This window comes from Pelophylax lessonae (assembly GCF_965119305.1).
Source record: "Pelophylax lessonae genome assembly, chromosome: 1".
NCBI lineage: Eukaryota > Metazoa > Chordata > Amphibia > Anura > Ranidae > Pelophylax > Pelophylax lessonae.
In genome coordinates, this window is record NC_138768.1 from 166,432,966 (window position 1) to 166,721,323 (window position 288,358).

At 45.5% G+C, this 288,358-nt stretch overlaps 1 protein-coding gene across 2 annotated transcripts; it reads right to left on the reverse strand.

The window, feature by feature from the left end:
* Nucleotides 1–3,584: 3,584 nt before the first annotated feature.
* Nucleotides 3,585–222,773, reverse strand: CHD1 (chromodomain helicase DNA binding protein 1). 2 transcript variants are annotated; one of them, XM_082243067.1, is made up of 36 exons: nucleotides 222,628–222,773; nucleotides 220,704–220,899; nucleotides 219,033–219,146; nucleotides 210,205–210,272; nucleotides 208,446–208,610; nucleotides 195,369–195,625; nucleotides 187,284–187,509; nucleotides 186,041–186,141; nucleotides 181,457–181,635; nucleotides 175,371–175,498; nucleotides 172,880–173,096; nucleotides 172,352–172,441; nucleotides 167,276–167,466; nucleotides 167,001–167,189; nucleotides 141,796–141,958; nucleotides 137,012–137,164; nucleotides 136,850–136,921; nucleotides 117,830–117,979; nucleotides 108,695–108,843; nucleotides 108,080–108,176; nucleotides 106,314–106,409; nucleotides 103,899–104,072; nucleotides 103,613–103,776; nucleotides 103,346–103,387; nucleotides 93,461–93,588; nucleotides 92,952–93,090; nucleotides 81,535–81,685; nucleotides 78,469–78,591; nucleotides 56,906–57,052; nucleotides 48,914–49,147; nucleotides 42,645–42,782; nucleotides 35,749–35,927; nucleotides 23,196–23,292; nucleotides 23,045–23,096; nucleotides 22,511–22,724; nucleotides 3,585–4,461 (listed from the first exon to the last, which is right to left on the reverse strand). In XM_082243067.1, exons 1-36 carry the CDS (start codon nucleotides 222,672–222,674, stop codon nucleotides 4,104–4,106), a joined length of 5,388 nt encoding a protein of 1,795 aa, XP_082099193.1. In that variant the 5' UTR covers nucleotides 222,675–222,773; the 3' UTR covers nucleotides 3,585–4,103. The 2 variants fall into 2 exon arrangements, with proteins under 2 accessions (XP_082099193.1, XP_082099194.1); XM_082243068.1 differs by lacking the exon at nucleotides 208,446–208,610.
* Between the last annotated feature and the right edge of the window lie 65,585 nt (nucleotides 222,774–288,358).

The window sequence follows — 288,358 nt, forward strand, 5'->3', positions numbered from 1 at the left end:
CCCTGTCAGCTTTTGGAGACTTCTGAGAGCCAAAAGCCACCCGCGTCCCTGCTGGGGTGGGCTCAGCCAATTTTAAAGTATCCCGCACTGAAACAATCAGGGCTTCCACTAAGGCGCGTTCCTGCACTGCAGCTGAAGACAGGTCTTCACCATCTGACTGCGAGGACAGTGACCCCCCTCAGGTTGGGGGGCGTCCAGGGCGACCCCATCAGCCTCTGAATCAGAGGACACCTCCATAGGAGAAGGCAGCGGTCGTTTTTGGCTATCAACCTTTTTCATGACTAATCAACTTTAGTCGCCAGGCTTTCTAGGGCTGCTGAAATCGCGCCCATCGACTGTGATCCAGATTGTCCTGGAGTCGCAAAGAGTGGGTCTGAGGGTGATTGCACAGTTTGGGGCTCTATATTGCAATTTCCAAACAACGATGTACTGTCGCTTTAAGAGCGCCGATCACGGTATCCACCACCGATCGCCGCGGTCTGAAGGGAACCCCTTTAAACCAAACTGACAGCAGAAAATGCAAGGATATGCCCGCAGGGACACCAAGTACTGTACCACCTCAGACAAATCATCCTCAATCCTTCAGCCGGATGGAGAGAAAGGCTGGAAGTAACCTCAGCTCAGCAGCAGGAAATAACTACACAGGAAGTGATGTCGCCTGAATAAGGTTACACTGCTGAGTATAGCAACAGGGCTATACAAAGATGGATGCCCATACAAAATAGGAAGCTACAGGGAAAATGGCTGCCACATACAAGTCTATGGGGGGGGGGGGGGGGGGGAAATCACATTGCCCACGTTTAAGATGGCGGCGCCCACAACAAACCATGCGGCTAGGGACCGACACATGAAGGAATCAGGAACCACAACAGGTACCAGCAAGCCCAAGGTACCATGTCACCCCCCTGAGACAGAGTCCCAGCAGGAAACCTAGGTCCTACTTCTTCTCTAGGCAGAAACAAACTGATGTGCTGGGCTGTGGCAGTGGGGGTTATGCCTGGAGGAACAGCCCCTAGGGCGTGTATATTCAAATTTTTCTGCCTAGACTATTCCTGATAGGAGGAGCATAACCCACTCAGCTCATGGAGATAAGGGTGTGCCTGTTGGACGACAGAGTATTTTTAGAAACTTCAATGTCCCCCAATTCCCTGCTCAATAAGCACATTGGAGATGTCCCCATCTCTAGTTCAGCAGTGCCCTTACAAGTACTGCTTTTCCCACATCTCTAGGTATACAAATGGGCTTTTTCAATACCACAAACTGTCTAAAAACTGCAGCGAGATATGAGAAATAACACACAATCCCGAAGAAAAGCATGTACCGTATTTTTCGGACCATAAGGCGCAATATCAATGATCGACTGCTAACTGGTTTATTTTCATACATAAGGCGCACCGGGTTATAAGGCGCATTAAATGAAACAAAACTCTGATAAGTCAAAGTCAAAACTCAGTGTCTGATTTTAACATTTGGGCGATTTCGGCATCAAGCACGCCCAGATCCCTCTCATCATTATCCGAGTCAGTCTCGTTGCTGTTACTTAGCTGTTCAGTGATAATTCCGGCCTTCCTGAAAGCTCGGATGACACTGGAGACTGATACCTTTGCCCAGGCATCCACGATTCACTGGCAGATAGTGGCGTAACTCGTTTGGCGTTGCCTTCCTATCTTGGTGAATGTGTGTTCGCCTTCTGTCATCCAATGCTCCCACGCAGCTCGCAATTTAAATTTAAACGACCTATTGACACCAATATCTAGCGGCTGGAGTTCTTTGGTTAATCCACCCGGAATGATGGCAAGCACCGAATTAGTTTTCTTCACTTGGGTTTTGACAGTATCGGTCGGATGGGGGCGCACATGGAGTCACAGATCAATAGGGATGGAGATTTGTGGAAAAAGCCATCCGGTCTCTTGACGTAAACCTCTCTCAGCCACTCACTCAGCGTCTCCTTGTCCATTTTTTTTTGGGCAAAGTCTTCCTCTTGAAAATTACCATGGGTGGTAGTTTCTGGCCATTAGCCTGGCAACCGAGAACTAGAGTGAAGGATGACTTCTCGTTTCCTGTAGTGCGTATAGATACCGTACTGGTCCCTGTTTTCTCGACAGTACGGTTTACGGGGATATCGAAGGTGAGGGGAACTTCGTCCATGTTGGTGATGTGTTCTGGCCGGATCTTCTTTTCATTGACCTTGTTCTTGCAGTAGGTGCGGAAAATGGCCAGCTTTTCTTAGTAATCCTTTGGCAGTTGCTGCGAGATAGTAGTTCTTGTGCAGATGGAGAGATTATGCCTTTTCATAAAACAGAAGCACCAAGAGGGCCCTCCTCGAAAGTAGTTGATCTCCATGTCGTGTGCTATCGCTGTTGCTTTGAGTCGAATAGAGACAGTAGAGACGCTTCTACCTGTGGTTCTCTTAACAGGAGCCATTTTTGGGGCAGCGGGTATAGAAAATGAACGAATGAATGCACACACCTCCTGACTACGATGGCCGTAATGCTCAATCCAAGCAGCGCAGCTTCGTAGCTTACCAAGGCTGTGCTAAAACATTTTGACAGATTTTTGAGCGCCGTGTACCACATAAATCAGTTCTAGGTCACTGGGATGAGAAGGGGAAAACACAGCCATACATTAGGCGCACCGCCAATTTGTGAGAAAATTTAAGGATTTTAAGTGCGCCTTATAGTCCGAAAAATACGGTAATGATGGGCAGATATGACCACCAGCATTACCATTTACAAAACAATTATAGCTATATTACATCTGATTTTCTAAAAATGAACACACCAACATTCATATTAAGAGGATCACCTGCCTATGTTAGCAGAAAAATGAAGTTCCACTTTTTAACTGACTTAACCTCGCAGAATGTTCATGGATGTGGTGGGGATATTACATTGTAACAATTTAGGAAGAGACTGATGTAAGTAGTGACTGTATCAACATTATAAAAATGTATAAAATTAATATATTTGTACATACAAAAGAAAGAGGGCAAAGAAAGCAGAAAATATAGTCCACATGTTTCTCTCTTTAATTTTCCATATATAGAAGAAATCTATATACAATCAGTGTGCATTTAAACAATTTATAAATTCAATCATGAAACTGAAAATTATACTGGCTGCATAGCACATTTGACATTATTGCCCGTTTTCTTAAAAAAAAAAAAATTAGGGAAAACAAATGGATCGACAATAAAATTTGGCTGGTTTGGAAAGTGGAGCTGCTCATCTACCACGCTACCTGGTTTAAAAAAACAAGTACATGATAACGGCTTTTAGATGCATAAAAGTCATGTTATCCACAGAGTTTAACACAACACTGATATCTGTTTAAAATTAAAAAACACCAAAGACATAAGAATGGAATTCGTGTTCACTTTCCCCGACATTTTGTACATTCTGAACATAAATTCCATCAAACTATATATATAAAGAAAACAAAAGTTATGAATATTCATATTTATATATTCCATACTGAATGAAAAGGCCTGAGTTGGTGGGGAAAGGAACAGTCAAAGAAAGCCTGAGAAAGGAAATGTTCATTTAATTAATTTACAATAATTTACAGCAGTTTTACTTTGTATAAAAAAAAATATTACAGTTGATCACAAAAAAGGCTATTTTACAGGTTTAGGTACAGGATTTAAATATTCAAGCATATGATGAAAAGCGGCAAGGTGGATGCAGTGTACAATGTAAACAAATAGCTTTGGAAAGTGAACGTAGTCCTTGAGAGCATTTTCCAGACAATATAAAACCCTTTCTTCTGACTCATGGAACAGGACCATAGGCCAACAAAGTATCCATAGTACAGGCATCTGATGTTTTCTGTTAAAATTCAGTCAAAATGGGCAGTGCTGAGGTCTCCGAAATAGTAAACATCTATTTCTTTATTTTTTAAAAAATGCCACGATTGCAGCACAGTGCAGCATATACCTTAAATAGAAAAATATTCTCTGTTCTTTTGTGATAATAGACCTTGCATTCAGGAAAGTAGTAATGTCTGCCCTGGGCAGATGCAGTCCATTTCTTTCAAGTCATGTAAGGCAATCACTGTGATAAATTTACTGAATATGGCTAACGTCCAGGACTGCACTCCATGTGTTATGTTTTGCGCCCGCTCCATAAATGTTCTGGGGTGCTTTTGTGATCTGATGAGCACTCAAAGGGTGACCGGTGTCCCAAAGGAGACCTAGAGTCATAAGACCTCTGATCTAAAGGTGATCTGGGCCCACTACCAGAAGCCCTATGGTCCATCTGCCAGTCTGAATGGTACCGGTAATCCCTGGAAGATTTGTGATGGCTGTAGTCAGAACTTGATCTGTGGTCTGAATGAGAACGGTGATCAGAATGGGATCGGTGATCAGAAAGGGATCTATCTTTTAAACTTCCTTCTACGTTTGACCAATGATCTCTGCTTCTGTGGTCATCCAGCTTTCTGTGTTTGCTTTCACTGTGATATCTGCAACAGAAAAACAGACATTGGTCACTGCCGGGCTTCAAAATTTTTTTTTTTTTTTTTTTAATGACCAATATGTTGCCACATCAGTGTATAGTTGTATTGACTCACTACCCAATTCCAAGGTTATCTCTGGACTATACATGTCAAAAGCGACAGGATTTGATCTCTTATGTCACCATCAGAGCTGCCTATAAGACAATGCATTGTTCCTTTTGTCCCATTTGCAACCGCAAGTTGCAGGTTCCCCAAATGGTTGAAGTTATCAGTTGTGTATGGTCACTGCTAAACAGAAATCGGGTGGCAAACAGGTATAGGTCAAGGGAAGGAATGTCTGTTTTGCTAGCCATCCTTCTAAAAAGCAGAGCACATTCACCCTTAGGACTGCTGAATGGCAAGAGAAATCACACTCATGTGTCAAACCCATATTTAAATCTTTAAAGGCAAAATAATTGTCCACTTTACTAGAAATTCAGCTTTTATGACTATAGAAAATGGTACTTCTACTGCCACTTCCAACAACATTCCAGAAGTCTCTAACACAATTTAAAATCAATCATACAGGCATGTTGACAAATTACTTCATAATGCTCAACATCAGTGCTGAAACAAAATGGAACACATTCACCAAGAAAGCAGAGAAAGTATCATTGCATGGACAATTACCTGAGGGGTGAATTAATGTGGTTTATCTTTTGCAATGCCTTTGTAGCTTGCAGTATGTGGGAAGGACCACAAGATCCTTTAGTAGATGTGTCAATGAACATATTAAAAACAAAGGGTTCAAAGGGCATAGTGTGCCTAAACACTATGCTCTATAATAGGGATAAAAGGGTACCCTATTTTCTTTAGAAATCGACACATATACGTCCCCGTGGAGGGGTAGTTAAATTAGGAGGGGTATTTCACAATTAGAAACTTGGTGGATTTATGAATTGAGATCTTTCTTGAGTGGGATGTTAACACACTTAATAGTAGTAGTAGTGCCCCCCCCCCCCCCCCCGACATTCTTTTTTGAGATAGTTCTGGTTTAGCAGTATAGTTTTGGATCAATTTATCCTTGTTTATTATTTTTCATGCAATTGGTTTCTATTTTATTGTGTTTTTTGAGATTACAATATGCTTGCTATGTTTAAAGGGTAGCTCACTTTTGTGGAGGGAAAAAGCAAATTAAAAAAATATATTGTATACAACTGATACACCAGTCAAACTAACTGAATGTTATTAAAAACTACATTTTCTGTTCCATCACGTTGCTGACTTTTGTACAAGACCAGGTCTTTGAACACAGTTTTTAAATATTGACCCTGTTCTGGACATCATGCGTGTTCACACACGCTCCTAAAGAAGAAAGCGTGTTTTCAAAACTTGTCTTATGTGGACAAGTTCTGTAAAAACTGGATTTTTGTCTCATCGGAAAATCCTTTTCTCTGAAGTTCATCGCAGCTTCATATCTTCTTTAGCCATTGGGTTTTGCTCCTCCCATCAGGAATAGGACACTAGGCAGGAAAAAGCTTTCATCATGCCCATGGGGCTGTCCCTGCAGGCATAACCCCACACACTCTGCTACAACCCTTAGTTTCGTTGCAAGCAGTGTTTAGAAGACAACAACCCCATTCCACTCATAATTAGAGGGGTGGGTGCTACGTCTGTCCAACTCCAGAGAAAAGGATTTTACGCCAAGACAAAAATCCAGTTTTCTCCATCGTCCACTGAAAGACGCAGCTTCATATCTTCTTTAGCCATTGGGATGTCCCAAAGCAGTATTTTCATGAGGGATGGGAAAAACAGCACAAAGAAGAACGTAATTTCCCAAAAAGCTAAACGTAGCCAACCAGGTAACAAGGAGCTCAACCAGGAACAACTGGAGCTCACCTAGAAAAAACATACACCCTCAAAGAGAAAAAAGAGCTCTTTTAAACAGCAGCCTGCAAAACCTTGCGGCCAAAAGAGGCATCCAAAGATGCCAACACATCTACCTTGTAGAATTTTGTAAATGTGTGCACTGACGACCAAGTTGCCGCCTTGGCACTGATGACCAAACTTGCATCACTGACGCCTGATGGCGAAAAGCCCAGAGGCATTCAATGCTCTAGTATAATGCGCCTTTACCGGGAAAGGAGGAACCTGACCCTTCAGTGAGCAAGCCTGAACCACCGCCTGCCTGATCCATCTGGATATGGTCGCAGCAGATGCAGCCAATCCTTTGAGGTCCTTCGGTAAGGACAAAAAGAGTCTGATTTCAGGAAAGATTCAGTAGCCGCCAGGTAAAAACTTTAAATTGCCCGAACCACATCCAAAGAATGGAAAGAAATTTCCTTTGGATGCTTGAGCTTAGGACAGAGTGAAGGCAGCATGTCTTCATTCAAATGGAAATGATCAGAAACCACCTTAGGAAGAAACTACTGATTAGGTCGAAATACCACTTTATCTCTGTGGACCACCAGATAAGGTGAACAGCAAGACAACGCCGCCAGTTCAGACACCCTGCGGGCAGAAGTGATCGCCACCAAAAAGGCAACCTTCTGAGATAATGTGAGCAGGGGAATCTCCCTAATGTTCTCAAAATGAGGATTTGGAGAACAGATAAATTCAGATCCCACGGAGACCGTCTCGGAGGCGCCATATGACGCGCCCCCTGAATAAAAGTGTAAATCAGGGCATGCGTAGCTAAAGGACGTTGGAAAAACAAAGCCAAAGCAGACACTTGGCCTTTGATCGTGCCTAGAGCCAAACGCTGTTCAACCCCTTTTTTGAAGAAAAGTCAAAACCCTAGCTACCCGAAAACAAGCGAGGGTGCACTTTCAACGATTTACACTATGAAATGTACGATGATAGATCTTCCTGGAAGTAGACTTCCTGGCCTTCAACAGTGTAAGAATCAGAGTCAGAAGACCTCTATCCTTCAATACCTGGCTTTCAACAGCCACTCCATTAAAGCCAGCGACCGTAAAGCAGGATGGAAGATCAGCCCTGAAGACAGCAGATCTTCCCTGAGAGGAAACCTCCAAGGAGTATCGGCGACCAACCTTACCAGGTCTGCGTACCAAGACTGACGAGGCCAGTCTGGGGGCACTAGAATGACCAGCAGCTTTTCCTCCTCTATTTTGCGCAGCAGCTTCGGCAGGAGTTTCAGCGGAGGGAACGCATAGATCAGCAGATACTGACACCAAGGAGCAACCAATACGTCTGTGGCGCTGGCCAGAGGTTCCCTTGACCTGGCTACAAACCTCTGAACCTTCTTGTTGAGTTGAGAAGCAAACAGGTCGACATCGGGTGTCCCCCACCGGACACACAGGAGGTGAAACACTTCTGGATGTAGGGACCACCCCCCCGATCCGACACCTGGCGACTCCGGCAATCCGCCTGCCAGTTCTCCACTCCTGGGATATGCACGGTGGAAAGGGCTGGAACAAAATTTTCAGCCCATACCAGGATCTCGGCCACCTCCCGGGCCGCCAAGACACTGTTGGTGCCCCTTGATGATTGATGTATGCCACGGCCAATGGAATTGAAAAAAAGTGTATATTAAAGCGCGCTATCCTAAAGGTGCATATTATATATCATCAAGTTGCTTTAATGAGACAATGTATGACAAGATATTAGAAATTCATCCAATAAAAATGAGATATATTAATAAAAATGGACTTCAACCTATACCACTGACAGTGCTGTGATACTGTTAATCATAAATAAACTGTATCTGAGAACCAATGGTAAATTCATAAAGTTTTAAAACAGTCCCATGTAAATTTCACTCAGTGAATGTATGCTGATAAATAATTTGGGTGCTCAAAATGTAAATTAAGGAAGTGGCCGCTTACCAGCAAGCTGCGGGTAAGCAGCTTAGAATAGCCAGACTTTCCAATGCAGGAACACGATCCCTCTGGCTTAGGCTCTCAAGCCATTATCTACACAGGAGCAGCTGAATTTGAGGTAAATGACCAGGCTCTTCAGAGAACGATCCTGATCCCCTTCCACTTTCTGCTCAGATTGGCATCTTCAATACAGCAGCTGACAAGCTCCATAGATGAAAACCTTGCATGAAGAGAAAGGGGACTCAGTGCATTATCCTCTAAAATAATATTTATTGAATAAATGTGCACTTACATAGGATCGTTGGAAAAAGGGCCCCCTCTGGCAGGCATCAACTGGGAACTGGGTTCCCAGTTGACGCCTGCCAGAGGAGGAAACGCATTGGACAGAGTAGCCAGCGCCTGTCACTTTACATGGTCCGCACTGCAGGCGGCCATGTTTGTTCGTTATCGATCTTGGTTGCCCTTTTTCCAACGGTCCTATGTAAGTGCACCTTTATTCAATAAATAGTATTTTAGAGGATAATGTGGGCTTGAGCCTAAGTAAGAGGGATTGTCTTCCTGCATTGGAAAGTCTGGCTATTCTAAGCTGCTTACCCACAGCTTGCTGGTAAGCGGCCACTATCCTAATTTACATTTTGAGCACCCAGATTAATTATCAGCATACATTCACTGTGTATCACCGAGTGGAATTTACATGGGACGGTTTTAAAACTTTTTATGAACTTCTCATTGGTTTTCAGATACAGTTTTATTTATGATTAACACTTTCACAGTATCACAGCACTGTCAGTGGTATAGGTTGAAGTCAATTTTTATTTTTTATAATTATACCTAATTTTTATTGGATGAATTTCTAATATCTTGTCATACATTATGTCTCATTGAAGCAATTTGAGGATATATATGCACCCTTTAGAATAGCGCACTTTAATATACACTTTTTTTCACTACCATTTTCCATTATGTAGGAACTCTAAGTGCAGTAATCCCTGCCTTTATTCAACGCATCTTTATCAATTTTTTTCACGGCTGTGGAATTGTTCGATTGAATCCGGACCGGGCAACCTTGCAGACGAGCCATCCAATGACTAAGGCAAAGCTTTATCGCTCTGAGCTCCAAGAGATCGGCAGCTTGGACTCTTCCACTGTCCAGAATCCCTGAGCACAGTTTTCCCAGCCCTCCACCCCAGCCTGACAGGCTGGCGTCCGTGGTTACTACCGTCCAATATGGCAGGAAGTACTTGCCTTGGCAAAGAGCTGACGAGTGAAGCCACCACAGAAGAGAAGACTTGGTGTTGCGATTTTGGATCCTTGTTTCATTTTACGAGAATCTCCTTTTGTAAAGGTCTCGTGTGGAACTGAGCAAACCGAACCGCCTCAAGGGCCGATACCATCAGACCCAAGGCCCGCATGCAAGTCTGCAGAGAGGACAGATTGTTTGCCAACAACCACCAGATCGCCGCCTGCAATTTTTGTAACTTGTCCAGATTATTTTTAAATTGATGTTCCAACCGAACTCTTGCAGAGTTTGGACAGTGACAGTCAAGTCGTCCAACAGGGCTGAGTGCACCCTCAATAGGAGATCGTCCAGGTACTCGAGTACTGAAATCGCCCATTGGCACAGTAATGCCAACACCTGAGCCAGCACCTGGGGGGCAGAGGCGAGACCAAAGGTTAATGCCGCAAACTGATAATGCCGCTCTCCTATAGCAAAGCAGAGAAAACGCTAGTGTCCAGCGTAGATAGGGATGTGTAGATATGCGTCCTTGATATCTATGGAGGCAAAAAAGTCTCCCTGGTGTAGGGACGCCACTACCGTGCGAATGGACTCCCATTTGAAACTTCTGTACCCGCACAAAGAGGTTCAAAGCCTTGAGGTCCAGGATTGGCCGCACTTTGCCTTTCCTTCCTGGGCACAGTAAACAGGTTTGAATAAAACCCTTGAAACAGTTCCTGAGAGGGAACCGGCACAATCCCCCTTAGCGACAGCCACATCAGCCTCTGAATCTGAAGATACAACAGAGGGAGGCGAAGGCAAAGGGCGCTTATGACAAGTGTTACTTTTTAATACTAAATCCACTTTTGACACTAGGCTTTCCAAAACTGCTGTAAAAGCTGACAGGGGCTGCAACCCTGAGGGTTCTGCAGACGCACTCTGGGGGGGGGGGGGTCTGTAGTTGAAATTTTGTCCTAGGACTCAATGTTCACCAAATTCAAAAAGATGTAATGTCACTTTAAAAAAGTCGCAATCGCACTGCTGTTACAGCACTGCTGCAAGTCCCCAGCCTAACAGTCTGTTAGCAGTGTGTGAGAGGAAACCCACAGGAGACCCCAAAAAAATGTTACCAAACCGATCAGAAGGCTTGCAGGAACAATCTGTACAGCAGAGAGAAAAGATCTAACACAGGAAGTGAAAACACCTGGGTCATGCCTAGATTATCTAAAGCCTTGCCTATGCTGTCCAGCACCACTGACCACAAGAAAATGGCCGCCTCATGCATTCCTATGGGGAAGATTTAGAAAATGGCTGCCAATACATTACAATGAGGAATTCTGACATTAATGTAGGGAAAGTCTACAGCAAAATGGTGACCCCCCCACGGCATGCCATGCGGTCTCCAGAACCCGCGGGGGTCACTGAAAAGCCTTGGATGGTCCCCAGGAGGGGACCCCACCAGAAAACCGCCCTCTCCCCCGCAGAAACGATGCAGCGGCTGCAATAGGTAGGAACCTGTAAGGGGGGGGGGGGGGGGGGATGGTATGTCCGAGAGGCCAGGGGAACCAAGGGATACCACGAGGGTCTGACTATTCTGAGGGCGCCCACGTCCACCCCGAGACCGCCAGAGAAATGGGGGGACTCTTACTCACCATTCTACGGATCAGGTGGGTGCCACTCCGAGCAGACTCCCTTCCACCAGGGATGGCTGCCAGCCAAGGGGTATGTTGTGACTGAGGGCGTTCCAGGTCATTCGCGTCCCAGCGAGACGGTCCACTCGTGGGTTCATCCCCATACAACGGGGCTCTGTCGTGGCGAGACCTAGTGCTGGACTATAACATGGCTCGCTGGCCAGGCTGGGAGACCTTAAGGATTTTTAAAAACCAGTCTGAAACCCAGCCGGCTGTTGCTTATAGTTCTCCAGGAACTCTACTTAAAGAATAAAGTACAAAAAAAGGTTCCCCAAAAATAATCGAGAAGACCGAAGTCCCAGCGGGAAACTAGGCCCTACTCCTAAACTATGCAGAAACAAACTGGGCTGTAGTAGAGTGTGTGGGGGTTATGCCTGCAGGGACAGCCCTATAGACATGGTGAAAGCTTTTTCCTGCCTAGTGCCCTATTTCTGATGGACGTAGCATAACCCAATGGCTAAAGATCATATGAAGCTGCGTCTGTCAGTGAACGATAGAGAAAACCAGAATATGCTCTGTATTATATATGTGAACTCTACCTGGATAAAACACGTGCATATGATTACTACTACTGTCTTTTTTAACTTTTGCACAATAAATTTGGAATTTTATGTGATATTTCTGTTATGTTGGTTTAAGTCACTACACGTACTCTCTTTAACAGTCCCTTTGCTACAGCACACATTCTGTTATATGCAGGGGGAAAATAAGTATTGAACAAGTCACCATATTTCTAGGTAAATATATTTCTAAAGGTGCTATTGACAAGAAATTTTCACCACGTCGGTAGCAACCCATGCAAAGAAACCAAAACAAATAAGGTTTGAAAACTGGATTTTTGACTTACCGTAAATCCTTTTCTCTTAGGTTAATTGACAGATGCATTCCTCTGATGCATATCAGTGGGGTAATACCGCCCCCTAAAGGAGTAGGACACTAGGCAGAAAGAATTTCTGGCTACGCCTATGGGCAGTCCCTGGGAGTATACCCTCTCTCTTCCTACATAGCATGTCAGTTTTGTATCAAAGCAGAGCAGAGTCAGAGAAAAAACACACCAACCCACTCAAAAAAATTACAGGGGCGGGTACTGCGTCCGTCAATGAACCTAAGAGAAAAGGATTTTACGGTATGTCAAAAATCCAGTTTTCTCCATCGGTCATTGACTGACGCAGTCCTCTGATGCATATCAGTAGGCACGTCCCAAAGAGATCATTCAAGCAACACAGGGAAAGCCACTCAGGTGAGGCACAGATATCCAGGTGCTGGTCGGATCCGCCGTCCAGTAATCAAGCTTCCAAAGAGAAAAAGTGACCGCACTCAGATGAATGAACTTGAAGTGTTTATTCCCATTCATAAAAGACAACGGTGCATCGAACAGACATGGACACGGTTGACGCGTTTCACGACTCTGTAGGTCGCTTACTCATAACCTATGAGCTCCAGAGGGAGCCTTGAAGAGCTTAGCTTTATCGGCTGCCCCCGAGGGACAGGAATACTTTGTGAGCCGAAAAGGACGGACCCCTGGAAGCCTGCGGGAGAAATGTACTCTTACCCCCCGTAACACCTTTAATAATGTCGCCCAGGGTAGCCCCAAAAAGACGGTCCCCCTGAAAGGGGAGTTCCGTCAAGGCCTTCTTAGAAGCCTGATCCGCAGACCAACACTTCAGCCAGAGCATACGCCTCATGACCACCGGCGAAAATGAACCAAATGGGAAGCAATGTCCAGGGCAGCATCGCAATACTGCAGCGCCTGCACCATCTGGTCCAAGTGTTTCCCAAAATTCAGGAGGGACAGGCTGGCTCTCCACGTCAGGGTGTAGCATCTTCGCCCATTCAGTCTCCGTTTGGGTGACAAGGGCCAAAGCAAAGGCAGGCCGTAGCACAGTCCCCAGCATAGCTTACATGTTGCGGGCCACAGCCTCCCTTTTCCTATCCTCTGGGTCCTTAAAGGACAGGGAATCTTCCACCGGAATCAGGGTAGCCTTGTTAAGTCTGGAGACTGGGGGATCCACCTTAGGTGGCACTGACCACTTCTTAACCAGAGACTCCTCAAAAGGGTAGTGCCTGGTAAACCGCCTAGACACCCCGGGAGAACGTGTCCGCCGCTCCCATTCTTTGGTGAGTAGTAGGCCAGCAAAATAAGTGGGGAAGGGAAAAGACTTTTCCACCCTCTGAGGCTTATGAGTGCCGAAGGCAACCCGCACCCCAGGAACGACGACAGACGCATCCTCCAGTTTTAGGGTTTTGCGCACCGAAACAACCAGTGCGCCCACCAGCGCCTTATCCTGCGCAGCAGAAGAGGCAGAAAGCTCATCCTCACTATTAGAGGAGGCACCTCGCGGGGTACCCAACCCGACCGGGGTAGCCACGTCTGATTACTACAGATTTCAGCTAGTATCTTGGCCTTCCATGCCCTTTTGCACCTCCCTTTCTATATGTGTCCAATACCTTTTCCCTGGGTCATTGCCCTGCCCTGCAGATAATGAGGAAAAACGTATGTAGTTAGATTTTTTTATTCTCTCCGTTACGACCTGAGCCCAATCACTTCACTGGGTATATGAGGGTTTACCACCACTTTAAGGTTAGAGTTGTGATTTAAAGTAGGAGAATGTCACTTTAAGAGATTTCGTAATCCCAAACAGGAACACCCCTTGAGAGTTACAATATTTTTTTTAAATATCCAGAGTCATGGATCGTAGAACGATATATCTTCCATTATTTTGATTTGTATTTTTAAGTTATACAGGCCATCCCCGGGTTACAAACAATCGACCTACAAACAACTCCTACTTAAAAAACGAAGGTAGACAACAGGAAGTGAGAGGAAATCTACCCATAGGAAGAGAAATTCACTCCCGTAAAAGTTGTCATTGGAAACAAAGTGTCTCCACTGAAGCTTTATCACCAATCCTTGTTTCCACGACAACCCAAAACTTTCAAAATCCAATTGTCACAGGGACAAAATGTGGTGAAATCTTCTGAACAGGGAACACAGACAGCAAAACTAACGCTACAAGGGTATTAACCTTGCCCTCTTCTATAAAAAAAAAAAAAAAAAAAAAAAAAAAAACGTTAAAAATATTTTTTGGCTGAAGCGACAGTTAAAAAAATTTACCTGTTCCAACTTACAAATTCAGCTTATCAGCAAACCTACAGACCTTATTGTGTTTGTAACCCGGGGACTGCCTGTAAATGGAAGTCGAGGCAGATATGGTATAAAGAAGAGCAATGGGAGATCTGTGGCTGAACCATCCCCTGACGTCTGTTTGACGAAATACTCAAGACAGGGCTAAATATGTGCAACGTCATCCCGCACAGAGCATCCACCTTGTTGCTAGTAGGAAGCACTAATGGAGCTGGCAACTTTTACATAATGAAGCTATCATTTCTTGGTGCTGGATGGCACGTCATTATGCGAGTTTATGGGTGGATGTTTTTAATCAATTTTATTAAACTTTGTTCTGCTACGAGTGTTTTTGTTTCATTTTAATTCTTGACATACCAAGTACACTGTGCAAAAGTTTTAGGTAGGTGTGAAGAAATGCTGTAAAGTAATAATAACTTTCAAAAATATATACTTTATTTTTATCAATTTGTAAAATGCAAAGTGAGCGAACAGAAGATAAATCTAAATTAAATCAGTATTTGTTGTGACCACCCTTTGTTTTCAAAGCAGCTTTCTGAGGGAACTCGACAGGTAGGTTGTTCAAAACACTATCGGGCAATATTGAGGACTGTAGACACAGTGGTCAGCCAAGGAAACCTAATGAAACCGATAAAGACACATCATGCTTACTTCCCTTCAACATTGGAAGATGTCCAGCAGTGCTATCAGAACAGAACTTGCAGAAAACAGTGGGATCCTGGTACACCCATCTTCTGTCCAGAGAAGTCTGTCCAGAAGCAGTGGGTGGAGGTTTGGTCAGGATCAATGGTGTGCTCAATGCTGAGAAATACAGGCAGATACATATCCATCATGCCATACCATCAGGGAGGCGTGTAATTGGTCCCAAATATATTCTGCAGCAGGACAGCGACCCCAAACATACATCCAATGTCATTAAAGCGGAGTTCCAACTGTTTTTGTGTTTATTAAAAATCAGGAGTTACAAAAAATGTAGCTGCTGACCTAACACACACACCTGTCCCACGGTCCCGTGTTGCGGCCGGCGGGAGCCCCAGTTCTCTCCCTCTTCTCCCCACGGCATCGGCTTCTCTAGTGTGGGCACCCAACTGACAGCTCGCGGCTTCACAGCCAGGTGCGCACTGCGCACGATGCGCTTTCTGAGTGGACGGGCAATCTTCTGGGACCTGTGACATGTCTCAGAAGATTGCAGGGAGGGAGGAGGCGAGGAGAACTTCCGCTCGAGCTACCTAGGCGGAAGTGGGAAAAAAAAAAAACATGCCAAATGTGGCATGCCAAGGGGTCAGGAGGCCTTAAAGTGGAAGTTCCACTTTTGGGTGGAACTCCGCTTTAAGAACCATCTTCAGCGTAAAGAAGAACAAGGAATCCTGGAATAGATGGTTTGGCTCCCACAGAGCCCTGATCTCAACATCAAGTCTGTCTGAGATTACATGAAGAGACAGAAGATCTGTGGTTAGTTCTCCAAGATATTTGGAACAACCTACCAGCAGAGTTCCTTCACAAACTGTGTTCAAGTGTACGAAGAAGAACTGATGCTGTTTATAGGGCAAAGGGTGGTAACACCAAATATTGATAAGGATTTCCTTTCAGTTCACTTACTTTTAATTTTGTTTTTTGAAAATGATCACCTGCCAAAAAGCCTAGAGCATGTGATTGTCCTTAGGACATTTGCTGACAGCTGAATGGGAGAGAAGTCCTTTAAGTGATCATGTAGATAGCTTGTAACCTGGATGTCCTGAGTTCTGAAGGGGAAAGAGGAGCAGAGGATAGGCCAAAGAGCAGTGATCGTCTGCCACTGGGAACTGCAGAAAAAATGGATTTTTGTAAGAACTTACCGTAAAATCCTTTTCTCTTAAGCTCATTGACAGACGTAGTCTTCTTGATTCTCAAGAGCTGGGTTATGTTGTCTCCGCAGGAGTAGGACTAGGCAGAATGACAAAACGTTCTGGCTCCACCCTAGGGGCAGTCCCTGAGGGTATATCCTCCCTCTCTCTGCTACAGGGAATCAGTTCTGTTTAAAGCAGTACAGAGAATTTAACCCAACCCAACTCAATGATAGAGGGGCGGGTACTACGTCTGTCAATGAGCTTAAGAGAAAAGGATAAGAATAAGTTCTTACAAAAATCCATTTTTCTCTATCGCTCATTGACAGACGTAGTCTTCTTGATTCTCAAGAGCTGGGACATCCAGAAGCAGTGCCACAAATGAGGGGTGGGATTGACAAAATCAAATCCAATCTAGAAGGCCCAACCGGTGCCAAACTAGAAGTTTTAAAGGCTCATTATAAACAAAGAATGAGGCTAAAGAAAAATTTTTCCAACGGAAAAAAACCCTCGAGGTAGACCACTGGTCTCCTCAAATTGCGGCCTGCAAAACCTTGCGGCCAAAATGAGGCATCAGACGATGCCATTACATCAACTTTATAATGTTTAGAGAAGGTATGCACCGACGACCAGGTAGCCGCCTTGCACACCTGGACCACTGACGCCTGATGGCGAAAGGCCCATGACGCACTAAGTGCCCGAGTGGAGTGCGCCTTAACAGGGAACGGGGGCTCCCGACCCTTAATAGAATAAGCCTGCACTACCGTCTGTCTGATCCATCTGGAAATGGTCGCGGCAGATGCAGGCAACCCCTTTTTGGGTCCATCTGGGATCACAAAAAGTGAATCCGTCTTGCGAAACGAGTCTGTCGTTTTCAAGTATACCCTGATCGCCCGGACCACATCCAAGGAGTGCAAAGCAAATTCCCGAGGATGACTGGGCTTAGGACACAGGGAAGGTAATACAATTTCTTCATTCAGATGAAATTCTGAAACCACTTTTGGTAGGAAGGATGGATTCGGACGAAGAACCACCTTATCTCTATGAACCACCAGATATGGTGAACGACAAGATAATGCGGCCAGTTCTGACACCCTGCGTGCAGAAGTAATAGCCACCAAGAAGGCCACCTTCTGGGACAACGTGGGTAGAGGAATCTCCCTAATATCTTCAAAGGGAGGTTTCTGAAGAACCGACAACACTAGATTAAGATTCCAGGGGGGTAACGGCGCGTGCACTGGCGGAGCCAGATGTCGCACCCCCTGGATGAAATTCCGCACCAAGGAATGAGTAGCCAAAGGCTTCTGAAAGAAGATGGCTAATGCTGAGACCTGACCCTTGATAGTACTCAAGGCCAGTTTCTGCTCAACCCCTTGTTGCAGAAAAGCCAATATTCGACTAATCGAATAAGACCGAGGACGGAACCCCAAAGGTTCACACCATGCAATGTAGGACTTCCATGTGCGATGATAAATCTTTCTGGAAGTCGCTTTCCTTGCTTCAACTAGAGTAGGAATAACTGAAGCTGACAAACCTTTGTCCTTCAGCACCTGGGTCTCAATAGCCAGGCCGTTAAAGCCAGCGATAGTAAAGCAGGATGGAAGATCGGTCCCTGAGACAGTAGATCCTCCCTGAGAGGAAGTCTCCATGGGACGTCCGCCACCAGTCTGACCATGTCGGCGTACCAAGCTCGACGAGGCCAGTCCGGAGCTACCAGGATTACTGGGATTCCTTCCTCCTCTACCCTGCGAAGAAGTCTTGGCAGTAACGCGAGAGGAGGGAAGGCATATATTAGCTGGTATTGCCCCCACGGGGCGATCAGTGCGTCTGCGGTTTCTGCTAGAGGATCGCGGGAGCGAGCCACGAATCTCTGAACTTTCCTGTTGAATCGTGATGCCAACAGATCCACATCCGGGGTGCCCCACCGTAGGCACAACTGGTGGAAAACGTCTGGATGGAGGGACCATTCCCCCTGATCCAGGGTCTGACGGCTGAGATAATCTGCCTGCCAATTCTCCACCCCCGGAATGAACACCGCAGAGATTGTTGGAACAAATCGTTCCGCCCAGCGAAGAATGCAAGCCACTTCTTTGGCCGCTCGGACACTCTTGGTGCCCCCCTGATGATTGACATAAGCCACGGCCGTGGCATTGTCCGACTGGATCCGAACCAGGCTGCCCTGGAGCTGCTCGGTCCAGTGAATCAGACAAAGTCTGATCGCTCTCAGTTCCAATACATTTATCGGTAACCTGGATTCTTCCGGGGACCAAAGTCCCTGGACAGATAACTGACCAAGAATTCCTCCCCATCCGGATAGACTGGCAACCGTGGTCACTATCGTCCAATATATTGGCAGAAATGACTTTCCCTGGCTGAGCATTGGAGACCGAAGCCACCAAACCAGAGACTCTCTGGTCTGTTTGCTCAATCGTATCTGATTGTCCAGGGATTCCGGATTCCGATTCCATCTGAGAAGAATCTCTTGCTGAAGAATTCGGGTATGGGACTGGGCAAATGGGACTGCTTCGAATGAAGCCACCATCAACCCCAGAACCCTCATGCACGTCCGAAGGGAAGACCAGCTGTTGGACAGTAACAACTGGACTGCTGATTGAATCTTTCGAAGTTTCCCTACCGGAAGGAAAACTCTCGTCCTGACTGTGTCTACAATTAGACCCAGATATTCGAGCCTCTGGGTGGGAACCAGAAATGACTTTTGCTGGTTCACCAGCCACCCGAATTCCTGTAAAGAAATCATAGTAATTTCTATGTTTTGTAGCAAGGTCTGAGGAGACTCTGCATGAAGCAGAAGATCGTCTAGGTAACCTAGAATCGATATACCTCTTTGGCGCAGAAGTGCCAACATTGGGGCCAACACCTCTGTGAAGACCCGCGGAGCCGTGGCGAGACCGAAAGGTAACGCCACAAACTGATAGTGGTTCTCCTCTACGGAAAAGCGTAGAAAACGCTGATGTCCTGCGAAAATGGGAATGTGAAGATAGGCGTCCTTGATGTCTATGGACGCTAGGACATCCCCTGGATGCAGGAAGGCTGCTACCGTGCGAATGGACTCCATTCTGAATCTTCTTATGTTGACGAAAGAATTGAGTGCTCTTAAGTCCAGAATTGGACGCACTTTGCCCTCTTTCCTGGGTATTGTAAACAGGTTTGAATAAAACCCTTGAAACCGTTCTGTCCAAGGAACGTGGACTACCACTCCTTGTTGTAGTAAATCTGTGACTGCTCTCCTCAGATCTTCTAAACGATCTGCGGATAGACGGATATTGGAAGGGAAGAATCGCGCCGGTGGGAGAGATCGAAACTCGATCTTGTACCCTGACCTTATGACTTCGCAAACCCAATTGTCCGGGATTCTGGAAAGCCATGGATCCGGGAACCGGCGAAGACGTCCCCCCACCCCAGTTATGGGTGGGGGCGCACCTTCAGGCTTTGGATGGTTTATCTTCAGGTCTGGAGGGGGCGGGCTTTTGCTTGCCCGACCAACGACCCCTGACGCCTCCTGTAGGAGCTTTGGAGGACTTAGTTTTTTCACCCGCTGGACGAAAAAACCTCTTGTGAGCAGAAAAAGAAGGCCCTCGTCTTTGACGAGTTCCTCTACCTTTAAAATTTTGCGGTAAAAAGGTGCTTTTCCCACCGGTGAGATCCTTAATGATCTCATCTAAGTTGGCTCCAAATAGACGCTCTCCTGAAAAGGGGATATTAGCCAATGCTTTTTTGGAACCTTGGTCGGCTAACCAACCTTTTAGCCACAGTGTAACCACTGCTGAGACTGATGCTCGCGCCATTAATGGAGTGGCGTCTAACGCCGCATCACATACAAACTGTAACCCCTGTATCATTTGTTCCAACAAATCTGATACCGCCTGAGGGACTTCTTCTAAGTCCCGGCGTAACCACTTGGTCCATTCAGTTACAGCCTGCGAAACCAGACCAATAGCAATTATTGGTCTGAAAGCTGATCCAATCAAGGAAAACATGGTGCGAGACATAGCTTCTATCTTGCGATCCACTGGATCTTTAAAAGACGGAGCGTCTTCTAAAAGAATAACCATGGCTTTATTCAATCTAGCAATAGGTGAATCCACCACAGGTGGTTCTGTCCATTTCTTAATAAGGGTTTCCTCAAACGGATAACGCTTGTCAATGCGTTTAGAAATATTAAAAGTGCGTTTTGGCAGACGCCATTCTTCTTCGATTGGATTGCCAAAACATTTGGGCAATGGAAAAACCTTCGCCACTTTGATGCGCTTTTTAGTCCCAAAAGGGATCTCAGTTTCAGCTATTTCCGATGGAGTACCATGTAACCTTAAAGTCTCTTGAACAGATACAATGAGTGCGTTTACCAACGCTTCCTCTCGGGCTATGGCGGATGCCGAAACATCCTCCTCACTGTCTGAAGAGACAGGACCCGAGACACCAATACCAGATGAAGTACCTGCAACTGCAGAAATAGGCTCAGAGTCTGAATCCGAAGTTTCAGATAATAAGGGGTTAGGCGGGGGTCGCTTTCTTGCGCCCTGTCCCTGACAAGCCACTTCCACCCGGGACACAAAAGTTTCCATAATAGCTGACAAAGATTCAATTGTCAATGGGGTGCTGGAGGATCCCGCAGACCCCTCGAGGGGATCCGGAGGAGATACATGAGTGGCAGGGTCCATGTTAATACAGGACACCTTTGCCAGCAAAAACAAAAAAACTTTTTCTTTTTTTTGTGTGTCTCCCCCTAGCGCAATAGCGCCCCTCAGAGTACCTGCTTCTCGATCCCAGAGAGAGAGAGAGAGAGGGACCCCCAAGGCTCACCAACCGATGCAGTGCAGTTTCCAACAAACTGCAGTCAGCGTCTGTCTTACACAGACTGGAAGGAGCTGTTTGCTTTTTTCCCGGGCAGAAGGCATGGCTCCGCCCCCTGTGTACGCCTTCCGGCGTTCCCAGCCCTCCACGAGGTAGCTGGGCTCACAAAACATGGCCGCCCCCATAGAAGAGACATAAGACTCCAAAAACATGGCGGCCGGCGTGACCTGAGGACATACATGCATTCGGTCTACGGCAAAATGGCGGCGGACCGCCGATATCGTCTTCCCAGCACATCCACCTGCACTCTGCTAAGAGGTGACATATGGATCTACAGAGATACACTGCACATAAGGTAGGATTATACCTCCTATGTCTGCTGTAATTTACAGTCTGCTGGGTAGAGTGTTAGCTCTTGAACCAAGTCCACTTCCCACAAACACATGCTGTATTACAAGGGGGACTTGTAAGTATCAGATATATACTGACCATATATGGAGGGGCCCATAATATATACTGCCTCATAATGAGGAAAAAAGGGAACGTTTACTCACCATACCGAACCGACAGGCACCCTCTCTTCACAATACCCTCTCCACCGGGGTGGGGGTTTGTGGACGCCTCGACTCTCTGGTACCTGGTGTCCAAGCGAGCTTTTAACTCGCAAAGTCAGTCCCTTTGCTGGGACTCCGTCGCGGCCGACTCAGCGCACTGGTCTGCACGCGCTCTTAGGCAGAAACCGGGGTGACCACTGGATCTCAACATCCAGCCCGTCGCCCGGCCCCGCATACTTACTTGAATATGTCGCGGCCGACCAAGCGCAATGCCATGGTCTGCGCGCGCTCGTAGGCCGGCTGGGGTGACCACAAGTGTCGCCCAGTCCGGCATTTTTGCTTGAAGATCTCACAGGAAAAAAACACTGGAGAAAACTACCTAAAAAATGTCTTTTTCTTAAAGAAAAAAAGTCTTGCCAGGACCAAAAGATCCCAGCAAGGAACTTAGGTCCTTACTCCTGACTAGACAGAAAAAAACTGATTCCCTGTAGCAGAGAGAGGGAGGATATACCCTCAGGGACTGCCCCTAGGGTGGAGCCAGAACGTTTTGTCATTCTGCCTAGTCCTACTCCTGCGGAGACAACATAACCCAGCTCTTGAGAATCAAGAAGACTACGTCTGTCAATGAGCGATAGAGAAACACTGATAAAGGTGGATAAATGGGAACGTGTAGATAGGCATCTTGGAGGTCTAGGGATGCCATGTATTCCCTGTGTTTCAGAGAGGCAATTATTAACCTTGCAGATTCTAAGTGAAAGTTTGGACTTAAAATCAATCAACAAATACCTTCAAATTCCAGACTAGGATGTATAATCGGACATTGGGCTTTGGTACAATTACCAGGTTTGCAAGGAACCCCTAAACTTGTCTTGTGAATGTACTGGCACAACTACTACCTGGATCAAGAGATGGTTCAGTATAAACTGAAGGTAAAGGAATTCCAGTGTCCCTCAATGGACAAAAAAGAAAACAGATTTTGCAGTGAGGACTCACCTATCCTGCTTATAGTGGTGATCCCAGTCTCTGTGGTCTTTTCCATTACTGAAGCTAGAATAGGGCCTTTTTCTTGAGTCACTTTTCTTGTAGGTATCACTTTGGTGTCGGTCCTTATGGTGGTGATCATGGTACTGTGATAAGTGCCTGTCAGAGGAATAACTGTCTCTGCTGCTGTCATCATGATTTGTGTTTTCTTTTAATCTTTCTACATCTGAAAAAAAAACAAGCAAAATATCAAATCAATAGACAGTTCAGAGAACAGTAACATTGGTTAAGCAGCAGTGGCTTGTTGGATGAATCTGAAGATAGACTTCTTTACAGACTTGATACAATCACTGATGGAGTAGATTCATATCAAGCTTTGTTGGGATTCACAAGTACTTAATGGAGTAAACGGTTCAAAGCTAGAAAAACTAGTTAAATTGTTTAGCATTTCCAAACTACAATCTACCTCTTTTTGGGACTTTGAAGGCAACCAATACAACATTGCTATGGTTAAAAATAGATATAATAGAATTGTTTAGCATTTACCTGGATGCCGTACGATTGAGTTCACGCTGCTGCCAACGTTCTGGTCATTGTGCTTTAAGGAAAAAAACAAAAGCACAAACCATTTGAATTATGCACATACAATTATTATGGAAAAAACAAATAAAAATCAGTCACATAAGCAACAATTTACCTGAGATTCCTGGCGCTTCTTGATGGCATGTTTGTAGAGCTTGTGCAGTTTCCGGGCATCAAATTCAGTAAACTTGGATACAAATATCCATAGGTTTCTAAGTAACAAGGAAATTAATAATTAAAAAGAACATCCAATACAACAATTTTTGGTTTTTATTTCACACACTGGCTACAAATGTATCAATGTCCAATTAGAAGATCATATCAGTGGTTAAACTAAAGAGAACAAAACACTTCCCCACTCAATCTGGCTGCCTCCCATGCAATCAATTTAAGTGGAAAAGTCTGGAAATAAAAGTGTTAAACTCCCCCCTGTGCAAAAATATATTTTTTTTTTTACTGACTGTAAAATCTTTTTTCTTAGCGTCTATTGAGGGCACAGGAATTCTGATACTGTTGGGTTATATCGTCATCTACAGGAGGAAATGACCAAAAAAAACTCAAAACTGTGGGCCAGCAAGATAACTCCTACTCCCAGCATGCCTCAGTTTTGTGGCAAGGCAGCAGGAAGAGCATGCACAAATTCACAGGGGTGGGGCCTGTGCTTCTCAAAGTAAATTTGTAACTACAAAAATACTATGTGCTTTCTCCTCTACTAAAGAGAACGGAATTCAGATACTGTTGGGAAGTCTGAAATCAGGCCAATTAGAGGAGGGCAACAACCTCCTACAAACCCAACAAAACTGGGGGAATGCCAGTAGCCCAAGGGCTGCCTGAAAGACCAATTACTGAATCTGAGACCTTATGAGGCCAAATCCCTGCCCTGAAGGGGACCAAACGATGGCCAAAGGAAAGATCCAGAGAATCAACCTGTTTCTTAGACGAAGTTTACACCGGCATTAAAAGTAGGCATTTGAGAGGTGTTAAACGACCTATGCACAAGATTTAACCACTTTACCACCGGAGAATTTTCCTGCTTAACGTCCAGGCCACTTTTTGCGATTCGGCACTGTACGACTAACTGACAATTGCGCGGTTATGCAACACCGTACCCAAACGACATTTACGTCCTTTTTTTCCCACAAACAGAGCTTTCTTTTGGTGGTATTTGATCACCTCTGCGCTTTTCATTTTGTGCAATATTAATAAAAAAAGCGTCAATTTCGAAAAAATAGCAATATTTTTCTACTTTGACAGTTAAAAAATATCCAATATATTCAATTTTGTCATATTTAGGCCAAAATGTATTTAGCTACATGTCTGACAAAAAAATTCTCAATGAGCGTATTTTTAACCACTTTAGGACCGGAAGATTTTACCCCATTCCTGACCAGGCCATATTTTGCGATTCGGCACTGCGTTACTTTAACGGACAATTGCGCGGTCGTGCGAGGCTGTACCCAAATTAAATGTATGTCCTTGTTTTCCCCACAAATAGAGCTTTCTATTGGTGGTATTTGATCACCTGTGCGATTTTTACTTTTTGCGCTATAAACAAAAAAAGAGCGACAATTTTGAAAAAATAACTATTTTTCACATTTTTTTTATATGAAATTCCCCCCCCCCAAAAAAATTTAAAAATCAAAATTTTTTAACATTTTAGGCCAATTTGTTTTCTGCTGCATATGCAAAAATAAGCGTATTTTGATTGGTTTGCGCAAAAGTTATCGCAGCTACTAACTACGGGAAATGTCATTTTTATTGTTTTTTTTTTTAAACTAGTAATGGCGGCGATCTGCGATTTTTTTTGTGGGACTGCGACATTCCAGCGGACAGATCGGACCCCTGACATTTTTGACACTTTTTGGGGTACCAGTGACATTACTACAGTAATCAGTGCTATAAATATGCACTGTTACTGTAATAATGACACTGGCAGGGAAGGGGTTAACTTTTATTGGTGATCAAGGGGTTAATGTATGCCTGGTGCTTACTGACGTGTGTGGGGGGAGGGGACTGTGTGACACAGGCACAGATCGCAGGTTCAGCTATGCTGAATCCTGTAATCTGTGACTGCCTGTCACTTAGGAGATCCGCCCGCTTTGTTTACACAAGCGGGCGGATCTCCACACTCAATCCCCGACGATTGGGGAAGAGCGGCGGTGATCACCGCCTTTCCTCCCCTAGCCCGACTCACGCTGTGTCGTAATACAGCGGGAGTAATACAGCGGGAGTGAGCCCACAAGGGGAGGAGTCCAGCGACGTAGGTCTACGTCGCTGGACGATAATGAGCCACTTTGCCGCAGTACCCTCAGTGTGAGTGGTCGGCAAGTGGTTAAATAGACAGCACATAGTGCTGTTCACACTATCAAAACAAAGTGTTCGCGTTGTGTCGCTTCAAAATTAAAGCCTCATTTCGAGTCAGGAAGAATTTGAAGCATTTCAACGCCTCCCATTCAAGACTATGGTAAAGTTTCGCAAATGCTCTGGCAGTTGCGGGGTCTTAAGATGAGCCTATAAACTAATGGAATAGGCGTTTGTGGAAAAGTTTTAATGCGCCTTAACGCTCATCAAATGCTTCAGAACTGCCCATAGGGCATTTGGGGAGCAATTTTAACACCTCAAAGCGTGTAAAACGCCTAACACCCATACTAAAGCTCATTAAAGCTAGTCCAATGCCCATACTAATGCTATAGGAGGGTTTGTTAGGCATTGGAAATTTAGTCAGTGTGAACAAGCCCTTATAGTTGTTGTAAACCTGAAATGTAAACAAAGCATATCTTTCTATAGTGTGTACTTGTCTTAATTAAAAGCACTAAGGCCCCTTTCACACAAGCGATCCGATCAGATCCGCCGTCAGTTTTTTAGGCGGTTCTGATCGGATCCCCCATGCATCCCTATGGGGCAGCGGATGTCAGCGGAGACATGACCACCGACACCCGCTGCTATCCGCATACGATCCTGTCTGTGAAATCCGGACGGATGGAAACCCTATTTTTCATCCGTCCAGGGGATCGGATGAGAGCGGACTACTCCTGACTAGGCAGAGTGCCTATAGCCGAGAGTGAGTGTATACCCCCTGGGACTGCCCATAGGCGTAGTCAAGCTTTTTCCTGCCTAGTGTCCTACTCCTGTGGGGGGGCAGTATAACCCAATGGATAGGAGGAATCAGGAGCTGTAAATAACGAAAGAGAAAGCCTTATTTCTTAATGGGGGCAATTAATGACTACTTGGGATGTCCAAAGCACTGAAAAACTGGATTTTTGATTTACCGTAAAAAACTTTTCCCTGAAGTTCATTGACAGGTGCAGCTCCATATTCTTCTTGACCATTGGGATAGGCTGCCCCCCACAGGAGTAGGACACTAGGCAGGAAAAATCTTTACCTTTTTTTTTTTTCAGAATTGTCGCTTTTTTTGTTTATAGTGCAACAAACTAAAATCGCCCAGGTGATCAAATACCACCAAAAGAAAGCTCTATTTGTGGGAATTTTTTTTATTTAAGTACAGTGTCGCACAACCGCGCAATTGTCAGTTTGCCATCTTCGCCCTGGGCACAAAATGACCTTGTCCCAGCCCTGAATATATACATACCTTCTTTGACAGTGTAAGCAGAGGAATCTCCCTAATGTTCTTGAAGGGAGTTTTTTGAGGAACAGAGAGTACCAAGTTACATCCCACGGAGATAATGGGGATCGTATCGGAGGAGACATATGTCGAACTCCTTGAATAAACATGCGCATTAAAGAATGCATAGCTAAAGGGCGTTGGAAACACTGCCAAAGCTGACACTTGGCCTTTAATAGTACCCAAGGCCAACCGCTGTTCAACCTCTTTGGGGAAAGGTCAAAATCCTAGCCACAAAAAAAGGTGAGGATGCACCTTTAGTGATTCACACCATGAGATGTACGATTTCCACGTACGATAATAGATCTTCCAAAGGGTAGATTTTTTAGCCTTTAACAGTGTAGGAATCACTGTCAGAAAGACCCCTGTCCTTCAATACCTAGCTTTGAACAGCCACGCCGTTAAGGCCAGTGCCTGGAAAGCAGGATGGAAGATCAACCCTTGAGACAGCAGACCTTCCCTGAGAGGAAGTCTCCAAGGAGCATCGGGGGCCAACCTTACCAGATCTGTGTACCAAGACCGGCGAGGCCAGTCTGGGGGCCACCAGAATGACCAGAATCTCTTCCACCTCTATTCTGCGCAGAAGCCTCTGCACGAGTTTCAGCAGAGGGACTGCAAAGATGAGCCGATACTGACCCCAAGGAGCCACCAGTGCATCTGTGGTGTCGGCCAGAAGATCCCGAGACCTGGCTACAAACCTCTGTACCTTCTTGTACAGTCGAGAGGCTAACAGGTCGACGTCGGGTGTTCACCGGACACACAGCAGGTGAAACACCTCCGGTGCAGGGACTATTACCCCTGATCCAACACCTGACAACTCAGGTAATCCGCCTGCCAGTTCTCCACTCCTGGGATATGCATGGCGTTAAGGGCTGGAACAAAATTTTCTTCCCATTTCAAGATCTCGGTCACCTCTCGGGCTGCCAAGACACTCTTGGTGCCCCTTGAGGATTGACCTAAGCAACGGCAGTGGCATTGTCCGGTTGAATCTGAACTGGACAACCCTGCAGATGATTTGTCCAGTGACTCAGGCAAAGCTTTATTGCTCCGAGTTCCAGAATATTGAATGGTAGTCTGGATTCCTCCGCGGTCCAGGACCCCTGGACACACAGCTTCCCAAGCACTCCTCCCCAGCCGGACAGGCTAGCATCCGTGGTTACCACAGTCCAATACAATAGGAGGAAGGACTTGCCCTGGCGTAGGGCCAACCAGCAAAGCCACCACAGAAGAGCATCCATGTGCTGTGACTGAACCAAATCAGTGTCCAAGGATTTTGGATCTCTGTTCCACTCGACAAGAATTTCCCTTTGTAAGGGTTTTGTGTGAAACTGAGCAATTGGAACTGCCTCGAAGGTCGACACCCATTAGATCTAAGGCTCGCATGCAAGTCTTCAGAGAGGACAGATTGCTGAATAACAGCAAACGAGTCACCCTCTGCAACTTTTGCAGCTTTTCCAGAGTAAGAAACACCCTCGCCGAAGCAGAGTCAGGCCCAGATAATCCAGTTTTGAAGATGGTACAAGAGCAGATTTTTTTAAATTGATATTCCAACCGAACTCTTGCAGAGTCCCGTACAGTGATTGCCAAGTCGGCCAACAGGGCAAAATGAAAGTCTGCTCTTAAGAGACCGTCCAGGTACCCCAGTACCACAATTCCCCGTTGTCACAGTAATGCCAATACCGGAGACAACACTTTGGTGAAGACCCTGGGTGCGGAGGCGAGACCAAAGGGTAACACCACAAATTGATAATGCTCCTCTCCTACAGCGAAGCGAAGAAAACGCTGGTGTCCAGCATAAATAGGGATGTGTAGATATGCATCCTTGGAGGCCAAAAAGTCTCCTTGGTGTAGGGATGCTACTACCATGCAAATGGACTCCATTCGAAACTTCTGTACCTGCACAAAGCGGTTCCGAGCCTTGAGGTCCAGGATTGAACACACTTTGCCTTCTTTCCTGGGAACAGTGAACAAGTTTGTATAGAACCCCTGAAAGCATCCTGAGTGGGAACCAGCACAATCACTCCTTGCGACAGCAGATCTTGTACCGCTTCTCGTAGACCGCTTAACTGATCTGGAGATAGGCGTAGCTTGGACAGACCCACACCATCAGCACTACAAGTCCCAGTCACTAGCACTGCAGATAGCAGGGTGAGAGAGAGACCTACAGGGACCCCAATAGACAAACCACCATTCGATATCGGGGAGAAAAGAATCGGTCTGCTGTGCAGAGAAAACGATCCTCACAGGAAGAGGAAGTACCTGGGCCATCACTAGAGTAAAGGCCTAGCTGCTCCCTGCTATCCAGCGTTTGCTGCCCAATGCATTCCTATGGGGAAACCACAAATAGTGGCATCAGCGCGTCCAACCCCGAGGACCCCCGTTGCTGACTGAGGTAGGGACCTCTGATGGTGGGGAGACCTTGGGGGAGCCTGGTACATACCGAGAGGCCAGGGGGAATGAGGCGCACCTGAGGGTCCGATCTTCCGGAGACCGCCAGAGCTATGGGGAGACACTACACCATACCAACGACATCCGGTGGGCGCCAGTCCGGACAGACTACCTCTCCACACTCAGGGTGGGGGTGCTGAAGGCCAAGGGGTAAACTGCGACTCAGACCGAACCAGGTCGTATACATCACGGCGAGGCGTTTCACTCGCGAGCCATTGGGGCTCTGTCATGGCAAGGCCTAGCGCTGGACTCTAGCCTGCACACGCTCGCTGGCCGGGCTAGGAGACCACAAGGATCTAGGATATCCAGTCCGAAACCTAGTCTGGCTGTTGACTACAGTTCTCTCAGGAACATAATTCGCTAAAAAAAATTTTAATTTTTTAACCAAGGTTCCCTTTAAAATAAAAAAAAAAAGACAAGCTAAGACCGAAGTCCCAGCCGGAAACTAGGTCCTACTCCTAAACTAGGCAGAAACAAACTGAAGCCTTTAGCAGAGTGAGTGGGTGTATGCCTGCAGGGATTGCCCCAGAGGCGTGGTAAAGATTTTTCCTGCCTAGTGTCCTAGTCCTGTAGGAGGGCAGCATAACCCAATGGTCAAGAAGAATATGGAGCTGCGTTGGTCAATGAATGATAGAGAAATAAAGGGTGGGCACCGCTATAACAAGGTCAAATGCCTTCAAAATCCCAAAAACAATAGAGATTAACCTCACTATAAAGCAACCTGAAAGACCTTCTGTGTGAACTTCTGCCCAGTAGACCTTACCAGGTAGCAGCTGCTGAATCACCCAGGATTGACATCCCTGGGGAATGGGGCTCGACTGGGATAGGAGGAACCTTTATGTCAAGACAAAGCTATAGAATATAAAATTTAAACAGCCTGAAAACCATCCAGAGAATGAAGATGCTGCAATGGAGGTAAGGCATAGAAAAGGGGAAAAAAATGATCTCAAGATTTGCCCAGGGCATCTACCGCAAAACACCTGATGATCTTTAGTTTGAAAATAAACATGTTCAGTTTGTTGAAAATGTTCCCTAGACTTAGAGGTTCTCCGGAACACCTGCCCAGCCCAACAGGCTCGCGTCTGTCATTAACCTCCCTGGCGGTATGATTATGTCAGGAATTACATACCAAAAGCGGTACAATTCTTTTCATGGAAATTTGGCGTTATGTATTATAGGCCTACAATTCTTAGTAATTACTGACTTAAACCTGACCAAAACAAGAGTCTAGTAGACATCCCGGATGTGATAAATTTGAAACACAAACACGTGAATTATAATCGAATCAATAATATTATTTTATTATTTAATATATAATATATAATAAAATTATATTATTGATTAGATTATAATTCATGCATTATATATAGATATATGTGTGTGCATATATATATATATATATATATACACACACACACACACATATATATATATACATATATATGCATATATATATATATATGCATATATATATATATATATATATATATATATATATATATATGCATATATACATATATATATATATATATGCATATATATATATATATATATATATATATATATATATGCATATATATATATATATATATATATATATATATATATATATATATATATATATGCATATATACATATATATATACATATATATATACATATATATATACATATATATATATATATATATACATATATATATATATATATATATATATACACATATACATATACACATATACATATATATATATATATATATAAAAATGTGTTTTGTGCAACGTTTTTTTTTTTTTTTTTGAATTTCCCTCCCTAGTTCCGCTCCCATGCAGCATTGCTGCTGCAGGGAACGGAACTAGGAAGTGATCAGAGCGACGGAGACCGACGGAGGAGCGGCGGGACTCTCGGCTGGCGGTCACAGCAATGAGAGATCATCGCTGGATCGCCAGGAGAAGGTAAGAGAACACCGCTGCGCTCTCTGCAATCCACCCCGAGCGTGACTCGGGGTTACCGTTCCTGATATGAAAAACCAACCCCGAGTCACGCTCGGGATCACCGCTAAGGAGGTTAAGATTTTCCAAATCATCAGAAGGAAGGCTTTCCGTATATCCAGCATCTGCGTGGATAGCCACCACTCCAGAGCAGACCTGGTGTTGGGAGTGACAGGCATTTCTTTTGTGCAAGTACCTTAACCTATGCTGTGTCAATGACGAAGCCAAAGTACCCCAGATGTTCTAAAACCAAGGATGACTTTTGAAGGTTCAGCACCAATCAAGCCTTTCTAGGATCTATTCTGTCCTACTAGAAATCCGACGTCTAACAACTTCACAACCAGCAATCTGGGAGCTGTAGAAAGACAGAAAGGTAACGCCAAACACCGGTAATTGCAATTCTCCACTGCGAACTGCAGCAACCACTGGTGAGGCCTGAAAATGGCAATGTGTAGATAGGCATCTATGAAATTCACGGGCAGGAAATCCCTATGATGAAAAGATCACCTTTCATCAATGGATGGATTCCATTCAGAAGTAATGCCCTGGGACAGCAGTCTTTCTAGTGTTTTAAAGAAAGTCCCTGAAAAGCAACAAAGCTCTGGCTTGTAACCTCTGGAAACCACACTGTCCAGAAGGCAGCAAAGGCTGATAGAAGTACCCTCACCCATGCAAGTAGCCTTCACTGTGAAGAACTTGGGGGTCCATTGCTTTTGGAACTGGGACCTAGGCCATTTCTTAGAGCTTAAGGCCTACTGCTTATAAAAGGAACAGCTCTGTGTCTGAATAGACACAGGGAGCTGTGGCTCAGCTGGGGTGCCCCCATAGCAAGCTGCTTGCTATGTGGGCACTCAACAGGAGGGAGGGGACAGGAGCGCCGGATAGATATCCAAGAAAATGAGGATCTGGGCTGCTCTTTGCAAAATCACTTCACAGAGCAGGTAAGTATAACGTTTGTTATTTTTAACCAAAAAAAAGCAAGATTTTACAATCACTTTAGGCTCCATTCACACCTGAGCGTATCATTTTCAGGCATTTTACAGGTGTTTTTTGCAGGTGTTTTGAGGCAAACAGTGACATTAACAAAAACTCTTGTAATCTGTCAAAAAAGAAGCTCATGTCTTTTTTCGAGCTTCAGGCGTTTTATTTCAGGCTACAAAACGCTCATATGTGAACAGGGGCCATTGAAATTAATGGGATTTTGGCTGTGTGGCATTTTGAGACTTCAGAGATGAGTGTTTTACCAGCTGAAAAACAGGTCACAGGAATCGTAGGACTGAGGGCAGCGCCTACCAAAGAAAAAACTGACTTAAACCGGAACTTCATCTTAAAAGAGAAGTTCCAGTGATTCTAACACTTTTTAAAAAAATTTGGGGGGAGCAAGTATCCATTTATAGCAGGTACCCACTTCCCATTTTGAAAAAAAAAAAAAAAAAGAAAGACTGAGGAACCTTCCAAAGAAGGAAATCAATTGCCGAGCAGCAGGAAGCCTAAAAATAAGCGCGCCCTTTGCCCAAGGAGTTTTCGTGTTGATGCGAGTGACTGATATCCAGTAAAAAACAACATTTGAGTATAGAAAACAATTCAAAAGAAAAAAAGGTAGATCCAAGTGGTATGTTGCAAAGCAGTAGCAGGATAATACTTTCTCAATGCTTAGCAGGACAGGGAGCATGGCAGATGTGTTCAGTCACTCAGGTTTAACATTTACCATTGGACAACTGGTCATTGCATGAATGTGAAAGGCACTCAGCAGTGCTATAGCAAAGTTATCTCACAAATCTAAAAGCGCTCTGCAACGAACAGTACACTCAGGTCTGGAAAACACTACAGTGTAGAAACCAGTGCCCAAAGGTCCCATTCCAGGCCAGCCCTGCAATCACCCAGTGCAACGGGATTGGGTACGGCCTGAAGATACACCAATCCAGATAGCTGGTATATAAAGGCCAGCTCAAGCAGGGGTAGTTGGGAAATCTTGATTGAAGACAGAGGAAAAAAACTCTGCAGAGAGGAGAAAAGAAAAAGCTATCAAAAAAACAAAATTTTTCGCACCAGAGCGAAGAACAGGGTGTGCAACTAAACTGAGGCATGCTGATCATAGGCGGGGCTATCCCGGGCTGGCCCACATTTTTTTTTGTGCCAGTGTTAGTGCCTCAGGTAGATGGCAGTATCTGAATTACTGCACCTCTCAATGGGTGTGAAACATGGCTTGAACACCTTTATCCAGTTTTGCTATTGGCCTGAAAAAAGCTTGCACAACGGTTTCCGCATCAGTGACTCTCTCGGTAGGAAGGAATAAGTATGACCGCACCATAGCTAGCAAACACAAAAGAAATGAGCACTGACAACTCCCTTGTGTATGCCTTGGCAGGTTTTTTGTGTTACACCTCCAGCATGTACATGCTAACACAGTAGATATACAGTTAGGTGCATATATTTTATATATATATATATATATATATATATATATATATATATATATAGTAATTGGACAATTGAATCAAATTCGGTTTCATGGTCAGGCGTGGGCTACGCCATTATTTTTCCTCATCAATTAAGCAGGTAAAAAGGTCTGGAGTTGATTCTAAGTGTGGTACTTGCATTTGGACTTTATTGCTGTGAACCTACATCACTGCGTTCAAAGGAGCTGTCCATCCATGCAAGTGAAACATGCCATTGTTAAACTTAAATAATTAAACAAATCCATCAGAGAGATTGCAGCAACATTAGGATTGGCCAAATCAACAGTTTGGTACATTCTGAGGAAAGAATGTTGCAGTGGTGAGCTCAACAACATAAAAAGTCCTGGACGTCCACAGAAGACAACAGTGGTGGATGATTGCAGGATGCTCTCTGTGGTAAAGAAAAACCCATTCACAACATCCAGACAAGTGAAGGACACTCTCCAGGTGGTGGGCGTATCATTGTCAAAGTCTACAATCAAGGGAAGACTTCATGAGAGCAATTACAGAGGGTTCACCACAAGGTGCAAATCATTCATAAGCCTGAAGAAAAGAAAAGCCAGATTCAATTTTGCAAAAAAAAACATCTAAAAAAGCCAGACCAGTTCTGGAAAAGCATTCTTTGGATGGATGAAACTAAGAAAAATCTGTACCAGAACGAAAGGAAGAAAAAAAAAAAAAAAAAAAAAAAAAGGAGTGGAGAAGGCTTAGAACAGCTCATGATCCAAAGCACACAACATCATCTGTAAAACATGGTGGAGGCAGTGCGTAGGCATACATGGCTTCTAGTTCCACTGGTTTATTGGTGTTTATTGATGATGTGATGATGTGACAGAAGACAGGAGCAGCCGGATGAATTCTGCAGTTTTTAGAGATATACCATCAGCCCAGATTCAGCCAAATGTGGCAAATTTGATTGGATGGTGCTTTAGGCTCCATGTACACGGAACGTTGTTAAAAGTCCCTTTGAATGTTGGAATTTTTAGGACGTTTGAAACGTCCGTTCGGTGGCGTTTGTACCCGCCACTGTTTAGAAGCGTTCCTAGAGGTCAAAAAAATTATTCCCCTTTAAAATGGAAAACGCGAACGCTAAACGCGGGTCATCGCGTTCGGACGCGTTTGTGCGTTTGAAACGCCGGGAAACACACGTTCGAACGCAAATAATTGCGTTCTAAAAACAGTCCCTGAACTCAACTGCCTGCAAATGACTGTAAACGACCTGGTGTACATGGACAGATAAGATAAAATGTAGATGGGTTCAGGGGCTTCTGAAAAAAACGCCCAACTGCTCCTAAACGGCCATTTCCAGCGTCCCGTGTACATGGAGCCTTACAGGTACAGATGGACAATTATCCAAACACACTGCAAAAGCAGCCCAGGAGCCCTGTCAGCAGTAACAGCGTGGCTCTCAAGGGCTTTAAGGGAAGTATTTCATAATGTATTAGTATGCGGTGCATACTAGCACATTATGCCATTGACCTGCAGGGGGACCTTTTTTTTTTTTCCAAGGCTTTACTACCGCTTTAATTGTGTGGTTATCAAATGCGTAGAGCTAATTTGTGTAGTTTAAAAGGTATGGTAACTTTATATCAATTCATATCGCGATAAACTCACATAAGAAAGCTAAAATTTAAGTCCAAGATTTTTTCCCCTAATGCTTCAGTCAAGAACACTTACCTGTAAGGATGTCACAAGTCATGCAGGCTGCTGCTTTCTGGTGATATCTTCTGCAGTGTGCCTAGTCCTTTTTCTGGCACTGAACTTCTGATACAGCAGGGGAGAATCGTTTTCAGGCTGGACTGCATTCAAGACTACGGTTTAGACCCTAGACTGAACCCATTTAAACAATCCCGCCAGGATGCGGTCACAATGTTTACCCAATCATAAGTGACAGTGGCATTCCTCACTTCCCACAACTGCACATATACAAGCCCTTTGTATACATACAGCTTTGGGAAATGCCTCAGCCGCTTAAAGATATCTGAATTATTTGAGCTATCTTTAGGCTTTACAAAATGTCCCTGTAGCTTAAGCCAAATTAGGACAATTGCTGGAAGCTTAAGTATATAGTTCCAATTACACCTACCATCTAAATATACATATTTGATAAATCGATAGATATAGAGAGTGATATATAGAAGTACTTACTTCCTCCACTGTTTAATTAGTTCGGGGTTTGCATATTCTTTTAAGCACTCTGTAATGTGATCTCCAATTCTGATGAGGCACTGCCTGGTGTGCTCCAGCTGTTCTCTCTCAGAGAGTCCTTTTTCAGGCCGATCCAGTTGTTTTAGTGCTGCCTTAACGGGCCTCATCCTCTCCTTACACTTTAAATTATAATACATAAAATGTTAGCAAGATCTATTTGTGAAACATAGCTCATTTACCTTTCTCCTTTTCCTCTCCAATAATGTGCAAGATAAAAAAAAAACCTCTCCTCTTACATTTTTACCTGACAGACACCATGATGTGGGTAGACAGGGTTTGCGACTGCCTGTGCTGACCTGAGAAGCCAATTAATAGTGCTTCCTGTTGCACTGGAACCAGAGTCTGAAGAAACCCAAAGCGTTTCTTCTCTACAAAGTAGGTGTAATTTGTTTGGGTAACATTTAAGGATAATTTTTGCAATATAAGGCGTTGGAGGGGGGGGGGGGGGGGGGGGTTGAAAAGTCTTCTTCAAGACAGGAGACAACACATACTTATGTACACAGGTAAACTATATACAAGGTATAACTCAATGTTAAAATGCTCTTAATCTACCCAAGAGCTACAAGCTTGTCCACTTTACCTTAAAATGAACATATCAGATAAAGAATATACAGAATGCCAGCGCTTTCTAAACTAAACGGGACTCATTATGGAGATGGTCCACATTTTTTTGTATTGAATATCAACTTCAATGATAGCCCTCAGCAGGGTTACACACAAACCCTTCAGGATAATGATTAACTGATAAGTATGAATATTAAATTACCCAGAAGTGTGTGTGCAACTTGAGTGAATTCTATCTTAGAACTGTTATTCAAAAACAAAACAAAAAAAATACTGGATTTTTGTCTTACCGTAAAATTGATTTCTCTGATGTTCATTGACGGACACAGCTCCTAATATTCATAACCATTGGGATATACTGCCCCCTACCGGAGTAGGACACTAGGCAGAAAATAATTCTGGCTACACCCATGTGCATTCCGAGGGTATACTCCTCTCTGCTATAGTCACTCAGTTTTGTTACAAGCAGTGTCAGGAGAATTTGAACTCCACACAGGGGCGGGAGCTGTGTCTGTCAATAACCATCAGAGAAATGGATTGTGCGGTAATTCAAAAAATCCCATTTTCTCTTTTGTTCATTGACGGACACAGATCCTGATATTCATAACCATTGGTATGTCCCAAAGCAGTGTTAAACATGAGGGGTGGGAACAAATAAAATTCCCAAGGCTACACATTAGCCAACCAGGCAACAGGAGCTCAACCAAACAACTGTATAGTCCTTAGATTCAAGATCATAGAGTATGCCGTCCCCTGGAGCTGTATAGGCTTACGCGTTTGAGGCATTAGCCTCTTCCTCAGAGCCTAAATGGCAGTATAAGCCTGTGCTTTATATACTAGACAATGACTTTATGAACCAGATACAATTAGACATGGGCCCTCCCTCACCAGGGCGTGTGCATGAGGTCCCCACCCACAGATGTCTATGCATTTTGGTAGGGTATCGCCCCTATGGGGGAAGTAATAATGATAGATAATATATAATGAATTGATAGAAGCATGATGAAATAGAAAAATAATGAATAAATGAATACATACATGAAAGACAGGATGGGAGACACTGTACCATAAGGCAGGACAAGCCAAAAAGGAATGCACACTCCTCCTGGCCAAAAGAGTAAACATACTGCACCTGAAAAATAACCTGTCGCCCCAACATGTGCACCACACTCAATACCACAACACTGGTCTGCAGAGGTCTTCCCTTTCATTGCTCCTTGCTGCAGAGACCAGTTACAGGTGTGGGCAGTAACCATTTGTTTTTGCTATGGATTATATTGGCAAGGCAACGCACTGACACCTTTGCTGCCATGGTGCTATAAACTGGGTGTTCAAGAAGGCATGGGCTCCCTTCAGGTATGTCTGCCCTACACCTGTCCATTTAAATGCATGTGCTTCCATTGTTGGAGACTTACAGAGTTTAGAGTTAGGACCACAGAAAATGGGGTGCCTTACGCATGTATTTGCAGATGTGTGCAATTAAACCCGTTTTTTAACGCATACTATTAAGACAGGTCAATTTGGTTGGTCGCAGACTGGGCAGTAAGGAAAGCTTGGAATCTTTTTTGTGTCTTGTTACACATAAGCGTACCAAGCCTGACGAGGCCAGTCTGGAGCCACTAAGATGACCGGAATCCCTTCTGCCTCAATTCTGCGTAGAAGTCTTGGCAGAAGATGGAGGAGGGAAGGCGTAAATCAGACGATACTGACCACACCGGGCCACCAGCACGTCTGTGGCGTCTGCCAGAAGATCTAGTGACGGAGTCACAAACCTCTGCACCTTTCTTTTGAGCCAAGACACCAAGAGATCCACCTTGCAAATCCCCCACTGGAGATGCAACTGATAAAACACCTCCAGATGAAGGGACCACTCCCCTTGGTCCAACAGCAACGCCGACTGAGGTAATCCGCCTGCCAGTTTTTAACCCCAGGAATGTATGGAGAGGGCTGGAACAAACCATTCTGCCTACCTTAGAATGCCGGCTACCTCCCCAAGCCATTTCCCTCCCAGGACATTTTTTGTGCCCCTTTGGTGATTGACATAAGCCACGACAGTGGCATCGTCTGATTGAATGTGCACTGGACATCCCTGAAGATGATCCGTCCAATGATCCAGGCACAGTCTGATCTCTCGGATTTCCAAAACATTGATCGGTAGTCTGGACTCTTCCAGTGTCCAGATCCCCAGAATTCTTGCCCAGGGCGCCTCCCCATCCATACAGGCTGGCATCCGTGGTGACCAATGTCCAATACAAGGGGAGGAGGGATTTGCACAGCCTAAGTGCCAGAGAACGTAGCCACCCTATCAGGGACTCGTTTGTGCCTCGGCTCAGCCGGATCTGATTGTCCAAAGACTGGCGGAGTCTTGTCCAACTTGGCCAGAATCTATTCCCTTTGCAGGGACCTCGTATGGAACTGTGCAAACGGAACCACTTTGAAGGTAGACACCATCAGGCGAAGCACCTGCATGCAAGTCCGGAGGGATGACCATCTGCTGGACAGCAGGAGACCAATAGCAGGCTGCAACTTCTGGAGCTTGTCCAAAGGAGCACTCTGGCTGAGTCCAAAGTCAGACCCAGATAGTCCAGCTTTATGGACGGAACTAGAGCAGACTTCTGAAAATTTAGAATCCAACCGATCAGAGTGCACATGGTGATTTCCAGGTTTTCCACCAGAGCAGTAGGGGACTCCGCTCGCAGAAAGAGATTGTCCAAGTAGCCCAGTACTGCAATCCCCCGTTGATGAAAAATGCTAGCACCGGGGCTAACACTTTTGTGAAGACCTGAGAAGAAGTGGCGAGACCAAAGGCTAACGCCACAAACTGATAATGCTCCTCTCCCACAGCCAAGAGGAGGAAGCGCTGGTGACCAGCACATATTGGAATGTGAAGGTAAACATCCTTGATGTCGATAGATGCAAGAAAATCCCCCTGATGCAGGGACACCACCACCGTGCACATGGACTCCATCATTAACTCCTGCACCCTCACAAAGCAGTTCAGAGCCTTGAGGTCCAGGACTGAACACACCTTGCCTTCCTTCCTGGGAACTGTAAACAGGTTTGAGTAAAAATACTGAAAATGTTCTGAAGTCAGAACAGGGACAATCACCCCTTAAAGCAACAGATCTTGTACAGTCCCAAACAGACTGTGTAAGCGGTCCGGGGGGAAAGGCGCAAGTTGGAAGGAAAGAACCTTCCTGGGGGACAAGAGCAAGACTCAATCCTGTAGCCGGACCGAATAACTTTGTGGACCCACTTGTCTTGTATCAGGGAAGTCCACGGGTCCGGAAACCAGCGAAGATGACTCCCCCCACCCTGATACGGGTGAGGGCGCACCTTCATGCTGAAGGAGCTCTGTCCGCGGGTCTGGAGAAGGCCGCTCTCCACTTTTCAGACCAGGTTCCTTTGCATTCTCCAGAAGAGACCCTGAAAGTCTTCGAACCTTTGTCAGTCGACCCTGAGGGATGAAAAAACATCTAATGAGCCGAGGAGGAGGGCCCACATCTAAGATTAGGTTCCTTGCCCTTCGTAGCCTGCAGAAGAAAAGTACTCTTTCCCCCTGTGAGACCTTTAATGAGGTCATCCAGGGTAGTACCAAAAATGCGATCCCCTTGAAAGGAGAGATTAGTCCAGGACCTTTTAGAAATCTGATCCGCAGACCAGCATTTAAGCCAAGAAACACCAAAAGGAACACTGCCGAGAAAGAGAGCAGAGCCACTAGGAGAGCCGCATCCAAAGAGGCATCACAGATAAATTGCAGCCCCTGAACCAGCTGGCTTGCCAGCTCAGCTAAGGCGGGGGGGGGGAAGAGATGTTCTCCTAGGTCACGGCGTAAAAGCTTAGCCCACTTAGTCAGAGTTTGCGACACCAGGGCAATGGTGAATACTGGTCTCATTACCAAACCAGCCAGAGTGTACATATTGCGGGTCACAGCCTCTGCCTCCCTGTCAGCCGGATCCTTAAAGGCCGGGGACTCTTCAACCAGAATCATGGTTGCCTGTTTTTAATCTGGAAACTGGAGGGTCAACCACCGCCTTGCTTTGGTCGTCCCCACTCTTAAGCAACAATTATGTCAAAATTGGCAGGGAAAGGGAACACGTGCCGTTCTGGATGGCTTGTGGGTGCCAAAAGGAACCTGCGTCTCCGTCGCAACTGCGTCCTCTATCTTCAAGGTCTCACGCACAGATACAATCAGTGCTTCCACCAGCGCCTTCTCCTGCGCGGTTGCAGATGTGGAGGAATCATCCTCCCTATTTAAGAAATCGGGGCGCGCGGTCACAGACCCAGCAGGGGGACCCACATCCAGAGCGGCCAAATACGATCCAGGATCTGATTAGACAGAGGGAGGCAGGGAAAGACTGGGGGGGGGGAATGTGCTCCAAAGATTTCAAGAGTCACCAGGGGAACCCACAAAAAGTGTAAAATCACTTCAAGAAGGGACAACCCCCACCACTCTGGCATAAACACCCGGTCGCCTGGCACAAGTGATCCTCAGCAGAGAGGGAGAGAACCCCACCAGACTCACCACCCAGTAGAAACAGACACCTGAAGCCACCAGGATAGTCTGCACTACATGTGCGGCGATCAGGAAGTGAAAGGATCCAGGAGTCAGCACTAGGGGATGAGGAGGGGATCCCTCTGCCAATATCTCCACCCACAGGGCTCCACTGTCATGTCCGCTGCCATTTTCAATGGCAAACCACCGCAAAATGGCCGGGCTACACAAACATGGTCGCTGTGCAAAGAAACACAGGCTACAGAAAAATGGCGGCACCACGAGGCTCCCAGGAGGGATCCCTAGGCTCTAGGACAGACGCAGGCAGGATGGTGGGCCCTGGCAGGAGCCCCGGCACAGTCGATCACCGGTCGCTGGTGGCGTACCCCCCCCCCCCCCCAGCGCCAGCACACAGCGCCCTGCCCCCACCCCGGGTGGTGGACCAGACCACCCACACAGCCCCAGCATAAGTGGAAAGGGGGGACAGGGACAGAACCCCTTGCCATTAAAATGGGGGGTGGGGACTGTCTGCCAGGAGAAATGCTGCAACTCCGGCCAAAACCAGTCGTATGCGACCTTGTAAGGCATCTAACTTGCAGGCCAGGCTATGACGTGGCAGACCTAGCATGGAGCTGAGGTCTGCGTGTGCTCGCTGGCAAGACTGGGGTGACCACTTGATCAAGATTATCCAGCTCGTTGCCAAGTTGATTGTAGATCTCACAGGAAAAAAACCAGGAGAAAAAATTTCCATCTAAAAAAATTTGTTAGGACCAAAGATCCCAGCAAGGAACTAGACTAAACTGACGAATTGCAGTAATCGCCCTCAGGTAGACCTTGACTGCATGAATGCCATCTAAGGACAGAAATAGGCAATGGGATATGCTGGTTCAGGTGGAAGAAAGCCACCCTAAGCAAAAAGGTAATCTGAGGCCACAAGACCAACTGGTCATGACGGATCACCAGGAACCGGTTCCTTAGAGGTAAGAGCAGCCAATTCTGAAACCCTGGAGCTGAAACAATGGCAACCATAAAATTAAAAAAAAACCTTCCATGTCAGGAAGACTAAGGGAATATCCTGGATGGGTTCAAAAGCCAGGCTGTGGTAATCAGAATCACCAGAACGCCTTCCAGCCAAATCCTGCAAAGCAGAAGAGGCAGAAGCTGTAACAGCAGAAAGGCATAAATCAGAGCGAACATATCCTCATGGCATCTCTAGACCACCCACCATGGACACACAAGGGTCCTTGTTCCTGGATATGAATCTGTCTAGCTTTACATTGAGGAACTCTATTGAAGGTGGGAAATTCTGGATATGGATAATCCTGGCATCCAAGTTCAAAACCCCTGGGTGAAGAGCCTACTGCCCCAATCGTTGACAGCTGAGAAAATTTGCCAATTTTCCCACCTAGGAATGTGGACAGGGCAGGGACTTGCAGAATCACCCAAGACAGATTGATATTTTCTGAGTGGCCTTACTTCTGGTGCCTCCATGCTGATTTATGTACGCCACTGCCGTAGCATTGTCAGACTGAACCCATACAGGGAAGTTGTTGCATCTGCACGAACCAATGCAGCAGGACTAGATGAATCACCCTCAATTCCAGAGTGTTGATAGACAACCTATCCCGTGGTGGCCAATTTAAACCCAAACTCCTCTCAAATTGGAAAGCTGAGATGTCTGCTAATGCCGCCTCCTCCCCAAGATCACAAGGAAAATGAAAACAAATGCACGAATAAGGGTGTATATTTAAAAAAAAAAAAAAAAAAAAAAACTTACGACGCTGAAAGTCTTCTGATCAAGCTCCTCTGCCTCTTCAGAAATTGGGACAGGCTCACTACTGGCAGTTATGTGAACAGGGGTTTCAGCAGAAATGTTTTTCTTCGGTTTCTCCTTCTCAGGCTTTACATCATTCACCTATTTAATAAATTAACTTTTAATGGTTGGAAAACAGAGGATTTGTTTAGATCCTGTAATTTCTACTCCCTGTAGTTATTTGAAAAATGTGCAACGCACATGAAAGATGTATGTTTTAGGAACAATGTTAGTAGGAACAATAAGTATAATATACAGTATCTCACAAAAGCGAGTACACCCCTCACATTTTTTGTTAAATATTTTATTATATCTTTTCATGTGACAACACTAAAGAAATGGCACTTTGCTACAATGTAAAGTGTACAGCTTGTATAACAGTGTAAATTTGCTGTCCCCTCAAAATAAAGCAACACAGCCATTAATATCTAAACCGCAGGCAACAAAAGTGAGTACACCCCTAAGTGAAAATGTCCAAATTGGGCCCAAAGGGTCAATCTTTTGTGTGGACACCATTATTTTCCAGCACTGCCTTAACCCTCTTGGGCATGGAGTTCACCAGAGCTTCACAGGTTGCCACTGGAGTCCTCTTCCACTCCTCCATGATGACATTACAGTGCTGGTGGATGTTGGAGACCTTGCGCTCCTCCACCTTCCGTTTGAGGATGCCCCACAGATGCTCAAAAAGGTTTAGGTCCTGAGACATGCTTGGCCAGTCCATCACCTTCACCCTCAGCTTCTTTAGCGAGGCAGTGGTCGTTTTGGAGGTGTGTTTGGGGGTCGTTATCTTGGAATACTACCCTACTGCCCAGTCTCTGAAGAGAGGGGATCATGCTCTGCTTCAGTATGTCACAGTACATTTTGGCATTCATGGTTACCTCAATAAACTGTAGCTCCCCAGTGTCGGCAGCACTCATGCAGCCCCAGCATGACACTCTCATCACGCTTGACTGTAGGCAAGACACATTTGTCTTTGTACTCCACACACGCTTGACACCACCTGAACCAAATAAGTTTATCCTGGTCTCATCAGACCGCAGGACATGGTTCCAGTAATCCCTGTCCTTAGTCTGCTTGTCTTCAGCAAACTGTTTGCGGGCTTTCTTGTGCATCCTCTTTAAAAGAGGCTTCCTTCTGGGAAGACAGCCATGTAGACCAATTTGATACAGTGTGCAGCGTATGGTCTGAGCACTGACAGGCTGACCCCCCCCCCCCCCTTCAATCTCTTGCAGCAATGCTGGCAGCACTCATACATCTATTTCCCAAAGACAACCGCTGAATAAGCCGCTGAGCACGTGCACTCAACTCCTTTGGTCGACAATGACAAGGCCTGTTCCGAGTGGAACCTGTCCTGTTAAACCGCTGTATGATCTTGGCCACCGTGCTGCAGCTCAGTTTTGGGGGTCTTGGCAATCTTCTTATAGCCTAAGCCAGTGATGGCAAACCTTGGCACCCCAGATGTTTTGGAACTACAATTCCCATGATGTTAATGCACTCTGCAGTGTACTTCAGCATCATGGAAAATGTACTTCCAAAACATCTGGGGTGCTAAGGTTCGCCATCACTGGCCTAGGCCATCATTATGTAGAGCAACAATTTTTTTTTTTTGATCCTCAGTTCTTTGCCATGAGGTACCATGTTGAACTTCCAGTGACCAGTATGAGAGAGTAAGAGCGATAACACCAAATGCAGCGCACCTGCTCACCATTCACAACTGAGAACTTGTAGCACTAATGAGTCACATGACATCAGGGAGGGAAAATGGCTAATTGGGCCCAATTTGGACACCTTCAGTTGGGGGTGTACTCACTTTGGTTGCTAGGGGTTTACACATTAATGGCTGTGTGTGGAGTTATTTTGAAGGGGACAGGAAATTTACAAAGTTGTACAAGCTGTACATTCACTACTTTACATTGTAGCCAAGTGTCATTTCTACAGTGTTGTCGCATGAAAAGATAAAATAAAATATATACAAAAATGTGAGGGATATATATATATATATATATATATATATATATATGTATATGTGTGTGTGTGTGTCTGTGTGTGTGTGTGTATGTATGTATGTATGTATGTGTGTGTATATCATATATATATATATATATATATATATATATATATATATATATATATATATATATATATAATATGTCTCTTGGCAGATCAAGCAGGGTACCCTTCAGTCAAGTCCTAGGTGGTCTTTTATGTTGCAAAGAACAGAGCTGAAGCGAGCGCTGCTCTCTCCATTACTGTATGCTAGCACAGAGTGCTAGGAGCTGACTCACAGCATGTTCTTTGAGACATCCAATTTAAAAAAAAAAGAAGATTGCAGGGGAGAGTGCCAGAAAGGAGGCGAGTCTCTTAGTCAAAGCTCTTTTGTTTAGAGACTACTTTTTTCTATTTGCCCGGAGCAAGGCTTTAAATGCATACCAACAGCAAATATGTAACGGTAGGTCATTAAGCAAAAATACTGACATTACCCAAGAAACTTCAGGTTTAAATAAGCAGGCGAGAAAATAGATTTATAGTAAGGGTCAAAACTTTTTGATTTTATCCAAACAAGAATGTCAGCATTAATGGGATATTAAACCCTCAGTTTAAGCACTTTCTTGCAGCTGATGTAATCAGATATTGCGGAGTATGCGGTTTTTATATTTTTTTTAATCCTTGTCTATGTTCTTGCTTAAAGTGGTTGTAAAGGCTGAAGGTTTGCTTACCTTCATACATTCTATGCATGAAGGTAAAAAACATTCAGTGTGCACTGCACAGCTCCCCCCTAACACTTATCTAAGCCCGATCTTGATCCAGTGATATGCACAAGACCAGAGTCTCTCTCTCCTGACTGGCCGAGATGCAGGAGCCTATGGCTCCTACTGCTGTCAATCAAAGCCGGTGAGGTGGGAGCGGGGCTGAGCCACGCTCTCTGTGTCTTATAAAAGCAGAGCCAGCTTGGAGGCAAGCATGCATGAGTGCCCCCACACCAAATGGCTTGTTATAGGGGCACTGGGCAAGGGGGAGGGGCCCAGAGCGCTGGCAGGGGGACCCGAGAAGAGGACGAACAGGACCAGCCCTATGCAAAAACACTGCACATAGCAGGTAAGTAGGACATGTTTGTTATTTAAAATTAAGCTTTATCCTTTACAAATTACTTTAAGCTGGAGCCATGACTACTGCCCAAGGTTTTCTGTTTTTAGGGTGGCTTCCTTCTAGGATAGAGTGCAGGAGGCAGCACCTTTGAAAGATGTAAACTACAAGTTGTGGGATAAGAATTTAAACAAATCATTTATTGGCAATTATATTGGATTGTGCTCAATGTTTTAAGCTAAAAAAACAATGAGGGTTTAACACTACTGTAACACCTAGAGTGAATAGGAACCCTGGAAAAAAAGAAAACGGTTTGTGTATTTTACATACTGTACTGTATTAATAGGGGCTCTAGGAGAGCCAAACACCTGATGCTAACAACCCCCCATTCTTACTCCTCTTTGCCTCTGTCATATGTGCCACTCCATCCCTTCAAACAGCAAAACCTTTTACAAAGAGATCTTAGTGATAAAGAGCTATATAAAATTGAAATGTAAACAGTTACTAGAGAAGAGCATTTACCTATAGCAGTCAAACAGGAGAGGGTTTTCATTTTTTTTCATAAAAAAAAAACAAACCTTTAAACTGGTTTTTAGTTAATTTTATTTTTCCATTTTGTTTTGTATGGTTTTTAAACTGAGGTTGTATAGCTGCTCTTTTAGGGTCCTTTAACACAGGCGGTGCGCCCGGCAGACTCAGTTTTTCTCAGCAGAGATCAATCCGATGATCCCCGCTGAGCAGGCGGATGACAGCTCCGTCTCCGCTTATTTTGCAGAGACGGAGCTGTCAGATCCCTGCTCTCCTCTATGGGAGATCGGATGAAGACAGACCGCCTGTCCGTTTTCATCTGATCCCATCCGATCCTATCTTCCAGACGGATGGAAAATAGGGTTTCCATCCGTCCGGATTTCACAGTCCGCCTGAAAAAGTGATAGGTGGACCGGATCGGAAAGCCCGTGTGAAAGGGGCCTTAACCAAATAAAAATGATTTGTATTCAAAATAAACATTTGATACATACACAATTACGTGCTTAAAGAGGTTGTAAACTCGCATTTTTTTATTTATTTTTTTTTTCACCCTGCAAGAGAAAGACATAATGAGCTAGTATGCATCGCATACTAGCTCATTATGCAATACTTACCTTAGAACGAGCCCCCGCCGTGCCGCTCACTCACCTCTATGATGGGCGACATGTCCAGTCGCCCGTCTTCCAGGATCGCTGCATCCGGCCATCTGATTGGCCGGAGCCGCGGTGACGTCACTCCCGCGCAGCGGCGCGCGAGAGCAGAAAGTAACGGCACGGGACTCTGAAGGAACGGCACGAGCGGCCGTTCCTTCAGAGCGCATGCGCCAGTGACGTCACTGGCTGCATGCAAGGTAAATATCTCCTAAACGGTACATGTTTAGGAGATATTTACAGTACCTATAGGTAAGCCTTATCATAAGCTTACCTATAGGTACAAGTTGTAGAGGAGGGTTTACTTCCTCTTTAAGGGCTCTTTCACACGGTCCGCCTCCGTAGGCGGATCCGTGCTGCTCAGCGAGGATCGATCCGCCGATCCCCGTTGAACCGGCGGATGACAGCTCCGTCTCCACTTGCAGTGCGGAGAGGGAGGTGTCACAGCTCCCGCTGCTCTATGGGGGATGGGATGAGAGCAGACCGCTTGTCCGCTCTCATCCGATCCCTGAACGGATGGAAAAATAGGATTTCCATCCGTCCAGATTTCACAGACAGGATCGGATACGGATGGCAGGGGGTGTCAGCGGAGGTGTCTCCGCTGACATCCGCTGCCCCATAGAGCTGCATGGAGGATCCGATCAGATCCGCCTAAAAAACTGACAGGCAGATCTGATCCGACCGCCCGTGTGAAAGAGCCCTAAGGATAAATTCACACACTGTTGATGGCTGCAGTAGAAGGGCAGTGTGGACAGCAATTCTCTTTTTTTTTTTTTATATAAATCAGGAGTGCTTTATTGAACAGTACAATACAACATAATCAGAGTTCATCATTGCCATGTCTAAGTAGCAGTCGGCCGCGATTCTTGAAGTGTACAAAGCACAGTTCACTCACGGCAATGCAATGCGCTGTGTTGATATACATTGCTGTGCGATTTGACACGGTGCAATGTGATAAAATGCAGCATGTCTTCATTTTATCATAGCATGTGGCAGGACAGCCATAGGCTGGGTTGCAATGTGAATGGAACACATAGGAAACAATTGTATCCTTTGTGTCCCTGCTGTGACAGAGGTTTTACCATGCAGTAAAAAGACCGTCACCGCATATAGCATGACTTTACCTCTAGGCTTTTGCTCAAGAGCTATACTCCAGCTGAAGCCATTTCCTTGCAGACCAACTTTGAATGAAGCTGTCTGAAGGGAGCAGAGACACTGTTCTGAACAATTCACCCGTATGCATATTTTAGCTTGAGCTATTGAGCTTTGTAAGCAGATTTTATTCCAAAGGGGCTAAAGAAAACCTGAAAATCATGAAAAGCCAAAAGTTCCACCTGCTGGCTGTACATGAAATACATTAAGAAACACTTCATATTTAAAGTAGTTCTAAAGCCTAAATATGTTTTACCCTAATGCATTCCTTGCATTAAGGTAAAACAAGTGTAGGCTTAAGTATCTCCCCTCACTTTCCCCTTTTACTTAACTGAACTTTGTCGATCCAGCACTGTGCATGTCTGCAGCTTTTCTCTCCCCCCACTTTCTGGTCTCACTGGCTTTGTTGAGGCAGCGAGAGCTATTGGCTCCTGTTGTGGTCAAAGCCAGTGACAAGGGAGGGTCAATACACGCAGACAGCGAGGTTAGGGAGTGAGCCGGCATGAGAGCCCCCATAGGAATTAGCCTTCTTTGGTGGCAATTGCCAGGGAGGAGCCAAGAGCAACCATTTAGGACCTGATAAAAGGAGGTTCGGGGGCACTTTGTGCAATTACATTGCACAGAAAAGGCAAGTATAAACCTGCTTGTTATTTTAAAAGCTAAAAATCATTTGCAATCACTAGTTTACATTAGTTTGAACCAAAAAAAAAAAAAAATTAAATGATAAACCAACAATTAAGCGGATGGTAATAAAATTGTTCTGTACATTATTCCAAAGTAAACTGCATGTGCTCATTATCTTGATGTCAATGCATTTACCTTTTCCTCTTTGATTTCCTTATCTTTCACAGAATCTTTAGTTTTAGCATCTTTTTTGTCCTTTATATCTTTTTCTTCTCTCTTATCTTTCTTTACATCCTTCTTGCTGCTGTCCTTTATTTCTTTCTTATCCTCTACCTCCTTTTTTACACTTGGTTCAGGTTCTGTTCGTTCATCATTTTCTTTTTCCGGTTTAGACCTTTTACTATTTGTTTTTACTGAAACCTCTTCTTCCTGAAAAACATCAACAAATTGTTATGATGTTGGTGGAAACGGAACATATGCAAACAAAGTCTATCCTCCTACACATTTATTAAAAGCCAAGCCCACCTCCATTTCATATATCTATATTTTAATAAAACATGGTCAGAGTCTGAGGGACACAAGGGAATCATTAACTATTGGGATATTCAAAAACTGAATCTGGGAAAATGGTAGCTTGATACCAAGGAGGCACTAACAGAACAATATTCATTGATGGATATAAACACAAAAATAGCGACAATTTTGAAAAAAAAAAAAAAAAAAAAAGCCAAATTTTTTACTTTTTGCTATAAAACATTCCCAATTAAAAAAATTGTAAAAATTACATTTTTTTTATCAGTTTAGGCCAAATTGTATTTTGAAACATATTTTTGGTAAAAAAAAAAAATCCCAAAAAGCGTATTTTAATTGGTTTGCGCAAAAGTTATAGCATTTACAAACTACGGGATAGATTTTTGGAACTTTTTATTCATTTAAATTTTTTCATTAGTAATGGCGGCAATCTGCAATTTTTAGCGGGAATGCGACATTGCAGCGGACAGATCGGACCCCTAACTGACATTTTTTGGGGACCAGTGACAGCAATACAGTAATCAGTGCTAAATATGCACTGTTACTGTATACATTACACTGGCAGGGAAGGGGTTAAATGCATGCCTGTATGCTGCTTGGTGTGTGTGAGTGTGGTGGGGTTCTGTGACCGGCACAGACAGATCGTAGTTTCAGCTTAGCTTTGTTTATATAAGCAGGCGGGTCTTCTCTCGGTTTTCCAGACGATCGCGGGAGAGCAGCAGCAATCGCCACCGCTCCTCACGTGGCCCGCCTCCCACTGTGTCTAAACACAGCGGGAGCACGGCTCTGGTGACGCGCGCGTGCCGCCAAAACCACATGCACTCCAGTCATGTAGTACTACTTGACTGGATGCAGCCGAGCCGCCCTGCCACAGTAATATTACGGCGGGCGGTCGGCAAGTGGCTAGAGACTGAGGATTCTTGTTCCGTTACACCAGAATCTTTTTGCAGAGATCTCGAGTGGAACTGTGGAAATGGAACTGCCTCGCAAGTAGACACCCTCAGGCCCAGTACCAACATGCAAGACCGAAGAGATGACCGTCTGCTGGACAGCAGGTTTTTCCAGAGGAAAAAAACACTCTGGCTGAGGCTAGAGTCAGACCCAGATCGTCCAGGCTTGTGGACGGAACCAGAGCAGACTTCTGAAGATTCAGAACCCAACCGAACTCCCTCAGAGTTCGCAGAGTAATCTCCAAGTTGTCCAACAGAGAAGTCAAAGACTCTGCTCGCAAAAGCAGATCATCCAGGTACCCCAGTACCGCTATCCTCCGCTGACGCAGCAATGCTAGCATCGATGCCAATACTTTTGTGAAGACACGAAGAGTGGAGGCGAGACCAAAGGGTAACGCCACAAACTGAAAATGCTCCTCACCCAAAGCAAAGCAGAGGAAGCGCTGGTGGCCAACACATATTGGGTTGTGTAGGTAGGCACCCTTGATGTCGATGGAGGCGAGGAAATCCCCCTGATGAGGGGACGTCACCACCGTGCGAATAGATTCCATTCGGAACTTCTTTACCCGCACAAGCAGTTTAGTGCCTTGAGGTCCAGAATTGGACGCACCTTGCCTTCCTTCCCGGGAAATGTAAACTGGTTTGAATAAAAACCTTGAAAAATGTTCCGATGTTGGAACTAGGACAATCACCCCTTCAAGTAACAAGTCTTGCACTGCCCCAAAGAGATCCCCTAAGCGATCTGGGGGACAAGTGCAGGTTGGAAGAGAAGAACCTGGTCGGAGGATATGATCGAAACTCGATCTTGTAGCCAGAGCGAATGACTTCATGGACCCACATGTCCTTTATCAGGGAGGTCCACGGACCCAGATACCCGCAAAGACGTCCCCTCAAAAGCAGATAAGGGTGAGGGCACCCCTTCATGCGGAGGAAGCCTTGCCCGCAGGTCTGGCAGAACCTGCTCGTGGCTTGCTGGACCAGGTTCTCTTGGAACCCCCAGGAGGAGGCTCTGAAGGGCTTAGATGCCTTGTCTTGGGACCCTGAGGGATGAATATGCCTCTTGTGAGCCGAAAACAAAGGCCCCCGTTTGACGGGACTCCTTACCCTTGGGAGCCTGAGGAAAAACAGTACTCTTTGCCCCTGTCTGCCTTTGATGTTGTCATCCAAGGAAGCTCCAAACAGGAAATTCCCCACAAATGTAAAATCGGATAAGGCCTTCTTCGAAGCCTGGTCCGCAGATCAGCATTTCTGCCAGATAATGCGCCGCAGGACCACCGCTGAGACAGACAGTCTAGTATTTAAGGGAGCCGCATCCAAAGAGGCGTCACAAACTGTAGCCCTTGCACCAACTGATTCACCAGCTCCGCAAAGGCAGCGGGGAGCGGTTTCCCCTCCAGTTCCCGGCGTAGAAGTTTTGCCCACTCTGTCATAGCTTATGACACAAGGGCCATAATAAATACCGGCCTAAGTGCCGAACCAGCCACAGTGAACATATGGCGGGTCAAGGCCTCCAACCTCCTATCAGCTGGATCTGAGAAGACCGGGGACTCTTCAACCGGGATTATGGTGGCTTTATTCAATATGGAAACCGGAGAGTCCACTACAGGAGGAACTGTCTACAGGAGGAACTGTCCATTTTTTAAGGAGGGAATCCTCATAGGGGTACCAAATTACAAAACGCTTAGGGATTGCAAAGATGCGTTTTGGGGCACCCCCACTTTTTTGTGACAAAATTGGCAAAGATGGTGGGAAAGGGGGAACACCTTCGCCACTTTGGAGGACCTGTAGGTGCCAAGGGTGACCCACGCCTCCGATGCGGAGTTAGTCGCATCCTCCATCTTTTAATGTTTCCTGCACTGATACAATCAGTGTATCCACTAGCGCACAGAGTACTACCGCTGCAACAGCACAGAGGAAGAGAGAGCCCCACAGACTCACTACCACCGGTCAGGTACTCACAGGAATCACGAAGAGGAATATCCAGGGATCAGCACCAGAGGCCGAGGAGGGGCTCCCACCGCCCATCCGGCTCCAAAAACATTTCAATGGGAAACAAGAAAATGGCCACCAAGTCTACACAAACATGGCCACCGATCTGTAGCATAAAAGGCTACGAGAAAAAAGGCAGCAACACGCGGCTCCCAGGGGGCCCCAGGTGGGACCCCAGAAGCTCGAAAACTATCCCAACAGAAAGAGGGGCCTCGGCAGGCACCCCCAAAAGGCCCATCGTTCAGTCACTGGTGGCTTGCTCCCCCCCCACCGCCATTTCAACACCCCAGGCCAACCTAAAGAGGCATTTCCACCCCAGGAAGGGGGGGGGGCAGATGGGGGGCAAGGGCCTGCAGAAGACCTTCGGGAAAGGGGAGGGGACTCTGACTGGGAGGGAGGGGAGCCCGGGGTGGGGTGGGGGGGTGGGAGGACAGCTACTTACCACACCAGAAACAGGGTGGGCACCGCTCCAGACAGACCACCACTCCATTGTAATGTGGGTGCTGTCGGCCAGGAGGAAAAGCGGCGACTCAGGCCTAAACCAGTTTGTTTGTACCCTCGCGAGACATTGAACTCGCAGGCCTGCCCCCATCCCAAGTGGGTATATGTCACGGCTGACCTGGCGTGGAGCTGCGGTCTGCACGTGCTCGCTGGCCAGACTGGGGGGACCCTCTGGATCTAGAATATTCAAGTCCAGCACTTGATTGTAGATCTCACAGGAACAAAATAAAAAAAAAAAAAAAAAGGAGGAAAAAGATTTAAAAGAATAAAATGGTCAGGACCAGAGATCCCAGCAAGGAACTAGGCCCTTACTCCTGACTAGGCAGAAAAAAGTGAGTTCCTATAGCAGAGAGTGGGAGTATACCCCCCTGGGACTGCCCCGTAGGCGTAGTCAAGTTTTTTCCTGACTGGATGTGATACTCCTGTAGGAGGCAGCATAACCTGCATAGTCAAGATGAGAAGCTGTATCCGTCAATGAACGAAAGAAATGATGCCCCGATTTTGAGGTGAAATGCCAAGACTACCATAGGAAGGAAGAAAGGCAACACCATGTTGTCTGTGTGCCACACCAGAAAAGGTTCCACACAGACTGCAATGCTACCAGCTCAGACACTCACCTCACAGAAATAATGGCTGCAAGAAACTCCAGCTTAAAAATAATAGTTAAGAAAAAAAGAGCTCTAATTGGTTCAAAAAGTATTTTTTGAAGTGCCAAGAGAACCAAATTCAAATCCAGAGTTACAGGGTAGTTGGGGAATCCATATGGGAGACAGTGTACAAAGGTCATAAAGGTAATAAATGGGAAACCAATGGTCTCCCATTTAAAAAAAAAAAAAAAAAAAAAAAAAAAAAAAAAAAAGTAGCCAGACCAGAGATCTGGCCCCCAGTGATGTGGGTGGTGAAATGCTGGTCAAAACTAAAAAAATCATCAAATCAAAGGTGGGGAAATTTCCTGGAATGAAAGCCTTAATGCAAGGCTAAGTATGCCTTCAATATATGGTGATAGACTTTCAAAAAGTAGAGTTTCTGGCTTTTAACATCATAACAAATTTAGAAATGCCCCTGTCCCTCAAACCTGGGCTTCAACAGCCATGCTATTTAATAGGGATGCACCGAATATTCGGCCGAATAAATCAAAAGGCCGAATAATTTTGAGCCGAACAATGTCTCACCTTCCTCATTGTGGCTCGCGGTCCTCTATTATGATCTATGTAAAAAATGTCCTCTGCAGTAAGTAACCCTCTGATAATTAAATAGGGTAACTACGCCAACCCTGGTGCAGCAGAAACCAAGGGCGTAGTATCATAGAGGGCCATGTGCCACGTCCTAAATGTTAATCAATACAAGAAAAAAAAGAGGGAAAAAAAATCATGGTCATTCCCCATCCGGGGGGTACGGATCTTCGGTCTTGAGGAACACTTGGAGGAGGCGCTGCACGCTGCCCTCTACTGGAGGAACTGCTTACTATTTACTCCTGTGCCCTTTGTCTGGCTATCTATGCAACAGGCATTATCTTATTGCGATTTTTCTACTTTGACCACTTGATACTCTCTTAATCGGCCATAAGCAGTGCGTGCTCCTCCAGTTGCCTCAGCAGGTCACCCCTCGTGATTACTAAATATTTTTTATGGTGTGCTATCCCTCTGGTGCCCTTGGTTTGGCCCCAGCAACATCTTCTTATGGAATCTGTATTCCAAACAGCTCCGGAAGAAGTCTGAACACCAGGCGAAACATGTAGAGCAATTGGATATATCAGTATATTTCCCTGTGGAAGGTGTATCTGTACTTTGCAGAGCGCTCTGCGTTGCCTGCACCTTTGGTGCTGGTTGTCTGCAGCGTATAGCGTTCTCAGTTTTTGGTTATTGATACCTCATGTTAATTTTGTACTTTATGTTGTATTGTATGTCCGTAGTGGCGAGGTTTCTATATACCGGACCACTTGCATTTCTTGATCAATTGTCTCCGCCCCTTTTTGGTCGGTCGACGCACATTTTTGTGGTTTTACACTCATCAACAATAAAGTATTGTTTTTTAGTACGGTGCCTTTAAAGTCCATTTTTTTCCCTCTTTTTTTTCTTGTATTGATGAACCCTCTGATAATGTATGCAATGATCCTCTGTAGCTTCCGCCCTGACCGCTCACCTTCCTCATTGCGGCTCGCGGCTCCCTTCTCGCACGCCGCCGGTGTCCTGTCCGGCAGCGAGTAGGGGGTGTGACGTCACGCGCGTGTCCCGCCCCCTGCTCCTGACTGGCGGCTCCTTCACACTAGGTCCACGCCCCGCCCCCCTGTTCGCAGCTTTTGGCTCTGGCTGCAGTTGAGGTATGTGATGTGGAGCTGAGCACATTTGGGGGAGAAGAATACGGTAGCTGGCAGCTGCACAAGCATTAGTGTGCAGACTGCCATATGTTGTTGCCACTTGCCATGCTAATTATATTAGAGTGCCCTATAAAGTGCCCCTTGACATAAAATGTGGCCATCAGCGTGCTCCTTATTTTATGCTAAGGGACATGCTGATGAGCATATTTTATGTTAAGGGGCACTCTACTCTGATGGGCATATTTCATTTTAAGGGGCACGCTAATGGGCATATTTTATGTTAAGAGCAATGCTGATTTAAATGTTTTGTTTTGCCCATCAGAGTGCCCCCTAACATAAAATGTGCCCATCAGCGTGCCCCCTAACAAAATGTGCCCATCCGCTTGCCCCCTGACATAAAATGTGCCCATCAGAGTGCCCCCTAACATAAAATGTGCCCATCAGCGTGCCCATTATTTTATGCTAAGGAACATGCTGATGAGCATATTTTATGTTAAGGGGCACTCTGATGAGCATATTTTATGTTAAGGGGCACGCTAATGGGCATATTTTATGTTAAAAAATTTGAAACGGTATTCGGCCTTCGGCCAAGCATTTCATTATTATTCGGCTTCGGCCAAGAATTTCATTTCGGTGCATCCCTACTATTTAAGCATGCAAATGATACAGGATGGTAAATCTTTGAGAGTAAGCCTAACCAGAGACCACCAAGTCTGGTCAGGTCAGAGTCCACATTTGTCTGAACCAATCCAGAGCTGAAGATTGCCAAAATACTCACCATCTTCTTACTGCAAAGCGGTCGGCCAAGATATGAGCAACCAGAGCACCCACTGCTTCTGCAACAGGATCCCTGCATCTGGAGACAAATTTGTCTCCTGGGCTAAGGAAATGCTGGTTGAGGAAGCTTGCTTGTCAATAATCCATGCCTAGAATGTAAACAGGGGACAAGACTAGAATGTGAAGTTGTCCTCATCAGAGACATACTGTGGGAACTTTGGGTCTGAGATGGTCACTGCGACCAGTGGCTTGTTTTATGGCCCCGGGGTAGATCAGAGATGGACTCTGCAGTGGATGTTGCAAAAGTGTGCTTGCATCCTCTGGAGTCAGTATCCAGAATGATTTCAATTTTGCCACAAAATCTTAGGTGACTAAAGTTGAGGCCCATAAGGGGACTCACCTGAAAGAGCTTAGGAAGACAGATGAGGTAGAACCAATAAAGACACTGGGTTCCATATTAGAGTCGTCAGCACCCTCATAGGTTACAGCGTAAACATCCCTGGAATTAAGAATGATCGGGGGTCACCCTTGGCAGTAGGACTGTCCTCTGTTTAGATACAGACATAAGGGTACCATGTTGTAATAACGCAACTAGGCTCAAGGTAGAAGACAACTCCTCAAAACCCAGGCATCTGGTGGCTGATGAGGGTCAGATGGCCAGAGGGGATCAGGTCACTGTAAGCATTCAGGCAGCAGGGACCAGAGATTGGAGCCAAAACAGCAGCAAGAAAATGCTTCCTCTATGCAGATGTCACAGAGCATATTGACACTGTCCAAGCCTCCCATAGGTGGTGGTATAACCAAACATCTGAATCCCTGTGTCCCTTACTGTATGAGAAAGAAATATACTTTACTGGCACATTTTGCCTGTGCAGTGAAGGCTTAAAACTGAGAATTGATATTACTTTAATACCAGGACTTCTGGGCAGTGAGTTGTGTTTGGAAACACTATTCCCTAGGATATGGCCTTTATATTATGCATATTAGTTTCAAACAATCGCCTGAAATTGTCATTTCGGGAACATAGAAATGACAATTTATATAGAAACCCATATTTATGAGCTACATTTTTTTTTGAGTTTAATTGGTCAATTGAAACTGTACACAGTTATTAGCTCTAACCTTTTCTTCTTCATACTCTTCCTCCTCCTCCTCTTCAGATTTTTCAGATGTAGGTGGAGAAGATTCGCTTTTTATTTCCTCTTCAACTTTTACTGGTTTCACAACTTTACTCTTCTTACCTCTAGCTTTCCTCCGCTTGGAGCTCCCCTGTGTATACAAAAGGAAAATGTCACGTATTTAAGTCATATATAATACATTTTCTCATTCATTCAAGATTCACATTTAGTAGATTATAATTCCTCTTTGACAGTCCACAATTCTACCATGTACAATTGATAGAAAGAATTTAACATTAAGTAAAACCTGGGGAAAAGTTGAATTCACACCAACCCTACTCATAGCGAATTTATAGCTTTATTTTTAATGAACTACTATTTGAACTGGAACTGAATTCTGGAAAGTGTGCTAAAAAAGGCAGTCAGAGAGGGCAAAACAACATTCATCAACATTGCCTGTGATCTTTTCCCATTACTGACTTACAATGCTTTGTTCTGCATTGTCCAATGTGTGGAGACTGCCATCTAATGGCGCTTTTCCACTGCATGGAACCGAACGGTACGGTACGGCTCTGAAAAAAACAGTACCTACTCGATTGTGGTTCCAACAGGTACCAAACTGGTACCATATCCCACAATTCTTTGCATGCAGTCACTACTAGCCACTGATTGGTCAGAGAATCCCACCCACCCCGTTGTTATCCCACCCACTTAACTTTAGTACTACTTTAGTGGAAAAGCAAACCTATACCGTACCTTACCGAACCGTTCCAACACCGTACCATGCGGTACCAGCAGTGGAAAAGAAAACTGGGCCAAGCAGGGCCGAGTAGAGCCGAGCCGGTACTTGCAGTGGAAAAGTGCCATTAGAAGAGATAGGGCTTTGCTTTCTCAGAACCCCCAGTACCGAAGACATCAATCAGAACAGGAGGAATTAAAAACAGGAGTCCACTGAGGGACATAGGAAGTCTATATTTTCAGGTTTAGCCAATGCTTACTGGAGGATATTGGTCACTAGCAAATGAAAAATCTGTAGGGTCAGAACAAAATCTCCTGTACCCAGTATGCCTCGGTTTAAAGCAAGCAGCACCAAAAACATGATCAGAAACACAGTAGGGTGGGATCTATTTCCCTCAAATGAATGCCATTTCTGTCTCATTCATTGAGGGACACAAGAAGTCCTATAAGGAGGACACAAACAACCTGATGCCCAAGATAAAGAAAAAATGGTTACCAGTCAGAAATGAATGTCAACACGAAAGGGGGCATTGAAGCATGGGCACGCGTGAAGCCGGACAACCTGAACCCACCAAAGGGTGTAATTGGGAGAGAATCCACAAACATGCTTAACAAAAGAAAAAAAGACTAGTGGAAACAGGTACCAGGCAAGGGACCTGGGACAGTCCTTGGGAGATGCCAGTCTAGAAGGAAGGTTCCAAATCCCTACTCACCTGGCCCCACAAAAGTCTCCAAAACACAGTCATTCTCAGAACAGAAAATGCTTCACCAAAACAGGATGCACAAGGGAAAGACGCCTATTTAACTAGAACCACAACATGCAAGGAGTTTGAAAAGGACTCAAGAGTCCAGCAAAAAATCCATAATTCAATTCCATGATGTTAACGAGTGAGAGGTTGATGCATGGAAAACCTGCTCAACAAGAGTAGGCAGAAAAATACTCTATTCTCATATTCACACTCAATGTAGATGCCGGGGAATCCCTCTAGCTGAGCTATTGTATTCTGACAGTGGGGAGACCTCTCTGCCACCAGATTACACTGATCAGTAATGCTGGCTATCGCCCTCTTAGGAAATGGTCCATCTTGGCGATGCAGCAAACCTTTATAAGGAATTTTTTAACCAATTCTCTATCAGTTAACAGATTATACACGACTGACAGCTGCTGTGCATGTTTCCCTATAGGTTTGTGGGAGCCGGGTTGTTCATTTCCTCCACTGAGGTCTCAGATTACAGTCTGCTCCGTGCTTTGTGCTCTGCATGTGACATCAGATCCCCATTCCCTGCCTGCTAGAGCTCATTGATGCTGTGTAAAATGTGTGCTTTAGGAGGCTGTAGAGAAGAGATGGCTGCAGATAAACCGGTACAGCCTCTTGTAAGTAATAGCAAGGGGGACTTAACTCAAAAACAGTCTCAAACTGTGAAATACTATGGGTCTGAGTAACTGGTGGCCCGGCCTATTCTAAGGCCTTAGGAAGATCAGAGATTGACTTAAGGGAATGTGCAGGTGTGTGAGACAGGTCAGTATCTGTGAGGAATTGGGTGAAATTGGGCACAAAGTCGATGGAGTAAAGGGAAGCGATGAGGTGGAATAACCATAGGGTCACTTGATTGTAGACTGCAGAGGTTGGTGTCCTCAAGGGGAACAGCGTAAACTTCCCTGATCAGCTAGAGGAGTTTCTAGATACAAATATGTTGCAACAGTGGCTGTGATGCAGCTGGGTTTTACATTAAATTTAAGGATTTAGGTATTCAAAAACCCAGGCAGCTGGTGACTGATAAGTGTCAAAAGCCCAGAAATGCTGTAGGCGGGCAGTAAGAATGAATCAAATAAATGAGTTCCACATGGCTCTTTTGCAAAACAGGAACAGCAGCGGGATGATGCATCCCTAAGCTGAATGGCAGGAAAAAGGGGACTTAGTGTTCCAAACTCAACTGTGGTAAAACCAGTGGTAGCATAAAAATCGAAAGGCCCAAACTAAGCAAATAATGAGGTACACTCCTGATGCTCAGCCCAAACAATAGGCTCAACAGTAGAGGTGTGCATCTGCACGATTCAATTACCCTGTCAACGATTTGATTCTGCGATGCATCACAATTACTGCCCATGGTTTTCATCCAAAACCCAGCGGTGTAGCCCATCAGTGCCGCCTCATCGTGCCCATCAATGCATCTTCATGGACTGATGGATTTGAATTGCCTGGCAGCCGCTGTCAAGAAAGTCCACCTCTTAGACCGGCTCCTATAAAACACGTCACACTGATTTAATTCCCCGACATTGGATCAGCAGACTATCATAGGAGCCGGGACCCTGCTACTGTGGCCGCCAGGCAATTCGGATCCAAAGGTCAGTGTCACAGTGGGAGATCCCCGCTGTGTGTGATCACATGTACAGATTTAGGCATGGAGAGGAGGAGGGAGGGAGAGGAGGACTCTGACTGGGGCCGATGAGGTCATTGATGCAATCGCAAAATAATTTAAAGCTGCATTGGGATGCATCGATTAGATGATTATTTTCAACACCCCTACTCAACAGAGTGAATATTTAGAGACAGTGCAAGTGCTGAGGTAATACCAAGGCATGGACCTGAAAAGCACTACACGGTTAACTTTTACCATTATTGGATGCTAGAAAGTGCAACAAGTGCAGCAAATACCCAAAAGTAATTTCCAACTTCCAGTACAGTGAACTCCAAAACCACCTGAAGACCTCTTCCCCCAAATTGGGTATCCAAAGATGCATGAATATCTACTGGGTAGAACATTTGTAACGTGTAAAGAGAAGAGGAGGAAGCAGCCTCACAAACTTAGCTAGTGAGAGGAAGGGGTGGCCTTTGAGCAGGGACTGGCTGAGGTTGTCTGTGGCCAAAAGAAGATCAAAATGTGATGCCATTGTTGTGTGACCATCAATCTGTTGTATTCACAGTACTAGGAGCAAGAACAGCCTTCCTGACCACCACTTCTGAGCAGTTTAAGAGGCGTTGGTTGCTGTGCTTAGATCATTTAACAGCAGTTTGACCCCGAATAGCACAGGAAGCACTGACATTTCTGGTGAAATGGGCATTGATCAGGAAAAGAAGACCCTTGTCCTTGAAACCATAGGACTAAAAAAAAAAGAGCTGACTAATCCACCTAGAAATAGAGGATCGAGAAGCAGAATGACCCTTATCAGCACCTTCAGGCAGAAAAAACAGGGAATCAGACTGCTGATATGAAGCTTTAGACTTCAAGATCAAACAGCTCAAGCCACATCAATAGAGTGAAGCACCTTTTCTTTGGATGCTTGGAATTGGGACAAAAGGATGGCAACACAATGGCAGAATGAAGAAACCACCTTAAGTAGGAGGGAGGACCAAGGTCTCAAAACCATTTTATCCTGGTAAAGAACCAGAAAAAGCTCCTTACAGAAAAGCACAACCAACTCAGAGGACACTGTGGGTAACAGCAACCCAAAAAAAAAAACCAAACATATTTGGGGCGTGTCCAAAATGGTCACTGGAGTAGCAGCACTGAGAGCTCTGTACCTGCCACCGGGTTTTTTACCCCTTTCCCTGCAGTTTACCAACTCCTTCCTCCTGCCATTACCAGGAATACTTCTTGTGACTGGTATGACCAGAGGTAGGCACTCCTCGCTGCCTCGAAAAACCGCCAACTCCTCTTCTGCTGTAAGCGGAGCGGGAGCACCTCCTGCTGAGGCCTCTAACATGGCGACAGACGGAAGACTGGGTGTCAGCACTGCTGGAACAGATGAACTTTGCAGCCCTTATTCAGCATATCACTACCTGCCAGACTACCCTTATGGGTAAGATAGTCTCCCTGCAGCTCGATATTGGCCTGATTAGAAAGGACATGGACAAATTTCGTACCCGTCTGTCTGAGGGCCGCGTGGGAGAGTCGGAGGATGTTCTGAGCTTGACATAATGAAAGGAGCGTCCTCCATGATCATACAGCCACCCTTCATACCCTTAAAACAAAGGTGAAGGCTCTGGAATCGCGGGCTGAGGATGCGGAGAACGGGAACAGGAGAAAAAACTGAATTTTTGTAAAATCTTACCGTATAATTCCTTTCTCCAGTCCTCCGACAGTCGCCGCCCACTCATACAGTCTTCACCAATGGGGTATTGACTTCCTCTCCTTAGGAGTAGCTAGGCAAAAGACTTGTTAAACAAAAGCATTTACATAGACACACCTGTGGGGGCTGTCCTACTGGTCCAATACCCCCCTGCAATAGTCATCCCAACTCAGTTTGGTAGCAAGCAGTTAAGTGTACAAGAACCCCAAAAGAGGGGTGGGGGCGGCGACTGTCGGGGGACTCAAAGGAATTTTACAAAAATTCAGTTTTCTCTTACGTCCTCCGACAGTCGCCGCCTACTCATACAGTCTTCACCAATGGGGATGTCCCAAAGCAGTGTAGACATGAGGGGTGGGAAACGCAACCGTCAGAAAAGGCAACGCAGTACCCACATCCGAGAAAGGAACCTTACGTAAACAGAGAGGGAACCTTCTGGGCAACAAAAAAAAACTCAACAGGAGCAACAACCCAGGAAAGCAAATTACCAAGGGAGTAAACAACCCCAACAGCCAGAGACCCACACAAAACCTGGGTCCCCTACGAAACAGAGAACTTTGCGGCCAAAGGAGGCATCAGCTGATGTCAGAACATCAATTTCGTAAAATTTGGAAAAGGTGTGCACTGACGACCAAGTCGCAGCCTTGCACACCTGGGCCACCGAAGCCTGATGCCGGAAGGCCCAGGACGCACTGACCGCCCTGGTAGAGTGCGCCTTGACAGGGAAGGGCGGTACCCCTTCCTTCAACGAATAGGCCTGTACAATTGTCTGTCTGATCCATTTTGAAATGGTTGCCGCAGACGCAGCCATACCCTTCCGAGGTCCCTCAGGAAGGATAAAGAGAGAATCCGATTTCCGAAAGGATTCAGTCGATGACAGGTAAACCCTGATCGCCTTGACAACATCCAAAGAATGCAAGACAATTTCCTTAGGATGCTTAGGATTCGCACAGAGCGAAGGTAAGACAATGTCCTCATTGAGGTGAAAATCCGAAACCACCTTTGGAAGAAAGGACGGGTTAGGTCGCAAGACCATCTTATCCCTATGAACCACCAGGTAAGGGGAGCGGCAAGACAATGCCGCCAACTCCGACACTCTGCGAGCAGAAGTGATTGCCACCAGAAAAGCAACCTTTTTAGACAGCAGAGGTAACGAAATTTCCCTGATGTTTTCAAACAGGGAACGTGTAAAACACACCGAACCAAGTTCAAGTCCCATGGAGGTAGAGGCTCCCTTCTGGGAGGGGGCCAAGTGACGCACACCTTGAATAAAGGTGCGAATCAAAGAATTAAATGCCACAGGGCGCTGGAAAAGAACAGCCAGTGCAGATACCTGGCCCTTAATCATGGCCAACAAAAGGCGCTGGTCCACACCAGACTGGAGGAAAGCCCACACTCTCGCCACCGAGTAAGAACGAGGAGAGAAGCCCCTGGACTCACACCAGGCAAAATAAGCTTTCCATGTACGGTAATAAATCTTACCAGACGAGGCTTTCCTAGCCTTGAGTAAAGTAGGAATAACCTCTGAGGAGAGACCCCTGTCTCTCAGGACCTGGCTTTCAACAGCCATGCTGTTAAAGCCAGCGACTGCAAAGCAGGATAGAAGATTGGTCCCTGAGTCAGCAGATCTTCCTGCATTGGCAGCCGCCATGGAGGCTCGACGGCCAGGTGAACGATGTCCGCATACCAGGACCGGCGTGGCCAGTCCGGCGCCACCAGAATCACCAGTGTTTGTTCCCGAGGTCAACCTGCGAAGGAACCTGGACAACAACTGAATCGGAGGAAAGGCATAGATCAGATGATACTGATGCCAGGGCACCACCAGCGCATCCGAGGAGTCTGCCAGAGGATCGCGCATTCTTGCCACGAACCTTTCCACCTTGTGGTTTAGCCGAGACGCGAACAGATCCACATCCGGGGATCCCCACTTCGCACACAGCATTTGAAATACCTCCAGGTGCAGGGACCATTCCCCCTGGTCCAGGGTCTAGCGGCATAGATAATCGGCCTGCCAATTCTCCACACCCGGAATGTGAACTGCCAATATCGCCGGGACATGAGTCTCGGCCCAAGACAGAATACTGGTCACTTCCTGGGCCGCCCGGGCACTCCTGGTGCCCCCTTGGTGGTTGATGTACGCCACCGCAGTGGCATTGTCCGTCTGCACCCGTACCGAACGGCCCTGAAGATGATCCGACCAATGGAGCAGGCACAGCCTGATCGCTCTCAATTCCAATATGTTTATCGGAAGGGAGGATTCCTCCTCCGACCAAGTGCCCTGGGCAGATAGGTTGCCCAGGACGCCACCCCAGCCCGACAGGCTGGCATCCGTGGTAATCACCGTCCATAGTAACGGCCGGAAGGATTTCCCTTCCAAAACAGCCGAGGACTGAAGCCACCACAAGAGATCCATTCTGGTTTGGCGACTCAGACACTCTCAGGTCCAAGGACTGAGGTAGTCTGTCCCACCTGGCCAGGATCTACGCTTGGAGAGACCGCGTGTGAAACTGTGCAAATGGCATCGCCTCGAAGGCCGATACCATCAAACCCAGGGACCGCATACAGGTCCTGAGTGACGAGGATTCGTTGTCCCTGAGGGACCTGACCTCGGACTGCAGGGTCCGGAGCTTGTCCTCCGGTAAGAACACCTTTGCTTGAGCAGAGTCCAGAACCATTCCCAAATACGGGAGACGAACCGAAGGCGACAAGGTCGTCTTCTGAACGTTGATGGTCCAACCGAACTCCTGGAGCGTCTGGACCATAGTGGACAGATCGCGCAGCAGGCTCTGACTGGCACTTGACCTTAACAGGAGATCATCCAGATATCCCAAGACCGCAATGCCCTGTGCCCGCAACAGTCCCAGAAAAGGTGCCAACACTTTGGTAAAGATCCTTGGTGCCGAAGCGAGACCAAAAGGTAACGCCACAAACTGAGAATGATCCTCCGCGATAGCGAAGCGGAGGTACCTCTGATGACCATCGAAAATGGGGATGTGTAGATACGCATCCTTCAGGTCGATAGAGGCCAGGAACTCTCCCAGACTCAGAGAGGCCACCACCGAGCGGAGCGATTCCATGCGGAACTTCCGAACGTGCACGAAGCGGTTCAGAGCTTTCAAGTCCAGAATCGGACGCACTTTGCCCTCCTTTCTGGACACAGTGAACAGATTTGAGTAAAACCCCCGAAATCTGTCCCGATGAGGCACCGGGACGATTACCCCCTGAGCGAGGAGATCCTGTACTGCTTGATACAGGTCCTGCAACCGCCCTGGGGTCAAATGAAGATTTGAGGGAAAGAATCTGTCTGCCGGCCGTGAAAAAAATTTGATCTTGTACCCTGATCGAATGATTTCCTGTACCCACCTGTCCGGAACTCGGAGCAGCCAAGGTTGGAGGAAACTGCGCAAACGTCCCCCCACCCCTGAAATGGGTGAGGGCGCCCCTTCAGGCAGAGGCTGACTGAGCCGCGGCACCAGCTTGTCCGGATATTTGTTTGCCGGCCCAGGGCTTTCTCTGGCCACCCTGGCCCTAGGAAGGGTTTTCCCTTGTACTGTGCCTTGAAGGCACGAAAGGACCCCTGATTAGGTTAAAAGGCGAGACCCCGCTTGCCATGGAAAAACTTGCCCTTAGGATTAGGATTCTGGGGCAGCAGAGTGCTCTTGCCCCCAGTGACTCCTTTAACCAATTCATCCAGGGATTCACCAAAAAGGCGAGACCCCGCATAGGGAATATCAGCTACCGCCTTTCTGGTTAGCCGACCAGCTCTTCAACCATATCAGTCGACGGTTAAGCACCGCGACACTGGACAGGCGCGCAGCCAATGGGGCCTCATTTAAGGCCGCATCGCACAAATACATGATACCTTGATAAATCTGGTCCACCATCTCCACAGTAGTGGGGGAGGGAGGCAGAATCAGCCACAAGAGTGCGTCTTAACACCTTGGTCCAAAGCGCCACAGCCTGAGCCGGTATGACGGAGGCGACAATAGGCTTTAGCATGGAACCCACCACCACGTAGGTGTGGCGGGCAAAAGATTCCAGCCTCCTATCCATAGGATCCCTAAATACCGGAGAATCTTCGGTGGGAACCAGAGTAGCCTTGTTCAATCTGGCTACAGTGTGATCCACTTGAGGAGCCACACACCAGCGTGCAACCGTAGAAGACACAAAAGGGTAGAGAAGTTGAAACCTTTTAGGCACCGTGAAGGTGTGTTTCAAATTGCGCCATTGCTCATTCACAGTGTGATGAAACTCAGCGGGGCAAGGAAAAACCTGCGCCGTCTTGCGGGTCCTGTGTGTACCAAAAGAGGACACAATGCCCGGAGGATTGGGCTCATCCTCTAAATGTAGTGTTTAATGGCAGAAATCAGCGCATCCATAGCTGTGCGTTCCTCGGGCGTTCCAGGGGGAGATTCATCCACCCCTGTAACCTCCGCCTCCCCCTCAGACTCTTGCGGGTCCTGAGAAGAGCGAGACCCTGAAAGGGGCACGCTACCTACAGCAACCATGTCACATTCAGAATCAGAAGAAAAAGAAATCCTAGGCCTTTTTCTAGCAGCATGTTCAGTCATCAGCACATCCATTTTGGACACCAAAGTCGCCACTACAGCAGCCAAATTAGTCAGGGTAGAGGATTCAGAGGAACTCGAATCCCCCCCCAGGCTGGAGGGAATTTGCTGTCCTGGGATTCCATTGCAAAAAAAGTTTTTTTTTTATTTTTATATATGGTACTGGCCCTTTAGGCGCGCCGCGGACCCCGCAGCACACCGCTACAAAGACTGTGGAACACAGACGCCCCGCAGGGACAAACTGAAAGCCAGGAAGATTGCACAATGGAGGAAAAGAAGGACAGCAGAGACAGAGCCCCACAAGTGTGTTACCACCGCAGTCGGTCGCTCCTGAGTGAAGGAAGGAAGGAAGTGATGTCACCGCCAGAGACTGAACTGAGGCTGCAGGCTAAGGAAACATGGATGCCTATGCAAAGTAATGGGAGGCTTCGGCAAAATGGCCGCCGACATGTGCTCGGAACGATCGTTGCCACACACAAGATGGCGCCAAAATACACTACATACAATGCTGTATAAGCGCCCACAGTGAAGTCAGACATGCTGCCCACACCTAAAATGGCTGACCGGCGGTTCTTAACCCTGCAGCGGTCGCCGCACGTGTCTGTACCTCCAAGCACCCTAAAGTGACACTGGAGAGGGATCCCCCAAAACCCCACACAGCGCTGGCTGTGAGAAAAAAAACCCCCGCAGGGACCGTGATCAGGGAGCCCAAAAACGCACAGACATAGGGGACACCACAGACACACAGGACTGCCAACCCCAGACAGAGGGCCCACACAGAGTGTACTTACCTGTACCAGGTGGCGTGGGGTGTCTCATATCAAACAGGAAACCGCCCGCCCCCAGATGGCAGGGGAGTGCCACCAGCCAAAAAAAAAAAAAAAAAACGCAGGACACCAGCAGTGCACGGATGAACCGTGCATGTGTCCAGTGAGGTAGCCACCTCACAGGCTGCATCCCTGAGGACAGGGATGGGTCGTTTGCGAGGCCAGGGCGAACACACAGCCTGCTAAACGCTCAATGGAGGACTGGGATTCCATCTGACCCTCTGTCCTGGAAACCCAGGACGACAAGTCCGATTCCCAGCTCCGCAAATGCCGTCTGCATCCGAAGATCCGACTAACGCTGACAAAATAAACAGCTAGTAATGCAAAGAAAAAAATGACATTTTCAGAAAATAAATCAAAAAAATAGAAGGCTGAGACTGTAGCCCCATCACAGGGAAGCCTGACTACTCCTGAACTAGGCAGAAGACAAACTGAGTTGGGATGGCTATTGCAGGGGGGTATAGGACCAGTAGGAACGCCCCCATGGGTGTGTCTATGTAAATGCTTTTGTTTTAACAAGTCTTTTCCCTAGCTACTCCCAAGGAGAGGAAGTCAATACCCCATTGGTGAAGAATGTATGAGTGGGCAGCAACTGTCGGAGGACGTAAGAGAAACTTTGTATTGTGGGTCTGCTGGAGGAAAGCCCTGACCCTGTGACCTTCATAGAACGCCTGCTCTGTTCCCTTCTCCCGCAGGCCAGGCTCCCGCCCTTTTTTGTGGTAGAACGAGCGCACAGGATGCCAGTCTCCTCAATTTTCGTGATCTGGTTCTGAGAGGGGCAAGAAAGCTAGACAGCCTACGCTACGAAGCTGTTAAGCTCATGATGATTCCTGACTACTCGGACACTCAAAGGCTTCGACGCTCCTTTGATTATGTCAAGCTCATTCTCAGAAACAGGAAGATCAAGTATAGCATGCTCTTTCCAGTCTGATTGAGAGTCCAAGACGGAGAATCTGCCCTCTTCCTCAATTCCCCTGGAGACGCAATGGCTGGAAACTTTGCCCAAAGCCTGATGAGCCAGCCTGGTTAAATAAAAGACATGTAGTCGGCTTTACCTAACCTAACCTATACTACACATTACCTAACAATGGGATTCTACAGGTGCCATCACTCGCTTCTAAAGGCTGTTATCTTTGATGCGGGACGGTGTACCCTTACATCCTGTAAACAAGTTGCTCTACATCATGTGAGCGAAACGTCTAGATGTACTGTTTTGCTGCTTGCAATGTTGTAAAATGTTCCAAGCACTGTGCCCCCAGAGTACACTGGGTGAACTTTAATTCTGCAAGGAACCATTGACCCTATCTTTTTTCATACAGGCGGACTTTTTCTAAACTTACTAAGGTAGCATAAGACTGAAAACATTCTTCTGTGTTCCACTTCCACTGCTCACGCCTCCGATTGGCAGTTGCTATCCATGTTCTTGGGCCAAAAGCACACCCATATTTGGGGGGTGGTAGGGGGAGGTCTATTTCTTTGTTTCTTTTTTAAGGCACTATTTTGTATCTTGCTGCTATTTGTATTTGCGGTTTGTAGTATGTTTGATTTTATGCCTGTTTGTCGGGTGGAAAACCAGAGCTTAAACATTTCTTGATTACAGATTATGACCCCCCTATCTACAATTTCCTGGAATGTGAGGGGCTTTCACCCCCACATCTGTATCCCGCAGGAAACACACCTTATGGGTAGCAGAATACTGACTCAAAACCCTGGATAGGTTCATGCTATAATTCTACCTACTCCTCTGACTCAAGAGTCAGTATCCTGATACACAGGTCTCTTCAGTTTACTCGCCTGGATCTCCACTTAGACCCAGATGGAAAATAGGTCATCCTTCATGCCATTTGTGATAAGCTCGAACTGGTGCTCGTTGGTATTTTTTTTTTTAACTGCCCCCTCAAGCTAGAATGTCATTACTCTTCAAGCTTGCACCATTGCTGGCCAGATACCCTACTGCAAATGTTCTCCTGGCTAGAGACTTTCATATCCCCCCCAGATCAGAGTCTGGACAAACTCAACCCCGACTCCACTACAGATTCTCCTCTATCCTGCTGGGCTGAAGTGTTTGGTTTGTGTGACGTATAGCGGTGGAGACACCCAAGGGAGAAGCAATTTACTTGTCACTCCACCACATACGCCACCTTTTCTCGCATAGGTTTGATATAGGTTAGTAACCCCTTGCTCTCTCGCAAAAGACATATCTATATTGCCGCGCGGCATTTCGGATCATGCCCCTATGCTTCTGACACTTATGACCGACTCAGCCTCTGGCCCTTTTGGAAACAGTCTCGGGTCTGGTTTGCAGATGAGAGTAGTTCAAGAGGTGGCAGCAGAGTTGTGTGATTTTTGGGTGCACAATCAGGGCACTGCCGACCCGGCTGTGACTTGGGATGACTAAGGCAAATGCCAGAGGCAAATACCAGTTATAGGCAGGGTCCAGAGGGAGTCTTCTTTCGATGGAGGAGGCGGAGGCCAGGGCTCAGGCTTTGGAATCCCAATATGATGCAAATTGGGGATAGAGAGGCCAATGGTGACCTACAAATTATTTATAAATAAATAAAGCTTTTATACACTTCCTCCTAAAGGAAACTCCTATCCCAGTCCCAGAGGATTTTTGAACAAGGGGAGAGAACAAGTAGACTCCTGGCCTGGCTGGCTAAGGAACACTCCACAACCTCCCACATAGCCAATGTTAGAGATGATAGGGGCTCCTGATGTTCTGACCGATGCAGATTAATGCCCAGTTTGCTTTATATTATGAACGCCTTTATTCCTCTAGAGTGAACTAAACTCCTAAAAACCTGGTGACTTTTAGACTCTATAGACTTTCCAGTGTTGACAACTGCGGATAGACGAGGTTTAGATGCTTCTATTACACTGCAATAGTTTCGCTCCAAACAGGAATGTTTCCAGGGCTGGATTTTTTTAAGACGAATGTCGAAGTAATCGCACCCCACCTTTCATGCGCTAGTCCACACTGTTACAGCAGGACTCTCTTCCACTATCGATGTCGGAGGCAATTGTAGTAGTGGTGCCCAAGCCAGGTAAGGACCCTGAACTATGCACTTCCTACAGGCCTATTTCTTTGCTTAGTGTAGATGCAATGATTTTTGCCAAGATTTTAGCCAATGGCCTCAAGATCAAACTTGTTTCATGCCGGGTAAGGGTACCGACATTAACCTCTGCCCACTATACACTAATTTACCCTATGTTCGCAGTGGCGATTCCCCTGGAGTAGTGGCCTCCCTTGATGCGGAGAAGGCCTTTGATTATGTGGAGTGGGAGTTTCTGTGAGCTCCGGAACTTTGGCTTTGGACCCAAAATACATGTCCTGGATCCAACTGCTTTATTGATCTCCCACTGCCAAAGTTAGGACCAATGACATTCTATCCCCATCCTTCAAACTGAAACGAGGTACCAGGCAGGGGTCCTCGGGTCTCTGTTCGCGCTTGCTATAGAACCATTTGCCATCCCTATCCGTTCCCTACCTACGATTGCAGGTCTCCCAGTCAGTCCCCTATTAGAAAAACATTTCTTTATACATGGATGATGCCCTATTGTATCTGCCTGATGCCTCAGATTGTCTTAAGGTGGCCCTTGAGCTTATAGACCGGTTTGGAAGATTTTCCTGGTATTAGAATTAATTGGCGAAAAATCACTACTTTTTTCCCTATCACAATCGCCCCCGCCTTCTCCAGCCTAGACCCCCTAACCTGGGTAGTATAGATATCTCGTAGTTTAGATATCTGGGGATTGATATCTAGGGTGAACTTGCCTCCTACTTGAAAGATATAATGTGTACCCAGTTTTGCAGAAACTGACTCTTCGATGCCAGGCATGGAAATCCCTGCCACTCCCCCTAGTAGGCAGAATTAACCCCATAAAAATGACCTTTCTTTACGTTTTTCGTAATACTCAAGTCCCTGTTCCTGCTTCCTTTTTTTTACCAAGCTTGATCACTTCAAAATTAATTTCATCGGGGCGGGTTCTACCCCTAGAATAGCTAAGTCTACTCTGCAGCTACCCTTATCACTGGGTGGACTGGCACTGCCCTGTTTTCGCCAGTATTACTAGGCGGCGGTATTGGTGACGGTGCGCTGGTGGTTCGAACAGACACGTACCAATCCATTGTTTAACTTCGAAGCTGCCATCCTAGGCTCCTACTTAGTGTTAGGTAACGGTGTTTAGAGGCCCAAGAGTACATCCAGGCATGACGACTCCGATGCGCACAGCTGTCATAGTATGGGGACAGAGGTCTACTGCTATCTCTGAAAGTGGGGATATCGCTCCTCATACTCCACTATAGGGCAATCCCCGCTTATCACATCTCTGTTCCATAACTGACCCAAATTTGTGGGTCAGGTTTGGTATTAAGAAGTTGCAGCAGATTATGCCGGAAGGAGGAATGCTACCGTTCAGTAGTCTTAAATGTACTTTTAGTCTCCCCTCGTGGATGTTCTTCTGCTATCTACAGCTACGCCATGCTGTGCAGACACAATTTTCCACTCCTTTTACAGTGACCTTGCACACGGTGGAGCGTTTTCTCATTTCTAGCAATGCGGACAGAATTCTATCGTCCCTATACCTTAGGAGAGTGTTTCTCAACTCCGGTCCTCAGGGCACACTAACAGGCCAGTTTTGAAAGAAAACAGAAATTACGTCACAGGTGATATCATTTGCTCCTCAGTGATTGCAGTATTCTAGTCTGCATCTCCCCAAGGTATTACTTTAAATCTGTCCTGTTAGTGTGCCCAGAGGACCAGAGTTGAGAAACACTGCCTTAGGATCTCAAGTCGTGATACCGGTAAAGGTACTCGTCTAATATCTGGCAGGGAGACATACCTTCTCTAACCTCTGATGACTGGGATGAGGGAATTCAGCAATATATTCCACTGGTTAAATCAGCTAGAGACAGATTCATTTAACTCAAATTTCTCCATAGGGCGTATTACACTCCGCTAAAGCTCTCAAGAATCTATCCTACTTGATCTGATCAGTGCCCCAAACTGTCAGAGTGGCACATTTATAAATGTAGTGTGGACATGCGCACTTATTCAACAATTCGAGAGAAGTGGTGGATGAGAATTTCTGGGGGACTGTTTGTAGCTTTGGACCCTAGAGTATCTGACACAGTAGCCCCTAACACACACACGACTGTTTGTCTTTTATACGGCATTTTATGCCAGAAAAACCATCCCATCTCAATGGAAGCTGGCTTATCCCCCTACAGTCTTCTCACAGTGGGGATCATTAATCAACTGTTTTACCTCTTTATAAACTCACCTACCTACACGAGTAGAAAGTGTCCCAAAAAATTGAGAAAATTTGGGAGACCTGGGCGAAGGCCAGACTCCTGGAGATGTAGTGATTTTTCCTTGCTCGGTGATCAATGCTGTGATGTATTATGACTGTCCCTCCCTCCCCCCCTCCACTCCCTTTGCCCCTCTCTCCCTTGCCCCACCCCCCCCTCCGGTATACAAACTAGCATACCATCCTAGAAGTAGAAGAGCCATATTGTTTATATCCTAGGTAATAAGGTTATTTTACCATTGTTTCCTACACGACACCTTGTTTGTCTGGTTTTAAAGTACTTGTATTGCTTTCAAGTACCACGTGTCTTAAGTTTTTTTGTATTTAGGTTATCATTACTCTAACATGTTAAATAAAGTTTTTCTTTTTTTTTTTTTTTTTTACAGAAAAGGACAAACTGGCTCATGAGAAACAAGGGTATATCTCAGAGCAGTGGTTCTCAACTCGGGTCCTCAGGATCCACTAACAGGCCAGATTTTAAATATCACCTTGGGGAGATGCAAACTAGAATACTGCAATCATATGAGTAGCAAAATATATCACCTGTGATGTATTTAAGTTATCTTGCAAACCTGGCCTATTAGTGGGTCCCTAGGCCCGGAGCGGAGAACCACTGTCTCAGAGGATCAGAAGGAGACATATGAAAAACAGACAAGACAAAAAAGGTATGGACTCACAGAGACAAGGGGAACAAATACACGTGACACCATGCACAAAAGCGTTACTTAAATATAAAAAAAAAAAAAGATGCTACAGATCTCTTTAATAGAATATCCAATGCAGAGATCTGTCCCTTGAGGGTATCTAAAGTCAGCTCCCCACCAGACTGGAGAAAAGCCAAAATGCACCCATGACACACTGTTAGGGATAAAACTGATGAGCCAAACACCAGGTAAAAAAGGCTTTCCATTTATGATGGAACACTTTCCTGGGGGGTCGACTTTCTAGCCTTAAGGAGGGTAGGAATGAGTCAAACACTCCTACCCCTCAGGACTTGGGCTTCAATAGCTTGGTGAGGGACTGTAAAGCACTATGACCCTGTGACAGTAAATTTGGTCAAGATGGAAGAGACCATGGCTTGAACACCAAGAGATCTATGATGTTTGCATACCAGCTTCTTCTTAGCCAAGCAGGTGTTATCAGAATTACCTAAAAAATGTTCTCAACATTTATCCTGCACATTTGATGCCAGCCAATTTTCCATACAGGAAATGTACACAGTAGAGAGCCAAACGTTACGTTCTGCCCAAAACAAAATCAAGTCTACTTTCTCAGCAACATAATTTATTTTCCCTATTTCATGCATTCCTATGGGGAGACTCTGAAGGCAGTGCAAGTAAGCCAGCGGAATCACCTAACGTTTCAGGATATTGATTGGAAACATCTGCTCCTCCGACAAGCACATTACCTAAGCCAAGAGGTCCTCCAAAACGCACGCCCAACCTGACAGGCTTGTGTCCATCGTACATTTCAATGGACGGAAGGATTTCCTGGTATCGAGCATCTGTGTGGCTATCTACTATTCCACAGCCGATTTGGGCACCACATTAGCAGAATCGAGGAATCCTGACCCTTTGTCCCCCATATTGAGCTGAAGTGCTCTGGAATGAAACTGGACATAGGGGACCAAATCCAAGGTGGCTTGGAACCAAAACTGACTTCTGAAGGTTTAGCACCCAAAAACTGAATTTTTGTAAAATCTTACCTGTAAAATTCCTTTCTCTGAGTCCTCCGACAGTCGCAGCCTCCTCTAAGTCATCACTATTGGGTATTGTCCACCTATCCGTAGGAATAGCTAGGCATATAGACTTAGTCAAAAGACAAAAGGCATTAGCATATACACACCCACGGGGGCTGTCCCATCTGGTCAATACCCCCCCTGCATCACCACTCCCAACGGCGACTGTCGGAGGACTCAGAGAAAGGAATTTTACAGGTAAGATTTTACAAAAATTCCGTTTTCTCTTACGTCCTCCGACAGTCGCCGCCTCCTCTAAGTCATCACTATTGGGATGTCCCAAAGCAGTATAGACATGAGGGGTGGGAGACGCAACCGTAGAAAAGGCAACGCAGTACCCACATCAGAGAAAGGAATCTTACATGCACCGTAAGAACCAACTGGGCAACAGAAAAAAACAATGCTCAACAGGAGCAACAGCCCAGGATAGCAAATGCCAACAGCCAGGGACCCAGAGAAAAAATGCAAGGGTCCATCATGGCACAGCCGCACTGAGAACTTTGCGGCCAAAAGAAGCATCAGCTGATGCCAGAACGTCTACTTTGTAGAACTTGGAAAAAGTGTGCACCGACGACCAAGTCGCCGCCTTGCACACCTGGGCCACCGAGGCCCGATGCCAATAGGCCCAAGATGCACTCAAAGACCTGGTAGAGTGCGCCTTAACAGGGAAGGGCGGAACCCGTTCCTTCAAGGCGTAAGCCTGCTCAATGGTCTGTCTGATCCATTTGGCAATAGTTGCTGCGGACGCAGCCATGCCCTTCCGAGGTCCCTCAGGAAGGACAAAGAGGGAATCCGTCTTCTGAAAGGATTTCGTAGACGACAGGTAAACCCTGATCGCCCTGACAACATCCAAGGAATGCAAAGCAATCTCCTTTGGATGCTTAGGCTTCGTACAAAGCGAAGGCAGAACTATGTCCTCATTAAGGTGAAATTCAGAGATCACCTTGGGAAGAAAGGATGGGGGTGGCCGCAAAACCACCTTATCCTCGTGAATGATCAAGTAAGGGGAGCGGCAAGACAACGCCGCCAGCTCCGACACCCTGCGAGCCGAAGTGATCGCCACTAAAAAAGCAACCTTCTTAGACAGCAGAGGCAACGATATCTCCCTGATGTTTTCAAAGGGAGCACGCTGTAATGCGGACAGAACCAAGTTCAAGTCCCATGGAGGTAAAGGCTCCTTCCTGGGAGGAGCCAGATGTCGCACACCTTGAATGAAGGTGCGCACCAAAGAACGAGACGCCAAAGGGCGTTGGAAAAGAACAGCCAGTGCAGACACTTGGCCCTTTATCGTGGCCAGCGCCAGGCGCTGATCCACTCCAGACTGGAGGAAAGCCAAAATTCTCGACACCGAGTAAGAACGAGGGGAGAACCCCCTGGACTCACACCAGGCGAAATAGGCTTTCCAGGTACGGTAATAAATCTTACCAGAGGAGGATTTCCTAGCCTTGATCAGGGTAGGAATAACCTCAGGAGATAGACCCTTGTCCTTCCAAGACCTGGGTCTCAACAGCCAGGCCGTTAAAGCCAGCGACTGTGAAGCAGAATGGAAGATTGGACCTTGAGACAGGAGATCTTCCCACAGAGGCAGACGCCACGGAGGCGCCACTGCCAGGTGAACGTCGGCGTACCAAGACCGGCGAGGCCAGTCCGGCGCCACCAGAATCACCATGTGCGGTTCCGAGACCAATCTGAGAAGGAACCCGGGATAGTAACTGAATCGGAGGAAAGGCGTACATCAGACGATACTGATGCCAAGGGGCCACCAACGCATCCGAGGCGTCCGCCAACGGATCGTGCGTTCTTGCCACGAACCTTCCCACCTTTCGATTTAGCCGGGATGCGAACAGATCCACGTCTGGGGATCCCCACTTCGCACACAGCATCTGAAAGACCTCCGGGTGTAGGGACCATTCCCCCTGGTCCAGGATCTGGCGGCTCAGATAGTCTGCCTGCCAATTCTCCACACCCAGAATGTGAACTGCCGAAATCGCCGGGACATGAGTCTCGACCCAAGACAGAATGTCGGTCACCTCCCGGGCCACTCGAGCACTCCTGGTGCCCCCCTGGTGGTTGATATAAGCCACTGCGGTAGCATTGTCCGTCTGTACGCGAACAGGCAGGCCCCGGAGACGGTCCGACCACTGGAAGAGACAGTTTTATCGCTTGTAGTTCCAGCACATTTATCGGGAGGGAGGATTCCTCCTCCGACCAAGTGCCCTGGGCAGACAGGTTGCCCAGGACTCCACCCCAGCCCGACAGGCTGGCGTCCATGGTAACCACTGTCCACACCAACGGGCAGAAGGACTTGCCTTCCGCCACCGACGGGGACTGGATCCACCACAGAAGAGCCAATCTGGTCCGGCGACTCAAGGAGACATCCAGATCCAAAGGACTGAGGAAGTCTGTCCCACCTGGCCAGGATCTCCGTCTGGAGAGCCCACGTGTGGAACTGGGCAAAGGGAATGGCCTCGAAGGCCAACACCATCAACCCCAGGCCCCGCATGCAGGTCCTGAGTGACGAGGACGGATTGTCCCTGAGGGACCGGATTTCGTCCCGCAAAGTCCGGAGCTTGTCCTCCGGCAAGAATACCCTTGCCTGAGCAGAGTCCAGAACCATTCCCAGATAGGGAAGGCGAAGCGACGGAGACAACGCTGATTTTTTCGCGTTGATGGTCCACCCGAACTCCTGGAGCGTCTGTACCGTGATGGACAGATCGCACACAAGGTCCTGACTGGCACGCGATCTCAGAAGCAGATCGTCCAGGTACCCCAGGACCGCAATGCCCTGGGCCCGCAGCAGGCCCAGAACCGGTGCCAACACCTTGGTAAAAACCCTGGGTGCCGAAGCGAGACCGAACGGTAACGCCACAAACTGGTAGTGGTCCTCTGCGATAGCGAACCAAAGGTACCGCTGATGACCCTCGAAAATGGGGATGTGCAGGTATGCATCCTTCAGATCTATCGAAGCCAGGAATTCTCCTGGACTCAAGGAGGCCACAACCGAACGGAGAGACTCCATTCGAAACTTCCGAACACGCACGAAGCGGTTCAGCGCTTTCAGGTCCAGAATAGGACGCACTTTGCCCTCCTTCCTGGGCACAGTGAACAGATTCGAATAAAACCCCCGATTTCCTGGACCCACCTGTCCGAGATCCGGAGCAGCCAAGGTTGGAGGAAACCGCGCAAACGTCCCCCCACCCCAGAAATGGGTGAGGGCGCCCCTTCAGGCAGAGGCGGATCGTCCCGCCGAGCCGGCATTGCCGGTCTTCTGCTTACCCGCCCAGGGGTTCTTCTGGTTGCCCTGGGCCTTGAAGGGCTTGCCCTTGGATTGGTTCCGAAAGGCACGAAAGGACCCCTGACTTTTCCTGATGCTAGGTAAACTAAAAACTGAGTTGGGAGTGGTGATGCAGGGGGGGTATTGACCAGATGGGACAGCCCCCGTGGGTGTGTATATGCTAATGCCTTTTGTCTTTTGACTAAGTCTATATGCCTAGCTATTCCTACGGATAGGTGGACAATACCCAATAGTGATGACTTAGAGGAGGCGGCGACTGTCGGAGGACGTAAGAGAAATAACAATTTCAGGATTTATACTGTTCTGCTGGACATTTCTGAGTGAATTGAGAAGTTGGTAACCAACAACCCCAGAAAATGAAGAAGTCAACACCTTGATAAACACCCTGGGGGGGGGGGGGGGTTTATGGATAGGCAGAAGGTTAATGCCACAAACTCAAAGTGATAATTCCTATCTGTAAATCGCAGAAATCACAGATGAAGCAAGAGAATCAGTAAGTGGAAGACTGCCACATGGTCCAGCATATCAGCATTACTCACTAGTCCTGCTGCAGGGCCAGAAGGCCTCATCTTCTATCCTTTACAACAGGTGTGCCCCACAGAGCCTTAAAGGGACTCTACTTCCCTCCAGGTGGATCATAGCCCTGAAACTGTTAAGCACCCTGCCAAAAAGGTCACCAGATCTATTGTAATCTGGAGATTTCTTCCCACGGGATGCAGCGCCAACTGACATTACAGGTCATCCCTGCTCTCTCCCTACTCTGGATACAGTACCTCTTGCCATCAGGCTGTAACGATGGATCTACCAAAAACAGGGTCTTTTGAGAGGCAGCTGTGGGCAGACCCATCACCTAAAATGATTGGCTAAAACTAATCCTCAGCTGAGCTTGAAAGGGTTAAGCCTGCAGGGTTCCCTGCCATTTTTTCCCAGTTCAATTCCCCTAACCCAAGTAGTCATAAATATTAAGTCTTCCGTGTCCTGTGATGCAGAATTAAAACAATTATTAGCCCTAAACTACTTACACCGCCTGAAAGTCTTTGTGCTTCTTTCCTTGAAAGGTCCCTGTTGAGTAGTTTAATGAGGTAGTCTGCTCTGGTCTGTAACTGCTTAGCTTGGGGCTTTTTGTCTGGATCATCTGGTAATATCTAACAGAGAATTAAAGATATTAACATAAAAAGTTGATGTAAAAAAAGTAGTAAAGCTTACTCAGAAAATACAGATATTTCCCTTAGTTTACGGTGTTCATGTATCTAACAAAATTTTAAAGCAACCCCCACGTCATACACAATTCCAAATATTTACATACATGTATCATTCTTGTATTAATCCAGTTATAAGAATCCAGTTATAAGTAGTTCACAGAGAATACTAATTTGCAAAGATTTTACAGACTTAAGAAAAAATGGGATTTTTGACTTCTAGCAAAATCCATTTCTATAATGTTCATTGACGGACAGCTCCTGGAATTCATAACCACTGGGCTATTCTGCCCCCTACAGGAGGACACTATGCAGAAAAGAATTCTGGCTACATCCATGGGCAGTCCCAGGGGGTATACTCCCTCTCTCTACCATAGCCACTCAGTTTTGTTACAAGCAGTGTCAGGAGAATAATAACCCCACAAAGGGGTGGGTGATGTGTCTATCATCGATCAGAGAAAGGGATTTTACGGCAAGTCAAAAATCCCATTTTCTCTTTCGTTCATTAATGGACACAGCTCCTGGTATTCATAACCATTAGGAAGTTCTAAAGCAGTGTTAAACATGAGGGGTGGGAACCAAAAAATTCCCAAGGCTAAAGATTAGCCAACCAGGAAACAGGAGCGCAAACAAACAGGAGCCCACCTAAAATGGCAGCCTGCAAAACCTTGCAGCCAAAGAAAGCATGTGCAGATGCACATCCACTTTATAAAACTTTGAAAAAGTGTGCACCGAAGACCAGGTGGCTGCCTTGCAAACCTGTGTCACTGACCTCTGATGACAGAAGGCCCAAGAGGCACTAAGCGCCCTAGTAGAGGTCCCCCAACCCTTTTTGTGGTCCGTCTGAGCACAAATAGAGAGTCTGACTTCTTGAAAGACTTCATAGCTGCTAAGTACACCCTAATTGCCCGGACCACATCCAAGGCATGCAAGGCAATTTTCTTCGGATGCCTAGGCCTGGGACACAGGGAAGGCAACACAATGTCTTCATTCAAATGAAAATCAGAAGACAACCTTTGGAAGGAAAGACGGACAGGGGCGAATAACCACCTCTTCCCTGTGAATATCCAGATAGAGTGAATGACAGGATAATGCCGCCAGGACAGACAGCCTGCGCGCAGAGGTGATGGCCTCAAAAAAGGACACCTCCTGGGACAGCGTAAGCAGGGGAATCACCTGTATATTTTCAAAGGGAGGCTTCTGTAGAGCTGAAAGCACCAAATTCTCAAGGCTGCATTGGAGCTCGCACTAGAGGGGCCAAATGTCGGACACCCTGAAGAAAGGTACACACCAGGGAGTGTGTGGCTAAAGGTCTTTGGAAGAAGACCGCCAAAGCCGACACCTGGACCTTGATGGTACTCAAGGCCAACTTCTGTTCAACCCCCCCCTTGAAGGAAGGTTAAGATCCGAGCCACCGAGAAGGAGCTAGGATGAACCTCATGCGAATCACCGATTCAGATAAACCCCTATCCTTCAGCACCTGGCATTCAACAGTCAAGTCGTCAAAGCCAGCGACTGTAAAGCAGGATGGAAGATCGGTCCTTGGGACAGCCGATCCTCTCTGAGAGGAAGCTTCTAAGGAAGGTCGGCAACCAGCCGTGCCAGATCGGTGTACCAAGCCTGCAGGAAGAGGGGAAACTGGGGGTCCGACCGTCCCAAGGAGGGGCCCACGTCCACTTAAAACCCTTCAGGGTGAGAGGAGGGAAAGCTACTCATCATACCAGGAACCAAGCGGGAACTGCTCCCAACAGAACCTCTCTCCATCAAAATGGGGGAGCTGTTGGTCCAGGAGGAACGATGTGACTCGGGCCGAGACCCAGTTGTATGCATCCTCGCGATGCGTTTAACGCTGGCCAGCCCCCGTCCAGTGGGGCGATGTCACAACCGACCTAGCGCGGAGCTGTGGTCTGTGTGCTCACTGTTCAGACTGGGGTGACCACTGGATCTAGATTATCCAGCCCATCACCCAGTCCGGCAGTTGATCGTAGATCTCACAGGAAAAATCCAGGAGGAAAAATGTATAACTAAAAAGAAAAATATTTGCCAGGACCAAAGATCCCAGCAAGTGCAGAGTTTTGCCCATTGGGACTTTAGATGAAGCGCCACACAACCAATAATAAAAACATAGTACAAGTTTGAGTATATACCAGCAATAAAACTGGAAAAAGGTGTCAAAATGCCAAACAGTTGGCTGAAGTATACATATCCATTACATTGGTACATACAGTAATCAAATTGTACATAGTAAATGTGTCATGGCATCTGTGGTGACCCAACACTTTTCGTGAGTTCAGTCTCACTCTTCAGGGGTTGATGCATAGACAAAATCTATAAAGTGAAATGATTACAAATATAACATAGTAATGAACTTGGAAATGTATCAGGTAGATTGGAATGTGGGAATCAGACTAAGGGATTCATGCTCACAAAAATGCAGGATGCTGCATGCCAAAAATCGCACCAGCAGCCACCGGAGGGGTCTGACCCGAGAGCTGTGGGTAAAGGTTCCAAAATGGGCTGGCAGCGCAAAACTGGAGAGATGAAAAATGGGAAAACAGAACCGTCCAACATGACCTGCCAGCATCCCAGCAAGGAACTAGGTCCTTAATACTGACTAGGCAGAAAAAACCGGAGTGGCTATAGCAGAGAGAGGGAGTATACTCCCTGGGAATGCCCATGGGTGTAGCCAGATTTTCTGCTTGGTGTCCTACTTCTGTAGGGGGCAGTATAACCCAACGGTTATGAATACCAGGAGCTGTGTGTCAATAAACGAAAGAAAAAACTGACAGTGATTCAAAATTTGTATGGGGTTCTAAGCAACTGATATCAGAAAGGGACTCGCTAAATACCTCATTTTGCTAGACAACTATAGCAAAGTAAATTACATACCTTTTGTGTTAAATTGAGGTCCGGGTCCATTTTAATCATCTCCCAGCTGCCATATCCATACTCATAAATGCCAATTAAAAGATTTGAGTCATCCGCCTTGTTCCATTCAATTTCAAAATGTGCTGCTTTTGTGTGGCATGGAATAACATATCTGGGGTTATGCAAAGAGAAGTATATCACCATGAAATCATCTCAAAAGGTCTTGGAAACATGAATAGATGGATTCAAAGGCATTCCAAGCACAAAAAGGGACTTCTGCACAACTGTGGATGTAATAATGGTGAACTGTGTTCATTCACAAAAAGTAGGTGAATACAAATCTTTTTTTTCCTGATCAAGAAGAAACCATAAAAAGTCTGATAAAAGCTATTTTTCTTAACTAGTTTTCAAAATAGTTCTTAACAAAAATGAGTCAATGAAACAAAAACTTTATTCATTTAAACAGGCATATACAGTGCCTTGCGAAAGTATTCGGCCCCCTTGAACTTTGCAACCTTTTGCCACATTTCAGGCTTCAAACAAAGATATAAAACTGTAATTTTGTGTGAAGAATCAACAACAAGTGGGACACAAACATGAAGTGGAACGAAATTTATTGGATATTTCAAACTTTTTTAACAAATAAAAAACTGAAAAATTTGGCGTGCAAAATTATTCAGCCCCCTTAAGTTAATACTTTGTAGCGCCACCTTTTGCTGCGATTACAGCTGTAAGTCGCTTGGGGTATGTCTCTATTAGTTTTGCACATCGAGAGACTGAAATTTTTGCCCATTCCTCCTTGCAAAACAGCTTGAGCTCAGTGAGGTTGGATGGAGAGCGTTTGTGAACAGCAGTTTTCAGTTCTTTCCACAGATTCTCGATTGGATTCAGGTCTGGACTTTGACTTGGCCATTCTAACACCTGGATATGTTTATTTGTGAACCATTCCATTGTAGATTTTGCTTTATGTTTTGGATCATTGTCTTGTTGGAAGACAAATCTCCGTCCCAGTCTCATGTCTTTTGCAGACTCCATCAGGTTTTCTTCCAGAATGGTCCTGTATTTGGCTCCATCCATCTTCCCATCAATTTTAACCATCTTCCCTGTCCCTGCTGAAGAAAAGCAGGCCCAAACCATGATGCTGCCACCACCATGTTTGACAGTGGGGATGGTGTGTTCAGGGTGATGAGCTGTGTTGCTTTTACGCCAAACATAACGTTTTGCATTGTTGCCAAAAAGTTCGATTTTGGTTTCATCTAACCAGAGCACCTTCTTCCACATGTTTGGTGTGTCTCCCAGGTGGCTTTTGGCAAACTTTAAACACCACTTTTTATGGATATCTTTAAGAAATGGCTTTCTTCTTGCCACTCTTCCATAAAGGCCAGATTTGTGCAGTATCCGACTGATTGTTGTCCTATGGACAGAGTCTCCCACCTCAGCTGTAGATCTCTGCAGTTCATCCAGAGTGATCATGGGCCTCTTGGTTGCATCTCTGATCAGTCTTCTCCTTGTATGAGCTGAAAGTTTAGAGGGACGGCCAGGTCTTCGTAGATTTGCAGTGGTCTGATACTCCTTCCATTTCAATATTATCACTTGCACAGTGCTCCTTGGGATGTTTAAAGCTTGGGAAATCTTTTTGTATCCAAATCCGGCTTTAAATTTCTCCACAACAGTATCTCGGACATGATGCTCTCTGCGCTTTAAACGGACCTCTGAGACTATCACAGTGCAGGTGCATCTATACGGAGACTTGATTACACACAGGTGGATTCTATTTATCATCATTAGTCATTTAGGTCAACATTGGATCATTCAGAGATCCTCACTGAACTTCTGGAGAGAGTTTGCTGCACTAAAAGTAAAGGGGCTGAATAATTTTGCACGCCCAATTTTTCAGTTTTTTATTTGTTAACAAAGTTTGAAATATCCAATAAATTCCGTTCCACTTCATGATTGTGTCCCACTTGTTGTTGATTCTTCACAAAAAATTACAGTTTTATATCTTTATGTTTGAAGCCTGAAATGTAGCAAAAGGTCGCAAAGTTCAAGGGGGCCGAATACTTTCGCAAGGCACTGTAAGTAAAGGCATAAGGACAGTGACTACATCCAGTTATACAAATAAATGAAATGTGGGGGGGGACTGGATTTTTGACTTACCGTAAAATCCTTTTCTATTAAGTTCATTGACAGATGCAGTTCTCTGATCCATATCAGTAGGGTTATACGGCCCCCTACAGAAGTGGGACACTAGGCAGAAAGAATGTTCTGGCTACGTCTATGGTACACACCTCTCTTTCTGCATAGGATGTCAGTTTTGTATCAAAGCAGTGTCAGAAATGTAACACCAACCCAACTCAAAGTAGAGGGGCGGGTACTGCGTCCGTCAATGAACTTGAGAAAAGGTTTCTACAGTAAGTAAAAAATCCAGTTCTCTATAGTTCATTGACGAACGCAGTCCTCTGATCCATAGCAGTAGGTACGTCCCAAAGCAGTGCCATAAAATGAGGGGTGGGAACAGCAGAAAAGAACAAGTCCCCACGGCTAAACACAGCCAACCAGGCAACATAGGACTCAACAGAACAAAAAGATAAATACCACCAGAAACAAACAGTGAACACCCTCAAGGAAGGCCAAAAGCCCTCCAGACAGCAGCCAGCAAAACTGTGGCCAAAAGAGGCATCTGCAGATGCCAGCACATCCACCTTATAAAATTTGGTAAAAGGTGTGAACAAAAGACCAGGTAGCCGTCACCAGGTGCCCAAGTAGAAAGCGCTGAACCAGGGAAAGGTAGGACCTGACCCTTAATTGAATAAGCCTGCACCACCCTCTGTCCGATCCATATGGAGAGAGTCACAGCAGATGCAGTCAGCTCTTTCTTGAGCCATCCCTGAGTACAGAGAGCGAACCTGACTTACGAAAAGACTCCGTACACGCCAAGTACACCTTGAGTGCCCAAACTATATTCAGAGTATGCAATGCACATTCCTCAGGATCGTTAGGCTTAGGACACAAAGATAGCAATAAAATGCCCTCGTTCCAGTGAACACCAGAAACCTCCTTCGGAGGGAGTGACAGCAACCAAGAAGGCCACCTTCTGTAATAAAGGTAGGCAGGGGACAGCCCCGAACACATGCAAAAGGAAGTTCTTGAAGAACCCACTGCTCCAAAACAAGGTCCCCAGTTGGTGACAGAGGTTGCATCGGAAGTACCAAGTGTCACACCCCCTGGAAGAAGTTACGCACCAGGGAACGGGCGGCCAACGGCCTTTGGAAGAAAATTGCCGAAGCCGAAACCTAACCCTTGATAGTACTCTAGGCCAACTTCTGATTAACTCCCCGTTGAAGGTAAGCCAAGATCCAAGGGGGAGCCTAAAGAGACTCACACCACGCAATATACGACAGTCTCGTACAATGAAAATGAAAAAAGAATAGCGCACACATGCAAAAGAAATGACTAACAAATATGGAGACAATCCATAAATAAAAATGGAGATTTGGTCCCACCATATGGCCATATCGTGCTCAAGCCTACCACTACGTCAAAGTATCCCATTGGTCAGTGGGTCCTACACTATCCATAAAAAAGGATGAATCCAGCTGGATTCATCCTTTTTTATGGATAGTGTAGGACCCACTGACAATGGGGTACTTTGACGTAGTGGTGGGCTTGAGCACGATATGGCCATATGGTGGGACCAAATCCCCATTTTTATTTATGGATTGTCTCCATATTTGATAGTCATTTCTTTTGCATGTGTGCGCTATTCTTTTTTAATATACATGTTGCTTGGTTCATAGCTGCACCGGCTTTAGATATACATGTTCAGGGTGTGCTCCCCCAATTTTTTGCTCGTACGATGAAAAAAATCATCCTAGAAGTCGCTTCCCACACTTTAAACAGGGTGGGAATCACTGAAGCAGACACAGGATGGGAATCACTGAAGCAGACAATCCCCTGCCCTCAGCACCTGGCTTTTAACTGACAAGCCGACAAAGCAAGACCAAGGGGTAATGCCACAAAACGATAGAGATCCTTCCCCACGGCAAAAACAGAGAACCAGTTGGGTGTCCTGCATAAAACGGATGTGAAGGTAGGCATCTTTGATTTCTTGGAGACCAGGAATCCCCCTGATGCAGGGAAGCCACCATCATGCGAACCGATACCATCTTGAATTTTTGATCCGCACAAAACCATCAAGAGCCAGTAGGTCTAGCCTTGTTGAACCAGAGCCTGAACTGCCCCATAGAGGGCCCATAAGCTATCCGGGGACAGCCTTACATTGGAAGGGAAAACCTTACCGGGAAAAAAAAAAAAAAAAAAACGGATCGAAACTCGATCTTGCAACTGGACCGCATGACCTCCTGAACCCAGCTGCCTGGGAGCCGGGCCAGCCGCAGGTCCAAGAACCGGCAAATACGTCCCCCCACCCCATATATGGGTGAGGACACACCTTCAGGCCGAGTAGGCCTTGTCCGCAGGACTGGAAAAAAATTATCTCTTGTCCACCAGACCAGGGTCAATTGGAACCAGCTGAGGAAGTCTTAAGGTCGCCACATCGGCTGTCCCCGAGGCCGAACAGGAGGGACACCGTCTGCGACGAAGGCCCTTACCCTTGTTAGACTGTGGAGGGAAAGCACTCTTCCCCTGGTGAGACCCTTATATAATGTCATCCAGGCCAGCGCTAAAAAGGCAATCCCCCTGAAAGGGGAGATCCATTAAGGCCTTCTAAGAAGTTTGATCTGATCCGCAGACCAACACTCCGGCCAAGTATACGACGGACAACCACCAACGAAACCAACAGGTGACCCAATAAAGGAGACGTGTCCAGTGCTGCATCGCAAACAAACTGCAGCCCCTGCACCAGCTGGTTCAACAGTTCCCCCAAGCCAGGAAGGATTTGCTCCTCACCAAGTCACGGCGTTGGAACATCGCCCATCAGTCAGAATCTGCGTGGCAAGGGCAATCAAACACTGTTCCCAGTGCAGATCCCACCAGGGAGTACAGATCGCAGGCCAAAGCCCACACCATCCTATCCCCCAGGTCCTTAAAGGACGGAGATTCCTCCACCGGAACAACAGTAGTCCTATGCAGCCTAGAGACTGGTAGGTCCACTTTAGGCGGTACAGTCCACTTTACCAGAGACTCCTCAAAAGGGTAACGTCTAGCAGCCGCTTGGACACCCCGAGGGAGAACATCTCAGACGGTACCATTCTTCATGAGCATGCTGGCAAATTAAGCTGCCCAGATGGCATGTGAGTGCACGATGCTACCTGCACCCCAGGTGCATACGCAGCTGCGTCGTTCAAATTACAGGGTGTCGCGCACCAAAACAACCAGTGCATCCATCAGCGCCTGTATCCAGCACGGCAGGGGAGGTAGAAATGTCATCATTTGCCGAGGAAACAGGGCACGAGATAACAGACCAGACAGGGACGCCCACGTATGCAGCGGCTGAGTCAGACTCAGAATCCGAGACATCAGATGGAGCAGGGGTAGGTGGAGCAACGTTTCAGCGCACCTCGCCCTCTCCAGGCCACCTCCACCCGGGCCCAAATGCTTCCCGAACCAGCGAAAATGTATTGGATAGTGGCGATTCGGAAGGCCCTGCGGCCTCCGTGAGGGGGTCAGGTGGGGGCACATGGCCTGCAGGGTCCATACTGAACCAAAAGAACCCGCCAGCAAAATTTGCAAAAAAACAAACTTTTTTGTATATGAAAAGAGGCCCCACAGCGCTACGGCGCCCCCCCCCCCACAGGGTCAGGCACGCGCTAATGAACCCCCAGAGAGAGCAACAGACTACCCTCAGTAACTCACTGTCCCCCAGACCGCAATCGGATTAGGTAGGTCTCAGCGGCGGCTCAGTAAAAGGAAGTGAGCCAGGAAGCTGCCCAGGGTGAAGGAGGGGCTCCTCCCACCTAAAAAAAACGCCTCCAGGCACACCCACCGGCCTTCACAGCAAAAAATCTACCGCAAAATGGCCAAAAACAGGTGTCCAAGAGAAAAACAAGTCTCTTCAGCAAACAGCAGTCTGCAAAACCTTGCGACCAAAGGAAGCATCCGATGATGCCATTAAGTCCATCTTGAAGAATTTTGTAAAAGTGTGTACTGACGACCAGGTCGCCCCCTTACACACCTGAGCCACAGAAGCCTGATGGTGAAAAGCCCAAGAGGCACTCATGGTTCTAGTAGAATGTGCCCTCACAAGGAAAGGAGGAACCTGACCCTTTAGTGAATAGGCCTGATCAACCGTCTGTCTGATCCATTTGGAAATGGTTGCAGCGGACGCAGTCGAACCCTTACGAGGTCCCTCAGGAAGGACAAACAGCAAATCAGATGTCCGAAAAAGATTCCGGAACCGACAAGTAAACCCTGACCGTCCAGACCACATCCAGTGTATGCAGAGCAAATTCCTTGGGATGCTTGGGCTTCGCACAAAGCAAACTCAACACAATATCTTCATTGAGGTGGAAAGCAGACACCACCTTAAGGAGAAAAGATTAGTTGGGTCGCAGAACCACCTTATCCCTATGAACGATCAGATAAGGCCAACTCAGACACCCTGCAAGCAGCGGTGATAGCCACCAGAAAGGCAACCTTCTGGGACAACACAGGCAGAGAGACTTCTCTGATATTCTCAAAGGCAGGTCATTGCAAAGCGGACAAAACCAAATTCAGATCCCACGGAGGCAAGGGGGATCGCCTTGGAGGAGCCAGATGACGCACCCCTTGAACAAAGGTGCGAATCAAGGAATTAGTCACCAAGGGACGCTGGAAGTAAATGGCCAAGGCCGACACCTGACCCTTAAGCGTGGCCAAAGCAAAACGTTGCTCCACACCCTTCTGCAATATACGCCTTCCAGGTACGATGATAAGTCCTCCTGGAGGTAGCCTTTCGAGCCCTCAACAAGGTAGGAATCACGGCATCAGAGAGACCTCTATCCCTCAACACCTGGCTTTCAACAGCCACGCCCGTTAAAGCCAGAGACCGTAAAGCAGGATGGAAGATCTGTACTTGAGAAAGCAGATCTTCCCTCAGAGGCAGCCACCAGGGAGGCTCGACGACCATCCTTACGAGGTCCGCATACCAAGACCAGCGAGGCCAGTCTGGGGCCACCAGAATCCCCTGCACCCGTTCCAACGCCAATCTGCAGAGGAACTTGGACAACAGTTGAATAGGAGGAAAGGCATAAATCAGCCGATACCGGTGCCAAGGCACCAACAACACGTCCACGCCGTCTGCCAGAGGATCTCGAGCCCTAGCCATGAACCTGTCCACCTTTCTGTTGAGACGAGGTGCGAACAGATCCACGTCCGGTATCCCCCCACTGGGCACACAGGAGACGAAACACCTCTGGATGAAGGGACCATTCCCCCTGATCCAAGGACTGACCACTCTGATAGTCCGCCTGCCAGTTCTCCACTCTAGGAATGTGAACAGCTGATAGAGCTGGAACGTGCGCTTCGGCCCAAGTAAGAATCTCGGCCACTTCCCTAGCCGCCGGGGTACTCCTGGTGCCCCCTTGGTGATTGATGCAAGCCACAGCCGTGGCATGGTCGGTTTGAACCCGAACCGGGTGACCATGCAACCGAGACGTCCAATGGAGCAGGCAGAGTTTGATCGCCCTGAGCTCCAGGACATCGGCAAGGAAAACTCCTCCCTTGACCATACACCTTGGGCACAAAAAGTGCCCAGTACTCCACGCCAGCTGGCATCCTTTGTGATCACCATCCACAACAGCGGCAGAAAAGACTTGCCCTGGCTCCGAGTGGGCGACAAAAGCCACCACGAAAGCTCCAACCTTGTGAGACAGCTCAAACAAACCATGCTGTCCAAGGACTGAGGGTCCTTGTTGCATTTGGCAAGAATCTCTGCCTGCAGAGGCCTGGTGTAAAACTGAGCAAACGAGATTGCCTCGAAGGCAGATACCATCAGCCCTAGGGACCTCATGCAGGTCCGCAGGGAGGAGAGAGTGCTCTGATCTCGTCCTGCAAGGTCTGAAGTTTCTCCTCCGGGAGGAAAACTTTCACATGAGTGGAGTCCAAGACCATGCCCAGATAATTCAGACACACTGACGAGGGCAGTGCTGACTTCTGGACGTTGACGGTCCACCCTAACTTCTGACAGTCACGGTTCAGACGCTCCAGATCGCTCGACAGAGTGGCACACGAGCCTGCCCGTAGCAGGAGTTCGTCCAGCAAACCGAGGACCGCAATCCCCTTCTTGCGCAGCAGAGGCAGCACAGGGGCCAAAACTTTGGTGAAGACCCTGGGAGTCGAAGCTAGACCAAAGTGTAATGCCAAAAATTGAAAATGTTCCTCCGCTACTGCAAAGCGGAGAAACCGCTGGTGACCTTCGTAGATAGGAATGGGCAGGTACGCATCCTTTAAATTGATGGAGGTCAGAAAATCCCCTTGATTTAAAGAAGCCACCACTGACAGGATATATTCCATCCGGAACTTCTGCACCCGAACAAAGCGGTTCAGAGATTTGAGGTCCAGGATAGGACGCCCCTTGCCCTCCTTCCTGGGAACCGTGAACAGGTTTGAGTAGAAGCCTCAAAACCTGTTGCTGAGAAACCAGGACAATAATGCCCTGTGCGAGAAGATCTTGCACAGCCCCCTTGAGATCCCTTAATCGATCTGTGGACATGCAGAGATTCGAGGGAAAGAACCTGTCTGCTGGACAAGATTCAAATTCGATCTTGTACCGTGTACGAATCAGTTTGTGAACCCATTTCTCTTGAATCAAAGACGTCCAGGGTTCCTGAAAGTAAGGCAGGCGTCCTCCCACCCCTGAGGGCGTCCCTTCATGCGGAGGAAGATTTGGCCGCAGCACCGGACTGACCGGCCTTAGGCTTAACTGACAAGCCTTCTTGTTACCGCTGGAGGCCTTGAACGGTTTTCCTTTTTCCTGCGCCCGAGGCACAAAAAAGCCACCTGTGAGCCTTGAAGGAGGGACCCCGCTTAGCGAGGGGCGCCTTGCCCTTCGGGGAATGGGGCAGAAGAGTACTCTTACCCCCTGTGAGATCCTTATCTCATCCAAGGAGTCACCAAAAAGGCGTCCCCCCCCCCCCCCAAAAAAAGGGGAGATCCGACACGGTCTTCTCAGAGGCTTGGTCCACCGACCAGCTCTTCAGCCATATCATGCAGTGAATTGCATTCCCCACCGCAATCTCGCGACCAGGGGAGCCTCATCCGGGGCCGCGTCACACAGACACAGTATGGCATGCGCAATTTGGTCCGTGAGCTCGATGAGACGGGGAACCGACTCCACCAGCAGGTTGCTCTTAAGCATCTTAATCCATTCCGTGACCGTCTGAGAGACCAGCATGGAAGCGAACACAGGCTTGAGGAGTGAGCCCGCCACCAAGCGCTGGTGGCGGGAAAGATTCCAGGCGCCTGTCCACCGGGTCCTTAAACACCGGGGAGTCCTCCGTGGATTTACTCACACAGTCTGGTCCACTTAAGGGGATACATTCCAAAGAGTGGAAACGGTCTGCAAAAGGGTAGCGACGCTGAAAGCACTTAGGCACTGCCAGCATGTGCTTAATACGCCGCCATTTGCTCGTTGACCTGACCCAACTTCTGGGCTTTGCGGGAGCCGAAGACAACCCGCTTTCCTGACTGTGTGGGCTCATCATCAATATGCAACATCTCCCTGATGGAGCGAATCAGTGCTTCCACCAAAGCACGTTCCCGCGCTGCAGCGGAGGAGGACTCATCCTCCTCGGCGTCCGAGTGTGAGGACAGGGATCCCTCAGGGAGGGCAGTGTCCATGGCAACCACTTCAGGCTCAGAATCAGAAGATTGAGAGGGCATCGGCCGTTTTTCAATAGGAACTTGTGACATGAAAAGATCAACTTTGGACGCCAGAGCTTCCAGGACTGCAGACAGGGATGCTAGGGAATGAGATCCGGATGCACACACAAGATTTGCGGGGAAATTTTCACTCTGGGACTCCATTTTGGTAAATTGACAAAATAAAATGTACACTGGCCCTTTAAATCCACGTTGGCGGCACTCACCGCCAAATTGCATTACTGCTGGAGTTCCCCTTTAGCAGACAGACCCACTGACAAAGGCTAAATGTGTCTGAAGAATGCCCAAAAGGACTAAAAAACCCCTTACTGTGTCCAGAGAAACAGGATGAGCAGACGCTGTCTGCAGAAAGTGAAACTACTGGGAGGAAGTGACCTCAGATCACTAGAGGCTGAACTCCCCCTGAGCCACAAGAAAATGGTGCCATAGTAAAGAATAGGAGAAGCACAGGGAAAATGGCCGCCACATCCAAGATGGTGCTGGAAAAGGGCGCCAAAACACCCAGCAAGGCAGAAGATGTCTGCTGCCCTTACATTGATGCAGCATGGCTGCCCACACCCAAAATGGCGGCCGAACACAGAACCAGCGATCAGGATCCCAGGGAACAAGACCAAAGCAGGAATCCACCACAGGAACCCCCTCCAGGACAAGGTAGTGGTCATACACCCCCCCCCCCGGCGTTAAACGCCGCTATGGCGCCCCCATTAGGGACAGGGAAGGCAGGGCCTGTCCTGACAGGCTAGGGTGATCTTACAGAGACCGCAGTTGACATCCCCAGGAGTGGGCCCAAATCCCCCCACCGATGATTGTCCCAGGGACACATGGGGCAGTATCACTCACCCTACCATGGACCGTGGACTCCGCCCCGAGGCAGCTCGCCTCCCATCCTGAGTGGGGATGTCACCAGCCAAGAAAGGTACACTGCAACCAGGGTGATACGTCCCAGCAAAAGGGGACGTCGCAGGCTCGTTTCCGTCCATCGGGACACCATTGTGGCGAGGCCTGGGCGGACCACAACGTGCGCACGCTCGCTGGCCAGGCTGGGAGACCATAAGTATCTAGATTATCCAGTGCAAAACCTCAGCCCGGCTGTCGCTTGTAGCTCACCAGGAGGATCCCCCTGACACTAGCTAGCGATAGTGAGTAAGGAAAAATAAACATTTCTCAAAGAAAATAAAAAACTGAGACTGGAGTCCCAGCAGGGAAACCTAGGTCCTACTCCTAACACTAGGCAGCAAGAAACTAATTAGTTAGCTGGATGTGTCTGGGGGTGATGTCTGAGGGGACACCCCCTACGGGTGTGTCTAGTGAAGTTTTTCTAAATGGTTTCACTGCCTAGTCTACTCCTGTAGGTGGCGCATTACCAATTTGTGATGAAACTGAAGTGGCTGCGACTGTCAGAGGACGTAAGAGAAAATGGCAGCCCAAACCAGGACCCCCCCCCCCCCCCCACCAGACCACCTAACAACATCCAGCTGGAGAAACCCGAGGCTCCTGGCTGGCTATCAAAAATTAACCTACTATTTTCAAGTTAAACCATAGCTTTAAAATGTGCACAAGCAAATTTAGTACACAGAATTGCCTTACTTTCAGAGGCTCGGCATATAAGAATAAAGTACCTTTTCCTTTCCTCAGGATCTGAAGGAATAGATTTATGCAATGGAAGCAGCTCTTCCTCGTGTGAGCTGACCAACTTTGCATTAACTTGTACTCCTGAAATACGGAATGTTGGTCCTTTCATTTTTCCTCGCCGCCCCCCTGCAGTAAGAGAAGAAAAAATTGCTGTAGTAATATTCATAAAGAAAAAATGAAATGTACTGTAAAAATCCACACAGGTACACCTAATCTCTGCTGAGCATTCAAACCACAGTAACAACCAACTGCCTAACCGTAGGAATGTTGTATCCTTTAGTGAACTTGTGTACTACCATTATATGTGAGTGATGAAAGTCGAGGGCTACAGAGTACCACCAACACTTCTTTGAAGAAAGAGGTTATAAATATGCTACCAAACTTAAGCAATAAATGATGTGAGATTCGCATGAACTTTCCAAGATCAAAGACAAATTTCTAAGCATTTTTCTAATTTTCTCTAAGTATTTTATGACTTTAAATAAATTCCACATACCTGTTCTCTCTGTACCAGAAGTGTCCTTTAATGCCTTAATGCAGCCATTGTGAACCAGTTCTCCGAGTCTTCGGAGATCTGTCTCCGATTTATCCACAAGTTCTGCATCTCGAGCAATTGCGTCTAACCTGGAATAGAAAAACAAAAATAATTGCAATCCAACATCTCCAGCAGAATACATACAGTGAAGATCATGCAGGATAAGAAATGGCATTAGAGAGCGATTTGGGGTAAAATAACTGGCTTCTGATCAGGGAGGAAAAAAAATTATTTTTGTCTTACCGTAAAATCCTTTTCTCGGAGGTTCACTGACAGACACAGCTCCACATTTTCTTAGACCCTTGGGCTTATGCTGCTATCTCTTCAGGAGTAGGACTAGGTGGAAACAATTTTGGTTACACCCCTGAGGCATTCCCAGGGGCTATACCCTTACTTCCTCCTATAGGACTTCAGTTTGTAACAAGCAGTGTCAGAAGAATACATAACACCACAACAGAGGGGCGGGTGCTGTGTCCGTGAGTGAACCTTAGACAAAATTATTTTACCGTAACACAAAAATCCAGTTCTGTTTTGTTCACTGACAGACACAGCTCCATATCTTCTTAGACCCTTGGAACGTCCCAAAGCAGTGTCAATATGAGGGGTGGGAAAACACAATAGATAGAATTCCCAACAAGGGCTAAACAGCCAACTAGGTAAACCAGGACATCAACCAGGAACAACTGGAGCTCACCACCAGGAAAAAAATACACCCTCAAGAGGCAGGAGCCTCTGCAACCGCAGCCTGCAAAACTTTGCGGCCGAACGCAGCATCCGAAGATGCAAAGACAGCCACCTTATAAAACTTTGTGAATGTGTGTACAGACGACCACGTAGCCGCCTAGCACACCTGAACCACTGACGCCCGATGGCAGGAGGCACTAAGTGGCCTCGTAGAATAGGTCTGCACCACCATCTGCCTGATCCACCTGGAAATGGTTGCAGCAGATGCGGCCTGCCCCTTACGAGATCCATCCGTAAGGACAAACAAAGAATCCCATTTACGAATCGACTCAGTGGCCGCCAGGTACACTCTGATTGCCCAAACCAAAACCAAGGAGTATAGTAGGGGTGGTGAGGTAATTGGCGCTGCCTAAATATATGGTGGTGTACTGAATTCTTAATATCACAATAAAATGTGGTACAATAAAATACAGAAATGACAAACCATATATGAAATACTATAAATATAAAGTGCAATAGTATAAACGGTGGGTGAATAAATAATTAAATATAAAGTGCTTGGTGGGCAAAGAGTAACCAAATAAAGTGAAAAAAGTGTCAGAAAGAATATATATCGGTCACTATAAATTAGAACAAAGTATACGTGAAAAAAATTCCAAGAGTATCAACAAAGGTTGATAGATAAAATGGTAAAGTGATTCCAATAAAAATTGGATAAAATTGATAGTGAATAAATATGAAAAAAATCAGGAGAAAGTGATCAAGTGCAAAAAGATCCTGAAATTGACCGGTGAACTGAAGAAAATAGAAAAAATGGCCAAGACCTATTAGTGGTAGTGAATAAATATATCAAGGAAAAAAGTGATCAAGTGCAGTAGGTCCTACCAAATGTAGGATTGGTAGAAGGACCAGTAGAAAAACCAAAAATACAAGAAATTGGCCAAGAAATGTGTATAAACATATGAAAAATCATAGAAGATAAAAAAAAGTGGGCAGAAAAGTCCATAAAGTGATTAAAGTATCGGATTGATGGGTGACTCTTGAGGTGATCCAGGTGTTGGGTGCCAGGTAGACTTATGCCGGTTTTCGGTAATTCGATATATCGCGGTATTGCATAGCCACGGTATTGTTATTGTGGCATTTTTAAAATACCGAGTTTCTCTGTCAAGTCTGCCTGACTTTAGAATGGATACATTTCAGTGAGCTGGATGACTCATTCAATCACACAGCTCTCCCAGTAACTATAAACAAAAATGTTTACATTGTATCTTTTCCTTCCCTCTGCCAGGGAGAAAGGAAGTTTAACCTCTTAAAGACTGGATCTTTCTCTGACACTTGTTGCTTGCAAGTTAAAATCAGTTTTTTTTTGCTAGAAAAGTACTTAGAACCCCCAAACATTTTATATATTTTTTTAGCAGAGACCCTACAGAAAAAAAATGGCGATTGTTGTAATATTTTATGTCACACTGTATTTGCGCAGCAGTCTTTCAAACGCAATTAATAGACTTTAATGAATAAAAAAAAAAAAAAACGTAACAGTAAAGTTATCCCAATTTTTTTTTTTTTTGTTACACAGAGAATCGTGAGAGAATCGTGATCTTTATTCCAAGCTAAAAAATCGTGATTCTCATTTTGGCCAGAATCGTGCAGCTCTAATATATATATATATATATATATATATATATATATATATATATATATATATATATACATACACACACACACACACACACACGCATAGCAGCCCACATTACATTATTATATAGCCATCAAGCAGTGTCTGGCCTACCTGGTGATGACTGGTCCTGGCGCTCTGATCCGATGGCCTGGTCTTTAAAGGGGCAAATCCTTGCGATCCAGAAGTGGTTAAACCTGCAGGAGGACCGGTGTTTTTATCTATTAATGACTTTACTATTGCTTTAGGCCTGGTTCACATGTATGCGGGTTGGCGGTTCACATGTATGCGGGTTGGCGGTTCACATGTATGCGGGTTGGCGGCCCACATTTGCACAGGCATAGCAGCCCATTGATTTGAACGGGCTGCTATGCCCTCATTTTCCGCAGAAAAAAGGTGCATGCAGCATTTTTTTAAAATTCAGTGGCCTTGAAATCCATCCTGCTTTTGCACCATGCGACTAACCTGCAGTTCCTGCTCTGGCAAGCTTTCTGCATTTTTTGTATACGTGGGCACGGCATTTAAAAACAGTTTGCGTGTGCAGCAACGGCAGGTTAGTCGCATGGTGCAAAAGGATGGATTTCATGGCCACTGCATTTTTTTAAATTCTGCATGCACCTTTTTTCAGCTGAAAACGCAGGCATAGCAGCTCAAGCCCATTCACATCAATGGGCTGCTATGCCTGTGCAAATGTGGGCCCCCAACCCGCATACATGTGAACCACCAACCCGCATACATGTGAACCACCAACCTGCATACATGTGAACCAGGCCTAAAGCAATAGTAAAGTAATTTATAAACAACACCTCCTTCAGGTTTAACCACTTCTTGACCACAAGGATTTGCCCTCTTAATGACCAGGCCATCGGATCGGAGCCGAGCGCCAGGACCAGTTATCACCAGTTAGGCCAGACACTGCTTGATGACCTATTTTAGGCCTGGTTCACAGAGTCTGTACTGACCGACTATATAATAATGTGCATAAGTGAACCAAAGCCCCTAAATTCAGCAATGAAATTGAAGTGAGGTGGAAATTTAATAATTTAAATTTAATAATAGAATACCGTGATAATACCGTATACCGTGGCAAAACCTTAATCAATTAATCGCAGCATGAAAATCTGATACCGTCACAAGCCTAGTGCCAGGTGAGGAAACAGTGCTCCCCTTTCAATTTCTCCCACACTCACCAGAAGTCGGCACCCCTGCAGGGGTAATCAGCGTGTTGGTAACAAGGTATGCCCTCAGTAAGGAATTTTTCCTATGTGCCGATCACTTCAATGGTAAATCATGAATCCTCTTTCCCAAAATTGTATATTCAAATGGTATCAGTAAGCCTCAAGTGCGGTTCATATCCATCACAAATAAATACAGGGTCCATAGATGACCGGCATCTAATAAAGACGTATGACAACTTTTACGACAGTGAAGGAATCTCAGCTTGGTACATCCCGATGTAAATGGTCCAACAAAAGTGGTTCATATCCCTTCCCTCCCGTCCTAGCATACAGCTCAGTAATGGTTTTGAGCTGTATGCCAGGCTGTATTCCATGATATATTTATTCACTACCACTAATAGGTCTTGGCCATTTTTTCTATTTTCTTCAGTTCACCGGTCCATTTCAGGATCTTTTTGCACTTGATTACTTTCTCTGATTTTTTCATATTTATTCACTATCAATTTTATCCAATTTTTATTGGAATCACTTTACCATTTTATCTATGAACCTTTGTTAATACTCTTGGAAATTTTTTTCACGTATACTTTGTTTTAATTTATAGTGACCAATATATATTCTGACACTTTTTTTGGTTACTCTTTGCCCACCAAGCACCTTATATTTATATTCAATTATTTATTCACCCACCGTTTATACTATTGCACTTTAAATTTATAGTATTTCATATATGGTTTGTCATTTATGTATTTGATTGTACCGCATTTTATTGTGATATTAAGAATTCAGTACACCACCATATTTTTAGGCAGCGCCAATTACCTCACCACCCCTACTATATATCGAATATTGACCTCACAGTCTATATTTTTGAGGTAGGCTGCAGCCAATTTATTCCTCCATAAAGCGCAAGGAAATTTCCTCCTTACAAAACCAAGGAGTGTAAGGCAATTTATTTAGGATGTTTTGGCTTAGGGCACTGACAGCAATACAACATCCTCATTTAAATGAAACCCCGAGATGACCTTGGGAAGGAATGCCTGACAGGGTCGTAACACCACCATGTCCCTGTGAACTACCAGGTAAGGGGACTGACAGGACAACGCAGCCAACTCAGAGACCCTACGCACAGAAGTAATAGCCACCAGGAACGCCACCTTCTGTGACAGCGTGAGCAGAGGAAGTTCACAAATATTTTCAAAGAGCCTTTTGAAGTACAGACAGCACCAAATTGAGATCCCATGCAGGTACCAGGGATCACACCGGATGAGCCAGATGGCGAACCCCCTGCACAAAAGTATGAACCAAGGAATGTGCAGCCACAGGCCTTTGAAAAAATATGGCCAAGGCGGAAATCTGGGTTTCTATGGTGCCTAGAGCCAAATGATCTACACCTAGTTGTAAAAACTCTAGCAGATGAGTTCCAGAAAAGGAACTGGGAGAAACCCCCCGAGGCTCACATTAAGTAATGTACACCCTCCAAACTCGATGATAAACTTTCCTGGAAGTAGATTTCCTAGCTATCACAACATAGGAATCACCTACTCCGACAGCCCTCTGTCCTTCAGCACCTTGCTTTCAACTGCCAAGCCATTAAAGCCAGCGACTATAAAGCAGGATGGAAGATCGGTCCTTGAGACAGAAGAGCTTCTCTGAGAGGAAGTTTCCAAGGAGCGTGGGCTACCAGCCTTACTAGGCCTGCGTACCAAGTCCGACGAGGCCAGTCTGCTGCCACCGGAATGACTGGAACCCCATCCACCTTGATTCTGCGTAGCAGTCTTGACAGAAGTTGTATTGGGGAAAGGAGTAAATCAGACGATACTGACCCCAAGGGGCCACCAGGGCGAATGCGACGTCGGCCGGAGGATCCCGAGACCTTGACACGAACCTCTGCACCTTCTTGTTGAGACGGGAGGCCAACAGGTCCACATCAAGAGTCCCCTAACTGAGGCACAGTTGATGAAACGCCTCCGGATGGAGAGATCATTCTCCCTGATCCAATGATTGCCGACTGAGGTAGTCCGTCTGCCAATTCTCTAGCCCCGGAATATGCACAGCAGAGAGGGCCAGAACATATAGTTCTGCCCACCTTAGGATGCTGGCTACTTCCCGGGCCATCAGGGCAGTCTTTGTGCCCCCTTGAGGATTGATATATGCTACAGTCGTGGCATTGTCAGATTGTACCCTTAACGGGCAACCCTGCAGGCGAGCCGTCCAATGGGACAGACAAAGCCTGATTGCTCGAATGTCCAGGATGTTGATCGGCAGACTTGACTCCTCCCGAGTCCAAACTCCTTGAGCCGAGTAAATGCCCAAGACACCTCCCCACCCGGAAAGGCTGGCATCCATGGAAAGCACTGTCCAATACAGGGGGGGGGGGGGGGGGGAGGCAAAGGAATTCCCTAGACGGAGCGCTGAAGAACGGAGCCACCAGGTCAGAGAGCTTTTCGGACCCCGGCTGAACAGGATCAGATTTTCTAATTACTGTGGGTCCTTGTTCCATTTCGCAAGTATCTCCCTTTGCAGAGGTCTGGTATAGAACGGAGCAAACAGAACCGCTTCAAAAAGGTGGAAACCATCAGGCCCAGCACATGCAAGTTCTGAGAGACAACCAACGGTTGGACAACAGGAGTCGATTCACATCCTGCAACTTCAGCAGTTTAGTCTGTGGAAGAAACACCCGGGCCGAGACTGAATCCAGCCTCATGCCCAGGTAGTCCAGTTTGGTGGACTGAGTCAGAGCTGATTTTTGAAAATTCAGAGTCCGCACAGTAATGTCCAAATCGACTTCCAGAGCCGATTAAGGCACTGCACGCAGAAGCAGATCATCTAGGTATCTAACACCACGGTGCCCTTCTGCCTGAGAAAGGCCAACACTTTCGTGAGCACCCGAGGAGCTGAGGCGAGACCAAAGGTTAAAGCCACCAACTGATAGTGCTCCTAGCTCACAGAAAAGCAAAGAATATGTTAGTGCCCGACATATATTGGGCTATGAAGGTGAGCGTCCATGATATCGATAAGAGGCCAGAAAGTCCCCTTGATGAAGGAATGCCACTACAGTGTGAATGGACTATCTGAAATTTATGAACCCACACAAAGTGGTTCAAAGCCCTGAGGCCCAAGATCGGGCAGACATTGCCTTCCTTCCTCCAAGGATGCATCACAGATGTACTATAGCCGCCGAATCAACTGATCCGCCAGCTCAGGAGGATGTTGATACCCTTCCAGATCCTGGTGTAAAATGTTTGCCCATTCTGTTAGTCTGTGGGGGGGGTCTTGCCAGGCCGTTTTTGCAGGGCCATATCAACCTTTGAGACAAGTGACTGCAGAGCCGCAGTCATGGCAACCAGGGCAGATTGAGACCCAGAGGGTTCCACAGCTTCTAAGAATGGGTCAGGTGGCGATACTCGCTCCTGGTGCTCCATGATAAAATCAGAGGTCGCACCGTGTAAAAAGAAAACTTTTTTTTTTTTTTGCAAAAAAACACTGCCTTCACACCGCAATTGCTGTGGTATTACAAGGTTCAGGGCTTCAGTGGTGCTGCAATAGCAGAGAAGGGGCTGTTTACCCGCAGGGACTCACCACCATACACTCAGAACTGAATACAGAGCACCAAACTGCTTGCCATACTGTGATTATAAAGGAAGAGGAAGCGCTGACACTCACTAGAGGACCCTGCCACATCGTCACCGCTCCAGACTTTTAAAAAAATGGCCGCCACTCTGACTACAATAGGAAACTCCAAAAACATGGCCGCCGAGACCGAATACAGCCATCCACAACAAAATGGTGGAGACAGGCGGCAACCAGGATTCCACAGGACCCTGAGGTACATGAAGTCCACCAGGAGGGGAGCGCCCACAGAGCCATTGTCGCAGGTACACCAAAAGGGAGCCGCCGGCGGTGCGCTTCCACTGTCCAGCCCATCACTAAACAGGGACACCCCTCACCCAGAAACACCCATGCACCCCAAGGGGGCTAAGTGGGGGGGGGGGGGGGGGTAGGTGAGGGCAACCATTAGAGGGGAACCCCGCCAGTGAAAAAAAAAAAGTGGGGGGATTGGGGAGGAAAAGCGCAGGAGGGACCTACCAACTGGAGGAAGGGCCCACGTCCCCCCAGCATTCCCCAGAAAAAAAAGGTGGGAACACTACTCCACACACCTGGGAACCAAGAGAGCACCACTCCTGGCAGTCCACCGCGCCATCTTGGAATGGGGGTGCTGCGGCCAGAAGTTGTGACTCTGGTCGTGACCATTGTTGTGACCAGGGCTATGCGTCCTCGCGAAGTGTTTCACTCACCGTCCAGTCCCCATCCAGTGGGGCTATGTCGCAGCCAAACTAGCGTGGAGCTAATAGCTGGGTACTGCTCGCAGGCCAGACTGGGAAGACCATAAGGATTTAGGATATCCAGTGTGTTGTCCAGTCCGGCTGTTGATTGTAGTTCACAAAGAAATAGAATATAAAGGAAGAGAATTGTAGTTCACAAAGAAATAGAATATAAAGGAAGAGAAAAAAAAAATGCCAGGACTGCAGATCCCAGCAGGGAGCCAGGTCCTTACTCCTGACTAGGCAGAAAAAAAATGAAGCCCTATAGCAGGAAGTGAGGGTATACCCCCTAGGACTGCCTCAGGAGGGTAACCAAAATGGTTTCCGCCTAGTTCTTCTCCTGAAGAGAGAGCACTGTCTGTCAGTGAACGAAAGAAAAAATAATAATAATTTTGACTTATTCCATAACTTGGAGTACAGGACACAAGCAGGAAATTCATAGACCTTGGCTTACAGGCTGCTACCTTCAGGTGATGTGGACATTGATCAAACCTTTTGACACCTCCCCTTGGGCATACCTCTTTAACCCTACCCCACACCATTTTTTTTATTAAGCAATGCAAAATAACAAAGGAACAGAGGGGAGGAGCGTTCTGACTCGTACTTCACAACAAGATATGGAATATACAGGTAATCAAAACTCATTTCATCTTAATCATACAGTACCTGACACAGGCTGGATATTCATAGACCCTGGGATGTCCTCAAGCAATGAATCAGAAGGGTGGACAGCAACAAGGCAAACAGAACCTCACTAACAGGCCCAACAAAACAGATAAAGATCAAGGTTCCATGATCCATGAGATACCTTGAATAAAGGTTTTTTACAAGTGAGTGAATCAAAAGGTTTTTTGAAACAGCATGGATAAGGCTGAAACTTGACCCCTTAAGAATACTTAGAACCAGGTTTTGGTCAAGTGCTGACTGCAGGAAGGCCAGAAAATGAGGTACCGTGACAAAGTCAGCTATCCGCATTTTCTTAAGGATCAACATCCATGCCATTAAAGCAAGTGGCGGAGAAGAGGATTTGTACAGGAGGGCTTGAGGCAGCAGGTCTGGCCTGTTTGAAAGAGGCCAGGGGTTGTCTCCTAGAGTATATGACTGTGTACAAGGTTCTTTTGGGCCAGTTTGGTGTTGTGAGAACCAGATTTCTTTGCTTACTCTATTCTGCAGAGCCATTAGGTAAGAATCTACACTGAAGGGAAGGAAAACTCTAGAGGTTCCTGTTCTGGCCAAAAAGGGGGGTAACTTGTTGAACTTTAGGGCCAGGATGTCTATGTCAGGAGTACTTTAGATGTGTTGCACAAAGTGCCAAGGTGAGCAGTCAAGCAGGACCCAGTGCTCAAAACACCTCTACAAACTGTTCAACAGCGTGGGATCTGAGTAGGGTTCCCAAGATATTACTTAGGTTGCAGGCTAAGCTATGCCAGAATACTGCAGGAACTGCCTTGAAGCTGTATAGTGCTGTACTTGCCCAAAAGGAGCACGTTTCCCTACCCAAGGGAACCAAAAACACTGCACCCTATCTGCCCCTTCCAAGCATCACTACGGCGGTATGTTGCTCCAATCTTACACCGTAACTAGCCCTCAACCCCCAAAGTACCAAAAACACTAAAGGAACTGCCCTACAAGCCACATACAGGGGCACTATTTTCTTGTTGCAGGGCTAAAAGGCCTGATCTTTTTTTATCCCCATGGGTGGCATGCCCCACAGGTCCTTCAAGGACTCAACTTCCCCAAGTGGACCATTGTGGACCTGTAGAGCACCCAGCCAGTGAGGGCACTGGATACGGAGTACACCAGACATAGCTGCCTGCAGAATCAAGCACCAACCGGCAACATTACAGGTCCTGCTCTTGCATGCCGGGGTATGGTCAGAGAAATACAGTAGGAATTGCTATGCGCTTTATCTTTTAATCTTTGCATGTAAACCGCTATTGTTAAATTAACACATTGAATAAATCTGCAATTTTTAACAATTTACCTTTCTAAAGGTCCACCAAACTTTTTATAACTTTTAATAAACCTAGAAGCACAAAAGAAAACAAATGTTAGGTCACACTATGAGAAATCAACAATATTTAAAACTTGTTATGCGAGGACATACATTTTACTCAAGAAGGAAAACTAAAGCCATAAGGAAGGCTTTTCCCCAAATAAAAGCTTTCTATTGTCTGAACAAATAATTTTCATTTTGCATTACACAGGGTGGGGGGTTGTGGGGAATATTAATTTGGTAATTTAATTATACCTTCTTATTTCAGCATCACCAAAGCCTTTAATGTTCTCCCGTGGAATTGTTCTTGGCCGACCTCTTTTTTTGGGGCGCTTTCTGTCAGACCCTGAATCGCTGTCTTCAGACCCAGAGTACCTTCTATTTCGGCTGCGTCTACCTTCGCTTCCATTGAAACTAGCCTATAATGCATAAAGTGACCATATAATGCAAAACTGTAAAGAAAAGCCTGTTAAAGCATTCGGTTTGCAACAGTGGAAAGGAATGCCAAAGTAAGCAAACTATTCTGCCAAAACAAATATACCTGTTTTGCACATTTGCGCATTCTAGGTAGAAGATATATTTCTTGAAGCTCTTTCTGCCTTTCCTCTTCCTCCATTCTTCTTCTCTGGTCTGAAGGAATTATTTCATCCCAGGATTTTGACTTGCGATCAGTTTCCACAATATCATCTTCCTCCATTGTAGAAAAGTTAGCAACCTTGTTTTAAAAAACAAATAAAGCACATCTTAAAAATAAAAAACACAAAAATAAAAAGGTGGTGGTGGGAAACGTGTGAACATTAAAATAATGTGGCATTAGAGAATACCCTGTTCCTGTCATACCTTGCAGAAAGGCACTTGCATGAAATATATATAAAAAAATATGATTAACAGGATTTAATTTCAAAATTGGACAAAATACATGAAGTATTGGCCAAGTCATTCATTTACAACAATCTGTGAATGGGTGTCATGGATGATGGCTTGTAGTTCTCAAATAACTGAGGGCGCTGCAAAGTGTGCACGTAGTTCATTCACAGCATTCCAACTGACAGCCTGTACAGAGGTATGGGCTGAAAGCTGTGGGGCTGGTCTGCAGAAGCCCAACATTGCACTGGTGATCCATTTTTCACAGGTGCATTGCCTTGCAGGCTCCTTGGGGAAAAAATAATGTACATTTTTTTCAGCAAAAATGTGTGCATTTATAAACTCCTGGCACAATATATACACATAGATCAGGTGGGATGTGTCCTAGGGCGACAGGCTGTGGACCAGATCCTACGGGCAATAGATTTGGTCTCCTTATTGCGTTCCAATTGGGATGGGGTGGGTGCCTGGCGAGGTAGGTTGTTGTCACTGGACTTACACAAGGCCTTTGACTCTTTATCTTGGCCCTTCCTGTCCACATACTAAGGAAATTAATTGTGGACCTAAATTTCTTACTTTAAGTGTGTTATACTCTAATCCTTTGGCTAATATCATTGGACATGGTCGTAAATCGATCTTTTTCATATCCGGAGAGGGACCAGGCAGGAATGCCCTCTCTCGCCTCTTTTTTGTGCTAGCAATTGAGGCACTAGCAATAGCCATCAGGCCTAGCCCTAAAATTAAAGGCATTTAAAGTGGAGGCATAACTCATAAATGTACCCTATTTACTGGTGATCTGTTGCTATTCATTACAGATCCTATTATGACCATGACTGATTTGCCACATTGTCCAAATTTGGAACCATATTAGGTTTAAGGATCAATCAAGCAAAAAGGAAGCGCTAAACGTGAACCTTTCGGACCTGGGTAGGATTCTGACTTTTTTCCTTTAAATGGAGTAATAAAGCGCTCCCATACAAGGTGCTATCGTGCTTATATCTCGTTCAGACAAGGCTGGCTGGAAAAAATATACCCTGGGTGACATGTATAATGTCTGGTAGTCCTATCCAAAAGTCCAATGTTTCTGGACCAGAGTGTTCAATCTTGTCCACTTAGTGACGGGTCAGAACATACCCAGAAGCGGCAAAACTGTGTTGTTCGCTGACCTGTCTGAAGAGATCCACAGACATCTTCGAACTTTAATTTTCTTTATTTTTAGTGACTAAAATAACTATAGCAAGGGCATGGAAATTGCCCGTGATCAATGTCATAATGGTGAAAACACAAAATATCTTGGATTATGGTCAATAAAACTGACCAGTACCTGTAAAGATAAACAAGCTAGGTTTCAAAAGGTGTGGAACCCCTGGATTGTGTACCTCCAAGCTCCCTTGGGATGTCTTGTGGGTGGAGGCTCGGACTAAGGGGACCACCTCGGGCCATCTCTCTCACTTTCTTTCCATCATTGTTTTGTTATGCTTTTTTAAGAATTAAGTGGATGCTGATGGGGGACTATGAAACCTCTTTATTTCCATCGCTCTTTGGATTTCATATATTGTGTTATAAGGAACTGTAACAATTCTTGGCCATTAACGTTTCCCTCCCTTTCCATTTAATTGAGATTGTGGACCTACAATTTATCTGAACACTTCTTCATAACTTTTCCTATTCATGAAGCTTTGCAATAGGCTCCTAATACAGTGGGCCTCGTAGCCCTAGACATTAGATTACTATATTGAATAGAGACTGTATATGTAAGGCCTGACTTTATTGCCATACATTCATTTAGGTTATTACAGTAAGGCCATTGAATTCGGAGGGTGCATCCTCTTGTTGACATTTTGATACTGCATATTTTTTTATATGTTATAAAATATGTGCATTTATTGTTTTTTTTCCCCAAATTGTGAACTTATTCTTTAAGGTGATTGTAAACTTGCAATTTTTTTTTTTTTTATTTATTAAAAACGTGTTAACAAGTTGACCATTTTTTTTTTTAACCCTAGTGCAGAGATTGCATTAGGTTAGGGTTAAAAAAAAAAATCTAAAGCCTTTACAATCACTTTAAGATAGTTATGCTAGAATGCAATACCTTGAATTGTGAAAGCAGCTCATCTCCTACAGTCATTGGTCCTCCTTCATTTTCGCGGGTTTCTGCTCTTTTCAAGATTTCATCAATATCCATTTCCTGTATTCAAAAAGAACACTCATTTATAATAAGACAACAAGCTAAAATCAGAAAACATATATAGTTGGCTTGTTCAAAAAGTTGTAATCGACTATCCAAATATCACGGTCCAATCAACCACACAAACATCGCTAACGGATGAATGGATATAATAATAGGATCTATAATATATATATATATATATATATATATATATATATATATATATATATATATATATATACATACAGGCAAAAGGTGTAATGAAACAAGTGGCCAGTTCGAACAAAACAGTCCAAATTTGTTGAGGGAAGGGTGTGAAGGAACTTGGATACACCACACTTCGACCAAACACCGGTGCTCCCCCCCTCTCCTCTGGAACTCACCAGATGATTGGTAAAAACAGGGCTTCCTCAAACGTGAATTCAAATCACCATCAGGACTTCTCCACCCTTCACAAGCTCGGATCTCCTCTCATATCCTATTAGCCTTCAAATGTCACTCCATTCATGATGGCATGTAAATGAAGAGTGAGGGACAAATAGTGTAATTCCGCAAAATTTATTGATTAAAATCCACACCAAAATGGCCCCACTCCCCTCCAGATATCTACTTACAAGAGAGAATCTGAATGAAGGCATTCAAAAAATATATACACTGACGCTTAATGACCGTCACTCAATTCGTCAAGTTTAGCCAGGCGTCCATCTGATCACAAGGCGACCGCGCGCACACATGCCCTGACGTTTCGTCACTAAGACTTCTTCCGAGAGCTTCTTCTGACACGCTCTCGGAAGAAGTCTTAGTGACGAAACGTCAGGGCATGTGTGCGCGGTCGCCTTGTGATCAGATGGACGCCTGGCTAAACTTGACGAATTGAGTGACGGTCATTAAGCGTCAGTGTATATATTTTTTTAATGCCTTCATTCAGATTCTCTCTTGTAAGTAGATATCTGGAGGGGAGTGGGGCCATTTTGGTGTGGATTTTAATCAATAAATTTTGCGGAATTACACTATTTGTCCCTCACTCTTCACTTACATGCCATCATGAATGGAGTGACATATGAAGGCTAATAGGATATGAGAGGAGATCCGAGCTTGTGAAGGGTGGAGAAGTCCTGATGGTGATTTGAATTCACGTTTGAGGAAGCCCTGTTTTACCAATCATCTGGTGAGTTCCAGAGGAGAGGGGGGGAGCACCGGTGTTTGGTCGAATTGTGGTGTATCCAAGTTCCTTCACACCCTTCCCTCAACAAATTTGGACTGTTTTGTTCGAACTGGCCACTTGTGTTTCATTACACCTTTTGCCTGTATATATATATATATATATATATATATATATATATACACACACACACACACACACACACACATATATATATATATATATATATATATATATATATATATATATATATATATTATAGATCCTATTATATCCATTCATCCGTTAGCGCTGTTTGTGTGGTTGATTGGACCGTGATATTTGGATAGTCGATTACACCTTTTTGAACATTACTTTGACTAAAACAGCTGCTGAGACCTCTGAGGTCACCTAAATGTATCTGCATCTCCTAGACTATCTTAAGTTTTGAGTATAGTGTGGGGTGAGTGTGTGCTTGCAACTAAGGTGGTATTGCAATTTTTCTACACTCCTTGTCATTATCATATATAGTTGGCTGCATTTATACCTGGGGCTCCTCCTCTTCTCCTTCAGGTTCCTTGAATAATTCTTCAGCACCAAACTTTAAAATAGCAGAAAGCTCTTCTTTGTTAAAAGGTGTAGCGCTTTGAAAGGAGAAGACATGTTAGCGCAAATTATCAACTAGCACAGTACACAATCAATGACTTATGGTAGGGATATGAAATAGAAATTCAAAAAAGTCTGGTCAGTAAAACCAACTTTTAGCAAGGTACAAATCGCCCGCTTGTGTTATGACTCGGGATATATGCGGCCAATGTCTATCAATAGACCCCCATTAGAGTGCCCCTTCAGAGTAACCCCTAACATAAGCGCTTCTGTACCTTTTAGTGTCAGGCAAAGGTTGGGAGCTGGAACGTGAAGCAGGCTTGCAAGGTCTGGCATGAAGGAAGCCCCACTTCCATCCTCCTTTGATGTTGGGGACAGGCCACACATGAGGTGATTGGGTGTTAGGACACCAGCGGTCCTAGCAACCAATGGCTGCAGTGGAGGGGGAGGAATCTGCTCAGGGGGCTGGCTGGAATTTCCAGATAGGACTGTCACTTGGTCAGGGTGGGGACCATAATCCTCCATTTAGTGGTGGCTGGCTTATGGCAAAATATACCTAGAAGGTGTTGATCCGGTGTGTAAAACAGTTTTGCCGGTAGTGTCCATTCTCTGAATAACCAGATGATCCAACACCATTTTTTTCTTTGCTCTTTCAATAATTTCTTCCTCTACAGAGCTTTTGGTCACTAGACGATAGATGTTTACCTAAACACAGAAAAATACCATTAAAAAAAATATATATACATTTTCTTCAAGTGTATTAAAAATGTTATTCTTTTATCTTTGGCATTCACATTTAGGTATGAGGCCTTATGCACACTGGAGGTTATCAAAACGCCAGTAGAAAGCTGTAGCAGGAGTTTTTCAGTATTTTTGCAGTAGCCTTTTTTTTTTTTTAGCAAAACTTAACTCCCACAAAAGCTTATGGCTTAAAAACGCTAATAAATGCCGAATAGACACCTTTTTCAGTGTTTTTTTTTTGCGTTTTTAAGCTTTAATCAGAGTTAGAGCATATGGACAGCTGAAAAACTCTCAAAACCCATTAGTTCTGTTTTTTTTTTTTCCAGCCAGAAAAACAGCCTTTGTGTGCATGGACACACAGGATAACATGCTGGGGATTTTTTTGGCTGTAGAAAAAACATCTGAAGCCAAAAACAGCAGCTGTAAAAATGTTCAGTGTACATGAGGCCTAAATGTTTAGGTCATCGACTTACTGTAAATAGTCTCTTTCCCATCAGGAAATGCTGACTCCTACAAGGGTTGAACATGGGCAAACAAGAATGTGGTTTTTGGTTTACCTGTAAAATCTATTTCTTGGAGCACATCACAGGACACAGAGCAGCTTTAATAATCCTTACAAACTGTTATACACCACCTAGAGGTGATCGGACACTGGCAAAAAAAAAAACAGGAATTTACCTCCTTGTTATAAACATTATCCCATAGGAAGCACTTTGTATTGTGGTCTTTGGCTTGCTACAAAACAAGAGGGGAGGGATCACTGTCCTGTGATGTATTCCAAGAAATAGATTTTGCAGGTAAGCTAAAAATTCAATTCGTACATCACAGGACAGAGCGGCTCTAATAATGATGGGAAGGCAACAAATCAAGAAGTCAGCAAGCCACATAAGAGAACCAAACTAGAAAAAAGAATCTCACAAAGTAGCCTGCAAAACACAGCAAACAAAGTTAGCATCCTTAGGGGCTCCAACAACTGCCTGGTAAACTTGAGCTACTGAAGCTTGATGACAAAGCCCAGGAAGCACCTACATTCCTGCCAGAATGAGCCATCACTAAGAAAAGCTGAATTCACCCTTTCAAACTGCAAGATTGCCTAATCCATTGGGGATTGGTAGACTTGGTAGCTGCGTGACCTCTTTGATCCCTCAGGAAGTACAAGGGGAATCCGATTGTGGAATTGAGGCAGTCAACTGTAGGTAAATCCTGATATCACAAACCACATTGGTGATTGATGTTTAGGACAAAAAAGTAATAACATTTCCTGGTTTATTTAAAGGCTGAAATCCCTTTAGGCAAAAAAAGGCAGCTGTGTCAAAGAACTAACTTGTCAAGGATAAAAAGGGCTGCCAGTTTGAAACCCTACAAACTGAAGTAATGGCAACCTGAAACATCACCTTCCACATCAAAAGATCCAAAGGAAGGTTTTGAATATACCAAACAGAAGTCTTTGTAAAGGACCAAATTTAGATCCCATGGGGCAAAAAGCAATCTGACCGTTGACCGTGGAGAGCATTAACGTGATACAATAACAAAGGCACGCGCATGGGAAAAAAAAAGAAAAAAAAAAAAAAGAAAGAAGCAATCAGCCTTTGAAAAAAAGACTCTTAAAAAAGTTAGGAAGTAGCCTTCCTAACTTTTAAAAAAGAGTGGGGAATAACAGAATTAGAGACTGGCAAGTGGTTACATCAGGAGATATATATATATATATATATATATATATATATATATATATATATATATATATATATATATATATATATATATATATATATGCACAGCTGCAAGAAAATATACACACAGCTCCAAGAAAAAAAGTATGTGAACCCTTTGGAATGATATGGATTTCTGCACAAATTGGTCATAAAATGTGATCTGATCATCTAACTCAATAGACAATCACAGTCTGCTTAAACTAACACCACACAAAGAATGAAATTTTGCCATGTTTTTATTGAACACACCATGTAAACATTCACAGTGCAGGTGGAAAACGTATGTGAACCCCTAGACTAATGACATCTCCAAGAGCTAATTTGGAGTGAGAGGTCAGCCAACTGGAGTCCAATCAATGAGAGATTGGAGTTGTTGGTTACAGCTACCCTGCCCTATAAAAAAACACACCAGTTCTGGGTTTTCTTTTCCCAAGAATCATTGCCTGATGTGAATGATGCCTTGCACAAAAAAGAGATCTCAGAAGACCTACGATTAAGAATTGTTGACTTGCATAAAGCTGGAAAAGGGTTATAAAAGCTGTTCATCAGTCCACGGTAAGACAAATTGTCTATAAATGGAGAAAGTTAAGCACTGCTGCTACTCTCCCTAGGAGTGGCCGTCCTGTAAAGATGACTGCAAAAGCACAGGGCAGACTGCTCAATGAGGTGAAGACGAATCCTAGAGTGTCAGCTAAAGACTTACAAAAGTCACTGGCAAATGCCAACATCCCAGTTAGCGAATCTACAATACGTGAAACACTAAACAAGAATGGATTTCATGGGAGGATACCACAGAGGAAGCCACTGCTGTCCAAACAAAACATTGCTGTACGGTTACAGTTTGCACAAGAGCACCTGGATGTTCCACAGCAGTACTGGCAAAATATTCTGTGGACTGATGAAACCAAAGTTGAGTTGTTTGGAAGAAACAACACTGTGTGGCGAAAAAGAGGCACAGCACACCAACATCAAAACCTCATCCCAACTGTGAAGTATGGTGGTGGGGGCATCATGGTTTGGGGCTGCTTTGCTGCGTCAGGGCCTGGACGGATTGCCATCAAAGGAAAAATGAATTCCCAAGTTTATCAAGACATTTTGCAGGAGAACTTAAGACCATCTGAAGCTCAACAGAAGATGGGTGTTGCAACAGGACAATGACCCAAAGCATAGAATTAAATCAACAGAATGGCTTAAACAGAAGAAAATACGCCTTCTGAAGTGGCCCAGTCAGAGTCCTGACCTCAACCCGATTGAGATGCTGTGGCATGACCTCAAGAAAGCGATTCAGACCAGACATCCCAAGAATATTGCTGAACTGAAACAGTTCTGTAAAGAGGAATGGTCAAGAATTACTCCTGACCGTTGTGCAAGTCTGATCTGCAACTACAGGAAACGTTTGGTTGAAGTTATTGCTGCCGAAGGAGGTTCAACCAGTTATTAAATCCAAGGGTTCACATACTTTTTCCACCTGCACTGTGAATGTTTACATGGTGTGTTCAATAAAAACATGGCAACATTTCATTCTTTGTGTGGTATTAGTTTAAGCAGACTGTGATTGTCTATTGTTGTGACTTAGATGATGATCAGATCACATTTTATGATCAATATGTGCAGAAATCCATATCATTCCAAAGGGTTCACATACTTTTTCTATCAGCTGTGTGTATGTGTATGTGTATATATATATATATATATATATATATATATATATATATATATATATATATATATATATACACACACATATACATATACACACACACATATATATTATATATATATATATATACATACACACACACTGGAACAGCAAGTGGTTAAGGTGAGGATGTACAGGGTGGTCTTGCCTACTGGAAGGTCCCTCAGATGCAACCAATAGGAGACTTGTGATACCACAGGAATGGTTTACATCATTCTTTGCACCTGTGGGTCCTATATGGGGAAGTGCATCCGCACGGTTTGTAGATGTTTAGAGGATCAGTTCTATGAAATTTCAACTTCTCATGTAAAAGCTCCTATTGCTCGCCATATAGCTTTACAGCATGATAAGAGATCCTGGGTGTCTGAGCTGTTGGGTGCTGGAAGTTGTTCCTTATAAACACCAGGGGAGGAGATTTTGATTGTTTACTGTTGCAACATGAAGCCAGGTGGATTTGGGAGCTGGAAGCAACCAAGCTCCCTCGCCTCAATAATAATTTGAGTTTTTCCCCTTTTTTGCCTTGAAAGAGGTGAGAGGGAAAGGAAGAGAAAGCAACATTTGTGTATAAAAATCAATCAATAAAAAGGGCACGGGAATGATAAGTTGTTTATACATCGTTTGATATCTCAGTTGTTCCGAGCTCCCGACTGTGGTTTGTATCAGTATGAAAAATGTAGCATCAGGCGATGTGGGTGTTCTAATGAGGGAGAATTCTATTTACAAAAAGTTGCTTCCAATATACGCCTTTGTATTGCTTGAGCACATTGGAGAGACATCTAGTGGCAGCTATTGGTAGCTCACATTTGAGCTTCGGTGAGGCTTGTAATCTCCTCCCCCTTTATGCCTATTGTGGTTCCTGATATTCTAGGATGGTGGCAGCACATGACATCATGGGGTCGCGTGCGTCATCACACTATACGTCGTGGCGTCCTTGCGCAATGACGCTTTTGGCGCCCATTTTCTTGGTTCTTGGTTACTTTTTCCACCTGCACTTTATATACAAGAAAAAACATTTCACATTTGTTTGTGTCTCTGAGGCAGCCGTTTTTTACCGGCGAAACCGGTCAGACGTGGCTATCCTGCTGCCCACTCCTACCCACTGTTTGATGCACTTGATCACATGGACTGTACATAGCACAATAAGTAATGAGCATATTCACGGAAATATCCTTTGCTATATACACATGATTAATAGCTTTTGAGCCACTGGAGTTTGAACTGCTATGCTGGAATATACGAAAGCTTGAAAAATAGAGACTTTGTGGGACACTATTGACTCTGCTGAATAACCCTGGATATTTTTGTTAATGACTTAATGAACAACTGTTATAAAGTCTGGCTTTAACATCACTGAGACTAAGCACAGAAGTATGCAGACACCCTGTGAGAAGATCTTATACATCTGTACAAGGTTAAAATAAGAATACAACTTATTAATGTTTATCTCCTCTGGACCAGGAATGCTGGTCTGCACATTTTGCAACATATTTTGTGTGAAGGAGAGGACTGGGGGGGGTTTAAGTGTGAACTATTACTTTAAAACCTGTGGACTGAGTCACCACCTGTGGACCACAATGCTTTGAATCCATCAGCTTCTTAAGGGAACACAAGTACAGACACGACTGGTGTTGGATCCCTGATATATGTGGGATTGTACAATTATTACAGTTGTGCTCATAGGTTTACATACCCTGGCAAAATGTACGATTTCTTGGCCATTTTTCCAAGAATATGAGTGAAAACAGAAAAAATTTCCCTTAACTCATGGTTAGCTTTTGGCTGAAGCCATTATCAACCGTTTTTACCCTTTTTAAATCATAACAAAACTACCCAAATGACCCTGACCAAAAGTTTACATGCCCCAGTCCTTAACACGGTGTAATTGCCCCCTTTAACATCAATGACAGCTTGAAGTATTTTGTGGTATTTGTGGATGAGGCTCTTTATCTTCTCGGATGGTAAAGCTGCCCATTCTTCCTGGCAAAAAGCCTCCAGTTCCTGTAAATTCTTGGGCTGTTTTGCATGAACTGCACGTTTGAGATTTCCCCAGAGTGACTCAAGGAGACTGAGATGGCCACTCCAGAACCTTAACTTTATTCTGCTGTAGCCAATGACAGGTCGACTTTGCCTTGTGCTGCAGCCTTCTGCTGTAGCCAATGACAGGTCGACTTTGCCTTGTGTTTAGGATCATTGTCATTTTAGAATGTCCAAGTACGTCCCATGGGCAACTTCCGGGCTGATGAATGCAAATTTTCATCCAGTATTTTTTGATAACATTCTGCATTCACCTTGCCATCAATTCTGACCAAATTCCCTGTGCCTTTGTAGCTCATACATCTCTAAAACATCAGCAATCCACCTTTGTGTTTCACAGTAGGAATGTAGCATTTATGATTGTGGCCAAAAAGCTACATTTTTGGTCTCATCACTCCAAATGACTTTATGCCAGAAGGTTTGAGGCTTGTCTCTGTGCTGTTTGGCGTATTGGAAGCGGGATACTTTGATGGCATTTGCGTAGTAATGGCTTTCTTCTGGCAACTCGACCACGCAGGCCATCTTTCTTCAAGTGCCTCCTTATTGTGCATCTTGAAACAGCCACACCACATGTTTTCAGAGAGTCCTGTATTTTACCTGAAGTTATTTGTGGGTTTTTCTTTGCATCCTGAACAAATTTCCTGGCAATTGTGGCTGAAATTTTGGTTGGTCTACCTGACCGTGGTTTGGTTTCAACAGAACCCCTCATTTTCCACTTCTTGATTATAGTTTAAACACTGCTGATTGGCATTCTCAATTCCTTGGATATCTTTTTATATCCCTTTCCTGTTTTATATTGTTCAACTACCTTTTCCCGCAGATCCTTTCACAATTCTTTTGCTTTCCCCATGACTCAGAATCCAGAAACGTCAGTGCAGCACTGGATGAAAGATGCAAGGGTCTGTCAGTTCAGAAACTCATTGACCTTTTACACACACACACACACACACACACTAATTACAAAAAAACAGATCACAGGCAAGGATGGTTACCATTTAAACTCCTTTGTGTCAACTTGTGTGCATGTTATCAGGCCAAAACCACCAGGTTATGTAAACACTTGATCAGGGTCATTTGGGTAGTTTGTTGTCGTCATGATTTAACAAGAGTAAACACAGTTGATTGATAATAAATGGCTTCAGCCAAACACTAAGCATGAGTGAAAGAAAAGATTTGTGTTATTCATATTCTCAGAAAAATGGCCAAGAAATCAAACTCTGCCAGGGTATGTAAACTTATGAGCACAACTGTAGATGAAGGCTATACGCTCGCCTATAGGAATGGACTTACAGGATAATCATTAGCAGAGCCTACCATACTAAGAATTGGAAGTGTGTCAAAAGCTCCCCAAAAATATCTACACATATTAGACAGCCAGATGCAGTTTCACTGACAAAGGAGATTTAATTCTTAATATATTCATATTACAAGTCCCTTGGGGATTACAACTCAAAACTTGCTTGGAGCAGTGACTTTGGTGGCCACCTATAGCTATGCCTCTTGATACATCAAATATGCATATTTGAATACTTAATTACTATGATTAATTGGATGGATCAAGAGCAGCAGGTTGCTTTTAAACCGTCTGTGTATGCGTTTATCTATGGAGTACATTTAACTTATTTGAAATAAAGATTTTGATTATATTTAACAAATTTGGAGCGGTCAGACATTTAGAATAAGACCAAGCAAGTAGCATATTTTAATGTAATACAAAGAAATCACCATTACCTATGGGAGAGCCCATATACATTTCTTAGGGAACGACTATCTTATCTGCCTCCATAATCCCAGGGAGGTACTTTCTGAGAGGAGCACTGGGGAAGTGGTAATTTCAGATCTGCGCACATCACTTCTGCAAGCAATTGCCCGTTGGTCTTTTGAGTGAGCGAAATTCTGACCCTGGAGTCTTCTGCATCCCCATCATCAGGTACAAACTTGTCTGCTTCTGTGTCCTCCTTCGCAAGTTCCTTTTCTGTTAATGAGGGGGGAGGAAAGGGGAAATGCCTACAGTTGTGACCTTGATGGCCCAAACCAAGAAGCATGACTAAAAGCTGTTGTAGCATTCTTGCTAATGAAGATGGCAAATCCTCCTCTGTTACTCAGTAACTGGAGGAAGGTGCCCCAGAAGTAGCAGAAGTACCAGATAGGAAAAGGTAGTGAGAACCGCTCACGGACTCTGGACAACGGGACCTATGCTAAAATAGCAATCCCTAGTCAATCGACAAGGCACTGTGCACTGGTTACCCTTGGAGAGGTCTCCACTAATTTGCCAGTGCTCCCTACTGCCCCATTTTGTGCTCACGTAGCCCTGAGAATGAAGCTTGCTGCCCTAAGTCATTTACAAAGAAGTGTTTGCAGCTGTGCATGGTGATCAGTTGCCTCACTGTATTCCTGCCCAGCTGTCTAAATGCCATGCTAATGTCACCACTCTGAGTGCCAATGAGTGCAAGAAGTTTGCTGCCAGATAACTTCACCCCCACTTATGACTTCATCATTTCATGCTGAGCACAGTCGCAGGAAGGGTGGAAAGAACAACTCCACCCCTTCAACAGGCCCCAGAGTCTTCAGCACAGCAATCCGGGCAGCTCAGGATAAAAAATAAAAAAATAGTGCAAGAACAAATTAAGTAAACTATAAAAGCAGTCCCAAAGTAGGGGAAAAACACCCAGCATAGCTGACTCCCTGCCGACTTGTAATCAAAAGCAGCAAACTACCACTTAGTCTCAGGCCACTTTTCCTCACAAATCGTCCTAAGTAAGGACGGGGTGGGGGCTGTTCGGGTAATCAGCAGGGCTACCCAGGCCATCGCCGTTCTGGCATCTGGGGTCAGGGTTCCATTGCTAATGGCCATCTGCCGTAGTGACCGATCCAGATGAAGCCCATTCCTACCCAAGCAGGAGTGTTAAGAAAAATCCAGGAAACAGGGAACTAAAGAGATTGTCAGAGTCATTGCTAGACAAAACCATCATCTAATGACACTAGCTAAAAACCGAGGCTTAGTTGAGCTGGGAGGGGTTATGCCTGGGTGGGAATTTCTGCCTTTTTTGCCCAGTGTCTATTCACCTGAAGGTGGCAGCATAGCCAAATAGCCTTGAATATGAAGTCCTGTGTGCCCTCTGATGTACTATTTAGAAAGACACACTCATCTGGCAGTGTATCATTTTACAAGAAAAAAAAAAAAAGGATCCCAAATCCAAATGGTTAATATACACTGCAGTCAAGAAAATTCATGAAGTGACAACATATACAGGGTTGAATACTAAATATCATTGAACAATTTACAACACAAGACCCTAAAGTATTTTGGTAACTGTGCATTAGTGTGTGATATACACACACACACTCTAAAAGGAACCAAGGTCCACACTAATACATATCTTCTTATATTATGCATCCCATGCACATCACATGACAGATGAAAAATTCCACAGAAGATACTAGGCCTGGTATTTACATCTCAAAGCATGTTACAGCTTCAACATGAGCCTAAAGATAAAATTACCTGCTTTTTTTGTCCTATTCGATGAGCTCTGGCTTGTGCCTGCAAGTCATTCTGCGGATTCCAGTCTGAATCAAAAATGACAACTGTATCAGCCGAAGCCAAGTTTATGCCCAGGCCACCAGCTCTGGTAGAGAGGAGGAAGCAAAAATCCTATCAAGTGAAAAGAGATTATGGTTAGACATATTAATGGCTTGTCTATTTACCATATGGATGCTTGAGTGCATAAAGCTGAACTCCAGGCAAATAATAATAGAGATGAAATACCTAAAACAGAACCGTATTACATGACAAAGAAAAACTGAATTTTTGTAAAATCTTACCGTAAAATTCCTTTCTCTGAGTCCTCCGACAGTCGCCACCACTTCATAATCTTCACTAATGGGGTAATTGACCTTTGCTCCGCAGGAGTAGCTAGGCAACAAGATTTGTTAATATCAAAGCTTTTAGCATGTCACACCCCTAGGGGGTGGTCCCCTCAGTCAATATCTCCCTGCTTCCTGCATTCTCAACTCAGTTTCAGTAGCATAGCAGTAGAGTACATAAACCCCAAAAGAGGGGCGGGGCGGCGACTGTCGGAGGACTCGGAGAAAGGAATTTTACGGTAAGATTTTACAAAAATTCCGTTTTCTCTTACGTCCTCCGACAGTCGCCGCCACTTCATAATCTTCACTAATGGGGACGTCCCAGAGCAGTGTAGACATGAGGGGTGGGAAAAACGCAGCCGCGCCTAAAGCAACGCAGTACCCACATCAGAAAAAAGAACCTTACCAAAGTAAGAGAACCAACTGGGCAACAGGAAAAACGTGCTCAACAGGAGAAACAACCCAGGAAGAACTAGTAACCTAGGGGTAAAAACACCCCAACAGCCAAGGACCCAAACAAGGGACCCTAAGGCACTGCCGCACTAAGAACTTTACGGCCAAAGGAAGCATCTGCCGATGCCTGAACATCCACCTTGTAAAATTTTGAGAAGGTGTGAACGGACGACCAAGTCGCCGCCTTACACACCTGGGCCACAGAAGCCTGATGACGATAGGCCCAAGACGTACTCAGAGACCTGGTAGAGTGCGCCTTCACAGGGAAAGGAGGAACCTTTCCCTTCAAAGCATAGGCTTGCACAATGGTCTGCCTGATCCATTTGGCGATGGTCGCAGCCGACGCCGCCATGCCCTTCCGAGGTCCCTCTGGAAGGACAAATAGAGAATCCGACTTGCGAAAGGATTTTGTCGACGACAGGTAAACTCTGATCGCCCGAACCACATCCAAGGAATGCAAAGCCACCTCCTTTGGATGATTAGGCTTCGCGCGAAGGTAAGACAATGTCCTCATTGAGGTGAAATTCCGAGATCCTCTTCGGAAGAAAAGAAGGGTTAGGTCATAAGACCACCTTATCCAAGTGAATCACCAAGTAGGGAGAGCTGCAGGACAAGGCCGCCAGCTCCGATACCCTGCAAGCCGAAGTGATCGCCACCAAAAAGGCAACCTTCTTGGACAACAGAGACAACGAGATCTCCCTGATCTTCTCAAAGGGAGCATGCTGCAACACGGACAGAACAAGGTTCAAGTCCCATGGAGGTAAAGGGTCCCTCCGAGGAGGGGCCAAGTGTCGCACCCCTTGAACAAAGGTGCTAACCAAAGAATTAGACGCCACAGGGCGTTGAAAAAGAACGGCCAGCGCAGAAATCTGACCCTTAATCGTGGCCAACACCAAACGCTGGTCCACGCCCGTTTGAAGGAAAGCCAACACTCTCGATACCGAGTATGAGCGAGGGGAAAACCTCCCTGGACTCACACCAGGCAAAATACGCCTTCCAAGTACGGTAGTAAATCTTCCCCGAAGAGGCTTTTCTAGCCTTGATCAAAGTGGGAATGACCTCAGGGGAGAGACCCCTATCCTTCAGGACCTGGCTTTCAACAGCCAGGCCGTTAAAGCCAGCGACTGTAAAGCAGGTTGGAATATCGGCCCTCGAGACAGGAGATCTTCTCGAAGAGGCAGACGCCACGGAGCGTCGAACGCCAGATTCACGAGGTCTGCGTACCAAGACCGGCGAGGCCAGTCTGGCGCCACCAGAATCACCGTGTGCGATTCCGAGGCCAACCTGCGAAGGAGCCTGGACAGCAGCTGAATCGGTGGAAAGGCATACATTAGACGATACTGATGCCAGGGCGCCACTAACGCGTCTGCCCGAGGATCGCGCGTCCTTGCCACGAACCTTTCCACCTTGTTGTTTAGACGAGACGCGAACAGGTCCACATCTGGGGAACCCCACTTCGCGCACAACATCTGAAAGACATCCGGGTGAAGGGACCATTCCCCCTGGTCCAGGGTCTGGCGGCTCAGATAATCCGCCTGCCAGTTCTCCACCCCCGGAATGTGAACTGCAGATATCGCCGGGACGTGCATCTCGGCCCAAGACAGAATGTCGGCTACTTCCCGAGCCGCTCGGGCACTCCTGGTGCCCCCTTGGTGGTTGATGTAGGCCACCGCTGTGGCATTGTCCGTCTGCACCCGAACCGGACGGCCCTGAAGCCTGTCCGTCCAACGCAGAAGGCAGAGATTTATCGCTCGCAATTCCAAAATGTTGATCGGGAGGGAGGATTCCTCCTCCGACCAAGTTCCCTGGGCAGACAGAACGCCCAGAACACCACCCCAGCCCGACAGGCTGGCATCCGTGGTGATTACCGTCCACGACAAAGGACGAAAGGACTTGCCCCCCGACACCGCCGGGGACTGGAGCCACCATAAAAGACCCCTTCGGGTGAGGCGGCTCAATGAAATCCACAGATCCAGAGATTGCGGACGCCCGTCCCACTTTGCCAGGATCTCCGCCTGAAGATCCCGCGTGTGAAACTGGGCGAAGGGAATCGCCTCGAAAGCCGAGACCATCAATCCCAGACACCTCATACATGTCCGGAGGGACGAGCACTGATTGTCCCTGAGGGACCTGACTTAGTTCTGAAGTGTCCGAAGCTTGTCTTCTGGCAGGAAGACCTTCGCTTGAACAGAGTCCAGGATCATCCCCAGGTAGGGGAGACGAGCCGACGGACACAGCGTTGATTTTGGAAAATTTATCGTCCAACCGAACTCCTGCAGAGTCTGCATCGTGATGGACAGGTCGTTCACCAGGCCCTGACTGGTCGCAGACCGAATCAAGATATCATCCAGATACCCCAGGACAGAGATGCCCTGGGCTCTCAATAAAGCCAGGACCGGCGCAAGCACCTTGGTGAAAACCCGTGGAGCCGAAGCGAGACCAAAGGGTAACGCCACGAATTGGTAATGATCCTCCGCAATGGCGAATCGAAGGTACCTCTGGTGACCCTCGAAAATGGGGATGTGAAGGTACGCATCCTTCAAGTTGATGGAGGCCATGAATTCCCCCAGAACCAGGGCAGCCACCACTGAGCGCAGGGATTCCATGCGGAACTTGCGAACCCACACAAAGCGGTTCAGAGCTTTTAAGTCCAAAATCGGACGTACCTTGCCCTCCTTTCTGGGCACAGTGAACAGATTGGAATAGAACCCCCGAAATCTGTCCCGATGAGGTACCGGAACCACCACTTCCTGGGCCCGCAGGTCCCGCACCACCAGGTGCAGATCCTGCAAGCGCTCCGGAGACAGCTGAAGATATGAGGGAAAAAATCTGCCCGCCGGCCGAGAGAGAAACTCGATCTTGTATCCAGATCGAACGATTTCCTGAACCCACCTGTCCCAAATGCGGGCCAGCCAAGTTTGAAGAAAACCGAGCAAACGTCCCCCCACCCCGGAACCGGGTGAGGGCGCCTCTTCAGGCCGAATTGGCATGGGCAGCGGACCCGGACTGGCCGGACTTCTGCTTACCCGCCCACGGCTTTTTCTGGGAGCCTTGGCCCTTGAAGGGCTTGCCCTTATATTGCGACCGAAAGGCACGAAAGGACCCCTAAGGGGGCCTAAACGAAGTATTCTTCTTACCGCGAACAAACTTATTCTTGTGAGTTTGGGGTAAGAGTGCTCTTACCCCCGGAAATTCCCTTTATCAGAGTATCCAAAGACTCGCCAAAAAGGCGAGATCCCGCGTAGGGCAAATTAGCTAAAGTCTTGCGAGATGATTGGTCAACCGACCAACATTTCAGCCATATCAGGCGACGGTTCAATACCGCCACACTTGAGAGGCGTGCAGCCAAAGGGACTAAATCCAAGTCCGCATCGCACAAATACATGACACCCTGATGAATTTGATCCACCATAGCCAATGTTGTCGGTGGAGCAGAGTCAGCCACCAGGGTGCGCCTGAGCACCTGTGCCCAATCCGCAATAGCCTGGGCTGCCAAAATGGAAGCAAAAATAGGCTTCAGCATAGAACCAGCAACCGTATAAGCATGACGGGCCAGAGACTCCAATCTCCTGACTGTAGGGTCCCGGAACACCGGGGTATCCTCAGCAGGGATCGCAGTGGATTTATTCAAAACCGCCACCGCGTGATCCACCTGAGGCGGCACACACCAACGCTCATTAGTGGTGGGTGTAAAGGGATAACGCAGCTTGAACTTACTTGGCACAGTAAATGGCTTCTTTAAATTGCGCCATTGCTCATCAACAGCGCGCTGAAATTCCGCAGGGCAGGGAAAAACCTGCGCTGTTTTGCGTTTCCTTTGCGTCCCATAAGAGGACATCAAAGCAGGAGGACATGGTTCATCCTGCAAACGCAGTGTTTCCTTGATAGAAGCAACCAACTCATCCATGAGTGCAAGCTCTTCAGGCGAGCCAGGGGGAGAATTATCAACCCCTTCTACCTCAGCCTCCCCCTCAGACCCCCCAAGGTCCAGAGATGAGCGAGACCCTGAGAAGGGCACTCCAGCCATAGCAGCCCCATCGCCCTCTGAATCAGAGGAAATAGACAATCTGGGCCGTTTTGCGGATCAATCAGCCATTAGCATCTGCACCTGAGAAGCCAGGTTCGCCACAATAGCAGCCAGATCAGCCCCCTCGGGGGATGCAGCAGCCCCTTGGCCCCCCACCAAGGTGGGAGGAAACTTGCAATCCTGAGAATCCATGCCCCAGCAATAATTGAAAAAGGAGGACTGCCCCTTTAAGACCGCGGCGAGCGTAGCCCACCGCACACTACTGTATGTACCGACCCCCACAGGGATAAGGACACTGAGCAAGGAATTACAGGAAAAAGTAAAGGTAAAAACCTGGAGAGATCACACAGGCTGCTGCCACCGATCGCTGTTCCAGAGCAAAAGGAAGTGATGCAATGACTGACCGCCCTATAAAGCCTATGCAGGCTACACAAACATGGCCGCTCGGCTGAGGCATTTTAGGCAATGAGAAAATGGCGCCGACATGTGGCTGAATGATCGATCGCCGCCAAAATGGCGGCGTTTGGCGCCAAAACACCGCGCCGTACCACACAGGGCCGGTCACCATAATTTTGCCGCAAAAAAATGGCGGGACGCAGTAGCGGCCGCCGCACAACATGTCCAAACCCAGTCTGCCCCATACTCTCACATAGCAGAGCGGGAGAGCCCCCCCCCCCCCCCCCCCGCAGCCCACAGAAAGGCAGCTATTCCACACAGGAATCTGACAGGGAGCTCAGCAGATACACAGACATGCAGGGTCACACAGTCACAGACTGACACCCAAAACAGACAGGTCCCCACATAGAATTGCACTTACCAGTCCGGATGGCGTGGGGAGCCTTCTCCAGCGATCAAACCGCTGCACTGAGGACAGGGAGTGTCGCAGCCAGGACGCAGTGGAACTGCGGTGCGAAACCGCAAATGGCGTCCGGTGAGGTAGCCACCTCACAGACAGCATCCCAGCAGCGAACAGGGATGGGTCGTTCAATATGCCAGGGAAACCTGAGCTGAACGCTCGATGGCAGGCTGGGAAGCCCCTGGCCCTGAACCCTGGGATCCAGGGTGGCCAGTCCGAGACCCAGCTCCGCATGATCATCTTCATCCGAAGAAACTAAACTAATGCTGAGAAAAAGAACAGCTAAGTTAAAGAAAGAGAAAAATACTCAAAATAAAATCAAAAAGAGGATAGAAGGCTGAGACTGAAAGCCCCAGCACAGGATCAGCCAGCTACTCCTAAGCTAGGCATTAGAAACTGAGTTGAGAATGCAGGAAGCAAGGAGGTATTGACTGAGGGGACCACCCCCTAGGGGTGTGATATGCTAAAAGCTTTGATATTAACAAATCTTGTTGCCTAGCTACTCCTGTCAATTACCCCATTAGTGAAGATTATGAAGTGGCGGCGACTGTCGGAGGACGTAAGAGAAACTGGATTTTTGTCTTACCGTAGAATCCTTTTCTCTGATGTTCACTGAGGGACAAAGCTTCATATCTTCTTTGACCCTTGGGTTATGCTGCTCTCCATAGGAGAACTAGGTGGAAACAAAACTTGACTACGCTCCTAGGGCGTATACTTCCTACTTCCTGCTATAGGACTTCAGTTTGTAACAAGCAGTCTTAGAAGAATACATAAGCCAACTCAACAGAGGGGTGGGTGCTGTGTCCGTCAAAACATCAGAGAAACAAGATTTTTGTAAGATCTTACCGTAAAATCTTTTTCTCTGAAGTCCACTGACAGACGCAGCCTCCATCTTCATTAGCTGAATGGGTTATGCTCCTCCAATCAGTAGTTCTACGCAGGATTTAAATCTACACGCCCACTGGGCTGTCCCTACTTGCATAACCCACACCCCCTCTGCTCAGCAAACCAGTTTGTTTCTGCCTAGAGAAGGACTAGGACCTAGGTTTCCTGCTGGGACTTCGGTCTCATTTATTCTTTTCAGAATATTTTGTTTTATTTCCCTTTACTCACTTGCTAGCTAGTGTTCAGGATGGGGTCCTCCTGGTGATCTACAAGCAATGCCGACTGGGGTTTCGCACTGGATAATCTAGATCCTTATGGCCCCACCAGCCTGGCCTACGAGCGTGAGAAGGTTATAGTCCCACAAAAGGCCTCGCCACGTCAGTTCCCCTTTCCGGATGGGGACGAGCCTGTGAGCGGATGCCTTGCCGAGACGCGAGGACCTGGAACGCCCCGAGTTGCAGAGTACCCCTTGGCTGGTAGCACACCCACTTCCGGTGGGAGGAGATCTGCTCGGAGCAGAGTCCACCCGGTCCATGGCGTGGTGAGTAAATGTGACCCCCCTTGCCCCTGGTGGTCTTGGGGCGGGATGTGGGCCCTCTCCTGGGGATAATAGGATCTGTACCTCCAAAAAGATCTCCCTGGCCTGTCAGGTACTCGACCTCTGTGCCGTCTTCCTATCCCGTCCCCACGGCGTCCTGAGGGGTGTGGCAATAGTACCTTGGTTTATTGTTGGGTCTTGTTGTAGATCCTTGAAGCCTTCATTGTGGGGGTCCCTGGCCGCATGGCATGCCGGGGGCGCCGCCATTTTAAGCATGGGCAATGTGTATATTTTTTCCATTGACTTGTATGGAGCAGCCATTTTCCCTGAGCTTCCTATTAAAATGCATTTATAATACAAACAGAAAAAAACTTGCCCAGGGGACTTTGAATGAGGCTACACACTCACACACATTGTACCATAAAGTTCAAATAATTTGACAATGATAGAAATGGTAAATACATACAATAAAAACATGTTGGACTGATCAGTGGTATCCATTGCATCAAATACAAGTATATTCTGAAATATGCAATAACAGTGTAGACCTGCATTCAATGCGTGTATAAGCATATGTGAACATGATAGATTGTAGTAGCCTTGTACTTTACTGACGCGTTTCGTGAAAATATGATTTGCTTCTTCAGGAGTAGGTTTCTATCATGTATCTACAAGGTAAAATAGTATTATCAATAATATACATATGTCTGTATGAGGTGTTCAATAGAAAACGGAGCAGTCATAAGAGCTCCATACTCACTGAATCCGTCTCAGTATGAAAGCATTGAATATGCTGGTCCATATGGACGTCTGACCCGGGAGCTGTGGGGGGTCTCTAGTGGGCGCGGGGGATCATGGGAAGAGCAGGATGAAGGGTGCCAAAGTGCATAACCGTATACCTGTATTAGGGTTAAAAAAAACGTCCATATGGACCCGTGTATTCAATGCTTTCATGCTGAGACGGATTCAGTGAGTATGGAGCTCTTATGACTGCTCCGTTTTCTATTGAACACCTCATACAGACATATGTATATTATTGATAATATTATTTTACCTTGTAGATACATGATAGAAACCTACTCCTGAAGAAGCGAATCATATTTTCGCGAAACGCGTCAGTAAAGCACAAGGCTACTACAATCTATCATGTTCACACATGCTTATACACGCATTGAATGCAGGTCTACACTGTTATTGCATATTTCATAATATACTTTTATTTGATGCAATGGATACCACTGATCAGTCCAACATGTTTTTTTTGTATGTATTTACCATTTCTATCATTGTCAAATTATTTGAACTTTATGGTACAATGTGTGTGAGTGTGTAGCCTCATTCAAAGTCCCCTGGGCAAGTTTTTTTCTGTTTGTATTATATATACTTTTTGGGATGGAGGCACACCACTCAGTTGGCCGATCCAGATCATACCCCTTGTTTTATATTAAAATGCATTGACAACCGTTTTTGTGTAGTCCTATGTACTGCACTAGCAGTGTGACCTTTTACATCCAGGCCAAGGTCACTTCCTATGGATTCTTGTCCTGAACTGCCTCTGCAGCAGGAAGGGTTTTCTTTGGAGGTGGTACAGTACCGGGGACTTTGCGGGCATATACCTGCACACTCTGCTGTTAGTGTATTTTAAAAGGGGGACTCTGCAGACCGCTGCCATTGGCGCTTCTTAAAAGTGACAGTACTCCGTTTTTCAGCAACTTGGAATATGGAGTCCTAGACTGTAAATTCTCCCTCAAACCCTCTGTGCGACTCCTGGACAGTCCGGACCGCAGTCGCTGGCCATGATTTCAGCACCTCTGGAAAGCCTGGCGACAAAAGTTGATTTTGTCATAAAAAAAGGTTAATAGTCGAAAATGGCCGCTGCCTTCTCCATCTTTGGTGGAGTCCTCTGATTCAGAGGCCGATGTGGTCGCCACGGACACCCCCCCTACCTAAGGGTCGCTGTCAACGCAGTCAGATGGTGAGGAGGACCTGTCTTCAGCTGCAACGCGGGAAAGTGCTTTGGTGGAAGCCCTAATTATTTCATGAGGGAAACTTTAAAGTTGGCCGATGAGCCCACGCCGGCAGGGACACTGGGGGCCTTTGGCTCCCGCAAGACCCAAAAGTCTGGCAAGGTTTTACCCTGTTCAGAGACTTTTCATGATATTGTGAATGACCAATGGCGGAGCATTAAGCATGTGCTAGTTGTGCCAAAACGCTTTAAACGCTGGTATCCTTTTGCTGATACGGTCGCCAACTGTTGGACGGTGCCACCTAAGGCGGATCACCCCGTTTCCAGGTTGAACAAATCTATTGTGCCTGTGGAGGATTCCCCCGGGTTTTACGGATCCGGTGGACAGGCGGGTGGAATCACATTCCCGCCATCTTCACGTGTTGGCAGGTTCCATCTTGAAACCGGTCTGGTGTCTGTTTTGGTGTCACAGACAGTTACGGAATGGATTAGGGTTCTAAAAGGGAGCTTGGACCCTGACAGTTTCCCCAGAACTGATGGAACGTTTGGACCAGATGGCCCAGGCCCTGGTGTTCCCCGTGTGATGCGTTCATGGATGCAGCTCCCCTGGTGGCCGGAGTTTCGGCCGTGGGGAATGCCCTATGATGCATGGTTTGGGGCCCCTTAATGGTGCTCAGAACCAAACGCTGATCTACACCCTGTTGTAGAAACTCCAGCAAACGGGACACCAGAAAAGGAATGCGGGGAACCCCCAAGCACCCCCCCCCCCCCCCCGCCCGAGACTCACACCAAGAAATGTATGCCCTCCAAACATGATAAATCTTTCTAGAAGTAGATTTTCTATCTTTTAACAGAGCAGGAATCACCGAATTTGACAACCCTCTGTCCTTCAGTACCTGGCTTCCAGGCTGTTAAAGCCAGCGACCGTAAAGCAGGATGGAAGATGGGCCCTTGAGACAAGAGATCTTCTCTGAGAGGGAGTCTCCAAGGAGCATCAGCTACCAGTCTTACTAGGCCATCATGCCAAGACCAGGCGAGGCCAGTCCAAAGCCACCAGAATGACTGGAATCCCTTCTGCCTCGATTCTGCACAGAAGTCTCGGCAGAAGCTGTAGCGGAGGAAAGGCGTAAATCAGATGATAGTGACCCCCAAGGGGCCACCAGAGCGTCGGCCCAAGGGGCCACCAGAGCATCAGCCAAAGGATCCCAAGATCTTGCCACAAACCTCTGAACCTTCTGGTTGAGACGAGAGGCCAACAGGTGCACATCAGGAGTCCCCCACCGGAGACACAGTTGTTGAAACACTTCCAGGTGAAGAAACCATTCGCCAGGCTCCAACATCTGTCGACTGAGGTAGTCTGTCTGCCAATTTTCCACTCCTGGAACGTGCACAGCAAAGAGGGCCGGAACATATTGTTCTGCTCACTTTAGAATACCGGCTACGTTTGGTGCCCCTTTGATAATTGACAAATGTCACAGGCATGGTCCGATTCATTCCTTACCGGACACCCCTGCAGACGATCCGTCCACAGGGACAGGCAAAGCCTGATAGTTGAATCTCCAGGATATTGATCGGCAGGACTGGACGACTCTTGAGTCCAAACCCTCTTGAGTCGAAACTCTGCCCAAGACACCTCCCCACATGGACAGACTGGCGTCCATGGAAACCACTGCCCAGTACAGGGGGAGAAAGGACTTCCTCTGTCGAAGCGTCAGGGAACAGAACCACCACATCAAGGATCCCCTCGTACCCCAGCTCAACATGATCAGATTGTCTAGAGACTGAGGATTCTCGTCCCATTTGGCAAGAATCTCCTTTTGCAAAAGCCTGGTATGGAACTGAGCAAACAGAACCGCTTCGAAGGTGGAGACCATCAAGCCCAGCACGCAAGTCCTGAGAGACGACCGATGGTTGAAAAGGAGCCGAATGGCATGCTGCAACTTCAGCAGTTTCCCCTACGTAAGAAACACCCTGGCTGAGGCTGAATCCAACGTCAGACCCAAGTAGTCCAGGTTGTTGGACGGAGTCGGAGCGGATTTCTGAAAATTCAGTATCCAGCCGAACTCTTGCAGAGTTTGCACAGGGATGTCCTGATCGTCTGTTGAGACAGACGGAGACTGTCCCGGTACCCCAGTACAGCGATCCCCCTCTGCCTGAGCAAGGCCAACACCGGGGCCAACACTTTTGTGAACACCCAAGGCGAGACCAAAAGGTAATGACACAAATTGATAATGCTCCTCCCCCACAGCACAGCAAAGAAAACGCTGGTGCCCAACATATATTGGAATACGAAGGTAAGTGTCCTTGATATCGATAGATGCCAGAAAATCCCCTTGATGAAGGGATGCCACCACTGTGCAAATAAACTCCACCCGAAATTTCTGAACCCAAACAAAGCGAGTCCGGGCCTTGAGGTCCAAGATTGGACGGACCCAGACTTCCTTCCTGGGAACATTAAACAGATTTGAATAAAATTCCCGAAAATGTTCCAACTCTGGAACCGGCACAATTACTCCCTGTGATAGCAGATCCTGCACCGCACTGTAAGGGCCCTACAGCCAATCCGGGGACAGGCGTTGGAAGGGAACAACCTTGCTGGAGGCAAGAACCGAAACTCGATCTTGTAACTGGACCGAATCAACTCGTGGACCCATTTGTCTTGAATAAAAGAAAGAAAAGGGTGTGGAAAGAAACAGACGTCCCCCCCCCCCCCCTAGACAAGGGTGAGGGTGCCCCTTCAGGCCGAGGAGGGCTTGTCTGCAGAACCAGTTGAACCCACTTTTTGACATACCAGCCCAGGGCCTCTTGGAACCTCCCGCAAAATTATGGGTGGATGCTTGAGCCCGCAGGACGAAAGGGCCGTTTGTGAGCCAAGAAGAAAGGACCACGTTTACGACGAAGGTCTTTGCAACCTGTGGAAGCACGTAAGACCTTTAAAGATTTCTTCCATAGAAACTCACGTAAGACCATTAAAGATTTCTTCCATAGAAACTCAGAACAGGCGATCTCCTACAAAAGGGAGATCAGGCAATACCTTTTTGGAAGCCTGGTCCGCAGTATTTCAGCCAAATCATGCGGCGAAGGGTCACAGCTGTCACAGACACTCTGCAGGTTAAAGGAGCTGTATCCAGGGAGGCATCACAGATATACTGCGATCCCTGTATCAACTGATCCACCAGCTCAGGGGGATATTGACCCCCTTTCAAATCCTGGCGCAGAAGCTTAGCTCATTCCGTTAAGGTCTGGGAGACCAAGGTGATGGCAAACACTAGCCACAGAATTGAACCTGCCATGGTGTAAAGGTATCAGCTCTCTTGTCCACAGGGTCCTTAAAAGACCGGGACTCCTCCACTGGAAGAAGCGTGGCTTTATTCAATCTGGAAACCTGAGAATCCACCACCGGTGGAACTGTCAGTTTTTTCAAAATGATACCTCCTAGCGAAATGCTTAGGTATCCCAACCATGCGTTTCGGTGATCCCCACTGACTTGCGAGTTGCGACAATCTCGTTGAAATTGGCAGCCAAGGGGAACACCTTAGTCACCTTGGATGGTCTACGGGTACCAAATTGCACCAACGCAGCCGTTGCAGCATTAGCTGTGTCCTCCCATTTTAAAGTTTCCCGCACTTAACCAGTGCCCCCACAAGCACCTTTTCATGTGCGGCTGTAGTGGAAGAGGATTCATCCTCACTGTCGGAGCACTCAGGGTGCGTGGACGCAGACCCTGTGGGTGGACTTCCGTCCACAGCGGCCAGATCCACCTCAGAATCTGAGGAGGCAGGAGACAGATGAAGAGGGAAGGGGGGGGGGGGGGCGCTTCTTGCTAGGAAGCTTTGCAAAGGCCATATCAACTTTAGACACTAGTGACTGCAGGACCGCCAGCATGGCCGCCAGGGCAGACTGAGACCCAGAGGGTCCCGCAGCTTCCGAAAGTGGGTCAGGTGGTGAGACATGCTCCAGGGTCTCCATGGTTAACCCAGAGGCTGCCGGTAATATGTTAAAAAGAAAAAAACTGCCTTTAAACCCATCCCCCCTCACCGATGCAGCGGAAGTACTACAAGTCCCAGCGCACCAGCAGCGCTGCTATAGCAGAAAGAGGGAACTGTATACCCGCAGGGACTCACCACCACCAACTTAGGGAAGGATGCAGAGCGGCAAGCTGCTAGCCAGGTGGCGATCAAAGAGAAGGAGGTAGCGCCATCACTGCCACTAGAAGACAACCGCCACGGCACCGCTCTACATGCTACAAGAAAATGGCCCCTGCAAGGATTTCAATGGGAAACTCCGAAAACATGACCATCGGGCTACACAAACATGGCTGCCCGAAGCTGTAGACCAGCCATCCACAGCAAAATGGTTGCGCAGCACCCAGGACCCCCAATGGCTCTTCAGGTACTTGCATTGCAGTCCGCTAGGGAGGCCCTAACAGGGACCCCCACCCTGACACTGCCACATAAAACAATTTGGGAGCCGCCGCAGTGCCCCCCCCCCCCCAGCGCAACAGAGCATGACCCCTTGCCTGAGGTAGCCAGGCCACCCCAGAGAGGAGGGACTAAGAGGCGTAGGTGAGGGTATGTGGCAGGGGAACCCCGCTAGTGAGGAGGAAAGAGGGGGACCAGGCGGGAAGGAAGGACACAGAGGGGGCCTACCAACCTGAGGAAAGGGCACGCGTCTACCCCAAAATTTTCCCAGAGGAGGGAGGACACTACTCACCACACCTGAGAACCAAGCGGGCACCACTCCGAGCAGTCTACTGCACCATCTTGGAATGGGGGTGCCGCAACCAGAGGTACGCTGCGACTCAGGTCGTGACCAGTGTCGTAACCAGGGCTATGCGTCCTCACGAGGTGTTTCACTCGCCGGCCAGCCCCCGTCCAGTAGGGCTATGCCGCGGCCAACCTAGCGCGGAGCTAAAGTTGGGTCACACTCACTGGCCAAACTGGGAAGACTGTAAGGATCTAGGATATCCAGAGCGTCGCCTAGTCCGGCAGTTGATTGTAGTTCTCGCAGGAACAGAAAATAATAAAAGAAAAAAAGTTCCACTTAAAGAAAAAATGCCAGAACCAGAGATCCCAGCAAGAAACCAGGTCCTTACTCCTGACAAGGCAGAAAAAAAACTTTAGACCTATAGCAAGTGGGAAGTTTACCCCCTAGGACTGGCCTAGGGACAGAGTCAAGTTTTGTTTCTGCCTAGTCCTACTCCTAAGGAGAGCAGCATAACTCAAGGGTCAAAGAAGATATGGCGCTGTGTTTGTAAATGAACGAAAGCAAAATTGTATTTCTGCCTATCTTGCCCTGAAATTTACACAGCCCAGCTAGGTGGGCGACACAGTTTTTGTTACAGTGATGTCCTATCTTTACCTCCAGTCTGCTAAGGGGACAGAAAAAGAGAAGCAGCAGCAGACTAATAAAGCCTTATCTCTCTGCTCTCTCCTATTAGCATTCTCCTTTTCAGGATATTTGCAAGTGCTCTGCAGTACAGAGGACCACAAGAGGCAGATATCAAATCAAATTTAAGCACTTACACTAGTTAATAAACCAAACATTTAGGCCTGATTTACACCTTTGAGCTATGTGCATTTAGGAATACACAAAGACATGTATGTCATAAAAATGCATTAAATCCAATGAAGCTGCTCATATCTATGGTAAAAAAAAAAAAAAAGAATGTCTGATTGTCTGTACATTTTCATTTGCTGTGATCGCCAAAAGAACAACAAAAATACAGGAAAAAGTGCACAATCCATGTTAAAAGTTAACAAAAAAATGAACAAAAAGCAGGACATGAATAGATGTGAACCTGGCCTTCGGGCTAATTTACACAGGCATAGAGGTCCAAACGATGTGTGTTTGTGTCCAGAACTGCCAGATGTTACATGGAGCTGCCGCCCACAGACTATTAGAAAAAAAAAAAAAAAATCAATAGAAGCGGATGTGCAATTTTTCCACTTTTGACTGCTTACATCCGTACAGGGACAGATGCACAGCCCTGGACACAGTCTATTTGCGTCCAGGGCTGTGCATCTGTCCCTGAATAAATGCAAGTGATCGGATGAATTGGAAAGTATGTACAGTTCCTGCATTTGTCAGCTTGTGATTTTTTTTTTTAAATAGGCTGCTGGTGGCAGCTGCACATGATATCTGCAACTCCCAGGTGCATGAAAACACAACCTATGGGCTTCTGCACCTGTGTAAAAGTATCCTTAACGGCTAAAGTGGTATACAATTCTTCGGCTGCATTAGGTTTATTTTTTATATTTTAACCTGGTGATCTGGTCAGAAAATCTGATGTTTTTAAAAAACAGGTCTCTTGTATGAGTAGCAGTTAGAGAGGTGAGACAAACCATTTAACAATGACAAGGGTGCGTACAAAGATCAGCTTCCATGTAAAAAGTTTATCCTGGAAAGGAACAACAATTTTGCTGCAGCGGCTTATAAAGCTTTAGCTGTAGTTTGGCTTCAATATGTTTAGAGTATCTAAATTTGCTAGTGCATCTAACACTCCTAACGCCCCTAGACGGACAAAGCTGCCATCCAAAGGTGTCTTTGTTGTGCTCCTTCATCCAGAGTGGGGCACACTAATACAGAAGGTAGGTCACTGGCCAAATCACCAGGTGAAAATTGAGCGAAAAAAGTAAAAAAAAACACAAATGCAGCCACCACATCTAATGATCGGTAAGCTGCGATATAATAAATTTTTGGTTTTGGGTTTAGGGCTCGGTTCACATTTGTGCGATGCGGGAACGCTGCGAATATGCAGCGTGATCCCGCATCGCATCTGCACATCTGGCAGTTCACACTGCCACATGCGATACGCAGGGGGTGTCAATTAAATATTAACCACACCCCCAGTTTGATCGCATATCGCAGTGCGATCTGACAGTTCGCACAGAAACGGATCGCTCAAGTGTGAACCACTGTGCGATCCGATCCTGATGCAGCTCAAAAAATGCCTCATGTGCGTGTTTGGTGCGGATACAGTGCGAATTCAGCCATACAAAGTGTATGGCTGAACTCGCATCTGCACATGAGATCGCATGTAATGAAGGGCTGGGAGCTGTGTCTCAATGAATTTTACAGGGAGTACAAAAAAAATAGGATTTTTGGTTTACTTGTAAATGGATGTCCAATGCTGAAGAAACACCAACAGATCTGGTGGAGTGGGCACTGATACTGAAAGGAGAGAACCCTTTCCTTGAAAGCACAAACCTTAAAAATTAGCTGCCCAAGCCATTTACATATAGTGAAAGAGGAGGCAAGCTTCTTGCATTCTCAGGGTAAATGGCAGGCAGAAGTGCGTCAGCCAGGTGTCAGCAGCTACGTCACCAACCAAGCAACAATGTTATCCTTTGCTAAGGGTGTAGGTTTTGTTTCCTCATTTACTGTTAACTATCTTTTTTGTACGCTGTGCATTACTTATTTTGCTGGAAATTTTTTAGAAATTCCAAAAAAAGTAAAGGTTATCGTCCACCAATGTAGTAGACACATTAGGCGTGAATAACTATACATGATGCTTTAGGGTCTGCTTGCCAAGCGGAGTGTACGCAACACAGAATTCCGTACCTGAAACGGACAATACAGGACCAACCCTGCTGATGTGGGACCTGGGTAAAGTATATACCAGCGTCCAAATAACTGAAGATGGCAGAATATAACCCACGGTATTTGACCTCCTGTCCTGTACTGTAGGATTAAGATAGAAGTTCTCCACATTCAATGATACATTTTGTAGGATGTAGATTTAAAAGTTTGTCGATGATGGAAGCAGCAGACCTTTTCTTGACAAAATCCTCTGACTAGAGTACTAGAAATCACTTCGGAAAGAATGTGTATGGAATTCATGCTTTGTAGGCGAGGAATCCCCAGATAAAATGGCCTCATCGGAAAGCAGTCCTGCACTAAATGGAACTACAGAATACATAACCATAGCAGAGAGAACCCCAGGATACTTAATGAATGGGAAAAACCTGCACTCGTTGGCTAACTGGAGAGACCTAACCACTTTAGGACCAGGCCTTTTACTGAGATTTGTTGCTTACAAGTTAAAGTGATAAAGTCTTAAGTTTTATTTTTTGTTAAAAATAATAAACCTGTTAAACTACTTACCTGCTCTGTGCAGTGGTTTTGCAGAGCAATACAGATCCTCCACTTCTCAGGTCCCTCTTCGGAGCTCCTGGCCCCTTCCTCCCTACTCCTATCTTGCTATGGGGGTGCCGAGCTGCAGCTCCCTGTGTCCATTCAGACATGAAGCCAGGGCCCAGCCCCGCCCCCTCTTCCCCCTCATTGGCTCACTCACTTTGACAGCAGCGGGAGCCAATGGCACCGCGCTTCAGTCTTAGCCAATAAGGAGGGAGTGTCCCTGGCAGCCGACACTACTGAAACATCACTGGATCGAGATGGGCTCAGGCAAGTATTAGGGGGGCTGCTGCACACAGATGGTTTTTAATCTTAATGCTTAGAATGCATTAAGATAAAAAAAAAAACCTTCTGACTTTACAACCACTTTAAAATCAGTATTTTTTGCTAGAAAATTACTTAGAGCGACCAAACCTCATTTTTTTTTTTTTTACCAGAGACCCTAGAGAATAAAATGGCGGTTGTTTCAATATTTTAGGTCACACTGTATTTGCGCAGCAGTCTGGCAAAACAATTTTTTTTTGAAAAAATATATTTGAATTAAAAACAAAACAAACCGTAAAGTTACACCAGTTTTTTTTTTGTATAATGTGAAAGGTAATGTTAGGCCGAGTAAATAAATACGGAACATGACATGCTTTAAAATTGCACACGTGGAATGGGGACAAACTACGGTGCTTAAAAATCTCCAAAGCTTACACCTAAATATTTTTTACAGGTTACCCGTTTAGAGTTACAGAGAAGATCTTGTGTTAGAATTATTGCTCTTGCTCTTAACTGTCACGGCGATACTGCACGTGTGATTTGCACACCATTTACCTAGGCAGGCACGACTTACGTATGCGTTCGATTCTGTGTGCGAACATGGAGGGATGGGGGCGCTTTAAATTATTTTACTTTTTATTACTACACTCTCCCTTTAATTTTTTATTATTTTTGATCACTTATTGCTTTTTCAAGGAATGTAAACATCCTGGTGACAGCAATAGGCATGTGACAGATTCTTTTTAGGAGTGATCTGAGATCCATAAGACCTCAAATCCTTCCTTTGTATTTAAAAGCATTCAAAATAGTAGGATCAGCGCTTTTGAACTCTCAATTTTTTTAAAAATGGCGCCTTTAAGGTTCCAGTAAACCGCAAATGATGTTGTGATGATGCTTCCAGGTTACCATATTCGAGATCCAATCAAAGCTGATTCCGGGAGGGAAGAGGTTATTACAAGTAGCCTCCCGCTGCTTGCAATAGCAGCCAAGCATCTGCTTAGCTGTATCGATTGTTATTACAAGAGCGCAGACCGTTGGCTCTAAAAAAACGGAAAAGAGGTGATGCAAGCATCACTCCGGTACAACCACATGGTCAAATGATGTACAGGTATGCGATTTGGTGGCAAGTGGTTAAAGGAATTCCAATATTCAGCCTCAATATACAAGTAGCCATAGATAGTAGAAAAACCTACCAATTCAGAGTAGAAAAAACTATCAATTCAGGTTAAAAAAAAATAGCACAAAGGAAATGTTTATTTTCCGAAGGATACAAAGCACAACTGGGCAGGTGTAAGTTGAGGGGTTATAGTAAAGGGTGGGCTGGCTTTCAGGATTCTATGTACCTAGTATCTTTTTCTCATCCAGGGGGAAATATGAACCCTAGATTGCTTAATTAAAATCAAGCTGTGTCCCTCCATGGAAAACAGTAAATATCCTCACAAATAACATGACAGAGAACTAAAATTCACAAAAAGCATGTCCTTTGGCAAACACCATTTACAAAAAGTAATTTCCTATGTACATAGACATTACCTCTGAGCCTTCAGCATTAAAATGATCAAGTGCTTGCCTTCTTATTTCTCCTTTGATGGAGCCATCTAACCTCTAGAAAAGAAACATTTTCAGAAATTGATTAAAAATGATTTGACATGTGCATTTGACTTTTCACCACAGAAGTGCTCAGTAACTACTGACCTGAAATGGAAACTGTCGAGACTTTAAATATTCTGCAAGGATGTCCAGCATCCGCACCATTTGAGAAAAGATCAAGACTCTATTACCACGCTCACGTAAACGTATTAATAATTTGTCCAAAAGAATAAGTTTCCCACTGCTCCTAATTAAGTGCTTTGCAGGATAAAGGGTAACAAAAACAGAAATATCACATTAAAAAAAAAAAAAAACACAAGATTTTCATCACCCACACAGAACAAACTAGAGGTAGAATTCTTTTGGCAAATGGACCCCAAAGAGCACTTGTAGACTATATGAATAAAAATGAAACTTACCTGGTGTTACTTTGATTATAACACAACATTCCACTGCTTAGAAGTACTAAATAAATGCATTGTTAAGCATACTGCAAAATTAATTTCTTGGAATACATTGAAGAGCACATAAATTCAAAGACTGTTGATTATACTGTCACCAGTAAAAAAAAAAAAAAAAAAAAAAAAAAAAAAAAAAAACAGTGGCCAGCATGCTTTAACACCTCCTACACCCAAGCATGACTGTTTGTGAAAAACCAATTTCAAGAGCATGAACAGAGATTGGGGGGTAGGATTGTGTCCTTTAATAAACTCCAAAAAAGAGGAATTTATTTTTCAAAGCAGAATTGCTCTTTATTTATAAAAATGAATGACACAAACAGCAGGTATACATAGTGTACATTCAATTAGGAATAGGAGTACTTATTCAAACTAAAAATGTCAACAATGCCTAATAAGAGAAGAACACAGTGAATAAACACCAGTTTGAAGAGAGGCAATAGTAGGACTGCCCCCAAGGGACAGGGCTATGAGCTATCCAACCATGGTTGTCAAATTTTCCGTATTTCCAGGGGCAATTTCTGTTGATGTATGTCAGTTTGTACATTGGCAGGACCTCATTATTAATCGATTCCCAGGAGGATATCGTGGGAGGGGAGGGGGAAATCTGCTCAAAGAGTATTTCCTTTTTAGCGTAATACAGCAAATACCATATCAACAGCTTGGTTTATCTAGGTCTTTGCTTACCCAGTAGTGCCAGTTCAAGTGTACAAGGGAGAGACAGCTGTAGAAGGGAGTTGAGATCAAGAACAGCCGTCCAGAACTGTGCTACCCAAGGGTATGTCCAAAACGCATGGAAATAAGTAGCCTCAGCCATATGGCATCTAGTACATACAGGGGATCATTGCGGATAGATTTTTCGCAATCTCTGTGGCGTGAAGTATACTCTATGAAGAAATTTGATTTGAATAAGTTTGTCTCTAGAGGCCATTTTGAAGCAGCCTTCCCAAACCTCCCTGTCTAAATCAGGAATAGCTGTCTGCCATTGTTCCCAAAGACAATCTATCTTGGGTGACTGCACACTAAGGAAAGCAAGATCGAGCGTGGATAAGGGCTTAGAGACTACTGTGCCAAAAGCTAAATCGGGTCAGTTTCAAGCGTAGGAGAATTTGGGAATTGGGATCGTACAGCATGTTGAAGTTAGAAGTATATACCCTACGAGGTAGTCCAAAGCTAGCTGAGAGTACCATTAATGGTAGAAGAATTCCTGCAGGCATGATATCCCTCAGTCTCCGAACACCAAATCTAGCCCAGATCTGTGGGTCAGGGAGCATCATGATGTGTGGAAAGGAGGGAATGCCCCATAAGGGTTGATAGGGAGACCACTGGTTATGCTTGATAAACTGAGCCCTGGCAGCTATCAACACCTTTAAAGCGGTAGTATCCCGCTTTTTGACACTTTTACCTACAGGTAAGCCTATAATAAGGCTTACCTGTAGGTACAAATAATATCTCCTAAACCGGCACGGTTTAGGAGATATTTACAGTGCATGCAGCCGCTCGCGCGAGCGGCGCATGCGCTCTGAAGGTCCGGGGGGACCTTCAATTATGTTTGCCGGAGCCTGCCGGAAAATGCGCGCGGGAGTGACGTCATCGCGGCTCCGGCCAATCATCGCGCCGGAGCCGTCTCTTCCGGCCAATCAGCGCGCCGGAGCCGCCGAACCTGGAAGAGACGGCGAGGGATCATGGCAGCGCCCGCAGCGATGTCCGGGGGTCCGTGTCGGGGTTTCGTTTTAAGGTAAGTTACACATAATGGGCTAGTATGCGATGCATACTAGCTCATTATGCCTTTGTCTTGCAGGTTTTTTTTTTTTTATAGGGTTTACAACCGCTTTAAAGGTCACTCTAGTGGAGAGTGGAAGGGATTGGTAGGCCCTCTGTATACTAAATTGCCTAGTTCTGCAAGCGGTCCCAAAAGGGCTGCCTCCAGAGCGCTGCGTTCGTAAATCCACCAGTCGTCCGTAAGGAATACAGCCTCCCAGAAGTATATTTGATAGTTAGGAAGGGCCAACCCACCTTAAATAACTGGGAGCTGAAGAGTGGACCTCGCCAGATGCGCAGCAGCCCCTGCCCACAAGAAGGAACCTATGCAACTGTCCACTTCCCTAAAAAAGGTTTTTTTTTTTTAACCATTTGGGCCAATTAAGGAACACGTAAAGAAATTTAGGGAGGAAAACCAATTTTTAGTATATTAATGCAACCTTAAACATTCAGGAGGTAAGTTGGTCCAGGAGGTACATCTGCCCTTTAGTTGTAGTACAGGGCAGGAATTTAGATCATAGAACCTAAAGAAATCTAAATCTCTAGACACCACGATACTTAAATTCTTCAACAAACAAGGGAGTAGGTGAAGCTCAACTCCTGGGAGCTAAATCTAGTTGAAACAAAATTGACTTACTCCAATTTATCCTGACACCTAAAAAGTACCCAAGCTCAACAAAGATAGCCAGAGAGGTCTGCAAGGAGACGTTCGTATCTCTGAAATAGAGCAAGGTGTCATTTGCATAAAGCAAAATCTTCTCCTCCAGGGGGCTGATCCGCCAACCCTCAACTAGCGGTGAAGCGCACACCAGAACGGCCAGTGGCTCAAGAGCCAAGGTAAATAGACTCGGTCACAAGGGGCAAACCTGGCTAGTGCCCTTGGTCAGAGGGAATAGCACTGAGATCCGATCACTAGTGCGGACTTGGGCCCTAGGAGTCTTATACAGCACACCCAACCACTGGAGAAATATGGGGTCAAAACCAAACCTACAAAACACGCTCCAAAGGAAGGGCCACTCGAAAGAATGGAAGGCCTTTTCCGCATCCAACTAGGCCACCACCCTTGTGCCAGCATCATCATGAGTGACTGAAAGATTGAGAAAGAGGCGACGGATATTTAGGTCAGACCGTAGAGAGGCGGAACGCCAACATTTTCAGCATCATTACAGATTACAGTACAAGACACAATGTGCATACTACTCATTCATAATGAGTTATAGGCATGCGCATTCGGGTGATCAGACACCGGAAAAACTTTGGAGAACATGACCCTTGGGCAACCTCCCCTATAACCCTACTCTGACTCCTCAGTTTTGTAGCAACTAATGGAGAGTAAATCAAATAGTGGAAGGGGAGGGTGGCTAGCACCCTGTACTGTGCTCCAACATATTTAATTTACAAGCAAATCAAAATGCCTCTACTCTTAATCATATAGTATAGGAAACAGATAGAATTTTCACACATGGAATGTTCCCAAGCAAATAAGAAGGGTGGACAACAAAGACAAAAGCTGCTTAAGCAGTAGACGATGTCAACCAGGTACATTTTTTTAAAACGTATGAACAGAAGATCAGGTGGCAGCCTTGCACAATTAGGCTATAGAGGTCTAGTGCTGAAATGCACATGAAACACCCACCAAACTGGTGGAATGGATGCATAGAAGTGCAGAGAGAGAATGTAAGCACTTGCAATCAGATTTTGTATCTATAGTGCAATGGTGGATTTTGAAGTAGGTCCCTTGCACCTTCTAGAGAACAGGACAAAGAGGGAATCCGTCCATGTGACTGGAGCAGTAGTCTTGAGGTATAATTTAACGGCTCTGACTATATCTGGGAAACGTAGAGTGAATTTCTTTGAATGCGTAGGAGTTGGACATAAGGATGGGAGGACAACGTCCTCATTGAGATGGAATGCGGAGACCACTTTTACAAGAAAAGGATGGCCTTGGTTGTAAGACAACCTTGTAATTGTGAAGAATGAAAAAAGTCTATTTACAGGAAAGGAGCGCCAGCTGAAAAACATCTGACAGATGTGATAGCGACCAAAAAGACTACTTTGCATGAGAGATCCTCTAGGGGGATATTTCGAATTCCTTTCTGCCGGGTGCAGCAAGCCAAGCTGAGATCACAAGGAAGCAAAGGGTGCTGCAAGAGCCAAGATTAAAAAAATAAAAATAAATTCTTCAAGTTGTATTTTGCAACAAGAGTGTGAAGCCAGAGGCCTTTTTGACAGAAACAGACAAGCCCGACACTGACAAGCATAACTGAACAGAGGGCCTGTAGACAGCAAATCTGGTCTGTTGGTAAGAGGCCAGGGATCATCTGCTAAAGGTTGGAGTAGGTCTGTGTATGAGGTTCTTCTGAGCCAGACCTTTACAATTAGAATCATCATTTGCCTCTCTTTCTCCAGTATTAGATCTAAAGGTACGTGTATGAAGATTCTGACGACATCAATTGGGAAACGCTGTTCTAGGATATAGTGGAAGAAATGAAATGGCAGAGACATTGCGCCACTGGCACCCAACCACAAACCTGCTTTCATTGCTACAATCCAGTTCATTCTAGTGGACATTAACTCAAATGCCCTGTTGGCTGGGAAACCCTACAAACCTAGGACAGCACGTACGCAAGGAAGGTCTAAAGTCTAAAATTATTCACTACACGATCTCACCTGTAGAGCCTCTTGTCTGTTGTAAAATTCAACATCATCTGGTGGCTTAATGAGGTAGCAATGATTACAACACTTCTTTAGCTCCATCATGAGGTTTAAAAATCCTGAGGTACTGCCCTTGGAACCTTTGCTTAAAGCCTTGTAATTCCTTGTTAAAATCCACCTAAGAAAAAAAAAAAAAAAAAAACACAGATTTCAGTTGCGCAAATGTTTATTTTTTTATTGATTAAAAAAAAAAAAAAAAAAATTATGTTCGAACATGCACTTGCAGAACACCCGATTGCCCACTATTAGCCCCTCTCTTTTTACAGTCTAAGCTTTGTTGCACCAAAGATTAGGAGAGGCTCTTACCTAGTCAAAATGGTACTTACATTAGTTGCAATTATACATATACTTTTACTGAATACATAACGGCATGAATTTGTTTTCACCTGCCCAGAAGTTCAGTTTTAGAATGGGCTTCAAACTATTAACATAAGTAAACAAGGCTAAAAAAGACATGGAGAATCAGGCATTTTTAGGCCCTATTACTTCTGTTACCTGCAGCCTTGTAACTGACTTTGTAAGTGTTGGCTTACTTATGGGCCATACACACTAGAAGATTTTCTGAAGACTTTTTCCTTTAGATTTACCAAAACCATATAATATGAGGTCAAACCTAAACACTTTCAATTTGTATGCAATCTGGCAGGCCCTTGCACTACATAGAAAAGGTAAATCTGAAGGAAAAAGTCTTCAGAAAATCTTATAGTGTGTATGGCCCTTTAGTCTTCAGTGTCGAGTAAAATGAGAACCCCTACAGGCAAAATTAGGAGCAGTACAATCTGTCTCCCGGAGTACATTACAGGACATAGGCATCTTTAACCACTTCCACACCGGGCCAATGCAGGCACTCCCACACGTAAATATCAATCCTAATTTTTTGCTAGAATATTACTCAAAACTGCCAAACTTTTTTTAGCAGATACCCTAGAGAATAAAATGGCGGTCATTGCAACTTTTTATGTCATACTGTATTTCTGCAGCAATTTTTCCAAACACTTTTTTTTAAACAGTTATGATTAAAAAAGAAAAAAAAAACACTTAAGTTAGCGCAATTTTTTTGTATAAAGTGAAAGAATGTTACACCGATATCTAGATACCCAACATGTCTAGCTTTAAAATTGCGTACACTCGTGGAATAGCACAAAACTTCGGTACTTACAAATCTCCATAGGCAACGCTTTAAAATGTTTTCCAGGTTACCAGTTTAGAGTTACAGAGGAGGTCTTGGGCTAGAATTGTTGCTCTCACTCTAACGTCCGCGGTGATACCTCACATGTGTGGATTAAATGCCGTTTACATATGTGGGCATGACGCAAGTATGCGTTCACTTCTGCGTGCGAGCACTTTAAAAAAAAAACGTATTGTTACACTTTCCCTTTATTTTTATCACTTTTATTCCTATTACAAGGAATGTAAACATCCCTTGTAATAGGAAAAGTGCATGACAGGTCCTCTTTATGGAGAGATCTGGGGTCAATAAGACATCAGATCTCTCCTACAGGATGAAAAGCCTGAAATTAGAAGAAAAAAAAACAAAAAACAAAAACTATCTCAGCTATCCAGCTGAGATCACAGCAGTATTTACAACTGCCAGGCCCGGCGTGAAGTCAGAACATCGAGCCCAGACCTCCGAGAGTAGGATCATCTGGTTCTCGGTATTTTCTATGGTGTACTTCCTTCTCAGGCTCCCCGATCACACGGGCAAGCAGGTAGAACCACCGGAGGGTGGCCAGGAGGGGGGCCGGGGAGTATGTCACCTCCCGCCGCCTGTAAGAACAATCAAGCGGCTGAACAGGCATCTTTCAGATAACCCCACTTAAAGTCCAGGACATCATGAGGACCAGTGGTAAGGAAGTGGTTAAATGATTACGCCTGAGTTATATGCAGCTACCAGCTTTAGAGGCTCCTTTCCCACATAGGGACCGTTCATTTCATCAGTTCAGTCACGTCAAAATGGATAAAGTATTCATCGGTTTTTCAGCCATTTTTCATCCTTTTTTTTTTACATCCACTACCAATGAAAAAACGGATGAAAGACGGATCTGTTTTTTTTTAAACAGAAGAAAAACTGAATTTTTGTAAAATCTTAAGCGTAAAATTCCTTTCTCTGAGTCCTCTGACAGTCGCCGCCTCCTCTAAGTCATCACTATTGGGTATTGACTTCTGCTCCGCAGGAGTAGCTAGGCATAAGACTTAGTCAAAAAGAACAAAAGCATTTAGCATAGACACACCCATGGGGGCTGTCCCACTGGTCAATACCCCCTGCAGTGATCCCTCCCAACTCAGTTTGGTAGAATAGCAGTAGGTGTACAAGAAAAAACCACAAAAGAGGGGCGGGGGCGGCGACTGTCGGAGGACTCGGAGAAAGGAATTTTACGGTAAGATTTTACAAAAATTCAGATTTCTTTTACGTCCTCCTACAGTCGCCGCCTCCTCTAAGTCATCACTATTGGGATGTCCCAAAGCAGTGTAGACATGAGGGGTGGGAGACGCAACCGTAGAAAAGGCAACGCAGTACCCACATCAGAGAAAGGAACCTTACACGCACAGTAAGAGAACCTTCTGGGCAATAGAAAAGGCTCAACAGGAGCAACAACCCAGGAAAACAAATATCCAGGGGATAAACACCCCAACAGCCAGGGGCCCACAAAAAAACCAAGGGTCCCCTATGGCAATGCCGCACTGAGTACTTTGCGGCCAAAGGAGACATCAGCTGATGCCAGATCATCAATCTTATAGAATTTGGAAAAGGTGTACACCGACGACCAAGTCGCAGCCTTGCACACCTGGGCCACCGAAGCCTGATACCGGTAGGCCCAGGACGTACTCATCGATCTGGTAGAGTGCGCCTTAACAGGGAAGGGTGGGACCCGTTCCTTCAAAGCATAGGCATGTAGAATCGTCTGTCTGATCCATTTGGCAATGGTCGCCGCAGACGCAGCCATGCCCTTCCGAGGTCCCTCAGGAAGGACAAAGAGGGAATCCGATTTTCGAAAGGATTCAGTGGACGACAGGTAAACCCTCATCGCCCCGACAACATCCAAGGAATGCAATGCAACCTCCTTGGGATGTTTGGGCTTCGCACAGAGCGAAGGCAACACAATGTCCTCATTCAGGTGAAAATCTTGAATAAAGGTGCGAATCAAGGAATGAGACACAACAGGGCGTTGGAAAAGAATAGCCAGTGCAGATACCTGGCCCTTTATCGTGGCCAGCACCAGGCGCTGGTCCACACCAGTCTGGAGAAAAGCCAACACTCTCGACACCGAGTACGAGCGAGGGGAGAACCCCCCCTGGACTCACACCAGGCGAAATAAGCTTTCCAGGTACGGTAATAGATTTTACCAGATGAGGGTTTCCTAGCCTTGATTAGAGTAGGAATGACCTCTGGGGACAGACCCCTGTCTCTCAGGACCTGGTTTTCAACAGCCAGGCCATTAAAGCCAGCGACTGTAAAGCAGGATGGAAGATCGGTCCCTGAGACAGTAGATCTTCCCGCAGTGGCAGCCGCCAAGGAGGCGCTACTGCCAGGTGAACAACGTCGGCGTACCAGGACTGGCGTGGCCAGTCCCGCGCTACCAGAATCACCAAGTGCGGTTCCGAGGCTAACCTGCGAAGGAACCTGGACAACAACTGAATCGGAGGAAAGGCATACATCAGACGATACTGATGCCAAGGGGCCACCAACGCATCCGAGGCGTCTGCCAGAGGATCGCGCGTTCTTGCCACAAATCTTTTCACCTTGCGATTTAGCCGAGATGCGAACAGATCCATGTCCGAGGATCCTCACTTCGGACACAGTATTTGGAAGACCTCCGGGTGCAGGGACCATTCCCCCTGGTCAAGGGTCTGGCGGCTCAGATAGTCGGCCTTCCAATTCTCCACACCCGGAATGTGAACTGCTGAAAATGCCGGGACATGAGTCTCGGCCCAAGACAGAATGTCGGTCACCTCCCGGTCACTCCTGTGCCCCCTTGGTGGTTGATGTAAGCCACTGCGGTAGCATTGTTAGTCTGTACCCGAACAGGACGGACCCGAAGTCGATCCGACCACTGAAAGAGACAGAGCTTGATCTCTCTGAATTCCAATATGTTGATCGTAAGGGAAGATTCCTCCCCCGACCAAGTGCCCTGGGCAGACAGGTTGCCCAGGACTCCACCCCAGCCCGACAGGCTGGCATCCGTGGTAATCACCGTCCACAGTAACGGACGGAAGGATTTTCCTTCTGACACAGCCGGGGACTGGAGCCACCACAGAAGATCCTTTCTGGTCCGGCAACTCAATGAGACACTCAGATCCAAGAACTGAGGTAGTCTGTCCCACTTGGCCAGGATCTCCGCTTGAAGAGACCGTGTGTGAAACTGAGCAAAGGATATCGCCTCCATGCAGGTCCTGAGTGACGAGGATGGCTTGTCCCTGAGGGACCTGATCTCGTCCTGTAAGGTCCGGAGCTTGTCCTCCGGCAAGAACACCTTTGCCTGAGCAGAGTCCAGGATCATTCCCAGATAGGGAAGACGAACCTAAGGAGACAAGGTCGACTTCTGTACGTTGATGGTCGATCCGAACTCCTGGAGCGTCTGAACCGTGGTGGAGAGATCGCGCAGTAGGTTCTGGCTGGCACTCGATCTAAAGAGGAGATCGTCCAGATATCCCAAGACCGCAATGCCCTGTGCCTTTTAGCAGGCCCAGAACAGGCGCCAACACTTTGGTAAAGACTCTTGGAGCCGAAGCGAGACCGAAAGGTAACGCCACAAACTGATAGTGGTCCTCCGCTATTGCGAACCAAAAGGTACCTCTGGTGACCCTCGAAAATGGGGATGTGTAGGTACGCATCCTTCAGGTCTATAGAGGCCAGGAATTCCCCTGGGCTGAGGGAGGCCACCACCGAGCGGAGAGATTCCATACGGAACTTCCGAACGCGCACAAAGCGGTTCAGCGGTTTCAGGTCCAGAATAGGACGTACCTTACCCTCCTTTCTGGGCACAGTGAACAGATTGGAATAAAACCCCCGAAACCTGTCCAGATGAGGCACTGGGACAATCACCCCCTGGGCAAGGAGGTCCTACACCGCTTGATGCAGGTCCTGTAGGCGCCCTGGGGTCAAATGAAGATTTGAGGGAAAGAATCTGTCCGCCGGCCAGGAAAGGAATTCGATCTTGTACCCTGATTGAATGATTTCCTGAACCCACCTGTCCGGAATTCGGAGCAGCCAAGGTTGGAGGAAAACACGCAAACGTCCCCCCACCTCTGAAATGGGTGAGGGCGCCCCTTCAGGCAGAGGCGGAATGACCCGCCGCACCGGCATTGCCGGACTTCTGCTTGCCCGCCCAGGGCTTCTTCTGGCTACCTTGGCCCTTGAAGGGCTTGCCCTTGGTTTGATTCTTAAAAGGCACGAAAGGACCCTTGATTGGGTCGAGAGGCGGAACCCCGCTTGCCACGAAAGGACTTGTTCTTCGGGTTCTGGGGCAGCATCGTGCTCTTGCCCCCCGTGACGCATTTTACCAAGGTATCCAACGCCTCGCCAAAAAGGCGAGAACCTGCATAGGGAAAATCAGCCACTGTTTTCCGTGATGTCTGGTCAGCCGACCAGCTCTTCAGCCAGATCAGTCGACGGTTAAGCACCGCGACACTCGACAGGCATGCAGCCAAAGGGGCCTCATTCAAGGCCGCATCGCACAAATACATGACTCCTTGGTGAATTTGATCCACCATAGCCAGCGTGGCAGGTGGGGCAGAATCAGACGTGAGGGTGCGTCTAAGCACCTTAGTCCAATCCGCCACCGCCTGAGCCACCAGAACGGACACGAAAATAGGTTTGAGCAAAGAACCCGCTACCGTGTAGGAATGGCGGGCAAGAGACTCCAACCTCCTGTCCATGGGATCCCGGAATACCGGGGTGTCTTCAGTGGGAATCAAGGTAGCCTTGTTTAACATGGCCACAGTGTGATCCACCTGTGGAGGCACACACCAGCGTGAGTGCCTAGAGGGCGCAAAGGGATAAAGCAGTTTAAACCGACTAGGTACCGTGAAAGGACGTTTTAAATTGTGTCACAGTTCATTCACAGTGTAATGAAATTCAGCGGGGCAGGGAAAAACCTGCGCCGACTTGTGGGTCCTGTGTGTACCAAATGAAGACACAATGCCCGGAGGAGTGGGCTCATCCTCCAAATGTAGTGTTTCTTTCACAGAAGAAATCAACTCGTCCATAGACGCGCGTTCAGGCGACCCCGGGGGAGAATCATCAACCCCCTCCACCTCCGCCTCCCCCTCAGACCCCAGTGGGTCCAGGGATGAGCGAGACCCTGAAAAGGGCACGCCTGCCACAGCAGCCACATTACCATCAGAATCAGAGATAGATAGATAATCTAGGCCTTTTCCTAGCAGCTCGTTCAGCCATCAGCACCTCCATTTTGGACACTAAAGACGCCACTACGGCGGCCAAATCAGGTATAACAGGGGGTACAGTAGGACTGGGGTCCCCCACCAGGGCTGGAGGGAATTTGCTGTCCTGAGACTCCATTGCCCAAGTAACATAAAAAAGTGCAATAAAAAGTACTGGCCCTTTAAGATCGCTGCGGAGTGCGCAGTCCACCGCTATATGCACAGTGAACACAGACCCCCAAAAGGAGACAAAACTGAACCAGGAAGGACAAAACAGAGTTATGGAAGAGACAAGTAAATACATATTCGCCAGCAGACCAGAGGCATGTGACGAAGGGGTCTTGTGCGGCTCCGAAACGTTGCACCATTTTTTGATGTGATCGTAACTTCAATAAAGTTTTGGACTGCTTTTGCAAGAGCCTTGGTGTGCTGGCGAATATGTATTTACTTGTATCTAATCCAGTTGCCAACTGGTGATCGCTTCAGCACCCAACACATAAGAGCCTACATACCAGGAAGGTGTGCGATAGGAATATGTACTATATATTATGGAAGAGACAGTCTGCAGAGCCCCCACAGAGTGATACCACACCGATCGCTGCTTCAGAGGAAAAGGAAGTGAGGTCATCAGAGGCTGAACTATAAGCTGCAAGACCCAGGGAAAATGGCTGCCCATAGAAATGAATGGGAGGCTTCGGCAAGATGGCCGCCGAACATGTGCTCGGAACGATCGTTGTGCCACACACAAGATGGCGCCGGATGGCGCCAAAACAGCATGCAGTTAAGCCAGACATGCTTGCCCATACTTAAAATGGCGGACCGCACGGTTGTTACCCGCTGCGGCACACAGTCTGCACCCCCAAAACACCGCAGTGACACAGGGGAAGGGGCCCACAAAACCACACAGCACCGCAGCGCATGTAAAAGGAGACCCCCGCAGGGATCGCATCAGGGAGCCCCACACAGGCACATACATGGGGAATACACAGCAACACAGGACTGCCACCCCAGATAGAGGCCCCACACAGAAAGTACTTACCTGTACCGGATGGCGTGGGGTGCCTCTATGAACGGAAAGCCGCTGTCCTCATCTGACAGGGAAAGCCGTTAGCCAAGGACAGGACACTGCAGCACCGCAGATGTGTCCATTGAGGTAGCCACCTCACAGGCTGCATCCCTGCTGCGAGCAGGGATGGGTCATTCATAATGCCAGGATGAACACATGGCTGAACGCTCAATGGCGGGCTGGGGGACCCTCTGCCCTGGAGAACCAGGGCGTCAGTCCGATTCCCAGCTCCGCAAGAATCCATCTTCATCCGAAGATCCGACTAAAACTAAAGCTGACAAAATAAACAGCTAGTAAAGCAAAGAAAAAACTGACATTTTCAAAGAAAATCAAAGAAAAAAAGATTAGAAAAAGCTGAGACTGTGGCCCCAGCACAGGGAAGTCTAACTACTGACGCTAGGCAGAAACAAACAGTTGGGAGGGATCACTGCAGGGGGTTATTGACCAGTGGGACAGCCCCCATGGGTGTGTCTGCTAAATGCTTTTGTTCTTTTGACTAAAGTCTTATGCCTAGCTACTCCTGCGGAGCGGAAGTCAATACCCAATAGAGATGACTTAGAGGCGGTGGCGACTGTCGGAGGACGTAAGAGAAAATAGAGCTTTGATCAGTTTAAAAAAAACAGAATTGTGAATAAAAGATACACACTGACCTAAGTCAGTGAATCAGCGCTCACTGTACCACTCTGGAAGGGACCACATGACCAGTGGTGCCACAGATGAAATCACAAAATAGATATAAGTGCCGGTTCACACTTATGCGCTTGTACTGCGAATGCGATGCGTTCTAAATAGTCTCCAATCGCATGCATTTACAAAATACATTGAATTCGTGACGGTCGTTCACATCTATGCGTTGCGATCCAGATGCGAATGTGATGCGATGATAAAAAGGGTCTTGTGCGAGTTTACAGCGTTGCGTTGCGAATTTAGTCTCCATAGACATCAATGTAAATCGGTCTGGACTCGCATTATCAGTTCAGATATGTGCGAATTCTTATGTGCGAATTCTTATTTTTTGTTTGATTTTCCCCTCAGCTCCACCCCTCCTGAGCTTAATTAACATAATCAACGCAATCAAATTTTCATTACAATCGCGCTGGTACTATTGAAAAACATAAGGTAAACTCGCACTGCAAATTCGCATTGCAAGCGCATAAGTGTGAACCGGCACTTAATGAATGTAAATGAAATAAAATGAATTAAATGACAATGGAAATGTTACAGGACAAACAAGATACATGAACCTCAACTGTGTAGAAGTCCTATTCAATCATGTGATGATCCCGAAGGTGATGGATACTTGCTGATGAAAAGTACAAAAAATCCAAATCAGGGTACTGGGGTGATTAGACAGGCAGCTCCTCAAGAGGTAGGTATACCCTCCAAATATGCAACAAAGAAAAAGAACAAGGGCGCCAAGTCAGAGGTAAATGAACAGCTGTAAATTTTAATGTAGTAACTTACATGTTAAAAACAGGTATTCCAATAGGACAGCATGTGTGGTGTGAAAGAGCAGTCCCCACAGTGGATCCGATGGAAGATGAAAGATATCTTTCATCTTCCATCGGATCCACTGTGGGGACTGCTCTTTCACACCACACATGCTGACCTATTGGAATACCTGTTTTTAATAGGGATGCACCGAAATGAAAATTTTGGACCGAAACCGAAAATGCAGGATGCCCTTGGCCGAAAACCGAAACCGAAAATGACTTTTTCCCCCAAAATTTTTTTTAAAATGTATAGAACAGGGGCATACACCAAAAACAGGCAGCGACGTACACCTGTCGCTGCCACCCTGTCACAGTATATGTACTGTGATGGGTTGGCAATAGGTTAATTTAATTACCAAATGTATTTGTATTATGCAGCATGAGGGGGTTAATGTATTGTCACTGCTGGTCACTCATCTATTAGTGACCGACCAGTGGCAGGTAATTAACCCCTTTGTGCTGCATTAGTGCAACCAGTATCAGTGCAACCAGTGTTAATTAACACTGATACTGGTTGCACTAATGCAGCACAAAGGGGTTAATTACCTGCCACTGGTCGGTCACTAATAGATGAGTGACCAGCAGTGACAATACATTAACCCCTCATGCTGCATAATACTAATATCATTGGTAAGCTGCCTCGGCTCCCCCCCATCTCCCCCCACTCCCACTGCCTCAGCGTCCCTCCTCGGGTGTCCTGCATTCAAAAGTCCCGCCTCCGGCCAGCGGCACCGCCTCTCAATGACGTCCCTACTACGATCTGTGCATTATGAATGGACATACCAGGTCGGGGGGCGGGGCGAGCGGCCACTATAGAGAGAACTAATGTGATCCTTCCTGTCAGCTCAGCACGTCTGTGTGAATGAGAACAGAACTGAGCTGACACCGGGGGCGGGCGGAGCGGCCGCTATTAGCTGTAACTATGTGAGAGCTTCTCTTCCTTGTCAGCGGAGATACATGCCTGTCAGTGAAGAGAAGCTCTCACATAGTTACAGCTAATAGCGGCCGCTCCCCCCCCCCCCCCCCCCGCCCCCGGTGTCAGCTCAGTTCTGTTCTCATTCACACATAGACGTGCTAAGCTGACAGGAAGGATCACATTAGTTCTCTCTATAGCGGCCGCTCGCCCCGCCCCCCGACCTGGTATGTCCATTCATAATGCACAGATCGTAGTAGGGACGTCACTGAGAGGCGGACGGCCGGCCAGAGGCGGGACTTTTAAAACCTGCCCTGCGCTGCGCCCTCTTCCTTCCCCACGGCGGCCATAATTTATTTTCGGCACTGTTAACCATTATCGGCCGAAATGAGAGAGGCTCATTTTCGGCCGATAATTTCGGTGGCCGAAATTTCGGTGCATCCCTAGTTTTTAACATGTAAGTTACTACATTAAAATTTACAGCTGTTCATTTACCTCTATGACTTGGCGCCCTTGTTCTTTTTCTTAGTTTAAAAAAAAAAACAGATGATGGATACGGATGTAAACTGATGATTATCCACTAACATCAGTTTTTCCATAGAGATGCATTGATGTCCATTTTTCATCTGTCAACAGATGGAGGAAAAACGGACAAAGGACAGCATGTGTGAAAGGGGCCTAAGGTGGTTAAATACAAATTGAAAAAAGCTGCAGGGACAACCCCTATATAACATATCTGACTCCCAGTTAGGGTCAGCTTTGTAGCAAGCAATAGGGAGATCATAAAAAGAGTGGGGAGGTACCTGGGTGCTGTATTCTATGCCAGGAAATATATTTAAATGGGAAGAAAAAAAAAAACCCACACTTAACCTGCAAAGTTCTTATCTTGCAGTACAGTGCAGGACATGGGCAAAATAGAGATAAAAGGCCTATGCGCTACCAATGGGGTAGATGTAACGGGATATGTAGATAGTGGAACACCAAAATCAGCAGCTAGTTTAGTAGTGTCACCACATACTCCATGAACTGATAAAAGGATAAAATCAGCACTAGATTTCTTAAACCGGTGGACCAGAGTGTGTAATAACTTGCTCTAAAACAGGGGTGGGGAACCTACGGCCCGCATGTGGCCCCCGAAGCTATCTGATCCGGCCCTGCCACTGGACTGCCTCCGGAAGGGGAAGGGGAGGGGGAGCGCCTCCTGATTACACACAGAGTGGGTTCCTCTGCTTACCCAGCGCAGCCGCTGTCATACAAAGTCACGCCTCCTACCTATGATAGACAGCACAGTGGTGACGTCCATCATAGGAGTCGGTCCAGGAGTCGTGACTTCATATGAGAGCATCAGCGCCGGGTAAGTAAAAGAACCCTGCTCTGTGTGTAATCAGGAGGCGCTCTAATCCCCATGCACTCTGCATTGATGGGGGGGCACTAATCACTCTGCATTGATGGGGGGCACTAATCACTCTGCATTGATGGGGGGGGGGGCGGCACTAATCACTCTGCATTGATGGGGGCGGCACTAATCCCTCTGCATTGATTGGGGGGGCACTAATCCCTCTGCATTGATTGGGGGGGCACTAATCCCTCTGCATTGATAGGGGGGGCACTAATCCCTCTGCATTGATAGGGGGGCACTAATCCCTCTGCATTGATAGGGGGGGCACTAATCCCTCTGCATTGATGGGGGGGGGGCGCACTAATCCCTCTGCATTGATGGGGGGGGGGCACTAATCCCTCTGCATTGATGGGGGGGGCACTAATCCCTCTGCATTGATGGGGGGGAGGCACTAATCCCTCTGCATTGATGGGGGGGGCACTAATCCCTCTGCATTGATGGGGGGGGCACTAATCCCTCTGCATTGATGGGGGGGCACTAATCCCTCTGCATTGATGGGGGGGGCACTAATCCCTCTGCATTGATGGGGGGGCACTAATCCCTCTGCATTGATGGGGGGGCACTAATCCCTCTGCATTGATGGGGGGGGCACTAATCCCTCTGCATTGATGGGGGGGGCACTAATCCCTCTGCATTGATGGGGGGGCACTAATCCCTCTGCATTGATGGGGGGGCACTAATCCCTCTGCATTGATGGGGGGGGGGCACTAATCACTCTGCATTGATGGGGGGGCACTAATCACTCTGCATTGATGGGGGGGGGGCACTAATCACTCTGCATTGATGGGGGGGGGGCACTAATCACTCTGCATTGATTGGGGGGGGGGGGCACTAATCACTCTGCATTGATTGGGGGGGGGGGGGCACTAATCACTCTGTATTGATGGGGGCACTAATCACTCTGCATTGATGGGGGCAAACCTGGAAAACCAGTTGCCAGTAGCAACATCATCAATACCAGCAAACATCACACACCTCACCAAAGAGAAGCAGTTGCAGCCATCACATTAGGGGTGAGTTAATTAAATGTTTGACCAAATATAACAGGCACATTTTTAAGTTGATAATTTTGTACGGCCCCCGAATCATTTTAAAAATACCCAAATGGCCCTCTGCAGAAAAAAAGGTTCCCCACCCCTGCTCTAAAATATAAGGTAATGTCACAATCGTGATCAGAAAACGATGTAAAAAAACTGCTGTAATGAATATTCAATGCTAATACAAGATGTCCCAAACATCAAATGGGGACAGGGAAAAAAATTAAATCCCAAGGAGAATGTGTAATCATAAAAAATGGTCCAAATCTCCAATAAGAATAAACATCAAAAATATAAAGAATCAATAAAGATGATTTTGATAAATTGTGCCAATTATACCAAAGTGAACGGAATGAATAAATCAAAAAAATATTATTAAATTATCATGCAAATATGTACGCAATAAGAAGTGCTGAAGTGTGCGAAATGCAAATACAATAAAAAGTGCTGCAGTGTGTGATGGATACAATATATAAATTATAATACACTGAGAAAAAGTCCATGTGCAAATGAAATGTGCACCAAACTATGTGCTATTAATCAAAGTGATTCTTGTGACTTTTTCTTAATATTCCAGTGACTCTTGTGTTTTTTCCATACAGTGACAGTATGTAGAATTTACAGGTAAGTTGAGATTTCTCTTATCCTAATCAAGACACAGGCTGAGTATTCATAGCCCCCTGGGATGCCCTTAACCACTTACCGCCCGCCGTCATATGACGGCGGGACGGTGCGGCTATTATCCTGGGCGGACGTCATATGACGTGACCCAGGAAATGCACGGCAGGCGCGCGATCGCGGGCGCGCCGCCGTGCACTGCCGGTGTCGGGGTGTCCCCGGGACACCCCCCGTCACCGGCAGGGGGGAAACAGCCACTGGGCGTGGCCGTTTCCCACGTGATCGGCTGTGTTCCAATGACACAGCCGATCACAATGGAGGCGGCCGGGAGATGACCGCGCATGCGCGATCGGGAGCGTGCAGCGCGGTCATGTCGGTGGCACTGTGTTCCCGTAGGAACACAGCTGTCACCGGCAGTAGTAAACAGTCACTGATAGTGACTGTTTACTATGTGATCGGCTGTGAATCCATTCACAGCCGATCAGAAAATGTAAACAAAGAGCAGTAACTCAGTGTTACTAGCTCTTCTCTCCTTATACAGTTTCCAGTATGAGGGGAGAAGAACTAGAAACAGTGAGTTACTGCTCTGTGTACCTGCAAAAGTAAAATCACAGTAATAAAGGTCCCCCCACACAGTCCTCAGCCCCCCCCAATGTCACCTGTCACCCAACAGTCACCTCATCAGTGCCCAGAAATTGACACCCATAACGTTCACATGTGAGCGCAGCGATCACGGGTAGAATCACAGCGATTCTGCCCGCAATCCGGAAATCATTGCAAATTGCGGGACGCCTGTGCGTTGCCCGTTTTTTGCAATAGCACCCCAAACGCTGTGCGATGTTGCCACCATTTGCGCCTGCCGAATCGCGGTAACATCGCGCAAACATCGCATGACGCCCAAAAAAGGTACAAGAGCTTCTTTGGGGCGTCATGCGTTGTTTGCGTGATGTTACCTCGATTCGGCAGGCGGAAATCGCAGCAACATCGCACAGCGTTTGGGGTGCTATTGCAAATCACAGGCAACGCACAGGCGCCCCGCAATTTGCAATGATTTCTGGATCACGGGCAGAATCGCGGTGATTCTGCCCATGATCGCTACGCTCACATGTGAATGTAGCCTAAAATTCACCGGTCACCAGAGACTGCCATCAGTACCGCCGTGCACCATCGCCCGTCACCTGTCACCCATCAGTGACCATCGCCCGTCACCTGTCACCCCATCAATCACCGTCACCTGTCACCCCATCAGTCATTGTCACCTGTCACCCCATCAGTCACCGTCATCTGTCACCCTATCAATCATCGTCACTTGACACCCCATCAGTGATCGTCACTTGTCACCCCATCAATCATCGTCACTTGTCACCCCATCAATCATCGTCACTTGTCACCCCATCAATCATCGTCACTTGTCACCCCATCAATCATCGTCACATGTCACCCCGTCAGTGATGGTCATCTGTCACCCCATCAATCATCGTCACATGTCACCCCGTCAGTGATTGTCATCTGTCACCCCATCAATCATCGTCACTTGTCACCCCATCAGTCATCGTCACCTGTCACCCCATCAGTCATCGTCACCTGTCACCCCATCAGTCATCGTCACCTGTCACCCCATCAGTCATCGTCACCTGTCACCCCATCAGTCATCGTCACCCCATCAGTCATCGTCACCTGTCACCCAATCAGTCATCGTCACCTGTCACCCCATCAGTCATCGTCACCTGTCACCCCATCAGTCATCGTCACCTGTCACCCCATCAGTCATCGTCACCTGTTTGCCATATGCATGCAATCACTTACTGACCGCCTAACGACTATATGCGTCGGCCATTAACAGCTAAATACTGGGGTTATGGCAGCAGATAGCCCCCATAACCCCGGTATTTTTTGAAACGGTGGGCGGTCGGCTTTCAGATAAGGGTGGTCCCAGTGGCGGATTCGCCGTGGAATTACCCTTACGGTGCAGGGGAAGAGGTGCCCCCCCCCTATTGTCGCGTCCCAGACGTTTTCCCAGCTTACCGGACCCGCCGGCAGCGGGGAAAACTATCCGGTCCCGGATCCTCAGAGACAGGAAGTCGAGTGAGGGCAAGATGGCCCTCACTCAACTCTATGGTCTTGGAGGACCGGAGCTACGTCAAGACGTTGCCTAGCAACCGGTTTAAAGGGCCGCTTTTTTTTTTTTTTTTTCCTCTTTCAACAATTTTTTTTTTTCTTTTCTTTTTTAGGGTAGTTGTGAGGTGTGAGGTCTTTTTGACCCCAGATCTCACAATAAAGAGGACCTGTCATGCCTATTTCTATTACAAGGGATGTTTACATTCCTTGTAATAGGAATAAAAATGATCAAAACTTTTTTTTTTTAAACTGTGTAAAAATAAAAAAATAATAAATAAAATAAATAGGAACAAAAAAAAAAAAAAAAATTAAAGCGCCCTGTCCCCGTTAGCTCGCGCGCAGAAGCAAACGCATACGCAAGTCCCGCCCACATATGTAAACGGTGTTCAAACCATACATGTGAGGTATCGCCGCGATCGTTAGAGCGAGAGCAATAATTTGAGCCCTAGAGCTCCTCTGTAACTCTAAGTTAGTAACCTGCAGAAATTTTTAAAATGTTGCCTATGGGGATTTTTAAGTACCAATGTTTGGCGCCATTCTGTGAGCATGCGCAATTTTGAAGCATGACATGTTGGGTATCTAATTACTCGGCGTAACATTATCTTTCACATTATGGAAAAAAATTGTGCTAAATTTACTGTTTTCTTATTTTTTAGTTCAAAAAAGTGAATTTTTTTCAAAAAGATCGCATCTGGAAGACTGCTGCGCAAATATGGTGTGATAAAAAATATTGCAACGATCTCCATTTTATTCTCTAGGGTCTCTGCTAAAAAATAAAATATAATGTTTGGGGGTTCCAAGTAATTTTCTAGCAAAAAAAATGATTTTAGCTTGTAAACACCAAGTGTCAAAAATAGGCTCAGTCTTAAAGTGGATAAATGGACAACTTTGTGTAAAGTGCTACTTGGATGTTAGGCCTATGTATGTGGCCAGGCTGTGAAAAAGTGTTACACATGTGGTATCGCCATACTCAGGAGGAATAGCAGAATGTATTTTGGGGTGCAATTTTTGCTATGTACATGCTATGTGTTAGAAATATTGCATAAATGGACAACTTTGTGTAAAAAAAATGCGTTTTCATTTTCTTTCCACATTTTCCAAAAACTTGTGGAAAAAAATGACATATTCAAAAGACTCATTATGCCTCAAAAATTATACGTTGGGCTGTTTGCTTTCCAAAATGGGGTCATTTTATGGGGGTTTCCATTGTCCTGGTGTTCCAGGGCCTTCAAAAGTGCGATAGGTTGTCAGGAAATTATATGTGTAATTTGTGCTCCTAGAATGCCGGACGGGGCTACTTGAATGTTAGGCCTCTGTATGTGGCCAGGCTGTGAAAAAGTCTCACACATGTGGTATCGCCATACTCAGGAGGAGTAGTAGAATGTGTTTTGGGGTGTAGTTGCAAGTATACATGTGCTGTGTGAGAGAAATAACATGTTAATATGGCAATTTGTAAAAAAAAAAAAAAAAATCTTCATTTTGCAAAGAGTTGTGGGAAAAAATGACAACTTCAAAAAACTATCCATGCCCCTTATTAAATACCTTGGAATGTCTACTTTCCAAAAAGGGGTCATTTGGGGGGTATTTGTACTTTCCTGACTTTTTAGTGTCTCAAGAAATGAGATAGGCCTTTAGTACATCAGGTGTGAGCAAGTGTGATCAATTTTCAATGATTCGCACCATAGCTTGTGGACTCTATAACTTTCACAAAGACCAAATAATATACATTTACTTAGGTTATTTTTACCAAGGATAAGTAGCAGTATAAATTTTGGCCAAAATTTGTGAAGAAAAATGACTAATTTGCAAAATTTTATGACAGAAACAAAGAAAAATGCGTTTTTTCACAATATTTTCAGTCTTTTTTTAATTATAGCACAAAAAATAAAAAACCCAGTATTGATCAAATACCATCAAAAGAAAGCTCTATTTGTGTGAAAAAAAGGACACAATTTTTGTATGGGTACAGTGTTGCATGACTGAGTAATTCTCAGTCAAAGTGTGAGAGCGCTGAAAGCTGAAAATCGGTCTGGGCAGGAAGGGGGTGAAAGTGCACTGTAGGCAAGTGGTTAAGCAATGAATGAAAAGGGTGGGCAACAACTAGGCAAACTAAATTGTGCCAACAGGCTCAACTTTAGAGAGTTCCTGCAAGAACCACGCCGTCAAAAGCAGCATTCACAGAAGACTGGATATTTGATCAGAGGACCAGGTGGCAGTCGCACACAGCTAGTCTACAGAGGCTTGGTGCTAAAATGCCCTGGAAACTCCCACTATTCTGGTGGAATGGGTACGAGGAGATTTTTACTTAAAAGTGTAAGCACTAGAGATAACATTTCTTATCCAGCTTGTGATGGTGGACTTAAAAGCAGGTTGTACCTTGCGAGATCCTGAGGACAGGACAAATCAGGAATCAGTCCGCGTGATCAAAGCTGCAGCTTTGAGGTAGACTCTACTGACTGATTATGTCCATACAATGGAGAGATTTCCTTTGGTAGAGCACAAAGGAAAGACCTATATCCTCCATGCAATAGAAGACGGATACCCCCTTGGGAATAAACGATGGTCTTGAGGGTAAGACAACCTTGTCTGTGTGAATTAGGAGTAATGGCATGTTATGGGAAAGAGCCGGCAACTCAGACACAACGGTCAGACGCAATAGCAACTAAAAGAGTACTTTGCATAGGTCGTCATCTAAGGGAATATCCCTGCAGGGTTCAAAGGGTGGTTTCTGCAGGGCAGAGAACACCAAGCTGAGATCCCAAGGAAGCACTGTGAACTTTGGGGGCCTAAATGCAAGGCACACCACGAGAAACTAAGCCAGAGGTCTTTGAAAAACCTGTCTTTTTAAAATGTTTAACTTGGACTTAAACCCTTCACATATACCCTGTGAAGTGCCTCAGATGATGCACAAAGATGAAACAGAAATCTCCCTACATAAGTTTTATTTGTATATCTGCTGTCTTCAGCTTTCTACACGGTTTAGAAAGTGAACATTGTATTAAAATTGTTTCCTCCCCTTCCAGCACTGGGTGTGGAGTCTTGGCATACACTGTGTGAGCTGATTGGAGGATAAGGCATCCCCCCCACCACCACCACATAGGCAGACGAAGGAAGAATCATGCAGAGCTGTGCATAGACCAGATCGCTGATCTCTATAAACTCACCTCCACAATTTCCAGCTGCTTTTATCTCCTGTGTCGAGAACTTGTCAGAAGTTATCATGCTGATAACAGAGCAGCAGAAATACATGGGACTCACTTTGAGCGCTTTGAAGAGAGATAAGTAAACACTACAAATATATGTGCCCAGGTCAAATTTCATGAATGGGGTTTACATCCACTTTAAAGGCCAAGCTCTTGTCAAAATCTGTTTGTAGGAAGGCCAGAATGAGAAGCCCAGAGCAATATTTGGGACTGAACTGCCAGTCACACCAGAGAGGATTTCCAGGTACCCAAACTAGATCTTCCCAGAAGTGTTTTTTTCTTGCTTTCAGCAAGATAGGAAAAATAGGGCTCAGAGACTCTTAAGACCTAAGCTTGAATGCCCATGCTGGTAAAGCCGGAGACTAGGAAGCAGGGTAGAATAGAGGGGCCTCTGAGACAGCAGATCTGGCCTGTTCAGAGGCAAGGGTTTGTCTGCTAGAAGTCCAAGTTTGTTTCTCAGGTTTTGTGGGCTAGTTTGGTGCAATGAGAATCACCATTTTCCTCTCGTGTCATCTTTTTGAGCAGACAAGGCAGATTTTGGACTGGAGGGAAAAGCGTAGATCAGCCTGAACAGAGACCAAGAAATTATTAAGGCATCTCAGGCCATCGCTCCGCACTAAAGGTTTCGTAGCCTGGCTACAAAAAAAAAAAAATTATATAGTTTGTTGTTGAACCTAGATGCTAGGATGTCTACATCTTGAGTTCTCTCCTTCTGACATATAAGATTGAAGATGTCTGGGTGAAGGGCCCATGCCCCTTGATCCATGTGGTGATCCTTTCCAATTTCCCAATCCTGGGATGTGTACGTGCAGATATCACTGGACAGCGAGTTTCTGCCAATTAGTTTACCTGGTTTGCTTCCCGGTGCCCGCTTGGTAGCGGATGTAATCCACAGCCTTAGCACATACTGCTCCCTTTTTGGGTGTCCTCGCAGAAAGGTGGGTCCAGTGTTGCAGAGCCATCCAAACTGCTCTGAGTTCAAGGATGTTGATAGGAAACTTCTCCCCCAACCTGAAAAACTAGCAACCGTTTTCACTTTCCAGTGAAAGGAAAGCCTTTTGAGGGCCAGTGCTCATTCTGCCAAAGGTAGAAGCGTAACCCAAGAAGCCATGATTATAAAGACACCCCGTGTCCTGTGGTGTATGATTAACAAACATGATAGCATGGAAATATGATTTCTGCATTAATTAGCACAATACTTTTATCAAGAGGTTTGTTAACGTGGCTAAGTACCTGTAACCGATTTCCTAGTCTTAGAAATTATGGGGAAAAGGGGGCGTGGCTTGGCATGCAGCGTGGATGGACGCACACTAAGGGAGCTCCGACAGATTCACAGCCCTAGAGCCTTCTCCCGATCCCTCCTGGACCTGATTATGGGCAGACAGAACCATCACACCCCGCACACCCGAACCCACCATTCACTTGCCTCCACTTCCTCACGGAACATCCCTGATCTGTTCAAAACTCAGCCGCCAGCCCGCGGCACCATGCCTGGAGGCAAGATGGCGCCGACGCGGCAGCTCGATGAGCTCAGTGAAGAGTCCCAATCAGCCTCAGAGGACGCGGGTAGGGAACACGTTCTGGCGGACAATGCGCTCACATATGCTGACATATCAGTCTTTGCAGCTGACATAAAATCAGCCTTCTCGGCCGCCATCACCAATCTAAAATCTAACCTGCTAGTCCTCACTGAGAAATTATCTGTGGAGGCCGCAGGCAAACACAGGACAGGGCCATACACAGGTTGGAGAAAACTGCTACGCACTCCCTGCACTTCATAGAAATGAACAGACATCTAGAGGATCTGGATAACAGAGGGCGTCGTAAAAATTATTCAGGGGGATCCCTGAATCTGTGGACACAGAGGGTATTCAATACACTCCTAGAAAGGCCTGAAGATACTGAGATTGAGTTTGTGAGAGCTCATAGAGCCCTGAGAGCTAAAGGCCCTGATAATGCTCCCCCACGCGACAATTTGTTTTCGCCAAAATTTTCCACTAAAAGAAGATATTTTAAAGAAAGCCCACAGCAATGACCAAATTGTCTTTATGTGGCCACCATTATGCCATTTCAGGACCTTATGCAAATCACATTGAAGAACCACAGAGCTTTACACCCGCAACTTGAAAAGCTCAGGAAAAAAAAAAAAAAAAACTCAAATATACCTGGCGTTTCCCGTTCATTCTCTGCGCAACGCATAATGGTACACAACATTTTTTGCGCTTACCGAACGAATTATTGGACTTTTGCGAAGCATGAAGTGGACCTGCCTGTATGGTACCAGGAGTTTCTGATGCTTCTGCAGGATAGAAGCCCACAACATTCTTTATTCACCTCTCCAGATAAAAGACGTAATAAAAAAAACTTAACTTAAACATGCTCGCTCTGGAGGTTCCACAGCCGGCACACCGCTATCTAGATCCCAATCTGTGAGAGGACATGATGGCATTTAAACACTTCCTGATTTCACTACGGTCGTATGTTCCCAGTCTCCACGATAATTCCACCCCTTAGGGAAGCTTATTTAACTTTTTCTTTCTCGCTCAAGGAATTTGTGCCTTTCCACCATATTCCCAGCTTTGATCACAAACTTGGGGGGTTCCCCCCCTGGCAGATATGTTGGACAAAAGTGGAGAAACTCAATCCCATTTGACCCTCTACTCTCCAATTTAGCCCATTCATGGTTCTTCGCTGTCTTCTGGTTGCGATGAGACACTGAAGGACTGAATGAGTGGCAAAAGGGTCAACCGAGGAATTAGTCTGAAAATGATCCAGAGGAAGCATTTAGTCTGATCATACTTTTGGATCTTTGTGTCCTTTTTGTGTAACAATGCTCCGGTTGCTTTTTGGATTTTTTTTTTTGGCTGTCTGTTCCCCCCTTGGGAGCTATTTGACTTGCTCTGGAGGGGTTGAGATTTATAATTTCATAACATCGGATTGTCAGGGCTATGAGCCATTAATGCCCGTTATACTTGTTTCCTTTTTCTGATTGTTATTAGTATACCGGGGAAATTTCTCCCTGGTGTGCGGTCTGTTTGGCTCTGTTCCTCCCACTACCCTCGAAGAAGTGATCTGCAGTGTGGTTCTTTTTGCCAAACATTGTGGATCACTTAGTTGAGATTTTTAGAGGTCTTCGTTATTTCTAAAAAAAGTGTGTAAGAATGTTTTCTTACTTATTCGCCTTTTCTCCTATTTGCTTAATTTCTCTTTTTTCCTTCCTCTATTTTCTCCTGTTTTTTCCCTCCCCCCACTTTTTTTTTTCTCTCTCCTTTACCGTTTCACAACTAATCATTGTATTTAAGTATTGCTTTATTTTAAGGGTTGATCCCAAGGTTGAAGCTTGCAGTTATTCTGCCATTGCATAAAACTCGACCATCTTGTCTTGACTCTCCAAAATGGCCTTTTCACTTGGAAAAAAAACCTACATTGATTTCGCACAAGACCAAGGGATTGAATATTCCATAGAAACGCACCGCCTTATTAAGAGAACTAAAAAAAGGTAAGCCCCACTTTGTATTTCTACAGGAAACATTTTAAGACTGATAATTTCCCCAGGCTGACAGACTCCTCCTTTACAAGGGCCTTCCACTGGAGCAACAAAGATTTCAAAATCCAAGGGGGGTGGGGTCTCAATTCTAATCAGTAAGGAGGCCCCCTTCGAGTTATTGGATCAATTGTCGGACCCTGATGGTAGATTCTTATTCCTAAAAAAGGACTGTATAAAGGAACTCCATTGACACTGGCCAATGTGTACTTCCAACACATCCCACATTACCTTCTGTAATCGACTTATCCAGTCGTTTTAGGGTTTTGCATCAGGATGCATTGTCTTGGGAGGAGATTTTAATGCTCCGCTACATCTGGATGTTCACAACTCAGACAGTAAATCTTGCCTTACAAACAAAATTCTAAGGAAAATTAAATCCATTCTTGGCTCTTTACAACTCAGACACATGGAGGTACCTGCATCCGACAGATAGGGATTACACGTTCTATTTGTCTCCCCATAATCGTTACTCACGTATCGATTATTTGTTACGCAAAGAGACATTACATCCTTATCTGCAGATTGTATTGGCGTACAAACCATCTCGGATCATGCCCCTATATCACTGACTTTTAATCTCTCTGCAATACCCTCCAAACCTAATACCTGATGACTTAATTCCTCTCCAACGAATCAGACATTACTCCCCAAAATATCAGACCTCCTAAGCACCTTTTTCAAAGAAAATGAGACACCAGGTTGTGATCCCATGATGGTCTGGGAAGCACATAAATGTACCATTAGAGGGGAGCTGATTAAAATGGATACTCAGTGTAAGAGAGATAAAAAAAAGAAATCCACTCACAGAAAAAAATCTCCCAACCGGAACTCCTTCACAAACGCTCTGTCAACACGTCATGCTCACGATCTCTGATCCATGAGTGACCCTCCAACAACTAGACAACTATTGAGACTAAAGCGAATCGCTTACTCTTTTTCAGGAAAAAGACTTACTATGAATATGGTGACAAAGCTGTCAGATATCTAGCTAGAGTATTGAGGGATAGTAAGACTACCTACAACATCATGGGCATCAAAGACTATGCTGGGAAATTAGACATAACCACCGAAAAAATTACCACTTTCACGCATTTTATTCTAACCTGTAAAATTTACCTAAACCTCACAAGCCGGCTCACCTAGCCAGAATCAATATTATTCACAAATATATCACCAACAGTTCTCTTCCAATTCTAAATTAAATTGACATTAAAAACCTGGAAAGACCAATTAACACGGAAGTGGTCTCTCCGGCCTTTAAAGAACTAAAGTCCCTTTAGAAAAAGTCCCAGCCCTGACGGATTTTCCTCCATATACTATAAAACTCTATCCCCAATTCTTATACAACCTTTAAAAAAAAAAAAACATTGAACTCCATATCCGCGCAGAGAACAGTACCCCCCGACTTCTTATCTGCATTAATTATGGTCATCCCCAAATCAAATAAAGACCCTTCGGAATGCTCTAGCTATAGACCCATTTCTCTTTTAAATCTTGACGTGAAACTTTTGGCGAAGGTCCTGGCTTCCAGACTTTGCCCTCTCTTGCAGAACAAGCTGGCTTTATGCCAGGAATGGAAGCTAATGTCATCAAATCCCTTAACCTGATTTACATGGCCCATACGCGAAAGATCGGGGGCTTTCTCCTGTCCACGGACGCTGAAAAGGCCTTAGATCGAGTAGCTTGGGACTATATGCTGGCAACCTGTAAATATGTAGGCTTGGAACCTAGTATGATGGCTCTACAGTAACCCTACGGCCCGAATGAAAGTAAATGGTAGCCTGAAAGTAAATGGTAGCCTATCAGTTAAGGTATCAATTTTCAAATGGAACTAGACAGGGGTGCCCACTATCACCCCTTCTTTTCATCTCATCTTTGGAACCGTTCATTAGGAGTGTCAATGCTGAGAGCTCGATTCATGGTTTCTGATCTACACACAGAGAATTTAAAGTTGTGGCCTACGCAGATGACTTACTATTCCTTTTGACCTCTCCACATATATCAATACCCAACCTGCTTCATTCTTTCACTACTTATGGCTATATCGCGAACCTCAAAATCAACTACTCAAAATTGGAGGCCATGAATATATCTTTATCCAATACTGTACTTGACATGACAAGGGACAACTGTCCATTTAAATGGGACCCTGCCCTTAAATACCTGGGTATCTGGCTGACACCCTCCCTCTCTCTAACATATTCACACGACTTCCCACCACTTCTCAAAAATATAGAGCAGGATTTAAGCAAGTTGAATAAACTTCTTCTGGTTCGGTAGGGTGGCTATTATTAACATGGTATTTTTGCCGAGGTTACCTTACTTGTTCCGCACACTGCCGATTAAGATCTCCTCCTCCTTTTTCAGGTCTCTCCACACTATTCAACTCAAGTTTTTATGGGCACACAAGTTCCCTAGGAATAAATTCTCACTAATAACCAGATCAAAGGACTCGGGTGGGATGGTACTCCCTAACTTCAAAAATTATTACTTTGCAACTTTGCATCACACATAGCGAGGATCATTGGCATTTTCATGGGACTTATAAGGACTGGATTTCTCTGGAATGTGAGGTAAGCCCTCCACCCCTGAAATGTATCCCTTGTATCTCCTGGGCAAGTTGTCCACAAACAATCAAACACCATCCTCTAATTGGGACTACTCTTGCAATATTTCATAAGCTAACTAAATACAAAACATTCTCAACTAACCTGAGCCCCCTCACCCCTCTTAAGGAGTATAACTGCGGCGGGCAGTCGGGAAGCAGTTCAGAAACACCTCTTTGAATGATAAAATGGAAACGATAGAAAGAAAATCCTCTGACAATTGCTTATATCCTCGTTAGGCCTCATGCACACTGGTTTATTGTAAACGCTGTTTCACCTGTTAGGTGCATATTTAACTCTGATTTTGTTCCTAAGCTGCTGTTCTTCAAACGAGCTTGGGCGTTAATTTCATTGGCCAGAATTGTAATTTATTCTGACAACTGAAAATAAACACTCAATCACTAAATGCATGTAGCGTTTAGGCATGTCTATACGCATTTGGCTTTTTTTTAAGCCCGAAAGCTACCTCCTGAATGCGATTTTTCTGCCTCTAAATGCTGCTGCTCCTATACTCCTAAAAGCCTGTGTGTGCATGGATACATAAGCTTCTTTTGAGGACAGTTTAGGGGCTTAGGCAAAATATACCCAAAGCCCCAAAAACATCAGTTTAGGAGCAGCAGTGTGCATAAACCCTAAAGACTTCTGCGCCAGAGTAACTAAGTGTGCCCGCCCAATGGCAGCCATAACATCTAGCCAAAATTGCCACTTTGGTTGAAATGATCCTTTAGGGTGAGAAAACAAAAACAAAAAAAAATAAAAGAATGACCAGTTCTACTTACTTATAGTACTGTTTCTGCAGAGCACTCATCTCCACCCTTAAAATTTGCTCCACTTTTGCTGGTAATGACTTCTCCACATCTTTTTTAACTCTTCTTAGAAGGAATGGCTCAAGTTCTTTGTGGAGGCTGGCATAGCCATATTCTCTGCCCTTACCATGTTCCTCTTCAAAGTCTTCCCAGGAGGAAAATCTAGAATACGAAGCAGCACTGTCAGTTCCGTTCTCTAAATATTGCTTTGGGTTTTATAGATAAATACAAGTCCCTTCATAACATACTTTTCTGGCATGATGAAATGAAGCAGGGACCATAGCTCTTTGAGCGAGTTCTGCAATGGTGTTCCAGTGATAAGAAGCCGATGGTTAGACTTGAAATCTATCAGGGTCTTATACAAAAGGGAATCATCATTCTTCAACCGATGAGCTTCATCAACTCCTATAAAAGCCCAGTTAATGCCCCCTAGAAAAGACTAATGAAAGAAAGAGTACATTACAGACTATTGATACAACACATGGGTTCTCAATAAAATTGACAAGACAAGCCACATAAAAATTTAAAAACACTTAAACCTTCAAGTTACATAAATGAAATGAGGTCATTTAAGGTAAATTACACAAAAATGTTTTGTCTCATCGTAAAATCCTTCTCTGATCGTTCATTGATGGACACAGCTCCAGAATCTTGACCTTCGGATTATGCTGCCCCCTACAGTAGTAGGACACTAGGCAGGAAAAAAACTTTACCACACCTATGGGGCAGTCCCACGGGTTACACCCCCACTCTCTGCTGCTATAGGTAGTTTTGCTGCAAGCAGTGTCAGAAGAAATATAACCCAACTCAATCAACAGAGGGCTGGGTGCTGTATCCGTCAATGATCAGAGAAAAGGATTTTACGGTAAGACAAAAACCCAATTTGCGCTTTCGTTCATTGACAGACACAGCTTCAGAATCTTCTTGATCATGATCTCCATGGTTCCCTGTTAAGGTGCAGTCTGCGCTTAGTACCCCCTGGGCCTTCCGCCATCAGGCGTCAGTGATGCAGGTTTACAAGGCGGCCTCCTGGTCATCTGTGCACACTTTCATAAAGTTTTACAAAGTAGATGTGCTTTTGACTGCAAGGCTGCTGTTTGAGAGGACTAGTCCTCTTTGAGGATGTATGTTTTTTTTTCAGGTGAGCTCCATGTTACCTGGTTGGCTAGGTTAAACCTTTGGGAATTTTTGTCTGCTGTGTTCTTCCCACCCCTCATGTTTGACACTGCTTTTGGAAATCTCCAAGATGTCTATAAGAGGCATCAGTGTTCCAGCACCCCAAGGTGGAAGGTTTAGAGGTTTGTAGCAAGCGGTCATAGAAGCATAAAACTCCAGACATCTTTCATCCCTTCAATTAAAGAGGTTTGTCCTGGTGGATGAGAGGTCCCCTGAAGGACATACCCCTTTCTGCCAATTTGGGGGTCCTGGTAACACAGGACAGAGCACCAAGGGATGCCTGAGAGTCCTAAACAGCCACCTGCAAACCTTTGTGGCCAAAACTAGCATCAGAGGATGCCAACACACCAACTTTAAAATGTATTAAACGTGTGTACAGACGATCAGGTCGCTGACTACGAACAGACAGCAGATGTCGGAACGCCTAGGAGAAGCTAACAGCCCTGGTGGATTGTGCAGCAACAGAGAAGGGAGATTCCGGCCCATTAAAGGCATATGCCTGCACAAACGTCCGCCAAATTCAACAAGAAACAAGGGCAGAAGAGGCCGCCATGCCTTTCTTCAGACTGTCCAGGAGCACCAGGAGCACAAAGAATCGGACCTTTGAAAAGCAGCCAACACCGAAAAGAACATGCGATCCACATCCAAAAAGTGCAAGGCCACCTCCTTAAAAGGGATGGACAAGGACACAGGGAAGGAAGGATAATGTCTCCATTTAAGTTAAAATCCGACACCACCTTCGGGTTGAATGGAGGGTTTAAATGCTGTCCTGTCCCTGTGCAAAACCAGGTAAGGCGGCATACAGGTCAGGGTCGCCAGCAAGCTTCTGAGCCACACCATGTTGCAAGGCGGCAAGCTTCTGATCCACACCACAAGAAAGCAAACAAGAAAAAAAGGAGGATACAAAATCTTCCAGAAGGTAGACTTATGAGTCTAACAGAGTTGAGATCACTAAAGCAGACAGCCCAGTCCATCTGAACCTGGCTTACAACAGCCAAGCCGTCAAGCCAACAACGGTAAAACCGGGTGGAACTCCAGCCCCTGGGGCAGAAGGTCCCCTTGAATAGGCTGCCACCAACCGCACCTGGTAACCATACCATGGACAACAAGCCCAGTCCAGAGCCACCAGGATGACCGGGAGCCTTGTGGCCTTTATCCTGTGTAACACACGAGGTATAAGATGGAGGAGTGGAAAGACAGAGTGGAAAGGCGTAGGTAAGATTGTACTGTTACCATGATGCCACTGGCGCATCACCTGCCGGTTGAGACAGGACACAAAAAGAGCTGGAACGAAGCGCTCCACCTATTGCAGGATGTGAAAGGCTTCCAGCGCCACTGCTTCACTTCTCGTGCCTTCCTGGTGAATGACATACGCCACCGCTGTGGCATTGTCTGACAGGATCCTGATCTGTAGGCTCTTTAGGAGATCTTTCCAATGTATCAGTGACAACCTGATCGCCCAAAACTTCGGAACATGGATTGGCAAGTGGGCTTCCTCCAGAATCCAGCGATCCTGAGTAAAGTCCGATTCTAGGACTCCTCCCCAGCTGGACAGGCTGGCAAAGGTCATGACCACAGTCCAGCGACGGGTGGGGGGATTGGGAAGATTATGCCCCTCCGGAAGGCTAGGAGACCACAACCACCAGATGAGGAAGACCCTCCTTAAATCGATACCGATGCATCAGAATGTCCAAGGCAGCGGGAGACCAGTTCCATTTGGATAGGATGGAACGGAGTAGAGTAGGCCACCGCAAGGTCAGGACTGAGCACCCCAGGAAGTACCTGTGCCCCAAACGACGTCCAGACATGGGAGGGGGCATTTCTACTAACCAGTCCAGCAGAGCATGTGGGTAAGGCTCCCATGACAGATCCTCCTCATCACTGAAGTGGGGGGGGCTGTTGGCCAGGGGTAGTATAGGCGCCCGGTCATATGTGATCCGTGGGGCATCGTCGAGGGCTGACCTAGCGCGGAGCTAACAGTCTGCGTGTGCACGTTGGTGTGACCACTGAATCTAGATTATCGGAGTAGGTGGCGAGTCTTTTTTCTGCCTAGTGTCCTACTCCTATAGGTGGGGCTATAAACCTTGATAGGTAATGGATATAGAAGCACCTGTGTCAATGAACAAAAGAGAAAATTCTTAATTTTTGCTAAATGTTGAGACCGGAAGCAAGAAGCAGGGAAAATCAGAAGCGGCAGAAAATGATAAAAAGGCAGATAGCTCTAGGTGCTTCAGCACAACTGATCCAACTCAAAAAGTGAGTGTCCAGAGACAGGGTCAGATCTGAGGCTGTGCCATGGCTCTGGACATGAAAAGCATCACAATGAAGAACCCAGCCCTGAAAAGTCCAGAAATCTACTTCTTGAGAAATGGTCACCCCCTGAGGCTGTGCCACAGCTTTGGACTAGTTGGGAGAGCACTGTGCTGCTACCATAACTAGTACAATCGGGTCTGGAATGCACCTTAATGCAGAGCCCCTAGGCCCCACAATTGTCCAGGCCAATGAGGTCAAGGTACGGCACCCAAAGCGATGGCTAAGCATATGCTGAACTGTATGGCTTTTATATAGAGACCAAGTAGTGGTGTAGTGAGGAATCTTTTTTGAAGATGCCGAGACACACTGTTTACGTGCTCATTCCTCCTGTAGATGGCAGTATAATCCAGCTGTATCTACACTGAACAAAGTTATAAATGCAATACTTTTGTTTCTGCCACCATTTTTCATGAGCTGAACTCAGATCTAAGACTTTTGTCTTATGTACACAAAAGGCCTATTTCTCTCAAATATTGTTCACAAATCTGTCTAAATCTGCGTTAGTGAGCACTTCTTTCCTGAGATAATCCATCCACCTCACAGGTTTGGCATATCAAGATGCCGATTAGACAGCATGAATATTGCACAGGTGTGGCTTAGTCCGACCACAATAAATGGCCACTCTAAAATGTGCCGTTTTATCAATGCCACAAGTCTTGAGGGAGCGTGCAATTGGGCATGCTGACTGCAGGATTGTCCACCAGAGTTGATGCCAGTTAACTGAATATTCATTTCTCTACCATAAGCTGTCTCCAAAAGGCGTTTCAGAGAATTTGGCAGTACATCCATCCGGCCTCACAACCGCAGAGCACATGTTGCTGCTGCAACAATTGGTTTGCATAATTATAGAATTTCTGCACAAACTGTCAGAAACCATCTCAGGGAAGCTCATCTTCATGCTAGTCGTCCTCATTGGGGTCTCGACCTGACTGCAGTTCGTCATAACCGACTTGAGTGGGCAAATGCTCACATTCGATGGCATCTGGCACTTTGAAGAGGTTCTCTTCACGGATGAATCCCGGTTTTCACTGTACACAGCAGATGGCAGACAGCGTGTATGGCGTTGTGTGGGTGAGCGGTTTGCTGATGTCAACGCTGTGGATCGAGTGGCCCATGGTGGCGGTGGGGCTATGGTATGGACAACGAACACAGGTGCATTTTATTGATGGCATTTTAAATGCACAGAGATACCATGACGAGATCCTGAGGCCCATTGTAGTGCCATTCATCCAGGACCATCACCTCATGCATATAATGCATGGACCCATGTTGCAAGCATCTGTACACAATTCCTTGAAGCTGAAAACATCCCAGTCCTTGCATAGCCAGCATACTCATCGGACATGTCACCCATTGAGCATGTTTGGGATGCTCTGGATCAGAGTATACGACAGTGTGTTCCAGGTCCTGCCAATACCCAGCAACTTTGCAAAGCCATTGAAGAGGCCTGGACCAACATTCCACAGGCCACAATCAACAACCTAATCAACTCTATGCGAAGAAGATGTTTTGCACTACGTGAGGCAAATGGTGGTCACACCAGATACTGACCAGTTTTCGGGATACCGGTTTTACATAAATAAAAACTGATCATTGTAAACACCTCTGCCCGTGTTAGATGGTTGACCTTATCTCTAACTGATGCATATTGCAAGAGAGCTTGTTCTTTTTGCAAAAAAAGACTGAGCCCCTACTGGGCGCGCCACCAGATAAAAATAGAAGAAAAAGTGAGCCTAAAAAATAATAATTCAGCCACACTTCTTAGAACTTGTAAGCTGCAATATAATAAGTGTTTGCTTTTGGATTACTATAACAAAATGTGACAAGTTACTTACTTTATCCTTAAGAAGGATCTCATAGGTTGTTAATAAAACATTGAATTTTAACCTCTTGGTTTGCAGGTGCATCCACTCATGAGTTCTGATCTGAAACAAGATAACAATCTATAAAAATAGAACAGACCCTGGGCATTTTTTTTAAATTATTAAACCCACGGTCACAGGTGTAACACATATATGCAGTGTTGTGGAAGTGGGCCTTCTTCCAAGGAAGCTTAATGACATTAAGATGCATAGCTCACTATAGCCACCAAAAATAATACTATACTGTACATCAGTCCCGCTTGCGTCAGATAAGTGGCTGGGCTATGCCCCTGGTAAGCAATCATTCTGCAAGTGAGGCAATGAGACTGTCTATATGCAGTTGCCAGACACAGATTTGGAATAAATGCTATATGGTTTAAATGTGAAAAGTTATGGAGATACATCTTTACAAGAATACATATTTTTTAACTGAGGATCTACAAGTGATAATATGATATCCACCTTAAAGACTACATATGGAAGGATGTTTGATAAACGTACCACATTCCTGCTACCAATATCCCCCAAATACACAACAGCATTCATTAAAGGAGCCCAAATCTGAATTTCTCTTTGCCAGGAGGTTAACGTTGAAAGGGGAACAACAATTAGAAAAGGTCCATACAGTTGGTGTTCGTGGAATAAGTAATTTAAGAAAGAAATAGTCTGAATGGTTTTTCCCAATCCCATTTCATCAGCCAGAATGCAACTGTTTCCTCTGGAAAGAAGAGAAAAGAAATGTCAAATACACTCGGTTACAATAGCGGTTAAACCTTTTTACCTGGTTTTCCCTAAGTAGGTTTCTGGGACCCCAGCTGTCAGTGTGCCAGAGTGCTATACCTACTCAATGAAGAGAATTTACATTTTATACTTTGGAAGAGAAAACTCATCTAAATCTTCTGTATTCCCAATGCTGGGGCAGGTTTGGTCCTTGTACTCTGCTGCACTTGAAATAAAGCAGTCAACTCCATAGAAGTCTAAGTAGGAATATTTCAACTCCCTAGCACTCAAAAAAAAATTCAGACCCAAAGATTTCTGGGCAGCGGGCAAGAGTTTGTAAAGCACATCTGCAGCAGGACTCTTCGCTTCCTCAAAGATTTCTCCTTGAGAATCAACCGTTTTGAAAATACAAATTGTATTACTTTAGCTACCTGCCTACCCCCCCCCCTCCCCCTCCCCCATTATAGTTTGTAGATGTTATAACTTTTCATGAAAAACAATCAATATACACTTAGAGATTTTTTCTTTTTACCAAATCCATTTTGGCCTAAATTTATGAAGAAAATTGATTTTTTATTGGGTTTTATAACAAAGTAAAAAAAATAAAAAAAGTCAACTTTTTTTTGGTTTATATAATAAAAAATCCAGTGGTGATCAAATACCACCAAAAGAAAGCTCTATTTGGGTGAGAACAATTATATAAATTTTGTTTGGGTATAGCGTTGCATGACCACACAATTACCATTTAAAGTAGCACGGTGGTAAATAGCAAAGAATGGCCTGGTCATGAAGGGGTAAAACCTTCCGGAGCTGGAGGATAAAAAAAAAAACAATAAAGGGATTTTGACTTGCCTTTCATAGACGGACACAGCTCTCTTGTATTCTGAACTACAGGTTATATTTCCCCCTACAGGAGGACACTAGGCAGAAAAAACACTTGGCTACATCTATGGCCAGTCCTAGGTGGTTTACATCCCCCTCTCTGCTTTAGGCCTTCAGTTTTGTAACAAGCAGTGTCAGAAATATTACAACTCCATAGAGGGGTGGGTTCTGTGTGTGTCAATGAACTTCGAGAAATGGATTTTACAGTAAGCAAAAAAATTACCTTTTTGTAACCGCCGTAAAATTAATTTCTCCGAGTTCAATGGACACAGCACCCACCCCTCTGGAGTTGTAATACTTCTGACACGGATTGTTACAAAACTGAAAATCTACAGCAAAGAGTGATATACCACCTAGGACCAGAGATGTATAGTAACGAAGTAGAACTACTTAAGTACTGTACTTAAGTACCGAAATGCGGTATCTGTACTTTCCTAGAGTAGAATTTTTTTCTCCTACTTCTACTTTTACTTCACTACATTTTTTCGATGATTTCGATACTTCTACTCAAGTATTTTTTTTTTGTGCTGCATAGTTACTCGTTACTTTTAAAAAAATTACGACTGCCAGAACAGTAGATGGCAGGTTACATAAAGCTCAAAAAAATGTGTATAATGTCATTTGTAAATCAGCGCATAGAAAAATAAAGGCTGTGTATAATAAAAGCTGCTATACCAAATCTTTCCAATAAAAAGAAAATATGAAACAAACAAATAAATGGTGCTACAGCGCTTAAAGTGCATCAAGAAACTACTAACAAACACAGGTTAATCATTTGAATAAATCATTTGAAATAATAAAAACAATATGATGTTCAAACCTTTGACTTATTTCTTTAATAACTACATAACACAGTACTTGTACTTCTACTTTCAGTACTTGAGTAGAATTTTTTTTTCAAAACTACTGGTACTTTTTACTTTTAGTACTTAAGTAGCAAATTTTTTGAAAAAACTACTTGCAATACTTAAGTAAAAAAAATGTTGAATACTTTAGTACTTCTACTTAAGTAACTTTTTCTGCGAGCACTTCCACTTCTACTCAAGTAATTTTTTGATCGAGCACTTGTACTTTTACTCAAGTAGAAATTTCGAGTACTTTATACAAGTCTGCCTAGGACTGCCCATAGGCATAGCCAAGTCTTTTTTCTGCCTAGTGTCCTACTCCTGTAAGGGGCAATATAACCCTATGGTTCAGAATACTGGAGAGCTGTGTGTCAATGAACGAAATAAATAGTATACTGGGCATAATATTTTATATGGTGTGATTGTGTTCATGCAAGCATAGCTGACTTCTGAATGGAAAAGGCATCAACAGTCATTAGGAAATGCATCAAACTTTTGATAAGCAGAACTAAAGCCCAAGAGGAAAAAAAAAAAAAAAATCTTACTTGCACCACGAGTGAGCAAGCCAGTTTAAGCCATCAAGCTGGTAGTCCCTAAGTTCCAGTACATCCGTCCCTCCAATATATGATGGCTGTTTTTTCAGAGCAACAAACCTTGGCCTCAGTTTCAAAACCTGCAAGAAACATTTATTGGCTTAAAATTAAAGAACTGCTATATACATCTGTGCTTACTCTTGCCTGCCAAATGTTCTCTACATTTTGTCAGCCATCCCTGTGAAACAAAATTTCCAACCAAAAAGTTTGTTAAAAAGGACTGTTTTCAGGGTCAGTTCAAACTCACTGCACATTGATTATTGGTGACAATGATGATGTTTAGGCAGAGAGAAAACATGGGAAGCTGAAGGCTTGCATTATTTTCCCTCTTTTTAGAAAAACTCCAAAACCAGAGTTCACCTTTGCTATGTAGAGTGGGGAGGGGGGGGGGGGCTAGAGAGTTGTTTACTATACCTAACTGTGCTGTCCAATTTCATTATTAGATGTAAACTAGAATACTCTGTTCCAACAAGAGGGTTAAAGAACTAGAACTGGTCCTTCGTCAGACTGAGTCTCTTTCCATTCCAAGCTGATCAGTGTAATCATATACAGTTTTTACAATTTTTTATGCTGTGTGCATGGGAACACAAACATAGTAGAGTTTTCAAAAAATTGCACTACAAAAATAGAATTACAGTTTAAGCAGGGGCCATAGGGAGTGATAGTACCCGGCCAGAGCAGAATGCAATGGAAGTTGAGACTAAACAACCATGGACTAGCTTCCAAGGCCACCAGCTCTAGTGCGCTTTCTTCCACATTGTGCACCTCACTGTTAGTCCATTGCTGTATTCTCCAGGTTTACTAATACAAGTTGGTATAGCGCATTAGCATGCCAGGGTTTACCACAGGGAAGCAAGTTATCCTGTATTGGCCTGGTCTGCTCTCCAGACCTTAGAATTGAAGTTCTTAGCCCCCAAATAATGTAATAAATTGTTAGACTATTTAGTGCCATAATCAGCCAGTAATGGAAATATTAAGTGTGTAGTGATCTTTTACTGCCACCGCCAGAAAGCTTACGATGGTGGCAGCAGGGCATATACACACACCGCCAGGAACTGTGTATACACTCCACAAGCCGACAGTCAGATTTCCAATAAAAATGATCAGGAGGCTGTACAGCCATTAGATCACTATCTATAGCTCCAAAGTGTGCCCAATCCCTCTGCCTTTCTTCATGGGCTCCACCTAAGTGGAACATCCATTCACTAATCTCTGCTAGTTAGAATCAACCCAGAAGTGATGTGTACAATGTCACTTCTGGTTTCCGGTGTCATTTTCCCTAACACTTGCAGTCCGGAAAGAAGCTAATGAGCGCGCTCTATGGTCCATTAGCTTCAAAGGCAGGTGATGCATTACCATTTTGAAAGACCCCTGAATTCTCAAAGAGAACCCATCTTAAACATATCACATAGGGGACTTTTTCCCCATATGTGAAAAACACAAGAATTTAATCTAATAGGTTGGAGATGATAGGACAATGTTGCTGTACCAAACTTTTATTTTAAATGGACGAAAAATAGTTAATTTGGGATGACTCCAGAGTTAATGTCATTCCTTGTATATGAATCAGTTCCTCAAACGTTCAAAAAAAATCCCAGTTAATTCCTTATGAAGACTGATGAACAATTGAAATCTTATATCCATACTCCGCTACATGTATTGGCATAATAACATTGTATATGCACACTGGGGATAAAGTAGCTTAGCACAATAGACAGTTCATCAACAGGTGATTATTGCTGAAACAATTGTAACCGTGGGGGTTACAGAAAGAGTGGATGTATCTTTCCATATGACATAAAATTGTCTGGTTACCTCCCGTTTGGTTGATAAGGCTGCTGGAGTTTTCTCCCTTTGGTTAAGCAAAGGATTTAGGGTAAGATTCCAGTGTTATTGCTTCATATTAATTCCATTTCCAAACTTGTATATCCCGAAGATGGTGTATTATTGCTTGCAGTCCGCCATCTGATGGGAATCTGTGTTGCGGTGTCACGGCCGCTAGTGATGTCAACACATTTTGCAAAGGAATTGCGTAGCTCCGTCTGGGTCCAGACTCTGTAGCTGCCAAATACAACCACATCCAAGGCATGCAAAGCCAATTCCTTAGAATGTGTGGGCCTGGGATACAGGGAAGGCAACACGTCTTCATTCAAATGGAAATCAGAGACTACCTTAAGAAGGTACGACAGACATGGGCGAAAAATCAACTTTGTGGACCACCATATAGGGGGGTATGACAAGATAATGCCACTAGCTCAGACACCCTGCGAGCAGAGGTGATAGCCACCAAAAAGGCCACCTTCTGACAGCAGGGGAAACTCCCAAATATTTTCAAATGGAGGTCTCTGGAGAACTGAAAGCACCAAGTTCAGATCACACAGCGGTAGAGGAGACCGCACCGGTGGTGTCAGATGTCGAACCCCTTGAATAAAAAGTACACACCAGGGAGGGTGTGGCCAGGGGTCGTTGAAAAAAGACCGCCAAGGCCGACACCTGGCCCTTGATGGTACTCAAGGTCAATTTCTGCTTGACGCCTGCTTGAAGGTCAAAAGCCAAGCCAAGGTAAAAGAACGAGGGTGAACTCCAATCGACTCACACTATGAAATGTGCGCTTTCCACGTGCAATGATAGATCTTCCTAGAGGTAAATCTAGCCTTTATCAGTGCTTTCAACAGCCAGGCCATCAAAGCCAGCAATTGTAAAGCAGGATGGAAGATCCACTCTTGAGACAGCAGATCCTCCCTGAGAGGCAGTCTCCAAGGGATGTCGGCGACCAGTCGCACAAGGTCGGCGTACCAAGACCAGCGTGGCCAGTCCGAGGCCACCAGAATGACTGGAATCCCTTCAGCCTCGAACCTGTGCAAAAGCCGCAGCAGAAGCTTGAGAGGAGGAAAGGTGTAGAATAGACCATACTGGCCCCATGGGGCCACCAGAGCGTCTGTGGCATCTCCAGAGGATCCCGTGACCTTGCCACCTTTCTATTGAGCCACCAGTGACATATTTGATGAAATCTATCTGGATGAAGGCACCACTCCCCTTGGTCCAACCCCTGGCGACTAATATAGTCCGCCTGCCAGTTTTCCACTCCTGGAATGTGTACAAGGGAGAAGGCCGGAACGAAGCGTTCACCCCACTGGAGGATGCCAGCTACTTCCAGAACTGCCAACACATGCTTTGTTCCCCTCTGGTGATTGACACAGGCCGCTGCCATGGCATTGTCCAACTGGATCTGTACTGGGAGCACCCAGAGGCATAGCCTAATCGCCTGAAGTTCCAAGATATTGATCGGTAGTCTGGACTTCTCCAGCGTCCAACTATCCTGAGCGGCGCTCAGTCACAGGACACCTCCCCCACCCAGTCAGACTGGCATCTGTGTTGACCACTGTCCAATACAAAGGAGAAAGGATTTGATCTGCTGAAGAGCCAGAGAGCGAAGCAACAAGTTCCCCTGATGTAAGGATGTAACCACTGTGCTAATGGACTCCATTCTGAATTTCTGTACCCGCACAAAGCAGTTCAAGGCTTTGAGGTCCAGAATCGGATGTACTTTTGGAAGGGAAAAACCTTTCCAGAGGGCAAGAACGAAACTATCTTGGAACCGGACAATATCACTTAGTGGATTTGTCGTTCACCAAGGAGGTCCATGGGCCCAGAAACCAGCGAAGACGTCCCCTCACCCCAGGCATGAGTGAGGGTGCACCTTCATACTGAAGGAGCCTTGTCTGTGGGTCTAAAGAATCCCACTCTCAGCTTGACAGACCAGGGTCACTTGGAACCTCCAGAGGACTTAAAGGTTTTAAACCCTGGTCAGTGGACCCAGAGGGACGAAAAAAAAAACTGTGAGCCGAGAAAGACGGGCCACGTCTGCGACCAGGTTCTTTTCCCTTCCCAGACTGTGGAAGAAAGGTACTCTTCCCCCTTAAGAGACTCCCCAATAATGTCATCTAGGGTAGCCCAAACCAGCGATCGCCTTGTAAGGGTAATTCAGTAAGATTTATTTAAATTTTATTATTATTTTTTTTTTTATTTTTTTTTTTTTTAGAAGTCTGGTTCGCAGACCAACACTTAAGTCACTACACACGCCTAAGCACCGCTGCCGAAACAGACCACTTAAAAATCAGGGAAGCCGCATTCAAAGAGGCATCGCAAAAGAATTGCAGCCCCTGGACCAGCTGGTCCGCAAACTCTGCAAAAGCAGGGGGAATCGGCTCACCCTCTAGGTCACGGCACAAAAGTTTAGCCCATTCATTTAGTGTTTGCGACATCAGGGCGATGGCCAGGACTGGCCTCAGCGCAGAACCAGCAATAGTAAACATACTGCGGGCCACAGACTGCCTTCCTGTCAGCAGGATATTCCTCTACCGGAATCATGGTTGCCTTGTTCAACCTGGAGACAGGGGGTTCCACCACTGGTGGGACAAGTCCACTTCTTGAGAAGTGGCTCTTCACAGGGATACCTCACATCAAAGCCTTTAGGAACCACAAAAGGGGGTTTTTGGATGCTCCAATTCCTTATAGACAAACTTGTCAAAATAGGAGGGATAAGGAAACACTTGCTGTGGGCAATAGCTTGTGGATGATAAAAGGGAACAGGCACCACCACCGCAGTCTCTGTTGCATCCTCTATTTTTAAAGTCTCCCACACAGATGTAATTAGTGCGTCAACCAGCGCCTTCTCATGCGCAGCTACAGATGTGGAGGAATCATCCTCCCTATCTGATCGCTCAGGGAGCATGGCTACAAACTCCTCAGGCTGGGCCACGTCCACGGTGGCAGAGTCAGATTCAGGATCTGACGAGACACGAGGCAGGAGAGAAGGCAGGGGGGCACTTTTTGCTAACCCACTGCCCAAAGGCCACCTCCACCTGGGAAAACAAAGACTCCAGGACCGCCATCGGTGCATCAATGGGTGGTTGGGACCCCCAGGGACCTCCTGCCTCTGAGAGGGGGTCAGGTGGGGAAACACGCTCATGAGACTCCATAAGTAAAAAGAGGGACCCACCACAAAAAGTGTCTAGCACTGCTTTGGGACACCCCCAACCACACCGATAGCACCACCGGCAAGCAGAGCACCCCACAACCTGCAGCAGAGAGAGGAAGGGACCCCACCAGACTAGCACCTGTCTTCACAAAATAGACTGTATCCACATGCAGCGTCCAAGGGAAAAGGAAAACCCAGGAATCAACACCAGGGGAAAAGGAGGAGTGCCCACAGCCAAAATCACCGCCCAGAGGCTCCACTGTCATGGCCGCCGCTCCACAAGGGCGCTGGACCAACCAAACATGGATGCCGCACATGGCATCCACAAGGCTCCCAGACTGCAGCACCAAACACGGCAAAATGGCCGCCGTACGCGGCATCTACAAGGCTCCCAGGAGGGATCTCTGTGGGGCTATGTCGAAGCCGACCTAGCACGGAGCTCTGGTCTGCGTGCACTCGCTGCCCAGACTGTGGGGACACCCATTGGTGTAGCCAGAATTATTTTCTGCCCAGTGTCCTACTCCTGTAAGGAGCAATATAATCCTATAACCTGGTTCTGAATAATGGGGAGCTGTGTCCATTAATGAATGAAAGAGAAATATAGGGTACTAAAGTTCGTCATTTTTTATGTGGCGTTCAAATTTAAAGGTCGACATGCTTGGTAACTATTTACTTATCGCAACATCATCTTTTATATTTTCCCCAAAAATGGGCAGTATATTAGTGTTTGTGTGTCCTCGAATAAACTTTAGTGCATTTTTAATTGAAATTTTGTGCTTGATAAATCGTTGCACAAATATGATGCAACATAAATTGGAACTACCGCCATTTTATTTCACAACATTTTGCTTTCAGAAAATATATGTAGTTAGGGGATTTTAACTAATTTTCAGACCTAAAATTAATTTAAACTTTTCTGGGGAAAAAAATAAAGGGTAGTGAAAGTGTTAAAAATGTTTCATTCCCGAATTTAGTCACTCACTGAAATAGACGGAAGACATGCCCTACATCCAGCAGCTATAGCATTTTCTCATTTATGTATCCCATATCTCCTTACCTTGCACTCCTTAAAAGGAATAGTTTTGGACTGATTTCTGCAAAAGTATTCATCAATGTGTGCCTGAAATTTTTTAGAAATAAGTGCTCCATCCTCCCAACTGCACTCTGAATACGGAAGACCTTGCCACTTGCAGAAATAATCAGGGTATCCAGCTGGAGATTTCTGATTTGAATGAGCTGCAAAATTACAGAAATTGAAAAACTAATGTTTTTACTCAATAAACAAAAATACAGCAAAACAAGTAGTTTTATTAAAGATTTAACTCCTTTTCCTCAGTATTTATACAAAATCTATTGTGACAGTATAGATGACAGATGTGCAATTAATATAGTTTACAGTGACCTGTTAAAAAAGTGAACATATATATTTTTTTCTTTATTACACACACTGTGTAACAATCATGCTGTCTAATCAGCACCTTGACATGCCACACCTGTGAGGTGCATGGATTCTCGGAAAATGAGAAGTGCTCACCAACACAGAATTAGACAAACTTGTGAACAATATTTGAGAGAAATAGGCCTTTCATGTACATAGAAAAAGTCTTATAACTCGGAGTTCAGCTCATGAATAATGGGGGCAAACACAAAAATGTTGCGTTAATTTTGTTATATATATATATATATATATATATATATATATATATATATATATATATATATATATATAGTTATTGGTGTTATTCCGACACCTTGTGCTAATTTCTTGAATTATCTGACAAATACTATTTCATTGGCAGCCTATCCTTCAAGTTTTCACTGACTTCAAGATGGTAAGCAGTTCTAAAATGGCTGAAACCCTCCGGCTGCAGGTTGTACAGATGAAGGCCAAAGGGATGACCCTTTCAGCCATAACAAGAGTAGTTTGTTGTTCCAGATCAGTGATTTCTAGAATACTGCATCTTTACAACTAGGGATGCACGGAAATGAAAATTCTGGCCCGAAACAAACCAAAAATTCAGGATGCCCTTGGCCGAAAACTGAATATATATCTATATCTCTATCTCTATCTCTATATATATATATATATATATATATATATATATATATATATATATATATATATATATATATATATATATATATATATATATATATATATATCTATCTATATCTAGTGACAGGAAGTCAGGTAAATCTGTGGGTGTGGTCACAGACGGGAGATACATTTCTGCCTTGGTTAGACAATTCACCAATTACTATCAGGTGTCGGCTGCAGGGGTAGCCAGAAAGGTCTCTCTCCCTCTATCGCCATCTCTAGCTATCCATCTCCAGCTATCTCTATATCTCCAGCTATCTCTATATCTCCAGCTATCTCTATATCTCCAGCTATCTCTATATCTCCAGCTATCTCTATATCTCCAGCTATCTCTATATCTCCAGCTATCTCTATATCTCCAGCTATCTCTATATCTCCAGCTATCTCTATATCTCCAGCTATCTCTATATCTCCAGCTATCTCTATATCTCCAGCTATCTCTATATCTCCATCTATATCCCTACACACACAGTATGCAAAAAATGTGCACAGACCTGAAAACTGCAACTCCACATGCATTCCTTCTAATGTAGAATACTTTGCGCTCACACTATACACACACAGTGGATGAAAATTCAACACACCACTATAAAAACGCCTAGTAACGCATGGACCGGTCCCTGCACCTTCCCGATCTGACAACTAGCGGGGATCCTTTCGGCTGTCAGCTTGTAGTGATCACGTCGTGATCGCTGTGGTAGTTCATGGAGTTTGTCAGAATGTATTGGCATACGAGGTATGAGCAAGACTATACACGGACAGATCTGCAATACAATGATTTACAGGCTCCTGCAACAAAAAATAATAAATGGACATTTTTTGGTGAAAAGGTGAATTTTATCCTTTAAGCTGCAAGATGATCAGGCGATGTTTAAAAAAGGGACAGTTCCTGAATTAACAAGCACCAAGGTCCATTGCTGCTGAGGAAAGACTCCAGGGAACGAGTAATACAAAAATTAGCCACAATAGCTTCTAGAAGTGCTTAGGACCTGGCTAAGTGACCAGATAGCCTCTAGAGCAGTGGTTCTTAACCTGGGTTCGATTGAACCCCAGGGGTTCGGTGGGTCAGTCTCGAGGGTTCGGCACACCCTCCGCTAGTACCACTTAGCTGTCAGGGACTATTTCTCCAGTTTCGGGCATGTCCTTCCGCTCCCGCTCCGCGCCGTCATCATGGAAATACATAACATCCAGTGGCTTAGCGTGGGGGGTGCAGGGGGGGCCGGCCGCAACGGCGCAACATCTGGGGGGGGGGGGGGGCGCATCCGTTCCGCAGTGTCATGTCACTCACTCTGTCATGATAGGCTGGCCGCCGCCACCCGCTGAGTCTGCTCGCACTCGCAGCTCTCTCTGCCCCTGGCTCACTCTCACTGCTGGCTGTGCAGCTCGGCTACCGGCCGAATCTGATCCAGCCGGAGCCGGCGTCGCCCACTGTGGAGTGGTAGGGGGGGGGAGGGGGGTCAGACAGGCCAGGCGTGCGGTGTGGAGAGGGACTAACCCGTGCGAACCACCAGGCTAGGCAGCCGCAGCAGCAGAAGAAGCCGGCAGGTGAGAGGCCAGAGAGCCAGTGGTGACAGTGGTGCTGCAGCCTGCAGGAGGGAAACCTAGCCTGTGATCGGGAGTCGGGACACAGGTGAAAAAAGGTAGGACTGGAGTAGTACTGGCTGTACTAGTCTAGTGACTGACTGTGTGAGAACACTGAGAAGACTATGTAAAGGGGATCTATTTTATGGGGAACCTGGCCTGCTGTAAGGGGGGAAGATCTAAATGGGGGACGGGACCTCACCTCACCCTTGCCTGCTGTAAGGGGGGATCTATATGGGGGACATGATCCCCCATATAGATCCCCCCTTACAGTAGGCCAGGGTGAGATCAGGTCCCCCATATAGATCCCCCCCTACAGCAGGCCAGGGTGAGATCAGGTCCCCCATATAGATCCCCCCCTACAGCAGGCCAGGGTGAGGTTAGGTCACTCCGGGGTCCCCCATATAGATCCCCCCCTACAGCAGGCCAGGGTCCAGACCTCACCTCACCCTGTCCTGCTGTAAGGGGGGAGATCTATATGGGGGACGGGACCTCACCTCACCCTGGCCTGCTGTAAGGGGGGATCTATATGGGGGACCTGGGATCTATATGGGGGACCTCACCCTGGCCTGCTGTAAGGGGGGGATCTATATGGGGGACCAGGTCCCCCATATAGATACCCCCTTACAGCAGGCCAGGGTGAGGTCCCGTCCCCCATATAGATCTCCCCCCTACAGCAGGGCAGGGTGAGGAGAGGTCCCCCATATAGATCCCCCTTACAGCAGGCCAGGGTGAGGAGAGGTCCCGTCCCCCATATAGATCTCCCCCTTACAGCAGGCCAGGGTGAGGTGAGGTCCGGGGTCCCCCATATAGATCCCCCTCACCCTGGCCTACTGTAAAGGGGGTGATCATATGGGGGACGGGACCTCACCTCACCCTGGCCTGCTGTAAGGGGGGATGCTGAACATAAAAACAAAGAAAAGGAACAGACTTTGTTGCGAAAATTAGATGAGAGTGGCACTTGCCAAGATAAAGCCGCGTATTTCTGAACTGGTCTCTGAAAGACAACAGCAGAAGTCACACTAATTTGCAGTAAATATTCATTATTATGTTTTTGTGTGAAAATCATGTTTTAATGGTTTTGTTCTTTGTTCTTAATGGTTTTGTTCATTTTGTGCACCTTTGTATAAATATATACCTATGTTTTGAATTTGAAAAAATCATATTTTTATTTTTCCAATTAAGAAGGGTTCGGTGAATGCGCATATGAAACTGGTGGGGTTCAGTACCTCCAACAAGGTTAAGAACCACTGCTCTAGAGTTCAACATAAAAATATACATTTATTAAACATATGAACTGTAAATTGAACATAATAGAAACAAAAATTAAATTGCTGTGGAATCCAGTTCTTCCAATTACATGTAAAAATGACTGGCGGCTGAGAAACAGCATACTTGAGAAAAGATGGAGATGTCTGGTGTATCCTTGGCTAGGGCAGACTCCAGTTTTGGTAGATACATGGGCTATCCCTGAAGGCTGGAATAGAAATGGGAGCTAGAGATGTGGACCATGGCACTGGAAGGGTGTACAACCCAGGGAGCCGGCGGTGAATAATCCAGGAGAAACCCACGTCTGTATGATGGCAAGTATGATGGCAACTAGCGATGACGTCAATCGCCGCGCCGGATGGGCAGAGCTGAAGCCGCTGGGAGGACGACGTCATGGAGAGCAAGTGTCCAATCGTGGTCCCGTCACTATGACATGTTTTTATTTGTATTTTTACCCCTTTAAAGATTTTAGTTGTTTTTAGTTGAACTGCACAGATAATAGGTCACATTAAAAAGTTAGAAAAAAAAATGTGCATTTTTACAGGGGTCTGTGTGTATTTTTTTATATCGTGTGTGCATATAGACGAGTAGTTTTACTTTTCTCCCACATCACGTGTGTATTTTTATGTTCATCAAAAACACCCCTCCTCAATTATGCCATTCATATATATTGCAAAAAAAAAAAACCCTTACCTATTATTCTCTCCACAATCTGATACTGTTTGTGAAGGTCATCAGTAAGTTCTTGTTGACAATTGTAATACTCAATATCTTCAGGTGATGCCGCTTTTAGCCTTTAGAATTACAAAGGAAAGAAACTTAGAACTAATTGGTTTAAAAGGGATGTCACCAAGGGGGAAGGCAAACTGCTGCAGATATGAAGTTCTGGCACTTTTAGTTGCCCGCACATAGTTGTCTTAGCCAAATCTCAGGCCGTTTACACAGTCAAAAATTTCACACTTTATGATAGCGCCAAAACTTGCCCATCTCTTTTGTGGTTTTCGGAAGGTTTGAGAGTCTGCTGGCTGCAAGTATGTGCAGGCACCCCTTCATGACTGTACTTTGCCTCTTCAGCAGTTTTCCCTCCAATGCATCTCAATGTATACACTGAAAACATTAGGTAAGGCTATTTTATTAACTTAAAAGTGGTTGTAAACCTGTACATATGCCCAGTATAGGAACCAGAATTAAGTGATATGTAGGAGGATTCGTTTCATCTTTGTATAAGTTGTAGCTGTGTATCTGCAGCTATTTCTTTTATAGATTGTTCTGGAAACAAAGATGAGACTTTTTTTTTCTTAGATCTAGGAGCAGGGGGCAGGGATTGGAAGTCTTCACAGAGCCAACAACTCAGTCTTAATTGGAGGGAATGGGGCACATCCCCTGCAACAGTAGGGGAATAAGCACAGTTAATGTGTGTCACAGGCTGCGTGCTGCAGCTCTCGCCCCGTCAACTTTTTAACTCTGCTGTCAGGAAAAACTACCAGAAGTGACTAGTGATTACAAAAGAACAAGGCAGCGGAGAGAAATGACACTCAGAACTTCGAAGAGACAAGTACATCATATAGAAGATGTGCTTTCTACATCTTTCATGTCTTATGGTTTACAACCACTAACTGAAAGCATGCTGAATCGGTTTTATTTACGACTAACCAAACTTGACTTATGTGTAACAGTTTATTAAAGGCAAAATATAAATGGCAGTTTATTAATTATTTTATTGTAATGACAAGCAAGTAGAATGAGTCTAATACTGCTATATTGTTCTGTGCCCCTATAATACATTACGAAAAACCTTGCACTAATCCTTACACACTTCAAGAGCAAACCAATTATCACTGTGGGACAGTGCAATGAGTGTATATTAAACACAATAATAATAATAATATAGAGTTAGAGTATGAATAAAAATTTAGGAATTTTTTAGGGCCAGTACCATTTCTTGGTTTCCTGCTCCTTTTTCTTGTAGTTCTCCATCTTTTTCATTCCTTTTACATTTTGCTGCTTTAGTGTTTCTTCAGTTTCCCACGTATTGTGAATATGAGACCATCCTTTCCATTTAATTAAATACTGGACTTCTCCAGGCTCTTTTGTCTTATCAAAACCAGTATTCGGATCACCATCCGCTTCTACTGCATAAATGGTTGTAGTACCGCCAGTAACTATGAAAAAGAAGATAAAGTTACACCACACTAATTGAAAACAATTGCAACACCTGATTTCTGTATTGCTGGCTTACCTAAAACGAAACTGACAAATACATTTGCAAAAGGAAGCTTGACAAATGTAGTGGAAGCACAAGAGAATAGCAGTATTTGTAATTTACATAATCAGGCATGGTTTCCTCTTCTTCACAGGTGTTAAAGGATAAGTTCACCTTTTGTAACATGTGACATTCATATTCTTTCTTATGTAACGTTACAAATTCAGCGACCCCCGAACCTCCCCAGCTAAACCCACAGCAGGAAAATCAGTCTGTATATGCAGTAAAGCATGCTTGTTATACCGACTGTGGAACCAAAGGGGTTAATCCTCTGTATTGTGTGAAATGGGATTTTTGTACTTACCGTAAAATCCATTTCTCTGAGTTCGACAGGCACAGTGATCCATAAATCATAGCTACTGGGTTATATTGCCACCTTCAGGAGTAGGACTAGGCAAAATAAAAAACACCTGGCTACCACCATGGGCTGTCCTAAGCTGGAATATAACCCCTCCTCCCCCCTCTAGGTAATCAGTTTACTAGCAAGCAGTATCATAAGTATCAGAACTCCACAGAGGGGTGGGTGCTGTGTCCGTCAATGAACTCGGAGAAATGGATTTTATGGTAAGCACAAAAATCCTATTTTCTCTTTTGTTCGACTGACACAGCGCTCCATAAATCATAACTATTGGTACATTCAAAAGCAGTGCCAAAAGGAAAATAACCCAAGGGATAAACATAAGAGCCCTTAATTAGGACACAGGAGCCCTGTCTGAAAAATAAAGGATAAAAAAAAAAAAAAAAACACACCCCCCAAAAAGATGGAACAGCCCCTCTTAAACAGCAGCCTGCAAAACTTTGCAGCCAAAAGCAGCATCCGCAGATGCCAAAGTATCTACCTTATAGAATTTTGTGAAGGTATGCACGGACAACCAAATGGCCATCTTGCAAACTTGCGATAATAAAGCCCTATGACGAAAGGCCTAAGAAGCACTCAGCGCCAGAGTAGCATGCGCTGTGACAGGGAAAGGTGGAACCTGACTTTGAATCGAATAGGCCTGAGTCACCGTCCGTCTGATCCCTCTGGAGATGGTAGCCGAAGAAGCAGCTAGCCCTTTTTTTTGGTCCGCCTATAACCACAAAAAGAGTCTGACCTCCGAAAAGAATCAGTAGCTGCCAGATACACCCGAATCACACGAACCACATCAAAGGAATGCAAAGCAAAATCCTTGGGATGAGTCCTCATTCAAATGGAAGTCAGACAACTTTGGGCAGGAATGATGGACAGGGACGAAGAACTACTTTATCCCTATGGACTACTAAATAGGGACTGCAAAAGGATAATGCTACCCTATTCAGATACCATGCGGGCCAAGGTAAATGCCACCAAGAATGTTACCTTTTAGGATAATGTAGGCAAGGGAATCACTCGAAAATTCTCAAATGGAGGTTTCTGAAGAACCAAAAGTACTAAATTTAAATCCCATGGTGGCAAAAGAGACCGTACTGGTGGAGCCACATGTCGATCCCCTTGAATGAAGATACGAACTGGCTAGGGGATGCTGAAAGAAGATTAAGAATGGAAAAGAGTAACCGCGCTATCGGAAATGAATTTGCTGCAACTTCAAGTGTGACCACACCCTTAAAATTATATAGATAAAACAAGTCGCGCTCAGTGATAAAGGACTAAAATAAATGTCCAAACACCTAGTGATAAATAAACCAAAATGCTAAACAAAATAAATGTCCATATTAGTCCATATATAAATTGGTGAAGTATATGAAGACAGTGACGTCAATCCAGACTCCCTTTGGTGGTACGCTTACCAGAACATAATGTGTCAAAAGCCAGGATCTGAATCAGAAATCCTATTGCCTTGTTAGCAGATATCCATGATTGGCCTCCCGGGAATTGAAAAATGTGAAATCAGAAGAAAAAAAGAGGAACGCCATAGCGTAAAATCCCACACACATATGGTAATGTATTGTGGCAATAAATCACTAGTGGATCAACACAAAAGTGAAAAATAAATATCTAAAAAAGGTATGAAAAAATTGTGAAAGGAATAAGTGATGAGTAGTGAATCTGCCACCAACATTAATGCTGCTTACCAGAATTAAAAAAACAGATGCGCAAATGTAGATCTAGGGATAGACCCAAACAAGGGAAGGCACTCAAGACGACTCCTTAACAAAGGGAATGGCAAGTGTAAATAAAAAATCCACCACCGATAGGTCAGTCCCTTACCAGACTATTTATATCACTCTCAGACCAATATCACTCCACCAGGCAAGCCGACACCAATATGAGCCCCTTGCCAGATTGAAAACTTGATATGCATAAGTAGATGGATATTAGGATCCTCACAGATGCGGAGCAGATGTGCCAGACTGCAATGTGTATATCACAAAGATCCTGGTGTTGGATATGTGGTAGGATCGCCACAGAAGCTCAAATTGCAGGCCCCAATAGATTAAAAACAAAGAGGAGAGAGCCGCCATAGCGTAAAAACGTACAAAATATTAAAAAAGGTAGTAAACTCACATGTATAGGGAAACAGGAGATCTTTAGAATAAGCCGCCGGCCAGACAGCTAAGCACATTCGCACTCGGACGCTTCTGGAAATTACGTCAGCACGCTGTGACCCAACGCCGTTTCGTCACAGATGACGTTTTCAAACCTCTCACGTTTTTTTCAACATTTTCACCTTTGAAAACGTCATCTGTGATGAAACTGAGTTAGGTCATGGCGTGCTGACGTCATTTCCGGAAGCGTCCGACGAGTGCGGATGTACTTAGCCGTCCGGGCCGGAGGCTTATTCTAACGATTCTCCTGCTTCCCTATACATGCGAGTTTACTACCTTTTTTAATAAATATTTTGTACGTTTTTACGCTATGGCGGCCCTCTCCTCTTTATGTTTTTAAACTATTGGGGCCTGCAATTTGAGCTTCTGTGGCGATCCTACCACATATCCAACACCAGGATCTTTGTGATATACACATTGCAGTCTGGCACATTTGCTCCGCATCTGTGAGGATCCTAATATCCATCTACTTATGCATATCAAGTTTTCAATCTGGTAAGGGGCTCATATTGGTGTCGGCTTTCCTGCTTGCCTGGTGGAGTGATATTGGTCTGAGAGTGATATAAATACAGTCTGGTAAGGGACTGACCTATCTGTGGTGGATTTTTTATTTACACTTGCCATTCCCTTTGGTAAGGAGTCTTCTTGAGTGCCTTCCCTGGTTTGGGTCTATCCCGAACCAGGGAAGGCAGGAAGGTCGCTCCCCCCCCCCCCCACGATACATTGGATGAGGTTATCCAGGGTAGCCCCAAACAGGCGATCGCCTAGAAAGGGCAGATCAATCAGAGCTTGGTCTTAAGCCACAGCATGTGCATAATCACCACAGCTGAAACAAAGTTTGGACAGCACAGGAGCTGTATCCAAAGCTACATCACAAATAAACTACAGCCCATGGACCAACTGGCCTGCTAAATCAACATAAGCAGCGGGGACCTGCTCACCCCCCAGGCCCTGGAACAAAAGCTTGGCCCATTCAGTTAGGGTCTGAGACATCAGGGCTGAGGCAAAGACTGGCCGCAATGCCAAACCAGGCATAGTAAACATGCTGCGTGCCACAGCCTCCACTTTCTTGTCAGCTGGGTCCTTAAAGGACAGGGGTTCCTCTACTGGTATCATGGTTGCTTTTTTTAACCTGGAAACAGGATGGTCCACCACTGCTGGACTAGTCCAATTTTTTTAAAAGCGACTCCTTAAAAGGATAACATACAGAAAAACGTTTGGGGACCACAAAGGGTCATTTTTTTTGTTCCCATTCCTTACAGAAAAACCTGTCAAAATAAGAGACATAAGGAAACACTTTTGGAGTACGACGCGACTTGTGCATACCAAAACGACACAGCCACGTCTGTGGCTACATCAGCTGCATCCTCCCTTTTTAAAGTCTCACGCACTGCAGTGATAAGTGCGTCTACCAGCGGTTTTTAATTTGCAGCTGCGACCATGGAGGAATCATCCTCACTAATCGGATGGATCAGGGGGGTAATATTAAGTCCCCCCCCCCTGGATGGGCTGTGTCCATGGCGGCATCAGGCTCAGAATCAGATGAGACAGCCTGAACAGGGGATGGTGGGGGACACTTCTTCCTGGGCCTTTGCCCACACGCCACTTCAACCAGGGACACGAAGGACTGCCGTCAGTGCAACCATGAGAAGCTGGAGTTCAGAGGGACCTGCCACCTCCATGAGGGGTCAGTGGGGGAGATGTGACCCTGAGGCTCCATAAGAAAGGAAGAACTTGCAGTACAAAAACGATCTTTTGGCACAACTAAAGGATCCCTCAAGGCTCAGGATACTGATCAGCAGAGAGATAGACAACAGGGACCTCCAAAGACTCACCCTACTGACCAGAGGAGCGCCGAGAATTCGAAATCAGCATCATCATGGAAGCTATCCCTGTACATATACCCTGGGCACACGAAGAGGAAACTGAGGAAGAAGAGGAGCTACGGCATTCCCACTAGGCTTCAGTTGTCTCCAGCATCTACCAGGCTAAGGGAAACCCCCCCCACCCCCCGTCATCATCAGGCCACACAAACATGGCTGCAAACCATAGACCAGCCAGACAAACGAAAATGACCGCCATCAGCTAGAAACACTGAAGTATGCTGCCAGGATCTTTCCTAAACCCTCTGCTACGCCCCCCCCCCCCCCGAAGGTAGGACACAAATTTAGGGGAGACTCCTCTGTGCACTTTGCGGTCTCTGCACCTGGAACTCCCCTGCACTATACCCACACTGCAAACAATATGCAAATGCATCTAGTGGTCTCCTACACTGGGACCACTCCAGACTACCAGGGCGGGACACACACTATCCCAGGACCCTTAAAGAGTGGGGATAGTGGGAGAGACCCCAGGGGTCTCTGCTGCATTCTCTGCCTTGGAATCCCCACCAGACTCTAGGTCCAGACAAGGGGGAAAGTGTGGGGGGGGGGGGGGGGGGAGCTCAGTGAGGGATTTAAAGAGGAAGTAAACCCTCCTCTGCAAGTTGTACCTATAGGTAAGCCTATGATAAGGCTTACCTATAGGTACTGTAAATATCTCCTAAACATGTACCGTTTAGGAGATAATTACCTTAAATGCGCAGCCAGTGACATCACTGGCGCATGCGCTCTGAAGGAACAGCCGCTGGTGCCGTTCCTTCAGAGCCCCGTGCCGTGACCATCGGCTCCCGTGCGCATCAGATGGCCAGATGCCGCAAACCCGGAAGAAGGGCAACAGAACATGTCACCCATGGGATAGGTGAGCGGTCGGCACTTCGGAGCTTCGTTTTAAGCTATTTCATAATGAGCTAGTATGCGATGCATACTAGCTCATTATGTGTTTTTCTTTCAGGTTTTTTTTTTTTTTTTTTTTTTTAAATTCGGAGGTTTACAACCTCTTTAAGGATGGGAGGAGGGAACCTGCAGGCAGGTCTGACCGTCCCTGGAGGTTGCCTGCATCCACCCCAAAGAAAACCACCAAAAGGGGAGACTGTACTTACCCTTCCATGGTGCGGGTAACGCTCCAAAGAGAACTCTTCACCACCGAAGTAGGGGAGTTATTGGCCAAGGGACCACTGCAACTCAGACCCAAGCCTGGTCGTATGCGACCCTACGAGACGTTTAACTCGTGGGCCATCCTCTGTCCATGAAGCTATGTCGCGGTCCATCGAGTGCATAGCTGCGGTCTGCACACGCTCGCTGGCTGGGCTGGGGGAACCACTGGATCTAGATTATCCAGCCCGTCGCCCAGCCTGGCAGTTGATTGTAGATCCCCCGAGAGAAAAAAAAAAAAAAGATGTAAGGAAGGAGAAAATTGCTAGGCCCGGAGATCCCAGCCGGGAGCCTAGGTCCTTATGCCTGACTAAGACAGATTAAAACTGATTACTTAGAGCAGAGAGGGGGTTATATACCAGCTGAGGACGGCCCATGGGCGTAGCCAGAGATTGTGCTCTTGGTGGAAATTCTAAATGAGTGCCACATCCCTAGATGCATAGAACAAAACAAGGGGGGTTCCCCTAGTGGTGGGACTTTATAGGCACTTCAAACGTAGAAACAAATCATAATAATATAAATGGAACTTTATTCAATATACATATAACAATGTTAAAAATAAGCAAGCAGTGTACAATATACATCACAAAATGCAAGAGATAACCACAGTGGACAGGAGGTAAGTACCCAATGCGTTTCGAAGTAACTGATTCAGATGTTTATTTACAATGCGATTTAAAATGAAATAGACTGTTTGTGATTGTATTTAATTATCAACAGAAAACCACCCAAGGCTACCCCTGAAGAAGTTGTTAGTCACTTCGAAACGCATTGGGTACTTACCTCCTGTCCACTGTGGTTATCTCTTGCATTTTGTGATGTATATTGTACACTGCTTGCTTATTTTTAACATTGTTATATGTATATTTATTGAATAAAGTTCCATTTATATTATTATGATTTGTTTCTATGTTTAAAGTGCCTATAAAGTCTCACCACTAGGGGAACCCCCGTTGTTTTGTTCCATGGGCGTAGCCAGGTGTTTTTTGTTCTGCCTAGTCCTACTCCTGGAGGCAAAATGACCCAGTAGTTATGATTTATGGAGCTCTGTGTCCGTCGATGAACGAAAGAAAAAGGCTGTTTGGTCCTGTTTCCTATGATCTTCCTCCTTCCACAATCTTTTTTTTTTTTGCTTGGGAAGAGTGCATGTGATCAGCACAGGGCCAATCAGCACTGTCCAAAGAAAGGGTCAAGGGTCCTGCAGCCTCACAGGACAATCGGGGGAGAATGAAAACTCCTCCTACAAGACACAAAACTGCTCTAACTGATGAGAAAAGATATTTAGGAGTTTATATTTACTAAAACTATTGCATTTCCATGCTGTGTACTGTGGGAGACCAGATATAGAGAATGCATGGTCATGGGTCTAGTAACACTAACATTAAAATATACATTTAAAAAAAAAAAAATACATTTAAAGTTAACAGCGGGCCTAAAAGGCTATGGAGAACCCCAAGTACTTAATAGCAGAAAAAGATTATAGGACCTTGGTACCTAAAATGTTATCAGTTGAAATAAGTATAGCCTTTTAATCAACTGGACACTGCAGGAGCATTACCAAGGGCCACAAAAAAGTCCGGGCAAAACGCAGTCCAAAAAAAACACCAGTTTTAGTCTATACTACAGCTCAGGAGCCCCAAAGTCGAAGCTTGACACTTTTTAGTGATACATAGTTCCTCCACAGTATAGATGTGCCATCAGAACATGCAGAAGGTAAAAAGGCAGTGGTGTTTTCAAGTGGAAATATACTTCCATCTGTTGCTTTTACCTATACGTAAGCCTTATAAAGTGTGATATCTCCTAAACGTGCACCATTTAGGAGAGATTTGGTGTACATTTAGCCGGTGACCTCACTGGCGCATGAGCTCTGAAGGAATGGCCACCTGTGCCATTTCTTCAGAGCCCTGTGGCATGAACAGCGATTCACTTACGCATGCGCGGGAGTGACTTAATCGCAGCTCTGGCCAGTCACAGAGCCGGAGTCTGCAAACCCAGAAGAAAAAAGGGTGAAGATGAGCGCCTGCAGCTGACATCTCGGCGCTGGAAGAGCTTCTTTTTAACAATGTTCTAGTCTGCGATGCATACTTGCACATTATGGCGGGTCCAAAAAAAAAAATGTCCGGCGGTTTAAAATCGCTTTAAAACCATAAAGAAAGACTAAATCCTAAATTTACTTTCAATGATCTGAAGCGCTAATTACCTCCTTTTCGTCCAAAACGAGAGTCCATTACTCTTTCGATTGTTTCAAACTCATCTTCCTCTGGTTGAGGAACATCTTCACCACATACTTCTAACAAGTCATCAGAGTCTGTTTTCATCTCTTCATGTTCCTTATAACTGACATTTACAGTGGCCTGTCGCCTAGATCCTCGCTTATCATAGTCGTCATCATCATCCGAGGAATCTGCACCTTGTTTTTGACCAATATTCTTCTTCTTCCCATTTTTAGATTTGGACCTGAAAACAAATACATAATACTTGATAGCCAACAGGACAGAGAAAAAAAACACACACACAAATGGCAAGACTATGCAGATTGTGTAAACTAAGTCATCCTAATCTTCTGAAGGCTGCAAGATTCTGTAAAAGACCCACTCAGACTTGTCCTTTCTCTTGGGTTTGCAGACTCCAGCTCTTTCAGGAACCAATTTTAAAGTCTTTCCTTAAGGTATAACTAAAGGCAAAACCTTTTCTTCAGTTTTGGATAGAGTGGAGAGAGATTAGAACACCTGTCGGTTTTTATTTTACAGTAGTCTCTGCCCCCGTCGTTAGGGAAATTCACTCTCTCTATTTGTCCTGTAACCATTATTGAAAGTGCAAGTAAAAGAAAATCAAACATTTTGGATTGTTCCCAGAAAAGTATTAAAAAGGAAAATTTTCCAAAGGAGACACTTGTTTTGTTGGCCCAAGGAATCCCCTCAACTTACAGGGTTTTCCTTTCACTTCCTGTTTTGGCTATGGGACAGAAAATGAAGGTAAATCTCCCCAGTGAGGCACAGATGGTAAAAAAAATATAAAAATAAATAAACCTACAGGGGTAATAACTCTCCCTTACCCTATCCAAAATGAAAGCTAAAATCCTGCCAGCATATGTTCTGGTATGCTCTTGAGCTTCTTCCCTGCTGTACATGCTCATACAAGTTCAACTGGCATCTCAGAGTTGAAAAAATATAAACTGTGGTCCACCTCAGCGCAGAACTATAGCTGAGAACGGACAGGTTCTTCTGCAAATAAACTTAGCTCACTGTTCTCAATCATCTGTAGAATGTACTTTGCATTTTGGCACAGTGCCTGTGTGCTGCAATGACTGCACTCATACACATGAGCGAGCGGCAATATGCCCCTGTCCCCCACCCCACCCCGAGTTCCGATAAGGGGGCTTATCATAATCTGGAGGCCCCCAGATCCTACGTAGTTTAAAAAAAAACAAGAGATGGTTTTGACAAGTCCTTTATTAAAAATCTTCCTCCAGCCTTCTCCCTCCGGTGTTCTTGCTCCGGTCTTCTCTGCCGCTGACCTGATCTTCCTTCAACTTAGTCTCCTGTTATGCCAGCTCCACTCTCTGCCGGTTCTTATATAGCCATGGGGCGTGGCCATCCAGTGAAGTCACCGTTAGACCCTGCCCTGCCCCCCCGTTTGACATCATGGAAAAGGACCGGGTTGGCGGTGGAGAAGACTGGAAGGAGAAGACCGGAGGAAGATTTTTAATAAAGGACTTGTCAAGACCATTTTCATTTTTATTTACACTACACTGGGGGGGGGGGGGGGAGGAGGGGGGGGCCCACCATTTTTCCCCCATTTTAGCGTGGGGTTCCCATTCAAGATCCATACCAGACTCAAAGGGCCTGGTATGGATCTTGGGGGGGGTTGGCGCCTTGAATTTTATTTTTTTGTGTTTTGAAGTGGGGATCCCTTTAAAGAGCCTCAGAGCACAAGTTGCATGATGATCCAACTTGGATGCTACTTCTATACAAATCAATGGGCTGAAAGTCAGATCAGTTAAGACAGCTCTCATAGGGAGCCATTGATTTTGAATGGAGGCAAGGAAACTCTGCTAAAAGCTTAACGCGCATTAACGCAAAAAGTTACTAAAAGCGTGTTTTTACAGCCGCTTTTTCCTGGCGTTGGTAGTGCCTTTGCCGCTCCTTTTTTCGAACGCCATGTGTGCATGAGGCCTCATAGTTAAAGTAAAGTTGTATTTTAGCTAACATAAATTGTTTATTTTGCAGAGAAACATTTTACAAAGTATGAAGGGTTTTCTAAAGGTAGTATTGTAGAAGTCAATTACTTTAGGACTTAAAACGTCATAGGTTCCCTATGTAAAACAGGAAAAACAAATTAACCAACTGAAACAATTAAACCCTCGCTCAGTTCTTGGTCTTTAATGAGCAGAGCTGTCAATCACTAGCTCTCTGTTGTACAACCCCCCCCCCCCCCCCTCACCAGCTCTCATTGGAGACCCGAGCTGTGGTGGAGGGAGGGGCTGGCTCAGGCTCTCAGCGGCAGGCTTAGAGGCTGAGCCAACTGCGGGTTAGGCATCTGGGTGGATCCTGACCATAAAGTCAGGATCCTTGCAGAGCATTGACTGGCTCTGTGATTTCAGCCAACAGCAGGCTTTAGGGCCACTGTCTAATCTGGGTCACAGAAGTACAGAAAAAAACTGCATAACCATAAAACCCGCAAAAGCAGACAAGTTTGAAGTTCAAACCTGAGTGGCACCATGGCTCTCTCCATATGCAGTGTGGAAGAGTGAGCACAGCCACCCAGAGACAAAAAGCACTTTTTTTGCAGAATTACTATGTATACAAAGGAAAAATACCTAGATAGACAAAGTATTCAAAGCCACTATACATTATTGTACCAGGAAATGCTGAAACCTGCATATAAATTCACTTGCTAATACCTCAGGATATTGCTGATCATTTTGATACTGGCAGTTATGAAATATTAAAGTTTATATGTTTTTGCACACATTTTCGAATATGCCAAGTTTAAACTGATCAGGTTTGTAACAGATTTACATTAAATATGTAAAATTTTGACTTGCCTGTAAATTCCATATTTTGGGGTACACAACTTGTACTCAGACCATAGGTTATATGCTACTAGCGTCAGATGATAGGACACTGGCAAAAGCTTTGCTGAGAACACCCCCAGTGTACCCTCATATAACCCCACCCATTCCGTGGGACTCCATATTTGGGGGGGGTGAAACATCCTGTACTATACTCAAAGCGTTTTTCAACCTGGGAGCTATGGCAAAAAATGAGATAAAGCCCTATACAGCTTGAAGTGTAAGCGTTCCTGTTAAAAAAAAAAAAAAAAAACACAGTACTAACCCCAAAAGCAAACATTTTATTATATTGCGGCTTACGATTATATGTGATGGCTTTACGTTTTTTTCCCCATTACGCTTTTTTTTTTTAATTTCTTCTATTTTTATCTGGGGATCTGGCTATTAAGTCTGTTTTTCAAAAGAAAAATCTCTCCAGCAGAATGTATTGTGTTACAGAGTTGAGACAAACAATTGAACATTGACATGGGTGCTTACAATGATGGGCTTTATGTAAAAACTTTATCTTAAAAAGGAAAAGCACTGCTTGCTGTAACTGCCTAAAAAGTGTTAGCTGGAGGTTGGCTTCAAATTTGTTAGTGTAAATAAATCTGAATTTAAAAAATATAAAAAAAAACACTACCCCCAGCAATACTGATGCCCAAAAGGTGCCTCCTGTTTCTCTTAAACCAGAGTGGGGGCACTCTAATACAGGAGGTGTGTTACCGACAAGATCACCAGATGAAAACAGAGGAAAAAGCCTAGGAAAATAAAACTGATGGAGCCACCACCAATAATTGGTAAGCTGCAATATAGTACATTTTTGGTTTTTGCTTTAACACCACTAGAAGTCCTGTGTAGAGAGAGGAGGGAGAGAGCACAGCCCCCACCTCCTCCATATCCGATATAGGGGGGCCTCCATATGGAATCTTTCAGCAGAAGGTCGTCCAGATACCCTGAAATTCGTGATCTTAGGGTCAGGGGATGATTCAATACTTTTGTGCTGACTCTTGGCAAGCATTGGGTTCCAGCATACAAAGTGTTGGTGTATGGGAAAGATGTGAAGATAAGCATTTTGTCCACCGATACCAAAAAAAAAAAAAAAAAATCACACTAATCAGAGGAGCGATTAGTGTGAACATTGGGACTGAATAGTTTTCAGCAAAAACCTTTAAGCCTTTCCTCTACAAGAAATGGGGATACTACTCCTTGTGCCTCAGGTTGACTCAAGGAAGACCACAAATCTGCCGGTCTTTGGGCAGAAGATGGCAGTGACATAAAATAGGATTTTTGTGCTCACCGTAAAATCCTTTTGAGTTAATTGACAGACAGATCCATATTCTTCACCTCCGGGTTATGCTGCCCTCTACGGGAGTAGGACTAGGCAGACAACACAAAAGCTTTTGCTACGCCCAGTGGGCTGTCCTCAGCTAGCATAATCCCCCTCTCTGCTTACAGATACTCAGTTTTGTAACAAGCAGTAACAGAAGCAATAAACTCCTAAGAGGGGTGGGGTGCTATGTCTGTCAATGAACGCAGAGAAAAATCTTATTTTCTCTTCCGTTCATTGACAGACACACCTCCATATTCACCATAGGCATCCCAAAGCAGTGGCAAACATGAAGGGTGGGCATAACAAACCCAAGACTAAAAAACTAGGCAATCCAGGTAATAAGAGCTCAACTAGAACAGGAGCCCAACCTGAAATACACCAAGACGGGGGAAAAAAAAAAAAGACCCTCTAAAATCGCACCCCGCAGAACTTTGCGGCGACCGCAGATGGCAAAACATCCACTATGTAAAAATTTCGAAAAAGTACGCACCAATGACCAAGTGGCATCCGTGCACACCTGCGCCACTGACGCCTGATAACAAGAAGCACATGCCATCACAGGGAAGGGGGAACACGACCCATAAATGAATAAGCATGGGTCACCATCAGTCTGAAATGGTAGCAGAGGAAGCAGGAGCCCCTTCTGTGGCCCGTTTGTAATCCCAAAGAGCGAGTCTGACCTCCAAAGGGACTCAATGGCTACCAAATAGACCCAAATAGCTCGAACAACATCCATAGTGTGCAAGACAAATACCCTGGAATGATCCAGCCTGGGACAGCAGCACAATGTCCTCATTCAAATGGAAAATCAGAGACAACCTTTAGGAGGAACTACGGCCATGGTGGCAAGACTACCTTATCCCCGTGAACCACCAGATAGTGGCAGAGGTGATAGCCACCAATAAGCCACCTCATGTGACAGCGTAAGGAAAGGGAACTACCGTACGATTTCAAAGGGAGGTTTTTGAAGAACAAACAGAAACCGGTTAAAATCCCACGGTGGCAGAGGAGAACTTACAGGCGGAGTAAAAAGATGATCCCCTGAAGGCATGTATGCACCAGTTAATGGAAGACAAAGGTTTCTGAAAAAGACTGCAAAGCAGACATTTGACCGTGCACAGCGCTCAAAACCAGTTTCTGATCAACACCCCATTGAAAGGCCAGAATATGAGCCACCGAAAAGGAACAAGGAAATCTGATAAAGCATTCGAGATGTAGATTTCCTCGCCTTTAATATGGTCGGAAACACCGAGCCAGTTCAGCACCTGGCTCAAAAGCCAGGCCGTCAAACCCAGCTACTGCAAAACAGGATGAAGATCAGCTCTGACACAACAGATCGTCCCTGGGGAGGAAGCCTCCAGAGGACAGAATGGCAAGAATCCCAGAGGACAGAATGGCAAGAATCCCATCGGCCTCGATACTGCGTAGAAGTTGCGGCTAGAACAGAAGAAGGGCGTAAAACAGATGGCACCTGCTCTATGGAACCCCCAACGCGTCTGTGGTATCTGCCAGAAGATAACGTGACCCAACAGATCCACCTCGGGGGTGCCCCACCACACACATCTTATGAAACGCGTCCGGATGAAGGGACCAGTCCCCCTGTTCCAATGCCTGACGGAAGTAATCCGCCCGCTAATATTCCATGCCGGAAATTATGCACAGCGGAGATGGCCAGAATGAACCATTCTGCCCACCGGAGAATGCCAGACACCTCCAGGACCGCCAACACTTTGTGCCGCCCTGGTGATTCACATAAGCCACAGTTGTAGCATTGCCCAACTGAATCCGCACCGGGAGCCCCTGGAGCTGCTTCAATCCAGGAAAGCCTGATCGCTCGAAGTTCCAAGACATTGAACACTCGTCCAACAACCCTGGGCAGAGTACAGCCCCAGGACCCCTCCCCACCCAGGCAGGCTGGCATCTGTCGTGACCAATGTCCAGTACAAGGGGAGAAAGGACTTGCCCTGTATCAAGGTCGGGAGCGCAGCAACCAGACCAGAGAACGCTTGTCGCCTGACAGACAAATCACACAGTCCAGTGACTTGGGGTACTCGTCCCATTGACTAGAATCTCCTTTTGCAGGAGTCTTCTGTAGAACTGTGCAAACGGAACCACCTCATAGGTGGACACCATCAGGCCCAACACTCACATACAAGCCCGAGGGGGGACGACCACTTTTAGTTGAAACAGCTGAATCGCAGAACGCAACTTCTGCAACTGCTTCAGAGAAAGGAACACTCTTGCTAGAGGAAAATCCAGAGTCAGCCCTAAACAATTCAATCTCCTGGTTGAAACCAGGGCAGACTTCTGTAAATTCAGAAACCACCCGATCTCCCACAAAGTCTGCAGAGTAATTTCCACACCGGCCATCAGAGCCAAAAGACTCCGCTAGCTGATACAGCAATGCTAAGACCGGGGCCAACATGTTTGTGGAGAACCAAGGAGTGGAGGCTAGACCAAAGGGTAATGCCACAAACTGATAGTGCTCCTTACAGCAAAGCAGAGAAAATGCAGATGCCGGGAGCAAAAAGGAATGATAGGCATCCTGACATCTAAGAAGCTAGGGAAACCCCTTGATGCAGAGATGCCAATGAGGTCCAGAATCGGACAAACTTGCCCTCCTTCCTGGGAACCATAAAAAGGGTATAAATATAACCCCCGAAAATGTTCTGACCCTGGAACAAGATGTTCTGCTCTCCCCATAACAGAGCTTGCCGCTGATCCAGGAGCAGGTGCACATTGGAAGGAACCTTTCCAGAGGACAAGAACCAGATACAACCATCTCGTGGACCCCCTGGTCGCTGACCCGGCAGGACAACAGCCCTGGAACCAGCGAATATGTCCCCACAGGCAAGACATGGATGGGGGCAAACCTTCATGCTGAAAGGGCCTTGTCAGAAAACCTGCTCCAATTGCTTGACCAAAGCCGCTAGAAACCTCTTAAATAGGATTTAAATCCTTTTTCCGAAGTCCCTAAGGGACGAAAAAACTTCTCCTAGGCTGAAAAGGAAGTCCCACACCACTGGCGAGGCACTTTCCCCTTCCCAGACAGTGGAAGGAATGTACTCTTACCCCCGTCAGACTCCTAACATAGGTCATCCAGGGTAGCCAAGGCCGTTTCGGAGGAGTGATCCGCAGACCAACACTTCAGCCACAAAAATCGCCTAAGCACCACTGCTGAGAAAGATAGCCAAGAGCCCCACGGAACCGCATCCAAAGATGCATCACAGACAAACTGCAGACTCCGTATCAAACACACCGGTTTGCTTTAGGCAGGGGGGGGAACCACTCCCCCCCCCCCCCCCCATGGTCAAACGCAAAACCGTTGTCCACCCAGTCAGTGTCTGAGACACAAGAGCGAAGGTCAAACCAGGACCCAATAAGGCACCGGCCATAGTAAACATGTAACGGGCCTTAGCGATTCTACCCACCGGTCAGCCCGACACCTAAAAGCCAGAGATTCAACCACTGCATACATGGTTGCCTTAGTAACCCTGGAAATAGGGGAAACCCACCTCCAGTGGGACCCATCCACTTCCTCAGAAGCGACTCCTCAAAGGGATATCGAACAGCAAAGCGTCTTGGGACCATCAAGGGTCGTATTAGATGCACCCAGCACTTATAGATACAATAGTCAAAATAAGCCAGATAAGAGAAACCCATAACCACACAGGATGGCCTGTGGGTGAGACAAACAGAACAGATATGTCCGCAGCAGCCTCGGTTGCATCCTCCAACATAAATGGCTCCAGCGCTGATACAATCAGTGCATCTACCAGCACCTTTTTTGCCAGAGCAGCAGCCATGGAGGAATCATCCTCACTGTCTAAGGTCAGGGAAACGTGAACCCCGAACCCTGTAGGATAGTCCCACCTGCAGCGACCAAACCAGATGCAGTATCGGAGGAGACAGGAGGGAGGGTGCATTTGCTGAGCCAATGCCATCCTTACCCCGGCGCACAGGGGGTCAGCGACTCAAGCCCCCTACAGGGGACGCAGACTGAAGCCCGCTAAAGGGGGAGGGGCTGACCGTAGCCCGCTAAGGGGGGGGGCACCCTTCTAAGGAGGTCCGCAAAGGAGAAAATATACATGTCTTTTGGTTCATAGCTGCACCAGCTTTAGAAATACATGGGTATGCTCCCCCAAATGTTTTGCTTGTTTATTATGTATTCAGTCTGACCAGACTGCTGAGGTTGAGCAACCCATCCCACTCCCCACACACACCTGTACTCTATCAGTGTCCACTATCAAGTGGATATAGGAGGAGTCCCCTGTAGTGCATTTGCACATCTCTCCCAGCAAGGAGTGTTGTCTCCAAGGGTTAGAAAGGCTGGATTCATCTCTTTTTCATGGATAGTGTAGGACCCACTGATAATGGGGTACTTTGACGTAGTGGTGGGCTGGAGCACTATATGGCCATATGGTGGGACCAAATCCCCATTTTTATTTATGGATTGTCTTCAAATTTGGTAGTAATTTCTTTTGCATGTGTGCGCTTTTCTTTTTCAATATACAGGTCCGCAAAGGAGGCCACAAGCAAACCCCCCTGGGGGGGGGGGGGGGGGGGCCGCTAATGCAGGGGCCATGAACACTGGGAAAGGTTGATAACCCACAAAACCATGGGAGCAAAACCTGCCAGAGCCTTCCTACCAAAAGGGGTGCCCTGTAGGTCGCGGCCTAAATTTTCGACCACGCGGCCTACATTTTTTGCCGCCCTGCCGCAAGAGCACAATCCAGGGGAAATCCCACGACTAGCCAGGGGAGCGAAGGGAAGACTGATGTCCCGAGGTACAATGGCTGCTATAGCTGCAGCAACTGGGGCCACCCCAAACAAAGTCCAGCAACTTGGCCGCAAAGCCATGGCCTAAATGTTTGCCCTGCCCGACCGCGTGGTACTCGGACCCGTGGACATCAGGCCACCCGTACCCCCAGGCTAAACTGCTGCCCCAAGGGGACCCAGAAAGGCCACCCACCCCATTGCAGGCCCACGAGGGTGACAGCGCACCACAGGCACCAAGGCCAGGGGCACCCACAGTCTGGGCACCAACCAAGATTCGGTCGTATGGGACCTTGCGAGATAGTAACCACTTAAGCCCCGGAAGATTTTACCCCCTTCCTGACCAGGGGGTATTTTGGGATTCGGCACTACGTGACTTTAACGGACAATTGCACGGTCGTGCCACGCTGTACCTAAATGAATTTGACGTCTTTTTTTCCCACAAACAGGGCTTTCTTTTGGTGGTATTTGATCACATATGCGATTTTTTGATCATGCACTATAAACAAAAAAAGAGCGTCAATTTTGCAAAAATAATATTTTTCACATTTTTTTTTATATGAAATTCCCAAAAAAAAAATGTAAAAATCTAAAATTTTTTAACATTTTCGGCCAATTTGTTTTATGCTACATATGTTTGGTAAAGAAAAAAAAAAACACAAAGCGTATTTTGATTGGTTTGCGCAAAAGTTATCGCGTTTACTAACAAAGGGAAAGATTTTTCTCATTTTTGTTGTTCTTTTCTTTTAACGCGTAATGGCGGCCATCTGCGATTTTTTTTGCGGGACTGCGACATTGGGGCGGGCAGATCAGACCCTTGACTGACATTTGACACTTTTGGGGTTACCAGTGACATTACTACAGCAATCAGTGCTATACATATGCACTGTTACTGTAAAATGACACTGGTAGTGAAGGGGTTAACTTTTTTTGAGAGGGAGGGGTGGTGTATGTGTCCCTAGGGGCGTGATTCTAACTGTGATTGACTGTGGCTTGAGGTGTAGGAACAGTGATAGACGGTCCTACATAATAGAACCGTATGATCACTGTTCCTACACAGGGGAGAATGACAGGTGGCTTGTTTACATCAGCCGCCTGCCTTTCTCCCGCGGTCACGGACGATCGTGAGTGAGCGGCGGACAAAGGGTCCGCCGCTCACACGCGCGCGCGGGGGGGGGGGGGGTCCGGGAGCGCGCCTCCAGCGGCGCGCGCTCGCTCCCCAGAGCCTCACAGGCTAGTGACGTACCGGTACATCACTTTGCCTGTGAGGGGCTGACCGCCGCAGTATATGTACTTGCGGCGGTCGGCAAGTGGTTAAGCTCGCGGGCCAGCCCCAATCCAGTGGGGCTATGTCGCGGCCAACCGAGCGCAGAGCTACGGTCTGCACGCGCTCACTGGCCAGGCTGAGGAGACCACTGGAACTGCAATAGTCCAGCCCGCTGATCAGCCCCGCAGTTGCTAGAAGATCTCCACAGGAAAAAAACGGGATCCAAAAACAGGACCTAGGGCCCAGCAGGGAGACTCCTGAACTAGGCAAACAAAAACTCAGGATTATGCTAGCTGAGGACAGCCCACTGGGCATAGCCAAGCTTTTGTGTTGTCTGCCTAGTCCTACTCCTGTAGAGGGCAGCATAACCCTATGGTGAAGAATATGGAGCTGTGTGTCACTGAACGGAAGAGAAATTAAATTTCAAAGCTCCTGGAAATTACAGATTAAGCCCAGTGGTTCAGGATATCTATGCTAAAGACTCTTGTAAATGATTCACCATGATCCCACAATGCATCAGGATCCTTAGTAAAACAGTCAGGACATCTAATGAGATGACAAAACATACATCTGAGCTGATTCAGTGAAAGAGGATGCCAAAAGGTCCACCAGTTCCGAAAGCAAACAAGCAAGAAGAACCTAGACTTAGGTATGCAGATCAGATGCATAGTCTATTCCTTGCTGCTGCCAAGGAGGTTCAGATGCTAGAAAACTAGCTTATTTCAGTAGATGGCTCTTATGGAGCCTCTTTTCGACATACTCCTCCTGGAAAGCAGGATCAGAAACGCACTTAAGTTCCCAGATCACTTCCCCATGTTTAAAAGTAGACAGTTGGTGAAAACTGACCTGCCAGAGACTGCGTTTGACAAGAACAGTGTCCAAACTGTCTCTTCGGCTTAAGTAATATCTCTTTAGACTCTACAGAAGGCGCAGGATTGTACTTCGGATCTATGGGGTCAGAACCAATGAGGAATGGGGTAAATATTGCTAAAAATCTTGAGAGAGTGTAGTAGAAGCCCCAGTCAAAGCAGTGGACTCTGCTTCACCTAGTGGAGTCCAGATGGATTCCTATAATGAGGTAAGGCATACAACATTCATCCTCATTAAGACAGTAGCCAAAACCCAGGGCATAGCAGTTGTAGGCAGGGAAATACTCTGCAATAGCTTAGAATTTAAATTTTTTTTGCCAGTGTCCAATCCTCCAGTAGGCGACAATATAACCTGATAGTTAATGACTTCCTGTGTGAATCAATGGAGGGGAAAGAAAATACATTCCTGCTTTTAGGTTTAGGGAAAACCAATTGTACCTAGAAAATGACTCATGTCTGTGGTAACCTTACACAGCAAAAGTATTTGATTTTTGATCAGTGATAACAGCATTGTAGATAAAATATGCTAGTACAAACTCCATTGTTTACTGTTTTTATTCTGCAATGCAAGTTTTCACTGTTCTGGCCATGCATGCGTATTAGTGCCCTTACATTTCTATAGGGCTGTGACCTGAGACTGGAGACAATCTCATACAATTTTTAGTGGCTGTAATGCGGCCAGGACAGTGCAGATTTGCAGCACTGGATATAAAACAGCGGAACTGTGGCTGTCGTATCATTGTAAGTATGTGGAGTTTGAGATGTAAGTTTGTGGAGTTCAGAAGGAGCCTAGGCAGGGAATGAAAACAACTAGATCCCCAGCAAAAGCAGCACACACAAACACTTGTTAGGCACATATTTAACTCCTTTATCACCCTAGATGTTAACTCCTTCTTGCCCAGTATCATTAGTACAGTGACAGTGCATATTAGCACTGATCACTGTAATAATGTCACTGTTTATATCAGTGGAAGATAGTTCCCCTCAGCGTCAGATTGCCGCTCGCACTATGGCAGTCCCGTTAGAAGTTGCTGATCGCTGCCATTACTAGTATAAAAATAAATTCCAGCATATATCCCATAGTTTGTAGATGCTAAAACTTTAACACAAACCAATCAATATACACTTAATTACCAAAGACATGTAGCAGAATACATTTTGGCCAAAATGTATTTGATTTTTAAAATTTTTATATGGGATATGATTTATAGCCGAAAGGAAATAAATTTTTTTTTTAAAATGGTCTTTTGGTTTATAATAAAAACCCAAAAAGTTATCAAATGCCACCAAAAGAAAGCTATATTTGTGTAGAAAAAAGGATATAAAGTTGGTTTGGGCACAGCGTTGCATTACCACACGATTGTCAGTTGAAAAAATGGCCTGTCATGAATGGACTAAATCCTTCCAGAGCTGAAGTGGTTAATGGAGTGCCCAGTTTGCCCTGCCATTATTATCTACATGTACAATCCAATGGTGTGTGCAAAAAACAATTATTGCACACAAAACAATGCTGTGCTATTTCACATACAAGTCCTTCCTAAACATTTGATGGGATGATATGAAACCGATTTCTAAACACCTTTTATTGGAGCAAATCGTAATGTGCAAGCTGGTATTTAAGAACAGTCTGGTAGACTGTACAGATACAATAAATCAAGAATTCAGCAGAAGAGTGGCCAAAGAACAGCAAAACAAAAAAAAAAAAAAAAAAATATATATACACACACATTATACATATAATCTCCATATTTGATCATTTAAAAGCAGCACCATACTTGCAACTCATTTGAGTAAACCATTCTTTGTCTGTAGAAATACAAACAAGTCTTGCATAGCAAAAACAGTTCCACCAAGCTTACTGTGCTGATGTATTTTCATTCAAGAAATAGTATAACAAAAGTACAATGTTCTTACAGTTCTGATACTGCCCAGTTATATAGAGATTACATAGAGGAAAACCATCAGAGTCTAGCCCTTACCTGTTTTGAGATTTCTTGTTTTTTACTTTATGGCTCGGTTCATAATCAGATTCGCTGTCCCTACTGCTGCTTTTCTGTCTATCCCCCCCTGAGTCAGAATCTGAACTGGAACTGGTCGATGAAGAGCCACTATCAGAACCTGAGCCGGTCATCTGCCAATCTTCACTGGACATATTGAGAGGGCGGAAATGATATAAAGTTATAACATGCAAGCTTGCTTCAAACACACATCCATACCACAAAAAATAGGGAGCAACGTCCCACTGAATCAACCATTCTTAAACTCACTTGCAAAAGGAATACTACTTCATATACACACACACACAAAACATTACATTTTATAATAAACCTATCATCCAGTGTTAATAGGCCCTGATTAGACAGTTCTTCCTGCATCTGCATTTGGACCTATGCTGGTAAACATGGCCTTCATTTTCCATGTGGTGGATATGTACGAGGGTGCACATGAACATTCATATTCACATAGACTTCTTTTGTGGCCAAACTGTTAGTAACAGCCACTCTTACAGCAAAGGGACTGATCGATAAAACCCCAACTCTCAAAAGCTCACCATTTGAGAGAAAACATCCGGCAAAGTAGTATTGATTAACACCATTTCCTTCTACTAAAGGTAGTGTTTTTTTATCACCATTTACTTTCACTCCTTACTGGTACAGAACATGTGCCGAGTCTGAATGCTTTGCAAATGATAAAAGAAAAAAAAGGTACACACAGGAAAAACCTTCTGACAGGGGATACTCAGGTCGGGAAAAAAAAATTAAAGGCCAAGTCAGTCCAAGAATGATATTTCAGAGTAACAAATGAGCCGAAATGTGACCCGATAGATTTTTGTAAGACCTGGATGAACAAGATCAAGATGAAGCTGTCATAGCAGTTTGTTCCACCCCCACCCCCCTCCACTACTGCAGTAAACAAAAGGCTAAAACCATTGATGGGTAAAATAAACAGATTATGGAATCCAATAGCAAGATGTACTTGTATTGGTTGAAGCAGGTGAATTGAGCCTTGATTTCAACCGATTAAATTGACAAAATTGGTGATTTCAGAAATTTCTGAATGACTCAACCCACTGCTACTATCCAAAAAAAGTGAAATATTCATTTTGACTGGCTTTAGCCTTTATAGTCATACAGAAGATAACCTTTCAAAGCTATAAACAAGCAACCTCTACCTCACACTATAACATACATACAGTACCCCATGTAATTGTATGACAGTATATTGCCGTATAAACCAAACCGCAAAACAAGTACAAGTGACATAACAAGAAGCTACTGCAGAAATAACCACAAATATGCAAGCAAGGATTCAGGTTAGCACTGGCAGAACAAAGACCCAGGCAGAGCAGCTGAAATACCAGAAGAAATACTAATTCCAGACTTCAGACTAAGACAGGTAAAAGCAAACCTAAGACACCGGAAGACTTAAGTTTCAGATGTAAACTGCCACTGTTACGAAAAGCCAACAATGATTGGCAATGAATTATGTTGAATTAAACAACAAGCACGCAGCTTTCTCCAAATTAAATCATTTGTAGGTACAAGGATACTCCGGGTTTTCAAAAGCGCTCATTTTGGAAGATAAACAAGATCTTGGCAGTGAACAAAGATTTGTGTATGAAGCAATGAAAATAACACCAGCACCAAGAAACATTTAGACAAAAAGGACAAGAAATCAGCACATTTAGATTGGAAGCACAAACTTAGGGGGAAAAAAAAAAAAAAAAAATGTACGTACTCTTTGCGTTTCTTCTTTTTATTGTCACCTAAAGATTCGTCATCGGATTCTTCACTACTAGACGAGTCCTACAAAAGAAAAACCAAAGTTACAGGAAACCCAACAAAGAAGAAACAAACAGTGCATGAAGTGGTACTAAAAGTTAGCTTCATGCATAGAATGCATTATCACTTGCAGACCACTGTAGATATACTGCGGCAGGGCAGCCGATCTGCGCCAGATAACGTACCTAGTACACGATTTGACACTTCTGGGTCTGGGGTGATCCTGCTGTGCCGATGCTTCGATACAGAGGGAGAACAGCAATCTATGTAAACAAGGCAGATCGCCATTCTGTCAGTACAAAATGGCATGGATCCTGTGTGTCTGCAAAGCAGGGGCACCAATCCATGCCTTCCTCTAGTACAAGCACCTGCCCCATAGTCCGAAAACACCAGCTAGGCACACAATTAACTCTTTGATCGCTCCTGATAACCTCTTCCTAGCCAGTGTCATTAGTACAGGGAGTGCATATTTTTTAGTACTGATCACTGTATGCGTCACTTGTCCCGAAAAAGTGGCAGTATCCGCCGCAATATCGCAGTCCCGCTATAAGTTGCTAAATGCCACCATTACTAGTAAAAAAAAAAAAAAATTATATTATAATATATATATATATATATATATATATATATATATATATATATATATATATATATATATATATTATAAAAAATATCCTATAGTTTGTTGATGCTCTAACTTTTGTTGCAAACCAATCTATATACGCTTACTGGGATTTTTTTTTTCCCAAAAATATGTAGCAGAATACATATTGGACTAATGTGATGAAGAAAGTTTTAGGGTCGAAAGTAAAAATATATATTTTTTCAAAACTGTCTTTTCTTTTGTTTATAGCGTGTGTGTGTGTGTGTGGGGGTGCATCTTGATCAAGTGACGTTGCACGAGGAAACTGTCAGTGAGCCAATGAGGGACCAGGGTCAAGCCACGGCTCCGTGTCTGAATTGATACACAGCAGCTCAGCTCTGATGCCCCCCCCCATAGCAAGCTGCTTGCTGTGGGAGCACTCAGCAGGAGGGAGGGGCCAGGGGCGCCGGCAAGGGACCCGAGAAGGAGAACCTGGGCTGTTCTGTGCAATACTACTGCATGGAGCAGTATAGTAGAACATTTTTTTTTTTTTTTTTTAAAGGAAAAAAAAAATGAAGACTTTAGTATCACTTTAATCACTGGCCAATTGCTTTCCTACATGTAAAAATCAATTTTTTGATAGAAAATTACAGAACCTGCAAACTTTTTTTTTTTTTTTTTTTTTTTTTTTTTAGCAAAGGCCCTATAGAATAAAATGATAGGTGTTGCAATTTTTTTTTTGGGAAAAACACACACTAATGAATTTGAGTGTACAAAAACACAATAGAATACCTAACTTTTATGAAAAATATAAAAGATGCTGCGTTTACTAAATACTGGTCACGCTTAAAAATTGCGTCCACCCGTGGAATGGCAGCAAACTACGGTACTTAAAATTCTCAATAGGCCAGTTTACATGCCTTTACAGGTTACCAGTTTAGAGATAAACCGGTCTGGTGCCAGAATTATTGCTCTCGCTCTGACGTTTGCAACAATTTCTCACATGAGTGTTGTGCGATCACTGTTTACATATGCTTGCAGGAGAAAGCATATGCCTTTTACATTTGCAATTAAGCACAAGGGGATGGGGGCACTTAACACTTTTTTTTTTTTTTTTTTTTAATAACAGGGTCTCTCTTATTTTTGTATTAACTTTTTTGCCATCACAAGGGATTAACAACATTCCTTGCGACAGCATGGGCAGAGACCGGACATCTTTACAGAGAGATCTGGGGTTAGACCCCACATCTCTCCTCTGGTCTCCAATGCAGCCGACAGGACACAGATCCAGCTGAATGCCTGCTTCCCTGGGTGTCATTGTTAATTAAGGTCATTTAGAATTTGTTACATATTCATCTTATTTGAATCACTACAGGTATGGGGATGTGCAGTGCTACCTAACGTCTGTGTATTTTGGTTACAGTTTCAGACACGGATACAAAACTCCAAGACTTTGACAATGTATTGAAAGTGTTACTAAACCCAGAACCCTGCATCTACAATATCTAGCCTTCCACAATACACAGAAAATGGAAATGCAATTATATTAGTAAATATAAACTAGGCCTGCACGATATTGGAAAAAAAAATATTGCGATATTTTTTTTTCAACGATATATATTGCGATATTGAGGGACCCGTCAATCCAGCCTTTCTGACCATACAGGGTTAATGTATGTTACTGTAGGGAATGGGATTCAGTGCACACTGCAGCCTTGTACCATAGGGTTAATGTTACTGACACTGTAGGGATTGGGAAGGATGCTGGGAATGGAAATCAGGAAGCATGCAGGCAGCCTTCTAAATTTTAATTGCAGATACTGGGCAGGTCAGGGTTAATATGGTAAAATCAATTAGTGACAGTGTGGGCTCGATCAGATTAGACAGTGGGGGTTGTAGGAGGCTGGAGCGGTGGAAAGGATCACAGCACAGCCGCATACATTTACTCACTCGTGCACTGCAGCCAGCCCCACACGTTCAGTGAGTCTCACTCTCCGCCCTAGTTTTCTCAATGGCACATTCAGGGAGCCAATCACGCCGTGAGTAGCGGCACAGCGGAACCAATCAGGTGTGCAGGCACGCGTGATTGGTTAGCTGTGTCAGTGTATGCTCACCGCTGAAGCAACCCGACTTCTCCCTGCCTAATACAAAGTATGTGACTGAGTCCTCCGAGTCCCTTCCCCTGCCTATGCAAATATCGTGACCTCGGCGATATGAATATCGCCTACGGCCACAGAACGATAGTCGATATATCGACTATCGTTTAAACTGCAAAATACCTTTTCTCATTAGCGGTTAGAGCACTCTTGTCCTATCAGTGTCCAACCAAGCACTGGTTAAAGCTTGTGGAAGGAGTTTTCTGACTGACCTTTGAGACTGCAGGACCCCTGACCCTCTGTCTGGACAGTGCCGATTGACCCTGTGCTCATCACATGCATCCTCCCAAAAAAAGTAAAAAAAAAAAAAAAAAAAAAAACACTTCTCTAGCAACTCTCACTAAACTGAGCATCTGCAGCCCGACTCCATAGACTCTTATCAGGAAATTATTAGGAGTCAGTGGAGGGAGGGGAGGATCATAGAAGACAGGATCAAACAGCTTTTTTACACAATGCGGAGGATTAACCCCTTAGGTTCCACAGTGAGCATAACAAGCATGCTTTACTGCATATACAGACTGATTTTACATTTGTGGGTTTACTAACACTTTAAAGAAAAACTCAAAACTATCAAAAAAAAAATAGGAGTATGTAAAATTGTTAAACAGCCATTTGTAATTTAATGTACATTCCATTCCAATCTGTAACCGCAGTAATGGCAATGCAATGTGGTAACCTGGAGGTGTTCTGTTGACATATTTAAAGCCCCTAAGAAATGTCATTTCTTTCTTGTTTAATTGTTTCAGTGATTAAAAAGGAATATATTTCTCTGAGCCTAGCTCTAGTTTACTACAGCGCTTTCATGTGCGTTTAAAAAAACACAAGTTTATTCACAAGAGTTTTGTGCTGCAAACGCATGTAAGTGCAAAAAAAAAAAAAAAAAAGTGCAGTCCGGTCACGGTGCTCACTGTGCCAGCCATCCACCCACAGGCCCTGGCCTCAGCCACCCACCTCAGGCCAGGGTGAGTGACCCCAAGCCAGCCACCCACAACAGGGTGACCCCAAGCCAGCCACCCACAACAGGGTGACCCCAAGCCAGCCACCCACAACAGGGTGACACCAAGCCAGCCACCCACAACAGGGTGACACCAAGCCAGCCACACTGCCAGGTGTCAGCCACCGACCCACACTGCCAGGTGTCAGCCACCGACCCACACTGCCAGGTGTCAGCCACCGACCCACACTGCCAGGTGTCAGCCACCGACCCACAACAGGGCGACAGCAACTCAGCAAGCCACCCACAATGCCAGGCGTCAGCCACCGACTCACAACAGGGTGACAGCAGCCAGCCACCCCACAACAGGGTGCCAGCAAGCAATCCACCCACACTGCCAGGATTCAGCCACTGAACCACAAGGGTGCCAGCAACTCAGCAAGCCACCCACACTGCCAGGCATCAGCCATTAACCCACAACAGGGTGCCATCAAGCCACCCACACTGCCAAGCATCAGCCACCAACCCACAACAGGGTGCCAGCAAGCCACCCACACTGCCAGGCGTCAGCCACCAACTCACAACAGGGTGCCAGCAAGCCACCCACACTGCCAGGCGTCAGCCACCAACTCACAACAGGGTGCCAGCAAGCCACCCACGCTTTCTCGTATCAACCTTCTCCAGGAAAAGCAGCAGTGTGCAACACATGCACAAACAATATAAGCATGGGATCAGTAACTGCAAAAATACGTCAAATCTTTGGGCCTATCTAAGAGTTCATCATATTGAATTATATCATACAGTACAGAAAAAACAAAATGAACATCAAGGTGATTTTGAAATACCTCCTCAACTATCCCAGGCAACAATAACAGATATGTTTATGAAAAAAAACAGGTGTCACTGTCTAGATTCAGATGGAAGATCCCAACTGCTGGACAGAGTAATCACAGAGATGATTGTCACTGATAACCAGCCACTTACAATGGTGTCTGACTCGGGATTTAAGCGGTTAATGTTCTTCCTTGAACCAAGCTACACGCTGAAGATTGAGAAGTATTATCGAACCGAATGCTGGGAAAGATTCACCAAAAGGTCGTTGACAAAGTAAAGGCTATGCTGCAACCAGAGAATGCTGGCAACTCACTCTCATTCATGACTGACTGCTGGTAAGGACAAACAGTCACTAATGATTCCTACATGCCACTTCATTGACAGCGGATGGACAAAGGGGAAATTGGTGTTGGAATACAAAAGTGATGCAAGGATCCAACACTGAGTACAGTAGAGAAATGTTTCTAGGCATGCTTGAAGACTGGGGAATAAACAAAGACAAAGTGATGCTTGTGCTACTTCAAAGCAGTGGAGCAAACATCCAGAAAGGAATGAGGCTTGCTGATATGTCATACCTCAGTGTCATGGCACACAACACCCTCCAACTTTCAAATGATGGTCTGTCAAGCCAAAGAGCTTTGATTGATAGATATATATTTTGAGAAGCATGAAGAGATTAAAAATGTTGTTCTTTCAAGTCTTTTGAATCCTCGATACAAGAACCATGCTTTCTCTTCTGATGTATTGGCAAAGGCAAAACAATGGCTGACAGAAGATATTCAACAGGAGGTGCAGGAGGTTCCTGCCTAAAAGGCAAGTCCAGAACACTATTTTTATAATATGATAGAGAGCATGCTGCAAAAACAGAAAAATGTCCAAAAATATGTCAACGAACAGAAGAGAATCTTCATCATGGTCGAATTGATCAGGACGTTGATGCAGTGTTTTATTGGGGCCTCATTCGGAGGATTCAATTTCTTCTGAATCTGCAATAATGAGCCTAGATGACGAACTTCACCTCTATTTGAAGGAACCAGTAATTGACAGTAGTCATCCTCTTCAGTGTTGGAAAGAAAATGAGGCACACTACAAAAGACTTACTTCCCATGCTAGAAGATACCTCTCTCTCTCTCTCTGCTTCTCTGTCCTCCTCTTCTCCTGAGCATGTTTATGAAGTGGCAGCATAATATAAACAAAACAGAAGCCCTTTAAGTGCCGGTTCATACTTCTGCGATGCGGGAACGCTGCGAATATGCAGCGTGTTCCCGAATTGCATCCGCACATCTGGCAGTTCACACTGCCATATGCGATATGCAGGGAGTGTTAATTAAAAGTTAACGACACCCCCAGTTGCGATCGCATATCGCAGTGCGATCTGTAAGTATGCACAGAATCGGATCGCACAAGTGTGAACCACTATGCGATCCGATTCTACTGCGGCTCAAAAAAAGCCTCATGTGCGTGTTTGGTGCGGATACAGTGCGAATTCAGCCATACAAAGTGTATGGCTGAACTCGCATCCGCACATCCGATCGCATGTAATTAGGAGCAGTGCGCTCCGAATTACATGCGATCTCCGCAAACGCGGAAGTGTGAACCGGCACTAACAGGTGACCATGGACATGCTGAAATGTTCTGCTTTCTGCAGTATAACGTTGTTCTACTTAACTGGGAGTATTGAAAAGAGTATTGAAAAAAAGAGTAGTAGTGTCAACTCCAATCCACTGTCTATCTTTTTTTCTAGCAGTGTTGCACTGACTGCAGTAGTTGCATTAAAGGCCCTACTGCAGAGATAGTCCACTGACTCCAGTCCAATCCACTGTGTAGCTGTTGTCTAGCTTTCTTTCTAGCAGTTTTGCACTGAGTGCACTGCAGTAGTGATTTAAAATTATTGCAGTGAGCGAGTGCACTATTGCAGCAGTTTATTATGCATTAATGCACAAATCAGATGATTATCGGTATCAGCAACGAAAAACCGATACCGGTCGATCCCTAATCACAAGCAATAGTAATTTTAGTTTTGGCAAAATCTTCCTTAAGAGTAAACTACTTCGAATGGGGTGCAGACAATGCAACTTTCCTCATCAGGACAATGAGAGCGCACAGAAATATTAGAAGGCAGTCAGTTTCATGTGGACCAACCCTTTAACCACTTGCCAACCAGCCACCATAGTTTTACAGTGGCAGGTCAGCTCTGTTATGCGAAACGGCATACATGTACGTCACTTTACGTAGCAGTTAGTGTGGGCGCGCTCAAATGCGGCGAATGGCTAGATGGGGAGCGAATCAGCGGGTTCGGTGGCTGGGATGTCCGCCGGGCACCCACGATCGCTCCCCATGGAGACAGAACACGGCAGACTGCGGTTCTACCAGTGATGAACACAGGGATCCTGTGTTCCACCTATTTAGGAACACAGGTCTCTGTGTTCATCCAGTGAGCCCATCCCCCACACAGTTAGAAAGCACCCCCAGGCATACATTTAACCCTTTGATCGCCCCTGGTGTTAACCCCTTCCCTACCAGTGTCAGTACAGTAACAGTGCATATTTTTAGCACTGATTACTGTAGTAATGTCACTGGTCCCCCCAAAAGTGTCAAAAAGGTCAGTGAGGGGTCCGATCTGTCCGCCGCAATGTCACAGTCCCGCTAAAAAAAATCACTGATCACCACCATTACTAGTAAAAATAAATAAATAAAAAAAAATGCCAAAATCTTTCCCCTAGTTTATAGACGCGAAAACTTTTGCGCAAACCAATCAATACACACTTCTCTGAATTTTTTTACCAAAAATATGTAGCAGAATACAAACTGGCCTAAAACGATGAAAAAATGAGTTTTAATTTTTTTCTTATTGGGAATGTTTAATAGCAGAAAGTAAAATCGCAGGGGTGATCAAATGCCACCAAAAGAAAGCTCTACTTGTGTGATAAAAAAAAAGAAATCAATTTTATTTGGGTACAGCATCGTACGACCGAACAATTGTCAGTTAAACTAACGCAGTGCCGTATCGCAAAAAATGGCCTGGTTATTAAGGGGGTTAAACCTTTTAAACCAACTACACTCCCCTGCCACTTTTTAAGGTAAACGTTTTTAGGACTGGGTTTGACCCCCTTTTGCTTTCAAAACTGCCTTAATTCTTCGTGGCATAGACTCAGCAAGGTGTTGCAAACATTTGTCAGATTTTGGTCCATATTGACATGATAGCATCACGCAGTTGCTGCAGATTTGTCGGCTGCACATCCATGATGTGAATCTCCCGTTCCACCACATCCGAGAGGCGCTCTACTGGATTGAGATTTGGTGACTGTGGGGGCCATTGGAGTACAGCGAATTCATGGTTATGTTCAAAAATTCAGTTTGAGTTGATTTGAGCTTTGTGACATGCTGCATTAGCTTGCTGGAAGTAGCCATCAGAAGATGGGTACAATGTAGTTATAGGATATGGACATGGTCAGCAACAATACTCTGATATGATGTTCAGTTAGTACTAAGTAGGCCAAGAAAATATCCCCTACACCATTACACCACCCCCACACCCCCAGCCTGAACTCTTGATACAAGGCAGGATGGATCCATGCTTATATGTTTACTCCAAATTCTGACCCTACCGTCTCTGTACGTTGCAGCTGAAATTGAGACTCAGACCAGGCAATGTTATTCTGATCTTCTATTGTCCTATTTTGGTGAACCTGTGCTAATTGTAGACTGTTTCCTACAGAGTCTACACAGTCCTACAAAGAACCGTTTCCCGTTCTTAGCTGACAGGATTGGCACCCGGTGTGGTCTTCTGCTTCAAGGTTTGATGTGTTTTGCTTTCAGAGATGGTATTCTGCATACCTTGGTTAAAACAAGTGGTTATTTGAGCTACTGTTGCCTTTCTATGATCTCAAACCAATCTGCCCATTTATATGACATCAAAAAGGCTTTTTTGGTCACAAACGCTGCTCACTGGATATTTTCTCTTTTTTAGACCATTCTCTGTAAATCCTAGAGATGGTTCTGCATGGAAATTCCCAGTATATCAGCAGTTTTTGAAATACACCAACCCATGCCATGTTCCCTTAAATCCCCTTTCTTCGCCATTTTGATGCACGGTTTGAACTTCAAGTCGTTTTCACCAATTCCAGATGCCTCAATGCATTGAGTTGCTGCCATGTGATTGGCTGATTAACAATTTGTGTTCTCAAGCAATTGAAAAGATGTACCTAAATGGCCAGTGAGTGCATATATGCAGCTAATTTAAATATACAAACATGAATGGCAAAATTCAAACACACCTCTTCTGAGCCACTGTTTGAAGATGCTGGTGGTTTCTGCTGTAGTTGTTGCTGTTGTTTTCTTAACATCGCTGATTTCTGCACAGCAAGAATACTGGGATTTGATTTCCAGAACTGTAAAGAAGAGGTAAATTATAAGGGTATTAGGAATGATTCACATAAACCTCAAGATTCATGCATTATTTTGGTCATGGAAACCCCTTCATAAAGCATATATAATTATATAGCCTTAGTTTAGTACAAACACCTGCGTGATTAATTATAATACATGAATATACCCACATGGGCCAAGACAATACAGTGTGACAGAATGAGATATGGATTTTCAGACAGGATGAACATATTGAACACAAGGTCAAATTAAAATGTTGTAGGAGAAAGCCATCCAACACCTCAGAAAAACTTTGCCCCCCTTTAGAGATAAGCTCATCCTATTAATAGTGGGTGATGTGTCAATACCGTGTGATATGCAGTATCTAGCTTGACATGTGTCAAGACTGTTCAGACAATATAAAACAAAGCTTTCTGGCATTAAGACATGCTGTTTTTGAAGTTAACAGAATGTCTCCCTGAAAAGGTAGCGTATTTTAACATAAGTGTATTAAAAACACCTATAATAGTCGAAGCAATAAAATACTAGATACACAATTTTAGTGTAATGGTTCTTATTTCTGCACGGGAGCATTAGAATGAACGTGTAGACACATCGTAATAACCATAAATCACCTCTTCCAGGGTATCTTGGGAACCCAAAAATCCAAATGCCCCATTATGCAAATGCCAACATCAACAATACAGTTTAATCCCCTGGAACTTTTCAGGCCTCTCGATTGGTCAGTGAGGCCACCCATCACATTGATGAACTATTAGGTAGCTGCTCTGGTGCAAGTGCAGACTTACTAATAAAAGGTGACACTGATATCTCAGCATTTTGGGTTACAGCAAAAGCTCAGAGCTCTGCAAGAGATCTTATGAGACGTGCAAGTATTTTACATACACAAAAATACAGTGTAAGCATCTCGCATCAAATAAGCTCAGCCACACAGGTCATTTTTACAGATTAGTACCTTTGTGGTATATATCTGACCTCAAAACACTTGTTACTTGACATTTTATGCAGCTTAGACATTTTGAAACATTGGTTCATTGCAGTTTGGCTGTAAGCCCCTTTACATTCATTTATAGTGGATTTATTACAGAACAATCCTGTCAGTCAAAAGTCAATGACCGTATAAATCAAGAGAATTTGATCAACCGCAAGTAATTGTTGAACTGCATGGCAAAAATTTACTACTCTACAGATTACTGCCATATGTTCCATCTGAAGCGTTAGGCCTCATACACAAAGACACTTAACAGCTGCTATGTGCTGAGGTGTAAAATTCCCAGCACTTCCCATGCGCCATACGTTCTGTGAAAAGCGGCCAATAAAAGTGAATTTCTATATGTGGGTGATGTGTTCTGGGAGAAGCCCCGTATGTGAATGCACATGTAAACACTGATGCAGAAGCCACTGGCATTTAACCAAGCACACAAGTGTACAACCATTTGCTTGGCAGCTGTATGTAGTACATCCAGGATTTTAGGTCTCAGAACACAGAAGCTACCAAGCACCTGCGTGAATGAGGTCTTTTACAAACTTTAGTGTCTATTTTATAAATGGCACATTACCTCAGCCCCATCCATCCTTGGTGGCTTTGACTGGATAGTTGGCTTTTGCTCTGAGCTGTCCGATTCAGAGTCGGACTGGCTTCCAGATTCCGAACCACTATCTGAGTCACTGCTCCCAGACTGGCTACTGCTTCCATCGCTGCTGCTGCCAGATGAGGACCCTGAGCCAGAACCAGATTCATCATCTGATCGGCTACTGCAGAAAAATACAGACAAATAAAAAATGGAAAGGTTGTTATTCCTAACAATGCAATAAATTTGGTTTTAAATTTTAGGAACAATGACAGCATGTCAAAACATGTTGCTATGCAATTTAAACCAGTAACATTTTAGTATGCCGTAAATGGTTGTATGTATCATGCTTACATTTATTTGAAGCAGAACTGTAGGTAGATATAAAGGATTTCCTTATACGAGCCATGTCATACAAAGTGAAAGCATTCAGTGAGCTACTAATTCAATCCTATACAAACAGTAACAAGTAAGAAAACTGACTCAATGTGCTTGGATGTAACTTTTTTGCAATTAATTTGCTACAGCCATTGTATTGTGTGCGAAACCCCCACCTGTCAGGTCCATATGACGTACGGACCTGGCAGAGAAAGGGTCAAAAGTCAGCAAGAACAGTTTTTGTAGCTGCTGACTTAATTTTTTAACAATTGACTGGACAACTGCTTTAAGACCCCGTTCACACTGGGGCGACCTGTCAGGCGACTTGGTCGCCTGACAGGTCATCGTAGGTCGCCTGCCATAGATTAGCACAGGACCCGTTCTAATAGGAGCGACACAAGTCGCTCCGACTTAGAAAAAGGGTCCGGAGCTTCTTTGGGGCAACCTGCATTGACTTCAATGATATGAAGTCCGTGCCGGCCGCTCCAAGGTCGCGGTGCGAGCAGCACACCGCGACCTGTGAGGTCGCCCCGGCAAGTAGCGTCGCCCCAGTGTGAACGGGGTCTAAGTCTCTCTGCTCTTGCATCACCAATGATAAACTTTCAGGACTCATTAACACAAGATGCAGTCAAATAAATGTTTATAGGCATATGCAGGAAAAATGAATTTTAATGAGCAAGCGGCATTTTTTTTTTTTTTTTTTTACACAAACATATTAGAAGAGATGTGAACCCATCAAAAACATGTAACTGCAACTTAGAAAAAAAAAAAATCATAAATAATGCCTAAAACTCATTGCAGTAAATGGGATTACAAACCAATGAAGACGCATATGCAGGAACGCAAACTGAACATGAGAATTGCAGAGTAAACACGCCCTTAAGGCGGGTTTCAGTCCGATTTGTGGCTGTTTTTTTTTTCAGTAACTTTGAGAGGGAGGCCAACGCAATAAAAAAAAAAAAGATAAAAAATATGGCCAGCTGTTACAATAAAGAAATATCGGTCTGACTTGGAAAAAAAAAAAAAAAAATGGACCTGCTTAGCGAGCATGCTGCCTTTAAATTCTCTAAGACTGGAGTTCACCTTTAATATCATTAAGCATTAAACAAAAAAAAAAAAAAAATAGCCTTCTATTTTCTTCCAAAAAATAGCCAGTGCAGTCAGTCAGTCTGTAGATTTCCCTGCACAGTGATCTCAGACTGCAAGAGGATCACTCAGAGGCAATCAGATCCTGCTGCATTCCAGAGTGATATTCTAGCAATGGGAACATGCTGACAGGAGGAGAGAGCAAAGGGATAACTGTCAGCTAGCTGAAATCCTGCCACTGCCCAACCACGAGCTGGGGAGGAACCTTGTCCAGGGATGTGGCTATATTATCTGGCAAGGTGCCCAGGTCACAACACAGAATGTCACAACACAGAATGAACAGAAGTCTAACATCTGTTCAACAAGGTGTATACATTTGTATTTCAAATGTGAATCTATCCCATTTCCTATAGATCTATTTTAAAGAGGGGGGGAAAAAAATCCATACCTTGAATTTCCACTGCTATTACTTTCTTCATCGCTGTGCCCGTTCATTGTTAAATATTCACAGGTTAAAAGAAATATGTACAAATCCAGAAGTTAATACTTGATCATTAAGACGCTTGCTCTTTAAAACGAAAAAAATTGCAAGAGTGACAAATTTCCAAAAAACCTGTAAAAAAAGAATATTACAATTATTTTCTGTTGCATTGATCACAATGTAACACTTTAACAACTTTCAGCAATTTCACACCTAGGGAACGAAAGGGTTGTGCTAGATGCAGCTTTACAAACAATTTCTCATGACTCCGTATTGACACACTGATTGAGAAATGAGATCTGATGCTTAGCAGGTCATCGAGGAAAACAGCAATTAAAGGATAAGGCCTCATGTACACTGCTACTTGTAAACGGACGTTTAGGAGCAGTTGGGCGCTGCCCCTGAACCCTCTCCTGTTATCTTATCTGTCCATGTACACTGGGTCGTTTACAGTCATTTAGAGGCAGTTGAGTTCAGTGTCTTTTTTTGGAAAGCAATTATTTGCATTCAGGATGTTCAGAACGTGTGTTTACCGGCGTTTCAAACGCGACCGAACGCCATCACCCGCGTTTAGCGCTTGCGTTTTTCCTGTTTAAAGGGGAATGATTTTTTGACCTCTAAAAACATGTCTGAGCGCAAACACCCCATAAATGCCGCTATACGCGGCTGCAAACGCGACACGACATTTTAAATGTCCTTTACATAGCTGTTAAATTCCAGCGTTCAAAGGACTTTTTAAAACGTCCCGTGTACATGTAGCCTTCACCTTTACAAAAATAAATAATGCACTTTTTTTTTGCAGGCACCACTTCACAGGACCAGGGATTTGAAATCCCCATGGCTTACTCTCCCCATCTGTACCTCTCAGCGTGTACGGATAGGAGGCATTCTAATTGGTCAGCACCGTCACATGATCATCAGAATTCGCCTAGCCCATCTTGTTAGCACTGGAGGAGAGGAGAGAAAGACAGGAGTATTTCTTAAAATCCCTAGACTGGTAAAGCGGCATCCCAGTGCCTGACAGCGGGGTGGGGGTCAAGTGTAAGTTCACCTTACAGATTTTCTGTAAAGGTGAACTTAACCACTTAAGCCCCGGAAGATTTTACCCCATTCCTTACCAGGGGGTATTTTGCGATTCGGCACTGCGTGACTTTAACAGACATTTGCGCGGTCGTGTGATGCTGTACCTAAACTAATTTGACGTCCTTTTTTTCCCACAAACAGAGCTTTCTTTTGGTGGTATTTGATCACCTGTGCGATTTTTTGATCATGCGCTATAATCAAAAAAAGAGCGACAATTTTGCAAAAATAACAATATTTTTCACATTTTATATGAAATTCCCCAAAAAAAAAAAAAAAAAAAATGTAAAAATCTAATTTTGTTTTAATTTTTGGCCAATTTGTTTTCTGCTACCTATGTTTGGTAAAAAAAAAAAAAATCACAATAAGCATATTTTGATTGGTTTGCGCAAAAGTTATTGCGTTTACTAACTAAGGGAAAGATTGTCATTTTTGTTGTTTTTTTTTTTTGACGAGTAAAAATAGTCGTGCGGCGGTCGGCAACCGGTTAAGGAAAGACCTGAGGGAGACGTTTCTGGTACTCTGCAAAGATATGCTCTATAGCAGCAGAGGTCATCTGGACTAGGAATCCGAGTTAAGTTGGCTGACAATAGCTTTAACTTTGTTCACACTGTCACAGTCTACCATCAATCAATATCTTATATGCCTCCCCCATAGTATTTAGCAATTCAAAGGACATGTGTGCTGCACAGATAGGGTGAAGGGTAATACTGATGCCTAAACATTTTTTACCTTAATGCAAGGAATGTATTCCAAGGTAAAAAATGTTTAGGCTTTGGAATCACTTTTATGAACCGAGAACCAAAGAGTTCAAGATTAGAGTGTTTACAATGCCAGCTTGGATGAAATACCAACACCTGGAAACCAGAAAATTTTGTCATAAACTGACTAAATATCTGTCAGATGTGTGCAAACAGCTGATTCTACAATCTTCTGAAAAATGTAAAAACACAATACGTTTACAAGAATACCACATTTAATAAATATTCAACTGATTCTGAAAAAGGTGTCACATAACACACAAATCAAATCGCCAACCGTTCTGGTAAAGATATACAATTCAGACCAGAGATGAGTTTTGTAGAAGCCGCTACCTGAAAAATGATGGGCCAAATATGCCAGATGATTCTAAGAATCATAAAAAAAAAAAAAACTTAGCTCTGCAAAGGAAGAATCCTCAGAACGACGATTGGCTGAAATCCTAGCACAAAGAGCAGTAATATTCGAATGATAGAAATTGGGAAGAGGCTCAAAAAATTGCAGTTTATATACTGAAGAGGATCTACAGTATCTTCCAATAGCGCAGTCCGACAAAGGCCTGAGGACATGCACTATTCCCCACTTTCCAGGGAAATGTATACAAATTATTTGCTATGGATACTTCCTTGAACGGAAGAAAGGAGAACCATCAGATGTCAGAGTTTGGAAGCCAATACCTTGAGTCAAGAAAAAAAAACGTGGGGTCAAGAAAGACACACTCAACACTATCCAATGTAGTCAATAGATCAGCCAGTCAGATATCGGTATTTCACAATATTTCTGGAGGAGACGATTTGGAAACCTCCAGATGGGATCAAACAGGTAAGATTAAGGCTGGGTTCAAAATTATGCGAATTGGATGCGGGTTTCTCCACATCCAATTCCCATGTCAGAAGACTCTGGCCAGCTCTCACACCTTCAGAGCGGCTGCAGCCCACACTGGAAAGTGGTCTTGTGCGTCTTTGTTTCAGTTTCAGGTCCAAATTCAGGCAAAAATGCAGGCCCGATACGCACCTGAAACTGAGAACAGGGGCGCACCAGAACCCCTGCTGCAAGCCACGGCCGCAGCTATTGTGAACCCAGCCTAAAAGACCAGCAAACAAAAAGGTATGTCATGTCAACTCAGGAAACTGTTCTATAAAAACTGACTTAACTGATACATTCATTAGCAGAGCCTGTGACTGGCAGTCATCGGCTCTCTGCTCACTCAAACACCGGGAACCAAGCAATCAGCAGTCCTTGATCGCTCAGTTCTTGGTCTTCGATGCAGTAGGGGATAGATGCAGCATCGGAGCAAAACATCCACCTAGGGGGGTATGATTGTTGTTTTTTTGAAAGCCCGCACATCTCTTTTAAGAAAGCAGACATGGTTGTAAAACAACTGCATATTGCAGAGGCAAATGGATTTCCAAAAGGAACAGATGTCCAACCAGCTGAAAACACCATCACCACTTACTATCCATGGATTCTACAATGTCACTGTAGCCCTGTAGCAGCGCAAGCAAAAGGTCATGGGAGTCTTCTGCATAGAATTTCCTGCTCTGTGGAGCGATTTAAGGGAGGACTGTTGCTAAATGGTTACATTGGGGTGAAGTCATTTTTAAAACAATTTTTAGGACCTTTAGAAAATGAGATTCACTGACCTTCACATCACTATAGCACACAGTGCCGTTTTGAAGGTGCGCAGAAGCAACCAAAAATCACAGCGGAGACCAGAAGCTCAACATTCCTGAAGTTTCCGATTCTGAACAGATTTTAGAAGATTTTTCTTTACCAGAGCAATAACAGCAGGAGAGGCATTTACTCTCTTGCAAGGACAGTCTTTTTTTGCAAATTTTATATTCCAAACAAAGTGACTTAAATGAATGCTGTAGTGTTTCTATAACTTGACAGGAGCGTCATCAAACTATGCAACTTAGTTTTTTACTTGCAACATAAAAAAATCTGCAAAAAATCTTTTAAAGTGGAGCCCCAGCCCCCGCACCAAAACGTAAAAGTCAGCATACTGTAGCAGCCGACTTAACCACTTATACCCCCTTCCAGCCCTATTTTTCAGCTTTCAACGCTCGCACCACTTTGAATTACAATTGCGCAGTCATGCAACACTGTACAGGCGGTCCCAGAGTTACAAAAACGACTCCTACTTAAAAACGGAGGGAAGACAACAGGAAGTGAGGAAAAATCTACTTCTAGGAAGGGAAATCACTCCTGTAAAAGTTTTCATGGGAAAAAGGTGTCTCCACTGAAGTTTTATCCCTAATCCTTGTTTCCACAACAACTCAAAATTTTCAAAATCCAGTTGTCATAGGGACAGAAAGTGAGGTGAAATCTTCTGAACAGGGGCACAGACAGCAAAACAAATGATACAGGGGTGGTAACCCTTCCCTATGTTATCCAAAAAAAAAAAAAACTTAATTATTCTTTTGGCTGGGGCTACACTTAAAAAATGTACCTGTTCTGACTTGCAAACAAATTTGACTTAAGAACAATCCCTATCTTGTTTGTAACCCGGGGACCGCCTGTATCCAAATTCAATTTTTTTTTCATACAAAATCACAAAAAAACATACCCCACCCCCCGCCCCAATTTTCATATCTTGTTTTTGCCAATTTTGCAGGCAGGTAATGTTTGTCCTTCACTGATGAGGTGGAACTGATGAGGCTGCACTGATGGGCACTGATTGACAGCACTGATTAGCAGTACCGAAGGCCACTGATTTGCAACACTCTGTGGCACTAAGGGGACTGATGTCCCTCCAACAGAAGCCGGTTAATGGCTTGCTTCTTTTCTTCACACTGACAGCGTGAAGATAAAAAAAAAAAAAAAAAGCGAGGAACCAGCTTGTTTACTTCCGTGATCAGCTGTCATTGGCTGACGGCTGATCATGCGGCAAAGGGCCCGCTTTTATTGACCTCTGCTCTGTGATCAGCTAAGTCACAAGGGGCATGCAGGCGGCGCAAGAATGGGGGACATCTATGTACGCCCCCCCCCCCCCCCCGGCATTTTAAGCCTGCAATGTAGCAATCTTTCGGCTATAGTGCATGCACAAAATGGTTATTAGAGCACTTACATGTCTAGGGATCCTGCAATGTCAGCACCCCAACTGATTTTTCAATCGGCTCTCAGGTGTTGCAACGCCATTCCTTGTAGGAGAAACAAGCAGTGAAGCCTTGGGGCTTCACAGCTGGCCCCCCGCTGCACACGCGCGAAGGGCCCTGCTCTTTGTGAATGGCCCGGCAGGGAGCAGGTTGGCTAAAAAACTCCTAGGGAACCTCACCACGGCAAGGTCACCTGGAAGTGGGGGTGGGTCCCTGCCTGTCAAAAACAGGTAACTGCTCCCCCCACAAAGGAGCCACATGTAACAGCAAACAAGCAGAGATTCTTTAATTGGGTGGAGCTCCGCTTTAAAAGAAAGTCTCCCTACCCCTCTAGACACCATAGTGTAATAGCCATTTTCTTTATTTCCTTTATGTTCAGTGTCTTCTTTCTGACAGTGTTCTCAAACTCTTTAAACCCACCCAACGTGTGGTATAAGTGATCGATTATCAGATCCAGGTCACATGGTGGCAAGATTATAGCCAAAATTACCTTTATTACAACATGTGCCCCCCCCCCCCCCACCTCACCACTCAATGTAATAGAGATTAGAAAAGGAGGTGGTGTTTGCTGTCCAAATCAGAATAGCAGGCTAGGTCCACGTCGCTACTCCTCCATAGAAACAGTGCAACGAGGGGATGGACGTGTGTTACTGTCAAAATCTCCAGGTGCAAATAAAAATGAACCTCTTCCCATCGACACATATGGGGCCTCACGAAAGTGGCTCTGTGAGACTGCATTCCGCACAGCAAGCTCCCAGCACAGAGACCGGGCACTCACCAAGAGTCCCGAGTCTTGTACCAACAGTCAGGACTGCCAGTTCCCAGTCATCTGATCACTGTTATAACCTCTGATTGGCTATCGCAGTGATCAGTCACTGTGCAGCCTTTGTTTTCTTTCTCTACTGAAGAGAAAGATACATTGCATCTTAGCATCTTTCTCTCCGTGCAGGGGAGAAAAATATAAACAAGCAAAAAAGTGTGTAAAAAAAAAAAAATAGAATAAAAAAAAAGGTTAAAAATTAAGGAAAAAAATAGCTTGATCTAGTTTAGTGCCAGGGTAATCGTTAGGGTTTACATTAGGGTCCTTATATTTTGTCTAGGATTAATATATAAATAAAAAAACTAAGCAAACAATTTACATTTGGATTAGTGTTCTAGGTAGGATAAAAAAAAAAAAACAAACATTGTTATGTTACAGCGTTATTGCAAAATGGATTAAATTCAATATTTTCCTTAAAATTCTACAAACAATACCCCAAAATGACAACGTGAAAGAAGTTGGTTTGAAATCATTCCAACTGGATTTAAAAAAATAAAAATCACAAGTACATAGGTATTCACAGCTTTTGCTATGACACTCAAAGTTGAGCTCAGGTGCATCCTGTTTCCCCCGATTATCCTTGAGATGTTTCTACAACTTCATTGGAGTCCACCTGTGGTAAATTCTGTTGACTGGACATGATTTAGAAAGGCAAACACCAGTCTATATAAGGTCCCACACTTAACAGTGCATGTCGGAGCACAAACCAAGCCAATAAGTCCAAGGAATTGTCTGTAGACCTCCAAGACAGGATGGTATCAACACAGATCTGGGGAAGGGTACAGAAAAATGTATAACCCCCGTTTTTAACGCATACTGTTGGACAGGTCAATTCGGTTGTTCGTAGACTGGTCGGTAAGGAGAGCTTGGAAACTTTTTGTATCTTGTTATATATACAGAAAAATGTATGCAGCATTGAAGGTCCCAATGAGCACAGTGGCCTCCATCATCCGTAAACGTAAGACATATGGAACCACCAGGACTCTTCCTTGACCTGGCTGCACAGCCAAAATGAGCGATCAAGGGAGAAGGGCCTTAGTCAGGGAGGTGACCAAGAACCGATGGTCACTCTGACAGAGCTCTAGCATTTCTCTGTGGAGAGAGGAAAATCCTTCCAGAACCACCATCTCTGCAGCACTCCACCAATCAGCCTTGTATTGTAGAGTGGCCAAATGGAAGCCACTCCTCAGTAAAAAAGGCACACGACAGCCTGCCTGGAGTTTGCCAAAAGGCACCTGAAGGATTCTCAGACCATGAGAAACAAAATTCTCTGATGAAACAAAGATTGAACTCTTCGGCCAGAAAGGCAAGCATCATGTCTGGAGGAAAGCAGGCACCGCTCATTGCCTGGCCAATACCATCCCTACAGTGAAGCATGGTGGTGACAGCATCATGCTGTGGGGATGTTTTTCAGCGGCAGGAACAGGGGGACTAGTCAGGATTAAGGGAAAGATGAATGCAGCAATGTACAGAGAAATCCTTCATGAAAACTTGCTCCAGAGCGCTCTGGACCTCAGACTGGGGTGAAGGTTTATCTTCCAACAGGACAACAACCCTAAGCACACTGCCAAGATAACAAAGGAGTGGCTATGGAACAACTCTGAATGTCCGCTAGTGGCCCAGACAGAGCCCAGACTTGAACCCGTTTAAACATCTCAGGAGAGATCTGAAAATGGATGTGCACCCGACGCTCCCCATCCAACCTGATAGAGCTGGAGAGGCCTGCAAAGATAAGTGTGCCAAGCTTGTTGCATCATAATCAGAGAGACTTGAGGCTGTAATTGGTGCCAAAGGTGCTTCAACAAAAGGTATTGGGCAAAGGCTGTGAATACTTATGCACGTGATTTTCTTTCCCCTTTTTTTATTTTTATAAATTTGCAAAGATTTCAAAACAAACTTCTTTCACCTTTTCATTATCTGGTATTGTTTGTAAAATTTTGAAGACAATAACTTTAAAGCAGAGTTCCACCCAAAAGTGGAACTTCGGCTTATCATATTTGCACCTTTCAGCTGGGGTGCTGAGAATCACAGGATTCCAGGACAGGTAAGGTTTTCTGGAGGCAGAACTCCTCTTTAATGCATTTTAGAAAAAAGGTTGTAACATAAAATGTGGAAAAAGGGAACTGCTTTAAATAATTTTTGGATGCACTGTATAATCCTGAAAAAAACAAGGTATTATCCACCTGGATACACAGTTGTTTCCATGATATGTACAGTTTTACTAACACGTCATAGTTAGATGGACAAGCAAGGAATTTGATTCATCCCATACACATCCAAAGTCCAGCCCACATTGCCAGTGTGTAATTCCCAGCAAGCAAGCTCTTGGTGCAGTGGGCAGATCAGACAGCCTCAGACTCCCGGTCTGATTTGCCCAGTCTGTGGGTTTGTATAGTATGAATCAGACACCTGGTCTGTCCCAATTATGCTGTACAGTGGGGGCCCACTGCAGCAAGCAGCAATGTAATATCACTGCTCGCTTTACCAAGAACTATGGTGGGGAATGTACAAGACCAGTGGGCTAGGGGGACAGAGGGCACAGCAGCCACCAATCTTATGAACAGGATATGAGCGGAACAGAGGGCTCCTCACCGAACAAAAGCGACTGGATTTCTTTACTTCCAAGGGTACTATGCATTAGAAAGCCAAGAATTTTTTTTTTTTTTTTTAAAGGTATTAAAACACCAGTATACTGTACATACAGCATGCAATTTCTGCCCAGAGTTCAGTTTTAAAACCAAACTTCAAGCAATGTATTAAAAATAAATACCCTCTAGCCGTGACCTCCATACTGCATGGATATTCAGTACTGGTCAGCCAAACTTGTAAATTACCCACTTCTGTAATTGCCAGGAAATTCGCTGGTCTCTCCTGGTCTACCCTTACAACTTCCCAGATGAGCTTCCTGCTCACAAGACAGGCTGGTGAGAAAAGCGTTATTTGCTTAACTAAAGCTTAGTACACACGCGGCCTGAATGCCGGGCAACATCGGCCAGTTCAATAAAGAATGGCCGACATTCGGCCTGTGTGTATGGTAGCTGGTCTGGCTTCTGTTGGACAAGCATGCTGGAAAAACAGCCGCGGACCAACTCCCAATCAGCCAATGGCTGAGAGTGCTGACGGGAATGTTCTGGCAGGGGAGCTGTTCCCCTGTCAGAACACAATAGCTCAGTGGGGGGAGATCGCTGTACTAACCTTGGATTGTTAGTAGAGCAGCTCCGACCTGAACTGTTTGATAGTGTGTACTAGGCTTTAGACAGATGTGCTGCTTTGCAGCCAGGAAAAGGTGTGTGAATAACAGGATCAACTTAACTGAATTCAAAGATAATTTAAAACAATATGCATATATTTCAAAGGTATTAGCCATTTACCCATAGTTCTCTATAATAGTAATTTGGAAAAAGTAAGTGAAAGTGCTGCTATGGAACCTGTTCCCACCTGTGCATGGTGGAAATACTACAGGTTCATCAATGCAAGTTTTGGGCCCCACAGACTTAAATGGAGACACAAACATAAAAAGTGACAATACAGATGCCAAATAGAGCTGCATGATTATTCGTTAGAAAAAATTGTGATCTTGATTTTCAACCCCTTCCCCACGATCTTAAAACATGGCATGTCCTTGATTCACTCACAGCTGTCAAAAAAAAAAAAAAAAAAAAAAAACATTGTTAAGGCTGCAAGATAACTATAAACACAATGTTTTACAATGTATCATTTCGTTCTTTTAGATCAAACAAATTAACTTCCATCTGTAAGTGAGGGCAGTTTTAACCTCTTAAAGACTACACGCCTTTTTCTGACACTTGTTGCTCACAAGTTAAAATCAGTATTTTTTGCTAAAACCCCAAACATTTTTTTTTTTTTAGCAGAGACCCTAGAGAATAAAATGGCAATTGTTGCAATCTTTTATGTCATACTATATTTGCGCAGAAGTCTTTCAAACAGTTTTTAGGGTAAAAAATACACTTTCATCAATTTAAAAAACAGTAGCCCATTTTTTTTTTGTGTAATGTAAAAAGTTATCCCGAGAATTGAGAGAGGATCGTTATCTTTATTCTAAGGAGAGAAAAAAAAAAAAAAAAAATCGGGATTCTCATTTTATCCAAAAAAGTGCAGCTCTAACGCCAAGTTGTTAACTAAACCTATGCCAGTTTTGGATAAACAAAAAAAAAAAAACAAAAAAAAAAATTGCACTACTGAGTTTCAGGATTCTGAAATTTTTAACACCTTCACTACACTACTCGTACTATAAGTAGAGATTCCTCAAAACTACTAGAGCCACCAGCGTGAAAGCCAGAGCATGACATTCAAATATCAAAGAACTGTTTCCTGGTTTAAGATCAATGCAAATGTCTCAAATGTAAGCAGCTGCTTCACAATGTAATCTATCAGTTACTAAACACTTATAAAGCAACTGAAACACTATTAGGGAAAGTAACCACTTGACCCCTGGAAGACTTAACCTCCCCCCTTTCATGACCAGACCATTTCTTGCTTTTTGGCACTGTCTTAGGCCCCTTTCACACGAACGACCCGATGAGTCAGTTTTTTATGCGGATCTGATCGGATCCTCAATGCATTCTTATGGGGCAGCAGATGTCTGCGGTGACATGATGTCCGCTGACACCCGCATCCGATACTGTCCATGAAATCCGGACGGATGGAAACCCTATTTTCCATCCGTCCAGGACGGATGGGATCGGATAACGGACAGGCGATCCGTTCTCATCCGATTTCCCCATAGAGAGCAGCGGGGCTCTGACACCTCCCTCTCTGCACAGTGTGGAGAGGGAGCAGTCATCCACCTGCTCAGCGGGGATCGGCGGATCGATCCCCGCTTAGCAGAGAACGTGTGAAAGGAGCCTTACTTTGACAATTGCGCGGTCATGCAACGCTGTACACAAATTAAATTTATATAATTTATTCCCCCACAAATAGAGCTTTCCTTTGGTGGTATTTGATCACCGCTATGTTTTTGTGCTGCACACAAAAAAAAAAAAAAAAATATATATTTATTTCAATCCAATAAAAAAAAAAAAAAAAAATAATTACATTTCTTCTTAAATTTAGGCTAATATGTGTTCTGCTACATAATTTTGGTAACAAAAATCCCTAACAAGCATATATTGATTGGTTTGCGCAAAAATTACGTGATCTACAAACTATGGTATAATATACACACACACATATAAGCGACTTAAAGCTGGACTGTGATAGTAACCATCTGACACCATGACAAACAAATAATGGTTTCAAAATGGAACCCGCAAGCGCAGTGCAGATGGCGGAACAGAGACTCCACTCGCCTATCCACAGGGTCCGCGAAGGCTGGGGAATTCTTTCACTGGAACCACAGTATACTTATTCAGCCTATCCAGGAACTCTAACTAGTGAAAATAAAATCACAAAATAACAAATTTACTTATTATAGCAAAGACTGAAGTCCCACCAGGGAACTAGGTCCTATTCCTAAACTAGGCAGAAACAAACTGGCTGCTGTAGCAGGGTGTGTGGGGTTATGCCTGCAGGGACAGCCCTCCTAGGCGTGGTAAAGCTTTTTCTTGCCTAGTGTCCTATTCCTGATTGGAGGAGCATAACCCAATGGTCTAAGAAGATATGGAGCTGCGTCTGTCGATGAACGATAGAGAAATATTGTTTATATTCTTATTCGAGATATGCCGGTTTTCGGTAATGGGATATATCGCGGTATCGCATACACACGGTATTGTTATTGTGGTCATTTTTAAAATACCGTATTTTTCTGCTATCCAAGTCTGCCGGTGTTCCGTGAGAATTACCTACCCGTGAGAAAAACCTACCCTCGTCCCTTCCGGTTGCACGGCACTGTATGTAATTCGGCGTTTACATTAAAACAGCTGTGCTGCAATACGAGTGATCTCCACTCCTGTCCCTCTCACTTCCCTGATCTCGGCTAGTAAATATAAAAGCGGCGGCGGGTGTATGAGAACATAAATCACGGAGCCGAGACCCGCTTTTATATTTACTAGCCAAGATCAGGGGAGTGACAGAGACAGGAGCGGAGATGACTCATATTGCAGCACACTTGTTTTAATGTAAGCGTGGCGTGGGTAGGTTTTTTTCACGGACACCGTGATAATTTCCTACTAGTGCGCATGCGCACTAGTCAGGTCCTCAGCTCTTTCATTAGGTATCCGGGGCTGTGAGCATGCGCAGTGCTGCGCTGCTCAGCTGTTCCTGGCCGGAAGTGACGAGGGTAGGTTTTTCTCACGGGGTAGGTAATTCTCACGTTACACCGGCTCAGCTCTCCTTTACTAGAATGGAGCTGCTACTTCCTGTATAGGTCCAGCTCACAGGCGGAGTGATATCAGATACACTCCACCTGTGACAGGAGGAGCCATACACAGGAAGCAGCGGCTTTGCTCTATACTGCAGCCGCATGCTTCCTCCCGGGCTCAGCCACAGACAGTGCCTACTACAAGCACCTACCCACTACTATTACCTGTGTGTGTGTGTGTGTGTGTGTGTGTGTGTGTGTGTGTGTGTGTGTGTGTGTGTAAACATTTTATAATCATCAAGCAGTGTCTGGCCTACCTGGTGAGGACTGGTCCTGACCCTCAGCTCTAATCCAAAGTGGTTAAACCTGCAGGTGGACCAGTGGTTTTTATTTATAAATTACTTTACTATTGCTTTAGGCCTGGTTCACATGTATGCTGCGGGTTGGCTGCCCACATTTGCACAGGCATAGCAGTCCACTGATTCGAATGGGCTTTGGCTGCTATGCCTGCATTTTCGGCTGAAAAAAGGTGCACGCAGAATTTAAAAAATGCAGCGGCCGTGAAATCCATCCTACTTTTGCACCATGCGACTTACCTGCAGTTCCTGCACACACAAACTGTTTTAAATGCTGGTCCCATGTTTATAAAAACACAGAAAGCTTGCCAGAGCAGGAACTGCAGGTAAGTCGCATGGTGCAAAAGCAGGATGGATTTCACGGCCGCGGCATTTTTTTAAATGCTGCATGCATTTTTTTTCTGCGGAAAACGAGGGCATAGCAGCCCATTCAGATCAATGGCCTGCTATGCCGGTGCAAATGTGGGCCGCCAACCCGCATACATGTGAACCAGGCCTAAAGCAATAGTAAAGTCATTTATAAATAAAAACACTGGTCCTCCTGCAGGTTTAACACATGGCTGCGCTGTTTTCAAAAACTGACACCTAGTACAAGGAACTTCTCTTCGTATTGCTGTTATACAGGGAGAGGAAGGAACAGCGAGAAGCTGCAGCATTGGGAACAGGTTACATATTCCACCCTAAATACGGGTGAAACATGCAACATGTACCTAAAGGTGAACTTCTCCTTTATTGAGCATTATGCAGGAACTTTTGTGCAAAAAGATCAGTAAAATTTTTATGCTTGTGTGAATGTAGCCTAAAAGCATCTAAACGCAGTTTTAGGTTATCCAACATCAAGTGTTTACATCAGCTTTTTTTTTTTTTTTTTAAGTGTCATTAAAGAGGTTGTAAACCCACCTCACAAACTTTTACCTATAGGTAAGCCTATATTAAGGCTTACCTATAGGTGCTATAAATATCTCCCAAACTTGCACCGTTTAGGAGATATTTAGAGTGCATACTGCCGATGACGTCATCGGCGCAGGCGCTCTGAAGGAACGGCCACCCGTGCCGTTCCTTCAGAGCTCAGTGCCGTGAACGGCGGCGCAAGCGCGGGAGTGATGTAATCGCGCCTCCGGCCAATCAGATGGCCAGAGGACGCGAACCCGGAAGCAGGACGGCCGGACATGTTGCTGAGGTGGCGGCACGACGGGGGCTTCGTTTTAAGGAAAGTACTACATAATGAGCTAGTATGCGATGCATACTAGCTCATTATGCCTCTCTTTACAGGGCTTTTTTTTTCTCATTTTTTTGGGGGACTTTACTTCCTCTTTAATGCACTTAAATTCCACCCATAGGGCTATATGGCTTTAAGTATATCTAAAGAGCAAAGCTGTTTTGTTTTAGTTGTGGATAGAGTGAAGAGGGATTAGAACGCCTGTCAGATTTTATTGCGGTCCATGCCTGTTTGGGAGATTCGCCCTCTGTATATGTCATTTACCATTGAAAGTAAAAAAAATCCCAATTTTTGCCCCCAGAACAGGAATAGAGGGGAAATCTCCAAGTTCTGGCGACACACCTGGATTCCCTCCCTTTGGAGGGATTTTTGCTCACTTCCTATTGTGGTTATGGAACAGGAAGTGAAGAGAAATCTCCCCAATGGCACACAAGATGACAAAAAAAAAAAAAAAACTGACGGGGTTATAAACCTCCCGGAGTCCCGGTTCACATTTGTATGATGCGGGAACGCTGCAAATATACAGCGTGTTCCCGCAACGCATCCGCACCCCTGGCAGTTCACACTGCCATATGCGATACGCAGGGGGTGACAATTAAAAGTTAACGACATCCCCCAGTTGAGATTGCATATCGCAGTGCGATCTGCAAGTTCGCACAGAATCGGTCATGTGCGTGTTTAGTGCGATTTAGTGCGATCGCGGTGTGAATTCAGCCATACAAAAAGGTATGGCTGAAATTTGCACCGCAAACATCGCATGTAATTTTAGGAGCAACGCGCTGCGAATTACATGCGATCTCTGATCGCACTAATGTGAACCGGCACTTCCTCTATCCAAAATAAAGAAATGTCTTTAGTTCTAATTTAACCACTTGAAGATCAGGCCTTTTTCTGACATTAGCTGCTTACAAGTAAAAATCTGTATTTTTTCCTTGAAAATTACCTAGAACCCCCAAACATTATATATATATTTTTTAGCAGAGACAGAGACCATAGAAAATAAAATGGGGGTCGTTGCAATATTTTATGTCACACTGTTTGCGCAGCGGTCTTTCCAAAGAATTAAAAAAAAAAAAAAAACACACGCACACACTTTACCGAATTAAAAAAAAAAAAAGTTGGCCCTATTTTTTCGTATAAACACGAAGGGATGGGGCGCTTTAAAAAAAAAAAATTTCACACTTTCCTTTTTAATCACTTTTATTGCTGTCACAAGGAGTATAAACATCCCTTGTGACTGTAATAGACTGACAGGTACTCTTTATGGAGTAATCTGGGGCCTAGAAGACCCCAAACCCCTCCTCTGCACTTAAAAGCATTAAAAATGCCAAGATCGCCAACATTTTTAAAACTGGCGCCTTTAAGATTCGAGTAAACCAGAATTGATGGTGTGATGTCGCTCCAGGGTTACAACATTCGAGACCCGATCAAAGCAGATTATGGACGCGAGGCTGGCCTCACGGTGGGACGGGACAGCGGGGGAAAGCAGCGGGAGTTGTAGTCCTCTCCCGCTGCTTGCAATAACAGCCGAGCGTGTTATAACTAGAAAGCTGACCGTCTGCTCCATAAAAAGAAAAAAAAAATGTATAGGGGTGATGCCTGCACCTGCAGGTATGTGATTTTGCAGCAAGTGGTTAAGAGCCGCTTTTAGCAGCAAACAAAACAAAAGGTGCACTAAGAGGGGAGATCATTAGCATAATTTACACATGTAAACCAGCATAAACATGCACAGATGAACGCAAATGTATACAAATGGCCAGAATAAAATAATATTCTGGCCTGTGAGATGCCATACATTTGTACAACCATGACATTTGAGACATTTTTTTCTGTCAGAAAAAGATCCAGCATATTCCAAGTATAACCACTTGATTCCCAAAGCAATTCTGACACCACTTTTTAGAAGTGTAAAAATCTGCTTTTTTTTCCTAAAAAATTACTTAGAATCCCTAAACATTATACTGACAAGGTCTCTAACATCCACCAGCTCCGTGATGTCATCATGGAGGAGTGGAAGAGGAATCCAGTAGCAATCTGTGAAGCTCCAGTGAACTCCATGCCCAAAGGGAATAAGGCAGTGCCGGAATATAATGGTGGCCACAAAATACAGTTGTGTTCAAAATTATTCAACCCCCAATGCTGTAAAGGGTTTTAGGAAATTTAGTGTACATTTGTAATTGTATTCAGAATGAAATCCTACAAGGACTTCTTAAAGAACCATATGCAACTAAAATGAAATCAATTGGTTTTGTAATACAGTGGTAAATGTTTCTTTTGTGAATTCTTCATTGACACAATTATTCAACCCCTTAAAGACTACCACTCTGAAGAACAGAGGTTCATTGAAGTGGTTTCAATCAGGTATTGAAAACACCTGTGGATGTCAGGGAGCAGCAATAAAGCCTAATAAGCACCAATTAGGCAGCTTTAAAATGACTGTGATACTCCGCTCCTTCTAGACATTTACTGGTGTGGTTACAAACATGGTGAAGTCAAGAGAATGGTCCAGGAAGACAAGAGAAGAGGTGATTACTCTTCACAGGAAGGGCAATGGCTATAAGAAGATTGCAAAGATGTTAAACATACCAAGATAAAGCTCCTGTATTTTGCAGTTGCGGAATAGGAAGCCTCATTCGCAAATTCAAGGCAAAGGGCACTGTTGAAACGCTACCTGGTCGTGGCAGAAAGAAGATGCTGACCGACTGCTGTGCACTACCTGAAGCGTAGAGTGGAGAAAAGTCCCCGTATGACTGCTGAGGAACTGAGAAAAGATTTGTCAGATGTGGTTATTGAAGTTTCTGCTCAGACAACACGGCGCACACTGCGTAATGAAGGCCTCCATGCCAGAACTCCCAGGCGCACCCCCTTGCTGTCTCCAAAGAATAACAAGAGTCGACTGCAGTATGCCAAAAGTCATGTGGACAAACCACAGAGGTTTTGGGATAGTGTTCTAGAACTGTTTGGGCCCATGGATCAACAGAGGAAGAACAAGGCCTATGAAGAAAAGAACACCTTGCCTACTGTGAAGCATGGCAGGGGGTCAATCATGCTTTGAGGCTGTTTTGCTTTTGCAGGTACAGGGAAGCTTCAGCGTGTGCAAGGTACCATGAATTCTCTTCAGTACCAGGAGATATTGGATGACAATGTGATGCAGTCCGTCACAAACCTGAGGCTTGGGAGACGTTGGACCTTTCAACAGGACAATGATCCCAAACATACCTCCAAGTCCACTAGAGCATGGTTGCAGATTAAAGGCTGGAACATTTTGGAGTGGCCATCACAGTCACCAGACTTAAATCCAATTGAGAACCTCTGGTGGGACTTAAAAGAAAGCAGTTGCAGTACACAAGCCTAAGAATGTGACTGAACTGGAGGCTTTTGCCCATGACGAATGGGCGAAGATACCCGTAGATCGCTGCAAGACACTTGTGTCAAGCTATGCTTCACGTTTAAAAGCTGTTATAACTGTAAAAAGATGTTGTACTAAGTACTAAGATTGAATGTCACTTGGGGTTGAATAAAACTGATAATGATGTGAGCACAGAAAAGACATTAGTGGTTATTTCATTATAAATGTTATGTTATGTTATATTTGTCTGACCTACACGTGCCTCTTTGATTTAATTGTAAGCAGGATGACTGAATGATCAAAATCAATGTCAAACTGGCCAAAACAATCAATTTCAGTGGGGGTTGAATAATTTTGAACACAACTGTATATTGACACTTTGGGCCCAATTTGGACATTTTCACTTAGGGGTGTACTCATTTTTGTTGCCAGCAGTTTAGACATTAAGAGCCCATTCAGACTAGCGCGACTTGTCAGCCTGACAAGTCGCGGTCGGTAGCTCGCCATTGAGCAGTACAGGACCGTTCTAATAGGAGCGACACAAGTCGGTCCGACTTAGAAAAAGGGTCCTGTACTACTTCGGGGGCCTCAGTGTGAACCGGCTCTTATGGCTGTGTGTTGAGTTATTTTGAGGGGACAGCAAATTTACACTGTTATACAAGCTGTACACTCACTACTTTACATTGTAGCAAAGTGTCATTTCTTCAGTGTTGTCACATGAAAAGATAATATAAAATATTTACAAAAATGTGAGGGGTGTACTCACTTGTGAGATACTGTGTGTATGTTTGTCTTGACGCGTGAGCACAGGGATGCTTTCATTTTTTTTTTTTTTTTAATTACTTTCTATTTTTACATTGTTTATAACTTTTATCAACTTTATTACTATCACAACATACCTTTTGATAGCATGGACAGCAATATGTACTCTTTACTGAGACATCTGAATCTATTAAACACCAGATCTCTCCTCTGCCCTAAAAAGCATCTGATCAAGACGGAGTTCGGGTTGATCAGATGCTTTTCATGAGCCAGTAATTGCCTGTTTATATCAGAACAAAAGGGGAAGTGGTAAAATACTTGTAGATTTTGGTTTCTTATACCATAGAGATTGGGGACATCTGGTCCTCGGTCATCTCTATGGTAAGCCACCTTCCGGTCCTGGGTCATAGCTATAGTAAGCCAGAAGTGACAAAAAATGAATCGCTTCTGGTTTCTTAGACCATAGGGATGTTCCGGGCCCCTCTATGGTAAGCTGTCAGAAAAGCCTTCAATCCTGGGTTCCCCGGAGGGACAGAAGAACTCGGGAAGATGGCAGAAAAGCCGGGGGCCCTTCTGCCACATGTACAATCAACCCAACAGCTTTTTAGTAGCTGAAATTGCTTTATCTTTAAAAAGAGCATCGTCTGCAGTAAAAAGCTGTACCCAAGTCATGACTGCAGTTGCAACCATTGTCCCAGCATAACCCCTTCAATCAGAGGGCATACGGGTACGTCAATAAATGAATACGCCGTTTCCATGAAGCTTTACGATTAGGCAACATTCACACCTACGCACTCCAAAATGGGTGAAAATCACAGCAAAGCTCTTTCGGTGCCGTTATTTCCTAACGCTACCCCAAACGTGGATGGCTAACACTGCCCCCCCCCCCCCACCAAAAAAAAGGTACATGAGCTCCCTGTGGCGTTTGTCCGGCATAGGGCAGCCCATTCAGGTGAACGTTGACGCATTTCCAATCAGCGCGTGCTCCCATTAGGCGCAGGTGTGAACGCGGTCTTACGGTGACAAAACCGATGTATGTAAGTGGGCAAGTGACGTGAAGGGGGTATATCCTTTGGATTGCTAATGGTCAGACATCGGAGAGATGGGGCACATACAGGGGGGGCATTCCTGGGGCACACACATAGGGGGGACATGCCTGGGGCCAGGGATAGGAAGCCATAGAGTCGATAAGCCCCGGGCGGTGCTGAGTTTCCTCTGGGCCCGAGTGATCGGGGATGGTGGAAGAAGCCTCGGCCTCTCCTGTCCCATCATACGGGCCGCCCTCATCTCAGAGTCGGGGCAGCGCTAAGACACAGCGGCGCTTCTGGCCTAGCCTTCCCCGATGCCCTCTCCCTCCTCCCCGCACATTCCTCTCTTACCCTGTCCTGTGTGTTCCGCTCACATAGAGGCCTGGCTGTGTGCGTGCGGCCCGGGGCCTGCGCCACCTTCCGGCTCCCCCTCCAATCCCCGCTCAAGGAGACTTCTATCGTGCCTTTGTTTACAGTAGCGCCGGAGCAGGCCGGCCTCGCGCTGCCTTTCCTCCACACACCGGAGCCCCGGGAAGGTAAGCACACCTCCCGCTGCTAGCTGCCTCACGGCGACTCGATATCCCCCCCTCGGTCACCAAGTAGCACCTTATCTCCAGGCAGCCGCCATGACGCCGCCGAGCTCCTCAGAAACTCCTCACGATGGATGGAAACCCCGGGCGTGACGTCACAGCAGCGCTGCAGAGCGCGTAACTCAGGCCGTAGAATGAGACGAAAGCACTAAGCCCCGCCTCCTTCCCACAACACTCACCAAGTGTATCTGGGGTTTAGGGCGAGGGGCGGGGTCTCCGGGTTTCGGCTCCACCCGCGAAGCGGCGGGAGCGTGCTTGTGGAGAGAGAAGGCGGGGCTAGTCCTAGAAAGTGAGGCGCGCTGCATACTTCCGCTATGTGCTCGCTGGGCTGTGAGGATGAGAAGCTGCAAACCCAGCGAGGCTGACTGCCTGCCGGAAGTGGCTGCTGTCGGTGAAATTGTTAGAGGTTCAGGGCGGTGTGTGGTGTGCAGGTGTAGCCTGCTTCTGCTGTGGTGTTCTCACCAGTGCTTGTGTACTTCGCTGTGTTTGCCTCCTCTCTTCATGGTGCAGTGGTGTGCTTGTGAGTCGGTGGAGGGCCGTGCCCAGTTTATTGGTTCGCTTTTCTGCCTTACAGCACTGGGGTCCCTAGAGTGAGTCTCCGAACACATTTAGCATGAAGTGGGCTTTTTATCCTCTTCTACTGTTTTCTAAAGAATACTAGAGCAGCTGTGCATAGTAACCAATCAGCTTTTAGCTTCAGCTTGTTCAGTTATCCGCTTGTCACCAACATAACTTATACGGTGGCACTGCTGCACCAGATCATGTATGTAGTATGTAATGTGACACGTCTGGGGTACACATGCGCGCAGCTGGGGGCCAACTTATACACCGTGCGCTCATCTGCGGCTACCATAGACTCTATGTCCACTGGCATCTGTCAGTCATCCAGCACAGAGGCAGGAGAGGGACATAGTAAAAGGAATGACAGAAAGGAATGCCCGTAGACTTTAACATGAAGATGGAATGCCCATAGAGAATAATGGAACAAAATGGAATGCCCATAGACAATAATGGTAAAAATATTTTTGAATTAGCGACGGAACCTTTAGACATATCAAATAAATCTTTAACAACATACTTTTCAATATCAGTGGCGATGTATAATATTCAGATTAGGTGGGATTATTATTGTTTTTTTTTTTTTTTTTATGACAAAGGGGAATGACAGAAGAGAATGCCCATAGAGTATAATGGGGAAGAAAAATATAAACTCATTTGCAGGCAAATATGGGAAGCTCAGCAATTAATTCTTTCCCACAGGTGTTCCCCTAGTAGAGTAGCAGATTATAACATTGACATTATTTGGGATTATAGCTGTTTTCCAAAGAATGACATAAAAATGAAAGAAGGGAATGCCCATAGAGAATAATGGGAAGCAAATTGTGACCTGGAGTCACAACCGTTATACATATCTGACCAATCTTTGGCAGACATTCTCTCCACGTTCAGAGATTATGATTAATTTTGAAGTGAAGTGGGATTAGCATTGTTTTCTATGGAATGGCAAGGATTAATGACAGAAGGGAATGCCCATAGAGTATAATGGGAAGCAAAATATGAACTCATTTGCAGGCAAATATCAGCTCAGCAATTTCACCTTTCCCACAGGTGTTCCCCAAGTAGAGTAGCAGATTCTAAAATTGAAATTATTTGGGATTATAGCTGTTTTCTATGGAATGACAGATAAATGATAGAATGGAATGCCCAAAGAGTAAAAAAGTATAATGGGAAGCAAGTTGTGACCTGGAGTCAAAACCATTAGACATATCAGACCAATCTTTAGCAGACATTCTCTCCACGTTCAGAGATTATGATTAATTTTGAGATGAAGTGGGATTAGCATTGTTTTCTATGGAATGGCAAGGGTGAATGATAGAAGGGAATGCCCATAGAGTATAATGGGATGTAAAATATAAACTCATTTGCAGGCAAATCTGAGAGACACAGCATTTTCACCTTTCCCATAGGTGTTCCTCTAGTAGAGTAGCAGATTATAAAATTTACATTATTTGGGATTATAGCTGTTTTCCAAAGAATGACGTAAAAATGAAAGAAGGGAATGCCCATAGAGAATAATGGGAAGCAAGTTGTGACCTGGAGTCAAAACCATTATACATATCAAACCAATCTTTGGCAGACATTCTCTCCACGTTCAGAGATTATGATTAATTTTGAGATGAAGTGGGATTAGCATAGCTTTCTATGGAATGGCAAGGATTAATGACAGAAGGGAATGCCCATAGAGTATAATAGGAAGCAAAATATGAACTCATTTGCAGGCAAATATGAGAAGTTCAGCAATTTATTCTTTCCCACAGGTGTTCCCCAAGTAGAGTAGCAGATTGTAAAATTGAAATTATTTGGGATTATAGCTGTTTTCTATGGAATGACAGATAAATGATAGAATGGAATGCCCATAGAGAATAATGGGAAGCAAGTTGTGACCTGGAGTCAAAACCATTACATATCAGACCAATCTTTAGCAGACATTCTCTCCACGTTCAGAGATTATGATTAATTTTGAGATGAAGTGGGATTAGCATTGTTTTCTATGGAATGGCAAGGGTGAATGACAGAAGGGAATGCCCATAGAGTATAATGGGATGTAAAATATAAACTCATTTGCAGGCAAATCTGAGAGACACAGCAATTTCACCTTTCCCACAGGTGTTCCTTCCAGTAGAGTAGCAGATTATAAGATTGACATTATTTGGGATTATAAACTGTTTTCCAAAGAATGACATAAAAATGAAAGAATGGAATGCCCATAGAGAATAATGGGAAGCAAGTTGTGACCTGGAGTCAAAACCGTTATACAAATCAAACCAATCTTTGGCAGACATTCTCTCCACGTTCAGAGATTATGATTAATTTTGAGATGAAGTGGGATTAGCATTGTTTTCTATGGAATGGCAAGGATTAATGACAGAAGGGAATGCCCATAGAGTATAATGGGAAGCAAAATATGAACTCATTTGCAGGCAAATATGAGAAGCTCAGCAATTTATTCTTTCCCACAGGTGTTCCCCAAGTAGAGTAGCAGATTGTAAAATTGAAATTATTTGGGATTATAGCTGTTTTCTATGGAATGACAGATAAATGATAGAATGGACTGCCCATAGAGAATAATGGGAAGCAAGTTGTGACCTGGAGTCAAAACCGTTAGACATATCTGACCTATCTTTGGCAGACATTCTCTCCACGTTCAGAGATTATGATTAATTTTGAAGTGAAGTGGGATTAGCATTGTTTTCTATGGAATGGCAAGGATTAATGACAGAAGGGAATGCCCATAGAGTATAATGGGATGTAAAATATAAACTTTGCAGGCAAATCTGAGAGACAGCAATTTCACCTTTCCCACAGGTGTTCCTCTAGTAGAGTAGCAGATTATAAGATTGACATTATTTGGGATTATAGCTGTTTTCCAAAGAATGACATAAAAATGATAGAAAGGAATGCCCATAGACAATAATGGGAAGCAAGTTGTGACCTGGAGTCAAAACCGTTAGACATATCAAACCAATATTTGGCAGACATTCTCAGACATTGACATTGATTTTTCTATAGGGGTGACATACCTGTAGGAATAGAGATCACTACAGATATCAGCCACAGTAACCTTTGCTCAGTTGTGGATTTTTCTATAGGGGTAACAAACCTGTGGCAATAGAGATCACTACAGATATCAGCCACAGTAACCTTTGCTCAGTTGTAGATCTTTCTATAGGGATTACATACCTGTGGGAATAGAGATCACTACAGATATCAGCCACAGTAACCTTTGCTCAGTTGTGGATTTTTCTATAGGGATCACATACCTGTGGGAATAGAGATCACTACTGATATCAGCCACAGTATCCTTTGCTCAGTTGTGGATTTTTCTATAGGGATCACATACCTGTGGGAATAGAGATCACTACTGATATCAGCCACAGTATCCTTTGCTCAGTTGGGGATCTTTCTATAGGGATCACAGATCATCCATATATAGGATTATAGATTACATCAGATATCAGTGAGAGTAGATATCAGTGTCAGTTGCGTACATCTATAACCACCACAGCTCATCTATAGGGCTATCAATTACATCATATCAGGTCACTGAGTATCTATTGGTCAGTTGCGTATACCCTATATTAATCTGTATCAACATAATGTCATAAAGGCCGACAAGGAGAGGCCGATGCTCACAGGCCACGAAAAGAGGGCAAGCAGCCTCTGTGTCGATTGTGAAAAGTGATGGTCACAGTCGACATAGTGTATCCTCTGCAGGCGGGGCACGCCGTCCTTTATTTTTCGGTGCTGCCAGTGCTATTCATCCACAAGATGTGGAAGAGTTGGTGGAGTGGATCAATAAGCCATCCTCATCCTCCTCTTCCTCTGACACCCACGCTCCCAGTAGTTTGCCTTCCACCGCAACTGCCAAAGCAGCCCATTCCACAGGCTCCTTCTCCACAGCTACTCCTTCAGTTGCCCCACCATCATGCACCATGAGTCACCTGAACTATTCGATCATAGTTTCAGTGACATGCTGAAGCATTTTGCCAAGTTTGCTCCAGTGACGAGGAGGGAGAGGATGATGAGGTCACTGACTGTACTTGGGTGCCTGACAGGATAGAGGAGGAGGAGGGGGAGGAGGATGAACAACTGCAACGAGGCAGGATGTGCTCCATGGGCCGGCCTAGCAGTAGCCAACCTATTGCGTCACAGCACAGAGCTCCACAGGTGCAGGGTGCTGCAAAATCCCCGTGGACTCCAAAAAGTTAATTAATGTGGGCTTTTTCCAGCACCTGTGCAGTAGACCGCAGCATTGCTGTTTGCAGCATCTGTCTAAAGCAGATCAAGTGCAGCCAGAACACCAGCCGCTTGGGCACCACATGCTTGACAAGGCATATGACTTCCTGCCATGCAGTCCATTGGCAACAGCACCTGAAAGAGGCACCAGATCAAAACAATCATACATCACCTTGCTCCTCATCTGCAATCTCAAACCCTACTATACCTCATGCCTTCTCAAATACCAGCATTGAGAGGGATGATGGTATAGCAATGAGTGGCACAGAGACTAGCACCCAATCTGCTAGCTGTACACCACCGCTTGATTTGAGCAGCAGGCAAATTTCACTACCCCAGTATTTGAACAGTAGAAAGAAATACTGTCCCAGCCATCCACATGCTCAGTGTCTTAATGCTATCTTGGCCAAATTGCTAGCATTACATTTGCTGCCTTTTCAACTGGTAGACTCGGCTCCCTTTCGGGAATTTGTGGAATGTATTGCACCACAGTGGCAGGCCCCAAAAAGGCATTACTTTTCACGTAAGGCCATTCCGGCTCCCTACCGTCATGTGGATTTTGGCCTCGTTGGACAAAGCGGTCAGCAGGAAGGTGCACATTACTGCTGACTCTTGGTCCAGCAGGCATGGACAGGGACGTTACATTTCTTTCACGGCGCACTAGGTAACTCTACTGGCAGCTGGGAAGGATACAGGACAGGGTTCGGGCTCGCAACTTGTTTTGCCACCACGCCTAGAAAAAGCTGGTGCTGGTTCTGCCACATCTGGCTACTTCACCACCACCGCCTCCTCTTCCTCCATAGCCTCTTCTGCGCAATTCTCCTCTGCAGCAGCAGTGCTCCCGAAGCGTTCAAGGGACTACGCAAGCAGTCAGGCTAAAAGATGCCATGCTGTGCTTCAGTTGGTCTGTCTAGGGGATAGGAGTCACACCGGTGCAGAGATTCTGTCAGCTCTGCAAGGGCAGGCTCAGAGATGTAAAACTAGATATACAGTAGATATTACACAATACCTCTAAATAACCAGTAGCGCAAACTTAGCATAAAGAAAGTGCCATAGATAGTGTAAATACACCTAATAAGACTGCACAAAGTCCAACTGTTCCACAGATATCACACTAGCAGCAGAAAATGATCCTGATAACATATAACTGTCCATGCTCCTTCAATCCATCGCCTGGGATGATCGGATGTACAAGTGTATTTCTCAAAAGGGTCACCACCACCACCGTGCTCCAAGGGGGGGAGGAGAAATGCCCACTCACCAGATGCTGTGGCCCAACCCACTTTCGTGTTTGAGCATTCAAGCTTATAAAGTTGGTCACTGGTCCGAGTTATCCACACCGGGAGTCACACCAACACAGCTAATGGAAGCTCGGCAGCATATGGAGAGAAAAGCACAATCCCAATAGCGTGATACCGTTTAAAAGCTTTATTCAATATAAAAGATTAGGTAACACACTCACATTTTCTGCATATCATCAATCGCATATCACAGTCAACATTAGGAGAGGGATGCCCTTCGGGAGATGATGTCCAGGCTCCACGCCGTGGACCTCGCGCCTTCCGGGTATTCCAAACTCCTCTGACGTAAACCTGGTTACACCGCCTGGTCACGCCCCGACGCGTTTCGTGATTTCCACTTCTTCCCCGGGAGCGTGACCGCGGCGGCTCGGCAGTAACCTTAAATACCCATGCCCATCACCCTTCAGGGCGGGGCCGGGATTCACGTCATCAGCCATTGGTTGTTACTATGGTGCTCTAACCAATAGCGGACTAGGTTCACCAAATGACCTTCTTTCCTGCCGCTGATGTCTATGGTAAGTCGCCCTTCAACCCGAAACTGTAACACTACTCACAGACCGGAAGTGTATCTCCTACTCTGCGGAGGGCAGACTATGAAAAGAAATTCCTAACAAGCACCACACCTTCACTAACCGATGGACCGATGTTACACATAGCCAGTATATATTAAAAAAGTATATAAAACTGTAACGTTATAAGATTATACATACTGTCACCTCCCATTGGTAGCTTGTGTCATGCTCTAGCCAATAGTATCTTAATACCCGGACCAATCAGCTTACATCCTCCTGATATAACCTTTGGCCCGGAACAATAAACATTAGCCCACGGCCGGATGTATGGACTCCACCCACCGGAATACAACCTGCATAAGCAAGGGTTTGATATGTACACAATGCACCCTGAAAAACGAGCACAACAGCGACACCTACCAATGGGCCAGTGTTACAAAGCTGTAGATGATTTGGTCATCAATATGGAGACAATCTAAATCCATATCCCAAAATATTAAAATGCACAAAATCATACAACCAAAGACAAAAGAACTGAAACTTCTTGGAAACAATGAGCAATAATCAAAATATAAAATATCAATATAAATATAGCGTTAAAATAGTCACTAACATATAACATAACAATCTACAGACCAAGTTATATGTTTAAAGACATGATTGTGTGTGCGGACCTCCAGAAGAATCATAGTCCCCCTAACATACATCATCCTAAAATAAAACCATAAGCAAAAATAAATAAATAGAATTGGAAATTAAAATTAATAATCACTAATAAAACAATTTAAATCCAACTCTATATTTAATCCTACAGGGCTCAAAGATTGGGTCTGGAATATCCATTTCGTTTCGCACTTTGATAATACAGGCTCAGAGATGGTTGACGCCACGGCAGCTTGAGCCAGGAATGGTTGTATGTGATAATGGCACCAACCTTCCCTCCGCCTCCGACAGGGACACTAGACATATGTTCCATGCTTGGCACAGTTTCTGAATCTGGTGGAGCAGCATTTCTTGAGCAGATACCCGGGCTTTCAAGATCTCCTGAGGCAGGCCAGGAAAGTCTGTGACCATTTCCGCCGTTCGTTCAATGCCAGTGCTCGCTTATCTGACATTCAACAGGAATTCAACCTGCCCGCCAACCGAATCATTTGTGACATGCCCACCAGGTGGAACTCAACGTTGGCAATGCTGCAGCGGCTGCACACACAGCAGAGAGCCATCAATGAGTACCTGTGTGAGTATGGCACAAGGACAGGGTCAGGGAAGCTTGGCTTTTTCTCACCACGCCAGTGGCTTTTGATTAAGGATGCATGCATCGTCCTGTCACCATTTGAGGAGGCCACATGGATGGTGAGCCGGGACGATGCATGCATCAGTGACACTATCCCACTAGTCTACCTGCTTGAGCACACACTGCGTTGAATCATGGACAGGGCACTTGAGGCAGAACAGCGGCAGGAAAGGAGAACTTCCTTTCCCCACAAGGCCCCCTTTATGCAGATATCATTCCTGCAGGGCCACAAAACACACAGGAGAAAGAGGAGTAGGAGGATGAGGATTTCGGCAGCATGGATTTAGAGGAAGAGGATAGGATACAGCAGTCTTCAGGGGATGGTTTTGATTCCCCAGAAACCCCAGGAGTTGTACGTGGTTGGGGAGAGGTTGCTCCTGCTGACAATGTCATCCTTAGTGACCCAGAGGACTCAGAAGCTTATGCGTCCTCCAACTTACGTTGCATGGGCTCCCTGATTCTGCAAAGCCTGTGAAAGGACCCGAGAATTCGTGCTATCAAGGAGAGGATAATTACTGGTTGGCAACCCTTCGTGATCCATGTTACAAGGGTAAAGTTGCAGAGCTCATCCTGCCTTCGCAGACAGAGCAGAGGATGAAACATCTTGAGGAGGCCTTGAAAAAAAAATTGTGTACCGCCTTTGCAGAGTGTACCGCCTTTCCAGACACTGGGAGGTAAACATTCTCCGGACGTGTTTCTGAGGCATCGTTCAGTCAAAGGAGGAGCGGTGGAGAAGGCGGCTGGCTGACCGATTCCTTTAAACAGTTCTTTTGTCCTCAGCAGCACCCACTGCTATTAGGTTTAAGCAACCATCGCCAACGTCTTAATCATATGGTGCATGATTGTCTAAGCGCAAGAGCAGACTTGGAGACCTTTTCCAGCTGCGCATCCACTGGCTTACTTGGTCTTGAGGATGGACCACTGGCCAGAACTTGCTCAATATGCAATGGAGCTACTGGCCTGTCCTGCTTCCAGCGTGCTTTCCGAATGGACGTTCAGTGCCGCTGGAGGTTTTGTGACGGACAAAAGAGTGCATCTGTCCACAGACTCTGTTGATCAGCTGACTTTCATCAAAATGAACCATTCCTGGATCAACAAGAGCTATCAGGCCCCTGATGCTGATGTAACTGATTGAATTTGCTAGGGGTCTGCCATCCCTTGAAGACTGCATATGCTGCCTATCCTATTCCTCTACCTTGATTCTGATAGCTTCCAACAATGTTTTTGTTTTAGGTCACTACCAACCCCCAAGGCCTAATTTATCTGCACTTGTATGACAGGTGCATACAAGTTAAATGTCGTATGTCATTTTTAACAGCAGGCCCTGTCCCTGTGCCATGCTAACTGTGAGGGTTTACGGTGTTCAGGCACCACCAATGCCAAAGGCCCAATTTTTGGCACCTGTGTAGTACATGCAATTTCAAATTTGCATGGAATTCTTACAAGCAGGTCCCATTCCTGCACCCAGCAAGAGTAACTGCGAGGCCTTGTTTACGGTGTTCAGGCACCACATACAGCAAAGGCCCAATTTTTGGCACTTGTATAGCACATGCGATTTCAAATTTGTATGGAATTCTTACCAGCAGGTCCCATTCCTGCACCAAGCAAGAGTAACTGTGAAGCCTTGGTTACAGTGTTCAGGCACCACATACAGCAAAGGCCCAATTTTTGGCACTTGTATAGCACATGCGATTTCAAATTTGCATGCATTCTTACCAGCAGGTCCCGTTCCTGCACCAAGCAAGAGTAACTGTGAGGGGTTGGTTACGGTGTTCAGGCACCAGCAACACCAAAGGCCCAATTTTTGGCACCTGTATGACAAGTACATGCGATTTCATATTTCTATGGATTTTTTAGCAGCAGGGCCCGTTCCTGCACCCAGCAAGAGTAAATGCGAGGGGCTACGGTGTTCAGGCACCATCAACAAGCAAGGCTCAATTTTTCTGCTCCCGTATGACAAGTACATGTGATTTGAAATTTGTATGTATATTCCTATGACAATTTTTGCTTTAGAAATGTCAGTATAGCTGCAGCAGGCTACATACATCATAGAGATGCACTACTTTACAGGCACGTTCAGGGGACCCCGCAGGCACGATATTTGAAGGAATTTTTCATTTTTATAGTTTCACTTTAAGCCTCATTAAAATCAGTAAATCAGTGCTCCTTTAAAAATAATAGTTTTTAAAAACGATTTTTCATTGCTACATGTTCCCCAGGTCAGGACCCGGACCCCCATTTTTTGGGGCAATAACTTGCATTTAAGCCTTCAAAATGAGGCCGTTAGATTTTCGAGGTTCGAGTCAAATAGACTTCAATGGGGTTTGTTTGCTCGAACAAATCTTTCCTCTGTTCGCGGTGTTCTGGTGCGAACCGAACCGGGGGGTGTTCGGCTCATCACTAGACCTGAGAGACAAACACCAGTCCAGATCAAACACTTAGCAATATATATATATATTCATTTATAGTAAATGGGAGTGACTGCAATGTACTTTGTAATATTATGGTATTCACTACAAAGCAACTTAAGCCCCGTACACACGTACCGATCGTCAGCGAACGATCGGCCGTCTTTTGTCCCTGGGCTGTCGGTGTCTGTTGAAAAGTGCAAAGACAGCACAAGAATTTTGTCCGCCGACTACAGCCGACTGCAGAAGTGATGTCATGTAATGGTTAACTTTCCCTGTGTTTTTTCTTTTCTGAGCATGCCCAGTCTTGCAAATCTGCGGTCTGTCGTCCGAATTCTGTACTGACTGGCGAACAATCGGCCGCTCTGGTGTCGGCATACAAAAATTTTAATGCTTGCAAGACAGACTCTTGTCGGCAAAATGTGCGCTGACGGCTGTCGGAGGCACCATACTAACAAGCGTACAATCGGCAGATCTTTCGTCCGCCGACGTTTGTATGCCGACGATCGGTACGTGTGTACGGGCCTTAAGACTTAATATCCTCAGCTAATAACTGTTACTTCCTTTTTAGCTAGCAGAATCAGTCTAGCTAACTAGCATAAACACTCTAGAACTGGGGGCCCCATTTAGGATTAACAAATGTAGTCACTACATTAGCAAGGCCGTGCGTTTCTTCACCGGCAGTTGGAGCTCTTAATCACTTATTTAAGTGGTATTTGTAATCCACAAACAGGATCCTAAGGACAGATGTATGTTGTGTACAGTTATGTGTATACTTACGGGTTCCCAGAGATCACCAGTCACTTTCCTGCAACGTCAGTGTCCAGCAGTGATCTTCTTATCCTCTTGCAAAACCGCTCCCTGCATTACTGTGTCACAGGCAATTATCCAAGCACACTCTGTATCAGGCCGCTCTCTCAGTGCTGCTCTCTGTCTCTCCAACTTCCACACCGGACCAGTCACCTCTCCATGACACCCGCTGTTCTCCTCAGTCAGGATGCGCTCTCCGCACTTTAGGCCTCACTCTCCGGCCTCTCTCCTGTTCAGTCTTTCTCCGCTGCTCTTCTCCACACACCCGCACTCCACGAGTTCCCCGAAGCAAGAGAGAGCACATCTGACTCCGCCTCCAATTTGTCTCTCCTCCCATGATCCTCCGCTGATCCCTCAAAGCTCCCTGGAAGTGTGGTCCAGTCAATCCCTCAATGCATGGTCTCCGCCTTCTTTCAAACTACATCCCCCATAATCCAGTTCATCACTCCATGGGAGAAACCCATCTTCCTTAATAAGTTCTTAAAGGAACAGCCGAACGTGACCTAAACCGCAACTCAGTACTATGACACAGTAATTCTGGCATGGCTACACTTACAATCTGCTAATTTACTTGAGGAACACCTGTAGCAAAGGTGAAATTGCTGAGCTTCCCAGATTTGCCTACAAATGAGTTCATAATTTGCTTCCCATTCTACTCTATGGTCATTCCCCTTTGTCATTCACCTTTGTCATTCCATAGAAAACAATAATCCGATATTATTTCCATTTTTAAAATTTTCTACTACTCTACTTGAGGAACACCTGTGGGAAAGGTGAAATTGCTGTGCTTCTCAGATTTGCCTGAAATCTAGTTCATATTTTGCTTCCCATTATACTCTACGGGCATTCTCTTCTGTCCTTCACCTTTGTCATTCCATAGAAAGCAATGCTAATCCCACTTCATCTCAATTTTAAACATCACCACAGAACGTGGAGAGTATTTCTGCTAAAGATTGATCTGATATGTCTATGGTTTTGACTCCAGGTGACATCTTTCTTCCCATTATACTCTATGGGCATTCCCTTCTGTCATTCATCCTTGTCATTCCATAGAAAACAATAATAATCCCGCCTTCATCTCATTTTTAAACATCTCCACTGAAATTGGAGAATACATCTGCCAATAATTTATTTGGTACGTTGAATGGTTCTGACTACAGGTCACATCTTGGTTCCCATTATACTCTATGGGCATTCCTTTCTGTCATTTATCTATCATTCCATAGAAAACAGCTATAACCCCAAATAATTTCAATTTTACAATCTGCTACTCTACTTGGGGAACACCTGTGGGAAAGAATAAATTGCTAAGCTTCTCATATTTGCCTGCAAATGAGTTCAAATTTTGCTTCCCATTATACTCTATGGGCATTCCCTTCTGTCATTAATCCTTGCCATTCCATAGAAAATAATGCTAATCCCACTTCATCTCAAAATCAATCATAATCTCTGAACGTGGAGAGAATGTCTGCCAAAGATTGGTCAGATATGTCTAACGGTTTTGACTCCAGGTCACAACTTGCTTCCCATTATTCTCTATGGGCATTGCATTCTATCATTTATCTTTCATTCCATAGAAAACAGCTATAATCCCAAATAATTTCAATTTTACAATCTGCTACTCTACTAGAGGAACACCTGTGGGAAATGTGAAATTGCTGTGTCTCTCAGATTTGCCTGCAAATGAGTTTATATTTTACATCCCATTATACTCTATGGGCATTCCCTTCTATCATTCACCCTTGCCATTCCATAGAAAACAATGCTAATCCCACTTCATCTCAAAATGAATCATAATCTCTGAACGTGGAGAGAATGTCTGCTAAAGATTGGTCTGATATGTCTAATGGTTTTGACTCCAGGTCACAACTTGCTTCCCATTATACTCTATGGGCATTCCATTCTATCATTTATCTGTCATTCCATAGAAAACAGCTATAATCCCAAATAATTTCAATTTTACAATCTGCTATTCTACTTGGGGAACACCTGTGGGAAAGAATAAATTGCTGAGCTTTTCATATTTGCCTGCAAATGAGTTTATATTTTGCTTCCCATTATTCTCTATGGGCATTCCCTTCTTTCATTTTTACGTCATTCTTTGGAAAACGGCTATAATCCCAAATAATGTCAATCTTACAATCTGCTACTCTACTTTGGGGAAGAACTGTGGGAAAGAATTATTTGCTGAGCTTCTCATATTTGCCTGCAAATGAGTTTATATCTTTCTTCCCATTATACTCTATGGGCATTCCCTTCTGTCATTCACCTTTGTCATTAAAAAAAAAACAATAATAATCCCACCTAATCTGAATATTATACATCGCCACTGATATTGAAAAGTATGTTTTTTAAATATTTATTTGATATGTCTAAAGGTTCTGTCGCTAATTGAATTTTTTTTTACCATTATTGTCTATGGGCATTCTATTATGTTCCATTATTCTCTATGGGCATTCCATCTTCATGTTAAAGTCTATGGGCATTCCTTTCTGTCATTCCTTTTAGTATGTCCCGGCAGGATAGGGATCTTCCGATGTAAACCAGGCAGGTCACCGTTCTGTCAGTATGGGCTGGTCATGAAGGGGGATAACTCTTATGGAGGTCAAGTGGTTAAAGCAGAGTTCCACCCAAAAGTGGAACTTCCGCTCATTTGCTTCCCCCTCCTCCAGTGCCACATTTGTCACCTTTCAGGGGGGAACGGGTACCTGTTTTTGATAGGTACCCTTCCCCACTTCTGGGATACGGCGCCGTCCCTCGGAAGTTTTCGTCCCCCTCCTCTGCCGCTGAGCCAATAGGAATGCACAGCGCAATAGAGACCCGCCCGTGAAGCTGCAAGGCTTCACTGCCAGGCTCCCTTACCGGCAATGGCGGCAGCAGCACCCGACAGCCGATGGAAACGTCGGCTGCGGCTTTCACGAAGTCGCTGGACTCCAGGACAGGTAAGTGTCCTAATATTAAAAGTCAGCAGCTACAGTATGTGTAGCTGCCTACTTTTAATTTGTGGAGGGGGAGGCGGAACGCCTCTTTAAAGACTAAAGCATCATGTCCATTTGGCTGTCATTTATTGTGGCCGTGGGAAAATGTAAAATCGTGCTGCTGGTTTTGTGTTTTCTTGCGCATTTAGAAGAGGGTGGGTTGAATGTGTATTGTATGTGTGTTATGTGTACATGGACACATAGGCTTTTATGCACTTAAAGGCCCGTACACACGTGCAGATTGTCGGCCGAAAAGATTCGGCCGACAACCGATCGGCCGATTTTTGGCTTGTTAGTATGATGCTTCCGACAGCCGACAGCGCACTTTCGGCCGAACAGAATCTGTCGTGCAAGCATTAAAATTTTTGTATGCCGACACCAGAACGACCGATTGTTCGCCAGTCAGTACAGAATTCGGCCGACAGACAGCAGATTTGCAAGACTGGGCATGCTCAGAAAAGAAAAAACACAGGGAAAGTTAACCATCACATGACATCACTTCTGCAGTCGGCGGACAAAATTCGTGTGCAGTCTTTTGCACTTTTCAGCGGACACGACAGCCCGGGGACAAAAGACGGCCGATCGTTCGGCCGACGATCGGTACGTGTGTACGGGGCTTTAGTTTAGGAGCTTTGGGAAAAAAAAGAAAAACTCCAAAAGCTCCTAAACTCAAGTTTAGGTGCCGCAGTACACATGAAGCTGAAGGCCTCATGTATAGGTGCATCACATAGACTTAACTTTTTGAGGAGATTTTAATTCTATTTCAGTAATTCAATAAGTGAAACTCATATTTTTTATAGATGTGTTACACACAGAGTGATATATTTTAAGCATTTCTTTCTTTTAATTTTGATGATTATGGCTTACAGCTACTGAAAACACAAAATTCAGTATCTCAGAAAATTATAATGTTACATAAGACCAATAAAGAAAAGGATTTCTAATAAGGAAATGTTGGCTTACTGGAAAGTATGTCCATTTACAGTATATTATGCACTCAATATTTGGTCGGGGCTCATTTTGCATCAATGTGGCATGGTGGTGATCAGCCTGTGGCACTGCTGAGGTGTTATGGAAGCCAAGGTTGCTTTGATAGAGGCCTTCAGCTTATCTGCATTTCTGGGTCTGATGTCTCATCTTCCACTTGACAATACCCCACAGATTGTCTATAGGGTTTATTCAATGAAAAAATGCCATCAGATAGCAGCAATCTGAGCATATAAGTTTAATATTAAACGTGCCAATCCTAGAGTTTACTACATAGAGAAATGTGGAAGATTGGGAAGAAAGGATTTTCCAGGCACATAAGTTACTTAAAAAAACAATTTTATTCAAATTCCATAACACATAAAATTGGAGGAGAAAAAAAGACAAATGAATCACAAAACGAAAAAGGTCTCATAAAATTGACTGAACCCAGAATTGGCTGAGTAGTCAAATAGGTAACATACAGCAGTTCTACTAGATTTAGTCATGCATAATTGAATGCTAATAGTCACAAATTGCGACTATATATACATATTTATATACTCGGGTAATGGTGACAAAAAAGTAGTTGTTCGATTGCTCAAGTTGCTCAACATGTTTCGCCCTCATATAGAGGCTTCGTCTGGAGCCTGCTTGTAATTTGGGTAATTCTGTATGGAAAAAATATATATGATTACTGATAATGCAAGTTGTTTCCAAAATTGTGTCATATAAATAACATCTAAAGTTTGGGAACTACATGTATGTTCATGGTGACGCATCCAATCACTAATTAGGTCAATGCAAAACAGGCGGGCGGCGAAGCCCCCGTAGGCGCAACGGATAATGCACCTCGGAGGTCTCCCAAAAGAGAACACATGTGGGGGACCACACAGTAACAATTTATATACTGAGTATCAATAAAGAATACAGATGCCGGTAAATAAGTGATTTTATACATACCTGTATGTTTGTTATGCAGGACAAACGTCACAGCAGAAACATAATAGTGAATAACGAAGGGACATTCATGGATAGGTACAGAGCTCGATACTAAAAAGGAAGGATTAGCCCAGGGGTAGTAGAGCCTGGGTACCACCTAAGTGAGGACATAATAATATATCAATTAATAATTGTTTAAATATCAAATATAGTCAAAGAGACTATAGGGGCCTGTAGAGCAAAGGATATATTTCCAGGCGAATTGTGATAGGATCTAGTATACACCCCCCAGAGAAACACCGTGTGGGGACATGCAATAGAAAAAAAAAAGGGAAAAAAAATAGTAGGTAAATAGTATGAATTGCCAGAGAGGGCCTCATGTCTTACCAAACATTGCACTATGAAAGCATATCTCCATATATTAAGTGGAAAAAAGCCAGCAAAATATACCAGCAGGTAATGTTGTATAGGTATCCTGGAGTGGACGTAAATAAGATAGTATTTAAAGTATATTCTATAGGCTCCTAGTATTAGTTAGCACAAAAAAGTTAAGTCGGTTTATGTCCAGGAAAATACCTTATGTCAGCTCTGTCCTATACCTCCATGATGTCCGCTCCGGATGGGGAACCGCCGCCATACTGAGGCCAGCGTGTGTGGCCTCTTTATAGTGTGGACCCCGAGCGGCTCGTCAATGACGTCACCGCTCCGGCCACACCCTCCGACGTAACCTCGCGATACACCGAGCGACCCGGAGGTCGCATCGGTGTACGTAACGGGGGAACAGGCGTGTGTGCGGGACACAAATGTCCCCACATCTGCCTGTAATGCCGCAGGACGTCCGCACCGGAAGTGCGTCACGTCGCTGCGGCTTGTCTGGCCGCACATGTGTCAACAAGGGGAAACCTCCAAGGAAGCACGCCACAGCGCCACCTTAGGTCACCGCCCGCATTGCAAGCAAAAAACCAAATCAGCGATAATGAGGACAAATCACCACTGCAGCAAAAAAGGAGAGGAAGAAAAACGAATTAATTATGACAATATAAACTTATCGATCTAAATAACTGTTTATCACCATTGTACAGTAGAGTACCAAGAAAGATGATCGATTCACAAAATAATGATTCAGTAATATTGAAATGGTATTTATCGGTCACTGTATTACATTTGTACATATAAAAAGAGAACATACATAAGAACAAAACTATATTAGGCCAAATAGAAGGGAAGCATACATCTTAATTAAAATGAAGCTAATTGGATGATATACTGTGAGCAATACGCTCAGTATAGTGTATTTAGACCCAATATGAGTCACATTACAGTATAGCTTCAAAGAAAAAGGGGGGGGGCATGGATGGAAGAGATTTTAATTGAAATGAAAAAGATGTCCACAGACTGTGACCATAAACAACCAAAAAGTATAGTATAGGTATGTTAGATAAATACCATATGAAGGTACCAGGTCAACACACCAAAGAGGATCAACCATATAGTCCGGTAATGCATGTAAACAGACACATGGTGATCTTACATGTCAGCTGAATTTTAGAAGTTAAACCTACAGAAATGGTTTGTAGGATTGCATTTCATTGATCCCTGGCCTTTGGGTGGCATTTAAACGTTCAATCCAGAGGGTTTCCCTCTGGAGGATCAGCTTATCCCAGTTCCCTCCTCGGGGGTCTTGGGGGATGATCTCTAGGACAAAGAACCTGGCCTTTCTAGGATTAAATCTATGGTGGAGATCTATATGCCTACTCACTGGTGTAATCATTTTCCCCCCTGCTGATACATAAACATGGTCTTTGATCCGCTGGCGTAATTCCCTAATTGTCTTACCTACATAGAAGGTACCGCAGGCGCAGTACATTAAGTATACTACGCCTCGAGTACTGCAATCTGCTCTGAATTTCGGTCTTAGAATTTCACCATCAGGGAGTAGATAATGTGTAGATTCCTCAACCCAGGGGCAAAACTCACAGTGTCTACATCTATACGTACCTTGAGGGGACCTAGAATTAATTTTTGGTGGCTGGTAATGACTTGACATGAGATGGTCTCGCAATGATGTTGTGCGTTTGAATACTATTTGGGGATATTCACTGATGTATTTTTTAATGATAGAGTCATTGTACAGTATATGCCATTGCTTCTGTAAGAGCGTAGAATATCTGTATGTACTGAGTATTTTGTGATAAATTTAACAGTTTGTTGAGTGGGAACTGTTTTTTTCTTAAATAGCAAGTCATTCCTATTCTGTCCTGCAGCTCGATTATATGCATCTCTAAGTGTACGTTTACTGTAGCCTCTGTGTTTGAGACGGTTGCGAAGTAGGTTTGCTTGTTTTCTAAAATCGGTATCAGACGTGCAGTTACGTCTGAGGCGGACATATTGAGCATACGGAATGCTTCGAATTAATGCCGGGGGATGTGCTCAAATGTCCATTCTCCAATTTATGCACCGTAAGGTCAAGGAAGGTGACATAAGATGGATTAATCGTACTCGTTAATTTCAAGTTGAATGTGTTCACATTGAGTGCTGTAATGAACTCCTCAAGCATGAGTCTGGATCCTGTCCATACTACAAATATGTCATCTATAGCCAAACGGCTACGTGAGTAAAGTATTCAGATAAAACGTCATCAGACGTAATCTGTCGATCCCATCCCCCCCAGGTACAGGTTGGCGTAGGCCGGTGCGCAACAAGTGCCCATGGCCACGCCCTGTACCTGGAGGTAGTGGGAACCATTAAAGACAAAACAGTTGTGTCTGAGAATGTAGGAAAGTAATTGTAACAAAAATTCACAGAACGGCCAGGTTCGATGATTCTGTTCATACAGAAAGGTACGTAACGTCTCGATGCCCTGCTCGTGAGGGATGCTAGAGTACAATGCCTCGACATCCAAAGTCACGAGCAGGGCATCGAGAGGAAGGACCATATCATTGAGTGTTTTAAGAAAATCGGAAGTGTCCTTAATGTAGGATGGAAGACTGGTTACATGTGGTAATAGAAAGAAATCAATGTACCTGCTAGCATTCCCTGTTAGACTCCGAATGCCCGAGACTATGGGTCGTCCAGGTGGAGATATGAGGTTTTTATGTGTTTTAGGTAAGGCGTAAAACGTTGCTTGTCTGGGGAAACGGTTATTCAAAAAATTGTATGTGTCTTGATCGATTAGCGCCGATTGTTGCGCCCATCCAATCAGTTCAAGATATTCGGTTTTAAATCTGGACATTACTGACGGAGCAATCTTTTTATACCAATTTAAATTTGTTAATATGTCAAGGCACATTTGTTCGTAAAAAGGCTTAGTCATTAAGACCACATTCCCACCTTTATCTGACGTCTTGATAACCAGGTCAGGGTGGTTTTTGAGTCTAGTTAATATTTGTAGTTGTTGGTGTGACAGATTACTTGGTTTTTTATTTAATTGGCATCTTTTTATTTCCCCAACACATGTAGTAAGGAAGGCCCATACATTTTGGTTACTGGTCAAATCTGGAAAGTTTGTGGATTTGGGTTTAAACTTGGTTGAATGTGTCAATGGAGAAGTGGATTGGGTTCCCTGACTCGGGCATTGGGAGTCTGGTGGAGTACTTTCTTCAAGCAACAAAATAAGGTCGCGTAATGTACGAAATTCTTGCATAGTAAAATGTTTTATACTTTCTGATAATTCCTTTTCCTGTTGCTCCCTTTTCCTGTCTGGATCGAAAAGATAATGATATGTTAGATTTCTTGCGAATAGGTACAGATCTTTAATAGTTTCGTATCTGTTCATATCTGCTGATGGGCAGAATGTGAGCCCCAGCTCTAGTACCTGTTGTTCCTCCTTTGTAAAAGTGTAGGGAGTTAAATTTATGATAGACAATTTTAGGTGGGGAGGTTGGGAAGTGAGCCCCCCTGAAAATTTGGTGCTTGTGGTTGATAGAAATGTGCATCTAGTGTCGTCTGTTTAGATAATTGTGGGTTCAGTGATGGTGAAGGAAGAAGGGTTAGTGCATTTGGTTGTGAGCTCTGTAATTGGGAATGTGTGGTAAGACCTTGTGAGGCTAGTGTATTCCCATTTGTGTTTTGTGTGGGTTGCAACATTTGGACAGCCTGGAGAGCCAGACCACCTAGATAGGGGTCTGGTGCTTCCAGGGAGTCTGATGTGATAGTGCTAAGTGATTTACGGGGGTGTCCTAGAGCTGTGGTTCCTGTTGGGTTCTGAAATCTCGAGTGTCCCTCTGGTGGTTTTTTGGACCGAGGTGTATAGTGTCCATTTTCTTGTTGGCTGTGTTTGCGTACACTAGGGTCAGTCCTTGGTCTGACGTCCATATTGGAATGACTGGACGTTCTAGATAGGCCAGACTGAATAGATACTGAGGATGAGTCCGATTCACAGTCAATTTCTTTTGACTCAGGATGTTTATAGGGTTCACGGGGGCCGCGTACATGACGCGGCCTCCGTGGACCCCCAGATCCTGGCCATTTGTAGGCATAGCCCTCAGTGAAGGCCATTTTATCCTTCAGAAATTTGGTCTGCTTCTTAAAAATTATGTCTCGATTTAATTTAGTGCCGTAATCTTTCACCTCTTTCCATTTTTGTTCATATTTTTTAATATTTTCATTCTTGGTATAAAGGAGCGACAATTCAGTATCTAATGCCGCTAAGTCCAGTTTGTACTGTGAAACCAGTAATTGGCATAGATCAATGCTGCGTTTGGTCAATATATGTTCCCAGTGAGTTTTAAATTCACTCGAAGCGTTGTCAAACGTAGGGAAGAGGTGAATTTTAAGGCCCATCGGGCAAATATTTGCCTGAATATATTTAAGAAAAAATTCGATATGCCAATATAAATTGGACTTTTTCTTAAGCAGTTTTTTGACCGTACTTATATATTGATTTAAACTGAGATCTTCCTTGACTGGAACATTACATGTGGACTCAATCTCCGTCATGTAACCCGTCCATGCATTGCCAATAAATTCCATATTGGATACTGTGAAAAGATATTTCTTACCAGATCAGAGGGGGTCACTTTCAATGATCAGAAGAGCAACAGGAGTGATGATTATCAATCCATAGGTCCTGGGATCCCAAGGGTCATTTGGGAAACCAGGAGGTATATGAAACAGTAAATACAGAATGAGTAAATGGTTAAGGAAAAAAGAGAAAAGAAAAACCGTTAATGGTCACAGTCTGTGGACAATGCGCCCTCCATTAAAGTAGAACAACAAAGCCTAGGTATCATACATTTCTTGTGTATATCTTACTTCCAAACCTTCCATATAATATTAATGGCACATAAATATTTAAACAATTTTTTGTAATGTATATTGCTGCTCGCTATTTTCCCAGAATAGCTGGTGCTTCCACCAACTTTGAATATTATTCAATGAAAAAATGCCATCAGATAGCAGCAATCTGAGCATATAAGTTTAATATTAAACGTGCCAATCCTAGAGTTTACTACATAGAGAAATGTGGAAGATTGGGAAGAAAGGATTTTCCAGGCACATAAGTTACTTAAAAAAACAATTTTATTCAAATTCCATAACACATAAAATTGGAGGAGAAAAAAAGACAAATGAATCACAAAACGAAAAAGGTCTCATAAAATTGACTGAACCCAGAATTGGCTGAGTAGTCAAATAGGTAACATACAGCAGTTCTACTAGATTTAGTCATGCATAATTGAATGCTAATAGTCACAAATTGCGACTATATATACATATTTATATACTCAGGTAATGGTGACATAAAGTAGTAGTTCGATTGCTCAAGTTGCTCAACATGTTTCGCCCTCATATAGAGGCTTCGTCTGGAGCCTGCTTGTAATTAGAATGGGTAACAATAACAATTATATACTGAGTATCAATAAAGAATACAGATGCCGGTAAATAAGTGATTTTATACATACCTGTATGTTTGTTATGCAGGACAAACGTCACAGCAGAAACATAATAGTGAATAACGAAGGGACATTCATGGATAGGTACAGAGCTCGATACTAAAAAGGAAGGATTAGCCCAGGGGTAGTAGAGCCTGGGTACCACCTAAGTGAGGACATAATAATATATCAATTAATAATTGTTTAAATATCAAATATAGTCAAAGAGACTATAGGGGACTGTAGAGCTAAGGATATATTTCCAGGCGAATTGTGATAGGATCTAGTATACACCCCCCAGAGAAACACCGTGTGGGGACATGCAATGGGAAAAAAAATTGTAGGAATTGCCAGAGAGGGCATCATGTCTTACCAAACATTGCACTATGAAAGCATATCTCCATATATTAAGTGGAAAAAAGCCAGCAAAATATACCAGCAGGTAATGGTGTATAGGTATCCTGGAGTGGACGTAAATAAGATAGTATTTAAAGTATATTCTATAGGCTCCTAGTATTAGTTAGCACAAAAAAGTTAAGTCGGTTTATGTCCAGGAAAATACCTTATGTCAGCTCTGTCCTATACCTCCATGATGTCCGCTCCGGATGGGGAACCGCCGCCATACTGAGGCCAGCGTGTGTGGCCTCTTTATAGTGTGGACCCCGAGCGGCTCGTCAATGACGTCACCGCTCCGGCCACACCCTCCGACGTAACCTCGCGATACACCGAGCGACCCGGAGGTCGCATCGGTGTACGCGGGTACGTAACGGGGGAACAGGCGTGTGTGAGGGACACGAATGTCCCCACATCCGCCTGTAATGCCGCAGGACGTCCGCACCGGAAGTGCGTCACGTCGCTGCGGCTTGTCTGGCCGCACATGTGTCAACAAGGGGAAACCTCCAAGGAAGCACGCCACAGCGCCACCTTTAGGTCACCGCCCGCAAATGGGGATTTGGTTCCACCATATGGCCATATCGTGCTCAAGCCCACCACTGCGTCAAAGTACCCCATTATCGGTGGGTCCTTCACTATCCATAAAAAAGGGGTGAATCCAGCCTCTCTTACCCTTGGAGACAACGCTCCTTGCTGGGATGGATGTGCTAATGCACTACAAAGGACTCCTCCTGTATCTACTTGATGGTGGACAGATCTGAAGCATTTGCACTCATCAACTTCTTCTTGTTTTTTTAAGTAACTTATGTGCCTGGAAAATCCTTTCTTCCCAATCTTCCACATTTGTCTATAGGGTTTAGATTAGACGAGTTTGCTAGCCAATCAAGTACAGTGATACTATGATCCTTAAACCAGGTTTTGGTAATTTTTGCAGTGTGGGCAGGTGCCAAGTCCTGTTGGAAAATGAAATCAGCATCTCTATAAAGCTGGTCCGTAGAGGGGAATTGTGAAGTGCTCTGGAATTTCCCGTTAGAGGGCTGTGCTTACTTTGGACTTGATAAAACACAGTGGACCAACACCAGCAGGTGTCATGGCTCCCCAAATCACGAAGTTTGTAAAATTTTGCATTTTATTTGGAAATTAAGGTCACAGAGTCTGGAGGAAGAGTGGAAAGACACAGAATATATTTTTTATGAGGTCCAGTGTGAAGTTTTTACAGTCTGTGATGATTTGAAGAGCCGTGTCATCTGCTGGTGGTAGTCCACTGTGTTTTATCAAGCCCAAAGTCAGCGCAGCACTCTACTAGAAAATTCTAGAGCACTTTGTGGTTCCCTCTGCTGACCAGCTTTATGGAGATCCTAATTTGTTTTCCAGCAGGAATTGGCACCTGCCCACACTGTCAAAAGTACCAACACCTGGTTGATTGATCATGGTATTACTGTGCTTGATTGGCCAGTAAACTTACCTGACATAACCCCCATAGAGAATCTGTGGGGTATTGTCAAGTGGAAAATGAGACACCAGACCCCAACAATACAGATGAGATGAAAGCCCACTATCAAACACCTCAGCAGTTCCACAGGCCGATCACCTCCACCACGCTGCATTGATGCAGTAATTAATGCAAATGGAGCCCCAAACAAGTATTAAGTGTATACTGTACATGGATATACTTCTCAGTAAGCCAACATTTCTGTATTAAAAATCCTTTATTTTTATTTTATTTATTTTTACCTTTTTATTGCTCTTATGTAATCTAATTTTCTGGTCTCCAAAAAGGTTGAAAATGGCTGGTGTATGGTCAGCCTAACTGTTTTTAGGAAGGAAGCAGCAGCCACAGGTATGATGGAAGCAGAGCCGGCGCTCCCTCTAGGCGAACTAGGCAGTCGCCTAGGGCGCAGCCAAGGCTCTTTAGCTTTGATCACTCACTGAGGAGGAGGGGGGAGATTAACAGTCACTCAATCGTCCTCTTCTCCTCCTCCATCCCCGGGATCTGAGCGGTGTGTAGATGTCCAGCAGCACTGTCAGCTATCTGCCTGCCTCCCTGGGCAATATGCAGCCATTAGAGGAGCAGCGCGGGAGGCATTGTGGGCGGGGACAGCCAGCCGGCTCCCCACCCACAATACCGCGCGCCCTGCTCCTCCAATGACTGCAAATTCCACCCAGGGTACATGCCGCGCCGGGCCACTTGTCCTGATGGAGATCATGGAGCCCAAAGCTTAGCTGCTCCTGCAGCCTCCCTGCTCACACAGCCGCCTATTTAGTTCATGGCTGGCGGGGCGGAACACAGACATCAGCTGACCTGTCTTAGGGAAGTTGTGACTCACAGCCAGAAGGAGACCCCATCTTGGGACAGATGATGCAGGCTGCTGCCTGACACGTGGAAGGAGCCGGGAAAAAGTGCCAGTAATGTTATCCCCCAAGGTGAGAACCTCCCTCTCTTGTCCACCTGGCTGCACCCCCATCCTCTCCACCTGGCTGCACCCCCATCCTCTCCACCTGGCTGCAATCCCCCTCCTCTCCACCTGGCTGCAACCCCCCCTCCTCTCCACCTGGCTGCAACCCCCCCTCCTCTCCACCTGGCTGCAACCCCCCCTCCTCTCCACCTGGCTGCAATCCCCCTCCTCTCCACCTGGCTGCAACCCCCTCCTCTCCACCTGGCTGCACCCCCATCCTCTCCACCTGGCTGCACCCCCATCCTCTCCACCTGGCTGCACCCCCATCCTCTCCACCTGGCTGCAACCCCCTCCTCTCCACCTGGCTGCACCCCCATCCTCTCCACCTGGCTGCACCCCCATCCTCTCCACCTGGCTGCACCCCCATCCTCTCCACCTGACTGCACCCCCATCCTCTCCACCTGGCTGCACCCCCCTCCTCTCCACCTGGCTGCAATCCCCCTCCTCTTCACCTGGCTGCAACCCCCCCTCCTCTCCACCTGGCTGCAACCCCCCCTCCTCTCCACCTGGCTGCAATCCCCCTCCTCCTCTCCACCTGGCTGCAATCCCCCTCCTCCTCTCCACCTGGCTGCAATCCCCCTCCTCCTCTCCACCTGGCTGCAATCCCCCTCCACCTGGCTGCAATCCCCCTCCTCCTCTCACCTGGCTGCAACCCCCCCTCCTCTCCACCTGGCTGCAATCCCCCTCCTCTCCACCTGGCTGCCACCCCCCCTCCTCTCCACCTGGCTGCCACCCCCCCTCCTCTCCACCTGGCTGCCACCCCCCTCCTCTCCACCTGCTTTCCACCCCCCCCTCCTCTCCACCTGGCTGCAATCCCCCTCCTCTCCACCTGGCTGCAATCCCCCCCTCCTCTTCACCTGGCTGCCACCCCCCCTCCTCTCCACCTGGCTGCAATCCCCCTCCTCCTCTCCACCTGGCTGCAATCCCCCTCCTCCTCTCCACCTGGCTGCACCCCCTCTCCTGTCCATCTGGTTCTGTCCTCCCACCACCTGGCTGCACCCCCCTCTCCTGTCCACTGGTCTCCACCAACCTGGCTGCACCCCCCCTCTCCTGTCCACCTGGCTCTGTCCCCCCCCCCGGCTGCACCCCCTCTCCTGTCCACCAGTCTCCTTCCACCTGGCTACACCTCCCTCCACTCATGTCCAACTGGCTGAATCCCCTCCCCCCTCCTGTCCACCTGGATGCCCCCCTCCCATCCACCTGGCTCTGCCCTCTCACTACCTGGCTGCACCTCCCCTCTCCTGTCCACCTGGTTCCATCCTACCCCCACCTGGCTGCACCCCCTTTTCCTGTCCACTGGTTTCCTGCCACCTTGCTGCACCCCTCTCCTGTCCACCTGGCTCTGTCCCCCCCCTGGCTGCACCCCTCTCTCCTGTCCACCGGTCGCCTCCCACCTGGCAGCACCCCCCTCCTCTCCTGTCCAACTGGCTGAATGCCCCTCTCCTCCTGTCCACCTAGCTCTGCCCTCCCACTACTTGGCTGCACCCCCTCTCCTGTCCATCTGGCTGCATCCTTGTACCCTGCCCCTCCTGTCCACCTGGCTCCATCCATCCCCCACCTGGCTGCACTCCCTTCTCCTGTCGACCGGTCTCCTTCCATCTGGCTGCACCCCTCCTCTCCTGTCCACCTGGCTGCACCTCCCCTCTCCTGTCCACCTCCCATCCCCCAGCTGCACCTCCCCTCTCCTGTCCACCTCCCATCCCCCAGCTGCACCCCCCTCTCCTGTCCACTGGTCTCCTCTCACCTGACTGCACCTCCTCCTCTCCTGTCAACCTGGCTGAATCCCTCCCCCCCCCCAACCTGGCTGCACCCCTCCTCTCCTGTCCACCTAGCTCTGCCCTTTAACTACCTAGCTGCATCCCCCTCTTTCCTGTCCACCTGGCTCTGCCCTCCCTATACCTGGCTGCCCCCTCCCTCTCCTGTCCACCTGGCTGCATTCCCCCTCCTCCTGGCTGCATCCCTCCTCTCCTGTCCACCTGTTTCTGTCCTCCCCCCTACTTGGCTGTACCCTCTTCTATCCTGTCTATCTGGCACCCTCCTGTCCCCTGGAAAGGATGGCGGAAGCTTCATGGACATCCATCCGCTGAGCCTTCCTCGTCAGCAAAGACCAGGAAGTGATGTGTATGATGTCACTTACTGGACCGGCACTGCCATTCTACAGGAGCTGTGCTCAGGGAAGCAGCTGATGAAACACCATCTGTGTTCCATCAGCTGTAGCCGAGTACAGCGGAGACATCCAGGGTCTAATAGACACTGAATGTCTGATAAAGAGTACTTGTCACCTATATGCTATCACATAGGGGGCTATTGGTCCCCTTTGTAATGGCAATAAAAGTTGTGTAAAAAAAAAAAAAAAAAAAAAGAATATCAAATTTATAAAAAGTTTAAAACATTTAAAGAGACAGATAAAAAACAAAACAACGTGATTGCCCTACACATGTTATGTATCCCTGCGCTTGCCAGAGTGAGAGCAATAATTCTAGCATCAGAACTACTGCATAACACTAATCTTTTAAAAACATTGCCTACAAATAAAATATAGGGACCTGAAGGTTTTCACTGTTTCATGGGTGAACACATGCAAAGCCCCTATAGGTCATCAGTTTAGTGTATTGCAGGAGTTCTGGTGCTAGAATTATTTATTTTGATTTAGATTTTTTATTTTTTTGGGGCGGGGGGCGGGGGGGGGGGGCGCAAGTAGCTGGTCTTGCCTAGGGCGCAAAATAGTCTAGCACCGGCCCTGGATGGAAGCACTACTACTACCTGAGAACAGGGAAATTCTGAGGATACTTTAGGCAGATACATGGGATCTGGCTTGATAGTAACTCCATCTTCCAGGACTCATAAGTAAGAGTCTTTGCAGGGAAGGGACTGCAAGTCCTCTATTCTTCTGGCTGCATTTATGGCTAACAAAAAAAAAAAAAAAGAAAAAAGCATTTTAACCATTTAAAGCGGAGTTCCAACCTGGTTAGACTTTTTTTAATAAAAATACCCCCGGGACAGTCAGGGCTAGTACATTCCACAATGGCTAGCCTCTGATCTGTCCCGGGTTGCACTTACCTTTTAGGAGAAATACTTACCTTGAAAAAGTATTGTCCAGCGCTGCCATCTCAGGTGTGGGCAGCTTGAAGCCAGCGCGATCCTCTTCCTTCTTCTTCTGTCCCACGATGCACTGCACCGGCCCCGCCGTCAGTTCCGGTGCACGCGCGTCATCCCTCCACAGCTTCTGGGCATGCCCAGAAGCTGTTTAGAAGGGAATGACGCGCGCGCACCGGAACTGACGGCGGGGCCGGTGCAGGCGCATTGATTTCTGGGAGCGATTACGTTCAGCTCCCAGGAATCATTGCAAAAGCCAGGAAGTGACGAATCGCCGTGGCCGCCGAGGGGAGGAAGAAGGAAGTAAGGTAAGTATATTTTCTCTACAAGGTAAGTAAAAAAAAAAAAAAATTTGCGATTATCCATTTGTTTTTCAGGTGACCCGGAGCGAGAAGATGGAGGGTAAGTATAAATTTAGGGTGGAACTCCACTTTAAGGACCTGACCTATTTCTGACACTTGTTGTTTACAAGTAAGGCTCCATGTACACGGGACGCTGGAAATGGCCGTTTAGGAGCAGTTGGGCGTTTTTTTCAGAAGTCCCTGAACGCAGCTCCATGTTATCTTATCTGTCCATGTACACATGGTCGTTTACAGTCATTTGCAGGCAGTTGCGTTCAGGGACTTTTTTTAGAACGCAATTATATTGCGTTCGAACGTGTGTTTCCCGACGTTTCAAATGCAGAAAAGCGGCCGAACGTGACTAAACGTGACTGAACGTGATGAACCTACGTTCAGCCACGTTATACGTTTTTTTTCTTCCATTCAAAATCAATGGTTCCCTATGGGAGCCTATTGATTTGAATGGAAGGCGCACCGCAAGTCAGATCAGGATGATCTGACTTGCGGCGCGACCTGCACAGTGAGAATCTTGAGGGGGAACTCCACCCAAAAATGGGAAAAAAATTGCGTGGGGTTCCCCCCCAGGTTCCAAACCAGGCCCTTCGGGTCCGGCATGGAATTTGAGGGTAGCCCCACGCCGAAAAAACGGCGTGGGGTCCCCCCCAAAATCCATACCAGACCCTTATCCGAGCATGCAGCCCGGCAGGCCAGGAAAGGGGAGGGGACGAGCGAGCGGCCCCACCCCCCCCTGGACCACACCAGGCCACATGCCCTCAACATGGGGGGGGTGTTGGTGCTTTGGGGCAGGGGGAGCTCTGCACCCCCCACCTCAAAGCACCTTGCCCCCATGTTGATGAGGACAAGGGCCTCATCCCCACAACCCTGGCCGGTGGTTGTGGGGGTCTGCGGGCAGGGGGCTCATCGGAATCTGGAAGCCCCCTTTAACAAGGGGCCCCCCAGATCCCGGACCCCCTCGCTATGTGAATGGGTATGGGGTACACTGTACCCCTACTCATTCACCACATAAAAGGCAGTGTATGGAAATAACGACAGGAGACGTTTTGGAAAGTTTTATTAAAAATCTTCATCCGGCTCTTCTTGTCTTCTCCTCTCCGGGGTCTTCTCCTCTCCGGGGTCTTCTGCTCTTTTGCTGTCCCCTCTCCAGGGTCTTCTGCTGTCCCCTCTTCTGCTGTCCTCTCTTCTTTTCTTCTCTACTCCGGGGTCTTCTGCTCTTTTGCTGTCCCTCTTCTGCTGTCCTCTCTTCTTTTCTTCTCCTCTCCGGTGTCTTCTCCTCTCCGGGGTCTTCTGCTCTTTTGCTGTTGGCTGTCGGCTGTCGGCTCTTCTTCCTCCGGTCCTCCTCTGACGATGTCTCCTTGATTATGACGATCTCCGGTCTCTGCAGCTTGTTATATAGCTATTAGGGCGTGGCCACGATGACGTCATCGGGAGGCCCCGCCCCTCATGTCACAGATGACGTCATCTGTGACGTGAGGGGCGGGGCCTCCCGATGACGTCATCGTGGCCACGCCCTAATAGCTATATAACAAGCTGCAGAGACCGGAGATCGTCATAATCAAGGAGACGTCGTCGGAGGAGGACCGGAGGAAGAAGAGCCGACAGCCAACAGCAAAAGAGCAGAAGACCCCGGAGAGGAGAAGACACCGGAGAGGAGAAGAAAAGAAGAGAGGACAGCAGAAGAAGGACAGCAAAAGAGCAGAAGACCCCGGAGTAGAGAAGAAAAGAAGAGAGGACAGCAGAAGAGGGGACAGCAGAAGACCCTGGAGAGGGGACAGCAAAAGAGGAGAAGACCCCGGAGAGGAGAAGACAAGAAGAGCCGGATGAAGATTTTTAATAAAACTTTCCAAAACGTCTCCTGTCGTTATTTCCATACACTGCCTTTTATGTGGTGAATGAGTAGGGGTACAGTGTACCCCATACCCATTCACATAGGGAGGGGGTCCGGGATCTGGGGGGCCCCTTGTTAAAGGGGGCTTCCAGATTCCGATGAGCCCCCTGCCCGCAGACCCCCACAACCACCGGCCAGGGTTGTGGGGATGAGGCCCTTGTCCTCATCAACATGGGGGCAAGGTGCTTTGAGGTGGGGGGTGCAGAGCTCCCCCTGCCCCAAAGCACCAACACCCCCCCCATGTTGAGGGCATGTGGCCTGGTGTGGTCCAGGGGGGGTGGGGCCGCTCGCTCGTCCCCTCCCCTTTCCTGGCCTGCCGGGCTGCATGCTCGGATAAGGGTCTGGTATGGATTTTGGGGGGGACCCCACGCCGTTTTTTCGGCGTGGGGCTACCCTCAAATTCCATGCCGGACCCGAAGGGCCTGGTTTGGAACCTGGGGGGGAACCCCACGCAATTTTTTTCCCATTTTTGGGTGGAGTTACCCCTCAAGATTCTCACAGTGCAGGTCGCGCCGCAAGTCAGATCATCCTGATCTGACTTGCGGTGCGCCTTCCATTCAAATCAATAGGCTCCCATAGGGAACCATTGATTTTGAATGGAGGCAGAAAAACGCTGCTAAAAGCAACGTGGCCAAACGTGCAATAACGCAAATGGAAAAAGCTACTGAAAGCACGTTTAACAGCTGCTTTTTCCCAACGTCAGAAATAGCTTTGCAGGACGTTTTTTCTAACGTCCCGTGTACATGGAGCCTTAAAATCATTTTTTTTGCTAGAAAATGACTTAGAACCCCCAAACGTTATATATATATATATATATATATATATATATATAATATATATATATAATTTTTTTTTTTTTTTGACAAAGAATAAAATGGAGATCGTTGCAAAATTTATCACTCCGTATTTGCGCAGCGATCTTCCAAACGCAATTTTTTTGGAAAAAAAATCCCTTTTTGAATTAAAAAAATAAGAAAACAGTAAAGTTAGCCCAATTTTTTCTATAATGTGAAAGATAATGTTACACCGAGTAAATAGATACCCAACATGTCATGCTTCAAAATTGTGCATGCTTGTGGAATGGCGACGAACATTGTTACTTAAAAATCCCCATAGGCGACACTTTAAAAATTTCTACAGGTTACCAGCTTAGAGTTACAGAGGAGGTCTAGGGCTCAAATTATTGCTCTCGCTCTAACGATCACGGCGATAATCCACATGTATGGTTTAAACACCGTTTATATATGTGGGCGTGACTTGCCGAAGCGTTCGCTTCTGCGTGCGAGCTAATGGGGACAGGGCACTTTAATTTTTTTTTCCTATTTATTTTATCTACAGTATTTTATATTTTTACACAGTTAAAGAAAAAAAATCATTTTTGATCATTTTTATTTCTATTACAAGGAATGTAAACATTTTTTTTTTTTCATGATGAAAAAAAACTGGCTTTTTAAATGCGTTGCTAGGAGAGGACGTTTTTACGTCGCTCTGGTCCTCCCAAGAATATAGTCGAGTGGGGGCCATCTTGTCCTCATTCGACTTTCTGCCTGTGAGGGAGGGACTAGAATCTAAATTTAAATGTCGGATTCTGCCTTGCTCTTTGCGCATGACAGAAAACTATTCTTATTAGGCAGATTATTCTTATTTAATATTCTTATTGGGGAAATTGTGGGAATATTATCATGAGTACAGCATACACAGTTCTGACCAGGGCAAATAAAGGGGCACTCTGGCGGGGACACTTATGCCTTGTACACACGCAACGATTATCGGCCGACCGATCGTCCGACTTTTGTCCAGAGTGGTGTTTTGTTGGTTGGAATGTGCCTAGACTGCACACGAATTTTCTCGGCCAACAAAAATCAACTTCAGACGTGATGTCATGTGCTGGTTTACTTTCCGTGTGTTTTTTCTTCTCTGAGAATGCCCAGTCTTGCTCATCAGTTTTTTGTCTGCCGAAATCTGTACTGACTGACGGAAAATCGGCCGTTGTGTTGACGGCCAAAAAATTTTTATAGCCTGCACACCAAATTTTTTTCGGCGGAAAAGTCGGGGTCGGTTGTCGAAAGCATCATACTAACAAGCCGAAAATCGACCGATCAGACGTTGGCCGAAAATTCCCGGCCAATAATCGATGCGGGCGTACGAGGCAATAGTAGTATATCTGGACACTAATGTAAGGAGGGACTCTGATGTAAGGGGGAACTCTGATGGGGACACTGATGTAAATGGGGACTCTGTGTCACCATCAGAGTCCCTCCTTACATAAGTGTCCAGATATATTTCTATGTGCCCCGCAGAGTGCCCCTTTACGTGCCCTGGTCAGTTATGTGTTCTGTACTCACGACAATATTCCCGCAATTTCTCAATAAGAATAATCCGCCCAATAAGAATAATTTCTCTTACGTCCTCCGACAGTCGCCGCCACTTCATAATCTTTACTAATGGGGTATTGACCTTTGCTCCGTAGGAGTAGCTAGGCAACAAGATTTGTTAATATAAAAGCTTTTAGCATATCACACCCCTAGGGGGCGGTCCCCTCAGTCAATACCTCCCTGCTTCCTGCATTCTCAACTCGGTTTCTAATGCCTAGCTTAGGAGTAGCTGGCTGATCCTGTGCTGGGGCTCTCAGTCTCAGCCTTCTATTCTCTTTTTGATTTTATTTTTAGTAATTTTCTCTTTTTTTTACTAGCTGTTCTTTTTCTCAGCCTTAGTTTAGTTTCTTCGGATGAAGATGATCATGCGGAGCTGGGCCTCGGACTGGCCACCCTGGATCCCAGGGCTCAGGGCCAGGGGTTCCCCAGCCTGCCATTGAGCGTTCAGTCAGGTTTCCCTGGCATATTGAACGACCCATCCTTGTTCGCTGCAGGGATGCTGCCTGTGAGGTGGCTACCTCACCGGACGCCATTTGCGGTTTCGCACCACAGTTCCACTGCGTCCTGGCTGCGACACTCCCTGTCCTCAGTACAGCGGTTTGGTCGCTGGAGTAGGCTCCCCACGCCATCCGGACTGGTAAGTGCATTTCTATGTGGGGACCTGTCGGTTTTGGGTGTCAGTCTGTGACTGTGTGACCCTGCATGTTTGTGTGTGTGCTGAGCTCCCTGTCAGATTCCTGTGTGGAATAGCTGCCTTTCTGTGGGCTGCGGGGGGGGGGGGGGCTCTCCCGCTCTGCTATGTGTACTGTGTGGGCAGACTGGGCTTAGACATGCTGTGCGGCGGCCGCTATTGCGGTCCGCCATTTTTTTGCGGCACAATTGTGGTGTCCGGCCCTGTGTGGTAGGGCACGGTGTTTTGGCGCCAAACGCCGCCATTTTGGCGGTGATCGATCATACAGCCACATGTCGGCGCCATTTTCTCATTGCCCAAAAATGCCTCAACCGAGCGGCCATGTTTGTGTAGCCTACATAGGCTTTATAGGGCGGTCAGTCATTACATCACTTCCTTTTGCTCTGGGACAGCGATCGGTGGCAGCAGCCTGTGTGGTCTCTCCAGGTTTTTACCTTTCCTTATCCTGTATTTCCCTGCTCAGTGTTCTTATCCCTGTGGGGGTCGCTACATACTGTAGTGTGCGGTGGGCTACGCTCGCCGCGGTCTTAAAGGGGCAGTACTCCTTTTTCCTATTATTGCTGGGGCATGGATTCTCAGGATTGCAAGTTTCCTCCCACCTTGGTGGGGGGCCAAGGGGCTGCTGCATCCCCCGAGGGGGCTGATCTGGCTGCTATTGTGGCAAACTTGGCTTCTCAGGTGTAGATGCTAATGGCTGATAGATCCGCAAAACGGCCCAGATTGTCTATTTCCTCTGATTCAGAGGGCGATGGGGCTGCTATGGCTGGAGTGCCCTTCTCAGGGTCTCGTTCATCTCTGGACCTTGGGGGGTCTGAGGGTGAGGCTGAGGTAGAAGGGGTTGATAATTCTCCCCCTGGCTCGCCTGAAGAGCTTGCACTCATGGATGAGTTGGTTGCTTCTATCAAAGAAACACTGCATTTGCAGGATGAACCATGTCCTCCTGCTTTGATGTCCTCTTATGGGACGCAAAGGAAGCGCAAAACCGCGCAGGTTTTTCCCTGCCCTACGGAATTTCAGCGCGCTGTTGATGAGCAATGGCGCAATTTGAAGAAGCCTTTTACTGTGCCAAGTAAGTTCAAGCTGCGTTATCCCTTTACACCCACCACTGCTGAGCGTTGGTGTGTGCCACCTCAGGTGGATCACGCGGTGGCGGTTTTGAATAAATCCACTGCGATCCCTGCTGAGGATACCCCGGTGTTCCGGGACCCTACAGTCAGGAGATTGGAGTCTCTGGCCCGTCATGCTTATACGGTTGCTGGTTCTATGCTGAAGCCTATTTTTGCTTCCATTTTGGCAGCCCAGGCTATTGCGGATTGGACGCAGGTGCTCAGGCGCACCCTGGTGGCTGACTCTGCTCCGCCGACAACATTGGCTATGGTGGATCAAATTCATCAGGGTGTCATGTATTTGTGTGATGCGGACTTGGATTTAGTCCCTTTGGCTGCACGCCTCTCCAGTGTGGCGGTATTGAACCGTCGCCTGATATGGCTGAAATGTTGGTCGGTTGACCAATCTTCTCGCAAGACTTTAGCTAATTTGCCCTACGTGGATTCTCGCCTTTTTGGCGAGTCTTTGGATACGCTGATAAAGGGAATTTCCGGGGGTAAGAGCACTCTCTTGCCCCAATCTCACAAGAATAAGTTTGTTCGCGGTAAGAAGAATACCTCGTTTAGGCCCTCTCAGGGGTCCTTTCGTGCCTTTAGGTCACAATACAAGGGCAAGCCCTTCAAGGGCCAAGGCTCCCAGAAGAAGCCGTGGGCAGGTAAGCAGAAGTCCGGCCAGTCCGGGTCCGCTGCCCATGCCAATTCGGCCTGAAGGGGCGCCCTCACCCGGCTCTGGGGTGGGGGGACGTTTGCTCAGTTTTCTTCAACCCTGGCTGGCCCGCATTCGGGACAGGTGGGTTCAGGAAATTGTTCGATCTGGATACAAGATCGAGTTTCTCTCTCGGCCGGCGAGCAGATTTTTTTCCCTCAAATCTTCAGCTGTCTCCGGTGCGTTTACAGGATCTGCACCTGGCGGTGCGGGACCTGCGGGCCCAGGGAGTGGTGGTTTCCGGTGCCTCATCGGGACAGATTTCGGGGGTTCTACTCCAATCTGTTCACTGTGCCCAGGAAGGAGGGCAAGGTACGTCCGATTCTGGACTTGAAAGCTCTGAACCGCTTTGTGCGGGTTCGCAAGTTCCGCATGGAATCCCTGCGCTCGGTGGTGGCTGCCCTGGTTCCGGGGGAATTCATGGCCTCCATCGACTTGAAGGATGCGTACCTTCACATCCCCATTTTCAAGGGTCACCAGAGGTACCTTCGATTTGCCATTGCGGAGGATCATTACCAATTCGTGGCGTTACCCTTCGGTCTCGCTTTGGCTCCGCGGGTTTTCACCAAGGTGCTTGCGCCGGTCCTGGCTTTTTTGAGAGCCCAGGGCATCTCTGTCTTGGGGTATCTAGATGATGTCTTTATTCGGTCTGCGACCAGTCAGGGCCTGGTGAACGACCTGTCCGTCAAGATGCAGACTCTACAGGAGTTCGGTTGGACGATAAATTTTCCAAAGTCGACGCTGTGTCCGTTGGTTCGTCTTCCCTACCTGGGGATGATCCTGGACTCTGTTCAAGCGAAGGTCTTCCTGCCGGAAGACAAGCTCCGGACACTTCAGGACGAAGTCAGGTCCCTCAGAGACACTCAGTGCTCGTCCATCCGGACATGTATGCGGTGTCTGGGATTGATGGTCTCGGCTTTCGAGGCGATTCCCTTCGCCCAGTTTCACACTCGGAATCTTCAGGCGGAGATCCTGGCCAAGTGGGACGGGCGTCCGCAATCTCTGGATCTGCGGATTTCGTTGAGCCGCCTCACCCGAAGGGGTCTTTTGTGGTGGCTCCAGTCCCCGGCGGTGTCGGGGGGCAAGTCCTTTCGTCCTTTATCGTGGACGGTGATCACCACGGATGCCAGCCTGTCGGGCTGGGGTGGTGTTCTGGGCGTTCTGTCCGCCCAGGGAACTTGGTCGGGGGAGGAATCCTCCCTTCCGATCAACATTCTGGAATTGCGAGCAATAAATCTTTGCCTTCTGCGTTGGACGGACAGGCTTCAGGGCCGTCCGGTTCGGGTGCAGACGGACAATGCCACAGCAGTGGCCTACATCAACCACCAAGGGGGCACCAGGAGTGCCCAAGCGGCTCAGGAATTGGCCGACATTCTGTCTTGGGCCGAGACGCACGTCCCGGCGATATCTGCAGTTCACAGTCCGGGAGTGGAGAACTGGCAGGCGGATTATCTAAGTCGCCAGACCCTGGACCAGGGAGAATGGTCCCTTCAACCGGATGTCTTTCAGATGTTGTGCGCGAAGTGGGGTTCCCCAGATGTGGACCTGTTCGCGTCTCGTCTAAAGAACAAGGTGGAAAGGTTCGTAGCAAGGACGCGCGATCCTCGGGCAGACGCCTTCAGACGCGTTGGTGGCGCCCTGGCATCAGTATCGTCTGTATGCCTTTCCACCGATTCAGCTGCTGTCCAGGCTCCTTCGCAGGTTGGCCTCGGAACCGCACACGGTGATTCTGGTGGCGCCAGACTGGCCTCGCCAGTCTTGGTACGCAGACCTCGTGAATCTGGCGGTCGACGCTCCGTGGCGTCTACCTCTTCGAGAAGATCTCCTGTCTCAAGGACCGATATTCCATCCTGCTTTACAGTCGCTGGCTTTAACGGCCTGGCTGTTGAAGGCCAGGTCCTGAAGGATAGGGGTCTCTCCCCTGAGGTCATTCCCACTTTGATCAAGGCTAGGAAGGCCTCTTCGGGGAAGATTTACTACCGTACTTGGAAGGCGTATTTTGCCTGGTGTGAGTCCAGGGGGTACTCCCCTCGCTCATACTCGGTATCGAGAGTGTTGGCCTTCCTTCAAACGGGCGTGGACCAGCGTTTGGCGTTGGCCACGATTAAGGGTCAGATTTCTGCGCTGGCCGTTCTCTTTCAACGCCCTGTGGCATCTAATTCTTTGGTTAGCACCTTTGTTCAAGGGGTGTGACACTTGGCCCCTCCTCGGAGGGACCCTTTACCTCCATGGGACTTGAACCTTGTTCTGTCCGTGTTACAGCATGCTCCCTTTGAGAAGCTCAGGGAGATCTCGTTGTCTCTGTTGTCCAAGAAGGTTGCCTTTTTGATAGCGATCACTTCGGCTCGCAGGGTATCGGAGCTGGCGGCCTTGTCCTGCAGCTCTCCCTACTTGGTGATTCACTTGGATAAGGTGGTCTTACGACCTAACCCTTCTTTTCTTCCGAAGAGGATCTCGGAATTTCACCTCAATGAGGACATTGTCTTAGCTTCGCTTTGCGCAAAGCCTAAGCATCCAAAGGAGGTGGCTTTGCATTCCTTGGATGTTGTTTGGGCGATCAGGGTTTACCTGTCATCGACGAAATCCTTTCGCAAGTCGGATTCTCTTTTTGTCCTTCCAGAGGGTCCTCGGAAGGGCATGGCAGCGTCGGCTGCGACCATCGCCAAATGGATAAGACAGACCATTGTGCAAGCCTATGCTTTGAAGGGGAAGGTTCCTCCTTTCCCTGTGAAGGCGCACTCTACCAGGTCTCTGAGTACGTCTTGGGCCTATCGTCATCAGGCTTCTGTGGTCCAGGTGTGTAAGGCGGCGACTTGGTCGTCCGTTCACACCTTCTCCAAATTTTACAAAGTGGATGTTCAGGCATCGGCAGATGCTTCCTTTGGCCGTAAAGTTCTTAGTGCGGCAGTGCCTTAGGGTCCCTTGTTTGGGTCCTTGGCTGTTGGGGTATTTTTACCCCTAGGTTACTTGTTCTTTCCTGGGTTGTTGCTCCTGTTGAGCACGTTTTTTCCTGTTGCCCGGTTGGTTCTCTTACTTTGGTAAGGTTCCTTTCTCTGCTGTGGGTACTGTGTTGCTTTAGGCGCGGCTGCGTTTTTCCCACCCCTCATGTCTACACTGCTCTGGGACGTCCCCATTAGTGAAGATTATGAAGTGGCGGCGACTGTCGGAGGACGTAAGAGAAAACGGAATTTTTGTAAAATCTTACCGTAAAATTCCTTTCTCTGAGTCCTCCGACAGTCGCCGCCCCCGCCCCTCCTTTGGGGTTTGTTTATGTACTCTACTGCTATGCTACTGAAACTGAGTTGAGAATGCAGGAAGCAGGGAGGTATTGACTGAGGGGACCGCCCCCTAGGGGTGTGATATGCTAAAAGCTTTTATATTAACAAATCTTGTTGCCTAGCTACTCCTACGGAGCAAAGGTCAATACCCCATTAGTGAGGATTATGAAGTGGCGGCGACTGTCGGAGGACTCAGAGAAAGGAATTTTACGGTAAGATTTTACAAAAATTCAGTTTTTCTGTCATGCGCAGAGAGCAAGGCAGAATATGACATTTCGATTCTAGTCCCTCCATGCTCTCTCTCCTCGGATAATGCATCCGACAAACTGCGCATGACAGTGTAATCGTCACGCCAGCAGTTCGTTGGAATGCGTTTTTTGATGGAAGGCATTATTCAACAGAACACCGGCATTTTATTTATTTATTTTTTTTTCAGTCAGCTGGCTGCGGAGAAGCCCGTTGACAGCTGATGACTCATCTGTTGTTAAGGATGTGGCAGCTGGCTTCCTGGCCCCGCTCCTTAACCAGCTATATACTGTGCCCTGATTGGGCAAAGCTTTGACCAATCAGGGCTTAGAATGCACTGTGCAGCTCCCTGCAAATTCGGGTGTTCGCTGAACAGGCGATTTTTCCTGGACCAAATATTTGCTCGGCGCGAACCATTGGCCCAACTCTCCTGACCAGGGGATCTTCCGCCAATCTAATTTCTAGGAAAATAGACAAGGCTGCCACCTGCACCTTCAGAGTTCTTTGCAAAGACCTGAGCATTCAGTTCCCACTCCCCCTGTTTTACTGGAACTCAGCTAAGGAAGTCTGCTAGAATCTTCTCCAACCCCATTGAAATGAACTTCAGAGAACCCATGTTTTCTTCTGCCCAAAACAGGATCTCCTGCCATAAAGTCAGGAGGACAGAAGATTTTGTGCCTCCTTGTTTGTTTATGTAGGTCACAGTGGTGATGTCTGAAAAAAACATGCCCACTGAAAATGGCTTTAAAGCATAGCCTACAAGCAGGGGTTCTCAGTGGCTGGCCAACTCTGGACCCCAGAACCCCAAGCCTGGAGTGACCTAACGTAACCCCCCCCCCCCAACCCAGGTATTGGCATTCTTGGTGATCTTGTATGAGGCCCCTGAGCCTGGGAATGGCCTTCAATTAAATTAAGTTGATTCTACAGCCAAGAGAGGTCCAGCAAATCTCCTTCTGGAAAGGTCTACTCTATCTAGGGATTTCTGACTGTGATCCCAATTGGCTAGCAAAAATGACTGAAAGTTCCCTGATTGCAGCTGCGCCCAGGTTACTCCTGAAACGGCTGCTGTCATTAGACCTGAAAGGCACATAATCGGCCTGAGAGAGGCCTGCCTGAAGTCTGGGATTCTGCACTGAAGAAATAAGCCTTTCCATCTTTGCCTCTGTGAGAAATATATTTTGTGCCCATTTGTTACCAATCTCTGTTTAAAAAAAAAAGAAAACATACCCTGTTCTGGCATCAGTTGTCAATTGTTTTAGCCGGATCATTACAAGTGAAAAGGCTACTACCTTCCTCGTCCCTTTGTCAAAGGACCAATGTTTCCTGGCCGACTGGGCCTTCATGGAACTGGGACTTGTTCTGGCAAGTTCGAAAAGGGTGGAATGTAAATTGGAAAAGTGCGCTGGATAAAAAATTGTGAAGCTGCAACCTTAGATCCAAAATAAGGAATAATGTGGTGAAGTATTAAAAGCAGCTGTGCTAAATTAATATAGCTCTAATCAAACAAATTATGAAATAAAGAGCAACCAATACCGTGAAGTGCAAAACAAGGGTATATCACCTAAAGGTAACTAAATCCGTGAGTGCAAAACACAATAAATAACTGATCATATAAACCGGTGTATAAATCACAAAGGATAACTGATCAATGAGCAGCCAATAACATAATTGTGCAAACAAAGGAACAAAATAATTCAAATGTGCAAAAAGTGCATAGTCCAAATGAAAGTCAGTGGCATAACAAAACACACTTAGGCTGGCCATACACTATACAATTTTCTTGTTCAACGTTCCTTTAGATTTACCAAAACCATGTAATGTAGGGTCAAACCTAAACACTTTCAATTTGTATGCAATCAGGCAGGCCCTTGCACTACATAGTTTAAGGTAAATCTAAAGGAAATTGAATAAGAAAATTGTATAGTGTATGGCCAGCCTAAGTGTGGCTCTAGGTGAAATTCCACAGCAACTGGATGTGCAGATTATCCCACCACCGATAAAGGGCTGGCTCCCTTACCAGAGTGAAAAACAAAAGGGCGTGTGAATGACCAGATCCACGATGGAAATTTACATGCTAGGGTGAGGGAAAGGAGAATATCAGCCAACCCTCTCCTGAACAGGAAAAGGTAAGGTAAACCTCTTACCAGAAGTATATAATATGTGGGCTTGTGGAATAGCTCAGCTGGAAATCGGTATCCTCCTCTCCTCCTGGCATAGGGCTGGATCGGTCACCTCTGGTTGTTTTACTATAGACACAGATCCTCACGGTATGACATGCAGGAAAAGAATCGACTAATAGTGTATTATAAAAATGGGAGCAAGAAGTCAAACACAAAGATAGGTAATCAATCTCACTCACCCAGCGCTGTATAACAGAAAATTGATTTGAAACACAAAACCCTAAAGGCTGAAGCTGCTGCTATAACCAAATTAGTCACAGATAGAAACTGGTGTAACTGATTAAACTCAAACAAGTTAATCTGTAACACTAACAGCGCTAACCTATAATACATATAAATGGTTGAAATTAATCGACTGAATGTCCATCAGCAATCAAATGCAAATGCTGGAGATAAGAATAACGTTGAGCCCAGTGCAAAACAGTCCACATCCGGGTGCAGATGTCAGAAATGGTGAAATAAAAGTGCAGCTAGTTGCATATGTGTGCTTCCACCATCAAGACGTGATCACCCATCAAAATGGACACTCACCAAATCGATGATAAATAAAAGCCTGCAAGCATCACAAAAACTTCTTCCACCACTGGACAATTTGCACCCACAGCTTGGCTCTCAGCTGAATTCCTTTTCTCAAACGCCAATATGCTCATGCAGGTAAAAGCACAACAGGGGACACATAGCGTAATTCCGTATGACATTTATTGAAATACACTAATAAAACACAAGTCCCCAGTTCCCCACAGAATGCTACTCACAATCAAAGCATATTAGAAGGCATTTACAAATGCATAGATGCAGCGCTCATCCGCCTCTGTCCTCCAACCGACCGCTCGGTGACTGGCAAGCCGGATGGAACAGCGTGGCGTGGCGTCTCACGTTGCTAAGGTGACCGTGCACTCACGTACTGACGCGTTTCGTCATCAAAGACTTCCACTGAGGGAAGATGCTTGCAGGCTTTTATTTATCATCGATTTGGTGAGTGTCCATTTTGATGGGTGATCACGTCTTGATGGTGGACGCACACATATTATGCAACTAGCTGCACTTCTATTTCACCATTTCTGACATCTGCACCTGTATGTATAAAAAAGGGTAAACTTACAAAAGTAGTCCCATCAGAGGCATTCATAAACTTCCAAGAGGTACATAAGAGACCGCGGCTGCCTGCAGCGCAGACCGCGGCAAATAATAGTGACGATGCGGCGCTCCTCTCTGACGCGTTTCCTCCTAATGCGGACCTCAACTGAGACAGGAGATGGCCCGCATCGTCACTTCCGGTGTCAGCAAAGGATGTTCCGCTGCTCCGAATGGGATTAGAATATATCAAACAACCGGATATCACATAAGCTTGGTAAAACCAGACATTTTAGTGAATATCTTAATCCCATTAATAATATAATGAACCGGAATGAAATTAGGAACCCCGGAATAAAAACCTTAAAGAATTGGCTAAACGCACCGGAAGTACATTTCAAGCAGGTATCTCAGATATTACAAAAATGAATATAAACAGACATAAACACAAATTTCATGGTATGTAAAATGACTACTACACATAGTATTGTGATTAAAATAGGAATAAAATATAAGGTGTGCCCAGGGATACGGTCCCATAACTCCCCACACAGGAAATCTCATACAACCAGTGAGGTGAGGGGTACTACCCATTAAATGTAAAACTCACTAAAGTTAAAATAAAGTAAAAAGCCCCATGTATGTTCGGGGGTAAAATTTTAGGTCAACTAAAATCAAAGAATGTAAGTGGCTGAATGGAAGAAAAAGAGATCATGAGTCCTAGGACCTCTCAGATTCCCATATAGTGAGAATGAGGAGGTACAGGAGATAAAATAATATCATAAGAGAGATGGTATATGGGAGAGAGAGATGTAGTGACTATGGATGGGACACATCTAACATCAAATAAATCAACCGTTGTTGATAAATGCGTTAATGTCGCATTCTACGTTGTGTCCTAAAGGGCGGGAGCACCTAAGTTCGTAAATCCAGAAGGTCTCCCTCCTGGATATGGACCTCTTCATGTTGCTTCCTCGCCAATGGGGGTATATCACTACTACTTCCAAGTTAGTATGATTTTTGTGATGATGTTTTGAGAAGTGTTGGGACTTTCACAGTGTCCTGTGAAGCCTTTGCGAATATTGGCTAGATGTTCACCTATTCCTATATTCGCCGTCCTAATTGTCCTGCCTACATATTGTTGTTTGCAACTGCAAGTCAGTAAATAAATGACAACCTTGGTGTGGCAGGTGATAAAGTCTTTGATGGGATATTCAACCCCCGTCACAGTAGATTTGAAAGAGTTAGTTAGATTTCACAGTTTTGGAACTCCGGCATATATTGCAATTCCTGTACGGGAAATAGCCCTTCAAATTGGGAAATAAAACAGGAGTGAGAGGTTTGTCAATAGGAGTGCAGACTATAATTTCCTTAAAGCGGAGTTCCAGCCATGAAAAAAATTTTTCAATAAAAATACCCCCGGCACAATCAGGGCTAGTACATTCCACAATGGATAGCCTCTGTACTGTCCCGGGTCGCACTTACCTGTAAGAAGAAATACTTACCTTTTAAAATTTCTTCTCCAGTGTTGCCATCCCGGATGTGGGCAGCTGAAGCCAGCGCGATCCTCTTCTGCATCCTTTTCCGTCCCACGATGCACTGCACCGGCCCCGCTCGTCACTTCCGGTGCGACGCCGCATTCCTAAACAGCTTCTGGGCATGCCCAGAAGCTGTTTAGCAGGGAATGCAACGCTGCACCGGAAGTGACGAGTGGGGCCGTTGCCGTCGCATTGATTCCTGGGAGCGATGACGTTCAGCTCCCAGGAATCATTGCAAACCGGAAGTGACGGCATGGGCCGCGGTCGCCGAGGGAGGAAGTGGAAGAAAGGTGAGTATATTTTTCTACAATAACAAGGTACCGTATTTTCCGGCGTATAAGACGACTGGGCGTATAAGAGGACCCCCTTAATTTTCAATTTAAAACATAGGTTTTGGGCTATACTCACCGTATAAGACTACCTCCCTTCCGAAGCAAGGCAACACCATTGAAAAACATCAGATTTCTCATAGATCTCCAAGGTACCCCAAGTACTGTAATACATGTAATCTCTCATAATATCTCCAAGGTACCCTAAGTATAAGTATTACCGGTAGATGTAATCTCAAGACGCTGGCTGTGCGGGAATCCTGTACCGGTATATCGTATGTACCGTAGCTTCAGCTACATACAGTATACCGCGCTGAGAAATTCACGGAGAGCGATGTATTCTATTATTTAATGCAAAGCCTGCTCGGATTGGCAGAGTCAGAGAGGCGAGCTGATGTTACTCCAATCCGAGCAGGCTTTGCATTCAATAATAGAATACATCGCTCTCTGTGATTGGCTCAGCATGGTATACTGTATGTAGCCGAAGCGTCTTGCGAGATTACATATATCGGTAATACTTATACTTAGGGTACCTTGGAGATATTATACTCGGCGTATAAGATGACTCCCCATTTTTGGAGGATTTTTTTTGAGGTTCAAAAGTAGTCTTATACGCCAGAAAATACAGATTAGCCTTCCTATAGATGATTTGAGGGCTACTAGGAAGGGATGGTCCCAACACCCTATCTTCTTGTAGTAAGTATTCCCCAATGTTTCCGGAACACATAATTCATCCACCTGTAATTGCTGGAAAACTGGGTAATGAAAGCAAAATCAAAATTTGTTTTTCCTTTCCTCTGTTCCTCATTGCTTTTGGGGATGACAAGTTCCTCCTGTTTATGTTGTTCTATTTCTCGTATATCAGTCTCCAAAGAATTGTGGTCATATCCTTTTTCTACAAACCGCTTTTTCAAAGTATGTGCTTGTGCTTTATAGTCAACATCCTCAGAACAGTTTCTTCTGATCCTCCCAAATTGCCCTTCAGGTATTGACCGTAGCCATGACGGATGATGGCAGCTATCAATAGAGATGAAGCCGTTTTTATCAGTTGTAGGGAGAACACAGGCGCCACTCTAAGTGCAGTATAAGGATTTATTGGCATAAAATCAGATATAATGGTACTCACAAAAGAATATATAGATAAGCAAGGGGGTGTCCATATGTGTAGACAGGGTCCATCATTCCGGTGCAATGGTCAGGATGGCTTGAGCGGTCACGATCCTCAGAGTGATTACCGGTGGTTACCGGTACTTCCTGGTGACTGGAACGCACTGGGGCTCTCCCGCCGTCACTTCCGGGTATGACATAATGGCGCAGGCGATGCGTTGTCGGAGCATGTGCTCCTTCCTCAGGCCTATAGAGCGCCATTTTGGATGTGGGATTATATAGGGCAGACGTCCTGGGCGACTGGGTCCTAGAGACCACCAAGTCGGCTAGACCTACAACTAAACAACATACAAGGAAACAGCTGATTGTAGGAATAAAACTAGCAATTCTAAAACTGCTGACCTAATCCTTATATATACATAATATGGATAAAAAATATATATATAGATAAATGAATAAAAAAGGGGGAGACACACACTGGTTGAAGAGCATTACATGGAGTGAATATGAATAAAAATAAAATTTAAAAAAATTAAATTGACAATGCGAATAAAAATAAGAAAATAAAAGTAAGAAAAATGAGCAACAGGATGGAAATAAAGGTGAGAATAAAATTAAAAATTATAAAAACTGCAGACAAAGGAGGTGGCATAGTAGTCCAGGAAAGAGCTGACTACCTCAGGGAAGCTCACCGTCTATTGGCTGACACCACCACATATCAAAAACTTCCAACTGATCCTTTACCCAGGTATATTGTTGAAGCCACAGGGCTTATCACACAGGCCAAGGAAGCTGGCATCATCAACATATCTGAATATGCTTTTTTCAATAGGGATTTTTACTCCACGCCGTACTTTTATCATATCCCAAAGGTACACAAAAATCTAGAGAACCCACCTGGTAGACCCATTTTTGCGGCTATGGATAGCATCATCAATCCTTTTTCGCAATATGTGGACCAGTTTTTGCAGCCTTTGGCCCAACACATCCCGTCATACATCCGGGATGGAGTTCATCTTTTAGAATTATTGGCACCCTACAGCTGGGAACCCACATACATGTGGGCTTCCTTGGATGTAAATTCCCTATACACTTCTATCCCTCACCCTATAGGTCTCGAAGCAGTTACTTGGTTCCTTATGGACCATCCAACTATCAATCCAGCACAGGCCCAGTTTATCCTGGATGCAACCAGTTTTTGTCTCACCCATAATTATTTTGAATATGACGGGGATTTTTACTTGCAAGTCAACGGCACAGCTATGGGGGCTAATTTTGCCCCCAGCTATGCCAATCTGACAATGGGCTTGTGGGAAGACAATTATGTTTCGAACAACAACCCGTATATCTCCCATATTATATTCTATGGGAGATATATAGATGACATTATTGTCATTTGGGACGGCCCTGAACCTTTATTTTTAGAATTTGTCAGCCACTGTAATGCCAACAGATATAGTCTATCTTTCACTTCGGTACACAACCCTGCCAAATTAGCCTTTCTGGACCTTCTTCTATATCATAAAGAGAGCAAAATAGAAGCTAAGAACTATACCAAGCCTACAGCTGGGAATTCGTTCTTACACTTTCAGAGTTGTCACCATCCTAGGTGGATCAATAATATCCCGAAGAGTCAGTTTTGCAGACTACGAAGGAACTGCACAAATGATGACTATGC

What these genes read in the sequence shown, in the direction of transcription:
- CHD1 (XM_082243067.1), bottom strand. Translation starts at nt 222,674, where the DNA reads ATGAACGGGCACAGCGATGAAGAAAGTAATAGCAGTGGAAATTCAAG. An exon ending in TCGTTTTGGACGAAAAGGAG is followed by an intron (nt 187,510 to 195,368) that starts GTAATTAGCGCT and finishes TCTTTTTCATAG; the next exon opens with TTACTGGCGGTACTACAACC. An exon ending in CTCAATCGTACGGCATCCAG is followed by an intron (nt 22,725 to 23,044) that starts GTAAATGCTAAA and finishes TTTTTTTTTCAG; the next exon opens with ATGTAGAAAGATTAAAAGAA.